The following is a 288,358-nucleotide window of genomic DNA, read 5'->3' as shown; positions in this document are numbered from 1 at the left end:
ATCCATGGACCTTATACATATATCTGATTCTATGAATTACATGCCCTGAAAAAAATTGCCCTAAAATATGTGTACATTATTCAACAATTCCTCATGATGATGTGACAGTCTGGGAACTGGATCTGGGTGGACTTTGCGGTTTCTATCTGTATTACATTTCAACCTTGTTTAAGCAAACTATGTGCTGCAATGTTTCTTGATGCATTCCAGAACTGTAGGAGAGGAATCCATATTGGCATCTTGTCAATCTCATTGCACTGTAGTTTGAACACTTGGGTCATGTAGATATAAAAAATGAAGAATATTCAACTGTTGTTTGCCTCTCTTGAAGAAAACGAGTTAGTTATACTATGGTCATGTGGAAGAGTGACTTCTTTTTCCAATTCTCTAATCCAGTCCTTTCTTGGGCTCCATGATCACTGCAGATGGTGACAGCAGTCACGAAATTAAAAGACACCTGCTCCTTGGGAGAAAGGTGATGGCAAACCTAGACAGCATCTTAAAAAGCAGAGACATCACCTTGCCAACAAAGGTCCGTATAGTTAAAGCCATGGTTTTCCCAGTAGTGATGTATGGAAGTGAGAGCTGGACCATAAAGAAGGCTGATCGCTGAAGAATTGATGCTTTTGAATTATGGTGCTGGAGGAGACTCTTGAGAGTCCCATGGACTGCAAGAAGATCAAATGCATCCATTCTTAAGGAAATCAGCACCTGAGTGCTCACTGGGAGGACAGGTCGTGAAGCTGAGGCTCCAATACTTTGGCTACCTCATGAGAAGACAAGACTACCTGGAAAAGACCCTGATGTTGGGAAAGATGGAGGGCACAAGGAGAAGGGGACGACAGAGGACGAGGGTTGGACAGTGTTCTCGAAGCTACAAACATGAGTCTGACCAAACTGCGGGAGGCAGTGGAAGACAGAAGTGCCTGACGTGCTCTGGTCCATGGGGTCACGAAGAGTCGGATACGATTAAACGACTAAACAACAACAACAATCCAGTCCTAGCACAAGATCCAGTCCTAGCACACCCAGTCCTACCTCTCTGAGGTAGGTGGGGGCACTTCTCCTCTCCCTGCTGCAGCCTGCCCACCCTCTCTTTTCATGATGCCAGAAGTGTCTCCCCTTCAACCTTCACCCCCTCACTTACTTTAAAAAAAACTTTTTTCATAGTTATCACATTAACAGCAGTGCTCGCAATTTCTCTCCCACAGTGAAAAAGGGTGCTGTGACAAGCTGCCGTGGTGGCCCAGGTACTCTCCTCTTCACCTCACTCTGAAGGATGTCCTTGGCCCTTCAGAGCAAGTGGAGGAATTGAGAGTCTTGCCTCATCAAGTGGCTGGCTAAGCAGGTAGGCATATGCTGAGGCAAATGGGGGGCTGTTGATGCCCATTTGTTGTTCTCCCACCCCCACCTGAGACAATGGTCTCATTTAGCCTCTGCTTTAGTTTGGCCTTGTCAGTGGTTCTTCTCAAGCTACTCCACTAACATCTAGATCCAGGAACCTGAATGCAGACCTATCAACATGTTCCCTTTCCTTCTGAATATTGTTCTCCTCCCTCCTTTCATGGGAGGAGGAAAGCAATCTGGAAATTGTAGCTCTGCAGAGGGAATAGGGACCTCCTAATAACTATCAGCACCCTTAATAAAACTACAGTTCACAGGATTATTTGGGGAAATACAGTGCTTTAAATGTAAGGTGTGGATGTGGCCTATTCATAGACAAGCATAGATTCTCCTGCTCCTTTAAAAAGAAAATATATTCTGATCTAATAATCTAGAATTTGAAGGAACATTCTGTTGCTACTGATACCCATTCAGCTGAGCCAAACTTTAGAATTCAAGTCTATAGGTTTCCTGTAAATGTACAGTCTTAGAACTGGCAGAAATCTGAACTCATTTTAAAGAAAAAGGATGGTTTATTGATCCTTTCCCCTTGAAAAGATACCTTTTGACAACATAAACATATTGATATGGCTGAAAGCTAAGAATTGATTCTTTATTAAGATTGTGAATCCTCTACTCTATATAATGGAGTAATGCTAGCTTTTAGGATCTATGAACTATCCTACAGGTGCTTTCTGGAGAATCCCAAAACAAAAATACTCCAGGTCAGTGACAGAGAACCTGTGGCCCTTTGAATGTTATTCGACTACAACTCCCATCATCATCACCATTGGTCATGCTGGCTGGAGCTGATGGGAACTGCAGACCAACAACATCTGCAGAGCCACAGGTTACCACACAAATATCAAATTATTCCAGTTTATTGCTATCTATGGTCTTATTTTCATTCATATTCAGCTTCATGAATCAGCAATAGGCTGGTCACTTTTTCTTGCCAGTGTGACTACAAAAGTGGAAGCTTGATTTGCACTTGAAAAATCCTTGTATAGCATTGAGGCCTCTCAATCTAGAGTGGGTCCTGGCCCAAGTTCTGTCACAACCGCAACTAACCAGGCTGCTAGGCCAGTTTGGTAACCCATTCCAGGCAGAAGTCTGTTGGTCATTATTCATTGGTCCTGCAGCCAAGATTGGTGGTAGATTATAGTCTTTGTGGCTAATAGCCATCAATAGCCTTCTGTACGACTGGAATGTCCAATGGACATATTGAGTCATGTTTGGAGGCTCAAACTGGAGATTAATATTTTCAACTAGGGTTCTTAGGTAGCTAATTTCAGCTGTGTGGTTCCAAGAAAAGCACCAAATATCATAAGATTCATGACAGAACGTTCCTTAAAATTGTAGCAGTTTACACTGACAAACATGTTGGGAACATAAATAAATAAATAAATAAATAATCTGTGCATGAACTGTTGAGGAAGACTTTTTTAAATCTAAAAAACCCAAATTCAATATCTCAACAGACTTTTCATGATTAAATTAGTAACGTACAAGAGGCTAAGACAGACTATGATTCATTGAGGTATATTCTTATTAACTTACAGAAATTCAAGTTAACTTGCACTGCCTCTTCTTAACCAGAAAATTTTTAGCTAGCCAACAAATTATTTGATTTCCTCCTTGTGTAAAAATGCCTGCAGCTTCCTTTTGAACTGATTAATTGTGTGCGCGTCTACACATTTATTTAATTATGTGTAAAGCGATCCCACTTATTTCTGATATTTGAATCAGCTTACACAACTTTTTCTGGTAGTATGGCGAGATGTGATGGGCCACTGATACAATAATATCTGAGTGCCCTTTCAATGCTGCAGAGATCAAGCTGCACTTGACCTGCAGGTAATGAAACAGACATAGGATTTCTTGTGAAGGTGACCATATGCTAGAGCACACAATTATGCCTAGTGCATGATGGTGAAGGCAGCTTTTCGGCCTCACAAGTAGCCATCCAACAGAGTTTTTTGGGCAGCCCAGAAATTGTTGACATAATTTCAGCACATGGTACTGTACAACCCTCAGAGGCCTGCTATGACAAAATTGCATTGTATTATGGGGTGAGTCAGTGCTATTTTACATCAATATGAAGTAATCTTTAGGAGATTTGGAGCATTGTATTCTCAACATGCTGATGTTGCCCAGCTCTTTCCCCTGGTTATGTCTGAATCAGATGAGCCTGTATAGACCATGAACCAGTGTCTGGATGCAATAACGGGCTGGATGAAGGCCAATCAACTGAAACTGAATCCTGGCAAGACAGAGGTGTTTCTAAAGTCTGGGAGCTGAGTTGCATGCCTGTCCTGAATGGTGTTGCAGTCCCGAGGAACAGACACACAGTATGGGAGTGCTCCTTGATTTGTCTTTGTTCCTGGAAGTCCCAATACCTTTTACCAGCTTTGGCTTGCACACCACTTGTACCCATACCTGGAGTGAAAAAGCCTGGCCATGTGATCCACACACTGGTAACTTCTAGAATGGACTACTGTGAGGCTTCCCTGAAGGGTGATCTGGAAGCTACAGCTGGTGCAGCATGCTACAGTGATATTATTTAGTGGAGTGTCCCATCAGACACACATTGCACCTCTTTAAAGGAACTGCACTGTCTGCCAGTATGCTACCAGGCCAAATTAAAGTTGTTGGTTTTAACCTATTAATTCCTCCAAACAACTTGGTATCAGGATACCTGCAGGAGTGCCTTTCTCCCTGCTGCCCTGCCTGAGCTGTGGAGGCCCTCTTGGTTGTGCTGCAATATTTGTTTGTGGAAACCAGGGAGAGGGCCTTCTCTGTGGGTGGCCCCCTTTCTATTGAATCACATCTCCTAGGAGCTCCAGCAAGTACCAGCACTGATGACATTTCAGTACTTGTAAAAAAATAAAATACCTCAAGCATTTTCTTTTATGGCTATCAGTTGCATTTTATTTCCTTTCTTGTAATTTTACTCTTTTATTGTTTTATCATTTTAATTTGTAACATATTATATAATAGGTGGTGTACAAATAAAAACAAAAAAATAAAGACAACAGTTATTTTGCTGTAATTTATTTTCTTCAAAATATGACTATATGATTTACTATGTCTCTACCTTCTTGCTAGCTACTACTTGATGTCGGAACTGAGCTCTGTGTATTGTCTCTCAGCTTTCTGGGATGAGGCATTCAAACCCTAATGTGTCCATTATTTTCTTTCACTTAACATAATGGGGTTGTGGTTTTGCTACACGTTTCTACATCTATGGAGCATCATTATATGACCATGGGTGAGAGAAATATTCAGAATTATGCCTCAAGACTCTCAGTAGAAGTACTGTAATTCTCAAAATGGGACGGGCTGGATTAAGGTATAGTAACCATTTCAATAAGGACGTGGTTGGCGCTGTAGTGTAAACCACTGAGCCTTGGGATTGCAATCGGAAGGTTGGTGGTTCAAATCCCCGCATCGCTCCCATCGCTTGGTCTCAGCTCCTGCCAACCTAGCAGTTCAAAAGCACGTCAAAGTGCAAGAAGATAAATAGGTACCGCTCCAGCGGGAAGGTAAACGGCGTTTCCGTTCACTGCTCTGGTTTCACCAGAAGTGGCTTAGTCGTGCTGGCCACATGACCCGGAAAAACTGTCTGCGGACAAACATCAGCTCCCTCGGCCAGTAAAGCGAGATGAACGCCGCAACCCCAGAGTTGTTCGCTACTGGACTTAACTGTCAGGGGTCCTTTACCTTTACCTTTAACCATTTCAATAAACTCAACAATTGCACCCTGATCTGACTGCTCCCCCATACAAGAATGTCATCCAAATATAGAGAAGGTTCGGCTACTACCTTTCCTCTAACATACTAGCATAAGGTGCACACACACACACACACACATTCGTGTGCCATCTTCCTTTTGTCTCAGATAGCAAAATGTCTTGAGCTGGTCATGTCCAGAATTGGCATGCAAACTTTTCCTATAACCCATTCTAAATGTCAGGCAAGCACATGAAGTAGATGCTACAGGAATTCGGCTTCTTGTGCCCTCCAAATAGATGTGCTAGATTAGAGGTAGGAAGAACCTCAAGCTCCACCAACTTGAGCCAAGTAACATCAGATTGGAGCACTTCCTGGTTTTGGGTGGGATTCAATCACATACCATCAAATTCAGGCTGCACAATTAAAGTTGATTTCTAGCTCTTGTGAAGCAAGCCTCCTTCCCCCAAAAGACTGGAGTTTTTGCAATAGAAAAGCATGAGAGAAAAGTGGACTGGAAAGTGTGGGATAACATTTGCTTGATGCAATATCACCTAATCTCTCCATAAACAAATCAGGATGAATATTCAATAAACATCCAATCTCATCTAATCTCTTTATAAATGAATCGGGATAAATGCTTATTAAATAGGTCATTTGGAGGTGACCTTGGACTTGCACCTTTGAAATTAAATAACAAAGTTCTTATGAGCACAGGCTTAGCACAGTAAATTGTTTTCAGTGCCGAAATGAAGCTCCAGTCAAAAATCCACTACTGGTTTCCTCCCCAAGTTTTCTTTGTTTAGCACCCTAAAATTATTTTTGTTGTTCCTATTATTATTATTTTTAAAAAGGAGTCACAAACTTGTCTTTTGGCAATCAACACCAAATCACCAAAGTAGATCCTGGAAAAAAGTAGATTCACTGAAGAAGAAAAAAGACATGAAAAAGCTCTATGTCAACCCAAAATTCATCACAGAATTGGCAAAGGAGGTTTGAATGGTATTGTATAACTTTGTCTCAGAGCAACAGAATTATCTTCCTGTTTCCCTGGAAGCTTCTCTAATATGTATGCTACAATTTTTAGCTGTTTCTAAATAAAAAAGGAAACATAAATTGTAATTTTATCTTCAAACACTTTGATATGATAATCTCCCTAAACCGATTAAATTGGTTATATATACAATCACTCTGATTGCAACCTCATCATAACATCTATTACAAAGTCTACAATGCTTTTATTTTTGTTGGTGGTTCACATATTGAATTATAAAGCAATCATGAAACCAGGCAGAAACACAATCAGCTTTATTTCCTCTGTCTAATATGATATAATGTTCTTCTAGGTAACTTAAACTGCCAATTACACCTTCTCTTTGGACTTCGTGGTATTTTTATTTTTCTATATTATTTGCAGTTCATAATCTTTCCTCTAAGCTGACCAGATATCCATTAGACTCAGGTTTAAATTCTGGAAACATCCATACCATTAAGTTGTAGCCACATAACAATACTTCATATATCTCTTTCCCTTTGTAAAAGTGGGTAATAGGTCCTTTACCAGACTGTCTACTAAAAAAACTATATGCTTGTATCTTCTCACATCTCAGTCCACAGTTTTGGATTATAATAACTAGCATTACACACACTCTGCATTTGTGGCTACTCATAGATAGATTGAAAAAGTTATTCAAATATGGTTACATGTAAAATTATTTTACCTAAAACCATAATAAGACCACCATCCCACACCCTTTTGCAGATATTTTTTTGATTTCTGAAAGAGCAACTGCTGAATTTATCCACTACCCATGTGGCACTTAAATTGAGTTGTTGGCAAATAGAATCACTTCCACGTCTTCCTCCAAGTCTTTTTGATAAAGTTGCTGTGAAGATTTTTACAGTACAATTTATTTTTTCTTTCTCTGCCAACACTTGAGCAAAGGCAATGAATCAAAATCAGGAGCAGCATCCATTTCTCTCCCTGCTCCCCCAAATGCATACACTTCTTAGAGCTGTGAACATGGAACAGGATCTTCAGAGGAGAACCATTCCAGCCTCTACAATCAGCCCCAAATTATTCTGGACAAACTGGCATATGGCTGGCTTTGATCTTGAATGGGAAATTTGTCCTCTTCTCTCTGAGAGTGATCCAGATTCAAAATCAAACAATACTGCTAGTACCAATACTACTTATCGCCATCATTATCCCACATTTTATGGTAATGTGGTTTAACAATGGACATATTTAAACAATTTCTATAAGTAAAACAACTTGGAACTACAAAAGCAAATGTGTACAATTCACACCAAGATACAACAGAAAAATGCAACATATTGAAATATCATAAAAATCTGGTTAATATTACAAAAAGAAACACATAATATAAACACCAAAATCATTCACATTCACTTTTATACTATAAAAAACCAGTCTAAACACACAATTCCAACATACCAAACCACTCAACAATCACTCTCCATATACCCACAACATCATGCCATCCACTCAATTCTCACTTCAATAAAACACAAAGGGAATTCCTTGAATGGTCGATCAGGGATGGGGAACATCTAAACTAGATTACAACTCCACTTATCTTTGACCAATGGCTGTGCTGGCTGGCATTGATGAAATTGGACTCCCAACAACATATGGACAGCCAAAGCTTTCCCACCCTTGACTTTTGTTTTAAGGACTGTCTGCCTGGTGGAGTAGCAGGTATACTTTTGGTATCAACAGCAGTAAAGATAATTTTCATGTGTTTACTATACCTCAGTTTATTTAATACAAGTTAAATCTTGCATCCTGATATATTTCAGATATTACTGTTCTGTGCTGAGGTGTCCTCTCTTGGCAAGGATTACTAATTGCATGCAAGAGTCACCCAAATTAATCTGTTTGGAAAAAATAAGATTTGAGCTGAAATCAATTATTTCACAGTAGGACACATAACAGTGGCAATTGTAGGTGCTTAATGAGGGACAGTATTAAGCTAATGACAAAGGAACTTACTTGGTGATCCAATGGTTCAGTACTAATGAGTCTTAAAGCATCATTGGTTCCTAAGTGCTCCCCATCAAAACAAAGAGAGAGCAATTTTACACACAGCATATTTTTTATGAGCTTTGTACACTATATTCCATTGGGCAGAAGGCAACCTCAGCCTTATGATAACTGTAATGAAATAAGGTATCTGAAGAAGTGTGCATGCACACGAAAGCTCATACCTAGAACTAACTTAGTTTGTCTTTAAGGTGCTACTGGAAGGAATCTTTTTATTTTGTTTTGTAATGAAATACTTCTTTGCAAATACATTTAACCATCAGCTGCCTTCTCTGCATGTACACAACTTGGCTTAGTCCTTCCTTTGCATCCCTGTGTGCTGTTTACCTACCTTCCCTATAACTGGGTCATTTTATCAAGTCATTATTGCCTGAATGTTCTCCTTTTCAGCATCAGAAATTTAAGGGATTCAATGGCTGTTGAATCTGAAGTGGCAAAACCTGGATGATTTTATTCAGCTTTTATTTATAAAGTGTGTAAAATCTTTTAAAAAGCAGAGACTCAACGCTTTTAATTTTTATTGCCCCTTGTCTCCAACCTCTGCCAGTTTTTTCATCACAATACAGAGGGTCCTTTGTAGCCTAATGATGTTGAAAAACACACCAGTATATAACTAAATCTATTTATACATTCATTTAAATGTACATTATAGCCAATGTTAATTAACCCCAAAACCCACATCCTCCTATTTCTGATAAGATATAACATTACGGTTTCGTGAAACGTAGATTCCACTGTCCTTTTCTCAAGAATGTGCATGTTACTTTGCTGCACTGGTAATTTTCTAGTTAGGTAACTAGTTTTGTTAGTCTTGTTTTGCTTGCCTAAAATTTTCCATTTTATACATGAGCAGCAACAACAAAAACCTATGTCGATGAGGATCTGGTTCTGTAGCAACAGAGAAAGCATACTGTCTGTTTGCAGGCTCACTACCTGTCTGCTTTTAAAAAACTGGATAAGGATGAAAGCCTGCCTTTCATTTATGTCAGCTGACAGGCTGTAGAAGTGGTGGAAACTTCACTATGGAGGAGCCTATCAATTTCAACTTCTCATTGTTTCAATCTTAAGTTCAGTGCACGGCATTTCTGCATCATTATACAATTACCAAAAAAGTCCCCACAAATATTTGTCAGAATTTTAGTGTGCATTTCTAATAACAGACAGATTTTAAAATCCCATGGTGCCTAATGCACACTTTTTATAGGCATTTCCCCCTAATAAAATGCATTTTCGTAAGTTATTTTCACTGATAATCACATTTTTACACACACTTTACCCTAACATACACATTTCTTTGTGGGAGTACTGCATCACAAAATTCGGAGATGTGCAAGTTGTGAAGAGTAGCTGAGTTTTGGTTTGCTTATTGCTTCACAAAGTGTAAATCAGCTTGGCTTGCATTAAAACCCAAGCCAAACTGAGTATCTCTCCATCCCTACTTGCTACACTAGCAGAATGTCAGATATGCCACCAAGGCAAATACAGTGGCAGAACACCTCAGAAACACTGGCAGAATTTGCTGCTGGTGTCACCATTGCACTGGCAAAGATATGGCACTGGAACAGCGGAAGCAAAGCACAGAGGAAGTGGGTGGCACAGGGAAAAGACTTACTGTGTATCCAGCATCCCTTCATTCTACAGCCACACACTTATCAATGGTGCAGTGATGGCTGTTCATAATCATGTGGCCTTGGCTCATAAAGGCACTTATATCCATTATATCAACTCAGGAGACATTTGATCCGTATCTGCTCCCAAAAAGTAAGCATCTTTGCAGAGGTAAATGCCACATGGCCTAACATGCCTTATTGCTTTCTGATCTCTTGCCCCAACTCTCTTTTTACAGAATGTAAGTTAAATTTACATTAACTGCTGGTTAAAGTGTTAGTGACATTCACATTCCCCTGAACATTGGGAGAGATTTTGAAAAGCATTTGGTCCAGGCTTCATGCAGTGCATTCTCAGCATAGTATTCTGCCTAACATCTGTTTGAAATCAGCGGGAGTACTTGCTTTTGGAAGAAGCAGCAGAGAGGATTTGTTTAAACCAAGACTTGAAAAGGTTGATATATACTTTTTGATATATATCAACAAAAGGTTGATATATACTTCTACCAGATAAAAACATGTGCATCCCTTCTTAAGATTCCTTTAAACCCACATAACTAAAAATATGTGGCCCAGGTGTTTGTAGGGAGAAAAAATACAACTATGCAATGTGTCAACAAGGGGATGGAGGGAACCTAGGAAATGGGCTCAGGGGAAGAAAAACGCAGTTCTAGGCCTCCACCTATCTTAGATTGCAATCTTATACAAAGTCTCCAGGGAGTAGGTCCCATTCAATTTATGTCTGAGTAGACATGTAGAATTGCACTGTTATGTTTCTATGCGTTTTGCACCTTAAAACAGAGACAAAAATACTTGAGATCATCATGTGTATGGAAACTTTGTCCCACCAGATGTTGCTAAACTACAATTTCCATAATCCCTGGCCATTGGCCATGCTTGTTGGGCCTGATGGGAGTTGTAGTTCAGCAACATCTGGAGGGTCAAGGGTTTCTCATATCTGCTTTATGTCAAAATGCATTATTGCTCCAATCCAGTGGTGGAGTCATCCATGTGTGGAAACAGTCCCCCCCCCTCCAAACGTATCTCATTTATGGTTTGTGTAGAGACTATGATGTATGTCATTGACTCCACAATCTCAGTCTTGTAATGAAATTTGTCACAGGGACATCAAATTGCTCACAAAGGTGGAGAGTTCATTCCCTCCATCTTTCCCAGCAGCAACAAGTTGTTGGGTTTTCATTGGTGTTTCTTTCTTTTTTCTTTGCTATTAATGTTTGCATACTTTGCAGTACTGCCCAACCGCCAGTGTTTTTCCATCTGCATACCATATTTCGCCTTCAGAATTTATAGTCATGCCCTGAAAGAGACAGCAAAAATCTTTAAATGATCCGAACTTCATAGAAACAGGCAACACAAACAACACTCTGAAAGATTTTGATCACATAAGTAATTTACATCTTTTAAGCATTTAGTATTCAAAGCACCCCAGGGACCAGATTCAAAGTACATCAAAGTAAAGGATTCCGTAACTTCATTTGGCCTGCACTGAACCTACATTTCATATAAGCATTTCTTGCAGGTAGAAAAAAACAGACAGGCGGATAGTTTATGTTTTTACTTCTACTTATGCCAACACAGAAAAGTAATTTCTACATGGGAGCAATGGGCATGATGCTGATATTATTCCACCAAAAGCATTTCAAAGGAGAAATGCCATCCAGTCCCAACATATAGTGTAGTATGCTGAAGGGAAACTGGGGGGTACCCAAACATTACTTTGTTTTTCTACAACAGCTTCTGCAAGTGAAGCTTCTCAATAATTTCCTTGCAAAAGTGAGAATGGAAATGAAAATCATGAGTATCTAATCTTGCATGGGGAGAACGTGCTAAGAATTTGTTTGTTTGTTTGAAAGGGTCATACTCAGAATTTCAGTCAAATGATTCTCAAGGCTGCTTATAGGAATCAGGACATATAACAAAAAACTCAGCAAACCCAAGTCACACATAGGCATACATACATAAGCCACCACCCCTTAGCACTCTGGCTGATGAATGGGGCCAGAGCATGCTTCCCTTCAGATGTGCAGTCCTAGGGCAACTAGCAGTTGGACTGAAGTGTTATTTCTGGTAAAGAGCGGGGAAAGCAAACGCCTTCTCTGGATGATGGGCTGAACTGGGCTGATCTTCTTCCCATGATGTCCTTCCTGGGAGGGAGGGGGTGTGGCCCCTTTGATCCAGTGGCAGAGGCCAGAGTGTACTTCCATTCTGCTCTCCAGTTCTAGCACAACTCATTACTCATTGTTGCATTATACCCCTCTTTTCCATAAAACAAAACCAAACCATAAAAAGTTCTATTTTGGGGGTAGGGGAATGCCTTTTCTTGCAGTTCTGTTCGTTCATATCAGATGCATCTGAAGCCCATGGCTTCCCGCTTTCTTGTGGCTGTGTTTTATCCTATTGTGGATGTGGGAAGCAATTACAGATAGGTAGCCGTGTTGGTCTGCCATAGTCAAAACAAAACAAATTCCTTCCAGTAGCACCTTAAAGACCAACTAAGTCAGTTCTTGGTATGAGCTTTCGTGTGCATGCACACTTCTTCAGATGTGTGTATCTGAAGAAGTGTGCATGCACACGAAAGCTCATACCAAGAACTGACTTAGTTGGTCTTTAAGGTGCTACTGGAAGGAATTTGTTTTGTTTTGACTGTGGGAAGCAATTTCCATTTTCTCTCCACCGCCACCCATGATCCTGTGTCTCACACATTTCTTCCGGTTGTTGACTTTATTTACAAGCGGTTATGTGTCCTTACTGAGAGATAGTGCATTTGATATAGAAAGCACTGCATGTTCTAAGAGTTTTAGCAAACTTCTTTTCCTTCTCCTTAAAGGGTAATATGTGAATAAATTGTTAACAGGACTGTTTGCTATTTTGTCAATTAATCCAGGCTGTCTGTTCTGAAAGCACATGGTGGATCTTGCTTGTGCAATCTCATTATTACAGAAATGCTTCTTCTGCTATCCCCCAGGACACAAGCCAATGAGGGGTAAAGATACTCATATTCTCATGGAGGATAGCCTTTCTTGGCATGTCATTCTAACCTCCCTTGGTTCTCAGCAATGACTACAAGATCTTTTCGTTACACCACTGAGGTTTTAATTATGCAGTCAGACAAAGCATGTCCACCAGCTTTCTGATCCCGACTGGCACTCCTCTTATTTCCTTATGTCATCTGTTGCCAGGAGCCTAACATGATTTTTTAATTCAGCCTAAGCATCTTCTTTAAAAGGCATTTAAGATCTGGTCCTGATAGTTTATTTATGTGTTTGTTTGTTCCAGAATTTATAAACTGCTCTACATTTACATGATATACAGAAATAAAATGTAAAATATAACACAAATAAGAAAACAATATTAAAAACATTTTGTGTATTTGTAAATAAAAAGTGAGCAAGATAAAGTAATGGGCAGTGCTGTTTTTCTAGAAAAAGAGGTGCCAGAACTCACTATGAACACCTCTCTTGTTCTCTTATAATGGCAGCGGTGCCTACCTGAGAGGTGCCAGAACTGAGCTTCAATGAGTTCTGGCTGGGGAAAAAATGCTGGTAATTGTTGAATGGTTTATTTAAATATTAAGGTTCATTATTGTTTCACAAGATGTGTATCTCTTTAAAGGCCAGAGTAAATATCATGACCTAGTTTTACAGCTGTGAAGCAGTATAGCTGGTGCTGTTAAGTTGTGTTAATTAAGCTATGTCAGCAATTGGGTATAGTATATAAAGAGCAGCGTGTACCTCTCTCAGTACCCTGGTGAATGGGTCAGACTTCTAAGAGGAGTTTTTGTTTTTGTAATTAAATCCAAGCCAAGCCAAAGATATTTTTGGGTTTCTTCATTGTTTCCTAAACGTGTGGTCTCCCCAGCACGCTTTCTGCAGCACAGTTAATCTGCTCAATGCGCAACATCCATGCACCCCAAGCATGCATTTTAGTCTTTAGTCTACCTAGAACAAGTGTTGTGATCCTGGGGCGTTCTCGATTTTGATAGACTACCATTCTCATGTCACTGGCAAGGCATGTTGGAGTTGAGGGAGTAGGAGTACAACATCTGAGAGCCACCAAAAACAAAAAAAGTAGAAGAAGGTTTGGGAGGGGAGCAGTCTGAAACATGTCTAGGCTACGCAAAAGGCCTGTCCTAATATGAACTACCTATCAACCAAATACATGATCAAAAAGGAAGGGAAATACATTGTATCCTAGAGTATTGCATTTTCTTCTAATAATCACACAATGGCTGCATTCACACTTAATGAGAAACCATGGTTTGTACAACAAACCATGGCTTTCCCCCTTTAAAACCAGGTTTGTTTTTCAGCTTTCCTTGCCTCATGTCTCTGTAGTTTGGGGAGCATGTGGGGTAGAATGGAGTAGTTAAGAGAGACTGTTGAATTTGGATATAACATCAAACCATGGTTTTAAAAAGCCATAGTTCATACAGCAAGAACAAACCATGGCTTCACACTGCGGTATTTTAACAGAAGACAAACCATGGTTAGTCTCCTGGACTGGGCACTAATATTCAGCAAACCACGTTTGGTTAAACAAACCATGGTTTAGGGTTTCTGTGTGAACCAGGTCAATTTATAACACTTGAACAAAGGTCTATAGATTAAAACTCCTATGCACACTTATCTGTGAGTCAAGTCCATTAAATACAGTTGAGTTTATTTTCAAGTAAACAGGCATGGGATCAGTTACTTTTGTGTGAATCATGAATTTGCCAGAAAGATCATCCAGATAATTCTTTATTCATGATTTAAAGGATATTATTATTTCTCAGCTGATGGGTCTCAGCTTTATAGATCGGGTGCTGATACTTTTTCAGCCCATACTTTCCAGAAGCTGTACTCTTGATGAGTAATAACTCACTCTACTTTATTGCCAGAGTAATAAAACTAGAGCTCACTTCCCTCTTTTACAAACAAAATTAGACAACAGTTTTCCCAGGCTACTAAAAATAAACCATTAGTATTAAGCAGCAGCACTATGCTAGCTGTGCAGACAAAAGAGGAATGCCTTTTGATTAGTGCTGTTTGAAATCACTAACTAGAAAACTTTGTTAAGACATTCTACTGAAAACAGTAGAATGACAACCTCTGCTCTGAGCCTCTGAGGTCTGTGTTCTGCTGCTACACTCAGTGTTTCTTGTACTGTAATATAGTAACTGGCTGCACCTTGTGACAACAAGGGAGCAAGCGTGTGGGTGGTAGGTGGGAGGATGTTGTCATGGTCTTCATTCTTAAGATGCTTCTTCAGTATTGCAGGACCTCTTAAATACTACAGTGGTACCTCGGGTTACATACGCTTCAGGTTACATACGCTTCAGGTTACAGACTCCACTAACCCAGAAATAGTACCTCGGGCTATGAACTTTGCTTCAGGATGAGAACAGAAATTGTGCTCCGGCGGCGCGGCAGCAGCAGGAGGCCCCATTAGCTAAAGTGGTGCTTCAGGATAAGAACAGTTTCAGGTTAAGAACGGACCTCTGGAATGAATTAAGTACTTAACCCGAGATACCACTGTACTGTGTAGAAGATGTGTATTTTAGTCTTAAACCTGTTCAAGTGGCATGGATTCTAGCCCAGAGTGTTTCTGGGCTCTGAGAATCTTGAACAAAAAGTTGTTCTCACCATCAAATTCCCAGGATTTGTGGGAGAATATTATGGCACCTAAACATAGCCATGTGACTTCTATTATTTGAACAAAATGAATGAGATGCACTACATAAAATTTTCTTAAGGACAGTGCAAGTGTCAGACACAGAACCCCAGCAAAGGGGTATTAAAACTTACAACTTTGTTAGCAGCAAATCACTTTCAAACAATTTTCAAAGAAAGAAGTTTGGTTTAAGTGTAGCGCAGTGGCAGTCCTCATCACCAGTTATTTCTAGGCCAAAAGATGACAAGATAGTCGAGTTATCCCTTAACTGGCAGCTTGTGCTTCAGACACATGTTTTCAGATGATAGTGCGTAACTGAGCAACAAGTAGAGAGTACACAATGCATTTTCAGTGGATTAATATTAATGAGGATTCTGAGAATGTCCAAACAATACTATTTAATGTTGTGTTCTTATTACTGATGTACCCAGGATGAGTTGCGCATTCCTCACTTGGTACTCATCAGCCTTCTATTTTTGGCTTTGGCCTAAAGGAAGTGCTACTGTAATAATGGAGATTGTCTGTTATTCAGGTTCCAGTTAGCTAAAGGCTTTTGAACATAAATCTCTTCTAACGTAAAAGAAAGATGAGAGGTTCAGGAAATATGGGTACAGACAGAGACATCTCTCTCCAGCCCCAACCCCATAATAGAGAGCTTTTTTATGGTGCTTAAAAAAAGTTAAGAACTGGTGTGTTTCAGAAGACAATCTTTGCATTCCGTATTTTTTTATATATATTTCTAAATATATCAGATAAATTGTATGTACAGTGGTACCTCGGGTTAAGTACTTAATTCGTTCCAGAGGTCCGTTCTTAATCTGAAACTGTTCTTAACCTGAAGCACCACTTTAGCTAATGGGGCCTCCTGCTGCTGCTGACGAGCCGCCAGAGCACGATTTCTGTTCTCAACCTGAAGCAAAGTTCTTAACCTGAAGCACTATTTCTGGGTTAGTGGAGTCTGTAACCTGAAGCATATGTAACCTGAGGTACCACTGTATTCTTCTACTTAGTGTATGTCTGGGGTTTTGTGACATGGAAAGGTATTTTATTTATACAAAATGGGATTGAAAACTGGCTAGGCAAGATTGGTAGCAAATCACCAGGGCAATGAGGACAAGTAGAAAGCTTTGGTAGAGGAATATTTGGGCTGAAAACTATGGATAATCCAAGTCATACCTTTTGGGATTCCAGCAGCGTAAAGCATTTTTGCAAGAAACACTTAAATCAGGAATTGGGAATGGTACTCACTCCCTGCAGCAGCGGTTGATGATCAATAAAAGCACTTGTACGCTCTTAGGCCATTCTGATAGCCTTTGATATAATTGATCATAAAGTGTATGTGATATAACTCTGGGTGCTTGCAAGAGCTCACAAAATTTCTCTTAAGTGCCTCTAGTCACTCCTGAAAGGAAAACTCTGAGAGATTTCCGAAGTCATTAAGGCTTCCTACAGAGGTTCATTCTGCTACCTCCAGTTCAGTCTACACATGAAGGCGTTAAGCAAAGTCATGGAGACAATTGTACCTCTTGCTTTTCACCTGACCTAGGTGCTGCAGGTGCTGAGCTAGTTTACACATGGGTCTCTTTGTTTGCTTAAATAGCAATTGTAGCCCACCTTTTTATCAAGATACTAAAATTGGCTAAAGAGGGTACATGGATAAGGGAGTGTGTATAATAGGACTGTGTAATCAAGAACATTGGCTTCTTAATGATAATTCATCCTGATTTGTTTGCAGGGAAGCTATATGACATTATGTCGAAGCACATCTTTTCCCACACTTTCTACTGTGTTTCCCCAGTGCTTTCCTTATTGCAAAAAGCCCACTCTTTTGGGCTTTTGTTGCGCAAGAGCTCTAAGTCAGCTTTAATTGTGCAACCTGAATTTACCAGTATATTATCGAATCTTGCCCCCCCCCCCAAACCCCCAGCACATAGCAAGTCTGGAAGCACCCACTGATATGCTGAGAATATGGAGAAATGCAATAAACACAATGTTTACACAATCCAAAGGGCACTTAGTTGAGTTAGACTGACAACTGAAGCTCCATTTTAATTATTCATGACACTTCATTTACTGAAATGTTCTGTGGCATATTTTGTAAATATAATGAAGTCTTTATAATTCACAATCTTACCACAAATACAGCTACCATTTCTTTCCTAAAAGGATTAGAGGCATAATAAATTGTGCACATCAGCAGTTCAACTTCAATAGTTTCTCAGTGAAACCTCAAAATGATCTGCTAGATCTATGATACATAGAAGGGGAGAGTCCAAGGTTTTCATGTTGTCGTGTGTCTGAGCCGGTGTTTGGTTGAAAGAGGGAAATAGGAGGACAGACCCTCCAAGTGTCTCTATTTTACAGGGCCATCCCTAATTTAGAGAAGCCGTCCCAGTTTCTGATTAGATCCCGGAATGTCCCACTTTTCCTTAGGATGTCCCTATTTTCATTGGAGAAATGTTGGAGGCTGTGGAGCTACCTGACCCCAAGCCATCTGAAGGCAATCCTGTATAGGGAAGTTTTCTTAATGTTTAATGTTTTCTTATGTTGTACCTGTTGTTAGCCACTCTGAGCCCAGCTTTGGCCAGGGAGGGTGGGATACAAATAATTTATTATTATTTTTATTACTACTACTGCTGCTGCTATGTTTTTATATATGTTGGAAGCTGTCCAGAGTGGCTGGGGCAACCCAGTAAGATGTGTGGGGTATAAATAGTAAAATTATCATTATGGAATGGGACATCCCTGTTTTCACTGGATAAAAGTTGGAGGGCATGGGAGGATGGAGGCACATGCATAAAGCCCCACACATACAGATGAGTGTCTCCCAGGGAGAGTGCAGGAGACCCATACAACCCCATAACTCTGTGAAGACTAAGGTGAAGAGGAACCATGTTATCACTTTTGTATCGCCACCCGCTCCGTTGTAACCTCTCACTTCTCAGTTAACCCCAGTATTAGTACCATCCCTATGAAGCCATTTGGAAATCCAGGAAAGCAGAATACAGTGGTACCTTGGTTTACGAACTTAATCCTTTCTGGAAGTCCGTTCTTAAACCAAAACCATTCTTAAACTGAGGCATGCTTTCCCTAATGAGGCCTCCCGCCACCGGTGCCCTTCTACCATTCGGATTCCGTTCTTAGACCAAGGTAAAGTTCTCAAACCAGGACTCTAATTCCGATTTTGTGGAGTTTGTAAACTGAACCGTTCTTAAACCGGACTGTTCTTAAACTGAGGTACCACTGTATTGGTAATACCTGGTTTAACTGCAGGAATTATTTCTCTCTCTCTCTCTCTCTCTCTCTCTCTCTCTCTCATCCTGTTCTTCTAAAAACAAAAAACAAGGCTTGCAGAGCAGTTTACAAATGCCAGTGATGAAACTATCCCTGCCCTCAGGCTTAAAATCCAAAGTCTTGACTCATGACACAAAATGAAACTCTGGAGTTACTTCTTAGTGACATATTTTTTTTAGTGACCAGCTGGGACCAAAAGACTGAAAGATGGGAAACATACAAGCAGAACCTGAACACATGAGTTTCCAGCAACTGGTATTCAGAAGCATTGCTGCTTCTGACCATGGAGGCAGCACTGAGCACCATTTGAGAGCCATTGGTAGAATGATAGGATACAAATTTAACAAATAAATATAGTTGTCTCTTTGGACATTCCTGTCCCCACCACCTCAGGTCTCTTTGTTCCATTCTGAAATCGGAAATAGTACCTTATTCCCATAGCCAGTAATAAAGCACCCTGGCTATATGTGGCCCAAACCGCCAACCTCCTATAACTCCAACCTCCAGCTCTTTTTTAAAATGATGAGTTTTCAACATATTGTTTTAACTTATTTATATTTATTTATAGGATCTAGGAGTCTTGGTTGACCACAAACTTGACATGAGCCAACAGTGTGACGCGGCAGCTAAAAAAGCCAATGCAATTCTGGGCTGCATCAATAGGAGTATTGCATCTAGATCAAGGGAAGTAATAGTGCCACTGTATTCTGCTCTGGTCAGACCTCACCTGGAGTACTGTGTCCAGTTCTGGGCACCACAGTTCAAGAAGGACACGGACAAACTGGAACGTGTCCAGAGGAGGGCAACCAAAATGGTCAAAGGCCTGGAAAAGATGCTTTATGAAGAACGGCTAAGGGAGGTGGGCATGTTTAGCCTGGAGAAGAGGAGGTTAAGGGGTGATATGATAGCCATGTTCAAATATATAAAAGGATGTCACATAGAGGAGGGAGAAAGGTTGTTTTCTGCTGCTCCAGAGAAGCGGACACGGAGCAATGGTTCCAAACTACAAGAAAAAAGATTCCACCTAAACATTAGGAAGAACTTCCTGACAGTAAGAGCTGTTCGACAGTGGAATTTGCTGCCAAGGTGTGTGGTGGAGTCTCCTTCTTTGGAGGTCTTTAAGCAGAGGCTTGACAACCATATGTCAGGAGTGCTCTGATGGTGTTTCCTGCTTGGCAGGGGGTTGGACTCGATGGCCCTTGTGGTCTCTTCCAACTCTATGATTCTATGATTCTATGATTCTATGATTCTATATGTGAATAGTGATAACATAATCTACATTCTTTGGTAGCATATGGCACAAGTATCTAACAGTACATGGCATTATTGTTGGTGTCACTGTACTTAAAGCAAATTTGGTAAGATCTTGATGTTCACTGCAGCAGAGTTTTTTAGAAATGTACTTGGATGACTGGATGACAAAGACTTCAGACCATGACCACTTTCATGCATCCACTCAGACATGAACAGACTGGTCTAAAAACTTAGTTAATCCCAAATACTTGGCTTTAGTCCACTAGCTTCATTGGGATCAACGGATTTAAAAGAAAGTGCCTCATAGAGGTGCTGAATGGGCTGCTTGTGAGTTTTCAAGACAAGGCCAAATCTCATAGGTCATCATAGCCAAACCACTTAAAACAATCTGTGTGTATATGTGATAGGCAAAGGGTGTATCCTTAATGCTTGAATTCTAAACATTAATACACTTACATAGCATATGTACCATGTGTATTGATAGTTGTATATAAACAACAACATGATTTCAGCCAGGAAAAATGATTATTTTTTCAAGCTATTGATTTCCTCTTTCCGAAGGCTCACTGCAAGGTTGTGTTAAAGGAATGAGGTTTTAAAAAAAAGGGAAAGAAAGAAAATATGACAGTCCATCAATGCTTGCATTACTAAAAGTGCTTGAGTTGTATCCTGTTTATTCTTCCTTTCAGTAATTCTAAGCCATTGGGTTGACCTTTGCTTATAATTGCAAGCACTGATCTTAATGCCAAGTGAAAGAAATAATTCCTGGTTAACATCTTAGCAAGAATTTGTGGTCAACTGGTTTGAATGTGTTTTTGGAAGATCTGCAGTGGAGCTCGCGTGGCTTTGTTTTAGGCAGGTGGAATGCGGGATGCTAAGCAAGGCTGCCTCTGCTTTGTGGCAGGTGCAGTGCAGAGATAGAAGAACATAGCAAGAGCATATTGGTCACCACCCCAGGGTACCACTGTGGTGAAGAGAGGAATGCTTAGAGCCTTAGACCAACATTTGAAGTGGACTGGTCAAAAAGGTGGCCCTGTGTCCTACTTTAAAGAGCCAGTCCTCTAACTCAGAGAGCTGTCAGAGGGCAGTCCTCTATTGAAAGATGTTCTCTGTTTGGAGGGCTGTCCAGTCCAAGTCTATTTTAAAGATAAGAAAGAAGGGAGGTGACCTTGAAGAAGGTAGAGTGGGAGCCTTGAACAGCACTAGAAAGCAGACTGAGTTGGAACACAAGTCGCCTGGTCAGTCACAGCCTGACCACAGTCTGGCCACCTTCCTTCCCTGTGGCTTCTTCCCACATTGCTCTGTTTGGATGCAGGAGTCATGGGCACAGAGCAATGGCTCAGTGGTTCAGTTAGGGCAGGACTTTCAGGCAGAAGTCCCGGGGACCACACAGTGGAATGAGCAGGAGGCTTCCCAAATACAACTGGGTTTGTTTCCAACATTTATGAAATAAGCAAAGTAATACATGTAAAGTCTGCCCCTTTGGGCATTTCACTTCGGAAGGAAGTTGAAGAGCCTAAGAAAGGGTTCTGGGTGTCAAGGCATAAAAGTTTTATTCTAGGCCCAGATGCTGCTGGAGCAAGTTGCCCACTAGGTTCTCTCATCCTTGCTCTGCTGCCCTGTGGACTCTTCCTTAGGTCTGGACCATGACATGAAAGCTGGCTCTGAAGAGCAGGGATTTTTAAAATGCTTGATTTTTTTTAGTGCTGAGTGTACCTAACAATGATGGTGAAAGGACGTACCTATTCTTGTTATAAAAAAAAATATCCATACTGGGGGAGTGAAAGATCCTGGAGGAGCACTTAATCCCCACTGCAGATCACTTTCAATGACCTGTCGCCCTGGTTCAGTCTATTTGCAATTGGCCATCGGGACAAAGTGTTTCTGACTATTAAAAACAAGGAGCAGCAATGAAGATTGTTGTAATCAGCTCAGTTTGTGCTTCCAGTGAGCATAGCCTACGTACTAGGGGCTTAGGCAGGAGCAAGCTGTTGGAATGGTCCTATGTTAGAAATAGAAAGGTCTCTGCTTGATGTAAATTACCTAGCCATGGTGCACAGTCATTGCAACAGTTTGCTTACTGCTGCGGTGACACAGAAGGGGAACGGAGGCTTACGTTTGGCTCCCATGAAGAGCTGTTCCCCAACTTGCTGTCTGTGCACATCTCTTATAAACAAGACTACAACCCACATTTCTAAATTGTGAGGAAGACGTTCAAACCTTTCACATGTATGTAATTTCTTCCTCACAGCTGAATGCAAGTCAATGTTTTTAAAAATGCCAGGATATGTTTGAAATGCTTGGCTGTCATAACGTTTTAGTTGGCGGCCATGTAGTATTTCATTTGGCTTTGACTCACAGCTCTCCAGAACCAGTAAATGCATCTCAGATAATATGGGGGGAGGGCATGGAGAGGGAATAAGTTCCTTCTTTAGGGTTCAATATATAAGAGAGGATTTTTTAAGCTGGCATTTATAATTTTGAAAAACCCCATAATTTAATGTACACATTCTCAGACCTTATTGAATGGGACAAGTATGAAAGTTATTGCTGGAGCTAGCATTGCTTGCAAATTTTGTATGCTGGATCAAGGAGATAACAGAACAGTTGGGTTATGTCCCAACTAGCTGTTGGGAGGTGTCATTCAAATCATTAGGAGGGCACAAGATGGTGTGAAGACTGCCCAGTCCAATTCCATCCTTTATAGTGAGATATGGTCAGTCCATATTTGCACCTGCCTCCATGGCTTCTATGGGTTTCTAGCAAACAGAAAATGAAGGACCACCCAGGCAGTGCAGAGAAATGTGATAGACAATTAGTTGACAATATAGTGGATGATTCCAATGCACCTAAAAGAAAATATTCAGGGAAATTATATAGCAGTTAAAAGAACACAGCATCATATTTCCTCCATTTGTGGAGAGGCTTCTCCAAGTGGTTTTGTTTCTCAAATGGGTTTTATCTGACAGTACTTGAAACAGCTGAAGCTTCACCTAACAGGGTGGAATTCTATAACTGTGAAGCAATCACCAGTATATCAGTTCTATGTACTATGACTATATGAATATGGAATGGGAAGCAAGGCATTCAAGAGTCTAGACCAGGCATGTCCAAAGTCCGGCCTGCAGCCTGCCCTACCACACGACTGCATATTATTCATCCATGCTGTTGATTATCATAAAACAAAACAAAGACTCTGGAAGCTCAAACTCCTGCTGCACCAATTGGTCACACAGATATTTCATCTGTGTGAGGTGCTTCTGAACTAACACAGGCATGTCCAAAGTCTGACCTTGCGGGCCCCGGGCTAGTTTCAAATGCCCCCCCAGCAATTTTGAAAAAGCAGTCTCTTGTGGCCCCCAAGCGCCTGCCCACCAAAACCATTTCCTTTTTGTGGGCTTGTCTCCCCTCTGCGCGGGGGCGTGGTTAGCCCCCGCGCCATTAGGGAGTCTCTGGCTGCATCAAATTTGGGCATTGCATCAAATCTGGCCCTCTTTGAAAAAAGTTTGGACTGGTGTAGACGATGATGAAACACAAGCACGGTCTCTCAATTATGCAGGAACTCCAAACACACATTACTTACCTAAGCCTAGACCAGCAACCTTGAGTTATGCCTGGAAGTGTCAGTAAAGACTCTGGAACAGCTGGTGGAGTAAGTTCAAGGCTGTTTAGCGCCATCCAGTTTAATCAGGAACACTGCTGCTGTGTTTATGTTGTATTTTATGGTATGCTTTTTAAAATTTTTATGACCCACTCTTGGATCTCTTGGCAATGAAGGACTGGATATAAATTTCACAAATAAATACAGTGGCCAGCTCTTCACAGCATTATCACCAGGTGGAATTGACAGTAGTGTCTGCCATTTTCTAACCTTGGTAAGTTCCGGATAAACTGGTGGCTCCAAGACCATCTTGAACGGCAAAATCTCTGTGACTATATTAGGTGAACTGCGTCATTGATGTCCTTTTCTACTGTCTGCCTCTGCAGATTATTATTACTTCAGTCTTGTGTAGGCTGAGCCCTACATCATAGCCAGACACAGAGGAAGCTCTGAGATTGCACAACCCAAGACAGATTAATAGGGAAGGTTATGGCAATGCCGCCTCTCCCTGAGCAAAATAGGTAGCAGATTCACCATGGAAAGTGTAGGAGGATGGCTCAGTTCTCCGGAAGAGACAAAGCAGACTTAGCAAGTTGGATTGCACTAAGCACAAGCTGAATAGGCTGCCTGAACTGTTAAGAGCATAAATCCAAAACTTACTTAGGACATTTGAGTGTGGAGTGCCAAACTCTGATTTCTGTTCATGATTAATCATTCAGATGAGCCAGTGGTCTTCTACATGCATGATATAATCCGGGCTGGAAAACAAACCAACTAGTTGCCAATAGTTTGCCCATGCAAAACAGCCTTTATCCACCGTCACAAATTCAGAATTAAGGATTCCAATGTTACATATAATCTTGTTGATTATTTGTTTAAAGAAGAAGAAAAATACAGAATGTGGTTTTTTTAAGTCTAGGCATTTGTCTGTATGTTAAATGCTGCTTTAGACAGTGCTCCCAAGTGGTTTCTAATAAAACATTTTCACAGTTTATTTTAAACCTTTGAATAGCTGGAACCCATGCAATAAGAGCAATGTGAATAATTTATACAAGAGGCTTTAAGTCTCACTGTGTGTGTGAATGAAAGAGTGGGATGGGGAGGCTTATTGGTCAGCTTTCTGCCAATGTTTAAACCTAGATTAGGGCTGCTTCCAGACTAAGACTATTTTCTGGGTGGAATTCAATGGCAAATTCAGGTTGCACAGTCAACGTGGATTTGGCACTCTTGCACAACAAACTGGCTATGCCCCCCTTAAAAATAAGACTTTTTGTAGTAAGGAAAGTGATGGGGAAATGCCCTGGAAAGTGTAGGATAATTGAGGCTTGACACAATATCTTACAACCTTGCTACAAACAAGTCAGAATCAATAAACAGTGGAAGTCATCTAACTGCCCCACAAGTGTTGTGAAAACCAATCAGGATGGATGCTCAATAAACAGGTTGTCTGGAAGTTACCAAAGTCTAGAAATATGGATTTAGGTTTTAACTGGCTCTGAGTCTAAACCCATAGCAACAATTTGCAGGGCCATTAATAAGAATGTATTGTTGTTGTTTAGTCGTTTAGTCGTGTCCGACTCTTCGTGCCCCATGGACCAGAGCACGCCAGGCACTTCTGTCTTCCACAGCCTCCTGCAGTTTGGTCAAACTCATGTTCGTAGCTTCAAGAACACTGTCCAACCATCTCGTCCTCTGTCGTCCCCTTTTCCTAGTGCCATCAAGAATGTATAAGTTTGGGAAAGGGAACCCTCAATAGTGATCATAATAGGAAGCATGTGCCTGTGTGTGTTGTGCATAATTTCAGGAGTGCCATCCTGTACCATACAGTATCTAAACAGAAACAGCTTAGAATTTAGAAACAGCATATTATGCTAGCTAAGTTTGTACATCAGTCCTGTTTTACAAGATTCATTGATTAGACAAGAAAGAACTCTTAACTTTAGGCCTAAATTTACTCATTGATCTGCTGTATAATAATGCATAGGAATACCAGTGAAACACACGTGGCTTTAATGATTAATGTTGTACTCAATATGGATTTAATTAAGGATGAAGAAATGTGTACTGTGTGTACTTGAAGAATTTGTACTATATAAACTTTACAAAGTTTGTTTTGTATATATGTGTGCATAGGGATATCTACAAACACACACATTTACGTATATTATGTTTTTCATTGTGGGAGACAGATTATATGCTTATAGCGCCCTATAGGATTTCTGTTCCATTAGGCAAAGTGTGGACACCTAGACTATAAATCTTCATATTGACTCTTCAAGGGCTTATGTGCTTTAAAAGCTCTATACTAGGCCTCCACATGACTCAGTCTGCTTGATCTGTGTTAAAATATATCATTTATGCTTGTGAACAGTGAAACTGGTATATTTATCTTAAAGATATGTAGTAAGGGAATAGTGAAGATGTTCCAGTGTGACCCCTGGTTATCTGATTGCTATGTAAAAGGCACCTCCGGGCAGTGTCTAATGAGAGAAAGATTAGTGCCCAAAGAGTCACTCTGCACAATACAAAGGTTTCTGATCACACCCAAATACCTTAGAAAACGTGAACATTATAAAAGTTATAGTTTCTGATATCCCAATCTTATTTATTTCATTTTTTCCATAAAATTTATACACAACTTGATTGTAAAAAAAATCAAACTAGTTTACAAAAGATAAAACTGTAAAATCGGGGGGGGGGGGGGAGGATACAATTGTGATTTTAAACCTGCAAAAGTTAAATACTATAACAGATTAAAAATTTCTTCCCTTTCTAAGCATCTGAGTAGGCTTGACAAAACAGGAATGTTTTTAGCAGGCACCTGCTTGATCTCAATAGGCAGGGAGTTCCAAAGTTTAGGCGCTGCCACACCAAACAATCAAGTTATTGTTAATGCAAAACTAATAAATATGAACCATGTGTGCTCTATACTTGAAATGTCAATAGTTTGATTGCATAGTTAAAAACAAAGAGGGAGAGAAGTTCCAGATTACTTCTTCTCTAGACTAAACTAAAAACATAACTGAGACAAGCAGCCCATTTAAAACTGTGACAAATTATCCTGGTCTGTGATTTGTAACTACTGTAATATGTTATTTATGGAAGAAGATTGTGTCACTGCGTGAAATTATAACCACAAATGAAGGATGCAAGACTGGTTTTGAGCAATGAATTATGCAGCTCAGGACCCCAATATCCCAGGGTCTGCCTCTCCCCACTTGAACCTGCCCTGATCCTGCAGTCATCACCAGAAGTCCTTCTCCATGTGCCTTCTCCAAGGGAGGGTATAGAGGATGGCAACCTGAAAATGGCCATTTCCAGTGGTGGAATTCTCTCTGCAGGAAAACACACCTAACTGTCATCACCATCAGCTTTTAGGTGCCAGTTTTTCAGCATTTAATCCTGGATCATACCTTTGTAGGATTCTATCCTCTATTGTAGTAGTACTCCTCTACTGGTGTGGGATAACATTTGTCCTTTGGATAGTATTAATGGATGAGCATTTGGGGGGATATTTCTTCTTGTTTTCCAGCTTTTAAATGATTTTAGCTGTTTTATGGTGTAGTAAGTCATTTTTGCACTTTTAGTATAAAAAGACAATTAATTACAATAAATAATAATAATAATAATAATAGACCTAGTGAAGTTAAGAACAAAATACATGATTATTGCTAATCACTTGGTTAAAACTACAAATACTGGCAGTTCAACTGTGTATGAAAAATGTACCTGTTTTCACTGAAAACATAACTTGATTTCAAAAGGAAAGTAGCTAAAAGTCATTCAGAGAATATATATTTTATATTGAGATCTGGACAGTCTAGGCAAGAAATGTTGGTTCTGATTTTGACTTTGAGCTCATTTGAGTTATAACTAAACCCACCCAGAGAGCATATAAGCAAAAGGAAGGTTATTCTGGAAGCCCTAGAAATGAGATTGAAAAATTGTTTTGGTTTTGTATACTGGCACCTTTGTATATGGTGCCAGCTGGCGTAGGAACTGATCCCAAAGCGGCTCATGTGCAGGAATTGCTTTCTGCTGAGTCACTGTGTAGGCCGAGGTGTGACAAGCCAGTATTTTATTGCCATTTGCAACTGGGAAAGGCTTAGCAATGAGTCATTGGTATTTCAATATTGCTAATATATTTATAGACACCATTATGGCTGAAACATGTTTGTTCTGGGGCATAGATCATTGTTTGTCACATGTTGATCAGGATCATGATGCAGAAGTGATTAGTGTTTACATTTATTTCTTGACTTCACTTGAGTTGCAGCACAATGCACCAGCAGCCCTGTTGGCAGACAAGTATATGGTAGAAAAATTAAGACGTGGGCCCCCTAAAGTTTGTTTGAGTGAAGGCGGGTCCCAGATTTGAAAAGGCTGAAGACTACTGCATTAGAATATTGGAAATAGAACAAGAAGTAATATGCTTCAGTGTCCTCTTGGACATTTTACCACATCACAGAATCAAAGGGTTTGGCAAAAGATTACGGTGTCTAGTTATGAAAGAGTCTGGAGCAAAGCGTCCAGGCTTAACTGATCAGAGGGAAGGTTACACACTGTACACAGATTACTTATGTCTGCGAAAAAGAGTTAGACTCTGGTGTACTCCTGCATTTCTTTATGCTAAACTCAACCACAGATTAGAACGAGAACCCAACATCAACAAATCATCTTGAATGCATTACTCTACTGCACCGAGCAGAAGTTGAATCAAAGGAACTTGGCATTAAGCTTGCCCTAACAATGCAACAATATCAACAAAATACATAATGACACTTTTGTTAAGAACTTTGCTTCAGGATGAGAACAGAAATCGCACGACAGCAGTGCAGCAGCAGTGGGAGGCACCATTAGCTAAAGTGGTGCTTCAGGTTAAGAACAGTTTCAGGTTAAGAACGGACCTCTGGAACAAATTAAGTACTTAACCTGAGGTACCACTGTACTTAATTCGTTCCGGAGGTCTGTTCTTAACCTGAAACTGTTCTTAACCTGAAGCACCACTTTAGCTAATGGGGTCTCCTGCTGCCGCCACGCCGCCGGAGCACGATTTCTGTTCTCATCCTGAAGCAAAGTTCTTAACCCGAGGTACTATTTCTGGGTTAGCGGAGTCTGTAACCTGAAGCGTATGTAACCTGAAGCGTATGTAACCCGAGGTACCGCTGTATTTTGAAAAGGATTTTGTAGAACTAGAAAAGGAGCAGAAAGGGAACTAAAATAAAGGAAACATTTCCTAAGAGGGAATATTACAATGTTTGGAGCTTTCTAGTTTATAAGAAAGGGATGTAAGGGGCAGTATGATAGAGAAGTATAATTGCACATGGAGCAAAGAGAGAGCTTCTGTCCCACTCCCACTGTACTAGTGAAGCTGAATGTTGGGAGATTCAGGACAGAGAAGAATAAGTGCATAGATGTGATGGTGGCCACCAAACTAGACAGCTTTAGAAAGTGATCGGACTTTGGTGGGGAGAAAAAACTATCAACATCTCCCTGTCATGAGGGCTTTTTTGTGCCTCCAGGATCAGAGGCACCTGACTGAACACTTTTAGGAATCTCTGCTTTCATTTAAAAAATAAAATGCACCTCAAAAAATGAAAAGTTAAATTTGGGAGCATATAAGCAATACCTGGTAAATGTGGCTATTGCCTTGTGAAACCTAAGAGTCTGCAGGCTGGGGGATGACAAAGCACTTAGTAGGCTTTCCAGCACTTAGTGAGTATGAGTATAGCTTCATTGCCCTAAATAGCTCTTTACTGCTACCCATGACCAGCATGAGCGAAATTAATAATTCAAACTAGAAAGCCCCATGCAAATTTGTTGGATTTTCATAATTTATAAGGTTGCAAAACTCTCATTTTGTTAAGGTGGCCCTGCTCATGGATCAGTGTGGAACATGGAATATATGAGTCAATCACTTAAGCTGCTGCTCAGGGGGCTGTCATGCAAAGCATAGCTGTTACCTTACAGCCTCATCTATTCATGCTTTGTGGCAGTTCAGTGTATTCTGGGGGGAAACTCTTATAACACAATCCTGTGCATGTCTGCATAGAAGTAAGCGTCCCTGAGATCAGGGAGGCTTACTCCCAGGTAAACACATGGATGAGGGAGAAATCTGGCTTGGTTTGTATTGAATGTTCCTACCAAATTTGCAGTTCCTGAAATAATAGGTGAACTGAAACACAGCTATTTTTTAAAATTTGCAGTGCTCTGAATTTTGTGACACAAAAAATGGTGCATTTAAAAATAACATATTTGTGAAAATAGCATGTAACAGGAACAACATTAGGGAGAAATACTTCCAAAATGTATATATTAGGAGAAACACATGGAAATAATGGTGAGTTTTAGTGAGGACTATTTTTTTAAAAAATGCAAACTGCTGTGTAAATGTGGTGAACTGATTTTAATATAAGAAAAATGATAAACAGAGAAGTTAGAATAGATAGATATACCCATGTCTAGGTAGTTGTGCAGGACTGTACCTTTAAAGTTTTAGGACTCTTGTATTGCCTATATACTTCCCCCTCTTTCCGCCTGCTCCCCAGAACATCATAAGCTTATGTGAAACAGGATAGGTATTGCCAGATACCAGAATCAAAAGTGGTGCGGCATAAAGAATATAAGGCATGCACTGTTTAACACACAATGGGCAACTGTTATTATAACAACACTAGATTTATTTTGCACAGATATAGGAATTCAGTTCCTTCTCATTAAATTTTTATGATTTCCCAGGGTAAAAAGGAACAGCTTTCACATTTCATTATTCCTTTGTAAGTATATTCAACATTGCAACCCACTTCATCACTTAACAATAACTGTGTGGGAACAGCCTAGTTTCAGATGAACAATGTAAATCTATGCTTCAGTCAGTGTTTTGGTCCATTTTAGTTTATGCTGTTGTTTGGTCTAATGAAGAGAGAATAAACCCACAAAAAGTCAGCGTGGCTAAAGAAGACAGATTGTCATCTGTTGGCACAAGAGCAACACACTCAGCTTGGTTACTACACTAGACATAAAATTCATGAGCTATGAAAGATGCTGGCTCCTCAATTCATCATTCATTGGAGCCAGAGTAGTGTAGTGATTAGAGAGTTGGGTTTGCAAAACCCACCATCTAATGTCCACTGAAGGCCAAATTATGTGTTACATCTTCCTTCCTTCCTTCCTTCCTTCCTTCCTTCCTTCCTTCCTTCCTGTATTGTGTTAATGGTTTTCACCCAACCTCCAAAATGCTGGGAATAAGGGCCATGCCCTTAAGAGATGAGTTATTTAGGCAATATGGATATGGTATGGCATCCAGTGCTGTGGTTAGTTCAAGCGTCACCGGTATCTTGGAGCTGGGTAGCTGTCAATGGGAGAAGGGTAGACTTAAGTTCCAAATTGGTCTGTTTACTACCATAGATGCACGGAGAATTCAACTAAGTTTTACTTAGAGTAGTTCCATTTAAAATAGTGGCCCAACTTAGTCATATAAATTAATTTCAGTAGGTCTATTTTGAATAAAACTTCATGAAGACCACTCTAGGCAACTAAAGCTATCATGTGGAACATGTGCAGCGGAGGGTGACCAAGATGATCAAGGGTCTGGAAACCAAGCCTGGGGAACAGTTGAGGGAGTTAGGTATGCTTCGCCTGGAGAAGAGAAGTCTGAGAGGTGATATGAATGCCATCTTCAAATATCTGAAGGGCTGCAACATGGAAGATGAAGCGGGCTTATTTTCTGCTGCTCCAGAGGGTAGGACTCAAACCAATGGATTCAAATTACGATAAAGGAGATTCCAACTAAACATTAGGAAGAATTTTCAGACAGTAAGAACTGTTCAGTGGTGGAACAGATTGCCTCAGAAGGTGGTAGACTCTCCTTCATTGGATGATTTGAAATAGGTTGGGTGGCTATCTGTCAGGCTTTCTTTAGCTGTGTGTGATTCCTGCATTGCAGGGGCTTGAACTCAATGACCCTTGGGTTTTGTTCCAACTCTAAACTTCTATGATTCTATGTAAGCGATTTCACATTATTACAAGTACTCATTTACTAGACATTCCCCTTGACCTATCACCAGGGACTGGGCAGCTGGTTACTGGGATAGGATGAAGGATAGAGTGCTGGCAGCAAGGACATGGTGATGCCGGTGCCCCAGTGGGAGTGTCAGATTGGCTCTGTCAGAATATACCTGTGCTACCCAGACCAAGCTGTCACCCTCCCTTGCCCAAGTAAGCAGCAGCAATGCTGATGCTGAGAGGTTGGCTTCATGCTGCTCCCCTGCAGGCTGCTCCTGCCTCTCACGACAAACCATTTCCCAAAATATGCATTACAAGTAGAGAAATCTTCCTGGAAACTTCAACCTCAACAAATTATAAGGAGGGGGAAAAGCCGTCAAAATGTTGAACTCACTTGTAAAAGGTTTAACTCATTCAAGATAAGCCATTTTAAAAATTCTATTCTACCCCAGATTCAACCTGGACCATTCTCTCCTACACTGCCAAGTTTAAAGGCAAAGGGAACCCGACCGTTAAGTCTAGTTGCGGACGACTGGGTTGCGGCGATCATCTCGCTTTACTGGCCAAGGGAGCTGGCGTTCGTCCACAGTTTCCGGGTCATGTGGCCAGCATGACTAAGCTGCTTCTGGTGAACCAGAGCAGCGCACGGAAATACCGTTTACCTTCCCGCCAGAGCGGTATCTATTTATCTACTTGCACTTTGCCGTGCTTTTGAAGTGCTAGGTTGGCAGGAGAAGGGACCAAGCAACGGGAGCTCACCCAGTCGCGGGGATTCGAACCGCTGACCTTCTGATCAACCTTCTGATCGGCAAGTCCTAGACCATCCGCGTGGCAAAGTTTACTGAGCAGTAAATCAAGCTGTTGAGCTATTTTACAACTATAAGCCATAAAGCCTATTCTCTCACCTTGTTATATTGGCAGAATGTGTTTCACCGGACATAGGGTCACAACTGTGAACCACTAATTCACTACCCATAAACATCAGATGTGGCAATGTCCACCAACTTGACTAGCATGAGAAGGTAACTGGATAAACCCATGGTGGATAGTTGTTGTTTTTTAAGTGGCTATAATTCTATTATTCTGTGTACCCTCCAGGTTCAGAGGCCAGATAAAGAATGAACAGGTCCATTGCTTCATCGCGAAATGGACATGACAACATCTAATTGTTTTTTGCTTGTTTTTGTTTCTGTACTGCCTTACTGCTTTTTGCATAGAGGCAACACTTTTAGTAATGCCCCTTCACTTTCTAGTTCCTATGTCTAGACTGAAATTATCCATAAAGCAGTATCAATATTGCATATTCTGCTTATTAAGAGCTCTTCTTTGGCATCCAAGAACTCTGAACATTTTAATGACTACACCAGTGGCATTGTTATGTTGTACGTGCTTACTGTAAACCCAAAACATGCTGGCTGATGAAAATCTCTATTTTCACTTAATTTCTGCCAGATAAACAAAATCTTCCTTAGATAATAGAGCTATTAGACTGTAACATTATTCAGATAAAGATGTTATACATTCTCAAAATATTTGTTTGCAGAGTCCTAGCATTTTATTTGATTTTAAATGGCAAGCTTCTTTTACTGAGCAAAAGCAATATATTTTTATGTATTGGCTTTTTGTGAACTGTAATCTATACTGTGTATCACAATGACCTTTACAACTGCAACATGAACATAAAACTGGGTTTGCACTTTGTAGTTATCTTTTGCTTTCTAATAAGACTTCAGGAAAGCAATTCTATACTCCCTTTATGTTGGGTACAGAGATATGCTGCTGCTGTTCTGGTGGAACGGCCACTGTATTAAATCTATGCTCAGTCTAGGAGAGGGAGGGGCATAGCTGTCAACTTACAGATTTGAAAATAAGGGACCAGCAGCCTTGAAAATAAGGGACCAGCAGCCAAAATAAGGGACCTGCAGCCTCACCTGTTCCAGGCACTCCAGTCTTCCTGTCCTCCTGCAGTCTGGTCAAACTCATGCTGGTAGCTTCGAGAACACTGTCCAACCAACTTTGTAACCAGAGGTTCAACTGAATAGAATCTGAATCAAATGCACCACAAGGCCTATGCAGCCTCAACTTAAAATGGCTCCCTGGCCTGGCAAAGTTTGCAGCAGCACGTGCAACAAAATGGCGTCCAGCATTCAAAAACCCCCTCAGCTTGCATTAACTAGCCACACACAAGGCATGCAAGCTCCACCCCCCAGTCGTTCTTAGACTTCTTATTGGGTGAGCAACACAGCCAAGCAACACAGTTGGAGCCTCCCTCCTCCCTGGCCGGCAGGGAGGGAGGGAGAGAAGCTGCTTCCTTTGAAATTTAAGGGACATCATTTAAGGGACATTTAAGGGACATCCATCAATAAGGGACAGCAGCGGGACATGGCGCTGGAATAAGGGACTGTCCCTTCAAATAAGGGACACTTGACAGCTATGGGGAGGGGGAATGCACAAAACAGAAAATACAAAAATGCACAGTATATATTCCAACTCGTGAAAACTGATACATAAAAATTATTTATTTACTGCATTTATTTCCCACCTTTTTCTCCAAGGAGCTCAAGCTGGTGTACACGATTCTTCTCATTTAATCCCTGTAAAAACCCTGTGATGTATTGTAGGCTGAGAGTAAATGACTGGCCCAAGAACACCCAGTGAGCTCAGGGGTGAGTAGGTATTTGAACCAACTAACAGACTGTCAGGGACAGGCAGACACTGACAAGTGTGCGCCAGGGGCAGGGGGACTGGAGTCTGACTCGGGAGAGAGGGGCAGTAGTTTGTGGAGACCTGTACCAGCCAGGAGGCAATAAACAGAGGCAGGGGAAGCTTCAGAGCTGGTAGGTGGAGCACAGGATGTGTCTGAAGAAGAGGAAGAGGCAGGTCAGGGAAGGGAAGGGCCATGTGCTTCCTATCCTTTCCTGCACCACTGTCTCCCAGAACCAGGGTGGAAATTGAAAAGGGAGGAGCAGAGGACGTTTGAGGCAGATGCAGTCTCTGACTGTGTGCACCCAGTCCATTTGGGGAAAGTACAGAAGCTGGTAGAGGGGGAGCGGTCCCCTGTTGCTGCAGCTGCTCCATAGAGCACAGACCTGGGAATAGCTGCCTAGCCATTAGATTGGGGTGCAGAGATACTTAGAGCTGTAAAAGCAACTGTAAGTGTTATCTTTGACAATAAATACCCAAGTTTCTGCCATGTGCATTCCTTGGCTGGGAAGCGCCCTTTACACAGATATAACCTCAGCATCTCTGGTGGGGTCACCTTGGTGGAGTATTTGCTGAGAGACTACATCCCAATAACGTCTCACTTCCAAGAGTGACCTGCTTCTCCTCTTTCTATCAGTGCAACCTCCTTGGTCAGCTACCGCTTGTTGTCAGCCCAAACAATAGTGGAGGTGAGAAGGAGTAGCAGTAGATTGCACTGCCTACTTCCTTCTTGGTTCTCTGCCTAGCAAGCCAGCAAGTGCTGGCAATGATGAAGGAAATGAGGGGCAGTGGGAGAAGGTAAAGGTAGTGAGGAGGTAGACTTAACTGAGGGGGTATGTGGAGGCTGTCTCACCCAAGGGCTCTCAAAAACCTGGAGTCAGCCCTGGTTCTTTGAAACACTTTCATCACTCACCAATTAGAGCATGTGCTGGAAACCTGAGGGATCCAGTGTACTCACAATGATGGGACATGCCTCCAAATTCAATATGCAAGACAGTACCATAACACTTCCCAGGCCATCAGGCTCAGCGGCACAGCTAGCAGTGGTCCTGCTACTGGCAGTCCCCAACCATACCTGCTAACAGGGGTCTAAATACCTTCATAACTCAACTGTTTTTGAAGTGCAACATAAAAAGGAGAGGAAGGAGAAGGCACACTGCATGGTACACATACGGGTTGCCTGAAGAGAGCACACACAACCCTTCTGGAAAGTGGGTTCAAGATCCACCTGGGTAGGGGAAAAACGCTTTTGCAGAATGGCCAAGAGGAGAGGACAGAACATGAAACAGGGCCAGCCACACATATAGCAACAACCTCTAGTGGCTTACTGCATAGGGTTGAGAAGCAGGAGATGGGGGTTTGATCCCCATCAGTGGAAGCAGTGAAGATGTCGACTCACCATTAGCGTGCCTCAAAAACATGTTTTGTACAGGGCAGGAGAGAGGCCGTTTCTGGAATTAAAATCAACATAGCTGTTTCCTAACCACTCAGTCATAACAGCAGGTGCATTGTGGTGCAACAATGTGGGAGAGAGAGTGCTTCCTCTCCAGTGTCAGAAGAGTTTTTCTCAGGACTGCAGTGAGACAGGAAAGGGTTAAATCCACCCTCCATGTATGCTGAATGCTCTGGTCCCACATACAATTTCACACATCCATACATGCATGCATGCACACATGCACATGCACACGCACACACACGCACGCACACACACACACACACACACACACACACAAAAACACATCACACAGATAGGTAGGTATAGATAAAAATATAGATAATGTATAGTTTCTCCCTAAGTCCCTGACAGAACTGGTATGGTGTCTTAGTAAAGGTACCCCTGCCCGTACGGGCCAGTCGTGTCCGACTCTAGGGTTGTGTGCCCATCTCACTTAAGAGGCCGGGCGCCAGTGCTTTCCGGAGACACTTCCGGGTCACGTGGCCAGTGTGACGAAGCTGCTCTGACGAGACAGCACCAGCGCAGCACACGGAAACGCTGTTTACCTTCCCGCTATAAAGCAGTACCTATTTATCTACTTGCACTTAAGGGTGCTTTCGAACTGCTAGGTGGGCAGGAGCTGGGACCGAAAGACGGGAGCTCACCCTGCCGCGGGGATTCGAACCGCCGACCATACGATCGGCAAGTCCTAGGCACTGAGGTTTTACCCACAGCGCCACCCGTGTCCCTGTCTTAGGAGCAGCCTATTGACACATGCACTCTGTTTCCATAACCTGCTGATGGGTCCTTTCTCTCCATCTGAAAATGACTAGCACTGCAGCTTTGAACATTTTGCAGTAGTTACCATTATATTGAAGGTAATGGGCTTATTTCTACTGATGTATATCTATTGATTTACTTTCATGTGCTGCATTCATCACCATGTTATCTGAGTTCTTTGCAATGTTTTCTCTTGGCTCCTAATTCTGCAAATGATTTTGTCTATGCATCACTTCCTAAATGCTGCGTTAACTGTTTGTATATTAAGCCCACAAGTGCTGTGGAACTGGCTTTGAGCATTATGGTCCTGACTGTGTGATTTGTCACCAGGCCAGTACCAGGGATGATCCATTGGCTCAGTGGCAGACCTTGGAGTCTCAAATTTCAGCAGCTCCCTGTGCAAGGCCAAAATTTGTCACCCCCTCCTCTCGCCTTCCATTTTACATCATAGTTGCAGCACTCCTGAAGTGCCCCCGAGGCTCCACACAAAGTGTGACTGAACCAGTTTTGCACCCATAAATCTACTTCTGACTGAAGTGAGGTATGAACCAAATTTGATAGCACAGGACATGCCACTATAGATACTGTGTTAGTTCTTGCATTGAGAGAAATTTGTGATATTACTGCTGCACTTGCTGCTTCCATGCAACTTGCAGATTTAAAATGATTATTATGTAATATATCTCAAGTGCTTCTTTACCATGAGCTCTGTGGACACAGATTGTTCTATTTTTATACAATAAAAAGGCAAACATGATAAAGATCACAAACGACTTTCAGAATTAAAAGTTGGGCTATTTCTGGATCAAAGATTGTGAAAGGATGACACATACAATGCAGGCTGTACACCCACTAGCCAGTTTGTAGTACAAAAATGCAGTTTTGCTCAATATGGAATTATTCATGCCCTTCGTCAACATTTCAATTCAAATTGGGCAGGCCACAAGTGGTGCCCATTGTATGCCTCGCTCTTCCCAGACCTGCTCTCTTTTGGCCCGTATTTTGGAGCTTTATAATTTAGGAAGACTTTGGAAGAGCTGGTTGACAAGTCTTATCAGTCGCTGACGTATGAGTGGATTTTATTTGCTGCTATTCTGGGCTTCTGGTGCACCAGGTTTACACCAGTGTAATAGAGTTGGCCAGGATGCCAGAAGGCATACAATTTACGAGCTCTCTCCATTATCTGCACAGCAGGGGGTGTTCAGTCAACAGTGCAAAGGCTGAGCTGAAGCATTCCCTGCTGGTTACCTGCTTTCAGCAATAGGGGTCACTCTTTGGTAGTACCCAATTGGTTAGCTGTCAGATTCTAGAGCTCCCTATTGGTGGCTCTTAGGTAATGCACAAAATACAGAGTCCACTCATAAAACACAGTGATCATTCATAAAGCAGTAACATAAATCTCCATTGCTACATATTGGGTGTATATTTCAGCGGTTGAACGTACAGGTTTATGGCCATGCTGTAGTATAGTGCTTATGTGACTATGAATAAAAGGTGGCTGGGCTCATTGTCTTGTGGTTTGGGGGGGGAAGAGATGACAAAACTGATTTCCAATAAGTGCCCCCCCTATTTCTATAACAAGTCCTTGAGTCTGTACTTTGAATAGTGACACCAGGTGCAGAAGGTGCAGAGCTTGTCAGTCCAACCCCTGCATAGTCTCGTCAGGGCTGACCTTAAGGCAATTGGAGCAATTTGGCCAAATTGGGCCCCACGTGCCACTCCTAACGGGGCCCCCGCACCAGGGCAATCTAGATGGATTTTATTTATAAGATTTTGCAGACTTTGGCTGTGACCTGGGGCCCTACAAAAGAAAAATTTAAGTTGTGCCCCGGTGCTTCAAATTGGGCCCCACTGGCCAGCCCTGAGTCTCATAGTTGCTGGGCCCGAGTTGCCCTGCCCTTGCATGAAGTTTTGGGTTTGCAATTTTGAGAGAGGGAAGACTGCCCACTGGGGAGCAGACGGGCTGGAGAGGCCCCCTAGATTTAGAGGCCCTCAGTTTCAGCCTACTTAGCCTATACATAAACCCGGCACTGGGTCAAGGCGGCGGCCGCCCATCTGCCACCGCCATCACTGCAGCATCAACATTCTGAATGTGTAGTGTAGTATTTATTTATTTATTTAGCTGCCACCACCCCCCAGATTGGTTGACCCAAGGAGTGATGCAGCCAGGGACTCCCTAATGGCATGGGGGCTAGCCACACACCCTGTGCAGAGGGGAGAGCTTGTGACGAGCCTGCAAAAAGGAAATGGCTTTGGTGGGCAGGCGCTTGGGGGCCACAAGAGATTGCTTTTTCAAAATTGCCTGGGGGGCCATTTGAAACTATCCCGGGGGCTGCAAATGGCCCCCGGGCCGGACTTTGGACCTGCCTGGTATATACCCACCCACAGTGTCACTGGGCAGGTGTGGATACAACCCCCATTACTGTGACCACTTAAATCTGTTTTTCAATGAATACACTGTGAGGTGATGCAGGATCAATCTGCAATTAGCTTTTATTTTCAGAATGAAACCAGTTTCTCAAGAAGTGCTTTTCAGGGTCAAAAAATATGTAATTTATCTAGATTGTGTATGGACTACATTCTAGAAAAAGTACTCAGTTTCCATTGATTCAAGGATAAAACGTCATTTGTATGTAACCACTATTCAGAAGTAGCATCACTGAGTTCAATAGGAGCTAATTTGAGGTGTGTATAGAACTGCAGTTGTAAAATCATGCAAATAAAATATGTGTGGTTATAAATATTAATTTTATGCAAATTGAACATACCTAAGAGGAATCCTTGGTTTGGTGTGTGTATGTGTGTTTGAATATTTCTCATCAGTATGCACTTATATCTTACTAAACCATAATGACCGCTCCCCACTTAAAACGGGGGGCGCCTTTTGCGTGGACGCGTGCAGCCCTGGATCTGGAGTGGCCCCATCAGCATAGGCTTTGCCTTCCCTCAGGTGGGATACCTGGAGGTCCCCGCCTACCCCAGTGAGTTGTCCAATCCCACCTGGGGGAAGAGTTGCCAGGGAAACCAGGCCAGGTAAGGGGAGGGATTACCTGCTAGACTTAATTACACCATTGAAAAAATCAATAGGGCAGTGCGCTCTGCAATCACTCGCATTGGAGGTCGGGTAGCAAAACACCCCAACATTAAAGTCTACATGAAGGAACTATTTCGGCCTGATGGCGTGCACCTATCGGATCATGGTAACGAGCGTTGGCTGAGCGACATCAGGCATGGCCTGATTGACTGGTTGGAGGATGGCAAAGGGGATTTTCAGATGTAGGTAGTCTTGGCGGCGAGACCGCAATCTTTGCGGTCTCGGGTGGCGGTATCAGGCCTTGGGCGGAATCCTTTAGTCCATCTTCCTCTTTGCAGCGGCGATACCAGGGTTCCCCGTTAAAGGGGTTTTTGAAGGGAGGCTTTGGCCGTACGCCGAAAGGTCGTCATTGCTCTCCCCTGCGGCGGCGTAACGGGGGCGGCTACATATGTTCTCCAGAGCCGGCCCATCCCCCCCACACACACTGGATAACCCTGATGCTCCCTAGGTCCCCGGCTGGGGACTAGGGAGGGAGAACGCCCAATGCCTGAGCCAAGGTCTACCCACATTTGAAATTTAATAAAGTTGTGGCCAATTTAATCCCATAGCACGTTGTCTAGAGTCGTTATTCCACATGACGGGGGGGACCACTCGGGATCTGGGGACTCCGCCTGTCCACGCAATGAGTATGAGAACAGTTTGTTTTGTATACTCCTGTATTGTACAAATGCCAGTTATTATTTTTCCTAAGTTTGAGCATGGCATTCTTAAGGCATCTGCTAAATTAAAAGCAAATTGAACTGCATTTAATTTTTATTACAATGCCACCACTCATTTCTCCTCCTCCTCTTCCTAATATAAATTTCATTTCCCTTCCTCTTAAAAGCAGTTTTTAGTAGGCTGCATTCTGTAAATTTGTTGCCTTTCCAAGATGTGGCTAAAAGTAGAAAACAGCTTTGTGTGTATAATATAATAAACTAAAAGTTTTCTACAGTAGTGTTCAACGATTTATTCCAGGCAATTAATGTGCACATGGCATTACAACAGTAATTGCTTTACAAACCGGTATATTGGCTGCTGAGAAACACAGCTTTTACCTAGCTCCAAGTATTTATGACATTTTAAATTTTAAAAGGGTCATATTTAACAGCAGCACACAAGAAACACATTTTAAAAAATGAAATGTTTGAAGGATGTAATATGATTTTATTAAATGTGCATAATTCCAGAGAAATACAAGAATTAAATTATTTCATGACAGAAATGTCCCAGCTTAAAATATGGTTGTCCATGTGATATTCATATTTCATAAGACAATTCATAAAACCAGATCTGAAATTGCAGCTCATCATGAGCACTGAGCATACAGGCTTGTCTTTGGTTAGTCAAGTGTTTGTGGAATTGTTCACAAGTGCATGTTCATCATCTCATGAGCTGTATACGTATGAAAGAACTATCACAGATCAAATACCACAGTTAGGCTACTCCAATAGCCCAGTAGCACATCATGTGCAATATGCACATTCAACTGCTAGAAATTGGGATGAAAAGGTATGGGCTTGTTTCCCAAGGTAATGCAAACAGAAAGTCTCACACAATTGGGAATTTTGGTCTGCCATTCCTCACTATAGTTTCTCTGAAAGTGTCTCCTGGGATCCAAGGAATCTTCAAGAAAGGCCTGGTATAGGGACAAGTGGCAGAGGGGAGGGGTGGTGCAATGGAATGGAAGCATTGGAGGAGGACGGTCACGTGAGCTTGAGTTGCACTGACAAAATGCACCTCCACTTGATCTTTGGCAATCCTGCCCTCCCAGCGCAGTTCTCCCATAATGGAAAAGACTTCTGTCAGAGCTGCCCCAAGGTCCCAGCTCACAGGTCCAACGCCAGGTCGTCGTTATGTACAAAAGTCTTTATTGAAGTTCAGTTTCCATTTCAAAGCCGCAGCGCGCAGCTCTACGTCTTAAACCCTAGACCGTCGAAGTACCGTCTGAATCTCCTCCCCCCTGACACCAGTTTAAGATCCTAGCCCTGCTCCACCTCTTCCGCTGCTCTCTCCTCCTCTGGGTCCTCCTGCCCGCTGGGGCATTCCCCTTTCTGGACTCTTCTCACGCTGAGTCGCCTGACTCCTCCCCCTGCCTCCGGCGGGCTTTAGGACCTGGTTCCCAATCCTCATTCTCTGCTGTCCCGCGCTCCTGTACATTTGAACTTGCCTCTCGCGCCAACCCAGTGACCTTCCTCCTGACCGTTACACTGCTTCTGTCACTGCTTCCCTCTTCCGGGAGGCTTGCTGGACTTGACCTCCCCTCCGTTGCCTGACTCTCCGATGGAGGCGTGGTCATCCCTGACTCATCTTCTCTCCCTGGTGGGGGATACGCTGGCCCCGATACCTGGGACTCTTCCCCCCCCACTATGCTCTGGTGGGGAAGCTGGTCCTGATTTCCAACTGCTGCTCTGGGAGTCCCCACTGGCCCCTTGCTCCTGGAGTGTCCCCCTTGGGAACCCCCTTGCCCTGGCCACCGGCGCCCCCTTCTGTGAATCTTCCGATTCGCTGGAGAGGCTCATGGAATCTCTCGGGCCACTGTCATCTTCTCCTACGCTCCCCTCGGATTCTTCCCCTTCGCTCTCCATCTCCTCCCTTCCCTGTGCTTCTGCTCTTGAGCCCCTGACAACTTCTTTCTATTCCAAAAACAGCTGGCTGCAGAGAGGGATAATTGGGTCATTTTAGCTCTATAGATTTTTCTTTTGTTTGTTCTAATTTGCTCTTTGGTTGCTTCGGTTTAATCAATTTTTGTCTTTTTGTCTTTTGTTACATTTATATTTGGGCTTAAATTGTATTTCTGGGTTGTGTATGAATTAGTTTTTATTCACATTTTTGTACACAGTCCTAGAATTTTTCGATGAAGGCTGGTTAATATGAACAAATATGAAGGCTGGTTAATATGAACAAAAAAATATAACTGTACATTATGGAGAGAAGGTCTAATGCTCTGCACCTATACAGTGACACTGGTCCATGTCCCTTCTAACCTACTATTAGCTGAGGTGGGGATACTGAAATCTTGAGGCTGTGGTCCTAAAGTGGGGGGGGGGTTAACTGCTGCCACCCAACTGTCCTTTAACAGTGTGTGTTAGCTCCTGAGAGTTATGGCAGTTCTTCCCAGTTTCCAAATGTGTGTGTATTTTTGTGTATGGAGGTGCGGGGGGGGGGGGTAGCAGAGAAGGCTATGGATCTTTTCCACTCCAATCCCAGCATTCCCCCAAATGGTCCCTGGCAGAACTCCTTTTTGGCTTTATATTGGAGCTCCGACGTCAGCAGGACCACAGGCATTGCCACAGTGGTAGAAAGGAGAAGCCATCATTGGATCCGCCTCCTCCAGTGCTGGAGTGGGAGATCAGATATACCTGATCTGAGAGCTTCTGAGACACCCTCCCCGGGACCATAGGTTTGCTACCATGATAGTGGAGACGTGGGAATATGACAACAGATATTCGTTCCTAATGTCTGGAAAAGGGTTCTGATGTATGCCAAACCCCCTGGGATGTCCTCTCAGAGGGCATAATAATTCCCTCATGACTCATAGCAGCTTAGTGTTGGGGTGTGTACTAGGTCACAGCACTGGGGGCAAGAAGATAGTGTCCCATTCCCTAATGCTGTGTTCTGATCCCACTAACACCTTGTGTCTGTTAGTTGTTGTATAAAAAGATGTGTGGGGCTCCAACCACAGAATGTATGCGTTTTGTGTGTAGTTTGACCCTTAATTAATGCTGGAGTAGAAAACAAGTCTTGTGGAGAACCATCATCAGCACTCATTCAAAGCTGGTAACGTGGTAACAGCATCTATGTCCTGATTTTTTAGCAAGTAACACAGATTAAATGTGCACTGCTCATGTTTTAGTTCAGCATTGGTGCTCAGTACATGCAATTGCAGACAATGCCAAAGTTCTGTTACAGCAAACTAGCTACGTAAGAGAGTTTATTTTGGGAAATATCCATGCTTTTCTTTTTCAGTGTTATAGTTCAGATAAGTCTGGGAACCACTTCTTGCTCTGAGGATTATGTAATTTCATGCAATATTGGATAGAATAATATTTACTTCATTTACTTTATTTCCTAAGAATCTGAAAAACAAACTCACACTGAAGTCCGTGGGTGTTAAATATATTATGCATGCTATTTCTTGGGAAGCAGCCCTCAGATCTGAAAGGTATTTTTAAAAGGAAAGAGAAACAAAAAGTTGCTTAAACATGGTCCATCAGAAAATGAACTGAAGATGGGTTTGTTAAAGGGAGAGGAAAAGGTCATTTATAAGCACTTTTAAAAATTACATTTATATCCCACCTCTCTTTCAAGGAACTCAAGGGGCCAGACATGACTCTCCTCTTTCTCACTTTATCCTCGCATCAACCCTGTGAGGTATGTTAGCCTGAGAGACAGAGACTGACCCATGGTCACCTGGTGAACTTTATCACTGAGTGGGAATTTGAAAACAGGTCTCTCAGGTCCTAGCCGAACACTCTGACAAAGGCTTTTCAGTCATGGCATCTAAACTGTGAAATTTCTTACATGAGAGGCCCATCTAGCCTCATCACTATTTGTTTTTGGTGAGCAGATCTGACCATTTCAGCGGCCATTTGGGCTGCCTGTTAATTGATTTGGGATTCTGCTTCTCCTTCATGATTTTAAAACATGTGCTTTGGGTTATTAAAGGGCAGCAAATTGTTAAATTTAAAATGTTTTAATGCTGTGGACGTTTTCTGCTGGGAATCTGAGGTGAGATACCCATTCAGTGAAAGCTGCCCCCAGTTCCAGTCACCACACAGAGGCACCTTATGGTCCAAATAGTTAACTGTTGCGGAAGAAAAGGCTTCAGTAAAACAGTTCCAGATGGAGATGCATACATATTGGCCTTTGTAGATACAGATATTTACAAGTACAAAGTATCTCAGTTGCTCCAGCAATTCAAGATGCAACACAGACTCTGAGACACTTCACAGACCCTGGACACTTCCAGACAGATTCAGTAACTCCAGGACAGACTGACATGGCTTAATCACTTATATAGTCAACACTGAGCTGTTGCCATAGCAACTGGTTTGGCTGACCATGTGCCTATTGGCTTAGATGATTTCTCCCCATGAGCGAAATTAACCCCTACCCCATGTCCAGTTGCTGCAACATTTTCTAGCCCTAGATACCAATATAATTTGGCAGCCTTGGGTACTAAATACATTGATTTTGGGGAGGCACCATTTGCTCTTCAACCTGAAAACGTATTGGGCAGGCTCTGGCCTCATCTCACAAACCAGGACTCTAGTTCAAATCAAAACAGACATTGCTTTCAGTTGAGTAGGCAGGTAGCATTTTGAGCTCATTTATTTCTTCAGTATTTCACGTGTATTTTTAAGACTTATTTTCAACCTATAGTGACTTTTTTCATTCATGCCCTGTGAAGATAACTAGAAATGAAAACAACAACAACAAAAACAACAACAAAAACCCACAAATGGATTCCAGATGTCACTCAATAATGGAACTGGAAATGTGGGGCATCTGGCAGATGGTTTTCTGAGATGGTAAGAACTGAGATAGAAACTGTGACTGATGCTGATCAGTTTAACAAGTTTGTGGAACAGAATCACAACTCCAGTTTCCTCAGGAATCTATACATTCTCCCAGATGCTGGAACAAATCAGACCAGATTTCGCCAACCTAGTGCCCTCCAGCTGTTTTGGACTACAACTCCCATCAACTGATAGCCAGCACAACTGCCTGGGGGCTTGTGGGAGTTGTTGTCCAAAACATTTGGAGGCAACCAGGTTGGTAATGCATACATTGAACTATGGGATTAGTGGGAAATCATATGCAACAATGTCTTTGCTTCTCAGGAAAGTGGTTTAGCTGGAAATTTATTGCCAAGAGCACCTTTCCTTAACACTGAAAACCTCAATATGGCAAAAACTCACTGTCTAAGGAAATATCTCCCCTTCTCCCCACTCCTCTCTATGTTACCCCCTCCTTGGTTGGAATACCCTTTTTTCTTTCAAGTGCTTTGCTGTTCTTCTATTAGTTCCCTTTAGCTTTTTGTCCTCTTTCCCACAGAGTTTTTAATAACGCTTGTTTGACTATGGATTTGAATGCTATTTATTTCATTGTATAACTGGAATGATGGGAGCATATAAAAGCTATATTATTAGGGCAGCTTGTAGATGTGCTTCTGGCTGTAGATTGCTTCTGCCCTGAATTCTCTTCCTTTCCTATACAGATTTGTGGAGTACATGCCACAGCAGTCTGTGAGAAGATTACTTCTCTACCATGAAAACAGCTGGCTTTTATTTCATGTAGGAAGAAAAGGTCTTTGCACTGGACTCGGGAGCATGATCAGGGCCTCTGCACTAATTATATTTTTCTCCTCTTTGTTGTGCTTTGCAAGGACAAGGATGACATGAGGATCAGAGCTGTGGGAAAGAGGAGGAGGCTTATCCTCGCGACATCCTGTAAGTAACCACAATACAGTATATGAGCATTTGCTCCTTCACTTATTAGAAATAGAAAACTACATGCAGGACACAGGACCTTCCCTGGGTCTCTTTCCCCTAATTTGTGACTTGAGATTGAATTCTGAAGTTGCAGCACCAGCACTGTTTATTTTCATGCCTTTATCACTGTTGATACAAAACTTATCAGATTAGTTAAATACCATACATTACAGTAGTCTCATTCTGGTCAAATACATATGCAGACCCCTGAACTGCTGTGTTGGAGTGTCCCTCTGCCTAGTCTTGCTGGTCTCTGCAGGCCTCTACTGTCAGACGAGCTCCACTATTGATGGAAAAACTTTGCCATTGGTAGGCAATCTCACTGACAAGAACCAATCCAATATGCTCATCCAAATAACAAGTGAAAGCTGCCAGCATCTGCAGCCAACAGAAAGCTCTCAAACAGGGTGTTTTGGGGGTGGGCAGGGCAGGGCACATAATTTATAGCATTCTAGAAGCAAAAGCACCAGAGTGACAGTAAAGAAATATAGCATCCCTATTTGCCATAGTCCTTTGGCCTGCTACATATCATACACATTGCATCTCACATGTAATGTGCTTATGGCTTCCCAATGCATAATACATTAGATCCTTGATAAGTTTTAGGGCCAAATAGATCCAGAATGAGTAAGACACACAACTATGGATAAAAGTCACATTAACAGCTCCATCTGAAAAGTCATTTTTCATTTCCTTTGGTGGGAAAAGGTCCAATCAATGTAATCTATGCAAGTCTTTTTGTATAGCATTTGAAAATAAGATGGTGAGGTTTGCAATTCAAGAGGTGCTGGTAAAGTCATAAGGATGAAAACTGTGGGTGCTGGGTATGTGTGGAAAGAGCAGGAAGTTGTTATCATTGTGATTGTGTGATATGCTGTAGGTCAGGGTTGAGGAACCCTTTTCAGCCCAAAGGTTATATTCCCACATGTCAGTGGTGGGCAGGCCAGAGGCAAAAGTGGGTGGAGCAACAGATTTAAAATCCACCTTGCTACAATGGGCTGGTTTCTATACCAGCCGTCCAGAGTGGCTGGGGAAACCCAGCCAGATGGGTAGGGTTCTACCCAGGCAAAATCTTTGGGGGCATGAAGCAGGACCAGTGAATGGTGTAGCCTGGGGAGAACTCTTACAGCCTGACAGAGAGGTCTGGGAGGCTATATTCAGTCTCTGGGTCTGAGGTTGTAGATAAATGCCCAGATGTAATCACACACAGAATAATAATAAAAGGAGAAAAGCTACTCCTCTTCTGTAGGTAGGACCTATTACATTTATATACCTTGTACAGATATTTAGTAGCACAGAGATTTCTTATAGCACAGAGACTTATTCTATCGTTGTTTATTTGAATTAATACCCTACATCTAGAGTGCCTCGAGGCATGAGTGATTAATTGAAAATAGCCATAGCTGTACAAGTACCACATGTATTGGAGGTACTTCAGCTTTGCTGAATTTGGGGAGGAAATGCCATTTCTGTCTCCACTCAGAATTTGATGTATGTGAACTTAATTCACTTTATTATGGTTTCATATGATGAAAATATGTTTGCGTTGTAATATGTCAAAGAACCAATGTCTTGTTTGCATCAGAGTTTCTTTCTGATTCATAAAACCAAATATGTTTTGTGGGTTGCAGCTGCAATCCTACACATCCTTAACTAGGAGTAAGTTCTGCTGAACTCAGTGGGACTTACTTTGGAGTAGACACTTCCAGGATTGCAGTGCTACATTGTAAACTGAAACACACTGGGCTGTAAACTCTCTTGAATACATTGGGACTTGCTTATGAAAAAAAATCTATTCATTTATTGGTAATAGCTTCCAACCACACTGCCCATCCCTAATCCTCACTCCTGGATTCTTACTTTAAGTCACCAGGGACTTGAACAGGTCACTTCCCTCTCTTTTTCTGCCCTCCAGTTTTCCCTTTTTTTCAGAGACAGAAGAGGGGCAGTTGTTGTTTTTTGGCTGACACATGAATATTCTGTTTTTCTTTTTTAAATAATATTTATTAAAGTTTAAACAACCATAAGAAAAAACAACATACACATACACAGACAAAGAAAAACAAACATAAAGAAACAAGTATAATTTCAATCCTTATTTTCTTAAACCTAATTTCCTCGACCTCCTCATACCTCCCCCTTCTGTATTCTAGTTTCATTATCTAATCAGCAAATCCATTCCCTTATTTCCCATAGCTTTTAACAATTCTGTTCTTTTTCCATAATCAACGCCTCTGTAAACCACATAATTTTTAAACCCATGTCAATTCTAGCTTTCATTAATTTTATAATATTTATTAAGATAGTCTTTAAATTTATTAAGATAGTCTTTAAATTCTTCCACATGTGGTGGACGTGCGAGATTCTCAAGAAATTCTGGGAATCTATTTATAATGAATTAAAAAAAATTCTTAAATATACGTTCGTCAAAAAGCCTGAAGCCTTCCTGCTGGGGATAATTGGCAAGGATATTAAAGAAGAAGATAGGACCTTTCTTCAATATGCAACAGCGGCCGCTAGAACCCTCATAGCACAGTACTGGAAAACACCAAAAATCCCAACATTAAAGGAGTGGCAATTTAAATTATTGGACTATTTAGAATTGGCAAAATTGACACAGAAAATAAGAAATCAAAAATGTACAAAATTTAATAATGAATGGGATAAATTTAGAACATATATGGAAATAGAGACAAGGGGAAAATCAAAATGTTAATCAGAAATATATATGTATATATATAAAAAAAATCACAGTAGGCATGAGATAACGCTTACTACGTTATAAATTTCATTTTGGAATAGATACAGCAGATAGATAACTAAGATAACATTATCCGAAATCGAGATAAAGGGAAGTCGATCAATGTTGTTGTAAAATTAATGTTAAGTTGTGTTGTTTATGTAGTATGTACTGTATGTTTTTCTTTTTCTTTTCTTTTCTTTTTTATGTTTGTTTTATTTATTTTTGTCTTTTGTATGTCTGCGAAATATATTTATGCAAAACTTAATAAAAATATATTAAAAAAAAAAAGATAGTCTTTAAATTTCTTCCAATCTTCTTCCACTGTCTCTTTCTCCTGGTCTCGGATTCTGCCGGTCATCTCTGCCAGTCCCATGTAGTCTGTCATCTTCATCTGCCATTCTTCCAGAGTGGGTAGATCTAATGTCTTCCAATACTTTGCAATAAGTATCCTTGCTGCTGTAGTAGCATACATAAAAAGAGTTCTGTCCTTCTTTAACACCACATGGCTAACCATACCGAGGAGGAAGGCCTCTGGTTTCTTCAAGAAGGTATATTTAAATACCTTTTTCATTTCATTATATATCATTTCCCATAAAGCCTTAATCCTTGGGCATGTCCACCAGAGGTGAAAAATGTACCTTCATTTTCTTTACATTTCCAGCATTTATTATCTGATAAGTGGTAAATTTTTGCAAGCTTGACTGGAGTCATGTACCACCTATAAATCATTTTCATAATATTCTCTCTCAAGGCGTTACATGCCGTAAATTTCATACCGGTGGTCCACAACCTTTCCCAGTCAGCAAACATAATGTTATGTCCAATATCTTGTGCCCACTTAATCATAGCTGATTTAACTGTTTCCTCCTGTGTATTCCATTTCAGCAGCAAGTTATACATTTTTGACAAGTTCTTAGTTTTGGATTCTAACAGCTCTGTTTCCAATTTCGACTTTTCCACCTGGAAACCAGACACATGAATATTCTGTGTCTCCTACTGCTCCCAACTGTTTATTTAACAATCTGTCCCTATAGATGTCATTGGGTTCCAGATTCCATAAGTCCCCAGCTATCATGACCAAAGTTAGGAATAATGACACCATTGCTTTAGGAAACCTCCTCTCCCTGTGTCACCAGTCTGTGCATTCAACAACCATCAACCTTCTGTAAATTCACAGGTTCTTGTAAAGCAGTTCTTGCCATTAAACCCCCCCCCCACATATTTTCTTTTAAATTACACACTTTGTACCATGGATAGGAAATCTTTGGCCCTCCAGATGTTGCTGATCTCCAACTCTCTCCAGCTCAAGCGTGCAAGGCAAATGGTCAGGGATGACGGGAATTGTTCAGAAACATCCAGAGGGACAAAGTTTCCCCATACATTCTTTATATTTCGACATATTCAATGAGTTCCCAAGTATGTAGAAACCATTCCCTTATTTTTTGGTGCGGACTCCTCACTTCCAAATGGATCAGCAGCACTTAACTACTCAAGTTCGCTGCTAGCAGAGTGAGGATCTGTGAACCTGCATGAAAGTATTCCTGCCAAAAGTCAGTAAATAAATATTGTATAAAAAAATCAGTGTAAATACACTAATGATCTATTCTCAATAAAGAAAGTAAATGAAGTTAAGGAGGCAGTGTACAGTGTTTGCATAGATTTCTTAGCTTTACTAGGGCTGTGTTAGTCATCAGTACCTTTGCATACAAGCTGTAAAAATTAGAAGCAGAAGTCCTCCACCCCTTTTGAACTATGTGGTCATTTTAGAAAAATTAATATGAAGCTATGTACTATAATTAAAACCTTTTATTGACCTCCTCTTCTGCTAAAGTATGCCCAAAGGAGGAGGATAGGAATGTAAAATGATAACACAGACTGGACAAAGAAAGTGTCTCTGAAAGAGGACAGAGGAAATATTAAAGTCTGCTGTTAGGCTGTGTGTGTGTGTTTCTTAAAAGTAGTTCTGTAATACTGTCACATTTTTCTACCTGAACTCATATTCTGGTGAGAAGTTGTCATCACTATTAATCATTTTGCATGCTTGGTTTCTGAACACCAGCAAATTCCCAGTTTGAACAATGTCCCTTTGGTGTTTTTATCCTAGGCCAAGTCTGAAGTCAAATAATATATAAGCTGTTCCAAATCTACAGAACTAAGACATTTTCTGTGTAAGCCTTTGTGTTTTTTGTATTCTGATGTCATGGGTGGTTGGTCCCAATATAAAAAATGTTTAATTAACTGAGTCAGATGAGAATTTGGTGTGTGTGCTTTTTCTCATAACTTTAATAACTATTATACTCAGCCTCTTATTTAACCCCTTTGTTTCAGAAACTAACTGGTGAAATATGATGTCTGCAGTAGATCATGTCAAGTATGTGTTCAGACAGACCCTAACTAAAAACAACAAAGGATACGTCCAGATGATGGCACTAATTTGGATGCATTTGTATTTATACAGTGCTCCCTTATGCAACATTTGGCAAGTTATAAAGATCCGTCACCTTTAGGGCAATCACAGATCTGAATGCTCCCAGGTGTTCAAACACCCAGTCCCTGAAAATAAAAATGTCAGGGTGAAAATCTTGCTTGCCTTTCTTCTTGACATGTTGACTTTCTACGTGCAGATTTTTTTGGGCATGTGTTTTTGTGTGATATTCCAAGTAGAACCTTCTCTCCATTGATTCTTGTTTTGATAGTATAGGTTGGCTCTTTTTATATGCTTGTGCTTATCAAGTCTTATCACTTGGCCTCTGTCTGTCGAAATAGTTTTCATAAGAAATAATAACAAAATGGCAATTTAGTAGTAGTTTAATTGTGAAGGCTGCCCCCAGAAAAAGAGGGAGAGAGGATAAAAACAGAGTTTGCTGACCACAGAGGTTTGCAGCTTCTGGGGCAGGGCTGAGATGGATGATAAGCTGCTTTAGGAATTGAAAGAGTGGGTTTTATGGGGGACAGCAGTGGGACAAAGCCAAAACTGCTTGGACCCATGCACTCTAAGCATGGGACACATGGAAGTGTGAATGCGCCTGAAGAGAATTATTTCTTTATTTTTTGTTGGACTGCAGGGTGGTGGGTGCAGGGTATCTTTAGCACTAGGAAGAATCTAAAAAAGAAGATTATTTTCACCCATGCTGACTGTCCCATTAGATTGTTAAGGGCACCTACTGCTGGTGGCACAACATTTAACCAAATAATACAATATTCCTGGCTTGCTGTTATCAATGCTTTCAGCTGAAGCAGCCTTGTAATTGCCAGATGATGCCTGCCATGAACTGCATTCATAGGCGCCGACTCCATGGGGCCTGAGGGGGCCCGAGCCCCCTCAAAAATTTGTTTGGGGGGGCTCAGCCCCCCCAATAATTTAAGAAAATTATTACCGTAAACTTTGCTCTATAACACGCAGATTTTTTTCTCCTAAAAAGTAAGGGGAAATGTCTGTGCGTGTTATTGAGCGAATGTGTGGTCCCTGGAGCTGACTTGCCAGAGCGCAGGGGCAAAAATAGGCAAAAATCAGGCAAAAATAAGATCGGGCGGGCGGAGGGAAGGCGGAAGCTGCTGCTTTCCTGCATTCTGCCTCAGGGTCTTACTGCCCACCCGCTTCTGTTGCTGCGTTTGCTCAAACTCAACAAAGAGCAGGGGATCCCCTGCCCTCCTGGCAAGCAGAGGGTTAAGGAAAGGATCGAGTCCTTCCTTCTAATTCTTTCCTAGTCACACTGCGTGCCGGCTCCAGCCCACCACCTCCTCCTCTCCGTGCTCTAGGGACTCGCAGGCAGCCGAAAAACATGCAGGTGATAGAGAGAGGGCTGGCTTGGGGGGGGTGACTTTTGCCTTCCTTTCCTCCCCCCCCACCCCGTTAAACTCCTCCCCTGCATTCTTAGCCAGCTGCTTCTCCGCACACCCCTCTTGTGCTTCTTGTCCCTTCTGTGTTTTTCCTTCCCTCCCCATTTAAAACGTGGTGACAAAGCACGGATCCACATGGATCCTCAGGATTTTTGCATTGGGTCACCCCAAATTCACCATCAGATCACATTACATGTCCATGGCTACAGTCTGTACCAAAAAAATCACGCACCCACTGTGGCCTGGGGTCGCAATGGTGCAAAAACGTGGTTACAAAGCACGGATCCACATGGATCCTCAGGATTTTTGCATTGGGTCACCCCAAATTCACCATCAGATCACATAGCATGTCCATGGCTACATCTTGCACCAAAAAAATCACGCACCCACTGTTGCCTAGGGTCACAGTGGTGCAAAAACGTGGTTACAAAGCATGGATCCACATGGATCCTCAGGATTTTTGCATTGGGCTACTCCAAACTCACTGTCAGATATTAAAAATCTTTATAAAATAGAGAATTAAATACATACAGAATGTTAAATTTTCAGTTTCGAAATATTAGTACTAGTTTAGTACTGTATTTCTATATTACTATAGTACTGTATTAGTTATTTTCAAATACTTAAATATTTTTAGGGTGTAAGACCCAATTAAAGCCCGTTATTTACATACAGTATTACAGTATTTACATACAGTATTAGGCATACTGTATTAACTGTATTAACTGTATTAAAGCATTAACTTTGAGATATTATTTTTATTTAATGAACCCTCAGCCTTATTCAAAGTAAGCTTAAATTAGCTATTTCACTTATTAATCAAAGTGCTATTACTGTGCGACAGCAATATTTTATGTTTTATTCTTTTAATGATAGTTTAGGATTTATTTAAATATCATTTCAGTCTTTTCAGAGCTATATATTCACTGCTCTGTAATAGTCTATAAGCATAATTGTTACTGTAAATTAAATTAGCTTTTTACGAAAATACCGTGCGTGTTTATGTTTTGTTTCTTTTTTCAAAGCCAAAAAGTGTTTCAGGCTTGTCGAGTTTCCCGGAGTGTGGAGTTATACAGAGTCGAGTTTTCGGGATTCTAATGTTGATCATATGACTCTAAAATACTTTTAAAAAACTTTAAAACTCACTAATTTTCATCTAAAATTTAGAAAACTTCCTGGGGCAGGACCCCGTTATGGCCCCCCCCCCAATATTTTTTATAAGTCGGCGCCCCTGACTGCATTCCATTCTACACAAAGCAAACCGGATTGGTTTTTCTGTTTCTCTGCCAAGGGATTGGTCTCCCATGCACCCTTAGATATACATGCAGAATTCTAACATGTTTCCTCACAGGAGACCAAAGGAAACCCTGGTTCCAAGCTGGCCATCAGGAGAAAATGCGAACAAAAAGCAATTTGACTGAGTAAATGAGACATAAAATAGAAATGCCAAAAACCTGAAAGCAGAAAGGAGGGAGTAGGTCTCTAGAGAATTGTTCTCTATATTTTTTATGGAAGAAAAATGTTTTCTAGCTTACAATGAGCACTGGAGTCAAGGCTACATTGTTCCATTCTTACTCATGTTTCTTAAGTGTAAGGAATAATCCAGTCACATAAACAATGTCTTTCAGTTTTTTCACTATGGAATGAACATGACTGGACAGCAAATATTGCATTTGCTGCTTATGTGACTTAGAAAAAATTATTTTAGTTTTTTTGTCTACCTTCATTGATTTGCCTGAAAGCTGAACTCTGTTAGAAGCATGCTATCGTTTTAGCCTAGATGTTGGTGGACTCCAACTCCCATCAGCCCCTGGCAGGATGGCCAATGGTCAGGGATGATGCAAGTTGTAGTCCAGTAACATTTGGAGGACCACAAATTCCCATCGTATTTAGCCGCATCTGGAGAGTAGCACTCTGAACTGCTCCGTAAGTTTATATTCAAAAGATATGTCACTCACTCCCGCAAACCACCCCTCCTTTCCCCCAGCTGGGGACATTTCTCATATCAGAGCTTTGGTACTGGCTGAGATGAAACTCCTCTGAGCCATGGGATGGGGGCAGGAGAAGGAAGAGAATGTCCATTTTGTTTTAAAAATTATATCTCCTTCCAAGAGTCACTTAACATGAGGATGTTACCAGTCATTATTCTGAATAGATCTGGAATGCATGTGCTTTGACCATGCATACAAAATGATGACCTCCTATTCCTTCTTACAATTCCCACAATGTAGTCTGTGGGAAATGGTACTCTTCCCAGTGGTTTTGAATGAGCATTGTGACTCATCTGCAGAAACAAAAAGTGGATCATTCAACCAACTCCTTTCAGATTTCATAGATCTCAGGCTGGATTCCTAGAAAAATCTGTAACTTCTTTGGTTGCCTAGAATTACTTGATGATGATGATGATGATGATTTTGCAAAAACAAGGTTGTGTATAGTGTTGTGTGTCATTTGGGTGGTAATCCATTATGCTACAGTTCTTTTAGGTCTTTTTTTGGATGTGTTCTGCATGCCCATTTTGTTTTTGGCTGCCATTGTCAACAGATGTGAATATGTGTCTCTTCTGATGATATTCTTTTCTCCTTTAACATGAAAGGGTAATCCTTATATGGCTCTTCAGAGTCTTCAAAGTCACAACAGAAGCACTCTGCCTTTGTTCATCATAGCTTGGTTTATGAACTCCATTTGTGCTTGATTTTCATGGCAATAGAAACATTTTGGAGCAACTTTATTTTTCACATTGTAGCTATGGTATCATGTGATTAGCTAGCACCATGCCAATAATCCCACTTAAAACATATTGCAGCAGTAATGATATATCATATTTTTGTTGCTGTTTCAGAATATGATTATTTACATGGGTACTATTCAACCAATGAAATGCTGATAATGTCACAATAATTCATGCTTATTGCCTTTTAAAACATAAATTGATTTCTATGCCAAAATTTTAGTCTTGTTTCTGAAAGGGACAACTTATCACCATTTCTGGCACAAAGACCTTCCAAGGTTCCTGTGGAAATTTGAAATCCAATATAATTGGTGCTTACCTGCTTAAGGAGATTATGAGAAGAGATCATAAAGGAAAAAAGAAAAATATACGAACAAGATGAGATGTGGAAACAGCAAGATAAGACTGGATAGAATTATGAATATTATTTGGACAGATTTGTGGATATTAACGCAGCAGCAAGAAGATGATCAGAATCCCCCCTCGGAACTTGAAATATGGGTCCCCTCAACAAAAATTTAAAATTCGGCTTTGTAATTCGGAATTTATGTGATCTGATTTGATTTGATTGGTTGGTTAATAAAAATTATTTTTTTAAAAAAGGAAATTTGAAATCCCAAAAAGGTGAAAAGGTTGGACTAAAACTAAAATTCAAAATCCTAAATCTTCATTCTGACATTGGCCATAGTTCTTCATGAGAAATTTAGCCATGTACTCGTTCAGCATGGGTAATTTCATTTGTTTTGTGTTTTTTAAAAAAGGATTCTTCCAGATTGAACTGAAGAATCTCTTGCCCCATAATTTGTTGTGACTATTTTCTAGTGAAGCTGCACACCACACAAACTGAGTGTTGGTATGCTTTTTTTCAAAAAGTCAGGTTGAATGCAGGGGACCTGTGGCCCACTACAACTCTCATCATACCCAACCACTGTTCATTTTAGCTGGGGCTGATGGGAGTGACATTTGGAGTCCTCAGGTAACATTTGGAGGACTGTGGCTTCCATACTACAGGTTTAATTTCTGCTGTCACATGCAAATGATCAGGAAGGAGCTAGACATAGCACCCCCTAAAGGCAGCCATATTTAACCACTTCCTTGTGTATTCTGACTCAACCCAAGAAAGTAGTTTGAAGTGGACAAGAATCGACCAAATATGGATAACTAGAGGTCTGGCACCCAAGGTTAGAAAAGTGGAAATCTGCCCAAAGACCTACTCCGACCATAATGCACTGAAGATGGACATGACACTACTGCCAACCGGTTCCTTTAGATGGAAGATGAATGACAACTTGTTTAGAGATCAGGAGATTATTAAGAAGGCCCAAAAAGCTTTGAAGGATTACTTTGAGATAAACATGAGCACTATGGTGGAAAAAAGAACTATCTGGGACGCAAGCAAAGCTGTGATGAGGGGGTTCTTGATACAACAGAACGCTGTAAAGAAAAGGATACAAAATGAAAGGAAAGACAAGACCCTGCAGAAAATCAAAGAACTGGAGAAGAAGTTAAGATCAAATCCGAAGTCACAGCTGATTCTGAGAGAAATTAAACTCTACCAAGCACAATATTCTAAACTGATAAACCAGGAAATAGAGTGGAAAATTAAATTAATGAAACAAAAAACTTTTGAATCGGCGAATAAATGTGGGAAACTGCTTGTGTGGCAGCTGAAGAAGAGACAAAAATTAAATACAGTTACAAATCTAGAAATCTAAGGAAGAAATATTCAGAACCCCATGGAAATCAGAAAGTGCTTCCAGAGATATTTCAAAAAATTATATACTCAAGGCCCACAAGACGAGGTTGAGATTAAACAATTTTTGGAAAGAAATGGACTAACAAAATTGTCACAAAAAAACAGATCAATCCTGAACAACAAAATAACACGAGAAGAGATTGAACAAGCCATTCAGAACATGCAATTGGGCAAATCTCCAGGGCCAGACGGCCTGACCTCCAAGTATTATAAGACATTAAAAGACTACCTGATTCAACCAATGATGGAGGTCTGCAACGAAATTATGGAGGGGAAGAGGGCGCCGGAATCGTGGAAGGAAGCTTTTATCACATTGATACCAAAACTGGAAACTGAAAAGACACAACTCAAGAACTATCGTCCCATTTCCCTTTTAAATGTGGATTACAAAATATTTGCAGATGTTTTGGCAAGCAGATTTAAAAGAGTTTTGAACGAGGTAATCCATAAAGACCAAGCAGGCTTTCTCCCAGGTAGACACATGTTTGCTAATACAAGGAACATTATTGACATTTTGGAACTTTTACAAACAGATATAAACACAAAAGCAGTGTTAATTTTTATAGATGCGGAGAAGGCCTTTGATAATATTTCTTGGAAATTTATGAAGGGAAATTTAAAAGAAATGGGAGTGGGACGAGGGTTTGAGAATGGGATTGATGCAATATATTCAGAACAAAAGGCTAAATTGATAGTTAACAATGTGGTTACAGAAGAGTTCAAAATTGAAAAAGGAACACGACAAGGCTGCCCGATTTCCCCTCTGTTATTTATTTCGGTTCTGGAGGTGCTCTTGAACATGATCAGAGGGGACCGGTTGGTGGAAGGGATTCAGGTCGGAGCGAAACAATACAAACTTAAAGCTTTTGCAGATGACCTAGTTTTGACCCTGCAGGAGCCAGAATCTAGTACGAAAAGAGTATTACAACTGATTCAGGACTTTGGTCGGGTGGCGGGATTTAAATTAAACAAACAGAAAACCAAGGTGTTGGGAAAAAATTTGACAGATACAGAGTCAGAACGGTTTCAGAGAGAAACAGAACTAACTGTTGTTAAAAAAGTAAAGTACCTAGGGGTAAACATAACAGCAAAAAATCTGAGTCTATTTAAGGATAATTATGAAAAATGTTGGTTTGAAATTAAGAGAGACTTGGACAGTTGGACAAAACTGAAGCTTTCTTTGTTAGGCAGAATTGCTGCTATTAAGATGAATGTATTGCCAAAAATGTTGTTTTTGTTTCAAACACTACAGATTGTGGACAAGACGGAGTACTTCCGGAAGTGGCAGAAAGATATATCTAGATTTGTCTGGCAGGGCAAAAAGCCCAGAATTAAGTTTAAGATATTAACAGACGCGAAAGAAAGAGGGGGCTTTGCCCTGCCAGACTTAAAGTTGTACTATGAAGCCGCAGCTTTCTGCTGGCTAAAAGACTGGCTACTTCTCGAAGACACTGACGTACTGGACCTGGAAGGTTTTAACAATGCTTTTGGTTGGCATGCATACTTATGGTATGACAAGGTTAAGATCAATAAGGCCTTTAAGAACCATATTGTCAGGAAAGCAGTATTTAATGTCTGGACAAAATACAAAGACTTATTGGAAAACAAAACTCCAAGGTGGCTTTCACCTCTGGAAGCTAAGGCCCGAAAAAGACCCAATATGGAGGCCAAATGGCCAAAATATTGGGAAATATTAGAAAAAGATGGAGACAATTGGAAATTGCAGAGTTTGGAGAAAATGAAGGACAAAGTGCGAGACTGGTTACATTATGCTCAGATTAAAGAAGTTTTTAAAAATGACAAAAAGTTAGAGTTCCAGGTGGAGAAATCGAAGTTAGAAACAGAATTGTTAGAACCAAAGACTAAGGTACTATCTAGAATGTATAACTTGCTGTTAAAATGGAACACACAAGACGAAATGGTTAAATCGGCTATGATAAAGTGGGCACAGGACATTGGGCATAACATTATGTTCGAGGACTGGGAAAGGTTATGGACCACTGGGCTGAACTTCACTGCATGTAATGCTCTGAAGGAAAATGTAATGAAAATGATATATAGATGGTACATGACCCCAGTTAAACTTGCCAAAATATACCATTCGTCTGATAATAAATGTTGGAAATGTAAAGAAAATGAAGGAACATTCTTTCACCTCTGGTGGACATGCCCTAAGGTGAAGGCTTTCTGGGAAATGATATATAATGAGCTGAAAAAGGTATTTAAGTATGCCTTCACTAAGAAACCAGAGGCCTTCCTTTTGGGTATTGTCGGCCAGAAGGTGCTAAAGAAGGACCGAACATTTTTTATGTATGCAACAACGGCAGCAAGGATACTCATCGCAAAAAACTGGAAAACTCAAGATCTACCCACACTGGAAGAGTGGCAGATGCAGCTGATGGACTATATGCAACTAGCCGAGATGACTGGCAGAATCCGAGACCTGGGAGAAGAGAGGATTGAGGAAGACTGGAAGAAATTTAAGATGTATTTACAAAAACATTATAATTTGGTTGAATGTTAAGAAGGATGCTAGATTATAAAAAATTGGCCACCACTAAATTAGATTTTGAATTTGATGATAAGTGAGATTAAAGAAAACATAAATTTTATGGAGAATTGTTAGATTATACTTGAATGAGTGGATATAAGATCGTAAACAAGTTGATAATTTGCTTGGAAAAATCTTTTAACGATGTAAATGGGAGCGGGAGACGTGAGGGAGTCCAAAGAAGTGATGAAACTACGTTGTGATAGAAGTAAGATTGTTTATTATTGGTGCATTTGTATTTAAAAACTCTAATAAATATTTATAAAAAACCAAGAAAGTAGTTTGAAGACTGCAATTTAAATAGGTGTAGGATTATTGCCTAAGAGGCTGACCTGCAATGATGTAGTTTACATTCCAACACAATTAATTTAAATTAAAATTAGTATGTTTGTTACCTGTTCTTGGAAGATAAACCTCAAGAAGCCATAGTCATAAGTTCATAGGTCTCTGACGTTTTGAAATTAGGTTAAAATCCTTAATCTTACAATGCTGTCACATTACAGGCGGCTTTAAAAAACAACAACAACCAGTAGGAATTTGATTAAGTGTATCTCTTAATCTGCTGTTGGGCAGAAATTAAATAAAGCCTCCTGCCTGTGAATGTATGAGATCAAGGCACCATTCTACACAAGGGGAAAGAAAAGCTTGTCAGATTCAACAGCAAGGAAAACACAGTTCATCAAAGGTGATCACTCTGGAACCAACAAAACCAGAATGGAAAACAATAGCCTGCAGTGTAAACATAGCCTATATCTGAATATGAAATTATGTGTTTCTCAATTTTAAAATTAAGAAATTCATCTGATTGTGAAACATGGAATTAGATAATAAGGTTGCAGCATAATAATTAAATGACTTGTTTCTCCTGCTGCACTTTGAGGGTAGGGTTCACCTGCTTGCATAAGCCCTGTGTAAGGACTTCTGCTTGCTCACTGGGACTTCTCCCCATCTCCCCGAAATTAGCTGAGGGGTTTTAGGAGAACCTCCAGAACAGTGCACAAAGGGAGGAGAAAGGAGTATTGTTCCACCTGCAAGCTGGAATCTTTGTGCAGATGGAACAATTGGAAGAGTGCAATGTTGTTGTTGTTGTTTTTTTAAAGGTATCTAATGCTAGTTCTATTCAGAGTAGGCCCACTGAAGTTAATGAACATGACTTAGGTCCACTGATTTCAGTGGGTCTACTCAGAGTAAAATGTAGTCGAATACAACCCATATTTAGATACATTCCTCATTTCTATTTTATAGGTAGGTAGCACTACTGTTTCCAACATGTAACATAGTTTTTACTCTACATGAATTCACTTATAATACATCAAGTTCTCTCCTTTGGATATGAATAATGGAGCACCTTTCTTCTTGTCATAAATAGGGCTTGAAAAGTTAATTTAAACTAAAAAATGCAATTAGGTAATTTAATTAGAAGAAAACTCTGGTAGGTACCAGACTTTTCTAATAACTCATTTTGGTTATAATTTAAGAAACAGTGCATATCAAGTCCATATGATTGGCAGTTATCCACAGAATTAAATGAAACCATCTCATTTCAAAGCAGATCTCTCTGTTGTTTCCAGTAGGGAGTTTGGCATAAGAGTCTATAGAATGTTGAGGCTCAAAGATCTCAACATTTAAAATGGCAAAGTTCATCTGCTCATAGAAATTAAACAGAGGCTAGAACCAGAAAACAGCTGCTATTTTAAAAAATGCTCTATCGTTTGATTGTGTGTGGTTTTTTTTAATGTATAGCTAAAGCATATTAATGTATAAATGCTAGCACCTTCCAAACATAGTTGCACAGACGGCCTGTTTAGGGAGGTGCCTTTTTATAAAGTATTGTAATCCTTGAATGAGGTGAATGGATATTAGAGACTAAGAATGCTCAGCCCTTATTAGCTTCTTGTTAGGCTTTTATTAAAATGAGAAGGTTGGGAAATTTTTTACACAAGCCCCAGGTCAGCTTCTGAGCCAGTAAACATATACATGTGTGTTCAATGAAATAATTAAGGGCCCATATTGTATACTAAATATATTGCTTCGTTTTAAGGAGTCTTGTCAAAATTACCAAGGTTAGGCTAGGGCAACAACATGTTTACTGACTGGTTTGGTCAGTTTAGGCTGGCATCATTGTTTAGGCAGTTGAGTGAGCAGAATATTGTGTGGGTGGGAATAAGATGGTCAGGCTGGTTTCTAAACCACCTTTTGGTGTTTCCCTCCCTCCTCTTTTCTTAGAACAATAGAATAACCTGAGTGAGTCAGAGCAAAGGCAGTGACATGTATCTGACAGCAGCAAGAGCTAAGTGCTACAGGAAGTAAGTATAGTACAGGAAGGATTCTATGTAGCTCTTCTCAAACTTTGATTGTTTAAAGATGTGTGGATTTCTTATACATAACAAAACTTTGACCTGGAGATCTTCCCATCAACATATTTCACAGATTTGTCTCTTTCTTTCTTTTATTGTTGATCTACTTAGCTTTGTTGGTCATCATAATTTCTTGTAGCAGTGTGTTCCAAAGGTGGATCTGTGCTTTTGTATTTTCTTTCTCTTTTTAAAAAAAATTCTGCATGGTTAATTTAATATGGGGAAGATGTTTGCCAATATTGAGAGTGTTGCATGTGCGTAACAGTGTATAGAATTGTATACAGTACTGCAATATGACAGAGTCAAAGGTTAAAGCCTTTCCTAGGCCATTTCAAGCTCACAGGCTTATGCATTTTAATAGTGAATTATTATTCACTTTGCTTTTCAAATCCATCTTGCTTAGGTTCCTTATCTGAGATAGCCATTATACCTTTCAGTATTTCAGAAGTTCTGAGAGACTAGCAGAATAAATTAAGGGGAAGCAGAGAACCCAACACTGTCAGATTCTTATGTATGAGTGTTCCAGAAGATGTCATCCCACAGCTTTGCAGAGAGAGCTATATCCACCCTTCTTCTTTTCAACTGGGTCTAGCTTCCTTTCCCACTCTTGCCTTGAAACTTTCTTCCTATGTGCTTGAGTACTATCCCTCTTCTCCATTCCATCTCCATAGCGGTGATGTACTGTATCTCTAGCCCTGGTATAATTCCAGGATAGGATGTTCTGTTTGTTTAGAGGAGGACGCTAAATGTCCTGTTTTGGTTTGTTGGATTTGTATGGTCCTTTTTGGCCTCTGCACTTCCTGTTGGTTTATAGTGTTCATTTTTTGCTTTCTTTAAGTTTGAAACATATCATTATTTCTGGCAGTAGATCTGAAACGGAACTCTGGGAACGGAGTATTTATTGAAGTTGTGTTTGGGAAAAATGCTGTTATGGCCTCCAACCCAAAACACTGTCCTACAGGTGTTCCATTAGCCCATGAAATGTTAAGATAAACAGGTCTTCCTTAAATTCTGCTATAAAAACGTTACCTTAGTTAAAAAGATGATTTGGCCAAAAGATGGCACTGCAACAACATTCCTTCTGCTTTAGGTGTAAGTGAGCTGATTCTGTTCTTGCATTCCTATTCTTTTCCTACTATTTCAGTTAGTTGTAAGTGAGGATCATATGCACTGCATGTAAACTTTCATGTCTGAAGCAGCTGCACACATCTGTTCCACTGCGTGATAGGGATCCATGTCTGGCTGCAGTTTCCAACATATTTTTACAGTAAAATTGTGTGTGTGTGCTTCATTAAATGTGGTCCTGTATGCATGCTTATATGCACAGCACACAATCTTAATTCATAGTGTATGAAGTCTTGTAACTGGAAATTAAAGTAGTTTATAATTTCTAAAACACTGTAAAAGTAACTATGCAGGCATAAACACTTAAAAAAAACATTTCAGAAATGGAGAGAGGGGTCATCAAAGCAAATAAGTGGTATTGTCTGCCTGCCAAAATGTGCATATGTTAATAGGAGATGCTGACAACATTTTTTTTGCTCCTGAATGGTTTGTTTAAAGCAATCTCAAAACTGATTTTCCTTGATGTGGGGCGAGGTACTGTAGGGTCTAGCCTTGCAACACTGAAATAATAAGTGATCTGACTTTCAAAAGTACTTAGCATAAGCAGCTACTAGAGAAGTTAATGGAAGTCTCAGATGTTCAAAACCTCTGAAAATCTCAAATCATAGCAGTTTTTGATATTGATTTCAGTGGAAGCTGGATTGAGGCTTAGCTACTTCAATAACCTTACGTAATGGAATTGCTTCTAAACCATTATGGAAGAGGTTTGATAATTTCCTTCTTTATCTGTGCTAGCGAAAAGCAAACCTTCCAAATCAAAATGACACATTTGATCAATTTTTACTAAAATACACTACCAGATGGAGTTACTAGTAATTCACTTGTAATTAAAAAATTTGCAGTTGCACAAAGTGTATTTTAGTATGAAATATCTATTGATCACTATGCAATAGAGAATAGATTGCTAGTATCAGAATTTATGTCAGTGATCTATGTCTTCCACAAGTATCTTCCACATTCATGTGAGTCACACACAGATCCACAGATTCTTTTACAAAGTGCGCTATCATGTTCTTCCACCACTCATCTTTTTCCCCCACGTGCATCTACCCAACTAGCTTTTATATATCCGGCAGGGGATTAATCCCCACAGATGTAGAGTGCTTCCTAATTGCATGTCCTAGAAGGCTACATTTTTACTGGGATGTGACCACAGAGATGAATCAGTCCTCCATTATAGTGGGAAATACCAGGCCTTCCAGATATTGCTGGACTCCAACTCCCACCATCCCTGATCATTAGTCATGCTGGCTGGGGCTGATGGGAACTGGAGTTAACAACATCTGAAGGACCCCATGTTTCCCACCCCTGATCTATAGACTGAATATTCCTCAACAAATTGCAATGGAAGGAGCTATTTTTTTGTTTCCTACATTTATATGACAATGCTATACAAGGCTACTAACAAGAATATCCCACTGAGTTAATTAGGACTTACCCCCTGGTGTGTGTATAGGATTGCAGCCTTAGGTACAGTGGTACCTTGGGTTACATACGCTTCAGGTTACAGAAAAATTAACCCTAACCCAGAAAAATTACCTCCGGTTAAGAACTTAGCTTCAGGATGAGAACAGAAATCGGGCTCCGGCAGTGCAGCGGCAGCAGGAGGCCCCATGAGCTAAAGTGGTGCTTCAGGTTAAGAACAGTTTCAGGTTAAGAACGGACCTCCGGAATGAATTAAATTGTAGTACAAACCATCTGGAGGGCACCAGGTTGGTGAAGTCCACCTTGTAATATTTTATTTACTAGGGTGCACATGTCCAAGTACAAAATGTACTTAGCCCTTGGTGGGAAGGGGTGCAATAAAATGTAATAAGCAAATAATTGATTAAAAAATATGAATGGTGCCTGAACGTATTATTTTCAGCTTTCCTCTCCCAAGTCCATCTGAATGGCAGGAGGTTTGTGTGGGGGTAATGATTGTGCTCACAAGCAAGCATTTGAAAAGAAATGGTGAATAATATAAATGTGCACCATTCATATTTTTTAATCAATTATTTGCTTATCTGTTAGCATGAGTCCCTTGCCATGATTTCTCAAGGTAGATAGTGAGTTTCCTTAAAGTATATGGGAAGCACAAAGTATTCATTGATTCAGTTTTGGCATTTTTCTAGACCTAGCTCCAGCCTGTCAACCTTTCCGTTGCAGTTACTGATATAAAAATAAGTGTATACACGGCCCTGGATCAGTGGTAGCCTCCAGATGGTGCTAGACTACAGTTCCCATAATTCCTCACCACCGGCCATGCTGGCTGGAGCTGATGGGAGTTGGAGTTGGAGTTCTACAACATCTGAAGGGTGGCAGGTTCATGAAGGCTAGCCTAGATAACCGAACCACCTTTCCCTAGGAGCAGTTTTTTTGGTTCCTGTTCTTCCCAGTAGGGATTAGCATACAACATGTGTCCACAGCATGGGAATACCTGATGCTAGGTAAAGGTAAAGGACCCCTGGATGGTTAAGTCCAGCCAGAGGTGACTATGGGGTGCAGCGCTCATCTCACTTTCAGGCCAAGGGAGCCGGCATTTGTCCACAGATAGCTTTCCAGGTCATGTGTCTGGCAGGACTAAACCGCTACTGGCACACAGAGGACTGTGACAAGTGCCAGAGCGCATGGAAACACCATTTACCTTCCAGGGACATAGCTAGCTGCTCTGGCACCAGAAGCGGCGGACGCAGGGCAAGCCGCCCATGGGGGCGCCGTGGCAATCCATGCACCATGTAATCAGGGCGAATGCTATCATTAGGCCAACTAGGCAGCCACCTAGGCCACAGACCCCAGAGGGGCACAGTAGTAAGGCTAAAGGTAAAGGAGCCCTGGACGGTTAAGACCAGTCAAAGGCCATTATGGGGTGCAGTTCTCATCTCGCTTTCAGGCCCAGGGAGCCTGCGTTTGTCTACAGACAGCTTTCTGGGTTATGTGGCCAGCATGACTAAACTGCCTCTGGAGAACAGTGACAGAAGCCAGAGTGCACAGAAATGCTGTTTACCTTCCCACTGCAGTGGTACCTATTAATATACTTGCACTGGTAAGCTTTCGAGCTGCTAGGTTGGCAGAAACTGGGACAGAGCAACGGGCGCTCACCCTGTCACGTGGATTTGAACTGCCAACCTTCCGATCAGCAAGCCCAAGAGGCTCAGTGGTTTAGACCACAGGGCCACCAAGTCCCATGTACTCAGTGTACAGTCCCATGTACTGATGCTACACTTAACCAGAGTAAAGCAGAGTTTTTCAGTGTACTCAAAATGCTGGATCCCAACAGAGTTTCTCAAAATCACAAATTCTATTCTGTGCTTTTAGTTCCTATCAGCTTATTTTTAGGAATAAAAAACCTACAGCAAGCACCTTTTTCATTGAACACAAACTGCCAAACTTTGTCTAGTTACAGAGGATAGCTTAAGTGAAGTCTACTGTCAATGTACATTTCAGCTACCAGTTTTGGCCAGCCAGGCATGTGACTTCTTCATACTTTTTAAAAAAAGAAATAGAAAAATAATATCTAAATAGTTTTAAAAACTAAGCACATATTACATATAATACCAACACTCACTTTAAAAATCTGTTTTACAGTGCATTTCTAAAGACCACTATTCAAATGTGCAATCCTAGTACATTTACTTGGGAGTAAATCCCACTGTATTTAATTAAGGTTACTCCCAGGTATGTGTACAAAAGACTGCAATATAAAAGTGAGAAAAAGCTAGCTACTGGTCAGCCTGTACCTTGAGCTGTATTTTTTATCTTCTGGTCTTTTCAGTCCTACAATTTCCTCCTTTACTTCCATCCTCTCTGCTTGCTCCAGCTCCCCAGATGCTGCAATTGGGATTTTAGCTAGATGGCATATAAGTGGATGTGAAATTAGCACACACACACACATTTTTGTTGATCAACATGTTAGCCTTGAAGAACACTAGCAAACATGTTAGCCTTAGTTTGTGTTTTCTGAGGAATGTGACAGAATTGACCCATGAAATGCATTTGGCATGTTCAGGCATTCTACAAAACCATGGTCTAGCTCTGTGTTAGGGCTGGAAAAACGTGTAGCCCTCTAGATGTTGCTGAACTATAACTCACATCAGCCCTGACCAAATGCTGACTCAGAATGATGGAAGTTGGAATCCACATGATCTGGAGGGCCACATCCCTGCTTTGTGTGAACAGGTCTAGCCTTCTCATGGGCTTGTATGCTTCTCCTCCCTTCCCTGGTCAAGTGATATTTACTTCTGCTTTTAATTAACTGCAGCTTCCTGAACTGTCCAAACCAGTTAAGCTATGGTTAACATTATGGTTTATTTCAACAAATCAGTTGCATAAACTATTCTTTAAGGGTGGCTTGCTGTAAAATCAACCAAAATAAGTGTCAACTACAAAGTCACACCACGTAAAATCATGGATAAGGAAAAGTGAAAGTGAATTTATCCTGTTCGGTCTTTACATTTTATCGTTGAAATAAGGGATTGACTTCATGCTCACACACACCTAAACAAAATGCATCATACTTTTTCAAATTACTTTCTTAAAGAAAGAAAGCTAGTAGGTAGGGCTGGGTGATATATTGATATATATGACCTCCTTTCTCTCATCTTTCTTCTACCAGCCCTTTTATCAACACTAAATTGGATTTATTGTACCTAGAGATTACAACTGCTGATGGTCTAGTACCAATGTGGTGTCTTTCAGATCTTGTTGGACCCCAGCTCTCGTCAGACCCAGTCATGGCCAACAGTCAGTGATGGGAGTTGTAGTCCAGCATTGGGAACAGGTTACCACGTTGGCTACCACTGTTCTGGTGTCTCAGGAAAGTCTTTGACACTGACTACTGAGATACAGCAGGTTCTGAGAGGTCTGGGTTCTTTTGGGTGAGCGGAGACCTGTTTATAATGCCCCCCCCCCGTATCATGCTTAGCAACGACAATGCTGTCTCCCGCTCAGTGGTACAAGGCTCACCATCTCACAGAAGTAGGCAAGAAACAAAAGTTATTGCTTGCATTTATTTACCTGCTACTATCTCACTTTGGTAGGTGCAGTGCTAAGGATTGTGCTGCAGCCAGGTAAGCAAGCTGCCTTGTTGGAGCAGTCTGTTGCTCATCCAAGGAACGTCTTAATGTCTCTTGTGCATCTGTACTTCGTTTTTGTGGGTGGTGCAGCAGAAGAGACTGAGCCCAATCCCTTCAACTGTGCCACTCAAAGAAAGAGGGAGGATGTGAGTATTAGAGCTGACATAAATTCTTGTGCACTCAGTTTGGACTACCCTGCTGGGCCCAATCCTCCCTATTTCGCCTCAGAACAGGGTGAGTGAGCAGTTCAGTGGTAGCGCACATGCTTTGCATGTACAGTGGTACCTCGGGTTAAGTACCTAATTCGTTCCAGAGGTCCGTTTTTAACCTGATACTGTTCTTAACCTGAAGCACCACTTTAGCTAATGGGGCCTCCTGCTGCTGCCACGCTGCCGGAGCACAATTTCTGTTCTCATCCTGAAGCAAAGTTTTTAACCCAAGGTAATATTTCTGGGTTAGTGGAGTCTGTAACGTGAAGCGTACGTAACCTGAGATGCCACTGTAAAATGTTGCAGGTTCAATCCCCAGTGTCCCTGGAGTGAGTGATCAGAAGTCGATGTGGCTGCTCTTAAAACTTGCCCTGTGCTCTCTCTAAGCACCCTGTTCTGTGTTCCAGTGAACCACAAGATGCCTGGGGTTGTTGCTGTGTTGTTGTTCACTCTTTAATGTAAAGTTTTGATGGTACTTTAACCAATAAAACACACACTTTTATAAACAAAACAGCAACTGTCACTTGCTTAACCCTTCCTACCATACTACAAGGGGGGCTATCCATCGAACAGGGTAAGCTCCTGCAGTCTCCCTGGGTGCAAGCAGAAGAGGGAGGTGTGGACCTAATCGCCACCCCCACAAGAGAAAGTGCAGGCAAATGACAGGCGCAGAAACAGCCTTCACCTCTGGGCATTTGGTTGCCCTCCAGGCGGCGCAGTGGGGAAGCCTGGGCTCTCTGCGCCCAATCCACATTGCTGAACCAGCCGGGCACAAAATGAGCCGGCCGTGTCCTACAGGAGCGGCTGCCGCCTGGCCCCTTGCGCACCTGCCCTCTCCAGCTGCGAGGACGGAAGCGCGGGCAGAGGCCGAAGCTCCCTCGGCAAGGCGGCAGGGCGCCAGCTACACTCCACGAGGAGAGAAAGCGCGCGCAATTCGCGGGCTCTGTCTCTTTGCGGAGGAATGCGCGGGCGACGACGAGGAGACAAAACGCCCGCTCTCCTGACCGGGAGCAAGCCGCTCTCTCCGGACAACACCTGGCTCGTGATTAGTCTCGCCAGGGAATCTCCTGCGAGCCTCTGGGCGAAGGCGGAGCTGCTGGAGAAGGCGGGCTTGCCGCCTCCTCAGCCGCCTGAAACTCCGGCCTCCCTCGCCGTCTTTTCCGCGATTGGTTCGGGGTCGCTCCATCCCGCCCCGTCTGGCCCGCCCCGCCCCGCCCCGCCGAGGGGGCTGGGTCACGCCAAGTTTCATTGAGGTGGAGATATGTAGGCAAAGCCCCGGGCTGCGGCGGCTGGACGGAGCTTCGCGGCTGGGAAGACGCGCTTTTCTCGCCTGAGACCGAGCGCGCGCGCAAGGGAGAGCTGGCCGCCGGGCAGCTTCCGACGCCCCCGCGATGCCCCCTGCCTAGACGCTCGGGACAGTTTGGTGGCGCCTCGCTCGCAGCGCCCGAAGTTCGGCTGGTCCCCGACGGGGCGGCTCTTGTTATGTCTGGGAATCTCGCGCGTGAACTGTGAGGGATCCGGGACAGGCGCAGCCATGCGCGACAGAGACGGCTCCGTTTGAGCTAATCTAAGGCAGCGCTCAAGGCGATAACCCCCCTCCCCACGCCCGCCCCGGTGAGGGCTGGAGCAAAATGGTTCTCAAGTGAACAAACGGAAGACTTTCCTCTGCAAGAGAAACGGTGCGCCTTGAGCTAGAAGCCTTAAGAAGCGGATCTTGCTAGCCGCGCTGCGGAGTTGTTGGGCTTTTTGTTGCTTTGTGGACGGGCTGCTCCGGAGATGTCGAAGGGCTCTTGAGAAGAAGCCTGCAGGTCACGCCGAGAGAATGCTCGTTTGCTCCAGCCCCGGACAAGGGTGGACCTCAAAGACAGGAGCTGGCGCCTGGTGACATTGCAAGTGATCCTGGTCTCCTTTGTTTCGCCAAGACTCGAAGTGGTCCCATCTCCCAGCGATGGCAACAGAAGTGGTGTGTGGATTGATCTTCAGACTACTACTTCCCATCTGTCTAGTCACTGGTATGCGGAGTTTTTCTTGCTGGGACAGAGGGGGTGATAGTGGGGTGCGGGCAATGTAAGACCGTTATTTTGGAAGTAGGTAGTCTTAAAGTCTCTTTCTTGAATGTAATACACATCTTGGATATCTTTTCTCTAAAACTGAGGCACCTTTTGTTCTACAGGAATGAATACTGTATCACTTACGCCATACATATTATTTAAGAATAGCCTTATTTTAATGCTGTGGCCTTTGCCTCTTCTCTTCAAACTTTTCATTTTTACCCCACCTGATCTGAAAGAACCATTTCACCCCACGTATGTCAAATTAAATAGAAATTTACGCACTTTCAAAACTGATTTGTAGTGTAACCCTTTCCATGTCTACTCAGAAGTAAGTCCCCTTGAGTTAAGTTGGATTTACTCCTAGGTTAGTGTGTAAAGAACTGTAGCATTAGTATTTAAATAGTTTGCAGGCCAGCACTGGGTGAAAAGATCTGTTCAGCTTAATACAATCGTACACACGTCTACTCAGGAGTAAGTCCCATTCAGTATAATGGGACATTCCCAGGTGTATAAGGCTGCAGCCTAAACCTGTACAGAATTAATCTGATTTGCTGCATACTCTCCTACAGCCTAAAGCACAGTTCCATATTAAGAAGTGAAAAAATACATTTTTGCATTTACTGGGAAGTATGCATGCACCATTGATTCCCAAAGATCATAGTTCTGTTTTAAGGCCACACCTTAAAAAATGGCCTTTACATGAAAAGCATATTTTACATATGTTTGGGTTTTTCTTACCTGAAAACAAAATGTAGTTTAAACAAAAACAAAAAAGCAAGTTTGTTATGTTTCAAGCAGAGGAAAAGTTGGTTCTAGTTGCCTTGTATGACCAAGGGGAAATTATTTTTAGAGTGCCACCAGAAATTAATATTAATCTACGTCCACCTCATTGACAAAACAGGAATCTGAATGATTAAATGTTCATCTTTTTGGTTGAAGTCCTTAGCACGCTCACTGTGGAGTAAGACCCATTGTACTCAGTGAGTTGAGTTTAGGATCACACTTCATATATTACAGGACAGATGTACTGCATGCAAGAGAATGAATCAAATAACAGCTGGTGAATGAACTTTGACTAAAATTGAAATACCACCAGGATTATTGTGGCCTGTTAGTACAATGCAGAAAAAGCATTAAGAATGGTTTCCAGGATTTAAGATCATGCAGAGTCTAAATATTCAGATGGAGATTAACACATGGAGCACTGATATGTTACAGATTAATTTGGTAGCTCATTCTTGGTTCCTTATTTACTGTTTATGGGTCAAGGCATTCATGGACTTGGTAATGCCTGTGACTTAAAGTCTGTGGGAGCACATTCCATTCACCTGGCACTCTGTAATTATAAATCCAGTTTAGATACTCCGTTCTGTTTTGAAGTATTGGTGTCTCAAACACATTGCCCACATAATTAGGTGGTGCCACTGATTTCCCTGTTGGTTGGGAAATCTGCATAGTGATGCATCTATGCTGAGTAACTTCTTCTAACTTTCTCGATAACCTCCTCTAAGAGTTGAGGAAGGGAACGTCCTTTGAGGCATGTAGAAGCTGCCTCCTTACACCCAGTCACCAGATGCTTCTTCACCTTTCTAAAAGATTTTGTTTTGACACATAGGAAGAGAACATGAAAAATTCTGTGCCCTCACTGAATTTCACAGTAGTTCAGCGAATGGGCAAATATTCTTGAGTGGATGATACTAACACCAGCTAAATGCTGCATCTTTAATAGAAGGAAAAAACAAACATTTTATCCCTCATCCCAGTGCCCCAAAATCTGGTGGTTTCCATGAGCAGTATCACAAACTTGAGGTCAAGCTGCCTGCCTGCAGAACCGTAGCATTCCATAACTGTGTAGCTTGGTCAAGGCATGATTAGAATCTTGAAAGTTTTGGGGTGGTGTTTGTTGTTGTTTTTTGCAGCTTTTAAACATTTGCTTTTGTATCTCTGTGGCGCAGGGGGTGGGGGCCAGAGTGTATGTGCTGTGCTGATAAGCTCTCAATCTTCTCCTTCAGAAAATAGTGCTCCCAGTGTCTTCAGTACAAGTGTAGATGAATAGATACTATTAACGCCGGAATTTGTTTTTATAGTTAAATAATCAACTGTATTCATTAACAGGCTAAAAACTACTGTGATATGCCTGCTGTTATTATCATCTGGACTCACTTGCAACTTAACACCAGTGTCTTGAACTGCCAATCATCATCTTTTTTTTACAGATTGTGTGAATTGCCATCTGGAGAGGTTAGCATCTGAATATTGCGTAGTTTAGAACCCTGTACAAGGTGATTATAATATTAAGGAGGGTGGTTCTGACTCTAGTTTGGCAGCATAGTTTCATGGCGCAAGCATGGAGAGTCATTTTATTTGAGCCAAACACTTCTCAGGAATGACTTGGCGAAATGCACCCTTGAAGTGGAGCTCCCGCCACAAGAGCCATGTTTCCTGTGCCTGAAGTAGGAAGTACAACCTTGCCTTCCTCTGACCAGGGATTGCAAATCCTGATGATCTGGATCTCATTAAAACGCCTTCCTAATTATTTCTGTTCACTTGTGGAAACCATCCCAAATATTACAGGCTTTCAGCAGCTGGATGAGGTTGTCAAGGCTGTTGCCCAGGTTTCAGAGCTTTTATTCTCCCCAAGTACCTTCCAAATCAAGTCTCCAGGATTCCCCATAACTCATACATAAACCTTGGAGGCTGCCCAAAGTTGCTTGCTATTAGCCTTGGACTTAATTGTAATTGTTGTTTTATTCATTTGTTATCTGGGAAATGCCATTGCCTGAAGTACTCCTGAAGAAATCATTCATCTTCAAAAGGCACTTTGTCTTGCATGTGCTTCCTTTATAGTAAAATGATTTGTAACATCTACACAGACACATTCCTCCATTTGATCCCTTTTGCCTTTTCCATTTCTGTATGAGACGCACCAATTGTTTTCACGTCTGTTCTGATTTCTGAGCCAGACAATCTTTTACATCTTAGCTCTGTCAACTCCAAAATGCATAATATTTCAATTTCCCCCATCTACCTTTCAGGTGTGAAATGTGAACTTTATGTAAACAACATGACCACTTTTGAAGTTAGGGTAGCTGATGTGGTTCCATAGTCTTCTGACAGTTATCTCCCAGTGAAAGAGACCACATTCACACAATGCGTTTAAAGCATTATTTCCTAGCTCTGTATTCTTTCCTAGCTCTGTTTCCTTGCAGTTATCTCAGTCTTGCAGTAGCCCATTTATCTGGACATGAGCAACAACTGCTTCCAGGTAAGTAGCTTGCCAGGTCCATCATTTGAGCTATGTTGTGATACATTTGTGCATTTTCTTGAGGACTAATTTACTTGTTTACTAATTTATCTGATCACAATAGTAGTTAACATTAACATAACCTGCCTTTGTTAGTTGCTCTGGAGGGCATAGAAGTTGGAGATGCTTATGTCTCATTGGAATGAATGCAAGAAAGCAAGTTCAGATCAGCTTCTCTAGAGATGTACAGTGGCAAAGCTGTTCTGCATAAACTGGCTCCTTGTGAGCCTGTAAATAAGTTCTCTTAAGTACCCTTCTGATCCCAGTTGCCCTTTCTTTGTGTGTGTAATTCCTTTTCACGTGATATTGCACATTTGGATTTTATCCGAATGCGATGGGGATGGGCCCCATTTCTATATAGAAATTGGTAATGAGAGGCAGCTGGCTACTCTGCGGAATAATGTATGGATCCAAGAGATTTAAACTGCAATTTTTGTTTATGCAGTGGGCCTGTAAACAATTCTCAGCTTGTGAAGGCAAACTCCAAGTTGATGGCAGTCCAACGTACAACCCAGTTAAAGCCAAACTCTTTGGATTGGCGCCAGTTTAGTCCCACTGTTATAATGGAAACTGATAGGCTTTAAGACTTGCTGTACAAGAATAAAAGCAGGTAACATGTGGCATATGATTTGGAATTGGCCTGCTAAAGTGTGCGCACTGCCTGGTCCCATGTTTTGGGTACTGCTATCCTCCCCCACCCCTAGAAAATGAAGCTTTGTTTTACCAAGAGCCTGAAAGGAAGCTGCAGGAGGCATGGACAAACATAAACGTAGAGGCTGATTTATGGACAGAAGCCTCGGCTCTGGGTCCTAGATGCTTGAAGATATGCTGTGGAACAGATTGATGATTTATTAGTTCAAGTTTTTGTTAATGGTTTATTTAATTAACAGTTGCCTTATAAAATAGCTTGGGTTTTTCTCCTTCCGGGATAGAGGGTTTGAATTTTCTTTGGTTGTTTTAGGAGGGAGTACAGCTTAGTAAAACAGGTACTTGATTTGATGAACATTTGGTCTTTCATTAAATGTATTTAATATTAGAGTTGCTGTCAAATTTTGTGGCAATTTTGGAGGTTCCTGCTCAGTCAAAACACTTGAGAAATTTAGAAGCAAAAGGAGTGTTGCTGAAAAGAGAAAAAAGTATCATGGGATTACTGCACACCTGATCTTCCTATAGTGCTGAAGATAGCCCTCAGCTGAGCCACTGATTTCCAGGCTATGTGTTTTAAATGTTGTGGGTAAAGGCCATTTTTGGGTGTGTCTTCCCTATGTGGACATACAGGAATGTTGGAGGTGGGAGGGGTGCATTGAGTGGGTGGTATGCACAGGTGTGCTCTCTTTCCAGTTCCTCTTTGGGGCTGGGTTGACCTGATGACATTGTCTGCACCTGCTCAAGCTGTTTTGTTGGTATCATTATCTGCCTCTCATTAGCACTGGTTTGCCTCTGCACATTTGGATCTCATTAATAAATTCCATATGCAGTGGTAGTTACTAAGTCATGGGAACTAAGTTTTACCTAAAGTTTGGAGTGACTATTAAAGTTTCTTTATCAGAGAAGTATCCAAGCAATTTTGAGGGAAGTAAAACAATTTGATAAGACCAGCAACACTTCTCATCATGGAGGTGAATATTTCTTTTTAATCCCTTTTTTGTACATTCAGTTCATCCTTTTGGGAAAGTCTTAATTAGTCTTCTTTCTGACATCCTAATCTTTTTGTTCTAATATGTAACCCACCTATCTGCATTCCACAGCAGCGATGTCTTGCTGTAAGAGCTGTTTCATATGATGGGTCTGAATGTGCATCTAGGACAGGCTTCCACAACTTCAGCCCTCCAGATGTTTTTGGCCTACAACTCCCATGAACCCTAGCTAGCAGGACCAGTGGTCAGGGATGATGGGAATTGTAGTCTCAAAACATCTGGAGGGCCGAGTTTGAGGAAGCCTGATCTAGGATATTAGCTAATTTGGTTAGGTGTCATTTTCTTTGAATGTGGACTAGACAGTGAGACTGTTAATCATTGACTAGCAATTAGCATTGAATCCTGCACTTAGTATGGGATTTAAATCAGTGTTTTAATATGCTTTACTTGACTATTGACCTGTCATGTCTATTCTTATCCAGGATAGATTAATTTAAAGCTGCCCCCCAATGAGAGAACAATCTAAATTAAATTTTCTTGGTTTAATGCATATACTTCCCAAGCAAGGAATGCATACTAATTAGTTGCTATATAACAGCTAAAACTAATGGTAAACATAACTTTTCTGCTGTTTTCACGAGGCCGTTTGTCCCCTCTGTAAAGGGCTATTCTTCAATAAGTTTCAGGGAAGGTGAAATTTCTGTGAATTTTGAGCTTGAGTTTCACTTTCCTTTAAGATGAAGTGGGCATGGCTTGGTTCTTCTTCCAGACACATCCGTTTTTTTACACTTAAAAACCCCCATTAATATTGCTTTTGGTTGTTGCTAGTGAGACTTTCCCAAAAGTCTCAAGAGTCTCGGACTGGCAGCCAAGATAGCTTTTCTGAAAAAATAAAAACCAGGGGTGGGTAGAAACCAAACCTCAGCCATCTCGAAGGTTCTGGGTAACTTACACCCTCACATCTGCAGGTTGGGCTTGGAGGGAGCCCTCTGTGAAACTCTGGAAAGCTGCTGCCCGTCAGAATTGTAAAACATACCACCAAGTGAGATATTAAAAAGAGCAGGGATGACAGTCATCCCAGGTGAGCCCTGGAGCATACTATGCTTGAGGAAGCTCATTGAGCTGCTGGAGTGTGTATTCTGAAGATGGATTGTGGAGCTGTTGAATTGAGTACTGTTCAGAGAGCATTTTCTCCCTGGATGTAATGGCATATGGGGATGTGGAGTGGGTTTGTGCTGTCCTTATGACCATGGAGAGGACTCAGTGACAGAACTGGGAGATCCTGCATTTAATTGAACGTGGGAACTTCCCAGGCTTTGTGAGGCAATAAAACATATTTTGTGTAATAGTTAAGAAGGCACAATGTAGAATATGTTTTGGGTGAGAGCCAAGGAATGGAAGAAGTTGTTAATTTGATCTGTGCTTTGGGAGGAAATGATGGGGGCTAATAAGGGTTGTGGGATGATCTGCAAGGGGAGGATACATGTTCTTTAAGGACCATGGGAAGGTAATTCTATATGGAGAATAGGCTGAGAAACATTAACTCAACTATCATTACGTAGGGCGAGTTATATTAGGAAGGGAAAAAATGGCAGGTGAGAGCAGAGAGAGGAAGGTTAAATGCCCCCAGATGTTCAGAGAAGTAGCTTTTTCATTAATACTCTAAACCTCACTCTTGGGCTTTTCTTCTAATAGCTATAAAAGGCATTACTGTATTTTGTTCCAAGCCATTTTTAAGAGGAAATAGACATGAAACTCATTTTCTATTTAAAAATGTTTACCTAGCTGAACTCACCTTTTGATAAGAGGCTGAAGGCGTGCATTATTCTTGATATCATTATTATGATTATTTATTTACCACCCTTCACCCTAAGGTCCCAGGACAGGTGATAACAATTAAAACACAGCATTGCCACATTATTGACAAAATATAAACTCCAGAATGTGAGATAGCAAGTCCGAACTAGAAGTAAGTTTTGTGTTTTAGATGTCCGTAATAGTATAAATGCCACTGAAATGAGATGAAGCTATTTGTTCTCATTTGTGTTCATGGAAATGAAGCTCTGGTCACTACCTGAGTTTTCCTGCTCTGTTTACCTGCCCATTCTCTTGAATTTGAATAACTGTTCCAAATACTGTAGTGAAGCAGGAAATCTGTTATCAGACTTATTAGAAGAGATTACTGTATGTATCACTTCTTCGATGGATAGATAACAGATTGGGCACATAATGCTGCATCTGTTGGAGTGGCTTCAAAGCTTATTGCTCACACTTGTGTATTATTCATTTAGTGAAAATATTTAATTGCCATGAAGGTCATGAAGGAAAGAAGGTGGTCACGAAGGAAAGAAGGTGGCCACTTAAATTCTAAGCTCTTCTCCAACACCCAGAAAAACAGCTTGGAGCAAAAGCCCTTAATGTCTAAATAAACAACCCCAAAACCTTGAAGAAAGGAGATGGGAACACAAAAGGATTCAGAAAAGTTGGAAATAAAAGACTTCACTCAGTTCTTCCTGCCTGGTAATAGAAGGCTCACTTCAACATGGCCACTAATTTAGGCCACAGCCTAGATGACACTGCTCTCAAAAAAGGTCCTTTCTTGTTGGAGAAAGAAAATGGTAACAATATCTTAAGAAAAGTATTTGTAGCACAAGAATCCATAAAGGAGCTTGGTAAAAAAAAACTAATGCTTCCAATGAAACATGAGGCTTGACTCTTTAACATACAACTACAGCTACAGTTATCTATGACAAAAAGAGCAAAAATTACAAAAAAGAAAATTTAGATATACACAACAAGTTTGAAGATGCATAAAATCAAAATAGGAGAAATAATTTACGTTTTCTTTTCTTTTTTTGGAGGGAGTGGAATAGAATGTTCCTGTGCAATTTATTGCCTCATGGCTTAAATCACTGCTTCCAGACCTGATAATCTCTGCTGATGATTTTGAATGGGCATACAGAGTACTTGGACCCGAACTGAGGGAGGGATCTTTTCCCCTCAGCCCCAATAATATAATTGTCTGCTTTGCCTATTGGGGGAAGGAGGAAATGTGGAACAAACTGAGGATCCTAATATCCATAACATATAAAAACAGCCCTGTTATGGTGATCTGGGTTTTGAAACAAACACGCCCCCCCCATCTATGTGCTTGTACAATTAAAGTGCAAGTAGCAGGAATTAAATATTGTTGGGGCTTCCCCTTCCATCTTATCTTCATGAGAGGATTAACACAGCTCATAGCAACAAATGACATGAGAAGACTTGGTCTATTTATTTGTATCATTTATTATTTCTCTGATCCTTGATTATAAAAAAGTTATTTTTAAAACGATTGTCATAATCTTTAGAAGACTCATGTTCCATTGAAGCATAGGAGCCAGCTCCTAGGGCCAAGGGGGCTTTGCCCTCCACAATAAAATATTTGAGGGGGCTGGTACCCCCAAAGTTGATGAGCATTGCCACTCAAATGGTGTTTATGTGTGCAGAATCATGCGATCAATTATGTGGGGTGGGGTGGGGCTTACATGGGCTCCCACAATATTTTATTTAAGTTGGCACCCCTGCATTGAAGCAGCAATAATGTTACCATTTTTTAACTGAAGTGGCTTGCATTTGTACACCTGAGTGCAGATGTTTGGTGTCATATATCAATAACTTGCATGTGTGAAACCAGCCTCATAAATCAGTCATCAGTTGCTGTCTCTTACCATACTGTCCAATTACCTAACAATGGCAAGCAAATTGGTAGGTGATAAAGCTATTGTGTTTGTATTCAGGCTTAGTGCCAGAAATGCTATCATGTTAAGTGGAAGCAATCTCTCCACATGTTTTGGTTAAAACTAAATGAGCAGAGATGCAGTCGGATAATTGATACTTCTGTTGCTGCTTTTTATTCCGCTTTTCTTTTGCTTGGTATAAATTAGTGGAAAACCTGATGATTACTTAAGTAGCCAGCTTCTATGGAAAAATGAAAGGTAGGTATGGTAGAATTTAAAACTACCATGTGCCGTTCTTATACCCATTTGATTTACTTTTATTTATTTATTATATGTTTATACCGACCTTTATCTGTAGATCTTGGTGGTTCACAACATAAAATACATGATAAAAACACAAAATACATGATAAAAATGAGAACAAAAAACACAAACCTCCCTCGCCCCTCCAAACACATTTTAAAAAGGGTATTGGATGTTAATCAGCCAAAGGCCTGGTTGAACATTTTTGCCTGGCACTTAAAGATGAATAATGAAGGTGCCACCTGAACCTCCCTGGGGAGAGCATTTCACAAGCCACTGCAGAAAAAGCCCATTCTCCTGTTGCCTCCCTCTGGACCTCTTGTGGGGGAGGGGACATGAAGAAGGCCCCCACATGATGATCTCAGGGGCTTGTGTGTATATGTTACTACTTTCTGTAGCTCTCTTCAGGCATTATGCCTGGATATGCCAGAGGTAGGGACATTTTTCAGCCCAAAGGCCCTATTTTTGCATAGGCAGCTGCATCCATCTGCCAGCTGCATCTATGTAGTGGATGGGGTCAGAAGCAAAAGTGGGCAAAGTAATCTGGTCTTTGTACAGCAGGCTATATTCCAGCCATACAAAAGTCAGAGGTTTCTAGTCACACACACACACACACACACCTTCATCCTCTGTCCAGACAAGAAAGAAGCGTTACTACAGTTCAAGGGCACAATCCATCTGGGTGAAAGCACTTGGGGAGGGTGCAGAGAAGCCTGGAGTGCTAGCCAGAGAAGCCTGGAGGCCACATTATTTCTCCAGGCCTGAGGTACTCCGCTTCTGGTTTAAAGGGAGGGGCTGCTCATATCGGTCTAACCTGGAGTATCTCTGAGGGTGCCTACTCCACCTCAACTTTTGTGTGTTTAACACGAAGGCTTAAAACAATCATAATTTGTTAAAAACATGTATTCGGCCAACAAGCAGGAACACACAATTTAGGGCAATGCTGCAACAGTAGACCAAAACCCCTATGGAACAGTTCCATGTAGTTGCTGAATAATGCAGGGGACAAGATAGAATCCTGTAGATCCCCAGAGACCAGATCTCATGGGGCTGAGCTATAGTTTCACCTTCTACAATTGTAAAACAGTATTTCTAGCCCCATCCTGCTTAGCTGAGGTGGAGGTGTGGGAAGGAAAGTGTGAGTTCTGAAAAGAAAAGGAGCAGGCTGTGTTGTATGTGAAAGAGGTGCTAGCAAAGGAGTAGGATGGATTACACCTCTTGTGGCTTTTAGCCCTTGAGTGTTTGGTTTTTAGGGCCATGATGTATTGATGATATGCGGAAGCCAATTATGAAGGTCTGTGAGCTTTTGCTGTTTTACACTGCTCTTCTGTCAGCCTTCTGCCTTTGTGCAATGTTGCCAATTGATTTTCTAGATGCATGTAAGTGCATCTGCTGACATGCTCACTTTTGACATCCTCTTTTATGCCTTCCGTATCCTTCTCTTTGACATTTACAACTAGAATTTCTTACACCTCCCACACTGATATGTACTTCAATGTACCTTTTGTCCTGATGAGAGCAGATGAATAATTCATGACTTAAACCCATCCTGCCTGCTTTCTCGGAGACCACATGTGAGAGGTAGTCTGGTCTATGGATTAAAGTGCCTAAGCAATCCGTCTCTAGAGAGCAATACACTTTTAACCATAGCAGGTGACTTACAATACTGTTTGTAAACTGCTTATATCGCACATAAGGCACTTTGAAGGCCTCTTCTGTCTATTTTATAAATATAAATAAAAATTTGCTTTCGTTTAATAGAACAATGTGTGTTTGTTTAAAAGTTGAAGCACTTTCAGACAGTTGCGTGATTTTGAAGCTGCTGTTAGAGAAACAAGGTAGGCTGCATGCAGACTACCAAATAAGTCTATCACTGACTAAAGCTTTTGAATAATCTGAAGGTAGTTTCTCCCATCCTCTTCTTCCCAATTTCTTTCAAATATTTCGTTTGAAGTTCCTGAGAAATTGAAATGGCAAAGTTTTGGGGCTTCTTCTTTTTTGTTGTTAATGGCAGCCCTGTTGCGTTTTGCTATTTGATAAAATTAATAATTAGTAGCTGATATGTGAGGGTGCAATCCACATTGAAGCCTGTTTTTGTCTGCAAGGTATCACTGTACTAATATTTTTCACAAATGTAGTTGCTGCTCATGGGACCACCCTGTAAGGAATACAGTGCTATATTGCCTTTGTTCATAGTGCGATTCCCTGTTACATACTGCTGTGAAGGATACTGTGACATTTTTCTTTATCTCACAATGTGAGAAGTAGGTGGCACTTGAAAGGTCACTTTTTAAAAATCACATACATGAATGCATAGACAGTTAATTCTAATTACCGGTAATAGAGACAGTGAACTCTGCATCGTCCTGCATAGGAAGAGGTTGGATCCGCAGGTATGGCTGTATGTATATGGATGGGCAGCTCCTCCCACTGCCATGCAATTACTTTGCTGAGGGGGTGGGGTGTTTGTGGAGATTCATACTATCCTACCTCTGAAGTTAAAAATGAAGTGGGGGAGGAAGGTGGGTAAAAGGCTACTGAACTAGTACTGAAGGATCCATCATTACTACTACTACCACTACTATCACTACTACCAGCATGTGTGTGGTTCACATAGAAATTGGCAGAGAAAGATTGGGGCATGCAGTGCGAGCCTAGTATAAAAGCAAGGAACAGCAATACTGCAAAAAAGTGTTCATGTGTGTTGGTCCAAATTGTTAGGGTTAGGCAAAGAGGAGGAAATCCTTTTCAGTCCTCATACTTTATAACTCAGTCCAACAAAGGAGATTTATGTGAAGAAATGGTGTTACACAGATCTGCAGGAATTGCAGGTCTGATTTGGATATGCATTCAAATGAGTCAGTGCTGCACAAACTATTGGAGAACAATGCAGTATCCTGGATTGAAATAAAAATCAGGTATAGGGTCTCTGCTGTTGCTTTTTAAAAAAACCAAAAACAACTACAAATCATTTATTCAAGTTACAATATAATGTATTTTCAGTCAACATATCCTCTCCATCTGGGACACAGGTGGCGCTAAACCACAGAGCCTAGGACTTGCTGATCAGAAGGTCGGCGGTTCGAATCCCCGTGACGGAGTGAGCTCCCGTTGCTCGGTCCCTGCTCCTGCCAACCTAGCAGTTCGAAAGCACATCAAAGTGCAAGTAGATAAATAGGTACCGCTCCAGCGGGAAGGTAAACGGCGTTTCCATGCGCTGCTCTGGTTCGCCAGAAGCGGCTTAGTCGTGCTGGCTACATGACCCGGAAGCTGTACGCCAGCTCCCTCGACCAATAAAGTGAGATGAACGTCGCAGCCCCAGAGTCGGCCACAACTGGACCTAATGGTCAGGGGTCCCTTTACCTTTTATCCTCTCCATAGACACCTCTGTGATTATGGTGACATTAAAATACCCTGTTCTTCTTTAATAAAAGAGAAAAAGGGAGTCCAGATCGTGTCAAAGGTATCTTTTTTGGAGATGCCTTTGATTAGTCGCCAGTGGTATGTAAGGCATTCTGATAGAGCAACACTCCAGATATTATTAACCCAAGCCTCTATTGGTATTTTAGAACTTTCCTTCCATCATTAGGCAATAACTAATCTAGCTGCTGTGAACAGGAAGGAAATTAATTTTTTTAATTTAAGGAAATTAATTTTAATTTAAGGGCAGAATTTGGGGTCCGATCTAATAATAAGGCAAGTGCCAAATTAGGAGGGATAGATTGTTTAGTGATTTTGGAGGTCAGATTAAAAACTTTTTCCCAAAAGGCATGGACCTAACTAAACTACCAGTCCTTAGTTTGGGAGTTTAGAAGGTGCTGGATTTATTTATTTATTTATTTATAAATGCATTTATGCATTAGAATAATTTATATTCTGCCTTTCTACATATCCAACTTGATCACTATTCTGATCACTATTCTTGATCACTATAACTTTAAAAAAGTTATTATTAATATTTAAACAATTAAGAAAATTGGAAACTAAAGAAAAGAAATCATCTTGAAGGTAATTAAAACACCCAAAGTTACCTTAAGAAAAGCAATAAAAATCTCACTTGAACAAAATTATGTGGATCAGACAGATCATCACTGGGAAGCAACCACATCACAACATCCTTCTTTGGGTCACAAGACATTCTTCCTATGATCTGCCCATCCCACATGATTCCTTTGGAGAATTGTTACAAAGACAGTATGGGTTCCACTCTTTTAAAAGCAACTGTCTCACTGTGCCAGGAAACTACGAATTGAGCTTTGTTTGAGTCAGCAAAGTTGCAGTTAGTCCTCATTGTTGGAGGGAAACAACTTAATCACCTACTACTCACTGTTCCTTGCATGATCCAATTTTTTATCATATTGCATGTGTCATAAAATAGCCCAGCTGGCAAAGTAAAAAACTGAAATAGCTCAATATTTAGCAGGACAGTAGGAGCTGTTAAAGTTCTTGCCACTGGTTGTGGTCCTCATAGGAAGAGATTCTCTAGCTGGTTTCCCTTTCCCCTTTTTCTGTTCAGCACTCATACAGGATGCTGCCCACTTTCTCCATCTCACTGATTATTTGGCATGACTATTATGCTAACCGATGTTAATCGCATATCAGTGCAACAATTACATTGGGTTGAATTAAACATTGTGCTAAGTGGAGTAGGTGCAAGCACAAAATCTTCTTGAGCAATGAGACTTTCCTTCCTTCCTTCCTTCCTTCCGCCCTCCCGCCCTCCCTCCCTCCCTCCCTCATTCAGTTTATAAATCCTGAAGACCAGAAGTGCTGCTGATACTTTAGTTGTGGACAACAATCCAAATAATGGAGGTTATTATGTACCATTTTGTGTTTGTTAAGATTTTGCTGATTTTAGCATATACACTTTGACAAAGCTATGCGGAGTATTTGGAGGTGATTCTCTGACTGTATATAGTTTTATTTTTTTTTAAATAAAAAAATTAAATTAAAAAACCCATAATGCACAGCATAACAATACACCATAAATATAAAATAATCATATTCCCCCACATTTAACAAGCCACCGGTTATTTAACGGCCAAAAGCCTGGATAAAGAGGAATGTTTTCACCTGGTGCCTAAAGATATGTAATGATGCTTCCAGGCGAGCTTCTCTCTCTACTACTTGATCAGAAGACACAGTGCCCAGTTTCACAATGGCATAAAATGATAGTCTCAGCAAACTTTTTGGGGTGGGAAGCATAGCATGATAGCGCAGGAGAGCCTTTCAGGGAGGCTTCAGCTGACTGACAGTCAGCACAAAATAAACAGGTTTTGAAGGTTTAATTTATGTGACCTTTGTCTGGGTTGACTGACCAAGTCATGTCCTTTGTTTAAGTAGTAAGTAAATGCTTATGGGTGGGAGTTAACATAACTGTTTTGTAACCTTGCTTGTGTCACCGCATTTATCACATTAACTATCACTGCAACTGCATTTTGGATGGATGGCTGATATGTTTGCTTAGCATCTAGGAAGAAACAAATGCACGTAGTAAATCTGTCCTGGATATATAATGATTGCATTGGATTGGGGCTTATCAAAAAGTTGAACACATATTTGTGTGTTTTTTTAAAAAAACAATATATAATTGGATGATAACACCATCATGGCTTATTAAGATGGTTACAAAAATTTAAAAAAAAGCCTCTATTGGTCACTGAAATTATTAGTGTATAAAGCACCTCTGAGAAATAAAATCAGGGGAAAGGGCCCCTTTCAGCAATTGTTTTCACTTACTGCAGGGTTTGCTAGGGAAAATACATGAGTGCTATGACATTGTAGAAACTGGCTGGTTTATTCTGACAGGAGCTTTCAGAGACCAATCTCTAAATAAAGTTACTAGTTTAGAAGTTCAGAGGCAGTTCATTCAACTTTCATGAAATTAGATTTCCTACACTTGGGCAAGTAGAAACCAATGACTAAGTTTTATTCTGGATAGGCTTAACCTAGACATGAACATCTTAATATTAGGCAGGCACCTTCATTTAACTGTTTTTGATGTCAGTAAAAGCTTTTTTCTTTAGGCAAGCCTACCCAGACATGTAATTTTGCCGTGTATATTTGTTCTTAAAATTGTTGATTTTATCTCTATTTTGATCCATTTTATTATGTCTGCTTTTTAAAAAGTCTGCTTTTTTAAAAAAAAGATGAATATTTTATACTATTTTATGTAAACCACTTGGAGATTTATTTTGATTAAGTGGTATGTAAATCTTGCTAAATAAAATAAACAGAACAAAAGCAAAACATTGATGACAAAGAAATCTCATCAACACAACTTAATCTCTCTCTACCATCTTGGCAGTCTTACGCTACCATTATGGATAGTCTGAGCTTAAATAAATAAATAAAACTGATGATTTTCTGAATAGTTGGCATAGACATCTAATATTGACTTTGATACAAAATAAATAATGTGTGTGGAAGTCAAGGTCTTTATGAAACACGCCCTCCCCCCCATGAGTTAGCTGGCCACTAAATTCTTTTTTAAAAGAAAAAAAGGCTCAATTTCAGCAAACATTTAATTAGATGGTAGGATTCACAAAACAGATGACTGAGATGGCAGGCTGCTGAAACAATTTGCCTTAATTAAAGACCAAAAAAAGATAGAGATGGCTTTGAAATGTGACTGCCATGTATAGTTTCTCCCCACCCTCCTAGTTCTGCAGAGTACTTTCTTGCAAAAATCATGATGAGCATAACTGAAAGGTTTCCTCTGCATTTGCAGGAACTAATGGTCAGGTACCAAATACATGGAAACAGCATAGTTCAGAAGTGGAGGAGAAGTTTATAAATTACAGGGTTTTCCAGCAAAGTGCAACATGTGGTGGCCTCCTACATGTTCATTTTCCCAGAGAAAGCATCAGTGTACGTATAGATGCATGCACCATTTATGTTCACACTGTGCATATTTTGTGCTTGGAAATAGCTTCCAAAAGTAAAAGAAATAACCCAGCTGATTTGGCTATTAGTCTCTTAAAATAGTCTCCCAGACATACAGCAGCATGTACATGTCCTGTCAGATTCCTCTGGAAGAATTGCTGATTAGGAATGCAGGAAGATTGTGAAAAAAGATTGTACAAAAGTTATTGGAAAGCCACAAGTTATCGAGAGAGGGGCCTAGGGAGGGAAATTCCTTTTGTTTTGTTCATATCTGCATTACCTTTAGACTTACTTTAAATAAGTAAAACCAATTTCCGGCACTTATTCAAGCGTTGAAGTTTTTTGTTTTTTAAAAAAGTAAAGCTGCTATGTCCTACAAAGAACACTGCAACTCAAAGGCCATTTGCAATGCTGTGTTTGAAGAAAACGGTGAAAAATAATGCAGGGGACATACGGTCCCCCCAAGAACTTCTAAGAGAGCAGTCCTATAATGTACAGCAGTAGAGCTTCTGCTTTACATGCAGAAGGTCCCAGGTTCCATTTCCAACATCACCAGGAAAGAACAGGAGAGACCCCTGTCTGAAACACTCAAGAGCCACTGCCAGTCTCTGAGCTGCACACTTCCAAGGAAGGCTTGCATTGATTTGTTTCATTAGCAGTATAATGTTACTGGGTTTGTGTGAAATACTGATTTTTAAGACCAGACTGAAGAGAACTTTTGTAACGTAGGTACCGTTGTAACTGCAGCTTCCACACATATTTCAGGAGAGCATTCAGGGAAGCCACACTTGGTTATGATTGTATAGGCAGAGTTCCACAGGATGCCTCTTAGTGTAGGTATGTGTTTAGAGTATCAGGGGAGTACAAAAGTAAACTCCAGTTTGGGCTGTAGTTAAATATATCTGCTTAGTTTGTTGTATTGCACTTCAGGGGGAAAAATTGCTTTCATTGCTGCCTGATCCCATGCATGTTTTATCAAGAAGTAGATTCTACTAAGTTCAGAGGGATTTACTCTGATGTAAGTGTGTATAGACTCGCATCCTTAGTCTTGCTAGTGATTAGTTAGAGCTTTTGTTAAGTCTCCTGCCATGTAACATTATTTGGTCAGTTTGCTAGCTTTCAGAGACATTTTGGTAATAGAATATATAGAGAGAGACATTGCCTTTGCCCATTCACATATGAATGGTATAATGCTGGTGAGATTTGAAACAACTTCTCTTTTATTCAAAACCACAGGGTACTTTTTTTTTGGGGGGGGGGGTTGGTAACACAATTACATTCATGCCATTATAAAGGTAAAGGTAAAGGGACCCCTGACCATTAGGTCCAGTTGTGACCGACTCTGGGGTTGCGGCGCTCATCTCGCTTTACTGGCCGAGGGAGCCGGCATACAGCTTCCGGGTCATTTGGCCAGCATGACTAAGCCGCTTCTGGCAAACCAGAGCAGCGAACGGAAATGCCGTTTACCTTCCCGCTGGAGCGGTACCTATTTATCTACTTGCACTTTGATGTGCTTTCGAACTGCTAGGTTGGCAGGAGTATAATTCATGCCATTATACTCAATATTAAAAAGTTGCAGCAATTTTGTTACCTTGGGCTCATTAATTTTCAAACCATCTCATTTCCCAAATGTCACAGTTTGTTGACTTGCTGGTCATGATTGTTGACCCAAACCTGGTATTCTGGTGTTGTAGTGAGCAGTATGTTGGAGTCCAGTTCTTGGCAATATCTGACAAGTACCCTATGCAGTCTGTGATCCCAAGAAGCTTCCCCTTCCTGATGTCTTCAAACTGCAGTTGCTTCTTGTCTGCCCCAGGAGAATCATTTTTGGCGGCCTAAGAAGCCTGTGATAGCCTCAGAGGGACTTGGATGTCTGTGGAAGTTTCCCCCAAAGTCCTTTTGGATTTTGCCCTTAGTTGGCAAAGGCTGAAGACATTTTTTCACTTCTTAATAGGGTGTTAACAGCTATTTGTGTTGTGAGCTAAACAGAGACATGTTTATGCATTAATAAGCTTTCCATATTTTTCAGGAAGTTTACTTGTTTTTGACAACATTTTATTTAACCAATCTAGTTTTTCTGTAGTAATGACATTTTCATGTTAATGCAGAAGTTATTTTCCTATAACTAACTTAGGAGTGGAAAATTATCTTCTTTATGTAACTTTATATTCCTTTAGCAAACATTGTGTTTCATATTGTATATGAATATAAAAAAACAGATCTATAACACAGAAATTTGATATCTCTATAATTTTATTTTAGAGTGTTTGAATATGGAAACCAAGTGATCTTTTTATTGTTTAATAAATCTAGATAGATAAAAACTGTATGATTCATATCCAAGCTTTGTATCAAAACTTAGCCTTACTCAGAAATTAGTGGACATTGCTAATTTAGGCCCATTAATTTCAGTGGGTCTACCCTGATTAAAATTTAGTTTGCTTAAATCACCTCCTTTTTGAGGTGAGGAGACTAGAAGCATACACAGTGTTCCAAATGTGGTTGTACCACAGATTTGTATAACAGTCTTATATCAGCAGCTTTATTTTTAATGCCTTTCCTAATGATCCCTGGCATGGAATTTGCCTTTTTCACAGCTGCTGCACACTGAGTCAACATCTCCATTGAGCTGTCCAAGCCAGGGGTCAGCAAGGTTTATCTTGCCTGGCTCAGATTGGTCCCGCGGAGATCCCTCCGTGGGCTCGATTGCGTGTGCAATTTTCGGTGTCTGTGTCCGCGCAGGTGCGATTTTTGGTGCTGCAGAAGTGAGTCCCCTCGCCGCACTGGTTTAGTGCAGCACGCGAGCGGGTTGCTCAGTTCGGGGGCAGCTTGGGGGCCGGTCAAACGACCTCTGCGGGATGCTTCTGGCCCATGGGCCTTAGGTTGCTGACCCCTGGCCCAAGCTCTCCTTCCTAGTCCATACAGACCCTGTAAGTGGATATGTGAATTTGATATTTTTTTGCGCCAACACGCATCACTTTATAATTTTTCTTGATAGGGCTCTGCTTTTTAGAGGTGCCTTGGTTTATCACAGAAACACTTTGATTTCTGGGGCAGCAGTTACATAAAAGTTTTATTATTTCATTTCAGACAGATTGTCTGGTTCTCCCCCCCACCCCCACCCCCCAAAAGTTGACACGACTATCATGATTTTTGTATTTCAGCTATAGTAACACACCTTGGTAAGGTAGAATGCTAAATAATACCATTTAGTTGTATTTAAAATTAAATAATCCAAATGTTGTTTAGTGTTTACAACTAAGTGCATCACTTTTTGCAAGCTCTCAAAGGAACAAATATATATTAACAAGCAGCCATGAAAAATGAATGAAGTGCCAGGAACCGCTGCAAACAGAGTATGTGATAACGTTCTGCAATAAGAACAAGGATTTAGATTGTCTTTTAGAGTCTTATAATTTCTTTTATTCACTAAAAAGAGGCTTTTTCTTTGCACATCTGAGTGGCAGTTGTAACTGAATGCTACAAACATCTTGTAAACATAGGAAGAAAGATTGGTCAGAAAGAAGTTTCCTATTTTTTTTAATCTTCCAGTGGCATACACCTTTCAGGATATTCAAGCAACTCCCTCCACACGTACATTCAGTGTGTGAGGTTGCATTCTAACCTTACATTGTACTCACCTACCATGTTGTTATGTTGAACACAAGCTATATGATGAACACAATCAGAAGCATCTCTGAGCTCTTTCTTTCTTCAGTTGTTCCCTGACTGAATCTGGGTATTGAAACCAGTTGCTGCAGGCTGAGTGGGGATGAGCCCTAGTGTAAATGTAAGCCCTGATCAGCCATGCCAGGGCAGGGATTTCTTTCCTACCTACCGGGAACCTTTTCACATATTAGTTGTCCCTGCAATGCACTTTCTTTTAAGGACAAGGACAAAATGGGCAAGCTCAGCAGCAGCTATGATTTCATATCTGTCTATGTATTACCTTTTTAGGTTGATTCTGTTTTTGTTTTGAAAGCTGAGAGATTGTTGTATTGATGGAGTAAAAAAGTGAGTGCATTAAAGTGCATCCAAGTGATTTTTTCCCATAGTTGCTTGCTATGCCGTGACTAATTCAGTCCTGTCTCATCTTTTTAGGCAGAGAAACTTTTTTTATTTTTTATTTTACTATGCTTAAATTATTGTGCTGGCAGTATAAAGACTCATACAGTTCATTGCTGCATATCTGCTGAGTAACAGTCATCAGTAGAGCTGTCATTCCCCCCCCCCCCATTATGTAGCATATGTATTTTGCTGTCATGGCTAATTGACAACATTGCTTGGGTACCAGCTTCTTTGTAAAAAAGCAAACAGTGACGCTATAGCACTTGTACAAGCTGGTGTGCCAACAGTTTGATGAAAATACTATAGGTATTAGCAGCTATAAAGCTCCTTCAGCTGGGACACAAATTAATGATGAAATACTGGAACACATAGTATTATACAGAGGAGCCGGCAAGCTTCCTCAGTATCTCCTGTTTTATTTCAAATATATTTTGAAAATCTGTCCATCACAAGTAAGGAAAATAAAGTTATTCATGATGTTGTGGTTATAAAGAAAATTTAAAGATTACACAATAAGCTGCTTCTATTGGCCTCCACAGTCACTTACAGACTCATTGTTAAAACCGTGTTTTTGGAAGACAATCTTACTTGGCTATGAGTGATTATTGAAGAAGAAAAGAAGAAGAAGAAGAAGAAGAGGAAGAAGAAGAAGAAGAAGAAGTGCATTATTGTTAATTGCACTTGTTATGGTCAATAAGAATGGTTACACTGCGTATACTATACGTAAAAAACTGGTTCTTCAGATGTCATTGGTCTCCCAACTTCTATGATCATCGTTGGTTACGCTGACTGCGCATGAGACTGATGGGAATTGGTACCCAACAACGTATAGAGAACCACAGGTTCCCACCTACGACATAAACTGGGTGGGTGGGTGCACCTGTGTGCATGTCCCCCCATTGCACATATGCAACATATATTTATAAATACAGTATGAATGACAACAATAAATCATGGCACTTTTTGCCAATTGACTGCTATGCAGTGGGCATTGAGTGTTGCATAGAAAATTCAAACAATTATGGAACTTGGAGATTTTAACAATATTTTTGAACATAATGTTTTTCAAGGGATGCCATGTTTTCTTTTCAATGTGTTGTTGATAAAATGGATTGGTAGAAAATATCTGCCTCCCATTACTTCAAATCAGCCATTTTATAAAAGTTTTACAAAGTGTTAAGTCATATGTCCTACTTTATGAAGGAATTTTGTCACAGCCAATAACTTTGAGAAGTGTATTATCAAAAATGAACAGCATTCTTTGTGTAACCATACCCAAAGTATACAGTACATACACATATAGGTATTTATTTTAAATATCCAAATGTTACAGGATTTTTGGATTTATTTACAAAAGAGGACTCTGCTCTTCAATCAACATATTTATAATGTTTGTGTAACTGGTTTTTATATTTTGTGAACTGCTTAGGAGCCTATTTTGGCATTAAGTGGTACATAAATCAATAAGTTTATTAATGATAATAGTACCATTAAATAGACAATCCTCTTACCCAAGTCATATTATGCAAATGCAGTAAGAAATAAGAAGCTCAGGAGAATGTTAGATATTGCATGTACTGATCCGGCAAGACCAATTGCTATAATTTCTTATTTATTTCTTGTGATTAGTTTATCCACTGGTGATTTATTAGCTGCCATAAGCATGCCAATGGAGAGTCAGTCAATCAATGTTAGGTTTTAGATATGGAATTTTCCCCAAGGTGTATGGGATATTTTTCCTTCTGGTGTATCGTCTCAGCAAGCTACTGGAAATTATTCTCTCTTAAATATTTTTCTGTTTGGTTTATAGGGGTGCTGCATTTGTAGGTAACCTAATCACCTTTTTGAACATGTTCAAACATGGTTGCATAGCTCTCTAAGGCTATAAGAATGTTATTTCTACTGTATGACATTGACAAATGTTTGCTTAGAAAAAAATGTGTTGACAAACTGCATTTTGACACTTCTGCCTAAATGTGAGTAGAGCATGTAGGACAGCTTCGTGTGGTTGTAATAGTTTCTGATAGGGTTGCCAAATGTCTGGACTTTCCTGGACACAGCTGGGATTCGGCCATCGGAAACAGTGTCCAAGCAAAAATCGCTGAAATGTCCGTGAAAATCTATATGTATGGCAGCCCATGTTGGAAGTGTAGATTTTGGCGAATTTCCTTAAAACATCTCAACTTTGTCAACCCTAGTTTCTTAACATTGTCTAGTTCTCCAAGAGATTTCAGACTGAAGTAGGCCTTCATAATTGTCGAAAGAAAAGTGTATTTTATCTCCAGATTGTGTATGGTGAACGGACTAGGAAACAGAGTGCTGAAAATGTGCTACCTGTTCCTCCTCACTCAGATAGCACATAACCTGAAGTGTGTGTGTGGTTCATAGAATCATAGAATCATAGAGTTGGAAGAGACCACAAGGGCCATCGAGTCCAACCCCCTGCCAAGCAGGAAACACCATCAGAGCACTCCTGACATATGGTTGTCAAGCCTCTGCTTAAAGACCTCCCAAAAAGGAGACTCCACCACACTCCTTGGCAGCAAATTCCACTGTCGAACAGCTCTTACTGTCAGGAAGTTCTTCCTAATGTTTAGGTGGAATCTTCTTTCTTGTAGTTTGGAACCATTGCTCCGTGTCCGCTTTTCTGGAGCAGCAGAAAACAACCTTTCTCCCTCCTCTATGTGACATCCTTTTATATATTTGAACATGGCTATCATATCACCCCTTAACCTCCTCTTCTCCAGGCTGTATGGTTGTATGAGAAAGGAGACATGCACTCCTCAGTGGCGGAGCTGAGTGCTCCAGCACCCGGAACGGCACACATGCTGTACACCCGGGGCAGGGCGAACCTCCCCGGGGGCCGATCTCGGTGTGGGGGGCGCTGAATGTCACCCCTCTTAAGGCTGAAGGGGGTTGACATTTGGCGTGCCCCCCCCCCCGTGACTCCCAAGCCTACAGTGAGCTTGGGGGAAGGGGGAGAGCCACAGCAGCTGCTTCACCACTTTGCCCACTTGCTGGGCTTGGGGGAGTCGCAGGTGGGGGGCGCGCGCCGAATGTCACTCCCCTTCAGGATTACACCCGGGGCAGCCCGCACCACCTTCCTACGGCTCTGGCACTCCTTGCAAATATTTCGTGCCTGTAGGCTAACATGTACTGCAGCCAGACCTCCTGCCTGCTTTCCTTCCTTCCCTTGGAAGAAACCTTTCCTTTCTTTCCTTTTTGCCTGCCCAAAGGCATGGCGAACTCCCTGTCTTGGCTTTGTTTAAGTTAAAACAACAACAACAACAGGTGTATGTTTGACTTAGTGAAACATGCCATGGTGAAGTTGGCATGTTGGCAAGACTTGTATGATCAAGTCTTTTTGATTGCCATTGTTGCTTCTATTAGGAGCTAGGGAAGGCTTGCACAGCGTGGCATTCCTGTGTTCCTGTATTGTATTGTGGCCTGTTGTGTGCTTGATAAACAAACATACCAGTGTACTTTCTAAGCAATAATACCTGGTTGTTGAGCTGCATGTGGTTTGGGGTGGGGGGTGGCATGAGATGTATGAGATTGAAATAGGTCTCAAACATGTACTTAAAAAGGCACATAGACTTCAAAAGTCTGGTGAAATCCACTTTTCTTTAAAGCATTAAGAAAGTCTAGTTGTTTATTGAGATTGCCTTGAACCTCACCTGCTTAATGTAAGTAGAGGTTTATACTTAAAGTTCCACATCCAAATCAATGCTCTATCCAGTTTTCAGTAATAATGATGTTGTTTTTTAGAGGGGATGTGTAACGATTGCCCTTAATTTCATGTTAAAAGTCTTTTGCATGCATTTAATCTTGTATGAATTCTTTTTTATTTTAAAACTGTTATTGAGTAGTTAAGTGGCTTTCTATGATTCTTTAAAAATCTCTCTCTCTCATCCTCTAGTGTACATGAATTATATGACCCAGTTTACTCTTGGTTGTGGGACAAACAATTATGGTGTGAAGTGAAAACAGAGTAAAACTCCATACAGCATTAACAGAGGATAGTTGCTGCAGCCCTAAAGGTCCCTTGTTTAGTCCATGTCGCATTAATAGCAAGGACTTTTATTAATCCATATTGTCTCTTGAAGCAGCATGCAAGCTTATCGGACAGAAGTTTCACACTTGTTTACATGTCATTCTACAAGGCTGAGATATTACATATACTTCTGAACATGAGTCACACGTATTCCTGGCTTGTTAATTTTGATGTAACAAGCTATATCATGGGCCTAAATTAGAAAGTGATGACAAAGTAATGTTTTTTTTATCAAGGTTTACCCTATAGCTTAGGTTTTTTTAAAAAATGCTTTCTGTCAGTTGGCTTGTTCAGCAAATTAAGTTACAGATGTAATATTCTTCAAGCTTCAGTTGAATATCTAAGTTAAATACTCAAAGCTTCTCAATATATTTTTACATAGAGATGTGATTGTGATGACTTGTATGCTTATCTGATTCAATATTAGTTTTCTGATTTTATAGGTTAGGTGGCGTTGTTAATTCAAAATCTAAATAACATATATGCAGAAAGCTTATTTTTTTGCATAAAAAGTGCTGTGGAACCTTAGATATTGATGTATCATTTGGTACATTGATACACTATGATTTATTGACATATATACATGAGCAGCAGTGATCTGCAGGCTTTCATGGTAACAAGGGTAAGATAAGAAGCATCTGCTTCTATCTGAACTGGGAAAACCCTGGCTATGGTTTGAGCAAACAAGTGTAGCATGTTGGCACAACACATAGTTTATACTAGCCAGAGTTCCCCGTGTTTGTAATTAAACTATGGTGTAACATTCTTTGAGAAACTGCCATAAGCTTTTCTGTCCGTCTTTGTCATTTGTACAAAATGGATTGATAAAGATATTAGTTGGGAGACCTGAAGAGGCTACACACCAATATAGATTTGCCAGAGCACTAAACATAACATGTATTCAATATGTAGCTGATAATGTAGCTACAATATGTAGCTGAGGCAATTACCTTTTGTAGTGAAAACCATATTTTACATAAAGTCTATAAATTTTATTTTTTGTAATTGATGGGCTCTCTCACAGGTGTCTTTATTATCGGTTTGTAACATATGATTTATGTATGCTTATTATTATAAATGTGCACCAGTACACTTGCTAATTTACGTTAGACCACAGTTTAGGTTTTAGGTTGGCATTATGTGTGAACTGAGACAATATACCAATTGGATATAATCTCCTATTTTTGTAACTGCATCAGGCTGTGTTGTCCTTATGTCTTTCTTCTTTGTCATGCCTATCTTTGAAATCCCACTCGCATAGGCCTGAAATGTGTTGCTTTCACAGTTTATCTATATGCTGCAACCTGTTTAAATTCCATTAGAAGTAGGCTTTTCCTTTTGATGTAGATTAGGGCAGATCTACTAAACCAATGTTAAATTATTTAGAGCGTATGATTTCTAGATGTTTACTAGTTTGCCACTGAGACTTTATTGACTGACAGAATCTACCACATCAATCATCCTGACATACTGATGTTTCTGTCTAGGAATCCATGAAATACCATAATTTTCCTTTTAGAGCTTATTGTAGATTTAAAGCAGTCAAAAAATAGGCAAAACCAATCCGATAATCCAATATGTCTTTGCTGCTGATGCAAGACTTTTTATTTCCCCTACAGTACATTTTCTGGTGCTGTGTCTTGTCTAGTTATAAAAGCCTCAGGGAATATGACTTCCATCTAGCTGCCAGGATGTTGTTAGTAATAATCAATCTCAATTTTGTGTCTCTCCTTTTTATACCTCAGGCCATACCTCCACTCATATATATATATATATATATATATATATATATATATATATATATATATATGCAGGTTTTGGTGTCCTCGGGTGTCTTCCCGTGTAAAAGTTGGGGTGTCTAGGCGACGTTTCGACGAGGTCTCACTCGTCATCTTCAGGCTGGTGCTTTCGGCTTCTTGTTACTGGAACAGAGCAGGATCTCAGTGTTTGAGTTCCTATAAATACTGTAGAGGGGGTGTGGTGTATAGCCTCCAATGTTCTGGGCAGAGAGGAAGTTCCCAGGCTAGTGTGCCTTTTCTTCTTTTGTTCCTTAATTACTTGAGAGATATCTTGAGTGGTTTCTTGAGTGATATCCTGAGTACCACTTAGGTGGGTCATTAGGTGTGGATTAGTTGTTAAAGTCTTTGTGTCTTGACCTCTTGAACTTTGTGAAGAGTTTTCCTGAGAAGATGGCTGTACTGTACTTAGTTGTGCTCTGGCTTGGCTTCGTGTATAGGGGCGAGCTGTGGTTTTGTGGCTTGTGTCAGCCAGATCTGTGTAGGGATTGCAGGGGGGTGCAGCATCCGGAGGTGCCACCATGGATTGGCTACTGGATGGTGTCTGTAATTCATCTGTGGAGAGGGTCTGGGTTTGGGTCTGGTGTGGTTGATTGGTGTTGGCGTTCTGTGTGTCTCTGGATCTGGTGTCAGTTTTTGTGGGGAGGGCTAATTTCCAGATGTCTGGCAAGCGGGATGTGTCGTCACGCTTGTTCATGTTGTGAGGGTGTTTCTCTATCTCGATGGCTTCCATGATTATTCTCTTGTGGTGATGTTCCGTGTTAAAGAGCAATTTGGAATCTGCAAAATTAATTTCGTGTCCTGTTTCTTTCATGTGTTGGAAAAGAGAGGAAGTTTTTTCTTCTTTTTTGACGGCATTCTTGTGTTCTGCGATACGTGCATTTATTCGTCTGTTTGTTTGTCCAATGTACGTGGCTGGGCAGACTTTGCAGGGTATTTCATAGATCCCTTGGTTTTCCAACTGGATTTTATCCTTGGGGTTTCTGAGGATATTGGCTATTTTTTGGTTGGTGCAAAAGGCTGTTTTGATATTGTGTTTATGGAGGATTTTGCTAATTTTATCTGTAGTGCCCTTGATATAAGGAAGGAGGGCCATGCCATTGTTTTCTTCTGTGTCTTGGTTTTTGGGGGGTGTTTCCTTTTGGATTAGCTTCGTAATCCTGTTTTGCTGGTATCCATTGGCAATTGCAATTCATTGGCAAAATCTACGAAAGCATATATATATATATATATGTGTGTGTGTGTGTGTGTGTGTGTGTGTCTCTCTCTCTCTCTCTCTCTCTCTCTCTCTCTTTTGGACTCTTGCTGAATATACTTATTTTGGAATCAGTTCTTCCCCTCTTTATTAACCAACAGATGAGCTACTTCTTTTGGTTTCAGTCCACTAAGCTTAGACATGTTTTTTTCAAAAAGTATTGAAGGTGGTATGTTGTACTAAGCAGAAGTATCTGGTTGTCCACATGGAAATTAAACTGCCACTGTTTATCCAGCTTAAAATTTCATGGGGACAAACAATGGAAAATACATAGCAGTCACAGTGGATTAATACAGTGAACAATGGTGGACAGTGAACAGTGGTGGTTTAGTTAGTATTGAAATAGATTAAACTATTGCATGTTTGTTTTTCATTGTTTAGCACTTTGAAGAAGCATGTTGTTGTTGTTGTTTAGTCGTTTAGTCGTGTCTGACTCTTCGTGACCCCATGGACCAGAGCACACCAGGCACTCCTGTCTTCCACTGCCTCCTGCAGTTTGGTCAAACTCATGCTGGTAGCTTCGAGAACACTATCCAACCATCTCGTCCTCTGTCGTCCCCTTCTCCTTTTGCCCTCCATCTTTCCCACCGTCTTTTCCAGGGAGTCTTCTCTTCTCATGAGGTGGCCAAAGTATTGGCGCCTCAGCTTCACGATCTGTCCTTCCAGTGAGCACTCAGGGCTGATTTCCTTAAGAATGGATAGGTTTGATCTTCTTGCAGTCCATGGGACTCTCAAGAGTCTCCTCCAGCACCATAATTCAAAAGCATCAATTCTTCTGCGATCAGCCTTCTTTATGGTCCAGAAGAAGCATGTAGGCTTAGTCAATAAAGTATAGTGTGTTTGTATGCCTGTACCTGCTGCAATTTTCATTGTGATATTGTAAAGTTAGCAACACTTCATTAGACAGCCTTCCTTCCACAGCACAAAGATGTTTCACATGTTTTTGCATAACATGTTTTTTATTTCTACTTAACAGAAGTTCAATATTCCTTTCCTTGTGTTATATTGTTGAGATTTAGTGCCGCTCCAAATGTTTAGGGGGCTGTGAACAAAGTGGTGGGCCATCTCTTCTGCTGTTGGATGCATGCAAGCTTTCCTGGTGGTGGTGCTGAATCTTGGGATCATTTCAGCTTGCAACAGTACCTTTGACAATGCTACATTGAGAGCATTGTGAAAATTAAAATGGTGGCTAGACCTATCCATCCAGTACTGCTTGGTGTGGCAGGCCATCCGGTCTTACTGATGAGCAGTGCTGGGACTCTGACATCTGTTTAAGGATGCTTAGTGCTGATACTGGCCTTGATGAAACCAGTTAGGACAGTTTGCTCTTCAGTGTTATGACTGCACTTGCTTTCTTGTTGTGCTTTAGCACATTATTCAGCTAGAAAGCAAACATGATACAGTATTGGAATGCTTACATACACATTCACAAAATTAAAATTGGATCTATTATTTACAACATTATCTTAGATATATGCACTCGGAAGTAAATTCAAAGGGACTGATTTGCCTTAGTCTCATTTACTATTGTTTTCAAAATACCGTACTAATCCATAATTTACCTTGACTTTAGAAATAAGGATAGTTCTTCCAGCACATTCCAGGAATAATTTAAGTGCTGAGATTGATTTTGCCTATTTATAAACTTGATGATGTGCCTTTTTCACATTTTTTAAAAAACCACCACTTAAAAAAGAGCACATGGTTTTGTTTTCATTCTCTTGCATAAACAAGATATATACTTGTGTGAAGGTTCAGAAAATTGTCTGCGTGAAAAAGCAGTGCTCTCTGTCTATTGACCCTCATATCTACATAGTCACCATTATATATTCATGTAAGCATCACAGCTGACTTGCCAGGGATTAGGTATGTGTTTCATGAAGCCATAATCTGGATGGAGCCTTTGGTTGTGTTTCTTTTCATGCATGAATCCTTTTGAGTAGATGTGCAGTAGGCACTTGGATATAAATGACAGGATAAAAATAGAGCTCTAGAAGCTGCTGTTTTCTGACCTTCATGTCAATATTCTTTGCCCTAACTGTTGGAAGTGAGAGATGGTTGGATCTCAGGAGCATGCTCTTGGTATCTTTTTAAACAGGGGGATTTTTGTGTGTGTCAGTCTTCCTCCCATTTTTCCACAGCACCTCCATGATGAGGTGTGAATTGCAGTGTGGTAACTCCCACCCCACCCCCAGTTCCTTAATTTTGTGACAAATTATTATTTTTGCTCTTACGGTTTTTGGACTCAATTCTATCCCCAGTTGGAATGACTGAGAGAACTGAAAAACCATAAATTGACCTTGCAAGATTCTGTTTAAAGTTGTTTGTTATTTGTCTGTTTGTTTGTTATGTCCCCTTCCTGTGAGAAAGGCATATAGAGGGTGAAAAACTAATGTTTTGTGTATTATTCTAATACCTTATCATATACCTCCCTCAACAATACCACAAGCAGCATCAAGGATCAATAGTATTCCCCAGATTTACAACAAAGAAAAAAGAAAACCCTGTATGGATCTGAATTGGGTGAACATTTTGTCCCTGTTGAAACCTTCCTTGTTACTAAGCAAGACTGTGTTTTTTCATCATACACTGTGGAGAGTTTGCTAATCCTGCTTTTGGGGTCAATGAGACCCAATTGCATCTGCAAATGTTTGCAACCGACGTCCTCACATCAGCAATTGGCCACACTTAATGGCTACTTTAAGTCAATGATACTTTGCTGACATTTTTCTTTGTTCATTGAAATCTTTGCAAAATGTGTTGGGGCATAGTGTCACAGGCCTTGTTCAAAATAATCAGGTCCTCATTTTGTCACCCTTTGCGAGTGGATTAGCAGTTTATATTGAGCCAACTTAAACTGAAGTGTGTATTCACTAATTATATAAAATACAGCATTTTTTTGCTATTAGGCCTTGGAGAACAACCACTATATAGTGCTATTGATGTGGAGATTTGGGTGCATTGTATCAACATCACTTAGCCACGAAATAGCGAACACCACTGAATTCTACACGGTGATCCTAGAAACCACTAAGCAAAACACATCTGCTGTATAAAAACCACAGCATTTCAATTAGCAGCATTGGGTTAAAGTCTTTAATGCATATGCATTTTCTAAAATAATGGGATAAAAAGTTATTTTTCATGGGTTTCACAGCAGTATCATGTCCAAACTATGACTTTGCTTATATTAGTCTGGAATGTTTTCCCTCTGAATGTTTCCTCAAAGCCATTGGAACTGGAGGCCTTACTTCCACAATTTTTGTTTTCTAGCAAAACAGATGTGTGTCATTGCCTACGTGCTCATGCTGGGAAGCAGCCAGGAGAGCCATGGGTCTGGCAGCTTGGCTGCTATTGCTTGTGGCTGTCACACCGTGCACAGTGAAATTTAAAACCTCAAGTGCTCCTGGGAAATTAGTGTCTGCTTCCAAGGCTATCATACAGAAAACAAAAAGGCATTGCCTATGAGCTCGGGGGGGGGGGGGCAGCCATTTTTTCACATGCAGTCCCCCTGGCAATGGGAATGACGAATTTTCTGGGGCATTTGACGTGTCAACTTAGAGGATGATGTGGTAGCAGGCTGGCAGTGGCAGATGAGCTGATGGCTTGCTTTCAAAAGCTTCTTAAAAAGACTCATCACTCTTCTCTATATCCATCATCTGCTGGTTTCTAGGTAGTTTGTGGACATCTGAACAAAGGGCTCTGGGTTTGGGCCCCAAACTCAAGTCCAGTTGGAGTCACTGCCTCAGAGCCATTTTTTATCTTGGCTCCCCCATGAGTGGACATGTTGTTGTTGGCCCTCAAGTGTTCCTTCTGTTCAAAATAGGGTCCCTATTTGTTTGTTTGTTTTTGACGTTGCTGAGTAGTGGCTTAGTTTGTTCTCTTGCTGGTTCAAGTGCAATGAAAAGTTCAAGTAATCGAGCATATTGTATTATTTATATGATGTTAGCCGCTCTGAGCCCGGCTCCAGCCGGGGAGGGCGGGGTACAAATAATAATTTATTATTGTTATGAGGGTGGGGTACAAATAAAAATGTGTTGTTGTTATAAATTTATTACTTTACAACCATTAATTGCTGATTCACTGCTTCCCCTCCTCCCCCTCCCTGTAGTGCCCTCCATATCATTAAAAGCTGTATGACTGGCAGAAGTGCATCCGATGCCTCTTTTCCCATCTCTGCATTTCTGTGTTGGGAAATGATGCACATGTTACTTTCCAAATAAACCTTTGTATTCAACCTCAAACTTGCTAGTCAGTTAAAAGCAAGAAGGCATTGCTGTGTTCTTGTTCAGCGTGTAAATCTCCAGCGTTTTTCAGGTTTGCCGCTGATTAGATGTCCACAACCTCTTTTTTTTTTTTAAGTCAGGTATTATTTGGTGTAATGCACTCCTTCTGTAAGTTGTATTCCTGTTACAACCCATCCCTTTCTCAGTGTTTGAAACTCCCATTGTTCTAGGCACATTTTGCGACAGGGAATTTCATTAGGGCGATCAGTTTTTGAGCTCTGGGCACAGTACTGCGCCTAAGATTTCAGAGTAAAAATGCAGAGTGGAAGGAAAGGAGGACCGTTTTCTGGCTCCCCACTTCCAGCTACCCTCTGAAGACTGGAGAAGAGACCCTCTTAAGAATATTAGGGGGTGGGCAGGGGAAGGACTAGACCATGTGAAAAATGAACATAATATTTTAGCTGTAGTTAATTTTATTCTATGTATAAAAATGTGCGCCTAGACATTCTGTTGTTTAAGGTGCCATTTAGCTCCTAGTTTTAATATCTTAGTTTCTAACACTGCCATTTCTATACACTGAGCAGGAAAGGGTCATGAGTTTAAAAATGTATGCCCATATCAATTTATCTCTAGTGGTTTTGGAATCATAACAGAGTTGTTCTTATGCATTTTAGGTGAGCTGCACAAGTATTTGGCAAGAAAATTCTTTGGTGTCTTTCTCCTTTTCTGACTTAACTGAAATAGCAAGTACAACGAGAGAGAAAGTGGAAATGACTGTTGTGTGAGGGATTAATTAATCAAGAGCTCTTCTGGTTTGTGTATAGTTCACTTTAAAGTCCAAACATCTACTAGCTTATCTTACTAATTAGTAGGCTGATTGCATGTTGAGTTATCATCTTTGCTCAAGTCATGACCACCTGTTTCCTGAACTGATGAACCCATGTTATGATTTATGCTGCTTAGAAAGGAGTACACCATTTTAATGATAAATGCAAACCTACATTTGAGTTTATATAAGGGATACCTTGGCAGATCATTGTGAAACAGTAATTTGGTTTTATTATTTTTTGATAAACTATATACCACAAAACCTAGCACTCACAAACATTTGATGAAACCTTCATATAAAATGTAAGACTGTCATTGTGCAACCCCTGTTGGAAGATTCGTAGTGCCTCATAACAATCATGGATTTACATGAAGTCAGAGTGGTGTCAGGTATCGGTTAGCAAACAAAGAAGGCAGGTTGCACAACACCAGTGACCATGGTATGGGCGTGAGAAGAGATGAATATTGATGGGGAAAGTGGTGGTTTAAACAGCGAAAGTTTTAGTAAATCAGGGAGGAGGGACACAGAGGATAATGGCAGTTTTAAACACCAGCAGAGGTTTGAGTCAATCAGGGATGGAGTAAAACAGAGAGGGGAAAAGTGACAATTTTAAACAATGGCAAAAATTTTGAGTAGAGGCAATATGGGGTGACGCTAAGGAGGTGGAATAAGTGTCTTTGGATATAAATAATATTCTATTCATTTTCAGCTTATTGCCAATTACTTAAAAAACAGCCATAAAAATTATTGCTTCATTTCTGAATCGTGCAAGGGCTGAACTGAGTGCATCAGAACTTAAACTCTATGGAACATTTCTGAGTGAACCTTTCATACTGAATTAAATAATTAGCAAAGTATGACATCTTGAAGAAAGCAGTCTCCTCCCTGTTTCTTGTTAAATGCAGATATTGGGATTGTGATGATAGCAAGTCACTGAAGCTCTTCATTGTGGTGGTACTCTCTGAAGTACAGTAAGTGGGTTTAGTTAAAGATCTACAGGGTCAGCTGGTATACATGAGCATGTTTGTCTTGGCAGCTATGGAGTCTGATTTACAGTTGCTGCCAGTGCCATGAGGCTACTTTTAATTTATACCAGCTGGTTATCCAGCATTCTGAACTCAAAACGAGTAATGGCTATTTCAGTAAAAAGGTCAGAATTTATGCATGGACAAAATCTGTGTAAAGGTATATTTGCCCCCACAGAGATTACTCGGTGGCATTTTTTTCACTAATCTCATTTTTCAAAAGTGTTAAATATGTTACCACATAGAATAATATATTGCTTTAATATTAAAGGACATTTTTTGCAAGGAGATGATGAAATATTTGCTGTGATTTTTTGTTTTGTTTTCAAGGGTATGGGTTTTTTTTAATTAAAAAAAATGATCATGGGTGCTCCCTTGTGAGAGCTGCAAGCTCTGAGGGTGGGCTGTGGTCAAAATGGCGTCCGGCACTCTTCTTAGCTGCGTCACTGCTGCTGTCCGTGCCACATGGGCTGTGTGTAATTTTGCCCCACTTTTTGATGGGAGCTTCAGTTGGGGAGATAGAAGCAGCACTCTCCTATCTGCTACCTGTAAATACATGCTTATATATTTGGTGGGTGGGCTACTGATCCTGAAAATAGCACATAGTTATTGGAACTAGTAGCCATTGATAGCATTATTCTCCATGAATTTGCCCAACTCTTTCTTTAAAGTTATATGAATTGATGGCCACTACCATATATTGTGGAAGAATTCCACAATTTAACTCTGTGCTATGTGAAGAAGGGAAATTTCCTAAAACAGCAAGTGATGAATATTAATCTTTTCTTTTTATTGTTTCTCCCAAAGGTGGAATTCCGTTATTGGTGTACTAAACCCTTCCACTATTTCCCTGAATTAAATCTCAGCCCTCTTAATGGATATATAATGGATCAGGGGTTGTCAACCTGGTCCCTACCGCCCACTAGTGGATGTTTCAGCATTCTAGGTGGGTGGTAGGGGGTTCTATGGCACAAGCTGAATCCTCCTTCCATCAAGCATTGGTGAGCGGTAAAGAAATTTTCCCATCAAGAAAGATGCATTAGTGGGTGGTGGGTATATAAAGGTTGACTACCCCTGAGTTAGATTATAATGGCTTTGCTCCAGAGGAATATGTAATCAAGCCTTTTGCTACATGTAAATTTAAACAGATTAGAAGAGAGCATTCCAAACTGTGTGTCGCGGCATGTTTGTATGTTGACTGCAGTGTGTGGGTGTGTTGTGCGAATGCTCCCCACGATCCTCCTGGGGCTGGAAAGGGGTAAGTCTAATCTCCTTTTTGCTAGTAAAACTGAATTAGTGTGTCGCGAAATAATGTCTAAAAAGTGTGCCACCAACATGAAAAGTTCAGAAAGCTCTGGATTAGAATAACAAATTCTGCAAGAATAATTCTCTCCATCTTAACATGCTTTGGAAATATATTGCCATGCACAATTCTGCCCATACTGGCAAGACGGAATTTACCTTTGTTTGTTTCCAGGCATTTTTACCCAGTTTTGCCATTTTTTAAACAATTGCTTAAAGTGACTTTATATCGGCCTTAACATTAAGCTGAATTGGGGCATGCATTCTGGTGACCAGTTACAAAGCTATGATCCTTACTTTATTGTAGCAGTGGTTTTCATAGGATTGTCAAATGACAGGGGGAGGCGGGGGGAGAGGATACTGACTTCACTATTAATGACTTTACTCTGCTAGGCCTATAACTCCCCTATCCTGGTTACGGTACTTCATATATCCTCTCACACACCATTATTGCATATGGGCAATAATACAACAGAGCTATAATAAGAATACTTTCCCCGCTCTTCCTTTATCCTCCCCACCCCCTCATTCCACATCTCTCCTTACAATCTCCAGTCAGGTCATTTAAAGTGTCTGGCGTCTTTTGCAGAAAGGAATCAAAATCCACCATTCCTGCTTAACATACAGTTTGACCCTGTTTCCTTCTTGTAATATTTGTTGGGAAACAATACAGCGCATTATTCTGTAAAGTGTTGCTCACTTGAAGGGAGTTTCATTTGTGCTAAATGGCAAGTTATGCAGCTTATGATTTCTTGCTTCTTCCAGGGATCCCCATGAGGGCTTTTTTTAAAAAAAAGAATCTGCCCCTATGTGCAGTTTCTCATTTGTTTCCAGATCCTATAAGTATTCTTATGTGATAAGAAGACAAAGTATATTTGGAAACCTGTGTCCACTTGCAAATGCCTTTGTTGGCTGCTAGGCTAAAATAGGTAGCGGGGTGAGGGGACAAGTTAACTGTCTTTGCTCATTAAGAAAAGGGGCCTTTATCATCATCATCATCATCATCATCATCATCACCATCTGCATCCTGACGAAGTCTGATTTCTCCTACGTGGCTAGGTCAATACTTAAATAACCCAACCGCATTAGTGCAATCAGAATGTATAGGTCTTTCCCGTGGAATTAACACTAGGATGTTAATGTGTGATGTTCAGTTCTGTTGTCTGGACTTGCATAATTATGTCCACTCAATTTATAATTTAAATGTTGCCTCAGATGCTTTTGAAGCTGTTTCTGTGATGTTCAAAATAGGTTCATTACAAGAATGAGAGTAGTGAAATGGTAACACTGGTCTACTGTTACTAAACATTAACAAAAGATGTCAACTTTAGTTTACCACCTCTTAATTTCTGCAAGGAATTGTTTTTGAGATTTAAACCTGATTTTCAGTTATGAGATATATTATTGATTTAAGTGAGGAGAGTTACGTTTTTGTGAAAATAAATAAAAATATGCACTGACACCTCTGCATTTGGCTTATCTGACGAGAAAAGGCTGAATGTGGTAGGCCTCATAACATTTCAACATCTGCCATGGCGTTAGATTGAAGCTGGCTTTTTTCCTTCTCTTAATTTTTTTTCTCATATTTTTGCCATACAGAACAGCCCAGAGACACATATTTATTGATATACTGAAACTTCTGCTTGATTCAGTGTCTCACTGACCAATATTCTTAAAGGGAAAATACAATAATGACAATGAAAAAAATATGTCCAGTGGCTTTAAGTATATTATTTTTGTGCAATACTGACCATAAAAAATTAAAACTTTGAACTGTCTGTTGTTTTGCCCCACTGTACAATTAACTTATTTCTTGTTTGTGAAGAAAAGGTTGACTTAGAACTGCTGCTACAGGAGAAGCACTAGTATACTGGGATTTACTTACATAATTCTATGTGGGTTAAGCTGTGTGTGTGCTTTGATTAAATGAATGTTGCTTTCCAACATAAAGAAAAAGAAAAAGAAAATTGATAAAGCCTGATTTGTGTTCATATGTTTGCATGATTTTGTGTGTATTTACACAACTTTTGACTACAGCTAACACTTTGGCTTCAATCCCAAGACCTTGCATGTGCAGAGGTTGTTTGCACATGAAAGAAACTTGTTTTGGATTTCTCCTTTCCAGTTGTAACCCCATCACGCCACTGGATGAAAAGTTTCTACAGTAGCAGTACTGAGCACTGCAGTCAGTAGAGAGATAAAAGGATGATCCTGTTGTGCATACGGCATTTAGATTAAAAGCTTTGAGTACTAATAATGTGTTAAATGCATTTTGAGGCACAAATCACTTTAGGAGAAAGCTTTATTTAATTATCTTGGTGGGTTATTCAGTTTTCCAATTTCTCTAATAAGCCACAGGGCTTAATAACAACTCTTCTGAATTCATACAATAAATTTGTGATATAGCTCACTGTGAAGTCAAATATTTTCTCCAAATCATAATGCCATCCTTACTTATGGTTTGGTCATTTCTGTTCTTTGGACTACAATCTAGCATTGATTATTGACCTGCTAGGTATTGAGCATAATTGAATGTTCCTAGACACAGAAGAGTATCTTCAATGGTTAGCATAAATGTTTCGTCATTAGAAATTATGGAAGGTCAATTTACAGGGCTGCCCTGACACTTGAAAGTTTGTCCTTGCAAAAACAGCTCAATCAAAATGTTATCTTCCCAGTACTTTGTCTACACATGGGGAACTCAGATGAATTTTCTTACAGTAGATCTTAATAGCAAATTCCAACCCTACGATCATAGAGAATACAATCAGCTTCTTGCTCTAGCCTAGGGGTCAGCAAACTTTTTCAGCAGGGGGCCGGTCCAATGTCCCTCAGACCTTGTGGGTGGCCGGACTATATTTTGAAGAAAAAAAATGAATAAATTCCTATGCCCCACAAATAACCCAGAGATGCATTTTAAATAAAAGGACACATTCTACTCATGTAAAAACACGCTGATTCCCGGAACGTCCGTGGGCCGGATTTAGAAGGTAATTGGGCCAGATCTGGCCCCCGGGCCTTAGTTTGCCTACCCATTCTCTAGCCATTAATTATTAAATGAGAGATGAGTTCTGAGTCAAAATTACCTGTGTTTTTAATTGGTTGTTTGTGGATTTTGTTATATTCTCATTTTAAAAGGCATAATCTGTGTGCAGGTATATTGTCTTTTCCTTTTCCTTTTGCTGCAGTCACCTTGATAACCCTACACTGTGGATGGTAATGATAATAAGTTAGTTTATTAATCACTTCTGTATTAAGACTGCCTAATAAATTTACAAAATGTAAGAGCTTAGGCATAAAATACAATAAAAGAAAAATGCACTTCAATGTAGATCAAATTAATGTAATGGAAATGCAATGTATGTCAATACACTGGTCAGTTGAATGTGCAATCATTTCCCTGAAATATTAGCATTAATCCGCTTCCCCCCTGCATTTCTCTCTTTCTCTCTACAGCATGTGCGTTCCGCTACAATGGACTCTCATTTGTCTACCTCATCTACCTGCTACTCATTCCTCTTTTTTCGGAACCTACAAAAACAACAATGCAAGGTAAGCCTGTTTCTGGCTTTTAAAAAAGGTACAGATAGATGCAACTGAAAAATTAAGTTGCTACAGAAACCCTTTTTTTTAAAATAGTGGGCTATATATCTGAGAGAGAAATGAAACTATGGACAAACCAAACACTTCAGTAAGTAATTGCAGTTTGATTAATCCAGTTTCTTTGGATGGTATTCAATTAAGTTTTACTCATAGTATATCCATTGAAATGAATGAACAGGACTTATTTAAATGGCACTTTTTGCCTTTAATTTCTGTTGAATAAGCAAAATATTCATGTATTTTTGAACTAAAGGGCAGGATTCACTGGACAAGACTCATCAGCAGAAGCCCTGAGTAAATGACTTCTGTTCGTGCAATGAAGTTTTCCCTTCTCCTCCTTCCACACCTCTGAAATTGGGTTGTAGGTAGGAGGCTGAGAGAACCCTTAGAACTGTGCAGGGAGCAGGGGACTGTTCCATCTGGCAAGCTGAAATACATGACATTGAATTATACCCCCAGTTTCCTTTTCCACACTTTATGTTGTGTGCGCTGCCTTTCACTAAGAATCAAGGTAAAACTTAATTAGTTTAGTTCTTGTACTTTTTAAACCCCCCATTGGCTTAACTCTGCATGTTCATGTCTAAGGTAGAAAATAATACAGTGGTACCTTGGGTTAAGTACTTAATTTGTTCCGGAGGTCCGTTCTTAACCTGAAACTGTTCTTAACCTGAAGCACCACTTTAGCTAATGGGGCCTCCCGCTGCCGCCATGCCACCGCCGGAGCACAATTTCTGTTCTCATCCTGAAGCAAAGTTCTTAACGTGAAGCACTATTTCTGGGTTAGCGGAGTCTGTAACCTGAAGCGTATGTAACCTGAAGCATATGTAACCCGAGGTACCACTGTAATTGTCTGTCAGCATAACACTGGATTAAACAAATAAACAAAACTTATTAAGGTCTTTGTTTAACTCACATGCACTCTTTGAGAAAGTACTGGAAGCTGACAGGCATTGCACACTATGTGTTTTTACACAGTCTACTGTAGTAGTGAAGATTTGCTCAATTTCTTTTAATAACCTTTGTGGGACAGGCCCTGTCCTACAGCACTCCCCACACTGCCAAACTCGGAAGCAGCAGCAAGAGAATTCAGCCTTGAGAGATATAGAATAGGATCATGCAGTCCATCCATGATATTTCACTCATGGGGGAAACCTATACTTCTCCTTTTTTGACAATACATTTAAGAAGACCGATGTGAAGGGGGAAACAGTGTATTATTCTTTGAAAGGTTCCTATAGTAAATGTGTGGACTTAGTTCCTGGTGAGCTTTTGCAAGTAAAATACAGAAGCGAAAAATGAAAGGTTCTATGTGTTAGAAATTCACAATGTTGCTAAATCTGTCAGACACTTTTTATTATAGAAAAATTATAAGAACGGAGCAAAAAACCAAACAAAAATCCAGCAGTAAATGTCTAGATGTGGGCTAAAGTGTCTCTTAAAATGGTAAATATGACAGATGAGTGGCTAGATTGAGCACCTTAAGGGGAATATGGGTGCAGTTTTCTGATTCAAAATCTTTTTATGATCTTCATTTTATGTGATTTCTTTTCTGGCCCTTTCTGTGCAGGAAGGATGATTGACATCCTAAACACCGTAATTCTCTGTAAGCAAAACACTACTAATGTTTGACAGCCATCCCTAATCTTCCAGCTCAGAATTTTAATACAGTACTATTTTCTTTTAATGTTTTATACTGGCTAACTTTACTTTCAGATAATCCATCTGGGCAATGCTCATCAGTGTTGAGGGACAGCTTTAATTTCTCTAGAAAGCTGTGGGCCAGATATCACTCATTAGTTACCGTAGTAACTTGGCGTCCACTCTTAAAAGGAAGTCGCAGGCAGCAGCAATTTTAGTTTTTGTCATAGAAGGAATATGCGCCACCCAAGCTTTCTGGTTCCTAATATCCCTTCAAGGGGAAGGGATTCAAAATCCAGTTTCAGCCCATTGTACCAGATTGTCTAGTGAATACTACTAGATCTGGACTTTTGTGCATCTGTCTTGGCTATTTTCAATGTCTTCTGTAGTGCCACATTTTGGGTGGAAAATGAGCATTCTTACTACAGTGGTACCTATTTCATTCTGGAGGTCTGTTCTTAACCTGAAACCATTCTTAACCTGAGGTACCACTTTAGCTAATAGGGCCTCCCGCTGCCGCCACGCCACCTGTGTGCGATTTCTGTTCTTATCCTGAGGTAAAGTTCTTAACCCGAGGTAATACCTTTGGGTTAGCAGAGTCTGTAACCCAAAGCGTTTGTAACCCGAAGTGTTTGTAACCTGAGGTACCACTGTATATTCAAAGTAGCTCTCTAGCCAAAGGTGAATTGTACCCAATTACCTGCCCAATCCTAGGCAAGCCCTTGCAGAGCTTGTCTGAGGTGCAGGGTGGAAGTCTAGTTAGAATAAAGTTATAAACTGAAACTAAAAAAGCAGCTGGTTCCTGGCGGGGGGGCCCAGCCACCTTAACCCTCCAAGGCAAGAATACCCTACTCTCCACCCCCTGCACATGCCTGTTCCTAGATACACTGCCAGTGTTTTCACATACTTTCTTTGCAGAAGCTCAAAGCTATTTTAACCTAATAACAATCCTGTGGATAGGGACGTGGGTGGTGCTGTGGGTTAAACCACAGAGCCTAGGATTTGCCGATCAGAAGGTCGGCGGTTCGAATCCCCACGATGGGGTGAGCTCCCGTTGCTCGGTCCCTGCTCCTGCCAACCTAGCAGTTCGAAAGCACGTCAAAGTGCAAGTAGATAAATAGGTACTGCTGTGGCGGGAAGGTAAACGGCGTTTCCGTGCGCTGCTCTAGTTCGCCAGAAGCAGCTCAGTCATGCTGGCCACATAACCCGGACGCTGTACGCCGGCTGCCTCGGCCAATAAAGCGAGATGAGCACTGCAACCCCAGAGTCGGTCACGACTGGACCTAATGGTCAGGGGTCCCTTTACCTTTAATCCTGTGGATAGGATTACACTGGAAGTTAGTGGCTTGCCTAGGGTAACCTAGTAAACTTTTTAGCTAAGGTTTGAACCTGCGTTTATTGCATCCAAATTAATATTACAGTCACTATTATCTCACTGCTTGTGTGATGAACTGTGATTTGGTCCTGGTTTTATGCTGCAGACTGTGTCAGAGATACTCGTGTGAAAACAGTTATTGTGAAGTCTTCCCATACATGTGTGTGCTTTTATAACACATGAGCACACACATTCTGTCTGTCTCAAAAGGAACAGGAAGTGGGGTTATTTGTTGTTATTTCTGAAGTTGCCATACCTCAGTGGTGAATCACAGTCAAATGTTCACAAAGCAAACTTGCTATAAAATAAATGAGGGAGGAAACACTGCTTTCTACCTTCCTGACTTCCTGTGCTTTTCTGCATGCTTCTGTTTAGCCTTTGCACTATTTTTATTCCCATCACTCACTAGTTTATTCGGGTAACTAGGCTTTATACAGTTCACTTAATTTAATTCTTCCTTAAATTATTTCTTTTTCCTCCAGTCTGATGTAGATTTTGGAAGGTGATGATTTCCCTGGGCTACTTAATGTTAAAACTGTACTTCGTTGATCTTCACTTTTTCTCTTCCTTCCTGTGCCATTTTGTTCTTCTACAAACAGCTGTTTCTCCTCTTATTTTCCATTGCACCTGGATTTCTCATTTGCGTGCATGAATTTCCCTGTCTTCCTATTTACTTGCAATACTTCTCACATATGAAAACTACAGATCTGGCTGATTTAAAGAGTTTAAATACTCTGAGTTCTGTATTTTAATATTACTATTAAATCCCAGTTGCTGCAGTAATTGATTTAAGGGCAGATCTTCAAAAGTTTGCTTCACCCTGAAGCTTTAATTCACATAAGTCTCAAATTGCGAACCAACAGTGGAATAAAAATTACCACCAGGGGCAATTCACTCCACATTCAGCCCATTTTTTATCACAGGATCCGCTTTTAGGCAGCACAAAAGACAGTTTCCCCCCGTAAGTTTATATCTTACAGAAAAACAAGATGAAGATGGGGCAGTGAAGTCACCCCAGCCTTCTTAATTGCTTTCATAGTACCTCAAATATTTGGGTAATTATTATTATTTAAATAAGAGTTGGCAGAGCACAAGTCTGCCTGAAAGCCTCTCAGATATGCCTCAGTCCATTCTGTGTATGTTTGTGTAGAGTTGTTACTCAGTGGTGTGGGAATGGTTCATGTTCAGAGGTGTGTGTTCTTCACAATTGAGGTGTTCCATACCTGAGTGGTAGCAGTATGGTAGTTTTGAAAAACAACACTTTTCAAAAGTGGGAATGAAAAAATACTTTAAATGAGTGTATGCTTTTATAGCAGTGATTCTTAAAAACGGATGTGGACCTTTTTAGGAAACTGTGAACAGTTTTCAGGGAAGGTCTAAACTTTCCCTCCATCTTTTCCCAGTGATTTTACAAGATGTAATGTGTCATCATATGGGTCCATTACACAGAGCTGACATGCTCAATGAGGTAGACTGAAGCAGCTGCCTTGGGCTTTGGAATCCTATGGAACAGCACCCCATGAGGACCTTGTCGTCCCCTGCCACGCAACCCCAGTAAGCTAGGCTTTGGCGGGGGCTGCCACTGCCAATACACAGTAGATTGTGTGTGATATCACTACAGATGCTAACCTACGCTATCAGCAATAAGGCCATCATCTCTATGTGTATGATGAGAAGCATTTTCTGTTTTATTTTTACAGGGAAAGATTGATAGTACACAGCAACTAGTTATGTCCTCAGTAGCTGTGCAGCAGCTTAGATCGTACTGATAACACATGAAGGGCTCTTTGTATTTCATTTATCTAAAAAAGCAAAGAAAAGGAAGACTATCACTTGCATTTCAGTTAATTGTGCTGTGTTGGAAGGAGTCTGGATTGTATGCAGGGGATGGTAGCATACTCAAGGGTGAGCAAAGGGGGAAGTTAATGTGACTTGTTGGCATTTTTAGATATTGAAAAATAAAATGGTAGCAGACACAGAACTATGTACATCTGTTTTTCATTAGAACACTTTGTTGGGCCTCCCCTTTTAAATAGTACTATAGTTTAAACAATTGTGTTTTATTATGTCATCATAAAAAGCGGGGAGGGTGATCCACTACATCATTAGGTATATGTTTTTGTTATTACGCTCAACATAAAGGCAAGATGCATTCCACTGTAAACTTTGCCAGGTTTTTAGTTCTTTCAAAAAAGTAGTTGCAGCCGTTTCCCATTATCTGGCCGTTGATATGGCCTTGCTGAAGAATATGCAAGAGAGTCTGGATTGACCATGTAGACAGTACTGCAGCTAGCCAGGAACATGTCTGAAGGAGCTCTTTAAAAGGGCTCAGTACACTATTGGCAAGCAAGCTGAACTGTGACAATGCCACCATTTGTTGTCGCACTGCTTTCAGTGCCATAAATCTCTTCACTGTTAGAAGACTGTCTAGTTGGTGCTAGTTGAAATTTGTCTGCTGTGGTAAACTTCCTTCCTCTTAAATAAATAAATAGACTATATTTATTCACAGCTTATTTCTCTTGCTTGAAGGCTCACCTCTCCCATACTTTGTTGCAAACAACATTGATCTTGTTCTACATCTGAAGTGGGCAATGAAGAAAATGGCTGTGGTCACATCTTTATATTTCTCAGATGAGAAACTGCTCCTCTCACTCTCTGAAATGGTTCAGACATTATACCCTAGTGAAAATTCCCAACCTATTTAGTTTTTGCCGTGAACCTCTCCTAGTTAGTTCAGAAGGGAACACGAATGAATGAAAGTTGTACTGTATTTATTTGACCATGGTGCGACACTAGGCATTTGATTTTAAGCACTCCCCTCCATTTCCCCCAGGTATTTAGGGAGATACAGCATTCAGATGAAATTTGGATATTCTTGCTTCTTTTAAATCACACCGAGGAGGAAAACTAAGGCTGGATTGAAAGTTGTCTGCAGAATAGAATGCCACCTAACCCTATTTAAAACCACAAATTGTTACATGCTCAAGGCTAAATTAAATAATAGATTCTGTTGTATTCAACTAAATTTCATTCAGAGTAGACCCACTGAAATTAATGGTTCTAAGTGAGTGATGGCTATTAATATCAATGGGTCTACTCTGAGTAAAAGATTGTTTAATGCAGCCTAAAATTTGGATGTTGAAGTGCATGCTTGCATTTTGTGAACTGGGCCCACCAGCCGTGTATTCTGTTCTGCCATGTGCTTAGTGATCACCCTGTTCTTAAGTGTACCAGGGAAGCAAGGAAATTGAGAGGTTTAGTGAGACCTTTTGGTTGGCTGCCATACACAGCTGGTGGGCTGCATTCTGCTTGGTGAGTTGCAGGTTGTACAGGCTTGGCTTGATGCGGAACAATTTCCCTGTTTTTAAGATATAGATATATAAAACCAAAAAAAGTAGGCTACAAGCGTAAATGCACTTTGAAGTAGCACTGCTCATATAAATGGTGTGTATGGGCATTTCGCAGGCATATTTGATACAAAGAGGCACATGCTGCATTGCATCAGAAAGGTTTGATTAATTTCCATGGATCTGCTCTGGAATTCACCATTTATATCCCACTTCTAATTATGAAGATGCTTTTAAAATTGTCTTGTTCATCCACCTGCCAGGTCTGTGAGATAGATCACTATTTTTCCTGTCTCATAGAAACTCTCTAGAATGTTTGGAATCCTGAATACACGTGTAACAATTTTCAGCCGTTTAGTTTCTGTTGAAGTTGTATAATGAGTTTGGGGAAATCTGGTGATCTTTGAAGCTCAAATAAGAGTCCTCTTGAAAGTCATCTGAGAACAGAAGTTGCTTACATGCTGCAAAATACTTTTGAAGGTTGAGATTGGCTTCCTCAGAGGTGGTAGCTGTCCAGTTCCAAGGTAGTAGGGGAGAATGGCATTTAAGGCTGTGGTCCTTTCTTCTTCAGCCTAGCATGACTTCTGCTTCCTTCAGTGCTTTGCGGAAATTGCATTGATCACAGAGACGGTTGTTGTGCCCTGAAGCACCAGAGGACAGAGACTTCTTGTGTGGGCTGTCCTGATTTCAAATATATCTATTTAGAGTCAGACCTAAGTTGGACCAAATCTCAGTACATACACACAGTATGTGTGCAATTTTCTGACATAAGACTCTTCAGCAAGGTTCCTTTATGAGAAAGAGCTGAATATAAATTTAATAAGAATAAATAAATAAATCAGAGTGCTTGTGTTTTGCACTGTTAAAGTATAAAAACAAAGCAAAAAATAAATAAAACCAGAGCTTGTTATTAAGAGTTTCTGTAATGGTGCAGGTCCATTAATCAATTCTGGGTAATAGTTACTAAAACAGTAATTGTTCTTCACAATCTGGATCTTCCAGAAATGTTTGAATTAATTGTCCTTGCCTTCATTGCTAAACTGATTGTTAAATGGTACATTTTTGGAGGACTAGCTTTTCTGATTTTGGTGTTTGGAGTTTCTTGAACTTTTAGCAAAACCAATAATCGTCTAATTTAGAAGTTGTCAGAGCATAGATGATAGTAGCCCTGTCTGTCTTACAGCACTGAGTGCAGCTGGCAACTCAGCAGAAATTGGTTAAATGCATTCTAGGTCACAGCTGCCTTGTAGCATTGCTGGAGCCATGAATAGTCCCATACTGCAAACCTGACCTTCAAGGTGAATGTGTCCATACCGAAGACCAACTGACTGTTTTATCAAACCCCCTCTGCACCAATCATTGTATTTTTTAGATTAAACTTTGTTCAAACTTATCCAGTCTGATATTAATACACAGCCTACTGAAGCCTCACAGAATTTCTGCTGGATGGCTGAGACTGCTCCTTCTATCACTGCTGTTACCAGATTCCTTTCCACTTACTTCCTTTTCAGACCAATCTGGCAATTGCACTCTCCCCTGGGTGCAGTGGATTGGCAGCAGCACTTGCTACTGATCCTCCTCTCTGACTGCCTTCCATTGCCATCCTATTGGGCTCAAGAGAGTGAGTGGGCAAATGAGCAAATGCTAATGCCTGTTCCTCATCCAGAAGAGAAGCAACTGGAGAGCACTGGTAATAGTAGTGGTAAGGAGCTGAAAGTGCCACAGGTATTGTGTTGGTACGTGTGTGCATGTGTGACAAAATTGAGCTACTGACAGCCCAACCTTCCTCATTTCCATCAACGTATTTTGGGATGAAAACACCGAAGGTGTCCCAAACACCTAATTAGTCTTGGGTGAGATGGAATAGTGTTTCCTTTAAGTCACAGCAGGGTGTGAATTTATGGTTGGGAATGGAATCTATGGTTAGAAATCTAGTTGATTAAAAGAGATCTGAGTCTAGGATCAAATTATTTAGTGTGTGTGTAACTCTGGCAGTTATGCAATTTTATGGCAAAGTACTAGCAGTTCTTGAGAAGTGAGAACATGCTAAGAGTTCAGTAGGCTGGCTTATCTTGTTTGTGCATGAGAGAGTGTTGGGAAGATGGTTAAAAGGTGCTGATTTATGTCTTTCCATTTGAATGGTGGTAAATGATTTGTCATCAACTCAGATATTGTCCATAAAATATCAAGCATGTAGTGCATCCAGAAGGTTTTTAATGGTCATGCATGCGCAGACGATTAAGCAAGCAGACAACTATGAGTAGTATTTTCTCCTCCCCCCCCCCAAAAAAATACTTGTTTGAGACCCTAATAGATTCTATTGCTGTTATATTGACAAAGTATTTCCACCATGCTGGAGCAGGATGGTAAAGTTCTTTTTTATAATTAATAATTGCATCCAGAGAGCAAAGGCTGTTCTCAGTGGTGCTGTTGAAGTGCAAACAAGCCAATTTTAACAATATTACATGGAAGCATTGTTTGCCAGATTACATTTATCTATCAATCAATCAATCAGTATTCTACTTATTTAACAAATGTGTCCTTTGATCTTTGTATTACACCAGCAGATGAACCATCCAAACACACATTAAGAAACAGCTAAACATATCGCATGAATGAAAAGACAGAGAATATTAATAAGCTATAATCTGCAGTCATTCTAGAATTGTTTCTGCCCCTTCTTCAGTGCCCTATATGTAAAAAGTGGGTGTGCCTGGGTTCAAAGAATAAAGACATGAGATTAAGAGGACTATTTTCCCTTTGCAAAGTATAGATAAACTAAGTACAGTTCCCATACACCTCTAAACTGTACCATATAGTGTAACACTTGCACCATTGGTTCAGTACCCACACATGGAGAATTCCCACAGGGTTTAATATTACACTGTTTTCACTTCACTGTACCTTGTGGTTGGCATCTGTCTGTCTTGAGAGACAATGGAGTGCGCCTCTGGGAGTGAAGTCAAACACCTGCAATTAGCAGCATCCAAGTGACTTCTCCTGGGGCGCAAGCCTGACCGGGGCAGTGTGTATGGAGGTCCTGGGCTGCCAAGACGACAAGGCCTTGCTGATGTGGTCCAAAGGGAAGCAAAGCAATACGTTTGGCATCAGTTTGACTGCAGGAGCTGCATGAAGGAAGTGTACAAGGCGCCACCCAACCGTCTTAGGGACTCTACTCTGGATTTGCGTTGGGTTTACTCCTTAGCCTCCTTCCACAAGATGTCCCACAAGACAGCAGAAATTTAGGATCAGAGTTTACCTTCTCCTAGATGGGTTATCTTCCAAGGTTGACGAACCCATCTACCCCTCATTTTCCTCTACAGCACGTGTAGAAACCACCTTCTTGACTTTCGGGCGCACTATTGGTTTCATCTGCTCAGTCGTTAGGAGCCTGCCTAAAACCACTGTGAATTGGTGTAGCAAGTCCTGAAACAGATTATATGACTGAAAGACAAATTTTAAAAACCTAGACAATATTTTGTGCCAGAAGAGTATAAACATTATTTGGATGTTGGTGTTTTTTATGGCGAGGGGTAAAATTCTGATGTTACTGTGCTTAATTGTAAGTTCATAATTTGTGATAAACTTCTCTCGTCTTGTACTTCACTGGGAAGTCTTAAGAACCGTGGGCTATGTTTGCCCCACAGGATGATCTTGAGTTGCTTAGGTGAAGTCATTCTGGTCCTGAAAGTTTTGTGGGTGGGAGACGACATGGGCTTTGTATGTAAGCCACTTTTGACTCTTTGAGGAAGGGAGGGTATAAGTGCAGTAAATAAATACAGGTCTGGCATACAAAATTGTACTCCATCTCCCATCTAGGAGTAGCCCAAATTGTTATACCTTCTGCTAACTCATTGCAGAAAGTACTCACATCCATGTATAAAATCAGTAAACAGCAGCAAACACTATATTCTCAGAGTCTAATAGCTCACTTAAAAAGCTTAGTTGCTACTCAAAAAACAATGAAAGGGAATGAAATGAATCTTGCCTTTATCATTAAAAATCCTTTCTTTGTTCATTCATAAAATTCTCTGGTGAACTTACTGAGATCATTGTTTTGCCCCATGCTACACAGGGCTTTAACAAATTCTGAGGCTGTTCTTTAATTGATCTTTTTGGGTGCACTGTGATTAAATTCTAGGAAATTGCTAAGCTGTGACTCACATCATAAAATCCAATTAGTGGTTGGTTGACAGTTTGTCTCCCAGTTCAAGCGTCCAAGTTTCTTTTAATACCACATCAGTATATAGGTTATTGCTGGCAAAAGTCTTGAGTTTATTTTGTAAAAGAATGTTACGCATAGTCAAAAGTTTACTTTGGACACTGCTATAACTAAGGCATTTTTGTTTTAGCAAAGCATGCTTTGGTTTTGTCACTTTTGGCTTCGTTTTATGGGTTCAAGTGCATATTTAAGTGTTGGGGTGAAAAGGTTTTCTGTAATAAATAAATAAATAAGTCTTAAAAATGAACTGTTGTTAAAAATGTTAGCCCCCAAAGAACCCAGGGCAGCAAAGAGATACACAATTTAAAAATAAAACAAAGCAAACACATTCTAATACAGTTAAAACATTTTATAAACAAATACAATTAAAAACATCTAAAAGTAGTTACAGTTAAATACCCTTTGCTTTTATAAAAATTCATAAAATTGTGTGTGGGGGAGGGGCGTTCAGTCATGAATTGCCAAAGCAGATATTGTATAGCCTGAGAGGCTGATTTTGCCAGGGGACACAGTTACACGTTCCCATTTTTCATTGCTAAAGTAGAGACAGTCATACTCGGGTGTGTTCCCCCAACCTCTTTGGGTGAACAAAGTACACAATAATGTTTGGGGGTGTTTCTCCATCATATTTGGGAAAGTACTTAAAGTTTATGTACCCAATATCTCATCACTTTCACTTGTTTTTAGTGTGGCTGTTGGTGAGAACTACAAGTTATAATGGGCCTCAGAAAAGTAGATGTGTGCGTGCCTTCATTTTTTATTATTCTGTATTGCCTGGGAAGAGAATATCCTGAAGTAGCAAGAAGCATGGCTCATACCCCACTATCACCTTATATATATACACATCTTCCCAATCTGAAGCCTCCCCAAATTGTGTGGAGACATTGGCACCAACTGTTGGGAGCCCGGACACCCACAGTTTTTGTGTGGGTGTTTGGCACCCACACTGCCGGGCCTTTGACGCAACTTCTGGGGCTTCATGAGGCCCCAGAAGTTGTATTGGAGGCCTCACAGGTCTTCAGAGGTAATATTGAAGGCCTCACAGGGCCTTGGAAGTCACATCTGAAGCCCCATGGTGCTTTGGACACCCGAGACCTCACAAGGCCTTCTACGTGACTTCCGAGACTCCCAAGGAGCTGCTAGAGTGCATGTGACGTAACGTGCCGTCAGATGTCATATTACGTCACATGCACCGCTGGGCACCCACAATCTGGGGCCATGTTGGTGCCCCTGTGTGGAGATTATGTCTGAGATACCTATTTGAATGAGATGAAGTACAATGATACCTTGGAAGCCAAATGCCTTGGCTCCCGAACAAATCGGCTCCTGAATGATTGAAACCCAGAAGTGAGTGTTCCGGTTTTTGAACGATTTTCAGAAGCTGAACGTCCGGCATGGCTTCCACGGCTTCTGGATGCTCCTGCAGCCAATCAAAAGCCACACTTTGGTTTTCAAACAGTTCTGGGAGTCGAATGGACTCAAAGTTAATTTAGACCACCTTATAACAAAAACAGATGATAATGATAGTGTATTGGCTGTACTACCTTCCTATACCAGAAAATGCCTGAATCAGCTCTTAAGCATTGTGTTTTTGGTTTTAGTTCTATACTGAAAGCAGTAGTTTGCTAGGGAATCTTTTTTTTATAAGCCTGTTGTTAAGGTTCTTGTTGGTTATGTATTTAATTATAAATGTATGGTTCTACGAAATGGACAGATGGTGGGGAATGGGTCTTTCCCTTCCAGCTTGTTGGAGGCAGCCTATTATAACTATTGTTATTATTGACTAATTAAATTTCTATACTGCCCTACACCTGAGAACCACCGGGCAGTTTGCAATATAAAAATACATCATAGTAACAAACAAAAACAGCACTTCCCCATACAGTTTAAAAGTCCATTGATTGTTTAATTAGGCAAAGGCCTGGTAGAAGATTAATGTTTTTGCCTGGGGCCTAAATATACACAAAGACAGTGCCAGGCGAGCCTCCCTGGGAGGAGCATTCCTCAAAAATTGTGCCTGTATTCCTAGTCTTCAGCATTGGAAGACAGATACTAATCTGAGTGGTGCAATATTTGATGTTCATTAGTGTACTGATGCTTGACTTTCTGGATCCAACACTGATCATAGCTACTCAATTATTTCAACAGAGAATTGTGATTTGAAAAGCAACCTGCATATTTCTTACACTCTATCAGAGTTTCTTTTACAGCAGTATCTTCTCTTACTCTTTATTTTACCTATTTAGATATCATATCACCCACTCTGCCCATGTCATATGTATTGCAGCCGCTGTTAATGGAGCAGCAAGTAGTGAGGAGGGGTCATGGAATCAGAGGGTTGGAAGGGGCCCAGGGTCATCTAGCTTAAAATTCCTGACTGATGGCCATCCAAACTCCATTTTAACACCTCCAATGAAGGAGAGTCCACCACCTTCTGAGGTCATGAACAGAGTGGACAAAATCCAAAAAGATTTTCAGGCCACTTTATGTTTGTGCATAAATCTTTCTTTCAAACTATCAAACACAAGATGTAAAACATTCCATTCTTTCTTCTGACATACATTAGGAACAATGTTGTTATATTGGCATATTCTTGATCATCTATACTGCAGCCCCCTTCAGCCCTTGTTGTGTTCAGCAAGGCTGGGAGTGGAGTGAGTCAATGCACATGCTGGCATTACAACAAATTCCAAATGCCTGAAGAGGGCTTAAGTCTATCAATATTATTTGTTTCCCTTCTAGTGAGGGATGAACTAGAATTGATGGTAAAGGCAGTTGGAATAAAGGAAACCATGAAGAAGGAGCTGAAGAGGAGGACATTATTTGAGACTTGAGAATGAAACATTTAATGCAAGATACAGCTGTCACAAAAATAACAAAACAGTAATCCAAAGAAGAATGCTTTGGATTGAAAGTTGTCAAACTGAAGCTACTGTTGATACTGTAGAATGCTGCCTTTGGATTATGCTATCTGCCAATGGTCCACAAATAATGAAGATAATAGTAACCCATGTCCTTAGCACTATTTTCTCAAATCAGGGCCCCCTGTGGTGGGTCATTCTTTCTTTTGATTATGTGCTGTCCAAAGGCTTTTCAGCATTGCAACCTGCTATAATCTTTATTTGTGGCGTTCCTATTCACATGCTATGTTTCCAACTGGGGTTTAAACCTCTGTAGTGGAAGTCAGCTAGATGAAATATTACTGCATCTGAATTGCCTCCCACTAATTGGATACCAGTACTGGAGACCATTGCCTACTATGTTAAGTGACCCCGATAGAGATAATTGACTTGGACACATTCTGCGCTACACCTTTGAACTCCTTTAGCAACATTACTTGGACTCAATCTGAAACCACTGCTTTCAGTTCTAAGTACCCTTATGAATAAAATCCATTGACTCCTACAGGAATTACTCACTAGCAGGTAGGTGGGGATGTAGTCTTTTACAAATATTCTGTGTACCTTGTTCTGTTCTTCAGTGTATAATTTGAAAATGGCAGCTTAGTTCCAGTGAACTATGTTTATTTTGACATTTGGATTGATAGAAGCAAAGTAATACAAACACCGAAGGTAGTGATTATGACTCAGTGTCTTGCTGCAGACTTCTGCTGGTAAATTTGCAGCTGTTACAGTTCAAAATACTGTTTCACAGTTTGTTTAAAATTGTACTGCATATTAGCCAAGTACATATTGAACAAGGAAGGTATATTACAGGCTTGTAAATTATCTCCTTGATAATTTTTTTGCCCTTAATCTTAGCTTTTTTGTGATGAGGCAACTAGAACCGTAAACAGTATTCCACACCATAAGTTTATAGAATGCCATTATGATATTGGTGGTTTTATTTTGCAATTCCAGGTAACCACAAACGTTCAGTGTATATATGAAACCAACATGCCTTTCACACAGGGAGGACCCAACAAACAACTCTTCCTTTCCTGGCTCTTATTCAGCAAAGATCTATAGTAATACAACAAAGAGAGTGTCCGTACTACTTTCCCAAGGGCCCTTGCAAGAAGTGCCCCACCACCCATTAAAGAACCTCTTTTTTCTGTGACTAAAACAACCAGTGCCTTCCCAAGGTAGCACCCAGAAATGGCTCATGGTTCAGGAAATCAAGCCAGAAAAGGTACCATTTCAAAATGAATAGCAATATCTCATTTCTTACTTCTATGCTACCCCTGGTTTCTTACCTAATAACAAGCACCGAGTTAGCAGCAAGGGAGAAGTCTTTCTGTTGATATTATTCAATTATAATTTGACAGGTGCACAAAGAATTTATAAAACATGGTAATTATGTAAAGCACTGCTGTGCTGGCATGCTTAGTGGAACATGGACTTACATTTTAGGAAATCACAGTTTGAAAGTCTAGAGATTCATTTCACCCAAGCTATGTCATGCTTCCCCCAGGCATCAGGTAGATATAAAATAACGGCAAAGTGTGGTCTAAACCACTGAGCCTAGGGCTTGCCACCGGAAGGTTGGCGGTTCGAATCCTCGCGACTAGGTGAGCTCCCGTTGCTTGGTCCCTGCTCCTGCCCACCTAGCAGTTCGAAAGCATGTCAAAGTGCAAGTAGATAAATAGGTACCGCTCCAGCGGGAAGGTAAATGGCGTTTCCGTGCGCTGCTCTGGTTTCGCCAGAAGCGCTTAGTCATGCTGGTCACATGACCCGGAAGCTGTCTGCGGACAAATGTCGGCTCTGTTGGCCAGTAAAGCGAGATGAGCGCTGCAACCCCAGAGTCGTTTGTGACTGGACTTAACTGTCAGGGGACCTTTACCTTTACCTTTTTAATTTGAAATGAAAACAGTTTTTGTGTGTGTCATGACATTATGAAAGTGTGCTCAGAATCATGGAACTTCATTGTGTGTGTGCGCGCATGTTTGTAGGTATTAGTGTCAGATGGCTTTTAAATTTGTTAATTCTGGAAAGATAGCTAATAAATATCTGTATGAAACAAATCAATATGTAATGCCCAAATGAATGCAATTTGCAGCACAATCCTGTGCATGTCTCCTCATAATTAAATTTCACTGAGCCCTCTGGGGCATCCTCCTAAGTAGGTAGGTATAGGATTGCAACCTTAATCTACTTTTCCTGCAGATATTTAATAAAACGCTAAGTAAATACAATGATAAGTAAATACAAAGATAAATAGACAAGATGTAAACTTTAAAAAATCTCTTATTTTTATGTAGCTACAGATAAAACACTGAAATAAAAATTTTGTGGTCGGCTATTTATTTTTGCCACACTTGATCTCATGTGTTTATTCAGGCCTGTGCCATTGCAGTATTTTTCTTCTACTGGATATTTGTATTTGGATTAATAGTAAAGTAAGCCTTACTTTATTAACAATATTGTTAACAGGGGATGTTGCTTTAGGGCCAAAGTAATGCTGCATCCCAAAAATTCTCTTTCCCATTGAGCTGTGGGACTTGCATATTTTATGACCTGTTCCTCATATCCTGTTAAATGGGAAATGGATGTTATTTCAAAGGTGAGCTTGTGCTAACCACCCTTGTTGTTCAGTGACTGAGACAACCAAGCTGTCAGTCATAAGACTATGACCTCACTTAAGGCAATCTTTAGTTGCTTCCTTAAAAGGTCACCAAGCTTAAAGCACTATTGTGGATCAGTAAATCAATGGGCTGGCATTGTGTTGTGCTTATTCTGCTGTCTAGCAAATCCATGGATTTTTTTCACCTTCTGTCTTCTCAGGATTCCTTCCTCCAGGGGACACATAAGAGAATGATGGCTGCCTTAAAGGTGGACATTAATTGCTTTATTGCGCCTACATCATATAGGGCTTTCTTTTACATTGAATTTTGGATTTGTGGTGAATGTGTGTGTGTAATGATACTGCATTCCTCTCCTTATCATGAGTTGCCATACTTGTTTTATGTGTAAGATGCCTAAACTTTTGGAAATCTATTTACCAATTGTCATGCGCTTATATGAATATGTTCACTGGTACTTCTTCAGTCCAAGCTATTATAGCCTGGCCATACGATCTAAGATGGACCAAAAGCATAGCTTCCAAGAAGCAGGAAAGCATGCACCTAACCTAGACAAAAGGGACGCGGGTGGCGCTGTGGGTTAAATCACAGAGCCTAGGACTTGTTGATCAGAAGGTTGGCAGTTTGAATCCCTGCGACGGGGTGAGCTCCCGTTGCTTGGTCCCTGCTCCTGCCAACCTAGCAGTTCGAAAGCAAATCAAAGTGCAAGTAGATAAATAGGTACTGCTCCGGCAGGAAGGTAAATGGTGTTTCTGTGCGCTGCTCTGGTTAGCCAGAAGTGGCTTAGTCATGCTGGCCACATGACCCGGAAACTGTATTCCGGCTCCCTCGGCCAATAAAGCAAGTTGAGCACCGCAACCCCAGAGTCGGTCACGACTGGACCTAATGGTCAGGGGTTTCTTTACCTTTGACCTAGACAAATTGACAGATAGTTGCATGTTTTGGGAACATAAACTAATTTCAAATATTCTCTACATATGGTATGATCTTTCCTCTGTATACCAGTCTTCTTTTTGTATTGTATACTTCAGTAATCCCTTTGAAATTTGCTGTTCTTTAAGAGTTTAATCCATCATTCTTTGTTAGTCTGGGATTGCTAATCTCAGTAGAACCTGCATGATTAATGTCAATGTTACATCAGTTGCCCAAAACTGTTACGTTAGAGGAGTTCCTGGTTACAGTCTCTGAAACTCTTGCTTCTCTGGTTCTTCACCAGTGCTTGCTCCTGGGACTCCTATGCCCACACAGTGCCTTATCTTCATGGCAACCAACATCATGTTTCCATGATGATTCGGAAGCTGTCGTGAGTTAAGAAAGCCACAGCCTGTCTCTTGGCACTGTATAAGCCACAATGGACACATAATTGTATTCTGGCCCAACTTCACTTGGCTGCTGTTTGTTCAGGACCATTTCAAAGTGTAAACATTAATTATTTTTAAAGTATACCGTAGTCTGTGTCCAGAAAAACTTTAGGAATGTCTCCTCTTTTATGTTTGCCTTCTCCCTTAGATGTGCAGGGAGAGGCACTGATCTGGGTCTTTGCTTTCCCATGAGATCTAGACATAAGATGATAAGGACATAGGAAGCTGCTTTAAATGAACTCCATCAAGCTACATATTGTCTGCACTGATTAGCAAAGAGTCTTTGGCATTAGTCCTTTAACTAACCCAGCACCATAGAATTATATTTGAATGATATTTTGGTAAACTCCATAAGAAGTGCATTTCGTCATATATTTATTGTTGTTTCAGCTTTCCGGTAGGTAGCCGTGTTGGTCTGATGCAGTCTAGATAGATAGATAGATAGATAGATAGATGATAGATAGTTTGATAGTCCAGTAGCACCTTAGAGACCAACTAAGTTTGTTCTGGGTATAAGCTTTGTGTGCATACACACTTCTTCAGATACACTGAAACAGAAGTCACCAGACCCTTATATATAGTGGGAGGGTGGGGTGGGGTTTTTCTCAGAAGGGTAGTGGGAGATTATTTTAGGTCATCTGCATACTATCCCTTGCTTTTTCCTGTAGGACTAATTGCGGTCATTAACAGTCGTCAACAGGTTTACCATACCCATTGAGTCAATCACCCATCTCCCACTACCCTTCTGAGAAAAACCCCACCCCAGCCTCCCACTATATATAGGGGTCTGGTGACCAAAGTAATCAAAAATCTTTTCTAATCAAGGTTTGGGATTGTAACAATAGGGAGGAATTTTGGAATGTCTATTTATATAAATCTTTTAAACCACTTTCCAGCTCAAATGCCTCTTGAACTGGTATACAACAAAATCAAGAGTAAAATATTTGGCCACCAACTTAGATAGCTTAAAAAGAGGATTAGGCAAATTCATGGAAGAGACTGATGGTTACTAACCATGATGGCTATTGGTCTGTCTCACAGTCAATGGCTTCTGAATACCAGTTGCTGGAAGAAGTACTCTTGTGCTTGAGGCCTGCTTGGAGGCCTCCCACAGGCATCTGGGTGGCCACTGTGACGACAGGGTGCTGGACTGGATGGGCCTTTGACTGGGTCCCACAGTCTCTGTATTCTTTCAAATACAGATTTTCATGATGTGGACAGGCAGGCGGGGTGGGTGGGGGAGCAGTGGGCAGGAAAACCATTTTTGGGTGTAAATATATCCAAGTAGGACAGGGAATGACTCCAATCTGAAACTCCGGGGAGGCAAGACTAAGCTATATATGGGCCAATGTAATACAGGGCAGCTTTCTGTGTTCCTAATATACAATAAGATGACAATATGTTGCTTGCTTTATATGCTATAAAGCAACACAGTATGATATGTAGACAGAAAGAGTATTCAAACCAACAGTGGCTCTTGATGTAACCTCTAAATCCACCAAGCCACTGCTGACTCACTGACATTCATTTTCCAGTCAATAGTCAGTATGCATGCTAGTTCAGGAAATAAAATGAGAGGGGTTGATTTTGAATCAATGGTTTCAAATCGGCCTATTTTTCTTGGGTAATTTAACACATTTATTTAAATCACCCGTATGTCAGATCAATCCACTCTCAACAGCATTAAGTGTAGGACCAAAATAGAAATCAGTACAACACTGGATATGTAATCTAATACTTGAGTAAATATTGGAACATGTGTTGCTGGCATGGTAGAAGCAGTGGTATTGTAATTCTTCATACCAGAATAAAGAACAAATGTATAGAAACCACAGAATATTAGCTTGGCTTCCCAAATTGCTTTGACATGCTTACTTCTTCCAAAAAAATTATGGTACAGCGCAATTCAATATTTAGATTTTTGTCTTTTTCAGTAGCTGCCTGGACCTACTCCTAACTTGCAGCCATTTTTGTTAAAGTCAAAAGATCAGGTGCCATGACTGAGGCCTTGGTGCTTGTAGGTTTGATAATAGTGTCATAGTACAATAAAGAAGATCAGGGCTGTAAACCAAACTTTCAGTAACACATTTCATATTAAATATTCCTTTAAAAGTATGCTACCTCCAGAGGAAATTCACCAGGCCAAAATTGGATAATTCAGACACATTCAAACAACAGTGAATGAAGCAGACATCCGAGTTTCTGTAAGAAGGTAAACTGGTGTAGCATCAGAATAGTAATTCAAAAGTATTCATTTGTAGCCGATGTACTCCATTTGAGAGATAGCAAGAAGCCTAGGGTCAAATATATTTATTTATTTGAATTTCTTGAATTCCTGTTTTGGCTTGTCTTTGCTTTTATTCTGTTTTACTGGCTTCATGTTGTATTTTTGTTTTTATTATATTGTTCATTGCTCTTATGCTGTACATTGATTAGATTTTTAAAAAATATTAAGTCCTTTATAAGTGCTTTTAAATAAATATATATTTCACGAAGGCTTTTTGTCGAGTTCCCAGCATAGCCCTTGATGCCAAGATGCCCTCCCACAAACACACCATTATACATTTTCAGCCTCTTTCTCTCAGCTAAGACTTAGGCTGTGTACACATTACTGTTTACCCTGGCTGCAGTGCACTCCCACTGCTGGATTGTGAATCCTTGTACACATGATGTTGCCCATGAATGCAGAGCTATCCAGTGATTTCTTGAGAAAAACTGGTGTGTGGTGCATTTTCTCTCAAACCAGCTGCAATCTGAAAGGAAAACATAAGCCACATTCAATTTGCAGTAGAAGCATCAACATCATAACAGAGGTAGCAGTGAAGTTAATCTGCATTTGTCAGAGGCCAGTCAGGATGGCAGAAGTCAGATTATCTTGTCTTTCAGGAGAACTCTGCTCTCTGCAGAGTACAGTCAGCAACCAGAAGTGGTCTGAGGTGGTCTTCTCCAATCTGATGCCTTCTATAATCTCTGATTCAATAGGAATGCCCTATTATGACCTATTGCCTCCACAGGAATCTTACTGGGAACCATTGGATCTTGTAGTTTTAATCCAAATTTTCAATAGCTTTCCTTGTAAGGTAGATAAGAAGTTTCTGTGTAGACAAGACAATCTCTCTTTGAATTTTTCAGTGTGGTATTCCAGCTATGTTGAAGCCATGAAGTCAGTAGTCTTGTTAAACATTAACATTCATTGGGTTTATGTGCCCCCCTCGTATCCTCTCTTGTGGTGTTGCTATAAGAAAATAGGTTTTGTTTCAATTTTTGATTACAATAATCAGTTTATCATTATCATTATTGTTTTCCTAAGTCATAGTTACATATAAACCTAAACTTAGGTTAATACAAAGCTTGTGATCTGTTTGCAGCTGTGTCTAGAGTTGCGTCGGAAACAGAGTGTCAATTTTATTATAGAACCTTCCTAATTGTTTTCAGGTGGCCAAATACATTACTGGCCCTTTACCAATGACGGGAGAATAGTTGGCTGGCGGTAGATACTGTGCTCACACTTCAGTCTGACCACCTGTGATATGTGAACAGGCTTTTTGTTTCCACTCTATATTGCACACCAAGAACCTTTATGGATCTGAAGTTGCAATAGACTTCATTTGAAATCTGAATGACTTATCATTGCTATACTGTAGTTGTCTTACAACTTCAGTCATTGGAGAACATGATAAAATGAGATAAAACAGCAGAGCCTTGCACTGTGGCATTTAAAGACCTAACACACATACTGTTGCACAAGCTTTCCTGGGCCAAAACCCAATTAATAGATGCACAATGATATGTATTGTATTAATCATGATTATACACCTTTGGGAAAATATCTAAATATGTGGATTACCTCCTCATTCCATAATTGATCAGTCAGGTGTTCTCAGATGTTCATAGGAATGGGTTTTATTTGTTATGGAAAGAGTCTGGGATTTTATTGGTGTATGTGACAGGGAAGCTTAAATCTTTTTAGCAATTCTTGGAAGTTGGAAAATGGGAACCACAGTAAAAATTCCTTTTATTTTTGTCATCCTTTCCACAGATCTATTAAAGTTAAATTACTTTCTCTTTCAGTTTTTATATATGTGCTTGAGGATATTTTTCCTGTTGTCTCTATTTTTTTGCTTTGAATTTGAGTAATACTGAAGCAGTTAATTATGGTCCAGAGAACTGATTTCTTTTTTAAAACACTTAGTCACAGGAAACCTACTTCAAATATTGCCTAACCTGTGCACTCTTGTACAAGTCAAGTAATGTGTGTCGCCATGGTTAGAATCAATGAGGAAAGGACTCTAAAGCACCATGAACATTGTATTTGCATATCATGATGCTCTGTGCATTTGGCATCATGCTTCTCCTGTTACTCAGTTTGATCAATATTATAAATTGGTAGTATATCGCAAGCAAATCGGCATATCATAAAGAACTTGATAAGCCATTTTATGGTCAGGCTTTGTATATGGTAAAACTATCAGACTAGGTACAGTAACTGCACTGTTAGTGTAATTATTATTGCTTTTTGGCTTCATAGTTAGAATTTTACTCCAAATTCTGTCTTGGTGGTTTGAAAAACTGAGTACAGTTTGTATGACTGGTATTTAGCAAACTGTCATTTTAGAAGTGTATATGGATAGCAAAGATTAAAAAGCCCTCTTTTCTACCAACATATATTTACTTAACTGTAGATGAAACTGTAGATGTTGTTGGGTGGGAGTAGTGTACGTGCTTAATCACTGCTGTTCTCTAAGCATTATGTCCAGAAATTCAGTTTGGCTATACAGCTATCTCCATTAGAATCTCAAGATCCCCTGGGGACAGGATATGGCACCACCCACTTGTGCGTCTGCTGAGAAGCAAGCTGTCTACAAGGCATTGATTCTTTAATCATTGTAGTAAAACCCAGTGAAGCAGGCCATCGAGATAGAAATGTGGCAGTGCCAGGATTTCCCAGAATGCCCATGGGATACTTTTTATTAGCAGAAAAAGTTTTCTTGCCAATTCATTTTTGTCTGCGGAGGCAACCAGCAAGAGTACTTAATAGTGCTTTTACCACATTGAGTTCTTCTGCTTCATCTGTTCCTTTGAAATAGAAAGCATAATGCAAGTCTTGTTTGCTCTTCTTACCTCCAGCCATCACACTGCTTTCCTTAATTTAGCATTTAATGTCTATGTTCAGAGTTGAATGCCAAGCAATAGTCTGACCATACTGTGGTAACTGGTCATTTTATAATTAAAGCTGGAGGCAACAGGGTCATCAAGTCCAGTAACTTCCAAGAGATGTACCGGTATGTCTTTGTGCATCTATCTCAGGGATCAGCAACCTTTTTCAGCTGTGGGCCGGTCCACCGTCCCTCAGACCATGTGGTGGGCCAGATTATATTTTGGAAAAAGAAAAAAATATATGAACGAATTTCTATGCCCCACAAATAACCCAGAGGTGCAATTTAAATAAAAGCACACATTTTACTCATGTAAAAACACCAGGCAGGCCCTACAAATAACCCAGAGATGCATTTTAAGTAAAAGGACACATTCTACTCATGTAAAAACATGCTGATTCCTGGACCATCTGTGGGACGGATTGAGAAGGCGATTGGGCCACATCCGGCCCCTGGGCCTTAGGTTGCCTACCGCTGATTTATCCCATGAAGCCTACTCTATATAATTCAAATTCTGAATTCAAACATGTAAGTTATTCATTCTTCTCCTTTGTGCCATACAGTACATCAGTTTTTCTTTTCCATCTGAAAACTATGGATCCAGAAGTCCATTGACCTGCTTTCCTGAGATTTTGATTTGTTGTCTTCTGTGAGTTTTTAAAACAAAATATTTTGTACTTCTGTGTAACACAATAGTTTTCCTGAATATGTTGATATGCACCTTTTGTTTCTTAGTGTCCCTGTTTTGACTCGAGTCCTGTCAGCACTCAACCTCCTGAGTTTGCTGCATAGCTGTCAAGTGTCCCTTATTTGAAGGGGCAGTCCCTTATTCCAGCGCCATGTCCCGCTGCTGTCCCTTATTGATGGATGTCCCTTAAATGTCCCTTAAATGATGTCCCTTAAATTTCAAAGGAAGCAGCTCCTCTCCCTCCCTGCCGGCCAGGGAGGAGGGAGGCTCCAACTGTGTTGCTTGGCTGTGTTGCTCACCCAATAAGAAGTCTAAGAATGACTGGGGGGTGGAGCTTGCATGCCTTGTGTGTGGCTAGTTAATGCAAGCTGAGGGGGTTTTTGAATGCTGGACGCCATTTTGTTGCACGTGCTGCTGCAAACTTTTCAGTGCAAAGTGAGGCCGGGGAGCCATCTTAAGTTGAGGCTGCATAGGCCTTGTGGTGCATGTGATTCAGATTCTATTCAGTTGAACCTCTGGTTACAAAGTTGGTTGGACAGTGTTCTCAAAGCTACCAGCATGAGTTTGACCAGACTGCAGAAGGACAGGAAGACTGGAGTGCCTGGAACAGGTGACGCTGCAGGTCCCTTATTTTGGCTACTGGTCCCTTATTTTCAAGGCTGCTGGTCCCTTATTTTCAAATCTGTAAGTTGACAGCTATGGTTTGCTGCTAGAGGGAACATGTGGTATCTGTGCCAAAATGTTGGTGGGGAAGAGTTGTTTCCAAGAGGGGGATCTTATTATCCCAGGACCTCCATAGACACTGCTCAGGCTTGTGTCCCAGAGAAGTCACTTTGCTGCTGCAAAAGTAGTGATTTGACTTCACTCCTGGAGGCACGCTAGATTGTCTCTCAGTACAGACGGATGCCAACAATTCTAGCAGTGCGTTTGTTTTCATGTGTCAAGGTTCTGACGCTTGAGTTTAGAATTTCCCCAAGCTTTTATTCTGTCAAACACTGTTAATGTTTAACTTTAAGTTTTGAAAGTATGAATACTTTGTGAATATAGAATGCCAGTGTAGCACCTCCTCAACAGTCTGATGAATGAACAACTATACTGAATAAAGACATAATTAGCAAGGGTGGGAGCTTTATGTTCACACTATTCTGCTTATATGTAGGCCCCACTTATTTTCTTCATATGATCATCTATGCATGTAAATAATGGCACAGTAAAAATCACAGAATTTACAGAGGCAGTTGATCATAATTGCTTTATCCCAGGTAAGGGGCTTTATCTCAGGCAAGAGTTCATAGGATTGCAAGCCACAGTATGTAACTATATATATATATATATATATATATATATATATATATGCTTTCGTAGATTTTCACGGGTACAGGAATGCAGGTTTTGGTGTCCTCGGGTGTCTTCCCGTGTAAAAGTTGGGGTGTCTAGGCGACGTTTCGACGAGGTCTCACTCGTCATCTTCATGAAGATGACGAGTGAGACCTCGTCGAAACGTCGCCTAGACACCCCAACTTTTACACGGGAAGACACCCGAGGACACCAAAACCTGCATATATATATATATATATATATATATTTCCCCTCTTACATTATGTAGAATAAAGTATGATATCCTATGTGAGTGCCCGTAAGAGTCTGTCTACTGTTGTTCGAAACATAGCTTCAGTGAAGAATATGGCACCGTCTGTTGAATTTTTACTTACTTCTTATAACGCTGACTAATATTTGAACTGAAAATGTTGGTTGTAATCTGTAGCAATGTCATGTACTTCCATGTTGACTTTACACTCTTTCCACACATTTCTGGAGTTTGTCTGCTTGGTTCGGCCTGAAGAAGAGAGGCAAATCTGCTATCATTGAAGGCATAGAGAATAATCTGTGAGGAAGCTAAACAACTATTGTCTCTCTACAACGAAAACAGAACAGTAACTGGGATACCCCTGATTCTGCAAAGATGCAATTTAGCTCAGTGTTACTTCGTGACTAAGCGATATAATGACACTACACACCCAGCGACTATATCAGACTTCTTCAAGGGTTAGGTTTAAGAATGCTATCTTGGATCTAACAGCAATGCTTCTTTATTCTAAAATTTCCTTGCCAGTCTTTGGCGGGTGGTAGCAAGATTCCAGGGGTTCCAGGAACTCACCCAGGGTCATGTTTCCATTGTGAATTCAGGGCACAGCAGAGGCTGTAGCTTTTTAAAATATATGATTTATTTTACATCTCTATACACTTGGAATTACATGGAGAGGACTAGATTTCACAGAATTACATCTCCAGGGTGTCTCTTTTTGCTTCTCTCACAGCTTCATCCAACTTGAGTCAAGAGCAGTCAGCCATGCTGCCCAGTCTCTGGGTTGCAGCCTCTACAGTCAGCAGCACCTTCTGTTCTTTGCAAAACACACATACACTCTTTTCCTGTTACCTCACTCCCAGCCCATCACCTTGGTAACCTGTCAATTCTCCTGTCTCTGTCCACTCCTCAGAGCTGGGGTGGGGAAGGACAGTTCTTTTGCATTGCCAATGGCCCTCAATGGCCCAGTATTGTTTCTTGATGGCTCTGCATTTAACTAGCCCAGCCAGGCTGGTTTGCATGAGCCCATCCAGGAATTCCTTGTCTGTCACAGGTCTACAGTTTGCATTTTCCCTTCCTATCCCAAATATTAGCTACATTCTGACATTCATTAATTTCTTGGGTTTAGGGGGGTCTCTCCACAAACCTATATCAGTATTTATTTTTAGCATGGCTTATATTCCAGTGGCAGCAGTATGCCTGCCTGCCTGCACCCAGTCTGCCCACCAGACCAATCTACTCCTGCTTTTATTCCTGTACTGCACATGTACGTTCCTGCCATAGTTGCTATTGCCACCAGAGAGTGCCACCTTCACAAGAAAACAATGACTGTCAGCCACGCAGTCCTACATTTGCATGACCAAACCACAGAGCATGGGCTTAGAATAAAGTTCTAAAGAGCTGTGCTATCCACCATATTTTGTTTCTGGCTTGTGCCTGCCTGCCTCCACCTACTCTGGTGGAGGTAGAAAGGCTTTGGGGGCCCTAAATGATTGAGACACAGGGCTGTGTGGTTTGCAGGAAAACCAATTTCGCAGTTCACATACTAATGGGTTCATGCTACGATGCCATCCAGTGATAGACATGCATTATATTAACCCTAGATTTTATTTCATTCATGTGCCTTACTTGATTTGAAGTAGATACATGACAAGTTTGCTGTTTTTATGTTTTGAATTTTGAAAACAGTCCTCTGGAAATAATGAGAATGGTTATGCTGCAAGTCTTGTCTGACATAATATTTTGTTAACAAAATGGGTAACTTGCTTAGGCCAACTTATGAGTTAGAGAGTGTAACTGGTTTGAAGGGTGGAATTGTCTATTGATGCAGAGGATGCAGCTTCTAATACTATTCTGGGCATGAAAAGCTCTAAAAAAAAAACCACAGGAAGTCCTGCAAAAGGTTTAGAGTGAATAGGATTTTTCCTCTTATTTAGCTCCTGTTCTGTTTGGATTTCTGAATCTAGTTGTTTTTTTAAGCATGCGTTTTTTACTACATATTTTATCCGAGCTTCCTTCTCAAGAAAGAAAGAAGATACCTTAGATTCATATTAATTATTCTTTTTTGAATCAGTACATTATCATAAGGAATGGAAAAAGGCAGGCTTAAAGATTTGTTATCATATCTGCAGCAAAAATAAATGTATGTGTAATCACACTTTAATTAACATATAGAAACAAATGTGTGGTTTGTGTATCATCAAAACAAATGTTTTATCTAATATTTGATTGAATTGGCTTGAACTGGCTTGAAGGCATGATATCCATTTAGCCTAATTTATCCCATATGCATAATGTAGAATATAACAGTGAAGATAACACTGATTGGAACATTGTTGGAAGTATTTCTTATTTGTGCTTTTTTTTTTACTTCATCTGCCTTTACAATATATTTTATATGCATAAATATTTTAGCACTTCTTGCAGTTTTATCTATGCCAATGTTTTTTGTCACATTAACTAGCTTTGAATTGTGTTTTGTGTCTTTTAGGGCATACAGGCCGGTTACTAAAATCCTTGTGCTTCATGAGTCTAACATTTCTGCTTCTGCACATCGTATTTCAAATCACAATAAACAGCCTTGAAGCTGGTAAAAGTATTAAACCTGATTATAACTGTGAGTATCCTTTTTATTTTTCTAATGTTCTTCACAGCTCTTTATGTAGGAAGGATATTGTGACTATCAGCAATAGTGGTTTTGTTGTCATGGTTTCTAGGATTCATCATAATTCTGCTTTAGGAAAGTGCTTTCTTTAGGATTATGGCTATGTAATTTGTAAACAAAATTAAGTTTTTCAAACCTCTCAAGATGCATTTCTTTCACTTCCTTATTTAGTTTTCTACTATGTGTAAAAAATACCGTATTTTTTGCCCTATAGGACGCACTTTTCCCCCTCCAAAAATGAAGGGGAAATCTGGGTGTGTCCTATGGGGCGAATGCAGGCTTTCGCTGAAGCTTGGAGAGTGAGAGGGGTCGGTGCGCACCGACCCCTCTCGCTCTCTAGGCTTCAGGAAGACATCCGCAGCCTAGGCAGCCCTGCGGGAGGTCCCACAGGGCTGTGTAGGCTGCGGATAGCAGCCTGCTTCCCGGAGCGTCGGGCGCCCTGAAAGCAGAGCTCCTGGCGTTTTGGGAACACATCCGCAGCCTGCTTCCCGGAGCGTCAGGCGCCCTGAAAGCAGAGTGCCCGGCGCTTTGGGAACACCTCCGCAGCCTAGGCAGCCCTGCAGGAGTTCCCCGCAGGGCTCCCCACGCTGCGGATAGCAGCCTGCCGCCCGCCGGACAGACATCCGCAGCGTGGGGAGCCCTGCAGGAGTTCCCCACAGGGCTCCCCACGCTGTGGATAGCAGCCTGCTGCCCGGCGCGCAGGGCACCCTGAAGCAGAGCGCCCCTCGCGCCAGGCACCCCACAAGCTCGGAGGACAGCAGGGAGGCGCAGCGCCGCCATCCCGCTGTTGCTCGACCTGGTTCGGTTTCCCCAACCTGCTTTTGGGGGGAAATAAAGGGGGGGAAAATCCCTTTATTTCCCCCCCAAAAAACTAGGTGCGTCCTATGGGACGGAGCGTCCTATGGGACGAAAAATACGGTAGCTACGTGTAGTTGGATATTTCTTCTATAGAACCTGTTGAAACTGAGCATAACTGCTGCACTTTTGGTAGAAAGGGGCCACACTTCTGCAGTAAGTTCCATGACAACATGTTCTAGGGGGACAGTCATTTAGGGTGCCTGTAATGTTTGCCTCTTTGTCATGACCAGAATATGCATTTATCCAGTGTATGGTTATTGGCTATTAAAGCACAGTTACCTTTGGGTATTCCTCTGATTGCTTTCTCCATTGAAAGATCACCTGATAGTGCATTCTCAGTATGAAATTTTAGGGTCGGTTGTTGCCACTTACAACAATTAATTTGAGATTTCCAGTTTGTTTGACTCCATGCCTTCACTGTACGCTCATCCCTGCCCTTTCTGCAGAGTTTATATCAAGAGATAATCATATGAGTGGCTTGCAGTTTTCTACCATTGTCAGACAAACACCAGCATATGGTATTTCTTTCCAAAGCCTCTAGGTTGTGCATGGTGCCCTTTGGCCTCTTTTACAAGTTGCCATGCCATATTTTAGATTTGTTGCCTAGTTCAGTCTTTGCTGCTTGGTGCCCTTTGGTTTTTTTTAAATTCACCCCAGTGTTAAAACATGATGAGAACTGTAGTCAAAAACATATGGAAGGTGTCATGCTGGGGAAAGCTGACTGAGTGTCACCCCATGATCAGATACAGTTTCACTCTTGTTCTAGAGGAATGATTCATTCTGAAACAGATGTTTCCCAGCTCCTGTTGACATTGACCCTCAAAAAGTTGTTTTGTAACCTCTTTGATATTAAGGTACATTGTAAGAGTGCATGGTCTCTTAGCTAATAGAATGGAAGATGGAAGTGGAAGTGTAGAAAGAATGGGAAACATGCTCTCTAGTTACCACTGAAATTTTAAATCTGTTTTTAAAAAGGTAAATGTAAACATAAATAGAGCTTGACTGCATTCAGTTTTAACATTTGGTTAACTAGCAAGGAAAACATGAACTATTGGTGCCCTACTCTGCTGACAGTTGAGTAAACTCAGTCCAGCTATTTAGAAATATAGATGCCTTTGAAGGAAATCTTGTTTTCTTTTAAACCATTAAGGATTATCCATCAACAGTAAAAAAAAGAAAGAAAGAAAAAGTAATGTATCTTAAAATGCTTAGATTTGTAACACATTTCTGGCTTTCTAAATTTGGATTTATTGTTTGGATTTAATATTAAGCATCATTCTTATAAACTAAGTGGAATGAAAACTTTATAGGTATGTAAGGAGTAATGAAGCATACGAAATCTTTCCAAAGCTGCAGTCTATTTCAGAAGTTTTCTTAGAAGAAAAGAAAGCTGTCCAATCTAATATTAGCCTGATTTTGTTTTGACAGTTAAATAGACCTACCATATATACTCGAGTATAAGCCGATTTTTTCAGCACATTTTTTATGCTGAAAAAGCCGCCCTCGGCTTATACTCGAGTGAGGCAGCAGCAGCGGGAGGAGTGGTCTGAAAGGAGCCCTTTCTCGCCCCTGCCCACCTCTCGCAAGGGCAGGCACAGGAGCCGTGGTTGGGAGACATGCGGCGCTGCACTGTGCCTCTCCCAACCGCGGCTCCTATGCCTGCTCTTGCGAGCGGAAGAGGTGGTGGCAGAGGGACAAGCGGCCCGAAAGGAGCCCTCTCGGGCTGCTGGTTCCTCCTACGCCGCCTTTGCCACTGTCAGTGGAGGAACCAGCAGCCCGAAAGCAGCCCTTTTGGGCTGCTTGTTCTTCTTCCGCCGCTGCCGCCCCCACCAGGCTTGTGGTGTGGTGAACTGGCTTATACTCGAGTCAATAAGTTTTCCCAGTTTTTTGTTCTAAAATTAGGTGCCTCGGCTTATACAGTGTATAAAAATTGTCATGTTATTACTTTTAAAAATACACTACAAGGATATAACCATTAAAATTGTTTTTCAGTTTATAAACAGTGAAATAGCAGGAGTTGAACAATATTGGTCCTAGTGATTAATAGTGGAAAGAAATTTTTATGAATGATTTTTTCCAACCAGCAAATTCCTAAATAAATGGAATGTGTTTACTACCCGTCACTATAATTTTTTTTTTATGCAAACACATTATTTATTTTTTTAGATTTTCAATATGTACTATGAATGGCTTCTATGTATACTTATTTATCTTACAAATAATTTCCCTTTCTTTACATTATTGCCGTTATAGGGATATCATTTCAATCACATAAGAAATAATTTGAAGATAAGCTTTTCCTTTTGTCGAGTATAAATATAATGGGTGATGTGTCCAACTAAGTGATATTCTGAGTAGACCCTTGAAATCAATGGACAGGTCCATTTCTTTTAGTGGATCTCCTCTAACAAACATTAAATATCACCCAATATAAATGTCAAAGCTTATTTGGGGGTAAGATGCATGGGTGTGTGTGGGGGGGTGTATGTACATTTGCCAGTATATTCCATTTGAGAGCCAGTGTGGTGTAATGGTTAAGAGTGGTAGTCTTGCAATCTGGGGAACCGGGTTCGCGTCTCCGCTCCTCCACATGCAGCTGCTGGGTGACCTTGGGCCAGTCACACTTCTTTGAAGTCTCTCAGGCCCACTCACCTCACAGAGTGTTTGTTGTGGGGGAAGAAGGGAAAGGAGAATGTTAGCCGCTTTGAGACTCCTTAAAAAGGGAGTGAAAGGCGGGATATCAAATCCAAACTCTTCTTCTTCTTCATATCAGTCTTGCAAAGGAATGAATAATAATTGCAACACTTAGATTCCTTGGTTAATATATACTTTTAAGGATAGTGTGTGAACTACAGAAAGGAGAGGGAATTGAAAGCAGAAGAAAATTAAAGGGCTACATGTTGACTGACAAATCAGGGAAATGGATAAAATGAGTGGTGAACAAAAGCATGAAAGTTGTGTGGAAAGAGATAATCGAAAAAAGAGATACTGGGCGGTACCTGGCTGAACAGTTCTGCTAGTGCAAGGAGTTTTTGCTGTGCAATAGAACTTCCTCACCTTCTCCTCTCTCCATGTGTACTGTAAATCTTCTCTGGAGGGTTAGGAGAATCCCAGAAGTGAGAAGAAGAAGGGTTTGGATTTGATATCCTGCTTTATCACTACCCTAAGGAGTCTCAAAGCAGCTAACATTCTTCTTTCCCTTCCTCCCCCACAACAAACACTCTGTGAGGTGAGTGGGGCTGAGAGACTTCAAGGAAGTGTGACTAGCCCAAGGTCACCCAGCAGCTGCATGTGGAGGAGTGGAGACGCGAACCCAGTTCACCAGATTACAATGAGGCTTATTCGGTCCTAAAATCTATTTTTAGTATTCATTTTAAAGTGTAAAATAATATTTTAGGACTGAGATGCTATTGCAAAATCAGGAAGTACATAATCCGGCTGATAGATCCTCAAAGCAAGTTGAGGAATGCCTAATTAGGTTGGTCTGATGCCAAAAAAAGAAAAAAAGAAAAAAGAGAGAACAAATTTCTTTTCCATTCTTACACTTTGCTCAGAACCAACAATCAGAACACACAAAAAACTATCTGAAAGAAAGCTGCTTTAAACTTCCAACTGTCTAAAACTAGGAGCAGTGGATGTTTCCATGTTCTCTGCATAAAAGGAAGGAGGGAGTATCTTCTTTTAACGCTTTTCTGTTGCCACTGGAATGTAACCAGATACCATAAGGTCTGCTCTGTTGCTTATAGAAATGTTTATTCCCTTTGGGGGATTTCTTGCAGACTGTTTTTATGAAAGTGTTGTATTACAATTGTTAACAGGAAGTGTGGTTTTACCTGCTCTTGATCCTATATTTGTGTGCTCTGTGGTTGCTGGTAAGGACTAATTTCATCGAAGTGTGCTTTCCCCAAAACCTCCTGTTTAGAGATAAAGAATGTGTGCTTCCACACCCTGCTTTAGTATAAGAAACCATTACTGAAACAATATGATCTCTTCTATAAAGGAGTGATATGTCTTGTACTGGGAAACAAGCACATATATTTATCCTTGCCACACTGATATAGAATATTAAACCATATGGAAATTTTATACTTTGGGATATTTGTAGATTAACCAAATTTCATGAATTTTAATTAAAGGGAAACCCCAAAAGTTCAAACATTTAAAAAACAATATTCGAAACTCCTGGCTGGGTGGGAAGAGTTCCATATAAGAATTTATAGCTGGATTTTTCAAACATTTATTTCAAGGGTGGCCTCACATACATTATGGTAGTAGTCCAATCTAGAGGTCTCCAATACAGAGCTCAAAATACTTTTACTACTGTCTCATTAGTCTTTGGCAGACAGTCCTCGTCAAATTCTGCAACTACAACAGCATTATTGACTCTCTTCTCAGAAGACAACTCAGAGAAATTGTAAACACTTACTGCCTCATAGGCAGCAATTATTATTATTTAATTGATTTCTGCTGGCTTAGTGACTTGCCCAGAAACAAGTGCATTTGTTGTTAGTCAAACCGCTGTGTTAGCAGCAACTAATTGACCTCCCTGGGGTGGAAACCTAGACAGTGTGTATGGAGGTCCTGGGCCGCCCAGATGACAAGACCTCGCCCCCCTCGGCCTCACTGATGTGGTCCAAAGGAAAGCAGAGCAATACGTTTGGCACCAGCTTGGCTGTAGGAGTTGCCAGAAGAATAATGTATCAAACTATTGTAATTTATCTGGAGGCAGAAAAAGTGTCTCATTAGGGTTTAAGGGAAGAAATTAATACTAACAAAACTCAAGGGCTGTCATTTTGACGTGGAATGAATGGCTCACTATTTGCAGACTGTGTTTGCTTCTGCTTGTTCAATAGTGACAATACTAATTTTGATGGTACAATACAACTGTGGTGTCGGTATGCATCTGTGTCAGGAGACTATGGAAGAATGTGCCTTCAGGGGTAAAGTCAAACTGTTGGAGAGTTACAGTGCCTGCTATGGCTGTAAAGACTGATGCTGGAGATACATGTTTAGGGCAGACGAAGGTATCTAATTTTGCATCATGGCATTTCTTCTCTCTGCAGTCCTCCCAGAGGTCATTCCTCCTCTGGTCTCTGCTGTGGATATACAACCTGACCTTCTCCAGGCACTGCGATCATCCCATATGTTGCTAGCCTTCATGTCACATTTGCAGACATCTTTGTAATACAGAGTTGGTCTGCCAAGAGGCCTATTGCCTGAAACCAGCTCCCCATAGAGCATGTCCTTGGGGATCCTACCTTCTTCCATTCTGTGTACATGACCAAGCCAGTGTAGATGTCACTGAGCCAGAAGTATGAACATGCTGGGAATATGGGCTTGGGAATGTGATGTAGGACTTTTGAATCAATGCTAATAGTCTAGCAGCTGAGGCTGTTTGTACTCAGTGCAGATAATAAACTTATCTAAGCCCATTGTGGGCTTTCCCCTTATGCAATTGCAGTCGTATCCAGGGAAAACACTGCTGCCAGGCGACAACAGGTTGTGTACTATCAGCTAGGCCTCATCTAATTATCTTAGCATTCCACTGGGCCTATATGAGGAAAGCCAATCCTTAGCATCCTAGGCATCCTGATAAATATACTGCACATCCCAGGACTCCATGGGCATGCATGCTACAGCAATGCTGATTGCACCATAGAGAGAGGCCTCACTCTGAAACCTCTAGTGAAAATGTCATGCCAGAGCTGACCCACTGCCAGGAAAGCTTGAAGGAAGAAAAGCAGAGTGGGTTAGGGTTTAGGAGGTCACAGTGAGATTGCTTGGATTTGCAGGGGATGGTAGCAGGTGTTCAGACCATGATTGGGATATGCTATAAGTACAAGATATGTAAACATGACAAATGTAAGAGGTGAGGGTGGTGGAAAGAATATCTAAACACATCCCCTAAATGCTTGAAAACTCAGCTAAGTCTCTCATCTTGTTTATCATGTTTACCTTGTGGAAGATGTAAACAGCAGATGTTTCAGAACATGTTGTGCCTGACCACTGACTAGCTGTTGTTGTTTTGGGTGCTATTTGTATGCCTTTCGTTAACCAAATACACACGGTTTTTCAAGAAGAGAGTGAATGCTTTTAAAAAGTCATTTTACTGCTTTTACTACCTATGCATCCTTCAAATTCCATTTAATGCTAAGAAATTCAGTCTGCAGTCTGCAGAGGTACTTCACATTCTTTCTCTCCCAGCCTTCTTTTTCCTTCAAGGCAACCTTTCTCCAGCTATTTCCTAAGCTTAATAGCAGCATGGTGGTGGTGGGACACTCCATCAGAATTGTGGAAGAGCGAGGGAAGCTTTACAAGAGAACCCTGAGCACATGTAGTTTACTTGGATCACTGCCTAATAATCTCCTTGAACAAACCCTTCTGAGTTGCCATTTCCCTTGTACATAGCAGTTCGGGTATGGCTAAATATGTCTGCCAATATGGCTGAATTCCTTCTGTGTGTGAAAACCATACAAATGAGACTCAGCACATTTAGGTCATCCATAGCTTGCATGCTTGTAAATATACTGGAAAGCTAAACCATGTGGGCAGAAGTCTATCAGTGTACCTGGGCTGGTATGGGAGCTAGGGGCCATGCTTCCCTTAAGTGACACTGATCACCAGCACTTGAGTGTTTCATTTCTGCATGTTTCTCTGAACATTCCCCCTCAGCTAAATGGTAAATTGTTTATACCATAAAAGTACTTAATTCGTTTCGGAGGTCCGTTCTTAACCTGAAACTGTTCTTAACCTGAAGCACCACTTTAGCTAATGGGGCCTCCTGCTGCTGCCGCGCCGCCGGGGCCCAATTTCTGTTCTTATCCTGAAGCAAAGTTCTTAACCTGAACCACTATTTCTGGGTTAGCGGAGTGTGTAACCTGAAGCATATGTAATGCAAAGTATGGAAACTGTGACCCAGATCTAGTTTTAGTTCATTAACAATACAATGGTATCTCAGGTTACATATGCTTCAGGTTACATACGCTTCAGGTTACAGACTCCGCTAACCCAGAAATAGTACCTCAGGTTAAGTACTTTGCTTCAGGATGAGAACAGAAATTGTGGTCCGGCAGCGCGGCGGCAGCTGGAGGCCCCATTAGCTAAAGTGGTGCTTCAGGTTAAGAACAGTTTCAGGTTAAGTACAGACCTCCGGAACAAATTAAGTACTTAACCTGAGGTACCACTGTAAGTTTTATACAGAAAATACATGTTTCTGCTATGCAGTGTATATTTCTTTGCATTTTTAAGACTTGCTTAAATTCTCTTCCCCACCCCACTTATTTTTTGCCTCTCAGAAAGTTGTACAAACATTAGTATGACAGGAGTAGAGGGAAGTTGTGAAAAGGATGTATGATGTCATTCATATTGTTATCTGGAATGACACAAAATACATGTGCCGACACATCTTTGACATTTGCCAGAAGGCGGGGGAACTCATTTGGCATTCTAGCTTTGTTTTATGCAGCTGTATATCTGATTAACTTCCTTTCTTAGGTATTTTTCGCAGATGAGAGATTTCAGCCAACATTTCAGACAACACACCATGATTTATAAAAACATGTTTGAAAGCTCTCATCATAGTGCTTTTTAGGAAGATGATATGAGATAGCGGAATGGGCAGGTGTGGCACTAGGCGATATGGTAACAGGAAGATAGATTTCTTTTACTATTGAAAAGTGATTGAGAAGTTTTGTTCTGGTAGAACAAACCTTTGAATGCCAAATGCTTTTTTATTAGAAATATTTAGAGACAGTGGGAAGTGACATCCTTTTTTTAACAGAGTTTTTATTTTACTTACTAAAATATTTATGCACCATTCTTAATCTAGGCAAGGTCACACAGGGCTCTACATAGGCATCAAAACAAATTTCAAAAAGTGATTAAAATATAACTTATCATCAAAATATTATCACTTTTAGATAAATCTCTCAGAAAGGTCTCTTGTAAAGAATGTTTTAGTCTGAAGTTTCATGTACAAGAATTTCACATGCATTTGGAACTTTCTTGGCTGCTTAAGCATTGTGTTTATATTAATATTGGTTTGTGGTCATGATTTTTTTTTAAAAAAAAAAAAACCTAGCATCTGCTTTATACACATTTACTTTAACAAAATGTGTCCCCGTATTTATATCTGTGGAAAGTTGCAACAGAAGGGCAATTTTCTCAACTTGATACAAAAGTGAAGGCCCCTGCCTTAGTTAATAGTACTAATTGTGTAATCGGATCTGCTTCAAACTGGAAATGGGGTGTAGGCTGGTGTTCAAAGAAGCAGTGAAATAATGTGAAAAAGTTCATTTTGTAATGAATGAAGGCATTCATCAACTGCTGAGGCATATTTTTGATACACCTTTAGAAGATATTCTTGGCCACTCTCAGTATGTCACCTTGAAGTTGATTATTAAACTGAATTATTTCAGATGTTGATGAGCACAAAATGCTCATATTCATGCCTTATGCAACTACATGAGTAATTGCAAAATAAATATGATTCTTCTTAAAAAAACACGCAGTAGATTAAACCAAACCCTATCAGGGTACCTCCAAGTACAAATATTTGCTCCTGTTCTCTTACTTGTACACACATAGGGATACCATTGCAACATTGGAGAGCCCTTTTTTCCACATTGGGTTGTATAAAATCTACTTTGACACACACATATATATATTTAAAAACTCCTTTATATAAACACTGAGGCAAAGAAGCCCAGACATGGAAATAAAATGTATAATAGTATGTCTTGTGGAAACATAAGTTTTATGTCACAGCTGTGTGTAGTTAAACACTAGACCACCACACCCTACAGGTGGAAATAAGAAATTGAGGGGCCATTAAAAACCAACTTTGACTCCTTAACTGTAGTCTATGTTTTAAAGAATGATGGCAGGTCACTTTACTCTTTGACTGAATCTGTTCTTCGTGAAATTTGAGTCTCTGCACTAGTGAAAGGATCATGGTTGTGTGTTATGAAACTTTAGATTTGTCTTAAACCACCACCAACCTGTGGGGTCTTGAAAAGCAGGACTATTAATCTGGGAGTTCTGTAACCTGTGTCTGTCTTTTTCTAACAGTAGCTTTGCCCAACAAACCCCAAATATGCATTCCATGGTAACATGACCATGTGAGTGCGTGAAGAAAATATAATGATTTTATATCCATATGTTACTTGCTGCATACTTGAGCAGGCATTTTCCACTCTAGCATGATTAAGTGATTGATCGTTAGTGCAAAATAAAAGAAACTAGAAAGGTGTGTCCATGTTTTACGGAGTTTAATAACCTGTTATAAAGAATAAAATGATGATTCAGGTTAACACATCTGTGTTCGTAACGGAGAACTTTCCTGAACCTACAGTATATTGGGTCATTTGGACCGCCCAAATCAGCAGTCAACTATAAAAATATTAACTTGTATTAAGAACTGATGGGGTCTATAATAATTTTTGTGTTGATTCTTATGGGGTCTCACATTTTCTCATTTATAGTAGGTTGCTAAGCACCTGGTCTAAACCACTGAGCCTCTTGGGCTTGCCAATCGTAAGGTTGGCAGTTTGAATCCATGTGATGGGTTGAGCTCCCGTTGCTCTGTCCCAGCTCCTGCCAACCCAGCAGTTCAAAAGCATACCAGCGTGAGTACTGAGTAATAGGTACTGCTGTGGCGGGAAGGTAAATGGCCTTTCCATGTGTTCTGGCACTCATCAGAGTGTTCCATGCACCAGAAGCGGTTTACTCATTCTGGCCACATGACCCATAAAAGCTGTCTGCAAACAAACACTGCTCCCTCGGCCTGAAAGCGCCACACCCCATAGTCAGATTCGACTGTCCAGGAGTCTGTTACCTTTACCTTACCTATGTTAAAAAGTGCATTGAGCATAGTCTCATCAGCCCTCTTGGGTTGAAACACCGCAGTGTGTTTGAAGTGTATGAAGTGGTACAGGGCAAGGGGACAAAACTTTACATTTTTATGCCCCGTTGGGGTTAGTTATAACATCTGTGTGTATAGGAACTTGCACACAAGCAGTCAGGAAGAGCTGCTGTTTGACTTTGTACCTTGCAATCATTGTCACGTTGAAAGAAGAAGAGTTTGGATTTGATATCCTGCTTTATCACTACCCTAAGGAGTCTCAAAGCGGCTAACATTCTCCTTTCCCTTCCTCCCCCACAACAAACACGCTGTGAGGTGAGTGAGGCTGACAGACTTCAAAGAAGTGTGACTAGCCCAAGGTCACCCAGCAGCTGCATGTGGAGGAGCGGAGATGCGAACCCGGTTGACCATATTACGAGACTACCGCTCTTAACCACTACACCTCACTCCCTGGAATCTTATCCTAAATGCTGGAGGGTACACTTCTGAATTTCCAGGGTAATTATTTTAATTACCCCTCATAGTCAACTGCTTCACTCATTCATTTTTGAGGAGTTGAAATGGGCTTCAGCCAGTGAAATGCTCTGCATGTAAAGTATTACAACCTGAACAGCTAATGCTCAGTTATTCATTGTCTGAACCACTGGCTGGAACTATGATGCAGCTGCTCACTATTACTCATTGCTTTCACTTTGAAAAAATATATTGCTGGTAGCAGTTTTTCAGAAACCTTTGGCAACTGAAAATGAAGTTCAGCCACTGGTCACATTCAACATGCAGCGTATTTTATTCCTTTTGTTTTCAGAGTATTGAATTGATGAAACACACTTCAGTGTAGTCCTGTTTAAAACAGCATTTGATTTGGTGGTGTTGAAAACTTCGTTTTGCTTTAGATGACTGCAGTTCCTTTGAAGAAGCATTTGAAAACAACATCTTAGAATTATATTAGTGCAAAAGGCCAGATTAAAGATATAGAAGCCGCTATGTTGACGCAATATCTTAATAGCAAAGGCAGCCAATGTGGTGTCACCCATGTGTTGTTGGACTCCAGCTACCACCATCCCTTACCATTAGTCATGCTGGCTGGGGCTGATGGGAATTGTAGTCCAGCAACTTCTAGAAAGCACTATCTTGGCTACCCCTGTCTTAAAGCTTCAGCCCCAAACAGCAAGTCATAAAATTCTCATTCGAGAACTCTACTGAGGAATTGCAAAGATTATATTGCTTCATTTTCATAGTCCAGACCTGAATGTTCTAAACGTCCTTTTAACTTGAAAACACAGCCAGATATTGCATGTCCTTGAATCTACCACTTATGCTTAGGATATAAAGTTCAGAATTGTTTTGCTGCTTTAGTCAAAGACTTTTCCAGTGCAGCATATTGCTTTCCAATAAATGCACCTGATAAACTCACAAGCAGTGCAAATGGTGGTGGTTGGTGCTGTTTGTTGGTTTGCTATAATAAGTGTATATTCCCTCTGAACATATAGATACCATGTGTGCAGTGTAGATATTAATGAACTTGTGTCATCAGCTGTGCTCTGAACTGCAGGGAATAACATGGTGAGAGCATTATGATGCAGATTTGAGCTAGAAAAATGAACTCTTAAGAGTGGGTGTTTCCACACCCACATACCCTGTGTAATCAAGCCCTGAAAAGATAGCTTGTGTGACAGTTTTTAGAGCCTCTGCCTTTTTCTCTTCGCTTCTAAAGATATTGTATTTAAAGAGAAATAATAAAGCTTGTTTATAAAAACATTTTTTTAAAAAATATCAGTACGGTTTCTTCTTCTTTTCCTGAAGTTCATGATGCTACATTCTGGAGTATTAATATTGAAATTGAAATTTGCTGCATTGTTTATGTTAAAGGGGCAAGCATAAGTTAAAAAGCTCATATCCTGCTTTAGTACTGATTTAGACTTTTAAACATCTGGCAGGAACTAAAAAAGCTTGGTTTTTTTCCTTTTTGGTTAGTTTTCTCAATTGGAAGCCAAGTTCTTAAGTGCGCAATACATTTCCTGGAATAAATTTGTTTGAACCCAATAGAAAACCACCTTCCTTCCTAGCTGACTTGATTTACCTCTGTAGTTATTATTACATAGATAATGATAATTTTTTTCACTATTAGCAATAAAATATAAGGAAATATGGTGCACAGTGCAGTTAAAGTTCATATTTATTTAAATAGTTGCAAGTGGAATACAAAAGTAGAGCATAAAATGCCCAATATCAATTTAAAGACTGAGATACAACATAAAAACCAGTAGAACAATATCACAAAAACAAATCAAAGTAGGAATTTGGGGATCACTGCTCTGATATTCTGTAGGATGTGGTACCACAAGTAAATTTACCCCAATCATCTTAATTCTTACAGGTCTATACAGGGAAAAGCAGGCTTTCAAGTACCTTAGTCCTGAGTTACTGTGTCAGTAACAAGATAATTGAACATGACTCAGTAGTTCATCTCCAGCCAGTGCAGTTCCATCATCACAACTGGTGTGTGTGTGTGTGTGTGTGTCCAGATACCTCTCTTGACAATCTGGCTGCAGCATTCTACACCACGTCAAATTTCAAACACATTGAGATATTGACTGGGATAAAAATCTCTACTTAGAAGGCTTGTTGAAAGACAAATTTATTTAACAGGCACTGGAAAGACAATAAGGATAGAACTTACCAATATTTAATGGGCGGGGGTTCCAAAGGCTAGATGCCACCACACTAAAGACCTGGTTCCAATACCATGCAGAATGGACCTCCTGATAAGATAATTTCTGTAGGCTGCCCTCTGCTGCAGATTGTAGGGATTGGTCAAGTATATAAAGGATGAGATAATATTTAAGGTATCCTAATCCCAAACTCTATTGGGATTTGTATACCAGTGCTAGTACCTTGAATTTAGCTCAGTAGCTAATTGGCAGCCAGTAAAACACTTTTAACAGTGACTTAATATTCAGGCTGATGCATGCTTCGTACATGGGTTGGATAGGCCCCCCCACTTTTCTTCCTTATGCCATCAGTGAGCAGTCAAGCTGCTGCGTTTTGCAGCTTCATGTAGATGTTAAATAACATTGGAGGCAAGATGGTCTTTGTGGCACTCCACAGCACAACTGCCAGAGGACCAAGAGATTAACACTGATTAACACTCAGTGTTAATCTCTGAAACCACCCCTAGAGACAGAACCAGAATCACTGTAAAACATTGGCCCCAATGCTCATCTCACAAGCGGCAATAACATCAAAAGCCACTGGGCAGCTGAGCTGAAAAGTTAGAATTTTTCAATAAGATTGTGGGGAAAGGGACCTTTCATCAGACAGCAGGAAGAGAGACATTGTGTGAAAGCATCAGTGGAAGACTTGTGGAAGCGAGTCTTGATTATTTCAGTGGAGGTTATTTGCAAGTACGGTATCTGTTATTTGGATCACAGAGAGGGGATATGAAACAACTGTAGTTCTGCTTGCAGATTTCCATGATTTAAGTGTAGTTACAACCTAAAACAATGGAAACTGAGAGAAAATTACTATTTTTATCCTTCAGTGTAGTTTCCTGTACTGTATTGTATTGGTTTTGTTGCATTTTGCAGTGATGGCTTATATAGAAGTGACCGTATTCAACATTGGTTATTATTTGTTGAATTACTCAGCTTGCTTATATGATCCAAAAATCAGCCACTGTGGTAAAGATTCTCTTTCACTGGACTGCAGTAGCTTACAAAATGCTAGAGGGTCTGCAGCAGAAATGTGACTCATTTTCTGCTCCCACAAGTGTGTTTTTCACACATATATTAAATATTTCCTTGGAAAAACTGGGCCACCCTTGTGCTTTTTGTTGATCCCTGATTGATAATGTCTGTATGGGGTCTCAAATGTACTGTCCTTCATATGAGACTGGCTTCTGTAGGTTCATAGGACTTTTTCTTTCCATTAAAAATATTACTAAAATCATCCCAGGAGAACAGGATGCAGTAGACATTCCAAAGAGAGCCCCTCTGTTATAAATCTACCAATAGTTTATGAGCTGTAAAGTTTGCATTATGAAAAGGGAATTGGTGCTCTTGCAATTTCCAACTCCTGATGCAAAATCCATCTATATGTAAAGAAATAAACCTGCCAAAAGCACTTCAGCCTATAAAACAGCAGTTCCCCAAGTGTTTTAATAAATGGTCCAGCAATTTGAAAGTTCTCTTTTTCTTTTACCCTGATAGCTGCCTCCTCCCTTCCTTTCTTCTTCTCCCTTACGACGATCATGGTCCTAGTAACTTCTGAATTATAAATGCTTAATCTGCATGTATTCCAGGCTTTGCCTGTGCATCCTAATTCAGTATTTGCAAGTCATAGGGTCTAACTAGATGTGACATTAATTGTGCTATATAAATGTCATCTGGGGTGATGCCTGAGCAGCCATCAGCGCATGGGGGTGGGGAAGTTTATTTGGTTTGTTTCTGACCCCAGTGAGAGGAATGTCACAGAGGTATGACATTTTTAAATGAAAATTTGGTCTAGAGTTATGTATCTCTTTGACCCAATGCAGCCATTAACATCCATATCTTGTAAGAGTGGGAGTAGAGGGGTTGAGGTGAGGAGTCAAATGGGCAGATGTCTTATCTTTGCCGTGTGCTCTTTTGGGAGGAAGGGCAGGATATAAACTTAATAAATAAAAGCTGATAACCTCCTGTCAAGTTTCCATGGAAGAATAACTTTATGATTTCAAGCAGCGTTCTGTCACTTTCTCTTGAATGCTTGTGAAGAGGCACAGCAATGCACAACTTACTGAACAGTTACAGATAGGTAGCCGTGTTGGTCTGCCATAGTCAAAACAAAACAAATTCCTTCCAGTAGCACCTTAAAGACCAACTAAGTCAGTTCTTGGTATGAGCTTTCGTGTGCATGCACACTTCTTCAGATACTGTGTATCTGAAGAAGTGTGCACTTCTTCAGATACTGTGTATCTGAAGAAGTGTGCATGCACAAGAAAGCTCATACCAAGAACTGACTTAGTTGGTCTTTAAGGTGCTACTGGAAGGAATTTGTTTTGTTTCAACTTACTGAAGTTTTGATAATTATAAAGGTCACACTGCCTTTAAGTCTTCCTGTTTTGAGCCTTGCTATGTATTCTCTTTACTAAATGGGAAGAATGGCAGTGTACTTGAAGCATGAGGGTGGGTGGCATTTGTTAGTGTTTTTATAGACGTTTTGAGGGACTTTAGAGAAAAGTTAATGTTTCTCTGTTGCTAATGTTCGTTTGGAGAAATGTGCAAGTGTTGCCTAAATTAGAAAAGGGGCATAGGATTGTATATCCAGTGCATGAGTTGTTTGTGTTATTTCAGGGATATTTCACAAACATATGGACAGTACAGACTAGCCACCCCCTAACCTGATGCCCCCCAGGTGCTTTGGACTAAAACTCCCATCAACAGCATGGCAAATCTTCAGTGATGATGGGAGTTGTAGTCCAGTAACTTTAAGGTAGCACTCACTTGGGAATGACTAAATACGGATAAACTATTGGGCTACATCTGACCAGTGGATTGACTCTGTGCTGGCTGGGGTTTGTGGGAGTTAAGGCTGATTAAAGACTGTCACATCAGTGTAGGCCAGGACTCAGGTGGAATACCATTACAACAGGAAATACTTTTACAATGAAGTTTTAGGGGAGACTAAGACAGGACAGTTCTGCTTCACTTATCTGGGTTAGCTTGCTGCTTTACCTGTTAGTGTATGTCTACACTAGTCGTGCAGCAAATAAGGCAGGAAAAGGGTATGACCCATTGTTTTATAGAGACCAAATTTTAGCCAGAGAGTACAATGGAAATAGTGTTCAAAAACCTAATATGAAGAGAGAATATTTGATATACAAAACTATTCCCCATAAACTCTGCATACTTTCTTCACACAAATCTTGTGGAACCAAAGAATTTGAGGTTCCTTTCTCTTGCCTTTTTAAAATTGCTTTTGTTTAGTGTTTCTGATTTGAAATAAACCACAAATGCTCTCAGGACTTGGATCATGTATGTGTTAGAATTTCTGATCTATGATTGCAGTCATGGCCTTTTTGTCTATCACATGACGGTATGTGTTTTGACTCCACAGAGTGGGAAGTGATGGAAACAGGATGTTTGTGTTATTGTGTTTCTTGAAGTGGGACTATTGTCCTTTGTTCTTTTTCTCTTTGCTGTCTGATGCTAGAGAGAGAGAGAGGGAGCCATGTTGCAGTGCTCCATGTGTGTTTATGTGTAAATAAAGTAGATTAATAAAATGCTGAGTTGCTGAGGTCTGTCACGCAAGTTGCGCAAACTCTGCGGATCCCTAAGTGTGCCAGTGTCGGTTGGCATTGGTCGCTGTGATGTTCGGGCTGAAGAAAGCTTATGAAACTCGCGAATGATCGGCCAGGAGGGAGGGAACATGCCAGTCAGGCATGTGTCTCTGCCAGAGTCCTACTCGAGTGTAGGCTGAACTCCTGACAGTATGTACCAGTAGTTAACTATTCATTATCCATGCTTTTCTTCACTACTGAATGCATTCATTATTTATTGTTCTAATTGTTACCATGACAGTTCTCATGATCTTCATGCTCGCAGTCAAGAGAGCTGCCTGTTCTTAAAGTAGCCAACCTGATGACCTAGAGGTTTATAAGAAAAGGAAAGCATCCCACTGTGGTTATGCACAGCCATGTAAATGGTAAAGGGACCCCTGACCATTAGGTCCAGTCGTGGCCGACTCTGGGGTTGCGGCGCTCATCTCGCTTTATTGGCTGAGGAAGCCGGCGTACAGCTTCCGGGTCATGTGGCCAGCATGACTAAGCCGCTTCTGGCGAACCAAAACGGCGCACGGAAACGGCGTTTACCTTCCCGCCAGAGCGGTACCTATTTATCTACTTGCACTTTGACGTGCTTTTGAACTGCTAGGTTGGCAGGAGCAGGGACTGAGGAACGGGAGCTCACCCCATCGTGGGGATTCGAATCACCGACCTTCTGATCAGCAAGTCCTAGGCTCTGTGGTTTAACCCACAGCGCCACCCGCGTCCCTTCGCACAGCCATGTAGGCAATGGTATATTAACCCTGTATTACATTGACTGTTTTGAAAATGGAATAGTTATACTTGTTTTATATCAGCTGACATTTTATTAAGTTGGCAGATTAATTTTAGTTACAGAAAATGGTGTCATCCCCTCTTCATTCTGGCTAGCTTCTTCACTAATTTCAGTTCCTTTCTGAAGTAGTGCAAATTTAAGTGTTTACAGTTTCTCATTGATATTACGATTCTTATTGGTATCTGTTTTCTTATGTTCCAGAAGTTAGATTTAGACAGTGGCGTAGCGTGGGTTGTCAGCACCCGGGGCAAGGCAAATAATTTGCGCCCCCTAACCCGTGGATTTGCGCCCCCTAACCCGTGGATTTGCGCCCCCTAACCCGTGGATTTGCCCTAACCCCAGATGTTGCGCCCGGTGCGGCCGGCCCCCCCTGCACCCCCCACGCTACGCCACTGGATTTAGAACTTCTTATGTGTCTGCTTCTGGCAATCTAGTTCCTATACTAGTTCAAATAAGGCTATGCTTTGCTTTTCCTTTCTCTGCTTTTATACAAGACCTACCCCCTTTATTTCAAGCTAGTGGTATCTTTATCTTTCTTGCATCTTTTCATGCAGAAGTCTGATGATTTAACAGGCTATGTGTAAGAGATCGGATGCATTTCCTGTGTTTCCATTGAAATGCTCAATTTAAATATATTCACTAATAATATGTCAGGATTGCACTTCCGGATTTCATCTGTTACCCATACTAGCAGTATTTTCCCTCTCTACCAGTTTCTGTGTAGCATTTCAAAATGTACTGAGGTATCCACCATTCCCAGATGCATAGGCAGATATGATCTTTTCAAAATCAGGAGTGGAGAACCTGTTATCTTCCAGATGTTGCTGAACCATTGGCTTTGCTGGCGGTGACTGATGGGATTTAGAAGTCCAACAACACCTGAAAGGTTAGACGTTCCTCATCCCCAGAAAGGATTAGTATCATACTAGAAGGCTGGGTAATTGTTAGGAGATGGATCTGTTTAAAGGCTTGGCTTTTGCCATTTAATTTCTTCTTCAAGTCTCATGAAATGTGGAAGACACTCAAAAATATTTTTTTCCTGGCTGTTAAGGTGCATGCAAGATGAAATTCCTAGATAATTTTAGATATGTCTGTTAATTTATCTATTCACTTGTGCACTCTCCAGATATTCTATGATATAACAGCAATAAAACTCCCCCCCCCCTTGACAAGCACATAAAGGATGAGATTCCTAGGCAGTTTAATGTGCTTGGCTGTGGTTAACGTTGTTTGTTGTATACTAATAGAAGTTATGATCCATTCTGATCTTAATATTTCATCATTTTATCAAGACGTTTTTGTTCTGGCAGACATTTAGCTTGTTGGCTAAAATACTTTAAATACGCAGATCCCTTGCTATTTTTCTTATCATCAGCTGCTCCTGTCTTTGTTGTTTAAGGTTTTATGGTATCATTAACTACTGTTTTTTTCTGGGTGTTTTTAAAATTTTCACTGTGGCTACTGCAATGGAAGACTGTCATGTGCATGGTCTGGAGTTATATGGTCTGTTTTGGCTGCCAATGTGGTAAATACATATTAGCAAAAAAGTGCTGCGCCGGATATATTTTGGAAAGTAGCATAATATCAAGTGCTATTACTCAATTGTTGCTATATATACTAAGTATATACTGAGATAGTATATACTTAGTATATCTAGTAACTCCTGAAATCTTATGTGATTTAGCCTCTCTTTGTCAATATATGTGCCCAACTTAATGCAAAGCAGAAACATGGAAAACAGATGAGAATTATTTAGCAACTAAAACAGTCTGCAGCAAGTTCCTGAAACAAAATTTTAATCATAGGAACCTTATATTTTAAGTACAGCAACATAACAATTGATAATATCATGCTTCTGTATGAGGAGCTTGAAGTGAAAAGTTAAACCAATGGCCATCAAAATACAGACTCTAAAGGTCTATAGAGAAAATGGCAAGAGTTAAAGCAGAGATATTGACTGGAGGAGGCCCAAAATGATTTGTTATTTGAAAAGTATACAGGAAAGTTTAACTAATGCAGCTTTCTTCAGGATTTTAAAAAATCAATGTTCTGCGGCTTGTTAGCAACATTCTCCCAAGGTTATTCCTTTAATTTGGAGCTGGGAAGGGATTATAAATGGAGAAGAGGGAGATATACTCCTTGAGGGTAGGGAACTTTTGGCCATCCAGATGGTGCTGGACTTCCAGCTTCCATCAACCCTGACCATTGGTCATGCTAGCTGTGGCTGATGGGAGTTCAGCAACACCTGCAGGGCCATAAGTTTCCCACCCCTGCTTTAAGGAATAGTTTTCTATTTGAGCAAGTGAGAGATACAGATGCAGATTTCTGCAAACAGATACCTTGTCTGCACTGGACATAAACATGCAGTGTTATGTGCATCAATCCCCTGAATGCATGCCTGCTAAATCAGGTTGTGCAAATGCAGTGGTACAAACCTTGACACCTTTCCCAGGTTGATTGACAGCCTGGCTGGGGTATCGATTCCATGTGTCCACCCCACCCCCCAATAGGTGATGCTGTTGTCATATCCAACGTCATTGGTCAGGGCTGACCTAGCCATTAAGCAGAGAGGGGCAGCTGCATTAGACAGTACATGGTGGTGAGCAGCAAGGAGGTATTGGGCAACAGAGCTATGGGTGCCACATGCCCTGTGCTATGTGGCCGTTTAAGCTTGCCTGCTGCTCCCAGGTGTGGTGGGTGATGCTGTCCCACTATCAAATTAAGATTCAGTTGCTAGTCCAGTTTATGGAATTGGGGGTGGGTGGAGGGCATGGCATCTTAACATTCACCTCATGCAACCCACTGTTTTGGATCAACCTCAAATTAGTCATCAGTTGGGCAGATGCATGCATGCAGGGTTTTAGATTAAATGTAATTGAGAAAAAGAAAGAATGGAGGGCACCAGGGTAAAAATGAAGAAAAATGAGACCCTGAAGATCCACTGTAAAATGATAAATTGAGGGAACATGTTTAAACTAAAGCACCCTACTCTTCAGAGAAACTATGTTGGGTGTAATCATTTTCATTTGAGGGTTCGTATTTTTTCATTTATAATTGTGCATGCTGTAGAATATTATGAACACCAATTTGCACATACTGCAGAAAACTACGAGCACCAACATTCTCATTATACATGAGGCATGTTTATTTTCTAGCATTAACTGAAACCAGGTTATCTGATTGTGATATGATTATCCTTGCTGCGCTCTTTTTTGATTACTGATTATTTAAAATATTTCCTTATTAATATGTCATTAATATAGACAAATATGTCTATTAGTCATAATAGCATAATAGGTTATATTCCAATGTTGTATTCCATTTCTCAACCATCGATGTCAGCTATCTAATTTTGTCCCTGCAATAGATCTTATCTGTTGACTGTATCTAATATTTAAATTAGATATCCCTTAAGCAAGACTGCAAATTTACAATGTCTTGCTTGTGCAATCTTTTGCAGTCAAGTAGAAGGCCAGCAATTATCCTCCACATAATTAATTAAGACAGTCAGAGGAACCATTCTAAAGTTAACCCCAGTTGCTTGATAAACAACAGTTTGAAACAGTAAATTTGAGCAGGATTGAATGAATGTTTATTATTACGGCCCAACAGCCAGCATACTTTGAGCAGGATTTTATACTCACTGAAACGGCAACATTCTGCTTAGCAATCCTAGAACTTGATTCTATCTCTGCCAAACATCTTGCTTTTTTAAAAATTGGCTTGAGTAACATACCTGTGATACATCATTTTGTAATGGACTTCCTGTATGCTATAACCAATTGAGAACATTATAATGGACCAAATGCAGTAAAATGGTAATTCCTAAAAAACCCTTATTCCCCCCCCCTTATATTTTAGTTTGTGTAACGTTAAAGGAGTGCTCATTTTCCTATTATTATTTTTAGACTCCTATGCAAAGTTTCTTTCCAGTTGTAGTTAGTACAAAATATTTTACCTGAAATCTTTTGAATCTGGGGTGAGAGGGAGGAGAATCAGTCATCTGCTCATGCTCTTATTTCTTCATGGGTGAGAAAATCTGTGAATGTAAAATTTCTATTTTCCCAATCAGAAAAATAACCTATAACCTAAAATATATATTCAAATTAAACATGGAGGGCAGGAAAGTTACATCTGTTCTTACTAGATTACTAGTAAAACATATGGGGTTTTTTTCAGTTTTGTTGTCTCGGGACTTGTTCCACAGTTATCCTAACATTGGACTTAACCCATTGGTTATAATATTACCAAAGCAAAATGAACCACATCTATCCATATACCCAGCTCCAAGGGTGTATAAGGCTATAATCCTAAACAGTTATAGAGCAGGAGTATAGCTAACCTGCCAGCCAGTGGTGAGTGTGGCCATTCCACGCTCTTGCACACAGTCACATTCCTGTCCTCAGCATCTCTGTGCATATCTGCTGAAGTGGACGTTATCACCCACTTCTGGCTTGTTAAATGTTTGGTCCAATAATTTAGAGAAGGGGGTGATTTGCATCCCCATCAGTGTGTTGGGCTATGTGTCTGCCTTATTTCTTCTTCTTCTTTCTTTTTGCGGCTTCCACCAAAACCAGTGGAATTTGGGAAGTCTGGGAAATATCATTTGGAAGCTAGATCAGGCTTCCAAATTTGGGGGGTGGGGACAGCTTAGCCACTCCTGTACAGTGGTACCTTAGGTTACATACGCTTCAGGTTACAGACTCCACTAACATGGGCATGGGCATGGGCATGGGCATGGGCATGGGCATGGGGCCTATCACTGAATGCGCCTTGGCTTTTCCAGCTACCAAGCCACTTGAGGACTAGTACTGTACACTATTCATTCTAGCAACTGTGGCATAAGTATCAGGCTGAAGGTTCAGCTGCCAAATAAATGAATGGAAAACAATTAAATGAAAAATGAAAAAGGATGTTAATGAATCCCTTTCCTTTATGTTTTTCTATAGGCTTGACCTGGGAAAAAACACTCCGGCAAATTGGATTTGAAAGGTAAGCACTGGGTGTTGATTTTCTATTGTATACAAAACCGAATTTTGAAATGGGGAGAGAGAATAAATAGAAAAGTTAGCAAATGCTCCTGTTCAGCAACTGAGATTTACTCTTGACACTATTTGTAATATTTGAATATTTAATTATGTTCACAAACATTGGGAACCAGTGTGGTGTAGTGATTAGCATGTCAGACTTGGACTTTGGAAACCAAGATACAAATCAGCCATGGAGCTCACTGGGTGATCTTGGGCCAGTCTCTGCATCTCAGCCTAACCTACATCACAGAGTTGTTGTGAGGCTTAACATTTTGTAATTAGATAATACATTCTTATTTTGGACACTGTTGTTGTTATTTCTAACCTTGGAGAATAGTAACACTGGCCATTTAGATTTTCTATTTCACATGAGATAATCTTTCAAAATGTTGTAGCTTGAGCAAATTAGCTTAATATTCAGGAAATGTCTTGGGTAAAGAGCATTTCAGTTAAATGGAAGGTACCTAGGTTTCATAGATTTAAATGAAGGTTGTATATGTATTGATTTATGAGACAGTAAAAGATGACTATAACACAATGTACTGTAATAGTAATCACTCTTAAAAGAATTTTCTTGGTGCCAGTAGAGCTTAAACTTCCCTTCCCCACATCTGCCCCCTATGCCTGGCATTTAATTTTAAAATAAAAAACAGAATTTGCTAATCACTCTTTTAAATTTGCACCTGGTTGGCCCTGAGTGCACTCCTGAAATGCAGTGATAATCCAATTCAACACAAATATTGCTTCACACTAGTTTATGGCATGCAAGTATGTACCTAAAATTGTAAATGTTTGACTTCTCTTTCTCCCGCTCCTGAAGTCAGATATAAATTTTAAGAGACCCAAACTTATGTCACTGTATGACCTAAAATTAAAAATGTATGTATGAAAATGACATGCAGACTGTTGTGTCTGTATCTGCTAAGAGTTTGAAGATGGGATGTGGGAGGAATTAGCAGGTATTCAAATTAGACTCTGCCAAATGCTCTGCATGTTTCTGGTTGCCCCAAGACCTATTGAGAAGGTGGAATAATCAATTGCTTGTCTCCCATCTCTGGAAGCACAACATTTCTAGATTTTGTGCGAGTCTAGGTTTTGGAGGGCCCCTCTACCACAGTGCTACCTTTTGTTTGATTGCCAGGCAGCAAGCCAATGAACAAGCAGGCAGCGGCATCTACTTTTTGTTTATTGCTTCACCATTGTCAGGACCAGAATGAAAGGCAGCAAACTAGTAGGTTGTAATGGTGAAAGAGGAATAGCAGGTCTGGGGGCTCTGGTCAATGTGTAGCATGGATGTGAGCCCACAGCAGATGCCAGCCCAGTTCCTTGATGCTGGCCCTGATTTAAGGTGGTGCTTAACCTGGGCAGACTGGCTTTTCTACTGGAAATGAGAATTGAGCATCCCACGAAGCTCTGGCCTTTTTACACCTGATCATGGGATGGTGGGGCCTGAGGCTGCTGAGGTGTTGTTGGGGAGGGAGTTGTTGCTCTTGTTGCTGCTGGAGTTTTTCGCTTTCTTTTGTATCTTTTGCTGTGATTTATGTGGAAATTGTTCAGTTTGGTTTTGTATTTTGTATTTACTACTGATGGCTACTTTTGTTATTTTGTAGTTATGTATTTTTTCATTATGTAAGCTGCCTTGAGCATGGCTTGAACTGTTGAAAGGCGGCATACAAATAAATTTATGTAATGTATGTTAACTGATGCTGGATTGCTACATCTAGTCCAAATTTACTATCTAGTCTGATGAAGAGCTCTGGAGAACTTGAAAGCTTATAGTATTATATTTCACCATATTTTCTGTATATCATTTTTTATGAAACATATACAATCTAAGCTAAAATGCCTGTGATTTTAGCATAATAAAATAGTGAATCTGGTTATTTTTTTATAGAAAGTAAAGCACAACAGCATCACAGGACATCACATATTTAGAGTGTATGGGTTGCTGAAAGTAGTACACAGACCTCAGTGCGTCTTCACACTTGTTTATTTAGGATCATAGCTGGTGACGTGTACAACTGACTTCCCTTGTTTAAATTAAGATGTTTCTAAACTGATTTAGTGATGTTCTGGCAAGTTTATACACAGATGAGTCATAAGACTATTCACTGTTAGAGATGCTGCATAATCATAGGATAATTAAAAGGGACATGTGAAGCACTCATACAGACAAATATATACATATATATATTTGGAGGCAATCAACAATTTCTGCATGCGATATAATGTTTATAACAAGTGGGATTATAGGAACATAAACAGGAAGGTCATCAGAAGTCCTCTACAATTCTCATCTAGAAAAGTCTCTTTCCCCAATTTTGATTTAGCAGAATGTGCTGCTCTGCCTACAGGCCTCTCTGTTTTCTACACTCCCACAAAAATGCTGCAAAATATTGCAATATTGTTTCTATGCAAGGACAGAGTGAAGCACAGGGGTTGGTTTGCACACCTGTGATTTGTGAATTGGTTCACACTGACAGGAAGTAAAGGTGCAACTTGTTTGTACACACATTCCTTCTTTGAGACTCCTATGCACCTGTTGACGTAGGAAAGCAATTTGCTGTGAATTAGTCCTCCAAGCAATTACTGCTACTGTGAGGGCAAACCTGCTTCCACAATGGCCCTCTTTTTTTCTCCCTAGGGCACTCCCATTGGGGGAATAGATTAAATTCACACAGAGAGGATATATATCTTTTTTGTGTGTGTGTCTGCATTTGGTTGTCTCAGCAGACTGCAATTAATCTTTCCTTTTGAAAAGTAATGCATTGTCATGATACTACAAGTGTGTGTTCCCTTCCACATGATTGCCATGGAAGCTATAGTGCCTACACCCACTTCAATAGTCAGGTGTTTTCACAAAGGAAAACTGGGGGGAGGGGTTAGTATTCTTTCAAATTATGTACCTACTATGTGGAATTTGATACCTGGCTAAAATATGTTACAACTTTTCAACATGTGAATGGATAGTTTATAGACATACAGTCATACCTCAGGTTGAATATGCTTCATGTTGAGCGTGTTCAAGTTGTGCTCCGCGGCAACCCGGAAGTAACGGAGCGTGTTACTTCCAGGTTTTGCTGCTCACGCATGCGCAGATGCTCAAAATGACATCACGCGCATGCGCAGACGTGCCGTCTCTAGTTACGTTTGCTTCTGGATGCAAACGGGGCTCCGGAATGGATCCCGTTCATATCCAGAGGTACCACTGTATATTGTGCATGGACAAATATAATGACATTTGGAATGCATTTATAAAAAATATAGCAGCTTATAAATAAATATATATGCATTAGAATATTGCACTTATATACCTTTGTATTAGAAAGTATGCACAGAACTGTAGTGCTTTTTCTTTCTTCTTTTGTGTTTTTATGCACTTTTTGTTTCCTTTTTATTTTTTCACTTTATTTAAATATTTTCAATAAAAATAAATTGCACTCAAAAAGAATGCACAAACGTCACCAAGATAAAACTTTGCCACACCAAGTTCAGATACAGTGGTGCCCCGCAAGACGAATGCCTCGCAAGACGTAAAACCCGCTAGACGAAAGGGTTTTCCGTTTTGGAGGTGCTTCGCAAGACGAATTTCCCTATGGGCTTGCTTCGCAAGACGAAAATGTCTTGCGAGTTTTTCTGACTTTTTCCCCCTCCCCCCCCTTTTTCTAAGCCGCTAAGCCGCTAAAAGCTGCTAAGCGGCTAATAGCGCTAATCCGCTAATCCGCTAATGGGCTTGCTTCACAAGACGAAAAAACCGCTAGACGAAGAGACTCGCGGAACGGATTCTTTACGTCTTGCGAGGCACCACTGTACCTAGGGGTACAACTAACGAGAAACCTCAATAAATTATACTTCCAAAACTCCAACCCCTTGTGGCAACAAATTAACAAAGACCTAAAGAGATGGAACAACATGAACTTCACTCTCTCAGACAAAATAGCCATGATCAAAATGACCACACTCCCAAAACTAACCTACCTATTCCAAACCCTCCCAATCTTGATTCCCCCAACACAACTCTGTAAATGGCAGAAAAAACTACACTTATTTATCTTCTCACACAAAAAACCAAGAATAAGCCTCAAATACCTGCACTTCCCTCCTCAGAGGGAGGATGGGGAATCCCCAACATAGAAGCATATTACATTGCCAACCAAGTATGCCACATAATCCGATATATACTAGAAGATGAGACAAAACAATGGATACACCTAGAGAGGGACACAATTGAAAATACCTGCACCACAGCATACCCATTCCTCCCAAACAAACTAAGGAAAATTCCCACAACACTTGACAGGTACACACAGACCATGCTTAAAGCATGGAAAGCAGAACTAGGCAAACTATCCCCAACCCTATCCCCACTAATTCCCCTGGCATAACACCCATTATTCCACCACACAGCACAAAACATCCAGATAAATACCTGGCAAACCAAAGGCCTATATTGCCTAACAGACTTCTATAAAAATAACAAACCCTTATCAACACAAGAAATACAAGACAAACTAGAAGACACCCAAATGCCCTGGTTCGCTCACCACCAATTAGATGTCCCTTTAAACAATCCAGTAGTAAAATCAGCAGCAACTAGGTCCCTGACAACCTTCGAAAACCTCCTCCTAACAACAAAGGGACACAGCAAAGGGATGGTATCTGCAATATACAAAATACTACTCCAAAACCCCACGAACCCCCTAGACGTACCATATTTTTCACTCTATAAGACACACCAGATGATAAGACTCACCTAGTTTTTGGAGGAGGAAAACAAGAAAAAAAATATTCTGAATCCCAGAAGCCAGAACAGCAAGAGGGATCTGGCTTCTGGGATAGCCTCTTGCTGTTGTGGCTTCTGGGATAGCCGCCAAAGCCTCTCCTGGGCAGTGGGATGAAGGCTCTCCCTGCCCAGAAGAGGCTGCACGCGGCTAAGCTGCCCTCTGTCCCTTCCCCCACCTCCTGCAAAAACCAGCCAAGAGCCACGCGCTCTTTAATGGGAGCGCGGGTCTTGCGGGCTTTTCTACGAGGTGGGAGAAGGACAGCCTGTCAGTGACGGGCTGCCCTTCTCCCTCCTCAGGATAAAGCCCGCAAGACCCGCGCTCCCTTTAAAGAGCGCACGGAGCATGTTTGCGGCTCTTGAGGGCTTTTACCTGAGAAGGGAAAGCCCCCAAGAGCCACAAACACGCTAGGCATGGCTCTTTAAAGAGTGTGCGGCTCTTGTTGGCTTTTGCGGGAGGTGGGGGGAAAATACATTTAATAAATAAATAAATAAACAAATTTAAAAAACACCACAATATTGCATTTCATCCTCATAAACCCAATAGTTTAACAGTAGTGTATGTGTGAATGCATGCTTGTTATATCTGTGGCCCAGGGGAGCAGGGAGAGAAGCAACTAGGCAACAAAAAGATGCATCTGGAAATTTTATATTTGCACAATAAGGATATCATTCTGGACAATTCAGTGAATTTTCTGTGTTCTTCCACTAAAGTAAGTTTTTTTTCTGATTAGCAGTTTAAACACAGCTGATAAGTTGCCAAGTGAAACATAAATAATAGCTCTTGAGAAACTCTGATTTAACAGCCCAGATTCACGATGCATCGTTTTAGATGACATAAAGAAACATTTTTGCCAAGAGAGCTGCAGCATGTCTAATACCAAAAAAAATTCTTGGCATTTAACATGTGTCACTTGTGTTGTGCATGTCACTGTGGTTGTAGATGTTGCAAAACAGCTCATAACTTTTTTCTCTGACAGCCAAACTCTTGTTACAATACTCTTTTATTTTGTGGGATCAGATCTATGAAGACCATTTTTACCCACTGACAGGGAAAAAACTCAGCTCTTTAATTGTGGGAGCTTACCCTTTATTGAAATATAGCTGTACCAGCTCATGCTAGACTTGATATGGTTTGTGCATGAAGCTCATATTTGTAGAGGTGCAGCAGTGGAGTTGAATATAACAGTCAGTGTCCCAGAGGAAACCATTCACTTGTTTGCCATCGGTTTTTGCTAAACTGGGTTAATAATACACTGTCTTTAATTATAAATCTGTCAGCTGCATCTTATGATATATGCACTAAATGTCTGTGGTCTAACTACCGATTCACTTTTGCTTCACTAATGCTGGTCACATTATGGTCTTGCTATTTTACGAAGTCTATAACTTTGGTGCCTTCTCACACCAGGGCTGGCCCTGGTAAACTGAAAAGGGCAAGTCACCCCCCTCAAAAGCATTGTGGCAGATGATAGGATTTGGTGGAGAAGGCTTTTACATTGCTTTTTAATTACTGACCTAACTTAACAGGTTTACAGCTGACACTCTGCATCCACTGTAGCTACATTTATTTTTAAGCTAATTTATACCTCCACCACTTTTTTTAAAATGCTATTTTCTGCCACCATCTCAGTCACCCATGGCTCTGTCCAAATCCATTATAGCAAGGTTATTAGAGATACTTTTCAGTCCTGTGATTTGGGGAAACATCTTCTCAGGTACCGGTATTTACCAACATTTTGCCGTTTTCTCTGATGCTAAACTTCTACTTTAAGCAGTGTGTGTGAGAGATTGTGTGTATATATATCACATCAGAGCAGCCAAACAATGTGGAAGCTAAAACATTTTGTTATAAGAATTCATTATCTTAGGTTTTGTTAGTCACAGAAATAAACATACAGCTTTAATGATTGACTTCATCCTACCAGAATCCAGAGTGAACGTGTCTGAAGTGTTGTTTGATGCTTTACAAACAATCTCTCTCTCCGTGTGTGTAGAATTTACCCACAGAGAGATACAGCTGTATAACACAGCCTCTGCACTAAATGGCAGCAACAAAAATGCTACATCATTTGAGGCTCTTGCTTGTCATCCACTGAGGTACCGTATATGTATGCCATGCTTCATTCATAGATCTCAGAGTGGTTCACAACATAAATATTCAATCTAAATTATTTTGGAAGTCAATTATGCAAGCTTTGCAAGTAATGAAAATCATTTTAAGTACAAAAGTTAAATGCTTTCATGACCTACATATTTTCTAACTTTACCATGAAGTTTCTAAGGAACTTAAAAACCATTAGATGATTGTTTCTGCCAGATACCTTAGTACAAAGAAGTTCTACTACGAAACATTTGCCCGTCTTTATTTGCCTGTAAAGCATTTGGCAAAATATTTGCATATGATTTCTTAAGTGATACTGGTCCTGCTGCTCCTTGTGCTTATTTTCCTTTCAGCTAAATTAATTTCAGGAATTTTTTTTCTGCCGTTTAATTCAGGTCTTGGACAGAATCAAGTATCTGATACATGCTATTTTATTGCTGGTGTTGTTTTGAGCAGTGAATTGTTTGACTGTTGCCAATGTTTTTCTTGGCATCACCTAACCTCCTGTGGACACCAGTAGCTAGGGAATGTATAGTGATTAACCAGCAGCAGCGTATGAACTAGTCTTTGTTTGAATCTGGAGAGCAATTTGGCGTTGCAGTTTGTCCAAAGAGCTACAGCTTGCATGCTATAATAATTTGCCTTTGTCTTTTTAATTTTGTTCTTTATCTTTTGTTCATGAATAAATAATAAAGAGACTTCAAAGAAAAACTGGAGCACAAACAAGCAAGGATGATCATGACTATTGGTATACTGTGGTTACATAATATGTCCAGGGTTTCTGAAAAACGACACTGCTCCATGTATTTATATACGTCTGTGGTGTAAGTTATTATTGCAAATGATTCATATTTCATTTATGCCTCAGCAATATAAACTCGTTTGGCCCTCTCCAGCAACACATCAGTCTACCAAACTCCTATACTTGCTTCCCCAGGAAAGTTGCTTTTAGCACACCCATGCCTGCTGTTAATTTCTCTAGCAGCTGGAGGTCCCAGTCAGAGATTAGTGGTCCAGCAACATAAATCAGTGATGCCTGAGGAAGTTGATGTTTATGAACTATTATATGAACTTATCTCATCTGCATCTCCCAGAATAATGTGTGAATCGGAAATTAATTACAAGCTAGCTTTTACAGCTCCGGAATGTTCCAATAGAGTTCTCAGCTAAAACCAAACAAAACAATGCACTAAAATGCATACCAGTATTTCACTGCATCCTGTCACCAGCGTTCAATACTTGCACCCCCCCTTTTTCGGACCCCAGAAGTGGTCCCAGAGCATTCCTCGTGTGATAGTTGTATGGTAACTGAGGCTCTGCTAGGACTCGGACCCATTCCTTTCCTCCTCTAGCCCCTGCCAGCCCTTCTCCCCCCATACCTCACCATCTTGGCCATGAGCTCCTAGGCTGAGTGCAGTGGGGTGGAATGTTCCTCCCCATCCTCCAGCTGCTGCTTTTTTTATCGCTGTTTCAGTGGGAACTGATGCCAGGGACGGTTGGGCCACGTGGGCTAAGGGGAGATGCAGTGGGCATTGGCAGGCCTGGCTGCAGGTGCTGCTGTCGCTGCTCGTTTGCTGTTCTCACGGCATTCCTTACCGGAACTTCCTTTCCAAATTTGAATGGCTGTTCTGCTCTTGTAATGCAAAGTATACAGTCATACCTCTTGTTACATTTGGTTCAGGTTGAGCGTTTTCAGGTTGCATCCCGTGGTGACCCAGAAGTACCGGAAAGGGTTGCTTCCTGGTTTCGCCGCATGCACAGACATGCAAAATTACATCACGCACATGTGCAGAAGTGGCGAATCACAACCCGTGCACGAGCAGACCCAGGTTGCTTTCTGCTCATGTTGCGAACGGGCCTCCGGAATGGATCCCATTCTCAACCAGAGGTACCACTGTAGATCCGTTTCATTCACCATGGAGATTCTGATAGATGAGTGGCGCCACTGCATGTAAGTAGGCTGGACAAGAGAACATATTTACAATGGAGGCTTCATTTTTACAGAAAGGTATGCTAATGTCTTTCCATTTTATCTCCCAGTTACTTATCTTTGGCTTGCGCTCTCCCAGCTCCTTTGATCCACCTGCTGTTGTCCCCACTTCCCCCCCCCTCTTATAATGGTCGCACTTTCGTATTTACCGGCATAATAGTCGCACCCCTCCCCCTTTTTGGAAAGGAAAAAATGGGCACAAAAATACGACCATTATGCGGTGAAAGACAGTATTTTCAGCAAACATGGGACAGATATCAAAATATGTTATAAAATTTCTATTAATTATGCAGCCTTTTATGCAACCTTTTTGCATAACCATAAATTTATGTTTATTGCTTATGTGAGTAGAGTGATCCAGAAGCTTTGCTGGCATAATAAATGATTGTAAATTAATACCAGTGGCTGAATTGCTTGGTAAAATGGGAGAAAGAAGCCATTTGTGATCTCACTATTGCTGGTTAAATAGTTTCTGGTCTAAAAATTCAAAGCATGGAAATGCTGATGAAATATTGATTTTGTTGTGTGTAGGTTAATTAGCCAAGGATTAGTTTTTAATTACAGGAGAGGAAATTAAAGTAAACCAATTGAATATGGAGGAAAATGCTATGTATAAAAATTTCGGATAATCAGTGGAAATGCATTTTTTGTTGATGGTTCAAACATCTCTCCATGTTTTCTTCCAAAAGAAAATTACTATAAAAATATAGTCTGAAGCCAGGAATATTTGTCGGAAATTTGAGAGAACTATGTCAGTTTCATTTATATATGGTGGACTTGTTCAAAACTCAGCATAGAATTACTTGTTGTGTAGTCACTGACCTCATATCTTTAGTTTCAATTATCATAATGGTGATGGTTTTGACTTTGCTGAATCTCCATAGACTAGACATATCTTGGCTTCAATATAAAACAAGATCTGTAAACAACTTTAAAACTGTATAAATGTTTTCTAGTCTGACTTTTCCTGCTTTAATTCCTTGATGTGCTGTGTATATATTGGCATGATTACATGTAGTGATCTGCAGACTATGACTAGGCTCATGTTCTTGAATTATTTCCTCTGCATGTATTTTTTTTAGTTATTGCTTTCTGCTTGTGGCGCTGCTTCAGAGCCCTACATAGAGTACCATGAAACCCCAAGATGAGCGTCCTTTGTATCCAAATGTTAAGGAGGATTTTATCATACATCACATGCTGATATGCAATAGACTGTTGGGAAAAATAGTAATATTCATCCATAGTTTGAGTGGTGTTAGGTTGACCTAATATGTGGATTGAATGCACTGGTTGCTGGAAGGGAATTTCTATGACCATGACTGTTCAACCTAGCACAACAACCCCACCATGTGGCAGTCTCCTACAGATGACTTCAGTGCCTGGATTCAGTCAGGTTGTGTATCCATAGAATGATCAGAGGAGGACTGACCGCTGGCAGGAGTGTAGAGAGAGAAGAAATGTCACGGCGCATCTGCAGCAGCACAGCTGGATGCCTTCATCTGCCCTAGCTGCAACAAAACATGTCTCTCCCATATCCATCTCTACAGCCACAGCAGGTGCTGCAACCTTCCAATAGCTTGACCGCAGTCCCCCAAGGCTCACTCCTCAATTGTCTCCCAAGATGGACAGATGCCAACAACAAGTGGTATACAGTGACAGTCCTATTCAGAGAAGAATTACGACAAATAACTAAGGTCCATTAATTTCACTGGGTCTACTCTGAGTAAAAGTTTGTTGAATACAACTCCATGCAATGTACACTTTGGGTGAAGAGATACTTTTGTGGTGGACTTTGCCTCAGGACTTCCCAGAAACCACCAGCAACTATCACATGGTCCAGCCTAGGTCCTTGCATTCACAAATTAAAAAGTGCTGCCAATATCTCAAAGACCAAGCCTGCTTATCAGCAGATAAAAGAGTTAGATTCCACATTAGTAAAATCTGAACAAATATCTCCTTGTCAACCAAGTCCAACTCTTTAACCACTTCTGTCATAAATAGCTTCCCATGTTGGCTTGCTGCTGCCATAAATTTGTAAAAAACTGGCATACAGTAGACTATAAATCTCAGTAGGAATGCTCTTCTCACTCTATTTGTTAGTGCTCTCCAAGATTTGAATGTTCTTTCCTCTGACATGATCATACCCTTTGCCCTTTCCAGCTGGAGGCTTGGGCTCTTCTTAGGGTGATGGTGGCTATGGTGGCTTGTTCATACCAAGTGTTAGTGATTGTCATTTTTATCTCCTTCCTGCTCCTTCATCTTGGAACTGCTTTTCAGGTTACAGCAGTCCTCCTCAATATAAGTTTCCAAATTTATTGTTAACACTATTCCTCCTTCTTTTCCATACCTCCTTTGCCCCCAAGGTTACCCAGGAACTTTTACTGTAATGATAAATGTGTTCATCGGACTCTGCCAGTTTCAGTTTCTCTGTCTACCCTCTCCTTTGTGTGTCGTGGATCCCCCCACTTTTTGAGCAGGTTTTATTTGCAATTTTGCATTTTTACCCCTCCAGGTTCCCTGCTGGTACATGAAGAATAAATAGGTATAGAAACAAATGCACAGCTGCAGGTGTTGCACAGAATATAGGATTGGCATTGAATTATCCAGGATTGTGATGGTCAGGAAATCAATGCTCAGCATGAGGTCTACCATTAAAAAAATAATCTGGGCAGTGCAATGAACACCTAATTTGGCTTGTATGGGAAAACAGATGAGGCATAAGAAATAGCATGGAGGGGAGTGTCCGAATTTACATTTGGCACAAGTCTGCTTTTTGTATGCAGCACAGTCCTATAAATGTTGCATGCTTTATGTCAGTAATGAGGCTGCCAACCTTGGCACGTGCATTCAAGTTGTTAAATAGCATAATGATGTTTGGAAAGCAAACATTTGGCAAATGTTTGGTTGATATGTGGGTGAACACTTTTGCCAAACAGCCCCCCCCCCCGCCGTTTCACAATATAGCTGTCTAGAGACAGTGAGATGTGCATTTGGTTTGAAAATATATGAGTAATTATTAAGGTTTGCATATTTTTCAAGAAACTTGGAGGTTTTATGCTTGCTAAAGTCTGCGCCAAGTTTTTTTTTTAATGTTATGCATTTTATACTTCTCTGATTTCTCCCTGTATTTTACTTCAGAAGACAAAGCTTTTTCTACATTAAAATATCAGGAATTAAAATATATTATGATGCATTAAAAAGTTTTCGTCATCGCCCCAGTACTATATTCTGTGTGGTGGTGGTATGGCTTTTTTTGCAAGGGAGGGGGGGAGCATTTGCTTGTTCTTGTGCCCATGTTTTGGGACTGTCTTGCAGACAAATGCAGAGCACAATGTAGTTAGGTGGCGGATCCTTACTTTCTTATTTCACCCAATGAATTGTGTTCAGAATGTAACACAACAACAAGAAGGTGTGGGGTACGCATGGGGAGAGGATGGGCCAAATCCTTTTGTGTTGGTGTTAATCCTTGTGCTAGCACAACCAGAGTAGCACCCAAGATTCCTGTTGTCCTACATCTACTTTCTGCTTCCCCCGCACATCACTCTGCAATTGCATCCACTGATGCCAGAGTGTCATCGCACTGGCAACACATTTTTTTTTTCTGCTGATGAAGCACTGTGCTTCATTGGCACAGGGAATGTAACTTGAGCATAAGATTGCAAATGGCTGTAACTCTGGAAAGATACGTGCATGAACCCTGAGTGCAGCTTGAGGCATCTTTGAAGATTCTGCTGAAGCCATTCATATAGCTTCAGGGGAATGCAGCCTGCCAATTCAGCAGCGTGAGTGACTGTAACATGAAGTCCAGACGCATCTCCAGCTACATGTACAATTCTACCCTGTGTGCACGCACTGGAATTGCAAACGAATTAGAAGAAGAGTAATTACAGCTGAAGACAAAGGAGTCTTCTCTCTCTCTCTCCTTCTCTCTCTCTCCTCTTTTGTAGATATGAATATGTCTAGCTCAACAATCTTAGGAATATGTTAATGATGTTAATTGAACCCAAGTGAATAAACAGCTTTATACTATATGATGAACAGTTATAGTATCGAATTCTTAAGACAATTATTAAAATATCCACATTGCCTAGAGCAGTGTTTCTTAAACAGTGTACAGTGGTACCTCGGGTTAAGTACTTAATTCGTTCTGGAGGTCTGTTCTTAACCTGAAACTGTTCTTAACCTGAAGCACCACTTTAGCTAATGGGGCCTCCTGCTGCCACTGTGCCGCCAGAGCACGATTTCTGTTCTCATCCTGAAGCAAAGTTCTTAACCCGAGGTACTATTTCTGGGTTAGCAGAGTCTGTAACCTGAAGCGTATGTAACCCGAGGTACCACTGTACTGGGATCTGCTAGTGGACCTTGGACCATTTTCAGTGCCACAGCCTGCCCAGTGCTTCCTTACTTGTGTGCCCCTTTCTACACTAGCCAGGCCATAGCACTTTAGTCGGACCAGTTACCAGCAACAGCAGCGCCTTGCATGCCAAGTGAAGGTGGCTAAGAGACAGAAAACTTTATGAATGGGGGAAAGAAGGAAAGTGGGTCTCTCTCATTTGGGGAAGGAGATGTTGGAAGGAAATGAGAACATAAGATAGAAGATTACTATTTATTTATGGATTATATATAAGCTAGGAATAAAAATGAGGGGGAAAGGATATCCTTGTTTTGCCCTGCATTGTCCAAGAAGCCTCCTCACTCCCCAAGCAGTGAGGTGTGCAGGATGGCAGCAGAAGCAGCCTTATCAGTTGGCGGGCGGAGATGAACAGTGAGTGGCGAGCCTGGCATTTTGTCATGTGATTAGATATCAGGAGAAAATGAACTGATTCTGATTTGTAGCTCAAAGGGACAGGGGTGTGTCTGTGTGATGTATGGATTTTTGCCTAAATCAGTCTAAAACAACCTGTGGGCCAATCTCCCCCTCCAGGTGTCCCATGAGGCCCACTTGTCAATCAGCTGATATCCCATATGACATCAGCCAATGGACAGAAGCACAGGGTTCAAGGAACTTTCATACATCCCACCTCTTCTGTTTGAGCATCAAAAAGTAGCATTGGGGGATGCTTGAAAGCCATTTCAAGAAGGTGCCCATTGCAAATATTGGCTACTTGCCTGCAGGCAATGTTTTCAAGATACAATTTTTTCCCTCCCATTCCGATTGGGGAGTGGAAGGATGGGATGGGATGGAGAAGCTGCCCTTCAAAAGCACTGCCTACATGCTGGACTTCTCCCTTTTGTGCAGTTTTCATATATCCCCTTGACAAAGTAGGTTCCTAGGGGAGGGGAAATAAGAGTGTAGCCTGCCATCCAGAAAAGTTTCCCCACCTTGCTCTGAAATCCACTTTGTAATAAATGATTTGAAACTAAGAGCTAATCGGAAAAGGCCATAGAACACATGTAGCGTGTGTGTGCGCGCGCGCGCGTATACACACACACACACACACACACACGGACTTAGATGCACATGCATAAATCTGATTTCTACAATAATTTAAACTTTTTAAAAAAGAATTTTCTTTTGCAGATTGTGTGAACTGACCCTTACCTTAAAGGTTTATTCTGTCTAACTGTAGTCATTGACAGTAAACCAAACCACATACAGTATGTCAGCTGCTGCAAGAGCAAAATTTATGTTCTGTTGCTTATTGAAGAACGTGTGAGGCATCACCCAAGATCATAAAGATAACGTTCTCATTTAATTCAAGTACTGAATTGCAAAGAATACCACAGTATCTTGCAATAAATTTCCCAAGCCCTCCAGGTGGTTTGGGATGAGATTTGCACCTAGCCAGTATTTAACTATTCATTGTGACAGATGTTATACACAGAAGGTTCAGTGGCCTGGTCAAATAAAATGCTTCTGAAGACTAAAACAACATACTGAGGCCATATCTGAAATGGATTTGTTCTCTTTGAAGAGCAATTTTATAGGTAAATAAAGTGAAATCTTATGTACCGCATAACTTTACATTATACCTCCCCATATTTATCTCCCCCCACCCCCATTTTACAAAGCATGTACTGAATTGACCAACTATGATTTTTAATTGGTTGGCAAATAAGAACATGGAGCCTTGGTATGAAACTGGTTTTCAAACTTAAGGCTGTATCCATACTAAGCTAGTCACACTTGCTCCCATTTAAATCAGTGGGGACCAAAGTGTAGCTAACTTGCTCTTCATCACCCTCGTGGTTTCTGTAAATCATGACTTGGTGTGACATCTGAGCTGACAAACAGTGGTATCTGTTTCCCAATGCAAGGCAAACAACTTAGAGGGAAGTTGGAGAGGGTATTCGCACAGTGCTTGACAATACGGCCCTCTCCTACATAAATCCCCATGTTCATCTTTTCTCCCCAGCCTGTCCCCCCCACCCCACCCCACCCCTCCCTCCGCAACATGTTTCTGTTGTGCAGGCAGAGCTCTAATCTCCCTTTAGGTGGTTTTCCGCCTGTTTAGAAGGTGTAGGGTTTTTGTTTGTTTTTTGCTGCATCTCTGAAAAGCATAGTGGTGGGGAACCTACATCCCACGGGCCAATCTAATTTGTAGCATCAGCAGCACACCTCTTATTCCACTGGTTTCTGGCTGCCATGCTGGTTTCTTCACAATGTGCCAGTCTCTGTGGAGAGGAAAACAAGGTGGGCAGTTGGAAACCTGTATAATGAAAGTTCTGCTTCTGCTGTTGCTGCCATTTCAAAGCAGCAAAAAAAAACTTTTTGAAAGAAAGGTTCCTGGTGATTGTTAAGAACTCTGCTGCCCCCTTATGAGGTAGTGAGGGCAGGTAGCATTAGGCATCAGTGGCGGCACTGAAAATAGTGTTGGCTCCAACCACCTGGCTCTTTTCTCAGCTTTACCCAGCAATGAGAGGGTAAACCAGGTGACCAGAGTTGCCACCATATAAATTTCCCAACAATACTGCCTGACCCTGACATAATCACCCTACAATGCCATGTCGGTGCCCAGCCAGAGGCATTCTGGGGGAATTAAGATGATGGTGACTCCTCTTATTTCCTTCAGTGTGGCACGTTAAAAATAAATAAATTGAAGAAATACCAGGGTCAGCTATGGTTGGCTGTCTCAGGTATTTGGAACTTTATATTTGCCCTACATATACTGGTTCTGTGCCTGATCAAATAAAAGCATGGCAAAGTGGTTTGGGAATATTATCCAGGATTCATGGAGGGAGGGGTGAGGAGAGTGGACAATGGTTTGCAAGTTTGTTTGGAACACATTTTATTTCATCTCTAAGTGAAGATTAGTGCAAACAGTGGTGGCTCATTTTAGATTCTTGGGATTCTTGGTACCATTTCTGGTTTCTTTTTTATTTTATTTTAAATTCGGAAATCATGGTTAGGACTCATGGCCAAATCATGGTTTTCAGACTCTCTTCAAACTGTGGTTTCAATTATAGTTTGGAAAAATGAAATGTGACATCTGCGCTAGTGAATCAGGTGTCCATAGGTATTGTGACAGCATTTGTAGGACCTCAAAGGCTGGAAATTATCTCTGAAGTTAGACATTGCTGCAAGCCAATATCACTTGTGTTACACTTTGATTACATCACTGTGAACTCAGAAGTGGTGGGGCGTACCTGTGAGAGAGTAAGCAAGGTAGTATGTGCACCACAGCCTTCTCCACTACATATTCCACGGGAAGAAACAAAGCCCTGCTAGTTCAGGTACAAAATCATGAAGAATAATGCAAAAACGTATCAAGATTTTCCTTATATTGAAATGTTAAGCTAGGTTTGAGTAATGGAATAAGAACTAACATGCATTTCCCCCCTCTTTTAATTCTATACAGTGTCAAAGGGGCAGATGCTGGCAATGGGATCCGAATTTTTGTTCCTGATATTGGTATGTTCATTGCCAGCCTTACCATATGGCTTGTCTGCAGAAACATTGTTCAGAAAGCAGCGCAAGAGGATGCAGGACAGTATAACACACAGTTTGAAAATGAAGACATGGTATGTTTGTATATTCTCTATCCTGTATTTTAAAATACCTCTTTTTCTTGGAGTGCAATTAAATTACAATTAAATAAAAGTTTTTCAAAACACTGATTCCCCAAGAAAACCCAAGGGACAAAGTATATAGTGTATTGGTAGAGGACTTCCTAGCATCACCAAAGGATCAGGTTGCCATGATGTGAAATATCTAACCTAAAGAGTTGCTTTGGTCAATTTAGACTTACTCAGCTAGATAGTCCAGTGATCTGACTCTGTATCAGGCAGCTTCTCATATTCCAGTGGTCCACATTACCTGGCATTCATACCTGGTGCAAGGGTGGAGAAGGAACATATGAAGAGCAGGAGAGTATGCTATGTAGTCAATGACACTCTTAGTTGAGGACATAGCATTTTATCCCTAAGGTTTTTGAGAGATGGATGATGAGACCAGCTTGCAACCTAATCATTGGGAGCCTTTAAAGTTTGAAAAGGTCAAAAATTACATTATAGGAAGCATAAGTTGTGGTGTGGCAATGTGCGTTAAGTATAATTAATTGTAAAATACTGCCTAAAATAGGAGAGATTGTGGTTTTAAGTAGGATCTTTTATTTCTAAAGTAGCTCAAAGAATCAGCAGTGCAGCTGGCTGTACCAGGATTCATGTGGTTTTACATGAGATTGTTCATATATAAATGCCTTAAGCATTTATTAAAATGGCAAGATATTGTTTAATGGAATCATTGCATTTTGACTTAGAATAAAGTTTACCTTTAAAATACTTTTTTGTGTCACAGTGGAGTTTAATTCAGTTTCACATATCCATTTTTAATGGGTAATTTAGGCAGTATTTCAATTTATGGAACTCGGTTCTACTATAGTGTGGCATTTCAGTGAATGTGGGGAAAGCAGTTGTGTAAATAAAAAGATCTTCACATTCTTCCATAAAACTCCTCACTGTAAGTATTTTTAAACGGGATTACATAAGCATGTTTCCTGGCTCCTGTGCAAACAAATAGCCCATAAAATGGAGCTTAAGGGGGCAGTCGCTAGCCTCATCCCTTCTGTGTGTGCTGCAGCTGTGCTCGCTATGAGAAGCTCTTACGCAGTTGAGGAAATGGCATGAGCTGGTCATGTGGCATGCAGGTTAGCTGCCTTATGCCTGGTCCAACAACCTGTTATCTCATGGCAGAAACTGAGCTGGACTCTTAAAACATATGCAGTTATAATGCAGGCACAGAAAACCTTCCAGCCATGGCCCAATTAGCTCTGCTAAAGGTCTGTGTTTTTCTCCACAACAGCCACCTGCCCCACAAGCTGAATTTAAGGTGGAATGTAGTATGCTTAACACTTTATATCTTTGTGAGAAGAGAGTATCACAGGAAGGAGAATCATAATAGGTGAAGGGGGACAGGGAAGAAAGGGCCCACAAGGTTGTCACAGGTAGCAGAAAGGAGAGCTGGGGAAAGACAATAGGGAGGTCAAGAAGGAAGAGGAAGCATAGTGCTAAAGTAGGCCTAGTGCTTTGTATCCACCAAGCCTACTTTAGCAAAGCCCTTTCATTCAATTTTATGAAAACCTATGTATGCTATATTAATTTAATTTTAAAAATCCCAGCGTTTTTACTTTTGTGTATGTTTGGAATTGCAGCCCCCGTGACTGATTTAGCACAGCTTGGAAGGTATAAAACTATCAACACAAACACAGTATAATCAGTGAAGTAATTAGGCACATTTACACTTTGTTTTAAAGCAACTGTCCAGTATACATAGAATATCACTATAATTCCCACATTATAATATTTGTTTTAGCTTTAAGGAGGGAAGAGAGTATGGATAAGAGGAAAGAGTGAGACTGGAGTGGTGGGAAGGAAGCAAAGAGGAAGGCACTGCGTCTCTGTTGTCCAATGGCTATTGTTCATCATTGGATTCTTCAAGAAAGAGATTTGGATTTTGGCAAGGCTTTGGGTGAAAAGGCCCTTCCCTTATAGACAGCTATCAATAACCCCTTAGTAGATCTCATAACATAGCTGACAAGACATAATGGTGCTAGTCTCAAGCTCTCTGGTGAATGTTCAGTGGGAATATGTAGGTTTTCATCCCTAGGGCTTCATTGTAACCACAAGGAAAGCGTACATTTATCCAGAACACATATGAGCTGAACTAGAGGGAGCGGGGAAATTAGTGGACAGGAGAAATGCAGTCCTGCAACAAGCCAAGGGTGTGTTTTTAATTAGTATTGAATTATAAAGTTTTAAAATTCTACATGATCCTAGGCTGCTATCCAGTTCATTACCACTCTTAAATGGTTGCACATTTAGAGCAAGCTTGTCTGCAGGCCCTTTTTATTAGGGCTTAGACAATTTAAAGCAGGTGAATTCAGCTGGAGAAATGCCCAGACTGCAGGCTCTGTGAAGTACAATGCGATTCAAAAGGTGTAAAAGGTGAAAAAATCAAGAGAGAGAACATTTAACTTCACAGCTGCAAGCAAGAATTAAGATACTGATTTGGTGCAGATGTAGTATTAACTGTTGAAGGGGTTTTGGAACAAAATTAGCTTTCTTTTACAGCCATATGGATAAATAGTCCAAATTAGTAAGAACCTTAAAATGAAGACAATTAATCGGATAAGATTTCATATCTTTAACTTTCTGTTGATCTTAACCAGTAATATGTGCTTTGTTTTGTATTGCAGTTTTGTTCATTATTGTTTAGTCTTACTTTTTAAGCTTATTCCTTAAAAGTTTTGCTCAGGGCAAAGTAGATATTTTGGCAGCACAACACATTGTCAGGATATGAGTTGCATATTTTCTATAAAGTTAAAGCACAGCATAGATAGGTGGGAGAAGGCAGTGAATCTTTCCTTTTCTTGCATGCTTCATCCCAAAATTACTTCTTTTTCTGTTGAGAGTTTCATTCTTGTCAAGGGAGACTAGGGGAGCAGACTTATTCATTAGCTGTGCTGAGAGAAACATCTTCAACTCTTCCTCAGCAGTCCCCTAGCAGCAGCAAATCTATCAAGCAGTCCAAACTATTTCCATCTCAGCTGGTCTTACTATGAACTGTAAAGTGACCCTGGACTACAGCAGGTCATGTATATAGGTGTGTTCTTTCCTTATGCTCCTAGATTTTTTTATTCTGCACTTAATTTGGGCTGCCTTCCTGAATCCTTGCTGTTCTCATTGTGATTAGCATAGCGGCCTCACAGGCTCCTGGTTCTCTCTTGTTTTGTATACTGTTTATTTCGTTTGGGAGAGGGCTACGTACTCCTCTTTGGTATTGAAACCATCAATATAGCTCCACTGAATTCCATACATACCATTACAACTTGAATGCAATAGAGTGGGCAATTACCCAATTCTGTAAGACACAGTTGTGTTCTCATCATGTCTAGACTGCTTCTTAGAAAGAGAGCAGTCTGTGAACAGGTCCAGATGTCATCTCAGTTTCACATTTTGGTATAATTGTCACATACAATATTCCAAATCCATTGATTGGATAGTGTTTGTAGATGCTGAATTAGCCATCTCAAGGTTGTTGGGGTTTTTATCAGCATATGATAGAAGTGTATTGTGACCAGTTTTCCTATAAAAATGGCAACAGTTGATGATTACATGAATAATAATAGCAGCAGCAACAACAACAACACAACACATACTGCTTTCTGTTTAACCCAAGTAGTCTGGATCAAATCATCATGTTCTCCAGTAAATGTGTTTGTGTTCACAAGTAAGTGTGAAAGTTGATTCCATATTACCATATAAGGCTTTTTGAAATTACTCCTATTTTATTGCAGGTAACCTTCCAAAATATGCACAGGGAATGATCCATTACATTTTACCAGTATATGTGTGCCTAGGGCTGTGCACCGATGGACTCTAGTTTCTCCCCCTTATTTATGGAGGAGCCATGTCCTGAATTTCATCAGAGGGAAAAGAATTTCTCCTAATGGTTGGTTGGGAAAGGAATTCACCATCAGCAGTTTCTTTCCCCCCCTAAGGTTTTTTCTCCTGTTGCTGCAAGTGGCAACAGCAGCAACCGTGCTGGCAGACCAGGTGCCATTTTGCATCCTCCACAATGCCTGGGCTGTGGTGTAATTGCAGCGTGGTGGCTGGTTGGGAAGGGGATAACAAAGGCCTCACACACACAAAAATGTGTTAAGATTCTACAAAGTGGCTGCCTTCTCCCAGGAAGCTGACTAACTGAAAAACCTCAGAAATTTCCTCCCAAAATGATATTCCAAGAAGTTTCAACTCAGCTATACATACTCTTGTGCAGAGAAGACGGTGAGGAAGTTCATAGAATGCTCTTCACCACGCACAATAATTTAGGTCAATAATATTTCAAAAAACAAAGATTTAAAAATTGTAGATAGGCACCAATCAAGCTTTGCTGCAAGGAAAGAAGTAAAATACTGAAATGGTTTAATATTGAAATTCTATTCCCACCCCCCAACATATTAATGAGTTTCAAAAGAGTGTAGTTTTTTGTTTTCACTTTGCCCTTCAGAAGCTGTTCCACTGAGTAAGGATGTGGAACTGATAAATATTGCATTTAGGTTTGGCATTGATGTATGCCCAGCATCCTATGGTTGCCCTTAATTGATTTGGGTTCTGAAATGAACATGCATTAGAGGCTCCTAATGCAGCATGCTGTTTGGGAGACTGCTCCTTCATTTGTGATTTACAACATTGCTGCTAAATTTGGGAGGAGAGGCGGGAATCAGCAAACAAAGCTGCACATGGAGCTAGTATAAAAGGGCCTTTATGCTGGTTTAGAAATATCATATTCACTTCCATTCCTTATTATTTCAGTACAGTCAAAAAGTGATGTGGGGGGAAACACTGCCATACTTGTGTCAAGCTTCTTTGGGAGTTATTTGGAGAGAACCAAAGATTCTTTAAATATTCTTCCTCTTTCAAGAGGGAGCTGATTATTCTCCTGCACCCGAAGGGCAGTGCTCGTCTGAGGAGTCTGACAGTTTAGAATTTTTTAAAAAACTGTGGATGGAAAAAGAGCAATCTTAATCTCTTTTTATTTAAATGGATGGTTAACCAAAGACAATAGCACACTGCTTTTTAGAGCATTTTCATTTACTGACTTTTCTGAAAATGTGAGCCATTCGTCTTGATGCCCAGAGCTGATAAACTGTCTGCTGTTCAAGGCACTGGGCATTCTGTTGAAACACTTGCATGTCAGTCATCACCATCCTGCAGAATTCTACGCCATGCATACAATTTTCTGTTGAATTCTGCCGCTTTGTAAAACATTGTTATTATATAACAATTTAATAGAAAACGCTGCTTTCTATTAAAACAGTGTATCAATCTGGTGATTTGTTTAAAGCCATTTGTTTCAAAGCCATTTTTACATATAATTCTTAAATGCATTTTAAAATTGCCAGTTCAGCTGTCAACACTGTGTAAACTGTAAATAGGTGGACAGTAAGTACAAGCTGTGCCTGAATTATTCTTTGGTCTTGTGGCTATTTTTTAAAAATTTATAAACAGAAAAACAGAAACCTAAAACCCATTATCAAGGGTCGAGAATAATTTGCAAAGATTCAATGCTCAACTTGTATCTGGAAGGAAATGCAATATCTTCAAAGAAGGCAATTTGTCTAACATGAATAAAGCAGATATCTTAAGGAAGCACCTGTATCCCTGAGAGAGCCTGTTGTGTAAGCTTACCAGTCCAGCTGTGAAAGCTCATGGAGTTAAAACAATTAGTATACTATGCTAGACTTTTTTGTTTGATTGATTCATTGCAGACTGTAGTGGTTCAACTGATTCCAACAATAACATTGTTGACTCATCAAAATGTTAATTATGATAACAACATATTTCTATTTCTTCCAGGCAATCCAAATTTTATTGTATGGTATGTTTATGGATGCCCTACTCAAAGCACTCAGTACAACACAAGAATGGATTGCATGAAAGGATTTTAATTCTCACCAGGGCAGCTTACTGGTGCATGTGTCAATGAGATCTGAGAGGCTATCTCAGCACATCAATGTTTATACTGTATCAGAGGAAACATTAAAAGCTGGATGTTAATAAAGCAGCCTCAAACATAACTAATGGACATTCTGGCTCTGAGCACAGTAGTAGCAGTCACAGCTGCTACAGAAGTAGTGATGCTTCCTGTCTGTACTTTATCTCCATTTGACAGGTTTTTTATTTATTTTTTTAATGTTGAGTTTCCAGGCTTACCCCAGTGATTGAAGAACCAAATAATACATTTAATGTTCTTTTGGCCATCTTGTACCCCAGTGCTATGCAGAAAGACATATTTTGGCCATTTTAATTCAAAGAGCAACACTTCTACATATAGGTGAAATGAATCCATGTTATAATATCACTTAATAACTCTATAAATAAAGGGAAGGGTTTTGTTTATATCAAACAATGTTTCTGATCTACTTCATGGGAGGCTTGGGACTTAGCTGCACAATAGAATTTAGAGTCACCCAAAAAGATCCTTCTTTGGGGCATTGTTCTCAGCCAGATGCACTTGCCTTTTGCCCCTCTTTTTTATTTGTATGATCTCTAGATAATGTGGCCTAAGGTAGTAGTATCCACATGGCATGGACTAAATAACAGCTCAGTATACAGTGGTGCCTCGCAAGACGAAATTAATCCGTTCCGTGAGGCTCTTCGTATAGCGGTTTTTTCGTCTTGCGAAGCAAGCCCATTGACAGCTTAGCGGATTAGCGCTATTAGCGGTTTAGCGGCTTTTAGCGGATCAGCTGATAAGCGGCTTATCAGCGGATCAGCTGATAAGCGGCTTAGGGCTTAGGAAAAGGGGGGGGGGAAACCCCGCAGGAACTCGCAAGACATTTTCGTCTTGCGAAGCAAGCCCATAGGGAAATTCGTTTTGCGAAGCGCCTCCAAAACGGAAAACCCTTTCGTCTAGCGGGTTTTCCGTCTTGCGAGGCGTTCGTCTTGCGGGGCACCACTGTATTAGGCTCAGAATTGAGAGGCTCTTCCTACTGTAAAATAAAGTGTGGGACATCTAATAGGTGAAAGGAGAGGCAAAGAGAGGAAGGATTTGGGTAGGAGACAGACATGTAAGATGGGTTTGGAAAGTGCCCCAAACAGAAGTGGGAAATAGATGCCTGTTACACACACATATGCATACATGCACATTGAATCAATTTCACATTTATATTTTGTGTTTTTGTGGGTATACATTTCCCATTTACATGTCTTTGTACAAGTGTGAGGAGTCATATGGAGAATGATTAATTACATGTTTCCCTGCTGGGCAAACCCTGAGTAGCTATTTGGGGCAGCACTAATGAGAGAGGTTTCTGCAGCCCTGGGTGTTGCAGAGGTCAAAGCATAGACAGAGGAAGGCTGTTGTGTGCCAGAGGCGCCTCAAGGAAAAAACAAACCAACTCAACTATCAGGGCATCTCAGTAGCAGAACATACTATCAAGTACCAGTAGTGATGATGTCACGATACTTGGATGGTGGAATTGCAACAAACTTGGGGTTTTTGACAGACATGAAATTTGGGAGGCTAGCCGGGAACCCCAGCAGCAGACTAGGAGAATGAGACAGAATGGAGAAATGAAACAGAATGGATTTTTAGGAGTGAGGATATCTCCTGGATTCAGTTGAATTTGAACTGAATCCTTATACAAACCTGCTGAAACTTCAGTCCTTGGAGTCTGATAGCAGTAGTGTTTAGGTTGTTTAGGTCTTTAGGTTGCTATGATTTAAGTGACTTTAAAATACAATCTTGCACATGCTCAGAGCTTTCATTTTTTAATCTGGGTTGGTAAACTGTATTTTGTTTGTCTTTTCCTCTAACATATCAAATGTAGAAGCATTTATGAAACATCGTGTGGCAGTTGCAGGATGGGAACAAGGAAACAAAACAACTTTATTCTGTGCTGAAATAATAATATATATCTGTCTGATATCTCTCTCTATGTGTGTAGCATTAAACCATTAAGTCCAGGGTCTAAAATTACCTTGCACCACTGGAGTGCTCCTGGCATGTTGGTGACTTTAGCTGTCTGGGTAGCACATAGAAAGGACTAAAGCTGCAAGCCAGTGCCGAGATTTGAAAGCAGGAAGTATAGCAAAAGAACATCATTCCTCATTTGTAATTTTCTCTTATTTTCAGAATGAAGGGGAGAGACTAGAGGCAGATGATGCATTAATATATGAAGACTTAGATGATGCAGAACATGGGGAAGAAGAATCTGAAGAAACCACAAAATTAAAACTGCTGCGTAGAATTGCCTCAATAGCTTCAAAAGTGAAGGAGATTATTGGCAATATTATAACCACAGCTGGAAAAGTTGTTGTTACGATTTTACTTGGTACAACAGGTGGGTTCTCCTCTTTTGAACAATTCCTCAAATCCCACAGGGATTTTAGCCCTTCCATAGTTAAGGTAAATATATTGCTGATTTTATTTACATGAAAAAATAATTTTTGTTGCTTAATTTCTTACATTAGATACAGTTGTAGAGCATTACTTCTAGCATTTTTTTAGAACCTATTATAGACCAATTGTCTATTTAAGAAGTGAAGTGTCACTAGATGCTGCATTTTTTAAATTTACCTTGGTGTTCACCTCATAGAGTGTATGTCTTTAAAAGTGAAGGATACCCAATAGAATATTTAATCTTTAAACTCAAGTGGTAGTGACAGAACTGAATGCATATGTGCAGATATTCAATCCCCCCCCCTCCATCTTCCTTTCTGAGAACTCCCCAGAAATGCAATATAGGTATGGTTAACTAAAATTATCTCTGGTAACCTTTTCAATTGACACACATAAATCATTCATATAAATGCCTTGGTGATTTTGTAGTGATGGGGGGGAACCTATTGATGTCAGTCCACAATCATGTTCTCACCTACAGTGGTACCTCGGGTTACATACGCTTCAGGGTACATTCACTTCAGGTTACAGACTCCGCTAACCCAGAAATAGTACCTCGGGTTAAGAACTTTGCTTCAGGATGAGAACACAAATCGTGCTCCGGTGGCGCGGCAGCAGCAGGAGGCCCCATTAGCTAAAGTGATGCTTCAGGTTAAGAACAGTTTCAGGTTAAGAACGGACCTCCAGAATGAATAAAGTACTTAACCCGAGGTACCACTGTATTTTAATTAGATAATCAGTTCAAATTTTGAGATGGAATGAAATGTACTTACCATGAATAATTTTATCCAGCTACTTACAGGTCTCCCATAAACTTCAATAAAAGTAGAAAACATGTATTTGATTTTAATTAAAGTGACCTTAGGGATTTTTTTAAACAACTGAATTTTCAAAGAAGTTGATTCTTAGTCATCTTGTTTAGCTTTCACATTGTAGACATATCATGAGTACAAAAGAGAATAATTGCCCTCCATTCATTTTTTTCTGTAGGAATGATGTTGCCATCGCTGACTTCAGCTGTGTATTTCTTTTTATTCTTGGGTTTGTGTACATGGTGGTCCTGTTGCCGAGTGTTTGATCCGCTGATATTCAGCTGTCTCTGTGTGTTAATGGCTATATTCAGTGCAGGCCACTTAATTGGACTTTACCTGTACCAGTTACAGTTTTTCCAGGAAATTATTCCACCCGATGACTTTTATGCCAGGTAGGATATTCTTATTCTTATTCTTCATTTGCATCTTTCAGTAAATGGGACTGTGACAAGAAAAAACAGCAAAAAGATTGAGTCATGTTGTGTGAGATATGCAAAATGTATAAATGAAGTAGTATGCAGTGAAGTATTTGAAATTTATATGTTAAATGCTGGGTTAAAGAGACATACTTGGTTGTATCCAGTGGTTGTGGGAACGGGAGGCAGCTCCTGCAACTCATCTTCCGCTTCTTTCCCTGCAGCTGCCTGGACCCTCCTGAAAAGCATCTTCAGAGGGTCAGGGCTGCCTATGAAGCATTGTGGGCTGTGCTTTACAGGACTGCAGTGGGAGGGGGAAATTGCCTGAAAGTGAGGAGCAAGGTGGGGCCTAAGTAAATTTCTTACAGGAATTAGAAAATGTGTCTCTCATAGGAAAGGATGGTGTCACCTGGGCAGATTCTCTGTGTTCAGCTTCTGTTAAATTCTTCCTTACTTTCTTTGATTTTTCATGTTTTACATTTGTTGACACTTATTTGCTGTTTCTGTACTGTACTGTGGAAGTTGGCATTCTCAGCAGCAAGAAAGTGTTTTCATCTGTGAATTTGAGAAGGTGTGTGACTATATAAGTGCTTTTCTGCCATCTACAGGCCACAAATTATTATTTTTTTACTCTTTCAATGAGGTTTTTAAAAAGTACTTAATTTGTTTATATAAGAATGCATGGTGCAGTTTTTCTTTTTTTTTAATTTTTTATTAAATTTTCCAACATACATTTATAGTATCCAATCTAAATTTATCACATATTTTCTCTTTTAGACTTCCTTCAACCTCTCTGACAATCATCCATTATTCAAATTTTTTAAATACGCATTTCCTAATTTTATATTGAATTTCACAAACCTTCACACACTTAGTTTTCATCAATACAATAGTCCTCTATCATTTACAGAACTTCTTGAAATCCCACTAGCGTTATTTGCTCATCACATACACATTTCAGATAGTCTGAAAATTTTCCCCAGTCTTCAATGAACTTTTGATCTCGTATATATCTGATCTTTTCTGTTAGTTTGTCCAGTTCAGCATACTCCATCAGTTTCATTCTCCATTATTCGAGCGTCGGCAGTTGTTCCTGTTTCCATCTTTGGGCCAATATTCTCGCTGCTGTTACTGCGTATTGGAAAAGTTTATAGTCCATTCTATTTATTTCATTTCCTACTATTCCTAAAAGAAAAGCCTCTGGTTTCTTAACAAACGTATATTTCAACATCTTTTTCATCTCATTATATATCATTTCCCAGAAGCCCTTCACCTTCTTACAGTCCCACCACAGCATGGTGTAGTTTTTCAATAATCTTCTACATCTAGCATAAATGTCATTTAAAGCAACAGTAATGCTGATAGTCTGCCTATGTGTGTGCTTTAGCTAGTATTTAGTAGGAAAAAGTAAGGTAATTATAACTAGCCATGCTCCAAGGATAATATCTATTTTGTAATACCCAAACGTTGTATCGAAAAGTACACGTTTAAAATTGGGACCCAATTTCATAAAGCATTTCAACCAGGGAAGGTGATCAACATTGGATAAACGCCACACATACCTTCTGTCTTCTTTGGTAGGTTTTCCCAAATAATTTTCTTAAGTTTTACTTTAATAACAAGGTAAAGACAAAGAGATTTGCCAACTTCAATCCACAAACCAAGGTCATAACTACATTATAGTATAATGAAAATATAGAAGTCATTTTTGCTCTGATAGTACTATTGAAATTTATATATTTTATTTAACAAAACGTATTTCATTTAACATTTGATGAAAAATTGTGCAACTGTGTTGCTAGAAGGTCATAGTATCCAGGAAGCATGAAGGCACCAGCAATGGTGTCTCACAAGAGGGAGAAGAGGCACCTTTGCAAGGTGAGCTGATGGCTCAAAGAAGATTAGAAGTCCCTGATTTTGGCAGAGGGCAGGCCAGCTGCTCCAAGTGGTGTCACAGGCAAGATGTATGTAGCTTCTGAGTTCACAACTCGTTTAATCTATCTGAATATGCCAAAACCATGGGATTAGGATTCTGCTTTGTGACTGCAAATGGCTTAGTCTCCCTTAAAGTCAACAAGATACTGTAATTCCCTAATAAGTTGTTGGTGACTTTTCCATCTCTTTTTTTAAATAGTGTAATCCATCTGGGACATGACTTTTGAAATTATGTTTGGAATAAATAATAAAGCTTTGAATCTGTACAAAGTGAAATTAGTTTACCTTGCCTACCTGAAGAAATTTGTCAATCCCTGTGCTTTGTGGAGTTGCTGAAAAAAATAGTTTTTTTAAAGTAATGCACTCCAGAGTATGAAACTACTTACAATAATCCTAGTTTGCTGTGTAGAGTAAGACTGCTGTCTTTTTAATTGGCTCAGCTACTGAAAACCTGTAACAAAACATCTTGAAAGAATCCTACCTTTCAGAACAGCACATGCCTGAGGCTATTGAATATTTTTTTGAAAATAAAAGCAAAAAGTAAAGGCAAGAGATTAACATAATAGTGAGGATAATTGCTTTCTTTTGTTAACAAAGGGATAAACTTACATTTCCAACTACACTGTCCTAACCAGTTTCTAAAAATTTAGCTGCTACAAATCTCCTAGGCACCCTTAACATATATTTAGAAATGCTGGTCACCATTTTTTAATATAATGATATAAGTGAGTTTCAAGCAGATTTTCAAAATCCTAGTATTCTTACAGATTAGTTCAGCAAACATGAAATATACTGCCATTAAATCCAGCAAATGACTGGCACACTTCTGAGAAGACACAGTATTTTACTGCTTGGCTCTGAATACATATTCCACAAGCTGCAGAATAGGTTTCCATCATTATGCCTGCAAGATTTTCTACTGTTCTGACTTGTACTTTAAATACTAGTGTCTGAGTTTAATACAAATTACTTAAGTTATTGGACCAAATTATATTTGCATAATTTATTTTATATTTGATGAACTTGCAGAATTTGGCTTTCGGTGTTATGGAATATTTGTTTAACTATTGACAGAGCAGAAGCAGCACTGCCAACCTAATGAGAAGCTAGTGGAAAGTATACAAGGAAAGAAAGGTTGTTGGAAATTTGGAACTGATGCGGAAACATTTAAACTTGACTGATGGAAAGCAATCCTCTTCATTTTGTCAAACTATAATGAAAAGAGAGGAAAACAATATGCATTTAATTATTTGTATAACTAGATGTCTTGTACGAAGACCAACACTTCTTTGGCTGAAGCACTGAATGAAATTTCATTATAAAAATGCTATTGCAAGAGTAGGATGATCTTGTTCACCTATGCTAACTTCTTTTTTTAAAAAAAATATATATTTATTGATTTTTGAGAATATAGATGTAAAAGGTCAGAAAGCTGTACAAATAAATGAAGATAAAATAAAAAACCTGTAAGTGAAGTACAGAGGTTCTTTACATCATCTTCAATATTAAGAAATAAATATGGAGAGATGATTTTACATCAGAATGAAATCAGATCAGAAACTGAATATTATTGGCTATTGACAATCATACCCACAATTTTATTTACATTTTTTAAAAAAATAAAAAATAAGCTGCTTTTGCAGATAGGTTCCTCTCAAATCTGGCAACAGCAATATAAACATTAAATAGGAATAATATAAAAATATATTACCATATTAAAATTTTGAAAATACAAGGTGGGGAACAAAAGTCACCAGAGTTACTCAGATCAGTAGCTACTGCCAGGGGAGGGAGGATCAGTCTAGCTGTTACAGGTTTTTTCATTAGAAAAGTACTTCAGTTAGCTGAAAACTGCAGGTTTGGAAAGAGACTAAGGATGCCTTCAATAGGTTGTCAGCACTCAGCTCCCTAGCAACAGCTCAATAACTGCAACTATTCAATTGGAGTATTTCTTCACCTTTTTTGATGGCTCTATCCTCATCTGACCAGTCCCAAAATCCTCAGCACTTAAACTGAGCATTATAGATGAGGAAAAAAGAACCTTGTTCAGTTGTTTATCTCTGGGACTTGTTGAAGGCAATGAGCAAAAGTAAAGAAAGCAAGTGGGAATTCTTATTTTAACAAAACTGGAAATTAATTATAAATGATGCAATAGGTGTGGAATCAGTAAAAGCCAAATTGGGTAATACCAGCTCATGGCTGAAAGGCTTTCCTCACCCCCAGTCTCTTGCTCATGTTTCCCAGGACTTTTTCAGAACTAGAATAGTCCCACACAGTCTCAGACTAGTCCTATATTATGAAGATCCAAAGTTGACCCTATCTAGCTGAACCTCAATTTGTGATGCTAAAGTATTTGAACCAAACACATATTTCTCTTAACCGTTGTAGAAACGTTTTAAGGCACTTCCCTGAGATGTACCAGAAATAGGGATATTTTTCTCTGAAATAGATCGGAATTAGATAAATGTTCTGTGGTATGTAGCCACCTGCCCTAATAAAGGAAAAATACCACTCACATTTGCAGATGCTTCAGAGCTTCAACCTATTTGACGTGTTTGTACAATTAATAGCAAAGCAGACAAACCCTCCCATGTGCCATGTACTGGTGAACCTTTTCTTCTAAAACAAATTGGCTATAGATCATGGGCATTATTTTGCAATGTTCAAAGAACACTGACCCAGTGAGATTAATGTCTGTAGCTGAAGAGTTTAATTTGCTATGCAGCTTTGAAATTTGATGCCTCCAGTTTCTTTTGGATGACAGTTGCTAGGCTCTTCAGTTGATTTTGATTCATTATGCTAGGACACTCCAGGATGTACCTCTTAATTCCAAAATACACCTCCTAATATAGCTTCCCTGCACGCTTCATTTGTGTTCTTTCTCATAGTCTCTCCTGTGTTTGAGGTTTATTGTAGGAACTGCTTGTTCATCATTTTGTAGAGCAGAAATAATGCTCTTTGACACTTCTCAAATATCTCAAAGTAGTATTTTACACCAGCTTGGTGGGCTTTTTGAGTTAACCATGTAAGGCTCTGAACTACTTTTCCTAAAGGCACATAATTTGCACCGTTTTTTAATTTGCCCACAACCTGATGTCTCAGACAGGTTTCTAGAAATTTATCGGGTCATACTTGGAAGCAATTCAAAGAAGATAAAAAAGCTCTTTCCACTTGCCACTTTTTTGTAGCAGCCTTTTGGCTCTTAAAAGAATATGTGCCTTTAATCAGCTTCTGCTGGTACAGCAGCAGCCATTACCAAGTGGGGATAGTTTGCTCACAATAGTCCCTGCATTGGTAACTTCAAGACTGGATTATGGCAGCGCATTGTATCTGGGGCTTTTCTTGTAATTGATCCATGAATTGCAGTTAGTACAGAATGCTGTGGCATAATTGCTGGTGGGAGGTATATTTTCCATGAGCCTGAACCAGATCTAATCTGTTTTTTAAAAGATTGTCCTGAATGTTAAGCGATATTGAAGCAGCCATTATACAGTGGTACCTCAGGTTACATACGCTTCAGGTTACATACGCTTCAGGTTACAGACTCCGCTAACCCAGAAATAGTGCTTCAGGTTAAGAACTTCGCTTCAGGATGAGAACAGAAATCATGTTCCGGCGGCGCAGCGGCAGCAGGAGGCCCCATTAGCTAAAGTGGTGCTTCAGGTTAAGAACAGTTTTAGGTTAAGAACGGACCTCTGGAACGAATTACAGTAAGTACTTAACCCGAGGTACCACTGTACTGAGGTAGCTCACAGTTGCCACCTCTGCCCCTACACTGCCTTTTCCTCTCACCTCTTCTTGCTAGACTGTTTGTTTGCTACAATTGCAACAAAATGGTACAGACACAGCCAGCTGAGCCACATTGCCTTCCTTCCTCAGTATGCAACATTGATGGGTGAGAATGGTACTGCATTGGAGGTGGTGACAAAGGGGTGTAGCAGTAGTGAGGCAACAGCAGGGAGGAGGAGGAGGGAGGAAAAGGCATCCCAACCACAATGTCTCTATACAACACTTACATAGCATAAATTAGGTTGGCATGAGGCATGTATAAGACACCTAAGACTGCTGCCTGTCAATTAATTTGGAAAAGCAAATAGCTCCAAATTGGGCTAGCACTATATGGTTAAACCATATCTCCTGCAGTAGTACCCTTGAAGTCTTGTTAAGCAAGATTTTTTCTGACGTGTGTTGGGTGCTTCTAAACCAGGAGTGAGAAACTCAATACAGCCCTCTGGTTTTCTCTATCTGGCACCTGAGACCTGAGGCCAAGTGACATCTCCTCCTCAGGTGACATCTCTTGCTGACTTTCCTCTTAATTGTAAAAATCATATCTCATCCAACCCATTCTGATGAGTATATTTATAGAAGCTGAAAGATTAGGACCAGCTTGGACATAGTTCTGTTAGCAAGATGCACTCTCTTTCTTTTTCTTTCTCTTTGTGTAGGCTTTAAAAAAAAAAATGTGGAGCCCACTGCCTACAAAAATCACCAACACATTTTTGATCAAAAAGAAAGTGGATGAAAACATATACACATTATCCTAAAATCTGCTGAAGCTCGATAGCCAGATTTCCATTGTTATTATTTTTATAGAACATCTGGAAGGTGCTCTCAAGTCATTGTAATGGTGTAGCCCCTTGTAGATCACTTTATTTATCACTTCCTCACTAAGTTAAAATAGCTTTGTAGAACAAATTTTCAAAGTATAAAAAAATCTGGATTGGTTCTTATTACCACTCTTCAGAGCTTTACTTAAGAGCCTCAGGGAACATAAGATGGCACTGCCCTAACTGCATGATTTGATATAAAATATATTTTGTGTTGTTAGTGCCTATACATCTAGGTAGCAATAAAATGCTAGTAATGGCTTAAGATAGCCCTTTGCAATCTGTATGGATCCCTGTGCTTGCATGTTTTAATCTGGGTGGTCTTCTCTTTAGATGATAGCAGGGAATATTGTTCCTTGTGCTTAATATTTCCTGCAGGGTATAGCAATAGTGGGAGCACCTCCCATCACAATGTCTACTCAAAGCTAGAACTGGAGGTCAGTGTGCATAACTGCAGGAGATCACTTGCTGTGCTTCTGGGTCAGAAGAAGGTGGTGACACAACCTGGTTTGGCTAAGCAGGAAGGAAATAGGCTATGCAATGTGCTTACATCACAACAGAACTACTTAGGATTATTTGACAGTATAGATCTTTTGCAGGTGTCAGAATCTAAGAAGAGGATTTTTTTTTGTTTTTGGCAGATTAATACTGCTTGAATGAAATGCAACAGCCAGAAAGTTAATTCAAGAAATATACTGTCTTGATATTCTGGATCTACACAGCCAAAACAATCTATTATCTTTTTTAAAAGTTTAATATTGAAATCTTGTTCTAAGCATAGCAGGTTTGACGGCAAATAAAAGTTCATGGTTGATTCTAGTTCATATTAAATAAATAAGTCTTGTGTGTTATTGTTGCCTGCCACCAAGTTTGTTAAAAACAAGAATAATAAAAAGTTAACAATGAATAAATGCATAAAGCTACACCAGCTTCTGCCAACTTAGCAGTTTGAAAGCATGCCAGTGCGAGTAGATAAATAGATACCACTGTGGCAGGAAGGTAAACAATGTTTCCATGTGCTCTGGCACTCGTCATGGTCCTCTGTACGCCAGTAGCAGTTTAGTCATGCTTGCCACATGACCCAGAAAGCTGTCTGTGGACAAACGCAGGCTCCCTTGGCCTGAAAGCGAGATGAGCGCTGCACCCCATAATCGCCGTTGACGTGTCTTAACCGTCCAGGGCTCCTTTACCCTTACTGCTGTGCCCCTCTGGAGTCTGCGGCCTAGGCTGCTGCCTAGTTGTCCTAATGATAGCATTTGCCCTGATTACATGGTTGACATTTACCCACAGGCTTAAACTTATTCAGAGTTTTATGTTCAGCCCCTCTGCATTTCAGATTAGTTCTGTTTAATAGAAAAAGTGTTGCCAGAAGGAATGTTATAATAGTGCTGGTTTTGCCATTGCCAGAAAAACTTTGATTCGGTTAAAGCAATGGAAACTAGGACTCAGTAGAAAAGAGGTATAGAGGAATCTGGGAATGAGCAATAAAAAACATATTAAAACAAAAGTAACAGTGTGTGTGTGTGTGTGTGTGTGTGTGTGTGTGTGTGTGTAGTATTTTCTTGACTGTAACAGTGTATTTGTATAGTGTAACTATATACACTATATCAGGCATCCCCAAACTCGGCCCTACAGATTTGGGACTACAACTCCCATCATCCCTAGCTAACAGGACCAGTGGTCAGGGATGATGGGAATTATAGCCCCAAAACATCTGGAGGGCCAAGTTTGGGGATGCCTGCACTATAGTTACAAGAGGGATAGCACTTTTGATTTTTAAAGTACAAGCACTGTCACAGTGAGCAAGAACTCTTTAGTTACGGCAGTGATTTCACAAGTGATTGAAGAAAACCTTGTACACACCCTAACATAGGTGTTTTTGTAACCTGTGGGCATGCGTTGCTTAGTATGTAGTATGGAAGAAAGTCGGTAGATGTTTCCAGATTGCTGCTGTTTAATTATGGTTAACTGGATTCCAGCTTTTCTGGACAAATGCAGTCATGACGTTGCATATGTTTTATAACAAAATGCATTTTTTATCATAGATAAATATTGTATCCATACAATGTCATTGGGATTTAGAGTTTGTGGCTTTTTATTAGTGGAAAGTGGTGCTACTTGTCAGAGCATAATGGTTAACAACAATTGGATGACCTCAGTCATTAAGTAATAACGTACTCAAGTGACTTGTGATGGATGTTTGTGTATGGAGACAGTCATTCTGTTCTGTGAAGATAAATTCTGATGAAAGAAATGTATCAATAGTTAATAAGAGAATTATACTGACATTGCCTTACAGGATTGTTCCGTACATATTGACATAATAACCTATGTATGTGTGTGAAATCTTTTGCATACTTACATTACAGATATATTTATATATAATACCTGAAACATACGATGTCATTTAGAAAGCATACAATTCAGGTGTCAGAAGTGCTTGCACAAATTTAGAAAACTGAAAATTGAATGCATCTTCTTGAAGTAAAGCTGTGCTGCTTTTCATGTATTAGAACTGTTAATAATTTCTTCAGTGTCACCATTTCTTATTAAAATGTTTATAATTATTGCATTTGAGTATTTGACATAGAGGATACATAGCAGGTGTTATATGGGAAGAAATGTGGCAGTACTAACTAGATTATTCTTGACCAGGATTTGCAAATCTTCAACCTCTTGGTTAAGATAGAAAGTATGGTTAGCATTGATACATGTGATCCCAAAGCTGGTTCCCTCCAATCTGCAAATGATAGTTGTTGTCTGTAGCTTTTAAATAAGATTTCTATGTGAACCTTTAATTAAAATTTAAATTCTAGGCTGTACAATCAAAGAGTAATTCTACACTACAAGAATAAGACAGCAGAAGCAGCAATAAAAAAAAAAAATAAAAAAAATTGGTGTGTGGGGTTGGTACAGGTGGGCACCTGCTGAAATCCGCATTCCTGTAGAGGGCCCTCTGCCAATAAGCCACAGCTAAGGTGAGACCCACAAATGTATATCATGTGTGGGAGTAAGCCTTCTTTTCTGCCTGTTAACCCCCGCCACCTCTTCTCTCCCCAGTTTAAGACTTTATTGGGGACGGAACCTGCAAGGAGACATGAATATTAGCAAAAGTAGGGTACATGCCTCCATTTTCAGATGAACCCATCTTAAGGTAGTCTGGTCTTTGCGATGATAGCTATATCCACAGTTGGCTACTTTGCTGTAGGTGGAAGTAGAAGAAAAACATTTTCCTGTTTTTTAAGAGAACAGCAATATTTCCACTCTTACATCACTATGCGCTTTAATGCTAAATCAGTATCTTGCATTTATCAAGGTCATAGGCTGTGAATGTGTCAGGAAGAGCAGATCACAGCACATATACACCAGAGACATGATTGCATTAATTCAGTAAGCTTTTGCTGGGGAAATGAATTGACAGAGCAACAATGTGTCAGCCACCTGTTTTTTTTTGTTTCATTTTTACTATTTTCCAGTTTGATGTTTGTTTAATGTTCCTCAGAACAGTAATAACATTATTTGTGGCTTGTATAACCTGAAATCCTGCTCATGTTATGGCCGCTCAGTAGATTGGTTATGAATATTCATTTACCTTTGGAAAACACAAAACATTTCCTTTTCTGCAAACTTACAGAGATAATCGCACACACAAACTAATTGGGGAAGAGCAGGAGGTCTTTACTCAGCCAGCTCCCTTAATTGGGTCCTGCAAGCAGCCATCTTATTGAGAAACTCATTCAAAAGTTTAATGCAGCTGCATGAACATACATAGGGCACGCCAACACTGAAGTGGCTGCAGAAGCCAGCTGGTTATATTGTGGCTTTGCATTGTCATTGAATCTCTCATAGGCATGAACCTACTGGATCAGAGTGCAGCTGGTAAGAACTTATGCCCACGACTGAGGGCAGAGGCTCACCATACAGTTAAAGCATATCCAACACACGTTTAAAGCACATGACTTCTCCAAAGAATCCTGGCAATTACAGCTTGTTAATAGTACTGGGAATTGTGGCTCTGTGAGAGGCAAGACTACTGTTTAGAGCAGGCTTCCTCAACCTCGGCCCTCCAGATGTTTTGAGACTACAAGTCCCATCATCACTGTCCCTGCTAGCTAGGGATCATTGGAGCTGTAGGCCAAAAACATCTGGAGGGCCAAGGTTGAGGAAGCCTGGTTTAGAGGGTTCGTTGTAGGAAGTCATGGGTTTTAAATCTGTATTGGATGTGCTTTAAATGTAAGGTATGGACGAGCTATTATATGCAACAGCTTTGCATCACTACATACCCATCAAAACAATTTGCACATAGGGTCCAGTGATTTAAATCTAATTGACACTAGAATTGGTAAAATTACTCAGAGGCATCTCTTAGTAGGTTGGCAAACTCTATAGATTCTTTAGTACACCAAATAAAACAAAGTTTTAAACAATGAAACTAAAGAGAAATGTTTCCCAAGAAAAGAAGACAAAGCAGGTAATATCTTCATGCTTAATTATATTCACACACAAAAATGTAGAAGTTGAATGAGGTCTCAGTTACCAAAGGCAATAGCCAGAATGATTTGCTAATCCAAATTCCTGATACAATTGTAGGGACTTTGTGCTGACTGAATAAGAAGCCATGAATTCAGACGGTCAGAATGTCATGATGATAATCTGTATTGTTTATGTAATATCTCCTGTTTTATCATTTCAACAGATTATTTGGTGTCACTTCAGTTATTCAGACCAACTGTTCAAGCACTTGGAAAATTATAACTAACCAAAAGTTGTTTTGGTATCACCATACTAGCCCCATCTTGGTGCTCCTGTTATACTATACGCTAGCAACTCTCATTCGACTTTGGCTCCATGAACCTATTGTACAGGTAAAACAACTCTCTTCTTCCTATATAGTAATGAGAAAATCTTCAGGAAAAGAGTGTAGACATCATTTCAGGATGTGGCAATATTTGTGCATAAAATTTAACAAATGTGCATTGTGAATTACGAAAAAGAGATGACTTGTATGTAATTCAGGGCAGAGCTACATGTTAGTAGAAAAGTTATTAACCCAGTAATTTCCTCATAATGTAAATGCCAGGGGTGGGTGCTTCAGGGAAGACAGAGTAGGCTAGGGAGAGTGCTTTGCACAATGGAGGGTTTGTTCAGATGCTCACTAGCTCAGTAATAGGTTATATGTGGAAAAATTAAAAAATTGTCCAGTAGCACCTTAGAGACCAACTAAGTTTGTTTTGGGTATAAGCTTTCGTGTGCATACACACTTCTTCAGATACCTTATATGTGGTGTGACATAACATGGCCTTTATGAGTGCATGCTCTACTTATTCATTGTGGTGATGTGTGCTCTGGATGAATACTCTTACACGCTCATGTGTTATTTGCCTGACCCTTGTAACCTCCCTATCTTCTCCATGCTCAGGGGTGAAGGGGAAGTAAACATGTAGTATATTGTGCTGAGCTGGTCTGCCCATGAGGCAAGGTGAAATAACAGCCTCAGGCAGCAGGATCCACAGGGGTGGCAGGTCCAGACTCCAAGGAACTCATTGTCCACCACTGCCGGCCCTGATACTGTGTATATATATCCATTGGTGGAACAGATTCCCCTTCTCCCTGTAGCCTCCTGCAAACATCCAAATTCTGCTTTAGAGGGTTGGGGGAAAACCCTGGAGGAGATGGGGAGCTGCAAGGGACAGGAGAGTAAGAATTGCCATGTTGCCCATGATTAATGTTGTCAAGATGAAGTTACCATTACCTGTTGATGTTTGCAGTGTTGCTTAAACCTGTCTAGCCAAAAATGTGTTGAGATTGATTAGTCTTCATACTTGTCTGAAAAGTTCATATGGGCTTGCCTGGGAAAGAAATATATTAAGCTAAACACTGCATAGATTGTAAACTGCCCTGTAATCCTTGGATCAGGCTTCCTCAACCTTGGCCTTCCAAATGTTTTGAGACTACAGTTCCCATCATCCCTGACCACTGGTCCTGCTAGCTAGGGATCATGGGAGTTGTAGAAAAAAAACATATGGAGGGCCGAGGTTGAGGAAGCCTGCCTTGGATGAAAGGTGGTATATAAATTTAATCCTATTTATCTTGGCAAGAAAATCCCCCTCCCCCATTTTTAAAGCAAAACTTAGCAGCTAAATAACTGGTTATTCTGGAGCTAACATAGCCATTTGTTCTTTAGCATATACCTGATGATGATGATAAATCTGGTAACAGGGAAGAGGAAACAGACTGCACTCATGTCCAAATGACTGCAGAAAGAAGGCGCAGTTTGTGGTATACAAGCCGCTACACAACTGATGAAAGAAAAGTAAGGTCAAATATAAAGTAGTTGGATTGTAATTATCCAGTTAATGATCAGGAGTGCTATGTTTCATGTTTCTGACTTTGTATGATGATACAGTTTGTACAATTTTAAGCACAACATAGGAGCGAATGTTGCTACAAGCACTTAAAAAATACAAATATTGCTGTATAAACGTACCACTTAGCATCTCCTGATTTTAACTAGTCTCTTGGTTTTCAAACATTTGACATAAAAGCTGCATGAGAGTTCTTTTAGGTGGGCTTGTGTGCATCTAGTGGGAATTTTGACTGCTTTTCTTTTAACGTTAGCCTTCTATGTAGCATTGCAGGATTTCTCAAAAGTTGTTAGCATCATTATTGTGTTTCAACTCATTTGAACCTTTGACTAGAAACAATGAGAGAGCCAGTGTGGTGTAGTGGTTAAGAGCGGTAGTCTCGTAATCTGGGGAACCGGGTTCGTGTCTCCGCTCCTCCACATGCAGCTGCTGTGTGACCTTGGGCTAGTCACACTTCTTTGAAGTCTCTCAGCCCCACTCACCTCACAGAGTGTTTGTTGTGGGGGAGGAGGGGAAAGGAGATTGTTAGCCGCTTTGAGACTCCTGAAGGGGAGTGAAAGGCGGGATATCAAATCCAAACGCTTCTTCTTCTCTTGATATGCATGCAGTGATTAACACATTCCTCAAAGCAAATGGTCCATTCGGAACCAAAGCCTAAAGCTATTAAGAATATTTTACGCTTCAGCTATAATTCTTAACTAATAAGCTATTCTTGCCTTGCTTTTGCAGCTTCTGTCAATGACTCAAGATGATCACAAGCCATCTGATGTTAGTACCATTGTCTCATTTTTGGAGTTAATTTGCACTGTGAATTTTTATTATATTGTTTAGAGATAAGCCTTGTTCACACATTACTCACACAAAGGGACAGAGGTACAGTCCAAAGGGACTTTGGGGACATGTGGTTCACCCCATCCCCAAAGCTATGCTCCTCCCAGCCTCATGTGTTGAGCAGCAACATCTAAAGCGAGGAGACTTTTATATCCTTTTAGCCCCCCAGCTCATCTTCTAAACACCTGCTGAAAAAAATATCTTCCATTTGGCTTATGAGGCTTAATAACATGGTTTGCTGTTGTATCACTATGTATTGTACTACTCAGTTATTCTTACAATATTGTGATTATATTACTGATTTTTATTTTGTATTTTATTAACAGTTGTTTGCTTCCCTGAGACGTTTTGTTAATGGGAAGCCTACAAGTTCTGAGTTGTATCCAATCCTGCTTCAGCAGAGTTTCACTAGCATAACAGAAGTTCAGTTTCCTTTCTTCCCCCTGCACATCCCCAAATCTGGTCCTAATGGTCTCCCAACAGTACAGGGGTTAGAGGAAACAGGAAGTTCCATTGTGTGCATTGAAGTATGTTGTACTAGCAGAGCTGCAGTGTTGGATACAGCCCATAATGAATAATAACAGGTGCAACAACAGCACCATCTGGCTCAATAGAAGATCCTAGCCTTTCAAGTTATCTGCCTGCAAACAGCTTAGAAGCAGAAGTAGATGTGTAACTTCCTGCCAGACTTTGAGATATTTTGAAATAGCTGGGTACCCACAACCACTCTTTCTATTATTTACAGATCATGGGCAGCATCCAAATAAACAGTTCTGCAAGTGCAAAGGCTTTTGACTATGCAACGGAACTGCCTCTCCCTGTATACCCCCTAAATTTATTCTGGGGGTTACTGCAACCCTCTGGAGAAGATATAGGGGACAAGAGGGGGTCATTTACCTTTACCTTTAGTACAGTAGTGTTAGACCAATTTGGATGTTGCATTTTGTCATGTGTGAGAATTGTTTGGACTTCTGATTGCCTGTTAATCATGTAATACAGTGGTGCCCCGCAAGACGAACGCCTCGCAAGACGGAAAACCCTTTTGTCTAGCGGGTTTTCCGTTTTGGAGGCGCTTCGCAAAACAAATTTCCCTATGGGCTTGCTTCGGAAGACAAAAATGTCTTGTGAGTTCCTGCGGGGTTTTTTTCCTTTTTTTCCCCTTTTCCTAAGCCCTAAGCCGCTTGTCAGCTGATCCGCTGATAAGCCGCTTATCAGCTGATCCGCTAAAAGCCGCTAAACCGCTAATAGCGCTAATCCGCTAAGCTGTCAATGGGCTTGCTTCGCAAGACGAAAAAACCGCTATACGAAGAGCCTCACGGAACGGATTAATTTCGTCTTGCGAGGCACCACTGTAGTTAATATTTAATGTGTAGGGCAACTGTGGATAGATTACTGTGCATCATTGATATTTTTGACAACAAAAGTGATAAAAATGTATTGTGTTTATTTTAAAAGGATTCATTTTCTGTAACTTTAATTCAACAGGTTCTTCTAGTGACAGTGAATGGTACACCTGTAGACTATCAGAGCATACACCCATTGTGTCCCATGGAGAATGGGCCTGCGAGGGTAGATATGTATTCAAGACCGCACTACAAATGGGACCCAACAGTTGATGACTTAGGTAGTAGTGAAAATTGTTTGGGAATAAACACTTGTTCTTTTTATGTCCATTTTGTTCTGTCCCACATTCCTGATAGGAATACATTGTTATTAAGAAGTGTGCTTAGCTTGGCTATGAGCAATGAATACATGATTGTGCTGGGCAGAAAAAGGTCCTGTTGTGTGACAAAGTGATGATCCAAACACATGCCAATTAGCACCTGCTTGAATTAATTCTGGGATATGGGAATAAATGAGTACCCACCAGCAAGCATACCCCGCTTACACTAAAGTGCCCTTTCTGCATTTCCTGAGAAGTCCAAGCCCCTCCCCTTTTCAGCAAGGGGAAGATCACCTTGCTAATAGATTATGTATATCAAGAATGTTCCTTTTGGGCATTTCCTGAGAACTTCCAAGCTCACTCACTTTAGGATTGGCAAGAGTGCCTTGCTGAAAGCAGAAACACCCCAATGGCTGTTCCTTCACCATGTGACATGACAGTTCATTAACTCAGGATGTCCTAGGAACTCCCCACCCATGTCTTTTGTTATGAATTGGCCCTCATGCCCTTGTGAAAAAGCCTCTTTCACATTTAGAGTGAGACAGTAAGATAAGTTTTTCCCATGAGTGGGAGCAGAAGGCACCCCCACTTTCTTCAACCTGTGAAGAAATACATTTTGTGGTATTCTGGCTTAATCTTCCCCACTCAGAGTGCTCCACACTTCTCTGTAGTTCAGTCCTCTGCACAGGAGATTGCTCCACAAGCTGAGATTTTTGAGTTGCTTCCAGGAGACTGATAAACAACACACTTTCTCAAATCATACCACTCCAAATACAGACTATAAGAGCATGAGTCTTTCTTTCCTCAGCTAAGCCTTTAGTAGAACTTCCTTTCTCACCTCTCCCTGTGCTTTCCTGACTCCAAGCCATGTTCTTTGTTTTGTTTCAAGACTAGTCAGGAACCCTTTGCAGAGAGACAGCAGCTAGTAACTTTCTAAAGGACAAGGTTTTTCTATTTTTGAACGATTTAGTGACTTTGGTTGAGCTGCCACCTTATTGGCCAGCCCACCACTTCCTGAGTCTTGTTAAAGAGCGGGATTCCCATTGTGCACAGATATAGATATAGATATAGACAGTACTACAAATTTACACATCCAATTTTAATTACCAAGCATCTGAATATTCTATACTATGATAGCCACTTCTACTATTAACCTTATGAGAAAAAGAGGATTTGGAGCCTCATGGTCATACCATGAATAGATCCAAAAGTTCTCTTCAATGAGTTTAAGTTAACAGAAATCTAACATAAATAGAAATCTTCCATGAACGGGACAATCCCTAAAAGGGAGCCTTTGAATACAATTCATGTTGAGTTTTGCAACTCATGCAGTTATTTTTGTCCCCTCAGAAAAGAAAGAGGAAGAAGAAGAGGAAGAAGAGGATGAGGAAGAAAATGTTGAGGAAGAAGTGAATCCCAAAGTTCATGCAATGGTCACAGTTTTCCATTTTATCATGAAGCAAAGTTATGTTTGTGCTCTGATTGCCATGATGGTAGGTTATATAACATCTTTGTTATAGCTCTGATAACAAATGTCCATTTTGGTAACAAGACTATTTTGTGGTCAAAGTCCTACAATTGATCATTATAATTGTTACTCCTTTTAAATTTGTAATTTTTCACTCAGCATTAGAAACAAACATGCTTAATCTAATGAAATATTTCCCTCATGTTAATGCTCTTATTCTTCAACCATTTGTGTATTGTCCCTTGCAATCCTTTATCTGCTGTAATGTAATGTAGACATATTACTTTCATTACAACTTCCATTTGGTCCTGAGGTAGTAAAGAGCAGGAATTTAAATTTGTTGTTAAATATGTTGTAGTCCTAAACGATCCAAATAAAAGTTACCCTGATTCATGCTTAGCGTTGTGCTCAGTTATGTCTTTGTACAAACCAAGAAACATGGTTTAAAGGAAACACTGATTAAATAAGCCAGCTTTATAATTCATGGTTTTAAGTTAGCTTATTTTGAAATTGTTAAACCTTGATCTCTAGATAGTATGGCACAGCAAGCTGTGATTCTGTAAGAATAGGATGCTGAAGTAACAGGTTGCTGGCCTTTGATCAAACAGAGCTTTTCTTATAAAAATGAAACTAAATGATGCAGAAGTTCTCCTGGCCATGTGGAAGAAGGATGGTGGGGAGTTCGCGAACCTGAGGCTTCCCGATTGTGTAAAACTCAGAACTCAAACTAGGTCATCTTTTTTTTAACAATTGATCAATTTTAAGCTAACAGTAAATCATGTGGTTTTTAAAAAACCCATATTAAATTCCAGTTATTAGCTATTTATGCCATTGTCTATATTAATATGAAAACACATGTACATTGCTAATCTTTGCTGGATTTTCAGATGACTGGAATGTTTCTGCTGTAGCAATATAAAGACATAAAATAAAGGAGAAAAGTGCCTCAGTGTTAACTGTAATTCTCCTAGAAAAACTTCTCGGTTGTGAAAGTTTATGTCAGCTTTGCAAACAGTAGGTTCCCAGTTCTCAATAACTAATGGGAATAGGATACACCTCTGACTTAGAAACTTAGCACTGTTAAGAAAACCATATGCTTACATGTTTTCCTTTTAATGGACATAATACTTCCATTTCTTTTTCTTTTCTCTTAAGGCCTGGAGTATTACTTACCATAGCTGGTTGACATTTGTGATGCTGATATGGTCCTGCATACTTTGGATGCTGCGTGACCGAAGGAAATATGCTATGATCAGTTCACCTTTTATGGTGGTATATGGAAACTTGTTATTAACATTTCAGTACATTTGGAGTATTGATCTGAATGAGAATGAACTTCCAACGGTTTCAGGATTTCTAGAACGGAAAGCTCCTACAGAATTAGCATCAAAGGTAAATAATGTTTTAAAATGGAATCAATCTGAAGCCAATGAGATCCTCAGTTCATACAGGATTTTACATTAGAAGTAAAAGAAGTGAAAGGATTTTTGTTGTTGTTGAAAAAATACAATGTGTGCAAGCTATGAGCAGGATCTAAAAAGCCCTGTATATGTACACCTAAAGCACCTCTGTATGGGTATACAGATTCAGATGTGGTGAATATTCAGATGTGGTGAATATTGCATTAGTTTCCTTGATTTTAATGCTGCTGTTTCTGTCCCATCTTCTAAAATTCCTTTCACATTATAGTACCTGTTGCATTATGGAACTGTGACTTCTTGACCGATATAACGGCATGTCACACTAAATTTCATTTACACTAATGGGAGTGGAATGGCAGAACAATGGCACCATCCTTGGACAATGTCACTATAGCCCTACTCTTTCCACACATACATGCTTCTGTTCTCCCATTATTGATCTATGAAAACAGCAGGAAATAAATTTACACTAGTATACTGCCCAAGTTTCATAACTTTACCCCTACAATTTTTTGGCTTAACCAGGGTTGCAAACAGATTATTTCTGCCACTAATTAACATGGGAACAAATGCTAAACTTTCACTATATTATACTAGATTTCAAGAAGTGGCTTTTATGTTGTGTGAAAGCTCAAATATAATATCACATTTAGTAGTCTTTTTTTTCTGAAGCAAAGTAGGTACAAAATGTTTCATGAATCCCACTATTGCATTTCATTATTCCTTTGTCTCACTAGCCCAAGCACCTTCATTATGATGCACTAGATTCTCTCTCAAAGTGAATTCTGTACTACTTATTCCCTGCTGGCTACTCCTTAATTTATAATGAATGTGAAAATGAGCAAACACTATATTATCTTCTCTCAAAGGCAGCATTAGTGCTCTTAAAACAGATTAAATGGTCCAGAGGTTCTGTTGGATATGTTGTACACTTTCTCTCATTGATGCTATAAATTTCTCTCAAGAGATTTAACTGCTTTAATATGTTGCCAGCAACTTTGCCATAAACTTTGATTGGCTGCTTTGTAAAATGTCTTATCTAAAAGTAGTGGCTATCAGAAAAATGAAATTATGGTATCAGCAAAAAAGATAAATGTATACACCATAGTAAGTAAGTGACATACCCTAGATATATTTCGCTGAATAAAAGACACTCTGTGGGTTTAGACATAAATTTAATTTTGCTTTCAATAGAAAATGACAGATAAATAGACCATAATGCTCTCCGTTTCGTTTTTCAAAGTATGTGCTCTTAAATAGAAAGTGAGTTGCTTTGTAGAAGAGACTACTCTCCAGAGAGATTTTGAAAATGGAAGCACAGTGAATATTCTGTGTAGGTATTTGTATGTGTTAGAAAATGCAAAAGAGAAAAAGGAAGAACCATGAGATACAGAACCTAGTCAGTCACAGAGTAAATGTGCTTATCGCTGCCTTTGGGAAGGGAGAATAAAGTGCTTTTTCACTTATTCTTTATACATGAAGGCACCACCCAAGCCTCTGAAGATGAGGTTGCACAATTCTCTATTCTATTCTATTTTTATTTTATTTTATTTTATTAACGTTTATATACTGCTTAACTACATTAATCTGTGAATGTTGTAACCACCTTAAAAGTACATAATCCTACATGTTTAAAAAAAAACTGTTGACAATCAGTGAAGAATTAAGATAAAGCATTCTAAAGGCAAAGTTGGGTAGGAATTTGGCATGGGTGGTATGGTTCTCACTGACTATGCAAGGCACAAAACAATCAGGGAATGACAATTTTTTTAAAACACTGCCTTTTCCCTAAGTAGGTCAGAGTGCTGCTGGCTCAACAATCCAGGGGATTAAGGGAAACTGACTACAAATCAATTCTCAAAGGACAGGACACAAGATAACATCACATCACAACACATCACAACACAACAACACAACACAACACAACACAACACAACACAACACAACACAACACAACACAACACAACAACACAACAACAACATAACATAACAACATAACATAACAACATAACATAACATAACATAACATAACATAACATAACATAACATAACATAACATAACAAACAACAACAAAACAACAACATGAGGGAGAGTGCAGGCACTGGATAGATGTGTAGTCTGTTATCAAAACCATAAGTAGAATCTGCAAATCACTGAAAATAAAGATTGTGTTATCATATGAAGTACATCAAGGATATAAAAGTATCTCAACATAACTGGAAGAAGTTGAGGACCTGTTTTGCACCCATCAGCAAGCACAATCCTGCCCTCTTTGTCTCTGTCTCTCTGCCTCTCATAAAGAAAAGGAAACTAAATTAGAAGCAAAATAGAGGACTGGAGAGTTATCTACATTTCTCTTCTTCCACCAGAGGCAGCCATGCCCAGTTGGCTGGCAAACTGAAACCAAAAGGCACAAACAGCACTGAATAAGGAGTTGTTCACTGAAAGTCATTTGTGTCCATGGCTCATGTCTTGACACTGGAGTAGAGCTGAAATTTCTTATGGAAAAAGGGGTAATTTTGCAATTTAGTGACCATCACACAAAAAATGGTGGGGAATACTTAGAGAAAATTCTGTAAAATGAAACTAGATCTAGAGCTTTGTGCACAATGGTGGTCAGGCCACCAACATAGTTGTTGCAACATCAAAACAACAACAAAGCAAATCCTTATAAAATGACAAAGAAGCTAATGGTTCTCGCAAATTCTTTGCCCACAAATCAGGTGGAGAGTTCTTGGAGGGAATTTGTGTACAGTTATATTTGTGACAGATGAAAAATGGAATGAAAGGTATATAGTTGTCTAATTTTACCATTCATCCCCAAATAAAAGCACAGTCTTAGCATCAAGATGGCTCTAGAGACATTTGGGGGCCAGATTATGTTGGCAAGTGTCTGGGAGATGTTCAGCAATATCATCCAGTTCTCACAAATTATTAACAGCAGGAATGGAAACCTGTGGCTCTCCATATATTCATAAACATAAAAGTGCCATCATCCCCAAGCAGCATAGAATAGAATGATGGAAGCGGTAATCAAACATCTATAGAGGCACTGTTGCCCCATCCTTTAATTACAATGTCACCCAGAGTGTGTCCATCTCGTAAGTACAATGTCGTAGGTAATTCTATTAGATAATGAATATTAAACAACATATTAGGTGTTCTAACTTTCCCCCTCTGTCCTCCTCCTCCCCATTTCTCCTTGCAGATTCTTTTTGCAATTACATTTTGGCTACTGCTCAGACAACATCTCACTGAGCGGAAAGCTTTTCAGTTAAAAGAAGCTGTTTTATCAGAGGTAAAAGTTGAAGAAGAAGAGAGTGAAGAAAAAGGTAAATACAGATTACATTTAAAAGATATCTGAGTGCTTAATGCATTCTGTGCATTCTGAACGCAATCTGTGAGCCCAAAAGGGACGAACGTGAGAAAGTGTGACAAAGAGTAAAGTGAGACAAAGAGGAAAGTGAAGCGGTAGTAGAAGGTGCAAAGGGCAAAGAAAGTGACTTTGATGGAAATGACATTGTGTGGGGAGTTTGGCTGATAGGAAAGTGAAACAGGGCAAATGAGGAAAAGACAGTGTGAAGTAACGAGGTGGGACACAAAGGCAACAACTGTTTTGTGTGGGGGTTACGTTTAGTGTTCGAAATTCCCATTGTTCTAGGCGCATTTTGTGACGGAATTTCATTAGCGTGAACAGTTTCTAAGTTCTGGGTGCAGTACTGTGCCTAAGATTTCAGATTAAAACTGCAGAGTGGAAGGAAAGGAGGAGCTTTTTCTGGCTCCCCACTTCCAGCTACTCTCTGAAGACTGGAGAAAAGACCCTCTTAAGAATATTGGGGGGGTGGGCAGGGGAAGGACTAGACCATGTGAAAAATGAGTCTGCTCTGCCCTGTTATGTCTCTTCCTCCCACCCCTTTCCTGGCCACTTCCAGGTTGTGGTGATGCACACGTATGTGGTCGCGCACATATTGGACAAGCATAAAACGGTTGTTGCCTCACTAAGTGAGGAATTTAACTGAAATTTAGCAGGGAGAATTAGGGAAATTCTGGGTCATTTTGCATGTCGTGCTTCTGTTTCTTTTCTCAAGTGTAAAATGCCATTTTGAAGAACTTTTGCCAGATAATGAAATTTTACCAAATGATATTTAAAATTATATAGAACATATTAGCTATATATGAAAATGAAAAATGAGTCTACGGGTTCGCGTTTTCATTGAATTACCCAACTCATATGTAGATCAGATGATTCAAGTGAGGCCACACATACAGAGGTCAAATCTCATATACATGCATCTTATAGTAAAAGTCATAAGTATCTAGAAAACAATGACTCAGTTTCAGTTAATTAGCACTGAAGCTAAGACAAGGTCAGTGAATGGTTCCATGGCATAAACGCAAATATAGGGAATTCAAACATCATGTGAATCAGATCCCAGTAATGCAAGCCTTCTATTCTATATCATTGTTGCGGAGCCCCCTGCAGTGCTCAGTCTGGGTGAACCAGTTGCACTCCCCTAAACTACCACTGGTAACTTCCCAGCTGCTACTCATCCTCTCCTTTACCATGGAATGAGAAGGAGGCTGGCAGGTACTGGCCTAGCATTAGCTCACCTCACATGAGTAGTTTCTCTCTGCTTCCTCACCTGCTTTAGCTTTTCCTGTGCTATGTGTCCTGCCCAGTGTAGTTGCACTCTGCCCACAGTAGTCTTGTTTTTACCAACAATGCAAGACCATGTAATATGAACTGAGCAAATGTAAAATTCATGACATTTTGTATTTACAGAAGAGGAATCCCAAAAAGATGAAGAATCCCAAAAGGAAGAAGTGGAGCAATTGGAGGGAGAGGAGGAAAGAGGGGAGGAGGAGGTGGAGGAGGAAGAGGAGGAAGAAGAAGATGTAATGAAGGTCCTGGGAAACCTGGTGATGGCTATGTTCATTAAATACTGGATTTATGTCTGTGGAGGAATGTTCTTTTTTGTCAGCTTTGAAGGGAAAATTGTCATGTACAAAATCATCTATATGATGCTCTTCTTGTTCTGTGTAGTCCTATATCAGGTAAGTTAAACAAAATAGGGTTTTTTCAGCTTGTTACTTTTTAATTAACGTAACCAGGGTATATGTTTAATTACCCTTACTATATTTTTAAAACAGCAATTGTTTGTCCTAAGCAATAGGTTTGGATTAGAAATAATTTAAGTCCTATAGTGTGGATTACTCTTTATTGTGGATTTAACCATCTCTTCAGTGTTCTTGTGATTCCAAGAGTAAGGGTACAGCACAAGACAATGGCAAGCACACATTTCCTAACCAGCAAGAGCCTATCAGCTCTGGAGTTTGCTGGCCATTAGGGTGAAAGCTGCCTCATACATTCTCCTGGCACCTGTACATTTTCCTGGGCATGGTGTCAATGAGAGACTTCTTCTTATACTCCCCCCCCCCGATGTGACCCTCTGTTAGCTGCCCCTCTTAATTATTTTACATCAAAGTCAGTTTTTACAGAGTGATGCCACTCCCCATGCTTTCCTGCAATAGTGAGGTTATATAGCAGTGTCAGCAAAACAATACAGAATTCAGTAGAAAAACATGTGAGTCCTAATCAACGGGGTTTATAAAGGTTCAGCAACATGTCCTTTGCATACAATCTGTTTAGCTCTCAGACAATGTCTTATGCCAAATCTCCCCTATTAGCCAAATCTCCTCCTCTTTTATGAACTATGTTCTCCATGCCCCTTCTTGCCTAGACCATGTCTACTTGACAGTGTCCTCGGCAGTTAACATAAACTGGGGGACATCACCTACTGAAGGTGATGTCTGAAGACCTAATCTATTGACAAAGTCGATTAAGTTTGTTTACCAAACTCTGTATAAAGAACTTTTGGCAGACTGTAGCTATGCACCCACTCACATATTCTAGTATAGGCTTAGCCTTCAATGGGATAGAGACATATTTCTTAGACTACTGCTGTAGCTTTTCACTACCTCATAGTGTTGTAACTGAAAAATAGTCATGGTTCTTCAGATCTCTTTTTTCTGGATATAAAAATTTAATAAACTTGCTAGTTCCTTATCTACTAAAAGAAGGTAATAGATCAGAGTAACTTAAAAGATAAAAATTTAAAATTCTGTGAATATATATATAAAATAAAATGGATGACTGCAACACCAGCCATAGCCAAGAGAAGCTCTTACACTGGTGGTTAGATGGGCCTTCCTGGGCAGATAATTCTGAGTGCCCCCATGGAAATAATATTCTCCAAATGCTAACCAATTTCATGTCAAGCAAAAGGGAACTCTAATCAATAAGTTTTTCTTCTCTCCCTCTACCCCCCCCCTTTCTACTCACCTATACAGCAATTAAAATGGTGCATAGTGGAGTTCAGGAGGGTTACTGCATGCAGGGAGCATTAACTATGCCACTTTAAAGACCAGACAAATTGCAACTTGTTTCATAGTCTTGGCAGTTTTCATTTAGTGCAGGAAAAGTTAATTATGACCCTTCAGAATTTGGGCTACAGCTTCCATTACCTCTGAGCACTGGCCATGCTGACAAGGGCTGATGAGAATTGCGATCCAACTAAACCGTGTATTCCCTATCCCTAGTTTAGTGTCATATTTATCACTGCAGTTAATAATTGCCTTAACAGGCCTTCATATGCCAGGCAAACAAGAGGCAGACCACAGCCCTTCAAACAATATTATCGACCTCCTCAGTAAACAAGAAATCCAACCACAATCCATTGAAATTGCCATGTTCAAATTGAATTGAATATAAGCAATTATATTTATAAAACGCTAACAATTTGCTTTACAACATGAATTTCTGGTTCCCAGGTGCACTATGAATGGTGGCGGCGGATTTTGAAATATTTTTGGATGTCAGTGGTGGTTTACACGATGCTAGTACTTGTTTTTATCTACACATATCAGTTTAAATCATTTCCTGGGTTGTGGAAAAACATGACAGGGATGAATGAGAAACAGTGAGTATTTTCTGTTAACATAGTCTCACCTTCTATTAACAAATACATTATGGATTTGGGTGTTGCCAGTCCTGCACAGAAGTCCCACTGATATGAATGCAGGTTAAATTGGATTGTGATGGATTTTTCTTATTCATGCTATCTATTCAACCACACATATGAGATGCAAACCAATATTTGTTTTATATTTTATTTTAATTTAAAACATTTCTTAACTGCTTAATATTTTAAAGATCTCTTAAGCAGTGTCCACTATGTACAATGTGAAAACAAAAATATGGCTATCATTCTAATCCTAGCCCTAAAGTGGGGAAGTCCCATGTTATGCACGTGAGTCAAAGTTGGGAAGAACAGTGTTTCCTTTCTGAAGTTGGCTGCTTGTTTTCCTCTCAGCCATATTTATTTAATTTTTCCTTAGCTTTATCTCCCTTTTCTTTCTTTTTCTCACCATCCATTGGTTACAGTTTTGTTCATTTTTCTGCATCATAAAAACAATGCTGTTTCACTGTTACCTAATTTTGAGTGGCTCATGGATGATCATTTTAAAATTTCTGCAGTTGTGGAGCTAAGCTTCCTGGCTGATTGTATTTTATGCATTACACTGTATTGTATTTCAAGACAAGCTTTCTTTCCACATGATGGTAACACACAAACAATAGCTTACCATGCACAATAGACTTCATATCTGCTAGCACTGGGAGGAGACAAACCATGATCCCTGGCTTAACATAGGGATAGTGATAAGCCAAGGTTAGTTATTAGCTTGCCAGTTGTGGTTTGTTTAAGCAAACCTCACATCCTGGCTGGGTGGGTGCACTTCACTCAGACACAGTAAGCCATGGTTTTAATCTTATCATGATCTGCAAAGGTAGCCACTGTGATTCCAAATGTCATGTTTGATGTTGTAAGCTGCCCAGATGGCTTCTCTTGTTGTTTGACCTATGAATAGTATTTATTTAAACTTCTCTGGCTGCTCTAGCAGATTCATATAGTTATCTGGATAAATTAGTTACTTTTTTAAAAAAATGTTAGAATGCATGATTGCATAATGCAGAGGTTTTCAACCTTTTTGAGTCCACAGCTCCCTTGACCAACTGCATTCTTTCTGCGGTACCCCGTGGGGCTCAGGAGCCCAGTTATGTCACCCCTTGCCTGCAGAGCCGGCAGCCCCTCACCCCTTTTTGAACACCCTCCCTTGTGGAGTGTTTCCTCAGCCTCCTCTCCCCACTCCTTGGGAGTCCTCTGGGCAGCCACCGCCACTGCTCTGAACTACCCCTCTGGCCCAAAAAGAGGTGCCTCCTCACACTGCCCCACAGGGGCCTGGGAAGAGGATGTCCCCAGTGTTAGTGGCCCAAAGGAGGCTGGCTGAAGGTGAACATGAGGCCAGCATCTTACCTTGGGTGGCAGCAACAGGCACTGCCAGAACTGCATGGTGGAAAGGCTCCCCTTCAGTGCTGGGCACTCAGCTCCCAGGCAGGCCTTGCACACAGTAAGCACAGGAAAGGCCAGCGTGGTACCTGCCTGTCTGCCCAGCCTCCCACTTGTCCGTTCCGAACAGCAAGGGCTGGTGGGCTGGCTGGCTGGGCCTCTAATGCACTTGCCTGCTTACTCCAAGGCCACCTCAGCTCCTGGCACCCAGCACCTCCTGGCCAGCCCCAGAGGCATAATTCATCTGCAGAGCTCATAGCTAGGGCTGCTGCAACAAACAGCTGTGCAAGCCTCTAAAGGGGAGGCAAAGATGCGAGAGGGCATCAGAGGAGGGAGGGAAGGAAAGAGGGACAGAGGCCAGTGTTGCCTGCAGCACCCTGACCATCATTCAAGGCACCCCAGGGTGCCACGGCACACTGGTTGAAAACCACTGGCATAATGCACTTTAAGAACCAGAAAGACTACTTATAAAAGTTCTTTTTGCAAGCCTCTTGTTGCTATAATAGATATGAATGAATGAATGAATTATTCTGGCCATAGACCAATACAATGGATATGTATATTATTAGTTTTCTGTTGTATGTGGAACTAGTATGATTCCCAAAACTGCACCAAATAGTCTTTATAGCTGCTGTTTTACAACCAGCTAAGAAAGTGCTTCCTGCCAAATATTAAACATTGTCAAATTCATCCTGACCATTAACTTAGCTGTATCTTGTGCTGCTTTATATTTCAGACTAGAAGATCTTGGCTTAAAGCAGTTTTCTGTAGCAGAGTTGTTTACCCGCATCTTTATTCCAACCTCCTTTTTGTTAGTGTGCATCTTACACCTACATTATTTCCATGACCGTTTCCTTGAACTCACGGATTTGAAAGCCATAATCAGCAAACAGGATAGTGCCATTTACAGGTAAAGCAAGCAGAGAAATGTTATTTCTTTCAGTGTCACCAGGTTCTCAGCTGCTACTTCCCCAACCACCATATGGTTATATAGCTCTGATGTCTAAGCATGAACCTTATGTTGAAAGCTAAGATGGCTTGCAGTCACCAAGAAATTGGGTAATAGACTGCTTAGAAATCATGTGTTCTATAGACTTCTGTTGGCACAACTCACATACTTTTTTATAGATCCTTTCTGTTTGGTTATGCTACTTAGATAATGTTTTATCGTTTGGTATTGAGTGGGGAGACATCAAACAGGATTGTTAAGGAGGTTGGCCCTTTTAATCCAAGTAGCTGGAAGTCTAGTGGTACAATGGGAACCTATATTCTGACAAGTGTTTGTTACTGAATGTTTTGTAATAATCCTTCAATAATCTTACTATTTCATTGGGACTGTTGGCAATATGTTCTTCCTCTGGTAAGACAGCTATGTTCCTTCATTCCTGTTTAACACTATTCTTTTCTCTCTCTTTCTCTAACTAATTTTCCTGCTGCCATCCCATGCATTCTTGTGCTTTCATCTCTCTCACCAAAGCCATGCCAAAGTCAATGGTCGTGTTTATCTAATAATAAATAGGTGGGTATTCCAATCTTTACTTTCCTAACAAAATGTTTCTTTTACTTGCTTGCTTACCTTTTCACTCGGAAGCGAGGGCGGGGGCAGAGATGAATATCAGGCTATATATTAACCTCAAATAAAACAATCCTAAGTGCTCAATTTTTCCAATGAACGAAGAGCTTATTGGTCAACACAGTGGAGTTCTAACTCTGAGAGTTCTCCCGTTTTTAAAAGCTGTGAGTACAATGATTCACTTTAAATGTTATCCAAGTTGAAAAAAGTTCAATCAATTTTATTTGCATCTAGACATGTAAAACACAATTGTCTGAGTAAACGAGTTCATCAGCACACAGTAGTGTCTGTGCACACTTTTGCTCATCTCAGTTGGCACCAGACTTCAGTGAGCCCTTAGAACAATGCTGTTGATGGGCTCCTGGCCAGTGTAAACCTGGCTCCCCATGTTTCTATCCCTGCATCCCCCACCCCCAGCATTGTTGCAGCAGGTGCTACTGCCACCCACCATTCACCTCCACTTGTCCACACACGAGAGAGGTGGACAAGTAGATTTGAAAACTACAGCAGCAGTAAATGATAGAGACTCTTCTCCTGCAAGAGGGGAGGGGTTGTGGGCGAGATCCGATCTCCGCCTCAAGCAGGGGGCGTTAGCCCCCTGCCACCCACTCACCTGGCTGGCGCACCACGCCCATGGGCAAGCGCCCCACCAGGCGGCTTGGAGGGGGCGTGGACGGCAGCTTAACTTGCTGCTGCGCCAGCCACGCAGCCTCACTTTTCGCCGTCCCGTCGTGAGTCACCCACCCTCCACTCCCTTAGAGCTCAGGGTTTCAGTTTCTCTCTTGGCCTTGCTGTGGACCTTAGGTTGGTCGCCCAGATTGTCCAGGGGGACTGGTAGGAATTTTTCCATTTGGCATTAGGCTTTGTGTTTTTTTCACCTACCTCGTAGCAACCGTCACAACTTTCGTGGTATTGGTGGGTAGGTTAGGCATTGGAATAATGTGTTTGTGGTGTGTGAAAGGGCTAGGTGTGGCCATCACCTACGCCTTCAATTTTTGGGTATTCCGTTAAATGAATCCGGCGGTCGTGGGTCCTGTCCAATGCCTGTGTGGCGGTGGGCCATGGCACAACCCTCGGTGACATCAGGAGAGAGCTTATAGTTGGATTAGCATCAACAGGCTCCACCTACTGGTGAATAAACCCCCTTTTAGACTCACCCCTCTCTGAGTGGGTGGAGTCAACTGACGTGATCCAATGCCTAAGCCAATACCTTTTCACTTGCTGTAATCAATAAAGTTGTGGCCTTTTCTTGCCCATTAACCTTATATTACGTGTCCGTGTGTCTTCATTCCACTAAGCGGGGATCGGGTCCTCGAACCACAACAAGACATTAAATGAGACACTCCTCTTTTATCAAAGACTACAATTTCCAGAGTAGTTTAATAATCCTTCTTCCCAGACAGCTCTGGAAATTATAGCTCTAGGAGAAGAATAGAGGCAGCCTAATAACTCTCAGCACCCTTAACAAACTACAGCTCTTAGAATTCTTTGGGGGAATCCATAACTATTAAAAGTAATAGCATAGTGCTTTAAGTTGTCCTAATACAATGTGAAGAAGCAAAGAGAAGTATCAGGTTTGGTATGGGTATCTAGGAATTTGTTTAATGCTGAATGGTTCCTGTTTGGGGTAATTCGGGAAATGGACCTTGAGGTGTTGTATGACTGCCCATGTCTATTGGCCAGTGATCCAGCAGGTGCATTATGCACTAGCTGTAATCTCCAGTCATCACCCTCTAGCTAGCGTTTGGAAGCAACAGTAGGCAAGGTTTTAGAAAACAGATAGTTGGTTGCACTCCTGCATGTGTCTTGTCCACACCTCAAAGCCCCAATGGTAATAATGGATCCCAAACAATATGACATGATGGTGTGCTAGACACCTCATCAGACAACTGAGGTGTAAAGATTGGAGCAAAAGCGAGTGACTTTATCTTCAAAGTGGCTTGTAAATTTGTCGCAGCAGGCCTGTGGGTATGAGAGTTAGGACGTGGTGTTCCTTTGTATACAATGGCATCTCAGGAACCTGAAAAAAACCTGCTGGTTATGGACCCAAGTCTCTTCTAAATAAGTGACATTGATTCTGATGTTGGCATGTATATCAGTATAACAACAGAGCAAAATATGGTAGGCTGATGCTCATATTTGAATAAAATACTTTTAATGTCCATGTCATAATCAGACATGAATTGAAAAACTTGAAAATAGTTGAACATATGTTGACAGCTACTTTAGGACAGCATTTTTATTGCTAATGGTTTTGGCTCATATATAGAACAGATGGAGGTTTTTTCCCTTTTATAATTTGCATAGTAATTGTACAGATTTGCTGAAACTTCTTTGTCTGCCAATTACCTTGCTTAGTTATATGCCTCCTTCCCATTGCAATACCTCTAACCCATGGCCCCCTCCCACTGCCCTGAATCATAGGGACCCTCCAAAGTGGAATTCAACGTGACTGAAAAGACTGTTGTTGAAAAGGAAAATTAGCAAACCCCCTCCCCTTTAGAGGAGAAGCGTTTTGGGGGCATTTTTTACTCTTTGGGTATCAGCCTGTATTCTTAATATCTCTCATCATGATAATTGGTCAGAGATAGAAGAAAGAGAAGCTTGTACTTCTAAGGGAAATACATATAATTATGAATTATTAATACTTCAGAACTCTGTTACAACTCATATATATAAAATTACAAATGCAAGGATAGAAAACCATTCAAAGAGTTCTTTAAACATCTGCTTTCTTAAACCATTTTTAGTTCATCAAATATTTTATGTGTTGCAGTAAAGAGAAAATGATGTTATAACTTGGCTACAAGAGTGCATCAAAGCAACACCATTATGATAAGCTTACCCTAGCAATACTGAAGAATTGTGGAAGGCAGGAAGGGGACAGTTATCATGAAATATCAAGTGTAAAATCTCTTGTGAACTGAACCTGACTTCCTCTGAATTTGTACTTGGTACCAGAATTTTCATATGCCAGTTTCTCCTCTCCCCCATTCCTACACTTTCACATGTTCACTAAGTTGCTGAAGAAAAAATGATGGTAAGGGTTTAGGCTGTCTGTTAGTTGTCCCTGCAGATGTCAGATCTTGGAAGTGTATATTCACACACACATATATAAACACACACAAACTGAACCAAAGGCAGCATCTTCTAAGTAGTTCCTCACTCTGCACGGTTAGTACTTCTAAGCATTGCTTGAGTCTGCTTTGCTGACTCTGGGAAATGTAATACTTTATAAGCCTCCTGGCTTAGTTTCTGTGATTAAGAAACTGCAATTGACAGACTTCCTGTTGACAGTGGAGGGGTTAAGGATTTCCAGAATCATTTATTGTAGGAGGAAAGATTCCTTGTTTTGGTTTGGTTTTTGGAAACGCAGCTGCTGTCTCTTCTCTACCACCCCACCCCACAACTTTTGACTTTAGGAAAAGGGGTAGGAGGGAAACTAGTAAATGAGTGACAGTGAAGGAGATCTCCAGGTTGGGTTTTCCAAACTTTGGGGAGATTTGGAGGGGGAAATCCAGAATTTTATTGAGAATTCTTGAGAAAGGTTTGGAAAGACCTGGTTCATTTTGAATTGAGATAGGTGGACTTCACCTGATGCAGTGCTGAAAATTTCCAAGCGTTGTTGTTTTTTACAACTGTCCGCCATCAATTAATGAGAAAATAAATTGCATTTAAAAATTATGTAGCTGGGGCAAGAGAGGAGAGAGGTTTGGTGAAATGCTCATGGGTTGGGTCTGGGTTTTTGCTTACCTTAATTTTGAGATGGCCAATGGATTATGTGAGTGTCCTTTCTTTCTACAATGCATCTCCCTGGCAGGTTGCAGCTTTTCCAAGTGCCTGTGTTTCCTTCAAAAACACCATGATGTCCTCAACTGGGCTTTCCTGTTGAGCGGGCTGTTGAAGCTGAGCGGGCTGTTGACGGTGCTCCTAACAGTTGTTTATTGTTGATTTTTAAGTGGCATGTATGTTTGCTTGGTGTAGTTTTTTGTTTTTATTTTAATGGTCAAAACTACATCTCTTAAAAACAAAGGCAGTGAGCGCACCAATCCAGGGGCACTTGGTAGCCAACCTTCCCAGCTTCCCGCACTTTAAATAAAGCTCAGGGGAAGGCGTTGTAAGGTAACTCCTCCCATGGTGCTTTTTCAGATCAGGAAACGCAGGCAGCCAGGGATGCTCCAGAGCACTGGAGAAGTGTTTAATGGAAAGGAAATTACACACACCACTCTCGGATACCTCACAAGGATAAGGTAAGCTCAATCCCACAGCCAACAAAATTATAAAGACATTTTAAAGGACTCTGAGAATAGACAGGGTAAGAAAGGTTTTGAGAAGGTGGAGGATAGTCTAGTCTCTCCTAACTAGCTCCAACAGAAAATATTGCATTCCACACTTTAGACAGTAAGCAAGCTACATAAAAGAGTCCCTTAAATTATTTGTATTTCACTAAATTTACTTAGGTCTACCTCCTTGTTGGATACTGTTAATGTGACGGAGGTTTTGCCTTGCAGCCTAGCACTCTGTTGTTTCTCAGTCATTTCATACAAAGCAACTGCTGGTGGTCGTGGTAGATGGGACATTTGAGGTCTTTAGGGGCAAGGATGTTGCTTCATCAGTGTGCTGCAATCTCTGAAGTTCCTAGCTCAGGAGATTTGGTGTGTCTCTGATTCTGTTGCTCCTTGGTTGCTGGGCTCTAGCTCAGTGTTGCGGCCCAGATCTGGCGATTCTGTGAGTGGTCCTACTGACTCAGCAGATCCCTTATCCTCCTGGGTCAGTGTCCATGCCACTGTTGGTAGTCTGGACAACAGTGCTCTTGATAAATCCAGGTCACTAGCACTTGTATTTTACATCTTGCTAGATCAGTGCAACAGCTTTTGCTTAGTAATTACAACCCTTTCTGGTGTGTGTGTGTGTGTGTGTGTGTTCGTGTGTGTGTGCATGTTCCTCTGAAATTAAGATATTTACATAATATTTACTTAAGTAGGCAGTGTGGTTAGCATGCTGTTCTCTAGGATCCTGAGCACATGTGACAGTAAGTGGCACAGAAATCAGTCAATTGCTTTTGTGTAACATCAAAGTGTGACCTTTAGAATATTGACAGTGCCAACTTTTGGAATTAGGAGAACTGGGAAAAGAAGTCACCAAGCCATTATGAGCTACTCATGACATTCTGGCCCAGCTCATAATAGGCTTTCTACAGCACCCCATTCTCTGCCTTCAGACAGTCTTTTCAATACTGGCCCTACCATTCTTACAGAGAAGGGAGGTCCAGTTGGAGGAAAGGCAGGCAGCAGCAACAAATGGCTCGTCATTAAGAACTGAAGACTCATGCACAGTTTTGCCTATGGGAAACCTGAGCAATGGTGTTTTTAGTACCTTTCTGGCCCATCCTTTGAGCTAGGAACCCTTAGGAATCCTTCCCAAGGTCTCTGGGGCACATTGAATAATATTTAGCAGGTATTTTTTAATCTCTCTTGAAAATAGTTGTCATAGAAAATTACTTCTATGAGAATGATTACAAAAATTCTGAATACCGTACATTGTATGATCTTATGTACCTTGACAACCTGAAGAAAGTTCATAAATAGAGATAAATTTAATGTCTTGTTTCAAGTCTTACACTAGTTCATTATTCGAAGGCATCTTGTGTTCATTTATAGCTATGTTGCAAATTTAAAGTATACTATTCATGTTTTACTATTAGCATTTAAATACAGTGGTTAAATGATTAGGTATTTTTGAAATAAGTAAAAAAAAATCAACAACATGCTAATTTTGCAAAAACGAAAGACAACTTTGGCTTCCTAAATAAAGCTCAACAACTCTGACAATGGGTAGATCACTGCCAGTTTTTTAGTACTGTGAGTAGATCGCAGACTCTTGGAAGTTGGACGCCCCAATATATATCGTATCCAAGGATTTGTCTGATCCTGGCAGCCTTAGCCCATTTACTTATTTGTGGCTTTGAGTTGTCCTGAGTCTTTCATAAGGTATGTAGGCAGCAGAGTAAAATATCAAGGGATATCTTTTAACTCTAAAGGACTCTCTATTAGAGCTGAAACGACGCCCAAGCTTTCTTTTAGAAAGAGAAACTGATAGTACAGTTTCTGACTGAAATATCTTCAAACTGAGGTTTGGATCAGGGACCGATTGGCTGTCATCTGTGTGGCAAGTTTACTATAATTACTAACATAAAATAAAATGTTTTCCTTACTTTTATGTAACGCTGAAACTAGACAGCCAATCCCATTTTCTTAGGGAAGAAGGTAAATTTGATCATAAGTAGTGTTTACCAGAATGCACCTCCAAAATACTTTATAGGTTACTAGTAACATTTCCATTTTCCACATCAGTAGAAACACCTTCAGTTGGCGTTTACTGTTTTCAACTCTTTATATTGATTTTTAACCATAGAATTCTTGAAAGTGTAGCTGAGATGATGTGAAGAGCTGGTTCAATATTATATGCTATCTGAATTTTGAACTGAATAAACAGACTTGCTTACTTGCAAATGGAAAATTTTGCCATTTGAATCTTTTGTTTTTTATATCAGCTTTTGTTTTTTACAAATATGTAAATATATTCAGACTCGGACTAGTGTAACTTATTTGAAAGAATTTGCTTGCATAATGTAAGAATGGTGAATTAAAAGTTTCTTTGAAAATGTAGTAAGCACTTTCCATCTTGTTAGAAGCACTCTTTTAATGCCAGGATGGCATGCTCCTGGCATCTGAAGGCTGACACAGATGGATTAAGAGAATGCTAGTGAGTTATATGGCATGATGTCTTTATCTCTGACCTTCTTCTGTAACTCCTCTGTTCTCATTTCCTTTTTTTCTTTCTGTTTCAATTACTTTGAGCAGCATCAAGAAAAAATTACCAATCCGCCAAAATGAGTAAGTCCCCATGTGAAGTCATGAAATGCTTGCTGTTAAAACATGCCATTTCATGCTTCTACATCTTAAACTTTGACCATTTTTTCCTCTGCGGGGGAAATGTCAAGTTTAGGTGGCAATATCACTAATTACTAAAGCAAATAATTAGCGTCAAAGTGACAGATAATTGCTTCTATGGTATGATACCATGTGGAGTTTCCTAAACAGTGTTTGACCCATTTATTCATGTGCTCCTTGTTTGTTTTGCTGTATGAAATCAGAAGATTGTTTCTTGTATTGCAACTGCTTAGTTTGTTGACATGCCTACTGTATCTACCAATAGGCTGGTTCATCAAGATGGAAGCCTGCCTGATATCACAATGATGAATTTAAATGCCAGTTTTGGAAAGGAACAGGAGAACATTTTACGAGAGCAGGAAAATGTGTTACAAGAGCAGGAAAAAAATGAGCAGGAAAACGTTTTACAAGAGCAAGAAAACATTTTACAAGGGCCGGAAAAAATGTTCCAAGAGCAGGAACACATGTTCCAAGAACCGGAACAACGCATAATGGAAAGGAGGGAGAAAAGAGATATGGAAGAAGGGCATGAAAAAGAAGAGGAGGAAGTGGATGAGGAGGAGGAAGATGATGATGATGATGAATCGGAGACAGAAGATATATCAGGTAGTCTGTGGAGAGAGTCTCAACTTGGTCTATTTTGTTTTACTGTTGATTGAAGGTGATTCATCTGGGATACATGTAATTCATTCCCTCTATTTCTTATTTAAGTGTTCCAATGCTCACAGACTATACAAATGGGGAGAGGGGGGAATAAGCAGACTTGAGTTCACCTTGACATTTACAGGTGCTGAAGAAGTCTTTAAAAAGAAAAACCTTGAGAGGGAGACAAAACAACATTAGAGACCCATAAGAACTCAAAGGTTATTCCAACATGATTAAGTTGTGTTGAAACTTGGCTCGATATACTTTGGTTCCTAGTGCCTTTTTCATTGCAGGGGTGAATGGCAACTCTTCAAACCTACTTCTTGTCTTATGCTCTGGAATTCTGTTTCTGAGGAATGTCAACTGCATTCTGTCATAAAATTAGGAATAAACACATTTGGCAGGAAGAATTGACACTTTGGGGATCTATGAATGACTTCAAATGAATCTCAATCACATTTTCCCTTAATTAAGAATTATAGCTGGTTTTAATATTGTTTTATTCTGAGGAAGAAAAGTTATAGTCAGAGGAAAAAATTGCCTCCCCCTTTATATTTCCAACAGAAGATAAAAGTAGCCCTGTTCACAAAGCCAAAAATAAGTTTCATTATGTTTGACTTGTCTTTGCAGATTTAAGAAACAAATGGCATTTGGTTATTGATCGCCTCACCGTACTTTTCTTGAAATTTCTCGAATGCTTTCATAAACTGCAAGTTTTTGTGTGGTGGCTTTTGGAACTGCACATTATCAAAATTGTCTCATCATATATTATCTGGGTCACAGTCAAAGAGGCAAGTAAATAATGGATGTGTCATCAGTTTCTCTTTCAGTATCAACTGAATTCAAAAACAAGGATGTTTTTGAATTTCTGAAATGTTGGTTTGGTTGGTTTATTAAATGTGTATTCCTCCTGTCCACTAAATGATGTAAAACACTAGGCTTGTCCCTAAAAGGTGCACATGAAACATAATTCAAACTTCAAAATGTAAACTTCAAAACTATATTTGATATTTTGAAGTTTTGCATGCAAATTGAAATTCAGTTTGTTCCAGCTCTATCTGATTCAGTAAACCAAGCTACCCAAATTGCTTAACTACTGTAATATACTATTGCAAAAATCCACCCCTTCCCCTAATCATCTTAGCCCAAACTTGGTCTTGTGCTCTTGCCATGGCCACCCTTTGACTACTGCACCTTTCGCATTGCTTTCCTTTCTTGCATCTTAGCAATGCTGATCTTTTCCCCCAAAACGCCACTGATCACATAGAACATTCCCTTCAACATCCAGCACAAGTAGCTTGTCCTTACTTTGGAAAGCTCTCCGCACCTTTCTCATCTTTATCTTTATGCTACTGTTTCACATTAAACCCCAGCCTATAATTCTTGATTCTTCCAAGACTACCACCCTTAGCCGATCAACTCTCCTGCTATCTTAAACGTTTCAATGCTCTCTCTTTTGCTGCTTCCTTATGCTTTGAATTCATTTTCAGAATGTTTTAGCACAAGGGAGCATAATAAAACTTCTCAAAATGTTGTCAAGTAATTAATATATTTTCTCATTTTGTGCTTACAGGTTTCCCTCCTTAACTATGTGTTTGTGATTGCCTGGGCTTTTGCTTTGCCATATTCTCAGTTCCGCCCACTGGCATCCAGTGTCTGCACTGTTTGGACCTGTGTAATTATCATCTGCAAAATGTTGTATCAGCTTGGAACTATTAACCCTGAAATGTTTTCTGTCAACTGTACAATGGCAAGTAGTAGCTATCTAATATTTTAAAAAGTAAAATAGAGTTGTTTAAAATAAATAATTTAGCAATTTGTGGATATTGTGGATCAACAAGAATGGAGACAGGCCCTTTCTCACGTGAGAAGTTAGTCAAGTTATTCCCCCCAAATCAGGAAATATCTCAGTGAATTTCTGAATCAATCACACATCCTGCCAAGTATTCAATTTGTTCGCTGTATGTATATTTGATGACACTGATGCTTCCTGTGGCATGGAGAGGCCCCAGTTGAACCTCTCCTAGCACTGATGGAGCTACTTCATTGTCTGCTTCTTTTCAGTCTCAGCTGTTAGTGGCAGATGCCTTAATGTTGCTTTATAAAGTCGATGATGAAACCTTTTTCAGGTGCCTGGGTTGCTCAGCTCTGTTCAGCGCCAAACTTATATTTTGGAGGCTCTTCACAACCAGCAAAGAGGTCTGGATAACCACTGTTACCTTCCTCAGTGGAGTCGTCCCATGACATATCACTACCTTTTTATTTTTTAAAAATTAACTACTACATCTCAGATTTTGAATAAAATTGCTGCACTGGATTATCACTGGTTTGAATAAAAATTTCCTGTGTCTTATAGTTTTCAAGTTATTGAGGGGAGATGAAAATTATGAGAATGTTATATACATGCATGATGCATTGTAGAATGATTTGTGTCATGTGACTCAAGTTGGGTCTACTGGACCTGAACTTTTTCAGCAATGTGGACTAAAGTTGCTTCTGGGGCCCCTCTGGGATTAGGGGCCCTGAAGCTAAAGCTTCATGGTAGTTTCATAGTAGATCTGTTCCTGGCTCTGTTCAATCAAAGCATCCTCCTTGAAGAAGTCAAACTAAAAATTATCTCTCTTTTTTCATTTTAGCCTAATACAACTAAGCCTCTAGAAGACATAAATGAATCACTACTTTACAGAAAGCCCATTGATCCAACTGAGTGGGTTGGATTGAGAAAGTCTTATCCACTTCTTGTATATTTGAGGGTAATTATTATTACTTGTTCTCTGTTGAATTTATTTTCAGTCTCAATAAATTATTTTCAGACAGTACAGTCGCTGAGTTGTCCATGTTTTTAGGGAGCATATTGCAAGCTGCAGTATGCTTGCTTTCAAAAGAATATTGGCTGATTCTTTGTAGCTCATATGGTTTCCTTCTCTTGCAGAATAACCTGCTGATGTTGGCAATCCTGGCCTTTGAAGTAACCATTTACCGGCATCAGGAATACTACAGATGTCGAAACAATCTCACAGCTCCTGAGACAAAAACAATTTTTCATGATGTTACCAGATTACATTTAGATGATGGAGTACTTAGCTGTCTTAAGTACTTTGTCAACTACTTCTTCTATAAGTTTGGTTTAGAGGTAAATTTAGTGCCAGCATGTTTCAAATAATATTTCCTATGGTGACTCCAACTTGATATTATTTATTACTTATTTATCTATTTTAGGGAATTATATATTTAAGGATTACTTGTTTCTGTATTTGGGGGATTAATGCCCTACTCTACAAAATAATTATCTTTGTATTTTAGAGGTCTGTGCAATTAAAGCCCTATACAATTCTACAACCCCCATCATTCTTGACCACTGGTTCTGGTAGCTGGGAATGATGGTAGCTGTAGTTCAACAACATTTGAGGACCCAAGGCTGAGAAAGGCTGATACAGAGCGTAGACTCCAAACATTTATCAGTGACACTATTACTTCTTTTTGCAAAAATATATTAGAATCGTAGAATCATAGAGTTAGAAGGGACCCTGAGGATCATCTACTCCAACTTCCTTCAATGCAAGAATATGCAGCTGTCCGTTACGGGGATCAAGACTGTGACTGTGGCGTCATCAGCACCACACTCTAACCAACTGAGCTATCAAAGTAATCTAGAGATGGCCAACGTGGTGCCCTCTGATGTTGTTGGATTGCATCTCCCATTAGTTCTAACCAGCCTGGCCAATGGTCAGGCATGATGAGTTATAGTCCAGCAACATCTGAGCGGCACCACATTGGCTACTCCGAAGTACCCACTATTGGTAAGCTAAGTTTGAAATATTGATTGAGAGAGAACCTGTTATATGCCAGTAAGCAAAGTGTTACATTGATTTTCAACCATGGAGGACGTTGCAGACAGCTGGGTTGGCGCCTCTTACACAAACCTTGAGGCAGAGCCTAGAACTTTCAACTGGAGGAGCAGCTGTCCCCTGACTCACAGAGTTGAGGCTTGTTTTTCCCATCCAGATTTATATTCCTACTGAACTGGTCTGGGAGTCAGGGAGCAGCTCCTTCTGCTGTTGAATGTTCATGGGGCTCTGACTGTTTCTGTAGGAGGTGTCAACCAAATAGTCTGCTCTGCCCTCCAGGATCCCTAGTGAACAGAAGCTCACAAAGTAAGAGACTTCAATTTTCTAAGAGTGATGCAATATATCTGTCAGTCATGGGCTAGCCAAGAGGATGTAAATTCTGATTTTCTTCTCCTTGTCACAGAGCTGTTTCCTCTTGTCAGTAAATGTAATTGGTCAACGAATGGATTTCTATGCTATGGTTCATGCCTTTGCGTTAATTGCTGTGTTATATCGACGCAGAAGAAAAGCCATTGCAGAGATCTGGCCAAAGTACTGCTGTTTTCTATCATGCATCATTACATTCCAGTACTTTATTTGTATTGGCATCCCACCTTCTCCTTGTATAGGTAAGGGGACTTCTTGCTTTCCGCTGATTGCGATTATCTTTTATTTTCACAGTAACCACTGAAAAATAGCCATGGCTCAGATTAGAGCTGCAATGAGTGATATGAATTACTTCCTGTAATTGTTCTTCCTTCTACCTTCATAGATTATCCATGGAGACATCCTAATGCCAACTTCAACTCTAATATCATCAAATGGCTATACTTTCCAGATTTTATTAAGGAACCCAATCCAGTCTTTCTTGTCTGTAAGTATTCTAATAGTAGCTTGTCCTCTTGTCTCATTTCTTGTAGCACATGTTGAAATTAATGTTCTGAAGCGTATTGGTGCATACAAATGGATAACAGTATCTTATTGCTAAACATGGTCATTCTGCATTTTCCAAGTCTCTCAGATTGGCTTTAAATCTGAAGCAGTTTTGAGTCTTTGAGAAGCACACCTACTCATTTCCAGATCAGTCCATGGCTTATGGTATTCACCCACCTCTAATATTCAGGCACTGCATATTTATTGCCCCCTCAAGTATAGCCTGGTCTCTCCCACAACCACTCACCACCTCCTAAACCCTTAGATAGGATAAACCCTTTCCTGGGAACCCTGCTAAAGAGGATAAGTTGAGTTAACAACACCTGTGTGGAACCTGAATTCAGTAGTCAAAGTTGGAGAGCATGCACCCCACATAGGCCTACATGGCTTGCATTTTAATGGTTTTCCTACTTGTGTGTGTGTTTATGTGCATGTGTGTGCTGCTGCCCTATTTATTTAATTAGTTGTTTGTAGTCCTTATCTTTCTTATCATAGTTTTAAGTTTTTTTAATTAATAAGGGTATGTCTAACCAAAGTTATTGGCTTGCATTTTAATTTGAGTGTCTAATTCCTGCCAGATGATTTCATGTTGCTGCTATGTGCATCCTTACAAAGGCAAACATTTGAAGATGAGAACAAGGCTGCTGTACGTATCATGGCTGGAGACAATGTGGAGATTTGCATGAATCTTGAGGCAGCTTCATTTAGCCAACACAACCCTGTCCCTGATTTCATCCATTGTCGGTAAGAACTGGATCTTGAATATTTCTAAAGGTCATACATCTTTCTAAAGATCTGGTTCATTTGTCCTCTTCCCAGACATTCAGACAAAAGGTGCTCTTTTCTTTTTATGGCTACTAAATTATGCTGTTCAAAATTGCAGAGCAACACTGATGGAATCAGACACGTAATATGCTTTCTCATATCATTATTACCCAAGATAAAAAGTTGGTGTACATTGCAACAGCCATGTAGATCATCATAAGCCCTGGAAAATTTGCACTGTACATTAGCTGGTGCTGAAACAATCAAGGAATAGAAGCCGGTCACACAGTGTTGCATTATATCTTGAAGGAGAAATGAATATATTAAGTTTATAGGTCGTTGGAGAGAAGCACACACTAACACATTTCATATGAATGACAAGCCTATTGTATGGGATTTGTTGCATTTTGATTTTGTTGCTTTCTAAACAAAACTAGATAGTGTATAGTACACATGATATTCTCATAGAGGAAGAAACCAGAGGAAATGACAAGAGCCAGAGTTCCTGCATTAGTGTCACTGAATCATCAATTTATTGATAAATTATACTGTGCCATTTGGGAACTCATATAAGGTATACGTCTGTTCTTTTGCCACTTGGCTCCAAAATAAAAGCTGTGCAGAAACACATTGATTATAATGATGCTCATGGAAAGATTTACCATTTTTTACTAATAAGCTTTAATGAGTTATGATAAAAGGAAAAGAGTTGTGTTATCCATGGAAAGTTTTAAAAGGGCTGTAGCTCAGTAGTAGAGTATTTGCTTGTATGCAGCAGGTCTCAGATTCTGTTCCCAAGCATCTCTAAGTAGGGCTGGGAATACCGTCCAATTGCAACTCTAGAGAGCTTCAGCCTGTCAATGTAGACGATACTGAGTTAAGTGAAGCAATTCATCTGACTCAGTATAAGGCAGCTTCCTGTGTTTCCGTAAAGAAGACAGTGACTTGAGTACTTTTAACTGCTTTGAGATTTTATTGCAGTCAAGCAGTATATAGATCTTGTGAAATAAATACTTAGTTTTCCTTCCACAAATAGGAGGGCTCCTTTTGCTTGGAGAAAGGACTCTGATCTAGGGGAGGCTTCAGCTGCTGAAAGTCAGGCAGGCAATTTTCAATGATTTCCCTTCCTTCTGCAGCCTAGCACCACCTCCCATGCTGTTCCTGATTTTTAGGGAGGACAGGGGCTGCAGTGGCAAAAAAATCTACTCTCCCTGCCCCCACACTTTCCTCCAGTAGGAGCATCCTGTGAGCAGACTTTGGGCAATGGGCAGTTAGGATCCAAGCCAGTCAAGATTTGCCACCATAGTATGATGCCAAATTTCTTTACCCACACAGGTAGTCATTTCAGCAAAATGAAAGGCATCCCAAACAGTTGACAAGAGCAAGTAGCTTGTTTGTTCTCTCTCTCTCTCTTTCACACACACACACACACACACACACACACACACACACACTCAGACACACACAAACCCTATGAATGGAACAAATAGATGCTTAACATTTTCCACTCCTGTATTCTCTTGTTGCAGATCTTACCTAGATATGGGTAAAGTGATAACATTCAGTTACCTCTTCTGGTTTGTCCTAACCATCATCTTCATAACAGGAACCACTCGGATCAGTATATTTTGTATGGGCTACTTGGTAGCTTGTTTCTATTTCCTGCTCTTTGGAGGAGATTTGCTACTCAAGCCTATCAGAAGCATTCTTCGCTATTGGGATTGGCTGATAGCATATAATGTCTTTGTGATTACAATGAAAAACATATTGTCGGTAAGTGTCTCATTATTAAGTCCAAACCCTATTAATATTTACCTCTGGATTGGAGGCACTGTTTTTCTAGCCCTTTGTGGTTTCAGCAGGAGAAATATATACCGGTAAATAAAAAAATCAAATCAAAGAAATGTATTCAGTATTTAGATATTGTTTTAAATACCGCTATAAACACTGTTCTTATTTGCCACAGCCAGAACAGAAGAGCTCTTATTAGGGGCTGTTGATGCACTGCAGCATTTTGTTGCAAGGATCCCACTTGCTCCCAGATATTTACCATACAAGATAGTAGAGGTCAGCTATGCACTGTATGTGCCTTCGATGGGCACTATTTCATGCAAAGGAGAGAAGGGAAAGCTTGTAGAATGGACCATGGAGTGAGATTTGATTATTATTTTTTTAAATCTTAGTTTTACTTTTATATCAGAGAAAAAATAAGTGGTAAACTGTTGCAGTGGAAAACCCTAGTAAAACAGTTATAGGTAAAGGTAAAGGTACCCCTGACCATTAGGTCCAGTCACGGACGACTCTGGGGTTGCGGCGCTCATCTTGCTCTATAGGCTGAGGGAGCCGGCTTTCTTTAGCTTTACATTGAGCAATCTAGCAGTGGCCTAGACTAATGGACTTTCACTTTAATTGTAACATTGTTTTTGTTTTGTCATCCTGAGATTTAATATATCCATCTATGTATTGCAGATAGGCGCATGTGGCTACATCGAGTCATTAATTCAGAACAGTTGTTGGGTGATTCAGACATTTAGCCTGGCCTGTACAGTTAAGGGTTACAAAATTCGTAAGTATAGACATCAAAATTCCTTTGCAATAATCTTAAAGTCTTACTGAAACTTACTTTTAAGTAGCTATTATTTCAAAAGCAGTTGCCATTTATTTTGTTTTTCCTTTGTTGCTTTGATGCTGAGAAATGAATATCTGAATACATTAAGCATAGATATAATTCAACTTCTTAAATTAAAATGGATAGAATTGGGAGTTTTTTGAAAACTATAATGAGAAACATTTGAGAAACATTTGATGGGAAATGCCTTTTTTCTTAAAAGATATGGTAGTATATATCACAATAGTGATCTTCTCCACTTACAATAAGATGGTTATAGTTCATTGTATTTTTTGGTAGTTGTACTTATGAAGCAGAAGATTGTACCAAAGCCAATATGTGGTGGTGATGTTTGCTAGGGTCAGATCTCTAGATTCCCTACTTGTTTTACCAACTGTCTGTACTCCCCATTATTCCTGTGGCATCTTAGGTGGCATTCTACATTTCATTCTTTTTTTCTGCATCTTGTTTTGATTGCTGCATAACACTTTTAGTTTTGCATGCTGTTGTTCCTTTCACAAAATACTGATCAATTCAGTATAACTAGAGTTGCTAGTCTTACAGCCACCATAGATGGCTGCTGGCCGCATAAATATCAGTGTGTACATGAACTGGTGAGGAATAAAGCAGAAAAATAAGTGTTTTAGCCACAAATGCCTTGAAACCTAAAGGGTTTAAAATGTAGGGACACATTAAGAAGAAAATTCCCTTCTTCCTACACACCTCTGTGAAGTATACTTATTGGGTAGCATATAAATTTTACAACACATCACAAATGATAAAGTTTTCTAGGTGGTTTACAATATTAATAAAACAATAAAATATTACACAGGTAACATCACTATGATAACTACTAGTCAGTGACTCCAAGAAATAAATTCCACAAATTTTAGAATGAAAAGATTAAGTGTTGTATATCCGACTAAGTTCTACTCAGAGTAGTAGACACATTGAAATTAATGAAGCTAAGTTAGTCATATTCATTAACTTCAATGGGTCTACTCTGATTAGGACTATCACTGGATGCAGCCCTAAGAGTTTAAAAGGCATGGGACATTTTTTAAAAAGTGATTACTTAGTTCTGAAAACTGAGTGGGTGCCAGGCTAGCCTCTCTATAGCCCCAAAGACTTTTTACCCAATAACCATCTGCTACACCTCACTTGGGGAAACCTGGAGAAGGGAAGAAATCGAGCCCAAGTTTTCTTTGACCATTTTGCACCCTTTAACCTTTTAAGAACAAATATTGCAGAATATAAATACAATACTGCTTACTATTCAGGAATTTTGTTTACTCTCATCAGCTTTAGATAAAAATCCAGACTGCAAACTACCCAGTGGGGAGGCAGGAATCATTTGGGATAGCATTTGTTTTGCCTTTCTCTTGCTGCAAAGAAGAGTCTTCATGAGTTACTACTTCCTTCATGTGGTTGCTGATATTAAAGCTTCACAGATTCTGGCATCAAGGTAAACTGAAGCATTTTGTTTAAATCTTTATATAGATCCATATACTATAGCAACTCTAGCTACATTCTGGGGCAAGCTGTCTGGCCTGCATCTTACTAGAAAGCAGTGAAAATAATTGTGCATGCATAAATGGAACTCGGACTTTTTGGCTCCCAAATGCCAGAAACCCAGAAGTGATTGTTCCGGTTTGCGAACATTCTTTTGGAACCCAAACATCCGAGAGGGCTTCCATGACTTCTGGTTGGCTGCAGGATCTCCCTGCAGCCAACCAGAAGCCGCAATTTGGTTTTCGAACGTCTTGGAAGTCTAATGGACTGCTGGAACGGATTCTGTTTGATTTCCAAGGTATGGCTGTACTTGAGTGCTCCCCACCACCCCTTGCTCTTCTCCCTTGTAGCCAAGAGAAGGAGTTCAGAAGCTTTTGCTTCTATTTTAAGTCAACTTGTCTGGATCCAGAATTGTGGTTAACAATAACTATGATTAGGTTTGTTTTGTTTTGTTTTTTTAAAAAAAACACTTTCAGAAACCATGGGGTTTTCATAATTAATTACAGTTCATTTGGCTATAAGAAGTTGGCTTTTTTAAAAAAAGTTAACTATACTGTAGTTAGTTAACCTCTGATTGCTACTTCAGACACATGATAAACTGAAGTTAGCCAAAAGCAAAAAAAAACTTCTGAATGCTTCCTCTCAGCTGCGTGCAAGAAAGAGGATAGGGGAAGGGAGGGCTGTGAGGCTCCCTACAGCTCATGCACGACGTGCTGAACTATGACATGTGAACACAGATGCTATATACATGTTTTGTTTTGTGTTGCATTGCTTTGACCCACATTTGGGGAACTGGTGAATTGTTTTCTTTTTTACAGAGGTGCTGAACTTTTCCAGGCCACAATTGTGAAAGCTGTAAAGGCAAGAATTGAGGAAGAGAAAAAATCAATGGATCAGCTGAAAAGACAGTATGCCTTTCTTTCTTCTTAGAATCTTAGAGTTGGAAAGGACCCAGGGGTCATCTAGTTCAACCCCCTGCAATGCCATTTCGCTTTTATGAGGGATTAACTATTAACTCTAGTGAATTTGCTACTAGATTAGTTGGTTAGAGTATAGTACCACTTCACTAACCTTATAAAATGTACTTTAGATTTACACCGTAGGCATTTATGGCCTTAGAATGTGGTTTAAACTGCTAGTTAGTAAACTAACTCACAGCTCCCCATTTCAAGAAACTAAGCACATTTAGGTGGTAGACAAAGGAAGAATGCAAGGAAGGAAGTTGCTAAGCTCAGTGCTCATTCCTGGCTTGCTAAACTATGATTTGGAAACTGGGAACGTTGCATCTGACTTGGGACAGTATCTTTAACATTTTAGGGCCAAATTATGTTGTGTAAATGCATGGTTAGAACATACTTCATCTCTTTACTTTTTCTTAAAAGTAGGAGTAATGGGGGAAGCCCAATTCAGATCACAGTAGGTCTTTATGTCCTGGTCCTGATAAGATTTCCCCTTCCCTTAAAACTGCTATTGACTTCAGGAAAGAAACTACTGGATTTTACATCGCATATAGGTGCACAAGTTGTGTTGGGTGTGGTCAGTGCACATACCCATGTCTAGGGGGCATAACTAACCCACTTCATCTTGCTAACCCCTTCATGGATTCAGCATTTACTGGTATCCAAAGCCTGAATATGGCTATAGTTTAGCCCTTAAAGATGTCTTTATGTGCTCATTAGCTTACTTACCCCAACTAATGCACAACACTTCACCCCTTCCAAGGGGAAGGCCTTGCATGATCCATGGAATTGGTCTCTTCTCCAGGATTGATTCCACTTTGCTCCCCATGACAAGACAAAGGGCCTGGGCAACTAGATCACCCATCTCTCAGGAGCATAAATAAGAGGCACTATGCCTTTTGCGTATGTGATGCAAATTTGTGTGTTTGCTGCAATTAAAAATCCATTTTGCTGTCCAGAGTAAATTACACAAGCTGAGAAAATTATACAAGATAAGAGTTTTGGAAGATTAGTTTTGGTTTTGCTCTTGCTCTGGAAATGTGGGTGGCACAGGAGGAAAAAGAAATGGATCAGAAGAGGAAAACAGTGTGTAGGGGGATTGTTTAAGATAAATAACAAGAACAAACGAGTTAATGAAAAATTAATTGCGTATTGTTGCAATGAATATACAGTCTCTAGAGAACGTATGGGCATAAGGTATTTTTGTTCTGCTTATTGTTTAGGGAGACCAACCCCACTCTTCTTTTGATAATAAAATTTAGTGTTGATATGCAGATTATCAGTATAAAGAACTAGGAGGTGGCATGGTTTAAAGAACAGTCCCGGCATACACAACCCCATTGTATACAATGATACATGGCCTCTCTATATAACTAGCCTTTGTGACAAGGATTGGGGTGGGGAATAATGCAGTAAGAATACATTGTGATGGTTTTGAAACATTTGCACTGCATATGCACAAAGATTGTTCTGTGACTCTGACAATGTAAAATTTGCTTTTTCAGAATGGATCGTATCAAGGCCAGGCAACAAAAATATAAAAAGGGTAAAGAAAGGGTGTTGAGCATGAACCAAGAAACCTCAGATGGGCAAGCAATTGAAAAGGCTCCTGAAGAAGATGATGATGGTACTATTCCTTCAATATATCCAGTGTTGGTATTAATTGCTTGGACCTTGGCAATATCAGCAAGAATGTGTGTAGGGAACTATTATATGCAATCCAGCCATTCAAAGAAAGGGCCTGATCACAGCCTGATCTTATGCATATTTACACAGAAGTAAATCTCACTGTGTTCAATGGGACTTATTCCAAAAATATCTATGCATAGGATTGATGTCTTAGGGCACAAATGCAGCTCACTAACCCTTCCCATTTACTTTAGTGGAAGAACAACCTGAGATCTGTAGTCACATGATTGTCCCTTTCACTGAAATAAATGTGAGACAATCCAGGATTTTGGATTAGAGTACTAAAGTACAGTAGACAAACAAATTCAAAATGAATGAATTATATTTTTGGAATTCAGAAAAAAATGGTTGTTACTGTTTTCAATCACTCTTATATTTCAGTTTATATGTAATAAAATTAAATTCATTGCAGATTTATATTTGAATTCATATTTCATATTAAGTAGCTATCAAATACTGATTGCTTTTTAAAAAAACTAAATTTACTCCCCACTCCCACTGATGACACAATTTCCCTCCCATAAATTGGGTTACATCCAATTTAGTTGTACTCATTGTCCAACCAATGACATCAATGGGCCTGACTAATTTAGGTCTATTAATTTATAAACGGCTCTACTCTGAATAGAACTTACTTAGATACAATCCATTGTCAGTGTGTGTGTTTTTCTCTTTGCCCAGAGTTTACACAGTGATACTGCACAGTGTCTCCTCAAAGCCTTTATGGGATACACACACACACACACACACACACACACACACACACACCCTGCCAAAAGTCTTAAATCTGTGAAATCTATTCAAATATCTTGTATCAGTACTTTTTTTAGCGGGGGGTTTACTGCACAACAAAGTACTGTGTCTCTTATTTTAAAAACAAAAAAGGCAGCCATGTTTCTGAATGTGAAATGTGAAAAGCCTCTGGGGGGGGGGGGAGTTAGTATTCCCTGAATTTCTTCTAATTTGAAGTAAAATTCTAGTTTAACAGCATATAAAAATGACCATGTGCTATTGATCAGCTAATTAACAACAATAAATAAATGCCTGATTTGTGGTGGTGTTTTTCTTGAGTCTATTAGAATTGGATCAATTCTTACAAAGTGTGGAGCTACTAGAAAGAGAAAATATAAGTAGTAATGTGTTTCTCACTTTCTAAAATTAATTTTTGGACATATTTCATTTTAGGAGAAGCAGACAAAGAGAAAGCCAAGGGCAAAAAAAAGCAGTGGTGGCGGCCTTGGGTTGATCATGCTTCTAGTAGGTTTTTCAATAATTTTTAAAATACATGAATTTAACCCTTATATCCTTGACCAGAATGAAGGCATTCCCAAGACCTGTTTGTTTTATGCATGGTTTTATAATTGTGACCTGATAGTTATATGAATGCAATGGCACACAAGATAAGTAGTTTAAGTGTTGCTAAATGCTATATATTTTAATGGAATTGGTTGAAGTGCAAAGTTAAAATGTCCAAAACGTACATATGGTTTTCTGTCTTTCAACCCAGCTTTAAAATACATTTTGCCCTTCTAGCCATATATGTAGTTTCTATGCATGCATATCTATGCATCCGTGTAACTGTAGTATCTATTTGTGTATCTATGCATATGTGTATCTATCCAGCTATGCAGATTTTGAATGTTGATTTCTGTCAAGTCACAAGTAAACTGTGCCTATAGATATACAGTTAAATATTTCTGTTTACAAAGGGCAGGATGAAAATGTAGAGACCTATCCTTTTTTCAAAGTTGCTGAAAGGAAATTAATTATTACTGAAGACAAATTACTTTGTTTTCAGAGGAAATCATTGCAAATAATGTGTTTTGAGGGTATAGCTGTTCAGAATGGACCTGGATATGGTCTCTGTTAATTCTAATTAGTTTTGATGCTACAGAATAATTGTTGAAATTAACATGGTGAGAATGACTCGGAGACTAGCAGGCTCCCAGGTTATCTTTTGCAGTGGATCAGTTGAGGCAGAAAACAGAGAATAGCACAATTCCACTGTTTTCTGCAATAATCCACTGTGTGAGACAGACCTGTAGCCATGCAACTTTTGTTAAATTATTCCAATTCTAATTCAGTATTGCCTACTCATTTTACTCTCATTATATGTTTTAGGAAATAGATGCACAGTACCTATTGCAATAATGCACGCACGTGTTATGAACAGCACCATACAGCCAAGCCCTGAAAATGATTGCTACTCACTAGCTCTGTCTTTCTAAAACAATAGTTCAGATTCAGGACAGTAGCTTGTGTAGTTGAATGAGCCATGTACCTTTTATAGCTCAATGTTGTAATATAATATTCAAAGTGTCCTGTAGCGTCACATTGACTTCTAAAATGTGTTTTATCTGCATCACTATCTTTTACTTCTGTACCTCAGGGCTTCACTTCTTCCAAGGAAGGCATGGGGCTAGAAACATGCTTTCTCACACAGTTGTCTTCTAAAATAACAGCAAAAATCAGTGTGGTGAGAAGAAAATAATAGTGCTTTCCTCCTCATTGTGCTTCCACCATTCTGATTAATCTATTAAACTGATGTGAAGAATTGTTAACTTTCTTCTGGAGGAAGTGTGGACTGTGGGTGGAGAGGTCTGATCCTCTTGAAAAAATGGCTACTGTTTTCAATTGGTTCATTACTTCACCACCATCCTAATTCATACTTGCAAGGGTGCATTATTGCAGTTTAATCATGCCACATGCCCTTCATATCTCAGCAATTAAATGTTATATAGGGTTCACTAGTGGTAATGCCAGGGCCTGTTGTTTTGAAAACACCCAAGAAAAAGCATCGATCTGCATTGCTTTCCCCCAGTATAAAGTAACTCTGTCCTGGGAGACACTATTCTGTGAGAGATTATATTAAATAATAAATTTGTATGTTGTGAACTGTCCTGAGATCTACGGATGAAGGGCAGTTTACTACTACTAATAATAAGAAGAAGTAGTAGAAGAAGGTATTTTAATGGGGGTTTTTTGCCATTAGTGCTTATACCAGAGCAAATGGAGAGTGTCACTATTAGCTTTAAAGCTTATTTTTTATCATCATTATTTATACTCCACCTTTTCCCCTAATGGGAAGGTTGGTGCCTGAGGTTCAGAACTAGGGCAAGTCATCATCTCAAATAGTGGCAACTAATATGACCTTCCATCCTGTAACTTTCTCCAGTGCAGGTAAGATAGGGGAGAATTCATAACTCTTACTTTACTCCTGCCTCAAGGTAAAGTGCTAATACGAAAATGGCTTCAGTATATAATTGAGATAAAACAGAGGGTCAGGTATGATTGAACAAGAATGTTATATAATGAGGGTAAAATGTATTGCTGAATGTAATTCTATCTATTGCTAGGTAGGTTTATTATTATAACTATACTAAGGGCTTTTAATTTATTTACAGATATTATGTTAATAGCCTTCTCTGGCAAATGTAATGCTGGCTTTTATGTTATCTTGCTTATTATTTTTCTTTTCATGTCCTTTGTTTCTCTTGTTTGATCAAGTTAGGCCTGTTAGCTTATTTGAAGTTTTTAAAAACTGTGCTTCTGTTCAAGGATATAAGGCCCAGTTCATTCACATCACATCTTGAACATATGGAGGCCTCTGAACTGTTTTAAATCCACAGGGAAAAATCAATGTGTAGTTATGATCATTCATCCGTGCTGTTTCTATTTTCTCTGTTTAAACTTGAAGAATATAGTAAAAGAAAAGCAAATGCTATGGGATGCCTGAACACTTCTAACAGCATTATATTTTGATTTTGATTTTCCTCCAGTGATACAATTTTAAATTTAGCTTACTCCCTGGATACCCAATAGAATTAGGATTTCTCAAACTGGCAAAATGGAAACTTTTTTTTCTTTTTAAGAATAATACTGCACATTTTTAGTAATACCTTGCCAACTCTTTTTGCATTCTATCTGTCCAGTTTCTTCTTACAATTTTTTTTTTATATTTTCCCTGTGAAAATGTACACTTTTTCTTTTTTCGTGCCTGCAAACACCAAATGATTTTCCTGCCACAAATTCTCTTTATCTCTTTCTTTCTCTCCACTTCTACCTGTCCTTCATTGAGTCCCACAATCACAGAATGCTTCCATGTATTTTTGTGGTGGCTCGGGATAGAGCTAATGAGGGATCTCCCGGCCTCCTGCAAGAAATAAAAAAAAAACCCAAATATTTTATTTTGCTTAGTGGTCAGAAGTGGAGATTATTATTTGTTTGAGACGGACAGTGAAGAAGAGGAAGATGAAGAAAAAGAAGAAGAGGAAGAAGCTCCAAAAAGATCTGCATTCCAGGTACTGTGTTTTGCGTATGCTGTGCATTCCTACAAAGGTATGATAACATGCTAATTTGAACTTGCTTGCTTATACTGTTGTCACATTTCTGCAATGTAAGAATGATACTGGAAATGGATTTTCATTCACTTGCACCTGTAGCATGTTTTTTTTTAAAAAAAATAAAGCTTCATATCCTGAACTCTATTTTTCTGATGTTGCATTGGAGACAAGTGAATAAAACATCTTTCCACAGGCATTGCTTGATATTGCTTAGAAGCTTGTCTGTTTTGGAAGTCAACAATCTATTTATTGTAATAAAAACTGTGTTTTATATATAGTGATGTTGTCCCAACAAGTAATTTTTTTTTCAGTGTAATAGTCAAATGGGGGTCATGAGGTAATCAAAAGAAATTTATATCGTAGGTAGAGAAAGGTAAGTATTTAGCTGCATCCGGCAACTTGATTCATGCATGCATATCCTGATTCAGAGTGAAGCATCTTGGTGTTCCTTTAGTTCCTCTGGATTAAGACAATAGAAGTGAATCTGATTTAATGTTATATTATTGTGGGTTTCCTTTCTTCAGAGTGCTGCTATAAACATGTACACGTAGAAAAACAATGTCACAATTATTAAGTTCTTTCACAATGATGCAACTACCCGTCAGTAATAATAGACATGAGTTATATATCAGATTTTTCATCTAAACTCACATAGTATATTGAGCTGTCTGAATCCTTCTGCCTTACAATGAGGTATCTACATGCATGGTGTCGCAATCCAAGATTGCAACTTCATTCTTTATGAGGCTTGTACATAAATGAGCAGAAACATTCTTTTCAAAAGCATACCACCTCAAGTAGCTCCCATACTGTGCTGTCATATACAGAAAGTACGGGTTTTACCAAAGTTTTAGGTTGAATCATATTCATTTGTTTATATTCATAAGATCTAGGTGCAAAAATAGATTTCCACATGAACTTCAGAGACTAGATAGTGGCTGGTTTATATGCCATGGTAAGCCAAACTGTAGCTTACCAGGCATATGTGAACATGCTGGCTCCCAGAGAGGAGCTTGCACCCACGATGCTCCTCCCCGTCCTTTTAGCTCGGCACAGAAATGTTTGACTTACTGTGTCATCAAACTCAGAATTGTATTTAAGCTCTCTCCTTTGGGTCTGTAGCCCCCCAAAAAACTTTTAACTTAGCTGTCATGCTACACCAAACTAAAAAGACAGAGAGGTTTGCACTGAGACCTAGTTTGGCCCAGTGTCATTTGTGAACAAGGTCAATGTCTTCTTTGTTCTAGCATAGATGTCAACCTGGTTGTTGCAAATGTGTTGCAAATAAGTTCTGTATTTGGAATCTAAAAATTGTGTCAAGATTTTCTGTTTATGTTGATCTTTCCTGGTGTCTTCTGTTCAGGAATCGTTAATTTTAGTCCTTGCATCAGTGTTTTGTAGCATATACGTTTGTGGTGAAATACATCAATTGATAATCCAAGCAGCAAAATTATTATAAAAATGTTTTTGGTGGCATAAATATTATGTTTTCATAAGAACAGCCGTAGGGGTAGGGATGGGAATCTGTAATTACTACTGTGTCATGTACTAAAAATTAACTTTCACTTAGAATGTGTCTTCTAATAAACATAACTAATTAGTATTTTAACATGTGTAGTTAATAACTGTTATACTAATATTTTATCACTAGTCCACTATTAAGTTGATTATTAACAGTTCACATTCATGAGCCCATGGTAAATTAATGTTTCTAATAGTGTCATGCAATATATTTCTTATAACAATAACAGTTATGTTTTCACTAATTTGTCTTGCTTTGTCCTTCTTTATAGAGAGCTATTGCGAAATTTGCTTCTGCCATTTTAGCCTTGCCAAAGTCTATTATTAAACTGCCCAAAACTATTCTTCAGTATTTAATCAGAGCTGCAAAGGTATTTGATGTTCCATACCATGTAGAATGTGATCTCATCCCATACTATTATGGCATAGGGTATCCCTTTTCTGCATTTTCCCTCTTTATATGAACTTTGTGAGGACTTAATGAGAGTCAAGCATTTGGTATGTATAAGATTTAAAAAACTAAATCATACAAGGAAATATAACTCATTTTAACGGTGATCCCAGAGAGAAAATGCAGACACATCTTGGCATAATCTTGGCATTTCTGCCTAAGCTGTGTTGAGAGGATTCCATGGGTTGCATGCATTTATAGGTAGCGGGTCAAATGCTGATCCTGTTTAAATTGCTGAATTGTAAAAAAAAAAAAGAGAGAGCAGGATTTCCTCCGGCATTGTAATCTTTCTCAGAAAGCTGGTAAAACCTTAAAATATTACAGCTGAGGATGCTTACCCTTCACACTTCCTGTCCATGTGCATCATCATTCTGGTATGAGTAATCCATTAGCCTGTCTTGGGACTTCCTTTAGTAGTATTTGTGATGCTGTGCATAATGTATACAGTATGTCACTTATGTGCAAGAAGCACTAAAAACATTTTGGATTCACTATAACAGTTCAAATCCAATGAGCTTGCTTGTAGGCTTTAGTGCTGAAATACAGAGCAGGAAGAAGTTACTGTACCTTAATGTTTAAATTTAACTGTTGAAAGATAAAAGTAACATTTCTTTTAAACATTTTCATTACTAGTTGCAACTAGTCCTCAAAACTATCTACAGTAACAAATCTCAGAATCAATTGAAGAAATGCTTGGGATTTCTGTAGCAACTGAACTGCACCAGATGCAATGAATATTGATATTCAAAATTATATTTCTCCATATTTGTTTCCACTAGAGTAATGTTTGGCAAAATTTATGAATTTTATTTATTTATTATCAGCTTTTTATTCTGCCCTGACATGAACTCCGTGAATCTCAAACTTTAGCTATTGATTTGGATTCAAAGAATCATGAGCAGCAAAGCAGCCCATTCTGTTCATTGAATGGTGTTTTCCTGCCTGATCTGCTTCAGTACAGCCCCTACCAGTCCCCAAAAGTCAATTATGAAGATCAGGGAACCCACAGGAATGGTGTGGGTGATGCCACAAAGGCTGCAGATAGGGGAAGAAATCGTCTTGCATCTTGAATCTGACTTACATGAGCAGGTTATCCTGATTGCAAAAGACATCTCTGGATCCGGGCATTAATATATTTTAGTACAGCAATAACAGCTGTATTATGCATTACTTATTACCATAAACCAAGTTAGTGCCTCAAACAGAAAGGAGACAGGCACTCTCCCCACCATCTGTTAGTAACCTCCCATATTCACTGCTAAAAAGCAGGTGGCTTAATGTTTTACAGATAATATCTTAATAAAGTACCAAGGTGATTTCTGTACATCAGAACCGTGAGAAACGAATGAAATAAAAGCATTTCCAATAATGGCCCATTCCAGCTTCCCTGAGACAGTTTGTGCATGCTTGTGTTGGTAGTGGTAATGCTTTGAATCTGTTTCTCTCTCCCCTGCCCTTTGCATGTGTATGTTTGCTTGTTCCTTGGCTGTAGCTATTCTTTAATTAATGAAATGCATCAATGATGCAGTGCCAGCAAAACATGGTTTTCATTTTGTGATGAAAATCATACAGACAAAATCACAACATCTTTTGTCTCAAACTGCTATCATACAGTACATTTTTTGTTCTTTTCAGCCATATCTTTGGGTGTTGGGGGAAAATCCACAATATTTGACGGTATAGCATTATGAATTCTCATGTGTTCCTACTTTAAAAGATGCCATCAACCAATTTGCTAAGAGAGAGTGAAACATTTTACAAACAATGGATAAAGTCTAATGTTCTTATTATATTGGAATACTGATTATTATTTGAGGCTAGTTGCAGGAAATGGTTCATATGTAAATTATATTTGCATTTCCAGAGTTCAGAACATAGCTTTTATGGATTCATATGAAACTCACATGAATCCATCGTTCTGTTCAAATGTTTTAGTTTGTTTAGCAAACAAAAATAGCACAAAAATTCTCAAACTTTCATTGAAATGTTTGGATAGCAATTAAGAATGTTTGCTTAAACTCACAAACCTACATTTTTTCATCAAATATATATTGCATTCCTATTTACTTACTGAGGAGCTTGGAATAAATTGGTTTTTCCCTCCAGTTCGTTTATCAGGCCTGGATTACTGATCCTAAAACTGCCCTCCGACAGAGGCGCAAAGAGAAAAAAAAGTTTGGGAAAGAAAGGAGACAAAGGCGGAAAGGATCTGGGGAAGGTATGTATGCATCTGTAATTTTGTCAGTTATTTCTTGTAAACACAAATCTTTCCTCTGTTTATTGGGTGAAGGGACCACAGCTCAGTGATTCAGCTACATGCCTTGCATGGGGAAGGTCCCAGGTTAATTCCATAACATCTGCAGTCACAAAAGAACCAGATAGTGGGTAATGGAAAAGACCTCTATCTGAGTAGCCATATTAACACAACAATTACCCTTTCACATGTGGCAGGAGAAAGGAGATAGAGATTTATTTTTACCTAGTTCCTCCTTGCTGGCTTACTACTATAGGCAGATATAATAGGCAAAACATTGGTCCAGTTCAGACGCAATCATTTCAGTTCATCAAACCATGCTTTCTTGGACCAGGAACAAGCTTGCGTACTCTCTCTTCCCTTAACTCAGTACCTCCTAATTTGTTGAACCATAGTTTCACCTGAAGTCCAAACGAAAAATCTTGTTCAAGTTACTGCTACAAACCAGGACATCAAAGTGGAGATGTTAGGGATGAGATGCACCTCACATAACCCTTCAGTGCGAGCTCTGCATGAGGGTTCCCATTTCCAGAAAAGGGCTTCTGCCCCTGCACCAATGGGGTCTTAAAGGTGCTTGATGACCATTTCTAAAGACCACAGAGACTGTTGCTAACACCAGCCTCTTAGGTAGCCCCGGTCAAATACTCCCACAACAGCTACTATGGGCAATCTGCCCTCTGAACTCCGAAACTGCTCTGGTTGCACTTCTGGCTGCTTGGACAGTTTAGTCAACTTTAAAAACTTGCTTGTGTAACTTTCTTCTGGTAAGACCTTTACACAGGGCAGCCTCTCCTACTAACTCAATCACCAGGCAAGTATGAATAAGGCTGGTTAGCACAGACATATAAAGGCTATAAAATGAGAATTCCCTGGATGTCAATATCCAGATTTGGAGCAAGTACTCTTTTGTGAGAGAGCCCCAGCAGAGATTTAAAATCACAAAATATTCAGCAAGGTAAAGCATGGAAATATAGGCTGTTAAACCTTTAAAATATGCCCTTCTAGGTGCCTTCCAAACTTCCCATTTTCCCTTAGCATAGAAAAAGACCACACATTTGGTAAGCAAAAAATTGTTTACTTACAAACTCTCCAAAGGTCACATTCATATGCTTTTTCCATACAACAATCAGAAAACACAGGCAGTGAAACTTGACTTAGTTACAGGGGTGAAAGTTCCTAAATTATTGATATAGGAACACAAGAAAGGCATGTTAGAAACATGTGGCTCAGCTGCAGCAACTAGCTCAGCCAGTTTAGCCTTTTTACATGCTGAGCTTCTTAGGTAATCTGAGGTACAATAATGGGCTAGATTAACTTTCTTCCAAAGTAAGGGGGAGTGACATAGCTAAGCCTAGCAGGGAAGCTTACTCTATGGCATCAACCCCTTCATGAATTAATTAATCTTAAGCATATTGGTTATATGAGTTTGGTTATCACACAAATAACAAAGTATTAATATTCAGACCTCAGCTTTCCACTCATTTTCCCCCAGTCTTTTCCTCATACTTCCTTCACCCATTATCTCTTCAACTTCACAACCGACCATTTTCAACTCTCTTCCTGACAGTTAATTCCCCAATGACAAGAATCTCCACACAGAGTCTGCTGTCCCACACAAATCACGATGAATTAACCTGACCCAGGTCCCACCTAATAAATTCTGGAAGTTACAATCTCTCTCCTTCACAGTCACCAAACAGCTACTGCTAAATGTGCTTGTAGCATAGTAACAGGACAAGGCTTCAGGCCTTGACAATTACAAAGAAATCACAGAATATTTTTTCCCCTTCAAACACAATTACTGTTGCAGGGAAAGATACAGTGGAGGGTGACAGGAAAATGCAGCTCACTATATATTTCCATCATTTTTGGTTGAATAATTCAGATCTGTGAAAAACTTTTGCTCATTTCTTTAATATTGATTTGTCAGTTGGTATAGATGTGGAGTGTGAAGAAAGAGAGGAACCTGTCAAAAAGAAGTCCTCAGACGGACCCGGTAAGCAAAGATGCAAGAAAGGTATTCTTTTATTTTCTGATTAGACAGTACAACAGTGTGTTAAATCAAGGCAAGCCAACAAATCCTATGTCTGGTGTGCTGTATAATTTCTTTACAATTATATATCAACATTCACCACTCTCCTAGCACAAGTGATACTATTAAAGCCGGAAAGATTCAGAGGTCAGCAAACAATTACACTGACTGGTGATGAAACAGAATAATTCTGGTTCAAATGACTGGCTAATAATTTGGCTCCTTAAACTAGAAATGCCAAAAAAGTGCTATCTTGTATAAGTCTACTCAAAAGAAAGTTATAGGAAGGTCAACGGAGCTTACTTTCAGGTAACTGAATAGAGGTAGCAGTCAGAGAGTAACAATGATTCCTTAGGGGCTAGATTTTCTTCATTCAAAAATATTTGTTACTGTGGTGGTTGCTTATGTACTAAATCTCTCTTTTTTTTCTTGTTTCCTGCTCCCAGATAACATTATCAAAAGAATATATAATATTTTGAAGTTTACCTGGGTTCTGTTTCTGGCAACAATTGACAGTTTTACAGCTTGGCTCAATTCGATTTCAAGAGAGCACATTGATATTTCCACTGTGCTAAGAATCGAGAGGTGCATGCTTACTAGAGAAATCAAAAAGGTAATAGGACATGCTCATATCATGTAGTTGATGCCATTAGGAAGGCTTGGAATTCAGGCCCACCTTGGCCAAACCATTGTTTCTAGATACTTGTCAGGAGTCGGAGTCAGGTGTAGATCAGCAATTAAAAAACCACTGGTGTCAGTGAAGTTAACTCTTTATTCAAGAAACCAAAACAGCACAGGACTAGCAATCCCAGCCACTCTTCCCAGTAGGTCTTGCCCCAATGAGGCAGTTGTGAGGACTGAAGGTTCCCACCTCCCCACAGCTGCCTAAGTGTTCTCCAAGGTGTGTTTTTTCAAGCAATCAGATACTGCATCTGCACACAACCCATCTCTACTCTGCTCATAACATTTCTCTGTGTGTTCTGGGAGAGTGGGGGAGGGAGAGGGGAGCTGGTAGCAGCAGGAGAGGGAGGCTCCCTGGATTCTTCAGCAGCCTGCCTCATCTGTCTCCTGGCCCCGCTCCTCTCCAGCCTCTAAATCAGGACTGCTCCCTGCCATAGCCTCGTCCTGCTCACCTAAACTCTGTTGCCTCTTCAGCTTCTGACACCTCCTCCCCCCAGTCTGCTCCCTCTTCTCCCTCTGACCGCATCATCATCATCCCACCACCTGGCTCAGTCTCCTTTCCCTGGGGGGTTCCCCAGCTGGTGCCTCCCACCATTCCTATGCATCCAGCTAGTCCTTGACAATATTTGTAGGAGCAGGTTTAGAATTTAGCAACCGTGGTTTTTCCTTATTTTTAAATGTTCTGGACGCATGATGAATATTAACAAAGATCTACTAATTTTAGCTTATTGCTATAATTGAGGATGGAAGAAACCTAATGAATAGCCTGGCAAGGGAGAAAGAATGAAACACTTCTATGGTATAGTTCTGAGACTCCTCAATTTTTGATATGCCTCACAATTCTCACTAGTTTGCACCAGATAATCACCAGATCTCAAAGATTGTTGGCAGACCCTACTTAGACTTCTAAATTCTATCCCTTCCTTTTTAGGGGAATGTTCCAACTCGAGAGAGCATCCATATGTATTATCAGAACCATATAATGAAACTTTCTAGGGAATCAGGATTGGATGAAATTTATGAACCTGGACAGGCTGAGAGGACAGAAAGTCTAGAATCGGCAGTATCTCGTGACAGCGAATCCAGGTATTTTGTTTAAAATAAGCAGTAATTCAACCAATGCATATAGGATGATATCCAACATTATTCAGATGGAGGGCCAATGGATTTCCTATTCTTCTGTGCCTCCCACCCCATTCCCAAGTCTGCGCCAGACAGTCCGACCAGATTTTGGAAGAGCACAGAGATGGCATGGTGGGTAGAGAGGAGAGAAAGAAGAAGTCCTGTTTTTCTAAAAGAAGTCTGACCTAGTGGGAGGCCACAAGTAACGTATCTTCTATGGGTGATAATATGTGACAAGGGTAGTATAAGCAGCACCTCTGTTTGAGCTATTTGTTTTCCTCATGTTTAAGATTTATGAAAGCAGAAAAACTGTTGCACATCATCCACATTTTTTTAAGAGTAGACCCATTGAAATTAAGGGACCTAACTTTGTCATGTTTATTAATTTCACTGGGTCTGCTCTGAGTAAAACATAGTTGACTGCCACTCCAGGGGTTTTCCAGATATCATACATATAGTAAGAAGCTGCACATTGGTTTACATATTTTGAAAATAAGAAAACTTTTTAAGTAAAAGTAAAAAGGCTTGCATTTTGTTTAATGAATAAAATTAACATTTGTGTACTAACCTATACAGTCTGGATTTCTCTGAAAGCGGATTGATTGATTAATAAATAACAGATCTTGTAGATCTTGTGGGAAGAAGTTTGCCTCCTAGTTATAATAACAAAAGAGTGCCAAAACAGCCATCTTTACCAAACGGAAACTGTCTAGTCTGTCAGACAAAAGGCAGACCTTTCCTAAAGTTACAACACCCAATACCCATTGTGTCCAAGAAGCATTTGAGAGTCTGACAGTGCAGTCCTAAGCAGGTTTACTCACAAGCACATTTCTCTTGAGTTAGTGATTGGCTTATGCGTATGGATTTTTTCTAATTCCCATCTCACACGTTGAATCTTGACAAGAAGCATGTTCTGCTAAAGATAAGAACAATCCTCATATGTGCTGGAACATAAAATATGCATATATACTCCAGGTTTCCTGAAGTGGCCATTACATTTCCAGTTATATACAACAATGCATATAACTGCATAAAAATATTTATACAATTACGTTGCAGAAATGCTGAACTACATTGGGCTATTATACATATTATACATATAATATACATATTTATTCCAATTTTCATATAATTAGCCGAGCTTCTTTAAAAATAATAGTACACAAGCCAGTTAGACGCAAGAAATTCCAGCAAAGTTTCGTAGGGTTGTGACCCTAAAATTCTGGGTATAAATCTGTTTCAAACTCAGTTGTTCCTCTGAGATACTCCCTAGCAAATGAATTTAGGATTGCAACCTGAGCCACTCTATGTGATTTTGCAGGCTGTAAGCTGTAACTGTGTGACAAAATGGCTGAAAGCCCTATGCCTTCACACCATGGTTTCCCATTTAACTACTATTGATTCTGTGTGACTATCAAAAACTTTGTTTTGAATAAAAACCAGTGCATACTGGTATCTCAGAATCTCCACTCAAAACCTTGTCTATGTGTCTCTGTATACTGCATGGCTAGCCTGCATGGTTACTATTGGACCACTTCAAGATGCTGTTGGTATATAACACTGTTTTTGTAACTGTTTGCACTGCTAGCTGCTGCACTGAAGCAACCACACTGTTGTTGTCAAGGCAGTCAACCCTTGATGATTTAGATGGACCAGACCCTATTCCTAAAACAAGTGAGCGTGCGCGTCCTAGGCTTCGTAAAATGTACAGCATGGATATGTCCTCCTCATCTGCTGACAGTGGCAGTATGGTGTCAAGGTGCTTAACCCATGCATGCTTTGTTCATTCATTTACCCTGACCATTGTAAATTTTGGCACTGTGGATTTTGCCAGCGCAGGTGTGTTTTGTGTGTGTTTTGTATATGTAGGTGTGCATGAGTACTTAATAGAAGCATATTTGTCTTGTTTAGGCTCATACCAATATTTCTAATGGGGGGGGGCTTTCTGTCTTTTTAATAGCCCCCATTTGATCCTTATACTTTTGGTCTCAAGTTTCTAAATTAGATACCTATTTATTGATCCGTTCATTTTAGCTGAGAGCTTAGAATACTGCCTTCAGCTCCTGGTTCAGATAGAATCCTGGTTAGCTTTAGCCACAGCAGCTAATATCATTGCTGGCCAAAAAATACCACACACACAAAAATCCAAAACCATAGGTAAGGCAGAAAGAGGCAATTAATTCTTAAGAGGAGAAAAGATGGGGAGGATATGACACATAACGCCATGGCCTGTTCCCAGTCTTTTAACTGTGGTTGAGTTTGTCTTCACTGGCTTAACATTGAAATTTAGCACAGAGCATACCTTGAACACATCAGTGTTTCATTTGTGAAATAAGAAATTGACAAAATAATATTGTTCCCCCTGTTCTTGACAGTGAGGCTACCCAAATCACCATGCTGTATTCTCGTCAGGGGACAGCAGAAACTATTGAAGAAGTTGAAGGGGAGGAGCACGAAGAAGGAGGAGAAGAAGAAGAAGAAGAAGAGGGGGTAGATGCTGCATCAAGGCAGGAGCATGACATGGAAGTTTATTGCATAGATTCTGAAGGAGCTGCATATACTTCTGATACAGATATACCATCCTATTCTGGTTTGGATGGCATTGCTGAACCCCCTCCTTCCTACAGCAAAGCTGTGAGCTTGGAGCTTTTCCCCTTAGATAGTTCCCAAGATGGTTCCTCTGTCAAAAACCATATGATGGTGAGCCCAGATGAAAATCAGTCTGACAAACCAGAAGATTCTATACTTCCTCCTTTGACACATGAGCTTACTGCAAGTGAACTACTTCTAAACAAGTAAGAATCATAAAATAATTTCCTCACAGGCATGTAAAATAATATGAATTCATTATGTTACAAAAAAATTATATTGTAATGATGCTCAAGTTATTTAAGTGAATTGTAGTAAATTCACTGATCACCAGATCATTCTGATTACATTAGTTTTGTGCTGCTTCATGTGATGAATTCAGTTTATGGCACTTGTACCCTGGCCTTCCTTTCAGGAGATTACAGTAGCAGGGATGTGGTATTCAGTAGTCTCTCACTTGGGCACTGGCCATGGCTAGACCTGCTTACCTTCAAAAATAGAACTATGTCATGTGCTTTCAGATGAAGAAACTTTTGATAACATTTCCTTTACTTTTCACGAATGTAAGACAGAATTAGACTGATTTGCAACGGGGTGCAATGATTTTGCATACCATGAACATTGATCAATAACTTCGTTAGAATTATTTACTGGGGGGGTGGTCATTTGCACATCGCAAAATTGTTAAATGAAAGGCACAGTGACGGCCACACATGTGTTTCACCATATGTGCTTATGGTGTATACCTGATGGGAAATTGCGGCTAATTATGACATTCTATGACAAGTACGCACCCCAAGAAACACAGTCAAAATAATATCTGAAGAAGTGTGCATGCACACGAAAGCTTATACCCAGAACAAACTTAGTTGGTCTCTAACGTGCTACTGGACAATTTTTTATTTATTTCAACTGCGTCAGACCAACACGGTTACCTACCTGACCCAAGAAACAGATTGCATTTTAAAGAAAAAAAACTGATTTGAAACTCTTTATATGCAAATATTCTAACTTTGGAAAAGGCCTGAATTCTGAACCTGATTTCTCAAAATATTTGGGTGACATTCCCACCCCAATGAGAAATAACACCTTCTTTTGAAATAAATGTGTGGTTAATGAAACTCTATGCCTGACTTTTGATAGCCTGCACTTCAGTTGCAAAGCAGGGCTCATGAGGTGTCTGGCCTTATGAAATCTCTGAGGGCCAAATACAGGGGCTCCATTGGAGGGCTGCATTCAGCCTCCCAGGCCTGAGGTTCCTCACATCTCTCGTGTGGCTGGTAAAGAAAAACATCTAAAGCTGGGTATTGGAAACTTGTTTGCATGGTTCTTTGTTAAGTAGAAATATATTATTTGTTGTTACTTACAGATTATTCTGCAGTATTTAAAATATTGGCACATCAAGTTATGTGATCTAACTTTGTCCCCACAGAATGTTTCAAGATGAGGAACTGGATGAATCAGAAAAATTCTACTCTACTCAGCCTCGTTTTTTGCTGCTAATTTATGCTTTGTATAATACCCTTGTGGCTCGTTCAGAAATGGTGTGTTTTTTTGTAATTATTCTTAATCACATGATCTCGGCCTCCATGATTACCCTTGTGCTTCCTATTCTTATATTCCTTTGGGCCATGCTTTCCGTCCCGAGGCCTAGCAAACGTTTTTGGATGACAGCTATAGTGTACACTGAGGTATGTTGATATTCTAATGATAATTTCTCATTTTTATGGAATGTTACCAAATTTTCAGTGATTAACATGAAGCTATTTTTCATCTTTCTCTGTTTTCTTTTTTTTTTTTTTTTTTTTTGCACAGGTAACAATTGTTATAAAATATTTTTTCCAGTTTGGCTTCTTTCCTTGGAATAAGCAACTAGAACTAAACAAGGACAAGCCTTACCATCCTCCCAATATTATTGGTGTTGAGAAGAAAGAGGGTTATGTTCACTATGACCTCGTTCAACTACTTGCTTTGTTTTTTCATCGATCCATTTTAAAGGTATTTTGGAATTTAAAAATGTATTTCATTGTTTTTAACTTTAGATTTTTATATAGAAGGATGTGGCTGACTTCCCATCATATCTGAATTGCGGTTTCCAAATTATAAATATTAAGAGTCGTGGAGTCACTTCTTAGGCTAAATGAAATGTTTTCACTGCAACATTTCATCAGATCTGAATATGATTAGTTAGCTGTCTTAATTTCTGATTTAAAGTTATAGCATGGATTGCTTATAAGCTTTTGTGAGCAAATAGCTCCACCAACTCAAAAGAACCAAGACTTTAAAACTGATCTTTGTCAACCAGAGTTTGGCCCTAAAACTTGTTTACAATTCTGTTGCATGCCTTTTCAACCATAACTAGCTTCACAAATCTTGATTAGGGCTGTGGTATTGAAGAATGCCTGAACTAAAGCTCCTCATTTTAGAAGTTAAGTAATGAACCAGCACACAAAGTTAAAATTAAGTATTTCAGTAGCTTTATTCTTTAAATATGGTGCACAAGAGGTTAAGTGACTTGAAGATAAGAATGTATACCATTAGCATGTGTATTTTATAAAGAGAAGGAATCCCAACAATAGCCAATTTTAAAATATAATATAATTTTAAATATAATTGCTTAACTTTATTTTTTTAGTGTCATGGATTGTGGGATGAAGATGATGGAGGAGACAACTGCAGCAGTAAAGGCGACTCTGATGATGAGTCAGTTGAGTCGGACAGGAGAGGTTCTGCTGGCTCTTTGACATCAGTCAATTTGGCAGCATCTGTTGAATCCATACATGTTCATTTCCCAGAGCAGCAGACTGCCATCCGTAGGAAAAGTTCAAGTAGTGGCTCACAGCTTTCTCACAGATCTAGCTTCTCCTCACACCGTTCAAAAAGAGGTATGCATTTGGTCCATGATCAAGACTCTAAAACAGAATGTGGCATTACACGTTGTACTTGCTTAGTCATTGATTTCTTGCCAGTGGCAGGAAACACCTTCTACTCTGAAGCAGCCACAGGGGAGACAGGAGAAGGAGACAGGGCAAGGCAAGGCAAGCAGAGAAGGCAAGTGAGGATACTTTAATTTAAACAAGGGAGAACAAGAGGCTGGAACAAGTGAGAGAGGCTGCAGTGGGGGGAAAGCACACTGGGGCAAGAGACAAGTGGAGAGAGATGAGGAGGTTGGCCAGAGGGTGCAGGAGGAAAAACGGAAGGACTGCCAAGCTGCACAAGTGGGAGGGGGAAATGGGGCAGCTGGAAGACTCACAGAGGAAAAGAAAACTCACAAATATTGGAGGGAAAGATGTATGAACTGGAGCAAGGATGAGAAATAATGGGAGCTTAAGAAATATGTGACTGTTTGGATGAAGGCAGGAGGAGTGAATTAAACTATGGGAACTAAGATGGAGATGTTACCCAACTTGATGACTTCTACAGGCAATGGGAAACTACCTTTTAGAGAAGTATCAATGGAGCTTTTTAGATCCTGCTTGTTCTTGCCCACCATTGTTTCAGCATGCCACAGTCTTCAAAGTTAAGACATCACAAGGAACTGTGGTTTATTTAAAATCAGGATTTGATCTCCTCCTTACGGGTACAAAGGAGGAGATGGATTACATCTGAATCATGCCAAAACTCTGTGAATTGCTTAGTACTTACCATAATCCAGGGTAAACGGAGGTTTAAGATTGATGTATCACTTTGTAATTTCTCCCCGCAACTGTTTTCTCAGGAAGTACCAGCACACGGAACAGCAGTCAAAAAGGAAGCAGTGTGCTGAGCATAAAACAAAAATCAAGAAAAGAACTTCTCATGGACAAGCTGCGGGAACAACTTATCATAGCTAAGGCATTTACCATTAAAAAGTGAGCAATTAAAGTTTGTATCAGTTTAAATGAAATCAGGAATTGATTCTGCAGTGCTCTGTGGAGGATTTTTAGAAGATTGCAATTCCATAAAAGGCTAATATCTGAAGGTTTAGTAACAAAGCACAATTCAGTCCTGAGGCTCCAAGTAACAGTTTTACCAGTGCGCTGATTCTCTCTTTGTTTGTCTTCATATTCTCCCACATTGTGTCTTTGTCCTTTTTCACTTGCCCTAAATGTTCTAGAGCAGGAGAGGGGAACCTTTTTCAGCTTGAGGGCCACAGTCTCTTCTGAGCAACCTTCCAAGGGCCACATGTCAGCAGTGGGAAAGACCAGAAACAATATTTGGCAGAGCAAAACAATGGACTTTCTACACACACATACACTCTGTTCTTCATCTGAACAATCAAACTGCATTATAAAAATTCAAGGACATATCCAAGTCAATCGAAAACACTCAATGAGGGTGTGAGGTACAATAGCTGAGGGGTGTGGCCTGGGGGAGAATACCAAGGACCAGAGAGAGAGAGGCCTGAGTCGTTATCTGCTTTCTCTACACCTAGGAATGGGCAAGAATGCAATGCAAGCCAGACCTTCAGGCTCACTTGGTTTTCTCAAGTTACAGGGAACCAGGCAGAGGGCCTTCTCGGTAGTGGCGCCCTCCCTGTGGAACGCCCTCCCACCAGATGTCAAAGAGAACAACTACTACCAGATTTTCAGAAGACATCTGAAGGCAGCCCTGTTTAGGGAAGCTTTTAATGTTTGATGTATTACAGTATTTTAATATTTTTTTGGAAGCCGCCCAGGGTGGCTGGGGAAGCCCAGCCAGATGGGCGGGGTATAAATAAATAAATAAATAAATAAATAAATAAATAAATAAATAAATAAATAAATATCATCATCATCGTCATCCCTCATATAGGACCAAAGGGCCATCATGGTCCCCAAGTCTGACTTCATTCCTTTTTTTAGTTATCTCTACGCAAATGTATACATTCTTGGGGGTAGTAAATTAAACTGCATAGTTCTTTACATAAAGTTATTTGTAAGACTGTATTTTCTGTTATTTCAGGACCCTTCAGGTATATGTGCCCATCAAACAGTTTTTCTACAATCTTATCCACCCAGATTACAGTGCTGTGACTGATGTTTATGTCCTGATGTTCCTTGCTGATACTGTCGACTTCATTATCATTGTGTTTGGATTCTGGGCTTTTGGGGTATGTTATAAGGAATTTGATGTATTTGGAATTTTTTTGTCATAAATGACTATCTCTTATGACAAATACTCCCTGTACCTTATTGCTCCTGTTTTTCTTTGCAGAAACACTCTGCAGCAGCAGATATCACCTCTTCGTTATCAGAGGACCAAGTGCCAAGTGCATTCTTAGTGATGGTGCTAATTCAGTTTGGAACCATGGTAGTAGATCGGGCACTGTATCTAAGAAAGACTGTCATGGGAAAAGTCATCTTCCAGGTCATACTTGTTTTTGGTATACACTTTTGGATGTTCTTTATCTTGCCTGGAGTGACAGAAAGGTACGTGTTTGGGTTGTTGTTGTTGTTTTAAAAAAATAATAATATTACGCTTTTAATTTAGCAGTGATTTAGTCTACTGCCTTAAAAAATGTGATAAAAGTATGTGTGTCTATATTAATTTTCTCCCATCTATTTTATGTTGCAGGAAATTTAGCCAAAATATTGTTGCACAACTTTGGTATTTTGTGAAATGTGTTTATTTTGGCTTATCGGCATATCAGATACGTTGTGGCTACCCAACTCGTGTACTTGGCAATTTCCTCACAAAAAGTTACAATTATGTAAACCTCTTCTTATTTCAGGGGTGAGTATGGCTATTTCTTTTCAGTCACACATTTATTTAGCTATAGTGACATTTACCCTCAAATAGGGTCTTCAAGAGTGGCATACAACTTTTAATATATATTTGAGTTATTCAGTATGATTTGATAATCATCAGTGCATCATCAGTGACCACAGAGCTGCTGCATGACAGGAAAATTTAAATCTCCTTTTTGCAGTCAAAGCAACTAGTCATGAATGATCAGAAACGTAACTAATCTTTTAGAACTCCCAAAAGTTAACCAAAACAATTAAAAATGAGCACATAAATCACCTGAAACCTTAAATGCTACAACATCTCTTTCAGCTTCTGCCTTCTGGAAGAAGGTATAGAGTTATAAAGGCCAGACTAGCCGCCTGAGAAACAGTTTTTCTCTGGTTTTAAATGCAGCATAAGGGGTCTCTATAGTATAGTGTATTTTAAAATGGGGTTTCAGAGTTTTTAGGGGTTTTTGAATGTTTTATGTAGTTTTTATGTAGTTTTATGTAGTTTTTTATGTAGTTTTATGTAGTTTTTCAATTTCATTGTTCTGCATGGGACAATGACCATAAAGATATCGGATATCGGATACTTGATTTAATATTCTTCAGTTAAAACAGAACCTTCACCTGTGATTATTTCTTTTTGTCTAGATTCCGCTTGGTACCATTCTTAACTGAGCTGAGGGCAGTAATGGACTGGGTTTGGACAGATACCACATTAAGCCTCTCTAGCTGGATCTGTGTTGAAGATATTTATGCTCATATATTCATCCTAAAGTGCTGGCGAGAGTCTGAAAAGGTAAGATTCCCCCCCCCCTAAAAAAACCCCATTTATTTTCATTAAATGTTTTATGAGGGCATAGATCATAGTGTAAGATCTTGAGGAAGCACAAGATAGAAAATTCATATCTGAAAATCATGCCTTTATACAAATCTATGATGGTATCGCTCTGCACAGTTCTGTTCACCACATCTCACGAGAGAGATTGTGTAGGTGGGAAAGATTCAGAAAAGGGTAGTCAAAAATGATTACGGGACTGGAGCAACTCCCTTAGGAAAAGTTATAATAAGAACCTAAGAACTTTGGGTTCTTAGATTCTTATTATATGAAGAGCCTGCTGGATCAGGCCAATGGCCCATGTAGTCCACCATAATGTTATCACAGTGGCCAGCCAGATGTCTGTGGGAAACCCAAAAGCAGGATCCAAGCACGAGAGCACTCTCCCTTCCTGTGGTATTCAGAAGCATAAAGGCTCCAAACATGCAGGCAGAGCATAGCCATCTTGGCTAGTAGCCATTGATAGTCATGGATTTATTATTAGCCACTTAGCAATTTTTGGAGTCTTTTACTTTGAAAAGAGGCAGGTAAAGACCGACAAGATGGAAGTGTAAAAACATGTATGGTACAGAGAAAGTGAATAGGGAGAAATGCTTTATCTCTCTCATAATACTAGATCCTGGGGTCATCTAGTGAAGCTGCGTGTTGGCATGTTGGAAGATTCAAAATAGATAAAAAGTACTTCTTCACCCAGTACATAGCTAAGCTATGGAATTCACTACCCTACCACAAGATGTAGTGACGACTACCAACCATGTCCTGCTGTCAATGGTTACTAGTCATGATGGCTAGAGAATGCCTCTGGGGGTCACAAATGGGAAAGTTCTGTTGCACTCCTGTCCTTTCCATAGGCATCTGGTTGGTTACTGTGAGAACAAGATGGTGGACTAGATGGGCCTTTGGTTTGATCCAATAGGGATCCTTTCTTTAAGAAAAATAAAATTATTTGCTTTTCTGTTTCATTATATCATCAACGCATACTGTGTTACAGATATACATAGGACAATAAGAAAGAAAAATAACAAATATATGAATATCAATGGTAATATAACTTATTTCTCCAATTTGTTTCACTATTATAAACCTTAACCTTTACTCTCCTTCCATTCTTTCCCTGGTTTCCTATCTGCTATCTTTTCAGTTGCGTTTTCTTACTTACTAAGTTGTTTTCATTACCTTACTTACACTATCCCACGTTGTAACCTCTACTGCAGAGTATTTTTTGTCAGCCTATTATGATTATTTTCTTATTGCAATATATTTCTATATAATCTATATACAATGTCCAAACCTCTATTAAATCCTTATCATCTTTATATCTCAATCTATTTGTCATGCTGGCAAATTCTATATATTCTAATATTTTAAGGTGCCATTTTTCTTGTGATCGTACCAGTACGATGCAATAGGGATCTTATGTTCTTACACTGATGGTGTTTCAAGTAGTTTTGTGCTCATCTAATTATCTTTCAGGTACCTTCACATATAAATAGACAATTGTGTCTGCAAATGTAAACCTCGAATTGTATACACATATTCCAGAGATGGTTTAAAAGCCTGACAAGAATTAAAACTGAAGGGTCCCATAAAATGTTAAGTTATTTCAGCTCTTCTTTTCAGAAGCCGTAAATTTAACAGTAGTTTAAAAAAACAACAACTAAGAATTTAGGACCAGGGCATAAAAAGTTATAACAGCTGAATCTGGTTCAAATGCAATGGTCCAAAAAGTTCCTTATTTACTTACCTGAAACAGGAACTCTTAACCAAAAGCAGAACTGTTCAACATAAATTCATGTGAACTGCAGGAAATAGCTTCTAAATGGACCACTGCAACATTTCAACTATGGGTGCACTCCAGATCCATTAAAAGCATTTGAAATGTTGCCACTGTCTTCAGTAGGAATTAGTTTGCAACTCTAATTTATTATTTTTGGCATACAATCCGTATTTTGCATGCATTGTTAGCTTTTTTGAGCCAGTATAGGCTAATCCTGTAAATTCCTGTATGTCCAGTTTATTTCCTTTTCACTGTTGTTTTTTTTTTAAGATTACAGTAACCCCACCATCACCTTTTTATGAGTTATGGTGTCTAATTTAATAACCCATCTTCCTCAACTGATAGACCCAGGGACTGTCTAAAGGCCTTTTCTCACAACTGCTTCTAGGCTTGATGCCCCCCAAACAGCCTGTGTTGAATGTTAGCAGATATTGGTGCATGCTGAACTAGTAATATACTACCATTGCCCTGTACTGCCTTAGACTTTAGTATGCCACTGCAGACTCCAACATGTGGGTGGAATGCCAAAAGCTGAATTCACTGCATGACAGAATATATTCAGGATGCACAAATGGTTGTTTCCTGTGGCTGCCATATGCTGAAGTGATTCTGAAAATAAGACCCAAAGCAATCACTGAAGGAACACCCTAAAAACCTGGCTAGAAATCTACCCAGATAGATTAAGACAAGGTACTGCAAAGGGCTTTTTACATCAAACTCATTGCTATCCTATGCAAAACAAGTGCTATTATACTCATGCTATTATACTAGGTATTTGGTTTAAGATGTTTCCAGCTCACTGTCCACCCCCATCCTTGGATGATAATGTTTTTCTTAAGGGTGACCAACCTATCCTGCAATCTGCAGCCTTCTAATAACATTTAAATGATTAACTATGGATGGCAAGACAGGGGCTTACGGCTCCTTGAAATATGAAATATATATATGGCTAAAATAAGTATACACTAAATTTTGGGAGATGCTTGTAACATATAGTTTATATATATATATATTTAAAAAATACATAAGGTTCTGAGTTTAGAAGATTGCTCATAAAATCCAAAAGTAAAATAATGTTTAAAAATTCTAGAAAAAGCGCAATATAGTCTCCTAATGTTTTACATTGCTAATTACAGCGATATCCACAGCCAAGGGGCCAGAAGAAGAAGAAGGTTGTGAAATACGGAATGGGTGGCATGATTATCGTCTTGCTGATTTGCATCGTTTGGTTCCCTCTGCTCTTCATGTCTCTAATTAAATCTGTTGCAGGCGTCACAAATAAACCTCTTGATGTATCCATTACAATAACTTTAGGAGGTTATCAGGTACGAACAAGAAACTAAAATGTCATCTTTCCCTTCATCTGTTTCCTTTAAATACTAAACGTTCCTTATATAAATATATGTCAGGAGTTGCCAGCCCAGTGCCCATGGCTGTGAAGGCCCTTACTGCTGCCCCTGGGTTTTTTCATTTAAAAAAACAAACACCCAAGTCTCTTAGCCCTCCTAGAAGGCAAGATATGTGATTTCTGTGAAATAAGAGTGAGTGTGGGATGCCCACCTTGTATATTTTTCCTGCCACTGAGGAATTCTCCCAGTTGCTGCAGTGTGTGTAAAATCAGTGTTCTGTGAGCTCCACAATCTGGACCAGCCCTAAAGACATAGCTGGTTCAGAGAAGGTTGGCTGCCTCGATAAATGCCTTGAATTTTGATTCTTTTTTTTAAAAAAAATCCTGATTCTGTTATTAAACTCTGTGTTCTTACTCTCCAGCCTATTTTTACTATGAGTGCTCAGCAGAGTCAACTAAAAAATATGACACCAGCGGAATATAGCAGTTTCCTAAAGAGTTTTCGCTCTAATACAGTAAGTAATTTTATTTCTTTTAAGTGCCTGCTGAACTTTTAAGGTATCAAGTGATTTAGAAGTGCTTTGAAACAAACAAATAAACACAGTGAAGGCTGTAGTTCACAGCAACTGTAGTTGTAGTTTTAAAGCGACAAGAACTGAGACATTCTTTATGAGCGTTCTGTGAGGTAGATTCTCCATGTCATATTTCCAACTGATTTTATGATTAATAGAATTTTCATACTTTGTAATGGCAAAATACTGGGTGGAAAGCACTGGCATTAACTGTAGAGTTATTTCCATCTGCCTGTAATACCAGAATCTTTGTCATGGCATAAAGCATGTCAAGCTTTAGGATGCTGCACTGACAAAATGTGTTGCAGTTGTTTGCTCTACCTGGGTGAAGTTTGCTGATTCAGCACTTCCCCTTGCATTCAGCTATTGCCCTAGTCATAGTACATAATATTTTCTCCAAACTGCCTCTCCCTCCATCTTTTTGTGGGCTACTGAAGAATGATACCAGCAACAAGTACCAAAAAGAATTTGAAGGCAAAGGGATAAAAGCTTCATCTTCCTCCTTTTTTTTTTAGGCTGCTCTACAGTTTCTAGAAAACTATGGTAATGAAGATATAACAGTTGCACAGCTAGAAGGCAATTCAAATTCCTTATGGACTATCAGCCCTCCCAGCAGGAAAAAAATGATTGATGAGCTCAATGCAGAGAATGCTGAATTTTCTGTAGTTATTTCATGGAGTATTCAAAGGTATGGCCTCATTGCTAACATATAGTGTTATTCAAAACAAAATAAAAAAATTCCTTCCAGTAGCACCTTAAAGACCAACTAAGTTAGTTCTTGGTATGAGCTTTCGTGTGCATGCACACTTCTTCAGATACACAGTGCTACTGGAAGGAATTTTTTTCTTTTGTTTTGACTATGGCAGACCAACACGGCTACCTATCTGTATATAGTGTTATTGCTGTTTGTCTAGTGACTGACACAATCCCTACATATCATTGCTTAGGGATCACTTTGTCTAAGGTTCCTTGGCACTAGGAGCCAGCTAAAAGCCCCCCTGCCAAATCCATGAGCTCCCTGAAGAACACATACATTCTGGTACAATTGTGGTAAATCCGGATCACTTGTTTGTCATCTCTTAGAAAATGGAAAGAAGCAAGGACAAACGCCTCCCATCATGACATTCTCGGTGCAGCAAAATTATTAGCATCAAATAAAAGACAGTTGGGTTTTCTGATAGTACTTGGATGTAGATGTTGCTTCAACAGGGGGCAGGGCAATTATTTTTGAACCACTGCAGTTATGGGTCCAGTGTACCTGAAGGAGCATCTCTACCCTCATTGTCCAGCCCGGACACTGAGGTCCAGTGCCAAGGGCCTTCTGGCGGTTCCCTCACTGTGAGAAGTGAGGTTACAGGGAACCAGGCAGAGGGCCTTCTTGGTAGTGGCACCTGCGCTGTGGAACGCCCTCCCATCAGATGTCAAGGCAATAAGCAACTACCTTACTTTTAAAAGACAACTAAAGGCAGCCCTGTTTAGGAAAGTTTTTAATGTTTAATGCTGTATTGTGTTTTTTTCGGTTGGGAGCTGCCCAGACTGGCTGGGGAAACCCAGCCAGATGGGCGGAGTATAAATAATAAATTATTATAATATTATTATTATTATTATAGGATTGAGTTGCCAATGGTCATGGAGCGGTAATTTGCCCAAAAGCAAATCTAATGGGGATTCACCCAATCTGAACTATCCTGACCAATGTACGGATTGGATTTGTTTCTGCTCTTGAATCTGCACATTGCTGGATCCTCCATTCATACCTCATACAGATCTCACATGTTAAGACTGCCTCTGTGTCTACCTTGTTTTTTAAAAGGAGGTGCAGATGCCTTGTGGCTATTTGGCCAGCAATTCCTGCAATTCCCTACAATGAAAAGAAAGAAAGTTCCCTAGGAGTAATCAATCCTACCCTCCATATTCCTGTCTGTTGCAGAACTGGGGGTCTGCCAGAATTGGGTCTTGGCCTTCATTCCTAGTTCTCAAAGAAATATAACATAGTCTATCACCCAGTGAGAATGGCATTTTGAATACAGCAAAGTCAGAGCAATTGTACATTCATCAACTGTTGCACCGCCTTACTCTTGTTCATACATTTTCTTAAAGAAACCTCTCCCTTGGAGCAAAAGCAGAAATAGCATCTGATAAACAGAGTCACAACCTACGAAAGCAAGCAAGAAAACTTATTGCTAAAATGATGGACAACCAAATGCAACCTGCACCTGTGTAAGTCATTTTCTATGCTTATTAATATGTTGATTTTTCTTATAAGCAGAGCTACAAATTACTGACTTAGGCAAAGAAAATTGCAATATTGCAACTCCTGTAAAAATGTGTTGCAACTGTTGCCTTATTTCCAAAGTGGCATTTTGTAGTTATTTCGATTTTCAGTAAGATAACCTCATTTAACTATATTTATCCTTCTGCACTTTCTTATAATGAAGTGGGGAGGAGTCCTATCTACCATCTGCTGTGTGCATGCACATGCGCTACCAAACAAAGATGTTGATGTTGTCAGCTTTGGCAGTTAGCTATTGGAGAAAGGCTGAATTATTGCAGGCCAGAGGCACCTGAAGGGGAGAGAGGCAAAAGTAGAAAGGAAGGGAGATGCTGAGAAATGCATACAATAAGATGCAACCTGAAGCTCTCATGTGGCCCTCATTCTATCCTAAGTGGAGAATATTTAGCGGAGGCAGAGCTAGCTACTGACAGAAAAATACTGTAAATTCCATTAAAACAGAGCTTTCCAAACTGTCTTGCGACACACTAGTGTGTTGGTGTGTCATGTGAACACTTCTCCTGGGGCTGGAAAGGAGTTAGTTTAACCTTCAGTCTGCTAGTAAAACTGAATTACTGTGTTGTGAAATAATGCATGTCTACAAACACCAACTTGAAAAGTTTGGAAAGCTCTGCATTAGAATCCAGTGCCATGAAGAATATTCCCAGGTTTGACTGTGGTCTCGTTGTTTAGGACTTTCATGTTGTAAAAATTATATCCAAGGCAAATTTCAAATGACCTTGTATTGGTATTTCCCTCAATTTATTTTTCTTTTGCAGAATACTGCATGAAGTGTATCCACGCTATATCAAGGCACCTAGTGATTCTGTTGCAAAACCCATAAAGCAGCTCTTGACAGGTATGGAGTGATCCACTGCTCATTTCTAACATGAATATTATTTCATAATGCACCCTGATTCAGACACTTTATTGTCTAGATTGCATGACTGCCTGTATAGGGTGGGTACAGGAGCTGAAGCAAAATTCCTCAGATAACAGCTGAAATTAAGATAATTTGCACATGAGATACTGACAAAATGGTTTGTTTGGTTTTTGTAGATGGAAAAAATGAAGACATCACTGTTTCACTGTCCAGGCATAATGAAACTGAGTGGTGGGTTCTGAACCAGACTAAAAAAACTCTAGGAGCAGGAAATACAAGTCTGGAACTTATTGTGTTCAGTGACAAAGTTAGCCCTCCTAGCCTGGGATTCTTGGCAGGCTATGGGTAAGCAACCATCTTCTACAAATATCATGTGAGGGGTTTTGCAGAGAAGCAGTTTAAAGAAGCCACCTTTGCACATGGTGACCTCTAACTCCTGGGAGGAAGAGGTGGCTTGGGCTGCCCTTGCCTCGCGAGGAGCTCTCCCCCTCCTCCTGCCGGAAGATGGGCTCTAGGGTGGGTCTTCTGAGGGTGGTGTAAGAAAAAAAAGCACTGGGCATCAATATATCTGCCAGAATGAGGGGCAGACCATGCTGATGGCTTCACTTGGCGGTATATTGTGGGTGAAACTGCCACTGAGCCCCTCTGCCTCCAGCACGCCAAGGGACAAGACAAGCTGCAGCTGAGTGAAACTGCAGTACAGCTTGTTCCTCCCTCCACTTCTTTAAGCTGCCTGGCTAAGGAGTGTGCAGCTGTCCTTGCCTCAGCCAAGCAGTTTTATGGAGCCCCTGAGCCAGCAGCAGGGTGGGGGCTCTGTTAAAGTGCTCCCACTCACCAGCTGAGGGAGCCCTGATCCTTCTCCTGCTTGTATGCTGGGGAGCAGGAGGCTTCACACGGCCCAGATGAAGTCTAACATTGCCTCTGGCTTGCACAAGCTGGAGATGGGGGGTGGGTCCTCTGTTAGACTTCTCCCAGCAGAGTCAGGCCATCTCTCTTCCTTGGAGAAAGAGGCAGCCTCTCCATGCGCTTGTGTGCCTTTGCCTGGGAGGGTGGGCTGCATCTTTCCTCCCGGGGTGAACAAGGAAAGTGGCACTGCACCCACACAGGCAAAGGCAGCTACCGCCACCTGGTCCACCTTCAGGGAGTGGGGGGCAAGCAGGCTGCCTCTTTCTTGCCCACTGCCTGCGCTGGCAAAGGCAGAGAAAGCACTGTAAATGGAGCCTGTCCAGCTCAGTCGGCATCTTTGGACAGTGAGGGGAGGGAGAGCGGCCTCTTTCCTGGGAGAAAGAAGTAGCTCGCCCGCCTCAACGCAGCAAAGACAGCTCCCTCAGGTGTAATGGAGCCCCCACCTCGCCTCTGGCTTGTGTGAACTGGTGGCACCTTTAAACTTCTCCATTCAGGGGCACACAGCTGCCTGTCCCTCAATGGAGACAGTGGGGCTTGCTCAGCTGGAGGGTGGGAGCTTTTCTGCCTCCCAGCTGAGCAGCAGGCACCTTGGCCCTGGCCTGCGAGGCACTGGGGTAAAAGCACCTCAGCTCCTGCAGTGAGAGCTGAGGCAGTTTCACCCCATGCCTTGCCAGCTGGGGCCAAAACAACTTGTTTCAACATCACGGTGTATCGCCAAACCACAATGTTTGGATGATGATACATCGTGATGTTGAAATCCTAATATTGCCCAGCCCTACTCCTAATCATTCAGCTTGCTAAGCCTTCATTTGATGAAACCATGTTGATACAAGCAGGCTACCACAATCCTAGATTTTAATGACTTTGTAAACATCTGGCATAAGTCTTCTATCCTTACCTTTACAGAAACTACATTCAAGCATGTGTCATAGTACTTGCATATTCTTCCCCTGTTACTTGTGCCTCTGTCTTTCCATCTCTTTCCTAAGTCAGACTTTATGTTGTATACTTCCCTCAGGACAGGGACATTTCTTTTTGGTGAGGTAGGAAAGAAAAGTAATTTGGATGAATTAATCTATTAAAATGAAAGTGAATTATAAATTGGCTGTATTTTTATGTTTTACTTTCTTCTCAGTATCCACATTTCATAATTCTGTGATTACATTTTAAATCTTTTCACATTTTAAAATATTATTACCTTTCCCCCCCCTTGTTTTGCAGCATCATGGGATTATATGCTTCAGTCGTCCTGGTAATAGGAAAATTTGTCCGTGAGTTCTTCAGTGGGATTTCCCACTCCATAATGTTTGAAGAGCTTCCCAATGTAGATCGCATCCTCAAATTGTGCACCGACATCTTCTTAGTGCGGGAGACTGGTGAACTGGAATTGGAAGAAGATTTATATGCCAAATTAATATTCCTGTACCGCTCCCCAGAGACTATGATCAAATGGACTAGAGAAAAAACAAATTGATCTTTTCGGGATTTGCATTGTAATTCAAGATGACTTCAACTGGTTGTCGTTTTTTTAAAAAACAAAACAAAGCACAACATTCTCTTAAGAGGGAAGCCTTTTATAATTAGGTAGCAATGAATTTTCTGTTTGTGGAGTTCATTTGGCTCCCTAGAAATATATGCTGCCTTTCAAATCAAAGATGAAGAAAGCTAGCCTTTGTTTTCAAATACAACTCCTCTAACATCAGAGAAATCTGCTTTTCATTTTAGTGAACAAAATATTCTGCATCCATGTCTGACTTGGGCTTCAGCTCTCATTCTCAAGGGAAAAAGAAGGCTATCACAGCTGAATTAATCAGATTCTGGAGTGGTGTGCAATATGCTGTTTTGCATCACTTTCAAGGGACAGCAGTGATCTGAGGAGTTGTTCTAGAAAATCCAAGACAATGGATTACAGAGGGTGCTGAAGGCAACTTTGTTATGTGCATTTCTAGAAAACCAGATCTGCAGATGTACTTCTGGAAGGAAAAAAACTTCACTGACATTATCTTTAACTGCCTTATTTTATTTGAACAATTAACAGGAGGCATTGAAAACATCAGTGAATTTACTCAGGAAAATAAAAACTGTCAAAAGTTTTACTAGCGAATAATGATTATGGTGAAGTGTTGTAATATTTTGCTGCGCCAATTGCTCCCAAGTAGCCAGGTATTTTTTAAAATAAGCCAGTTGAACTTTATGATGCCTTTGGCTTGTTCAAATATAGTATGTTTGGCAAAACAAATTATCGTTTGTTTTAATATCTAAACTCAAGCCTCTCCAAAAACAATGGTTGGTTGGGAGCTGACAAACTCGCACCTGAAGCCACAGTTTAGAGCTGGTTTACAAACCACAGTGCGCGCCGACTGTGGTTTGCTGTTATGTCTGAATTCACAGACCATTGACAAACCACAGTTAGGGCCATTGCTCTGCTTTAAGAGGCTGCTGCACCATGGAAATTAGAATGAATTTAAGAAGCTTGAGTCTTGGCCAGCTGGGAAAGGACAAGAAGCTTTAAACTGTTGTATTACTGTTGTACATTGGAAAGGTCAAAACCATGGTGTGATTTTTTTTAAACGGTGAATACCATTAATCATGGTTTTGCATTTCATTTGAACCCAGCCTTTGATTTCTTGGAAACATTTAAAGACAAAATAGTGGAAAGCATGTTGTAGGAAGCAAAAGAAAAAGATCACCCTATACAGACGTTTAAATGTAAACCATCTGACTTCTACCTAGTATTTCCTTCCAGTGTTTCAGGTATACAGAAATGTTAACATATGCAAATTCTCGTTTTTATGTCCAGGATGTGTTTTTAAAGTTCCTAATTATGATAAAACATATATATAATGAGCTTGAAAAAAGGGGCTTTTTCTTAAATTATTGCTGTTGGTGAACACCGGCTATTTAGCAGAGGACAGTGTAGCATGAACATTTATGTGTTGCAATGTAATTTGCATTACATGGTTTAGAAAATGCAATTTCTCAGCAACAGAAAAATCACTGAATGGATAAGGTATGCTAAGGGGTTTTACTGTGCAGTTTTCACTCCATACTGACAAATAAAGCACATGCTGCAAAGTCATTTCAGAAGTATTTTTTCATATGCTTGTTTACATTGAATGAATTTTTTTTATAAACTGAAAGTGTCTACGTAGTGAGATTGTCAGTAATCATTGAACTATCATAACTATTTATTGTATTTGATAATGTTACAAGTCACTAGAAGGTAGATGGGAACTGAACAGGAAACTGTAAAATTACTTGCACATTTTAGTCTAGGGGTGTATGTTAGGTAGAAGAAAATTGTGACATGACATGCCCACACAGTTGATCTGTTTCCATCAAAACATTGCTGGTATATTTCAATACTGTGAAAATTAGCATATTGACACTAGGAAGTGCACACCAAAATAAACCACTTTGGGATATTGCACCAATAAAACGCATGGTGACTCGACACATATTCAAATGTTATTATAATTTCCTAACAAAACATAGTTAGTCTAGCTCTCCTTGTAAAAAAACCATTGACGGAAGCAACATAAACAACGTCCTTTAAAGACTTAAATGAAGTGTTTACAAATACCATATATGCAGACCCTAAACTTACACAAGATGAAAACTTGCATACATTAGACTTCACTTAGAAATCAGATGTTTCAGGGCCCTTTGTTCCCATTTTTTACACATTTTCCTCCCTTTACCTATGTAGCTAAATGCACCTACTATGTAGCTAAATGCACCTATCCAGAATGAGTGGCCATCACCTCATATTGGGGCTGCAAATTCTATGAGCTAATTATGTGTTATGTATGGCTGTCCTATTTCCATTCAATTTCATTGAATGGCTTCATGTTCTAGTACTAGGAAAGAGACGAAAACGTCTCTCTCCACTTTCGGCACACTATGCATGATTTTATAAGCCTCTCAAAACTTTCCCACTTTAGACATCTTTTTTCTAAAGTATAATGCCCCAGAAGGTGCTGCAGTTCCTGCTGACTTTGTAATTGTTAATATGTCTCTGCCTTCTTGACCTCTGCTAGTTATTTATTACTCCTCCATTCTCAAGCCATACTTGTCACTTTGGGCCAGTAATCATCATTTTAAAGGAAATGCTTCCCACGGAAATTGTAACAATACATGAAGATTTGTGCAGTCCTCAAATGCTATCTGCTAGGAAATAAAAGTCCTTTGTACATGTCCTGTGTCCTCAAGGTGCTGTGTCCCTCAGTACAGGACTGGACATAGAAAACAGCAGATTATTTGAATCTTCCAAAACTCTACTGCCTTTTTCTGATCAAAGCGATATAGGGCTCTAAGTAGCATGGTTGAGCTCTACACAACCACCAAAGCAGATTAAAGTCTTAAATCACATTTAAATCCTTACTGAATGAAAACTGTGTGTCTGATTATCTCTCCTGTACATGCATGTTATTTATAAAGCATAACTTTTTTCAAAGAATTAATTATATGTATCTTCTTTTTTTAGAACAACGTTGTGATACATTACACCTAGGGATCGTCCTTGATTAGTACCAGGACCATGTCCTGGAACATGTGAAGTAATAAAGTACCTCCAGCTTTGTGCAGAGTGCTTTTCTCTTGCCACTGAGTAACCAACTGCAGTCTTTCCCATCACATTAGGATTAAAACTTTCATGACCAGGCAAATGGCATGGCATCCAAGTATGCCTGAGCCCTGGTGACTATTTCTTGAAGATAAGCACTATCCAATAATGGAAGTGTTTTTTCTGTTAGAGCAAGAACTTCTAGAAAGATGGCTCCAAGAATGGCTTAAGCTCATTTCCATGGTAAGGTTAAACACCATGAATGTCTGTGGGGATCATTGCAAGTCAGTCAGCAAAAGTGATGAAGTGTGCTTTCTATGTGATACTACGAACCTTGGGGTGGAAATATAGCTATCTATCTAATGTACCTCTAGGACCCAGCCTCTCATTTAAACAAAAATCATGTACAAGGGAATCCCTACTTACACAGGGTGAGCACAAGTGGGGATTCCCCTGTTCCACCCTCTTTTGGTGATGAAAAAGGTGCATGCAAATGGCACACATGCAAGTGAGGAGGTGCCTGTACTTGAGCTGTGTAGGCACACTCAATAAGACTAATTGGAAAAGAGAATGTTGCACAGAATAGATTTTTAAGAAAGCAGGAATGCCATGGTGTCTCCATTCTGGTAGTTATTGATCCATCCCACTTTCAACATCTTTCCTTGCAGCTAAAACTGTAAATACATGTAAAAAGCTATGAATGCACTATGTCAAGCTATGGTTTAGTGTTTGATTTTGTTGCCTGAAATGCAGTGTGAAAAAACAGTGGCAATGTGACTAGCAAAAAAAATGTTAAAATACTAATACCCTTTGTATAATGTAATTATGATATGAAAAGGCCTTTTTCTTGATTAAAGTTTCTTTTAACAATAATACTTCTCTGTTGCCATTTTTCAATCACTGATGTCATCAGCGCAGCAACAAAAATTTATGAGCACCAAAATTAGTTTTTTCCATGATCCCACCACTATGTCCAGAGCGAAAGGGACAGTGTCATTATGCTGGGCTTGAGTTCCAACATAAGTGTGTTAAGTGAGGTCCTTCCCTCCTCAGAAGCTCAGAAAAGGGATAGGAACTTATACCCAGTGCACTAAGGGCACTTATAGATGGTTGATAGTTTTGGGTGGGATTCAATCAGATATTTAGCAGATTCGGGACATGCTATTAAAAGTTGATTTAGAGGTCTTGGGCAACAAATGCGCTTCCCCAAACATTGTACTTTTTATCTATTTCATTAAATTTATATATTGCTTAACTGTAATAAAAAAAACAACAACCTCCTAGTGGTTTACTTTTTGTGGTAAGTGAAATATGGCATCATCATCATCATCATAGTTTATTATTTATACCTCACCCATCTGGCTGGGTTTCCCCAGCCACTCTGGGCGGCTTTCACTGAATATTAAAAACAGTACCGCATCAGACATTAAAAACTTCCCTAAACAGCTGTCTTTTTAAAGTAAAATAGTTGTTTATTGCCTTGACATCTGCTGGGAGGGCATTCCACAGGGTGGGCGCCACTACCGAGAAGGCCCTCTGCCTTGTTCCCTGTAACCTCATTTCTCACAGCAAGGAAACCGCCAGAAGGCCCTCGGCACTGGACCTCAGTGTCAGGGATAGAGACGCTCCTTCAGGTATACAGGACCGAAGCCGTTTCGGTCTTTAAAAGTCAGCACCAACACTTTGAATTGTGCTCGGAAACGTACTGGGAGCCAATGAAGATCTTTCAGGACCGGTGTTATATGGTCTTGGCGGCTGCTCCCAGGCACCAGTCTAGCTGCTGCATTCTGGATTAATTGCAGTTTCCGAGTCACCTTCAAAGGTAGCCCCATGTAGAGCGCATTGCAGTAGTCCAAGCGGGAGCTAACTAGAGCATGCACCACCCTGGCAAGACAGTCTGCAGGCAGGTAGGGTCTTAGCCTGTATTCCAGATGGAGCTGATAAACAGCTGCCCTGGCCAAAGAATTAACCTGTGTCTCCATGAACAGCTGTGAGTCCAAAGGCTACGCACCTGGTCCTTCAGGGGCACAGTTACCCCATTCAGGATAACGCTTCATTTGTTGCCTTCTTCCTTTTCAGCCAGGTAGTCCCTGTCTCTCCACCTTCATTCACCTTGTCCTTGCTCTCTCCAGAGATTTTCCAAGCTCACAGCACTTTTGCAACTATAGAACATATGTGCAAGTGGAGGCGGGGATCAAGTGAGGGAATGGGTGGCCCAGGAAGAAGTAGGACGTGGCAAGGTGGAAGAGGAAGCTATTGCTCCACTGCTGCTTTACACATCGGCAGCGGCAGGGCAGCAGCTTGCTGCTCTCCAGGCAGCTTTGAATAGGTTTGGTGCTCTCATACATAGTATATGAAAGCAGCATGCCTATCACCTATTCTGCATTTTTTTAAAAAATCAGTGAACAAAGAATGACAATTCAAAAGTGGCTAGCAGATCAATCAAAACCATGGCTACTCAGAAGTAAGTTCCACTGAGTTCAATGGGGCTTACTCCAAGGTTAGTGGGTATATGGTTGCAGCATAGAAATGGTTAGGAATGTGCTGTCAGTCACTTAAGTAGCTCGCGTGGAAGCACCTGCAGTCACTGCTGCTTGGTTATCAGCAAATGCAGACCTTTCATTTTTTATTTTTTATTTTGTTTAATTTATCCCACAATACATGTGGAAGCCTAAATTATACTTACTGGAGTGGGGAAGATGATCCAAAAAGATGCCCTAGTTGCAGTTTACTGTGCTGCATCTGTGGAAATTTAAGGAAGTGAAAGCCAAACCTATCAGCAGAAAAAGTTAGACATACCTCACTTAAACCAAACCTAGGGAGTTACCTGTTGGCCTAATGGACTGAAAAGAATGATGACACTGCTGTGCACAACTGTGGGACACAAGACCTGCTTCATTGGCTTTCAGACTATTAAGAATATGCTCTTTGGGGTAAAAGTGATCACTGTAAGATATTCAAGGCAGCAGGCAATCAATGCAGCAAAAGTCAGACATTCACAGGTTATGGGTGTCTTAGAAGTGAATTGAATACCACATGCATTGTATGTTAATATGGCCAGTATGCCCACTGGTGATGGTTGCGAGAACTGTAGACTATGGGAGTACTATTCAGCACATTCCCCAGATAGGAGAAGCCCAGATTTCTTTTCTTTTCATAAAGAAAAGTACATATTTCTGGAATGTTGGGCTTTTGATTTCCTTTTATCAGAAACTAAAATGTGAGGCATGTTGGCAGCAAAAGGGCTATGTCAATGCCCCACCGCACTCAGCCAATTTCTGGCTCCCTGAGGTATGAGTGCTGCTTTCTGCACTGTGCAGCGTTAGTGTATAGCTAAAGGGAGAGGGGAAAGTTATCTACCACCTCACTTGCAGAATTAGATAATGAAGGAATGCTTCTGAGAGGTCATCTGGAAACTTCCCATAGAACTTTGCCTGCCTCCATCTTTATGGTCTTTTTGGTGCCAGATGAAGACCTTTTTATTCACCCTTTAAATAACTCATGTTGCAACTCCAGTAATATCATAGAATTGTAGAGTTGGAAGGGACCCTGTGGATCATCTAGTCCAACCCCCTGGAATGCAGGAATATGCAGCTGTCTCATGAGAATCAAACCTGCAACCTTGGCATTATCAGCACCATGCTCTAGCCAACTGAACTCTAGCTGGTGGCCACCACTTTTGGCAGGCGTAGGGGGGCAAGCAAAGCAAGCAGAGACAGCAGCCCTAGTTTATCCATAAAAAGCTAGCCACTGATTATAGAATTGGCTCATATGAACTAAGATCCCCTATCAGTTGCCTAATTCACCCACAGGACGTTGATGCAATGAAATATAAGAAATGTTATTATTCTTCATTGCATTTCTTCATCAAGGTCTCTTGAGCCAACGCCTACACTCAAAGCACGCAAGGAACATAACTACACAGAAAACAGGGATGGGAATTGAAGCAATATGATCTGTGCTGTAAGAGCAGCACATCCTGCTATATCTTTTATGCCACTGGGAAAAACCTCTCTACTTGAGGACATTCACACCAGATGTGATCAAATGACCTATTCCCCCAAAGCATCCTGGGAACTGTAGTTTGTTAAGGGTGCTGAGAGTTGTTAGGAGATTCCCTTCCCAAAGGTACAATTCCCTGAGTGTGACTTGACAGTCAATCCCTTTCCCCAGCATACTCTGGAATTGTAGGTCTGGGAGGGGAATAGGGAGCTCCTAACAACTCCCAGCATCCTTAACAAACAACAGCTCCCAATATTTTTTATCGAAGCTATGATTGTACAAATGGTATAATAATGCTTCAAATGTGACCTTAGTTATAATTAACAATTGTACTTTACTTGTTGGGAGTTTAGAACAAGGGAAAGTGGAAAAGGTGCATTTTTAAGAAGTTGGCTGTGTCAAACTGTGATGTTAGGAATGCTTGCTGCTGCTAAAATAGAAAAGCTATTGAATTGAAACACCTGGGGTGCTGTTTTCCTGTGTCCTGACCAGAATGGGCTTTCTCCTCCCAGCTCAATTAATTTAGACACTGCTATAAACCACTCAAAGGATCTGGTGAGCCTCCAGACGCCAATGAAAGACTGAAAGCTGTTAACATTTTGTCCATTACAGTTAAAATCCAGCTTTACTGCTTCAAGTGAGAACAGAACCCCAAATTCCTCCTGCTTCCTGACAATTTATAATGTTGTGGATGTATTTCCTTCTTCTGTCAACATTTGAAATCATGGGAAACTACTCAACTGTTGTCATTTACTGCATGAAATCTTAACTGCTCTGATGAAATGTTAACATGGCTATTGGCATATGTGGATGTGGATCCGAGTGAAGCAGGGGCTGTTGCTTTTTCCCTAAATAAAAAGTAGCTACTTATGCTTGAAAGGTTGGGGACAAGAAAATGAGGGGGGAAATCATGGCCCTTAAGGGAGATTCTCACCATCCCTTCCTTTTCTAATGTTCAGCCTTTGCTTAAAGGTAAAGGGACCCCTGACCATTAGGTCCAGTCGTGGCCGACTCTGGGGTTGCGGTGCTCATCTCACTTTATTGGCCGAGGGAGCCAGCGTACAGCTTCCAGGTCATGTGGCCAGCATGACTAAGCTGCTTCTGGTGAATCAGAGCAGCGCACGGAAACGCCGTTTAACTTTCCCGCCGTAGCGGTACCTACCGTATTTTTCGTCCCATAGGACGCTCCGTCCCATAGGACGCACCTAATTTTTTTTTGGGGGGGGGAAATAAAGGAAAAAAAAATTTTCCTTTATTCCCCCCCCCCAACCAGGTCGGGGAACAGCGGGATGGCGGCGCTGCGCCTCCCTGCAGTCCCCCGAGCTTGTGGGGCTGGCCAATGTTTGCCCGGTGCGCAGGGCGCTCTGCTTCAGGGCACTTTGCGCGCCGGGCGGCAGGCTGCTTTCCGCAGCGTGGGGAGCCCCGCGGGAACTCCCGCGGGCTCCCCAGGCTTGCTGATAGCTTCCTGAAGCCTGGAGAGCGAGAGGGGTCGGTGCGCACCGACCCCTCTCACTCTCCAAGCTTCAGCGAAAGCCTGTATTTGCCCCATAGGACGCACACAGATTTCCCCTTCATTTTTGGAGGGGAAAAAGTGCGTCATATAGGGCGAAAAATACGGTATTTATCTACTTGCACTTTGACATGCTTTCGAACTGCTAGGTTGGCAGGAGCAGGGACCAAGCAACAGGAGCTCACCCCGTCGCAGGGATTCAAACCGCCGACCTTCTGATCAGCAAGCCCTAGGCTCTGTGGTTTAACCCACAGTGCCACCCGTGTCCCTTTGCTTACATAGCCAAAATAGCAATAGCCATGCAAAAGAGGGACGTGCCACCAGACTCTGGGACCCCAATGCTTGCATAAATACAAAAGACAGCAACACAACACCCTAATGAATGAGTGATCCCCAAAAATCAGCCCAATGACCACACTCAGTGGCCACAGGATGACTTGTCAGGAGAGGGAAACTAAATGGAGGTGGCCATGGCTGGCTGGAACAGTGCAAACTTTTTGTTGCAGGTCCTACTTGCCTCTTATTAAAAACCGTAACCAAATCAATATATCAGACAGCATTAATGGGCCCTCTGGAGATTACAGAGCTATTTAAAAACTTCAGCCAGGACTTGTTCTCCAACAACAGTATGATGTCTGCTCTGAGAACAGAGCTTCAGTATGCAGGCACATCAGCCAAAACAGCAGATGACCCTGAGCATCTGCATTTGCCATCTCCATTGCTCTATTAAAAGGAGTGGATAGAAAAGCATATGTCAAGTATAAATTGGCTAGAGGCACAATTGTAAAGGAGCCAGCAGCCAGACAGACTGCAGGTGCTAGGCGTATGAAATGAATTTACTCATCAGTGAGTTTGGCGTGCATAATTATTTCATTATATATTTTCAACGCAATGTTCATAGCTCACGTTTGACTTGCCCTGTCTTCAGGACCATGTCGCCTTTCAGAAAAGGGAAATATTTGTGATAGGATGCTGCCACTGCCATCATTACTCTAGAGGAAATAAACCATAGCCCCCAGATCATATAGGAGTTGCAAGCGTGGTTCTGCGCGAGATAACCATAGATAACGGTTGCAAAATGTAACCAGTGCCTGGTCAAAAGGCAACACCAGATTCAAGGAGTAGATGTCTCTCAGAAACAGGACCAGCTTCAGACTAGTGAGGGGCAGGCAAAGCAACCCCCATTGGCATACTCTGCACCACCCCTGCAAGTCTAAAGGTGGTAAACAGCAACACCATGATCTAAGTCAAGCCACCTGCCACTCTCACATTCCTACAGTGACTTACTGGAGCATTATGGGAACAACCATATGGCAGTTCACTAATCTTCTGCTGCCATTCCATAAATCCATGCCAGGGAAGATGGGTTGACAGGAGAGCCTGATTCACGTAGCGGTGTGTCTGCCCCAACTCCTGCCCCCACGGAGGCCCCTGCTTAACAGCGAATCTGAGGTTACATTGTCACTTTCCTGGTTTTATATTACAATGCATATGTAAAACCAGAAATTTTAAAAATATAATGTGATTAAATTATATTGAGGACTTCATTTAAGGCAGGCATAGGCAAACTCCAGCCCTCCAGATGTTTGGGACTACAATTCCCATCATCCCTGACCACTGATCCTGTTAGCTAGGGATCATGGGAAGTGTAGTCCCAAACATCTGGAGGGGGCGGAGTTTGCCTATGCCTGATTTAAGGGAATATTTAATCCTGAGTCTAAGGCAAAGACTCTGTGGCCCTCCAAATATCTCAGACTGGTGACTCTCAGAGCTTTCCAACTATCAGCTGACTGAACTCTCAGGCAGCATGACCTTATCAATAATCTTATCAGCAATCATACTCACATGCCCCCTAATTCCTTACAGAATGAAGTGTGACTAACTGTGCATCACAGCATCCAGACTATTGTCAACAAGAGTGTCTTGTGGGGCCTTAACAACTAACAGACTTGTTTATAGCTTACCCTTTTGTGGACAAGAGCTCACTTGTTTTATAAATGAAACCAACTCTAGTCCCTGGATGCTTATGCCACAATAAATTGGTTAACTTAGACTAATTTTGCATAGGATTGGCTGCTACTTTGAATTCAGTGTGCCCTACTTTCAAGCAAAGCTTCACAGGAGTGGGTTCTTACTCTGCAATACCATTCTGCTTTTCCCACTGGTTCTTAACATAGCCTCTTGGAGAAAATATTAAGTGCCAGGATTGCAGAATGGTAAAATTAAAATTTGCTTGCTATGAAAATCAACATCTTTTCACTCTGCACAGCAGCATAGGAAAGCTACTATGTCTTATTTTCAAGAAAGAAGAATGTGTACATGGGGGGAGGAGGAAGAATCTACGATCCCTGAGCAGCCAAAATTTAGAAGGCCCATAGAGAATAAGTAGTCAGCACCTTGATGAGTTAAGGTATATTGCATAGCAACAAAACAGAAAAATTGGAAATGGTTAGACACCCACTGTGGTGCTTCTCCTGACCCAAGGATGAATAGCAATTCCCAGCAGTTAAAAATCTTTGTGAAAGAACAAAAGCCAGCAAAAGGCTAAACCCATGAGCTTTGACTCATAGACCTTTGTTCTAATGGATCTAGCAATCTACTCCTGGTTTGTTTGGGGTTTTTTTGCCAAAATCTTACTAAAGTTTTGGCAGCTTTTACAAACTTCTCTATACAATTTGATGAGTCTGAGAATCCAACATGAAACTTGGTGCATTGTTCTGGCTCAAAATGCATCTGTCTCCGATTCTGTGTGTGTACATTACATGTGAACCTGAACAGAGATTAGAGTACTTACAGAATTGGAGGTGAGTGAATGCAAGTTTGTCCAGATTGCCTGGCAGTAAATTCAGCTCTTGGCTTAAAAAAAGCAATCCTCCTTTGCAGGAGATGTTAAAGTTAGTTGAATAGTTCAAGATAAATGTATTGTCTATATTTAGTTGGGAGAGAGATTCACAATGTGTCTCTCATAAAAATCACAACACAAACCACAAAGGGGGGTTGCCATAATGCCTGTAACTCCCTAAGGAAGAGTCCGCTTTCCTACTGTTCTTAATCTAGGTAGCTTTCTATCAACAGCCCTCTCTTTCTAGTTTTTAGGAACAGGCCTCAGACTATCATAAAAGCAAGTATAGTCCAATGGTAAGCTTCCTTCTGCACAGTCAATAAATAGGCGACACAAAAAATCAAACACAGGTTCAGATCTTCTAACTGTTTTGTAGTAATTGTGTATCCCATGAAGTGTGTATATTCAGGCAAACTGGTAAGGCATGGTTTAGATATCATTAGCAAGTCCCAATCCTGGTTTAGCAGCAAACCACAGTCTGCAAACCCTTCTAGCCAAAACCACAAACTAGAGTTTGTGCAAACCAAAGTTTGTCCACAAACCAGGCTCAAATAACAGTCTGCAATCCTGGTTTGCCACTAACTCAGAATCATAAGTTTCTACTTATCATGCACAGGGCACAGGTAAGGGAAGGAAGGAGTATACAATGGAACTCCCTCCCCCTGGAGGCACAGAGTGTGCCTACAAATTCTACCATGAGGGGTGGGGTGGGGACAAGCTTACCTAGCTTGTGCATAAATCAGGCACTAACTAATTTTGTTTACTTGGTGCAAATCCCAAACAAAAACTAATTTTGATTAGCCCAGACTTTTTTTGCTTGACCAAAACTTCCAGATTCCTGTACTGTGAGCCTTTCATCAAAGAAGACAAGAAATTATTGACTTTAGATCAGAAGGGTGCCTAGAGGTCACAGGCCATGAATATCCAATATAACTAAAGGAATATAAATAAAGGAATATAAAGTAAAGGGATATAAATATATCCTTCTGGAGCATAGTCACACTTTTCCAGTATTGAAGGTCAAGCCAGAAAGGCACTAAAAGAGTTAAAAGCTCAAATGTTTGCTAACAAATTAATCTACTCCCAAAGGTGGGAAGCTATGCTATTGCAGGAAACTCCCGTGAATTTTAAATTATTTTAATGTTAAACAACTGCTTTCTGTAGCACGAGGAGCAGCCAAAGCAGTGTACAACACAATAAAAAGAGTGTTAGGAAAAACACATCTCAGCAATAAAAAACACTTGAACAACATACATTAAAACATTAAAACTTGTCAGCCAGCGCGGGAGACAGTTGTTTCGCCAAATAAAAGGGCTTTTTTTGGATTCAATGGCAATCACAACACAAATGGAAGAAAGTTTAGTGCTTCTATTAAATAGTATAGAAAACAGTACAGCATTTAAGCAAAATCACAAAGCATGAGGAAGATAGTAAGAACAAGATAATGTACCTCCACGTTCTGTTATTGGGAGCGCCAGGAATCAACGGAGAGACTCCAGCTGGCCAGTACACTCAGGACCCACACCGAAGCTCAGGAGCTAGGCCCCATGTGAGAGATGCATAGGCTCCAGCCCCCTGCTGGCCTCTTGCTGGCTGACCTATTATGTCAATCCCTCCCACCTGCTAAGCTAGGTCAATCTACTGAGGCAGCATAATTAATTAGTAGTCCTGCAGCTGCACTGCTGCCTACAGGCACTCAGCCTACAGCTGGCCCACAAATGAATCTTCCACCAACCTGCTGCTCCATATCCCTGGAGCCCACACAGTAAATAAAACCAAAAAACCTGGCCAAGTATAAGGGAGGAAGAATCATTCAAACCAGTATCTATTTCCTCAGGATACAAAAGTCTTCTTGCATAGGTTTTATCTGCAACAGTGAACCAAGTTCCAGATGAGCCCTGGCCAGATTTAATCTCTCTGTCTCGCATCCACAATAGCCTACAAAGAGCCAACCTAGTACTACTAGGAGCAGAGTTAACAAGCGGTCATGACTCTGCTATCCATAAATTCACGAGCCAATCCCTCACAAATTGCAAGACTGGAAAGCATTGAATTTGGCCTTCTTATCCGTTTGAAACTGCAGAACTTTTAATAGCTGCAGATATCAAACTTTCATGTTTTAGTCTTTGACAAGCCAGCATTTCTCACAGCAGCTTGACTCCTAACCAGCCCTTTGTACTGCAGAGTCAAGCCAAGCCAAGGTTAGTGAGGAATGGAGAGAGCTTAAGCATGAACCTGTATTAGGATGACACACTAAGATTGGCTTAGCTCAGGGCAGTGAGGCAATAAAAAAGACAAGGGAGGGGCAAAATGGCCATGAATTCCTCTGGGCTTACCATGAAATACAAACCAGGCTACATATATCTTGCTACATATTAAGAGTTTAGGTTTCCAAGTTTCATATTCTGAAGTCATCAATCCCCAATCACAAATTGCTTGGGGATGCAATTAGTCATCTTACACTCTGTTCTCTACAAACACATTGTTCATGTCACTACTGCTTCTCTTCTGCTCCCCAGCAGAGCATCACAATTCTTCATATCTATTTTCATTTAGTCTCTGATTTAATACCTCTCCTTTCTATAGTGGCCTATACTGAAGGCAGCTGACTATGATAAAAATAATACAGTAAAAATAAAGCAAAACAAATCAGAAGCAGTAGCAGGATAGAAGACTTCAAAATGTACGCTGAAACAAAACAGGATTGTGGCTTATATATGGCTCATTCAAATGCACACCCCTATCACTTAGGGTGGGAACATACCTTGCTATAACACCATCTGCTTTTGCCCAAACATAGACATGCCACTAATATTTTATGTGATGGTGCAAGTCTCTTTGTAATACCAATACAGGATGACGTGTGTGTTCAATGTCCCACTTAGAAACCTCAAATCAGCAGGATGAGATTCCTTCAATGAAGGAAGGTAAGTGTTCTCGTGGTAAAGGCTTGACATCCAACACACACACATCGGGCTCTGCAAGGAACAGGTTTTATGGGCTCCTACCCAATTTGCAATTTCAAAACAGATGCAACAGGGAAAGCAGAGGGAGCAAAGTGGGGAGGCAGGGGTAGAATATGCAATTATTTCAGTTAATCATACGTGAACTTACATTACAGTAGGATATTTGGACTAGGGGGCCATTCCCAAGGTTTCACAGAGAAACCCCCTCTAGCAGGGAAGTTTAATATATTTACTATCAAAGGCTTGATCACGGAGGGGCCAACATGGCGCCGAGGTAAGACGTGCTTACCGGTGCTCTTCGGACTTCTTTTAATCTTTTATAATATCAAAGGCTTATAACCATGTTCTGCTGTGCTGCTCTTGCACACAGGATTGAGGAATTCACAAAGGGCATGTGGAGGTTAACCGCTCTCTCGACCTCTAATAAAATGTGTCGTGAGCTCCAGCACAGAGCGCAAGTCACCATAATTCTTTCTTCGGAGCTGTTCCATTTGGAAGCAGTTACTTGGAGAGGACCAGGGCCAGAGGGGAAAAAACTGGAGTCAGTAAACCGTTAAGGCACTTGGCATATCCATGAGCTGTGAAGCTCTGTAGGTGTTTTAAGCTGAAGAATTTTCTCATACCGTACTCCTAAGGCTTAATGCACGTTTTAAGCACTCATGGCTTTGCCACTTCATTTATGGCTAAAATACATGTGATGTGGAAGATCCGTGATTGGGATCTTTCACTTTAATAATAATGAAAGGTTAAACAGGCACCATAAGGAAAGACCAGGATCCCCTGCAAGATTTCCCCAGTTTGAAGCTGCCCCTAAGCTGTTTGCACAAGCAAAAGTAAAAACTAAAAGTATCCATATGGGTAACTGTTTGTTCTGTTCCATGTTTCATACTGTGTGGGGTTAGAGGCGATTTCAAAGTGTGCCTACCTTTGGCCACCCATAATTGTCATCCCTCTGAGCAAAGAAGTCAACCTTGTCTCTCAAAAAACATGTAATGCACAGTGCCCAATATTTCTTCATGCTACATACCCAAATCTGTGAGGTGCAAGTCATTGGCCAAGGTGTTGAATACCTTATTCATGTCACATCTGATGAGGTCACCGTCAATGCTGAGCTTTTCTTTGAAGACGTTGACAGGCAATTCATGTACTTCCACTTTCAAGAGCCTCCAAGTTGCAAATGTCCTTGTTTTCTCCTGCTCCAGAGGGTATGATCTGAACCAATGGCTTCAAGATACAAGGAGATTCTGACTAAACATCAGGAAGAACTTTATGATGGTAAGAACTGTTTTGACAGTAGAACCTTGGAAGGTAGTGGACCCTCCTTCCTTGGAGGTGTTTAAGAAGGTTGAATGGCCATCTGTCATGGACGCTTTAATCGAGATTCCTGCATTGCTGAGGGCTGCAGTTAGACGATTCTATGAAAATGGACTATGATTTGTATCTAGGGACTCATTCCTAGCTACTTCAAGAATCTCAATACTGACTCAGCCTCAGGTCACTTTGAAACTCAGGAAACACACTTGATCTATGCCTGGGGATTGTCTCAACTAACCATTTCATTCTTTGTAACCATTTTGGCAATTCAAGCCGCATGGCTATTTTATTCTCTGATGTGATGTTGGTGCTGTATAATACACACATTTATTTGGAGTTTGAATGGAGACTGATCTTCTGCTAATTGAAGTGCAATGCAACATCCCAGTGGGACATCTATGAAGATATATAGGGTAAGTTGCAGGTGGAAGGGTAGTTCTGCATTGCTGCAATCTGTTAGAAGCAGATATTGAGGATCTTTTGATCCAAAGGCAAGGTATAAATCTTGATTTAAGATAGTTTTTCATGTTCACTGCATTCACAGAGAAGGGTAGAGTAAAAACAACACACTTTTGTCTAAACCACAGCACCATCTTGTGGCAATAATTATACTATACTGCAAATCTAAATCCATAAACTGCCGAACAGAAGCCCCAAATGGGACCTTTTCTTCTGAAAGCACCACAGGTCAACTCAGTTACAGTGGTGCCCCGCAAGACGAACGCCTCGCAAGACGGAAAACCTGCTAGACGAAAGGGTTTTCCGTTTTGGAGGCGCTTCGCTAAACGAATTTCTCTATGGGGTTGCTTTGCAAGACGAAAAAATCTTGCGAGTTCCCGCGGGGTTTTTTCGCTCCCCCCCCTTTCCTAAGCTGCTAAGCCGCTTATCAGCTGTTCCGCTGATAAGCCGCTTAACAGCTCATCGCTAAAAGCCGCTAGACTGCTAATAGCGCTAATCCGCTAAGCTGTCAATGGGCTTGCTTCGCAAGACGAAAAAACCGCTAGACGAAGAGAATCGCGGAACGGATTCTTTTCGTCTTGCGAGGCACCACTGTATTAGAATAAACAAACGCACACCAAAGCATTCTTAAAGTCAATTGGTCATACCCAAGAGCCAGTACAATTTTGTGTAGCCTATTACAAAGTGTTCATTCTAGTTACAGGTAGGTAGCCGTGTTGGTCTGCCATAGTCAAAACAAAATAAAAAAATTCCTTCCAGTAGCACCTTAAAGACCAACTAAGTTAGTTCTTGGTATGAGCTTTCCTGTATCTGAAGAAGTGTGCATGCACACGAAAGCTCATACCAAGAACTAACTTAGTTGGTCTTTAAGGTGCTACTGGAAGGAATTTTTTTATTTTGTTTTGTTCATTCTAGGTCATTCATTTTATAGTTTGTATGTGCCCTTCCATATACAGAAGCAACAAACTTCTCATTATTTACAAGACTCCTTAAAAGAGAAACAGTTGAGAAATGCCTGATCTAGCTAGTGACTGCCAATATTCAAATTACTTCTCACTTGGAAGATTTAAAGATTATACCGTAAAAGCATTTGAGAAATTCTAGTGACAGGATTAACAGATTCTGTAAACAGCCTAAGTAACTTCTGTTCATTGAGTAACACTAGTTTTTCACCTCAACCACTGAGGTTTGATATTTTCAGTTCCATTAACATTTCAGCACCCCAATGGATGAAACTGATCACAATCATCATAAAAGCACACACAGAAACTTCTTGTCTTAAGATTTTTTTTGACAGCTGAATTACAGAGCCTCGTCTCAGGGAGGCTGGATCTTGTAGAGAATTACAACATTTTTATACTCTACTGCATCCCACGGAAAGGCCAGGCAGAATTACAATTAAAGTACAGGTTTCACATTGCATAAAACACAGTTTACACAACATCCGGGTGTACAAATGAGCAGTATTCAATAATTTATAGTTATTTACTTTCATAGTATTGGACTACATTTTAGCATCTTCATGCAAACCAACACATGCTTTGGCTCTTGAAAAGTTGGCATTCTTCCTCAAAACCTTCCTCCTTGCTGCATTTTCTCTCTTAGTCAAAGGAAGTGTGTACAGTGCTTTGGGAAACAAACACTAAAACACATATTATCAGAAAGTGCTGATTACTGTTTAACATTTAATAAAGATACTAGGGTTTCCATTACATTTTTGCCAGCTAAAATAAAGGTCAGCAGGTCAAAAAATATAGACATTACGCATTTTAAGTTACACTCAACTTCACAAATTTCAATTCTGAAAGTGTCATTGCAATCCTTTGTAAAAATATTGTTCCATTGCACACAAATTCAGTTTTATATCCCTGAAGATTTCCATGTACCGTGAAAATAGGAAGTGGGCCTAGTTCAAAACTGTTATACTCACTGGGTTACAAACATCTCTCCATAAACGTCTGAATGTGTGATTTAAGAATTTACTGTCTCTCCCCCCCACACACACACCTCAAAAAAAGCAGTGTTTTACAGTCATGTTCCTTTCCTCACACAATACATAATAGTGCAAGTCTATACTTGACAAAAACAGCAGTATTTGAATTACCTGTGAAAGTAAACATTACCCTATGGCAAGGGATGCAATTAACAGGGAATTGTGTTCATGATGTTCAATCAACACAGCTGAAAGCTACTAGGAATGTTATTGAACACATTTCAAGATCTTTCTCCTGTGGCATACTACTTCTCCCTGGAAAATCTGCAAGTTCATAATGTTAGATATTCTCTGAATATGAAAAGCATATCATTTGCATACCAATGAGTATGGGGTCCTTTTTTGCCCAGAAATGGGCAAAACTAACTATTCCATAACTAAAGTATGTGATATCCAAAAGAAAACAAGTTTTCTTTTCCAGTTTATCTATAGAGGTGTTGTGTTACTCAGAAAACTAGTTTTCACTATTTATGCTTCTAAAGAACTGATTATGCCTTCCCAACACTGGCCCATAAACCTTCTATATACATTATGTTTCAGAAAATATTAGGGTCATCTGGGAAAAGGGATATACAACATAGTTTAAGGTGTTCCACACTGTTTAGTGAGTGTTGTTCAAAAAAATGCTTAACACTCCTTTGCCTGAACTCCAAGGAATATCAGAGCATGAAGCAATAGGCCCTGAAACTAAACATCTAGAGAGAATTATCTGAAGGTAAATGCCATCATCCAAACCCACTTCCCCTTTTGAAGGGAAGACTGTAATACTCAAAATTCTTTATTAAAGCAGATGCACTGAAAAAATGCAGGACTGTAACTCAAGAAGACTTCGAAATGTACAACCATGCTTTCTGTACAAGTTTCCCAGAAGCAGACAAATTGTTATATTTCCAATTTACTGATTGCAATGAAGTGATGGTAATTCGGCAGCTTCCAGAATTGCTCACTGCCAGAAACAGCTAGGTTGACATTTAAGAGTAGAGTTGTACTGGAGTTACAGCAGTCCACTTGCATAATCATCATCTTCCTCATTTCCACGGGAACCTCCTTCACCTGGTTCACCCACTTTGCCCTGTGGAGTAACTGGGGATTTCTTCTTCACACCTCCTCCTGGGACAGCCAATGAGAGGCCAAGCTTGGCATACTGGCAGAGGGCAAGAACAAGATGTTGAGCACATATGCCCTGTTTAACTTACTCTTCTGCAGTCAATATGAGTATTTTCATAAAGTAACAGAATGGTTAATTAGAAAATGCCAGCACCCCACTAATACTACTCTAAGGAAAAGTAACCGAATACAAAGCAGTGGACACATTCATCTGTGTCCCAGGGCACCGTGATTATTTCTCACTATTTTATCTCAAATTTTTAATCTACAAAGCCATTAACAATTGCAATAATAAAATCATAAGACATTGAGTCATTAAAAACACAAGCAATGTAAAGGCAGGTCCATCTCTGCAATTTGAAATCAGTATTTACAAACCTATGTTACAGCCAATCTTTTTCTAGAAGGAAAAGGCCCTCTGAAAAAAAAGTTGTATGACCAAGGTGACAAGATACTACCCACAGCCCATTCAGACTTTAGCTTTGGCAGTGACTTGAATACTCGTGTATCACAGGAAATGCCACATTTATGCATAGCATTGCAACTTACTATTTGTCAGTACAAAACACCCTGTGGATCAAAATAATCAGTTAATATATTCTTCTTAAGAAAATAAACTGAGACACCAACTTACATCATTGTCCATGTATTTAAAGAGTGGTGAATTGCAAACATCTGATACTTGGTCCTGGTCTTGCTGATCATACCCCTCTAGAAGCTGCTCCAATGCAGCACAGTCTTCACTTTCACTGAAGCCTGGTATGCTGAAGCAATTGCAGTATTATTTAAATTACTTCACTCAAAGCAAAGAAACTAAATTTCCATATAAGGTACAAACAAGAAAATGGAAGATGTGAGAATCAGGGCCTGAGAAGTACCTAAACAACCACTTCCTACAATATGACCCTGCCTAGATTCTGCATTCTTAATCAGAAGCCCTACCCTGGTTTCCCTCACCAACTGAAGTTAGATGGGAAATGACCAAGACGACAGCCTTTTAGATGGTGGCACCCTATCTCTGAGATGTTCTCCCTAAGGAGATTTGCTTAGTGCCAACTGTACCATTTGTAGACCCAGCATGCATTGACTGGTTTTAACACTGCTTTTATCTCATCATTCTGTGCAAGTTTTAATTATGATTAAACCACTGGGATCTTGGGAATTAGAGCATAGTGTCATCTGTATGGTGCACACAGCTTTATTTCTCCATTCCCATCTGAATCAAGAGATGCTATGGAGGTACACTGAAGCCGAGAAGGCGTGGATGGCGGCTAATAAACTGAGGCTCAATTCTAATAAGAAGGAAATGCTGTAGGTGGGCAGGTTCCCATATCTAAGAACTAGGTGTCAAGTAGTTCCTGTGGCTAGGAGTGCTTAGGCCTTGTGTAGGCTAGTTTGCTAGCTATGGCTGTTCCTGGAACAGAATAGCTTGGCCCCACTTAGACTAACGTAATGGGTTCTATGTAGGGATGCTCTTGAAGTGGTCCGGCTAATGCAGAATGAAGCTGCTAGATTAGTAAGTGGGGCAAGCCCAATGGAATCTTGTGTCACCTGGTTCTGAAAGCTCTGCTCTGGCTACCAGGCAGCTACCAGCCAAATTCAATGTGTTAGTACTATCATATAAAGTCTTTGGGACCCAAATGCCTAAGAGTACCAAATGAATGAATGAATGAATGAATGAGCAGCTTACTTTCTAAACCAACAAATGAGTTTTGTAGATGTAACAATTTGATATTAAGACGAGGAACAAATTTATTGTCACTCTTTTATAGGCAAGGAGCGTTTCTCAAAAAGAGGACGTGCCAACGAACCCTGCATTCAGCGCTTATGCCAGTAACAGAAATACAGTGTATAAGATGATGAAGAACACAACTATGCTTTTAAAAATTAAAAACAAATCAGGCAAACAGATGACTTACCTACAACTTTCCCTGACACATTTTTCTGCAGCAACATAGTCATTTCTGTGAAGATGAACTAGGACCTGAGCAATAGTTTTCTAAAAGGGGAAAAAAATGACTGATTCACTCTCTAATAAACAAAGCAGTATTAATTTCTCAGTTTAATGGATTCAATAGAAAAAATATAAATGTCAGCATCTTAAAAAAGAAAAGAAAAAAAGAGGTACTTTGAAGAATTAAGGGTGATTTTTGTCTTTCAGAAAAATGACCAGGTTCTTGGCAACAGATGTTTGGCCTGCTATTTTCTGAGCAAAGTTTAGCATTAAATAACTCTCCATAACTGTTTCAATTATAGAAAGACATAAAATAAATACGCCTTTTGCTATTTAAGAGGACTTGGATCATTACAGATTATGTACTTTGGGCATTAGGCTACTTTGCCTCTTCTTCACCAAACTAAGGATGTAATTTTGAAGGTACTCCTCATACATTATCAGCAAGCATTGAACACAATGATCACATCGGTACACGGAAGATGCTTGTAGCCTAAAATAAACAGGGTCCCATGAAAGGTGAACCTGAAACCCTGCTAGCACCTAACAACAGACTCTGCTAGTCACACACAAGTGAATTAAATAACCAAGGCATGGCACAAAAGTTATGCAGGGTAAAATAAGACTTACTCCACCCAATCCATAGATATTCGGGATTTTCAAAGATGTCAGATTTTACAATTATAACACTACATAAAATATAGAGCAGGCCAATATTTTTTAAAAAATCAGCTTCCAAGTTTGATGGTTGTTGTTTTTTAAGTACTTTAAAACAAAAAACAAAAACATGAACCAATTTTAAAATTTCCAACTGTTTTAAGACTAGAGATTAGTGTGTGTATGATTTCTAGTGAGGAATACATCTAACACTGTTCAATTAGAGGTGAGCTTACAAATTAGAGTAATTCAAAAAAAAAGAGAGCACCTTTTCAGAAACAGATAAAGAGACCACCTGACTTTATACCTTGTAACAAGTTGGATAGTTTTCAATATCTTTATAAAGACTCTTTTCCTTCTGAATAGATACTGCAGCCTCATCTAGTCTGAAAGACAATGAGAAGGATTGGTACATTTAAAGAAAGGAGCAGCAGGAATCAGGAGAGAAAATCACTCCTTAACTGTCCATTTTCCAAAAAGGCAGCTCAACACCAAAGCAAGACATGAGCTCATGTGCAGTTACAGTGAGCCCATACTGAACGTAAAGCTGAAGGAACCACTTCCTTACAAAACACATGCTGGAGTATAAGGAAATGGTGAAAAGCCAGGACAGATTTATACTACCTGCAATGCATTTGGATGACTGTGTCTAATACAGCCACATGAGCACTGGGATATGGAATGTATGGCTGACACCATTACAGATGTACAGGAAGAAATGATTATGATCTGTATGTTTTAGTGGTGCTAGCCCTAATTGAGTGCCAGTGAGAATGACCTTTATCTCCCGAACCCAGACTAATTTTGCTGCTGGGGAGATGGGATTCAATGAGCATATACAGCTCTAAAGAAAAGGCAGTAGAATCTTAGAATTGTAGAGTTGGAAGGGACCATGAGGGTCCTTTAGTCCAAACTCCTGCAATGCAGGAATCTTTCTGCCCAACATGGGACTCAAACCCTCAATCTTGAGATTAAGATTCTCACATTCTAGCAACTGAGCTAAATGAAACATTACTGAGATAGGGATAGCTTTGCCCATTTTCAATGTTTGTTGTATTTTTTTAAAAGAATGGTAAGTGGACACGAAAGGAATGAGTTTGTCTCCTTTGGCTTCAGTGACTTTGCAGTTACCAGCCAATAGATGCCCACAACATTTTAATTCTTAAATGAAATATCCGTTTCATTTGAAAGTCAGTTATAGTAGATGCCATGCTACAGGAAGAATCTATTTCCCAAGAAGACAATTTAAAAGTTTGCAAGCTAGGAAATTGTAATTCCCCCACCCCAACATGGATGAATGTCATCTAGATATCATGCAATAATTTAATGATCAACTGTGAATTTATGCAATAGCTTCATCAGCTGGCAGTGCCATGAGAATGATTTCATTTTTAAAAAGGAATACAAAAGTTAGGATGCCCACCTGCGACCTCTGACTAAAAGCCTTGAAGCTTTTCCATACATTTCAACTGCTTGTCGTAAACGTTCTTCATTCTAGATAAGAAACCAAAATCATATAAGAACATAAATGATTTGTCAGGTAAAATCCTCTCCAGTTTACTTGCCTTAATACACAGCTCTATCAGCTGGGTGACCCAAACCTCTCTGAGTAAGCTTAACTGGAACATGAAATTCCAGAAAAGTTGCAGCATTTAATGGAATAAATGTAGGCCCTGCAAGGTAAACATTGCATTTTAAAAACTGTTTGTCCTGAGTTGAAAAGGTGAAGACAGATAGCTTGCCTGTTTACGTGCTTGCCAAGCTTGGCCCCAATTTTCTAGCCCCATTTAGGCTTTGTTATCTACTCTTATGGCGTATATACTATACAAAGCAAATGACATTTGCTGATGAAAGTAGTAAGACTCATGCAAAAAAAGAATTCAGCAGTGCTGTCAGAAAGACCAGAGACAAGAAGACATTTAATAAGCACATCTGAAGTTTCACTCTTTTGCAATAGGACTTGACTGCTGTTCACCTTTTAAATTTTATTCTCTGCCATTCTCAACACATTTCCTGGGGAACATACTATATTGGTTTCAGGCAACTTACTTCAAACACTGCTGCTGTCTGCTGATAAAGTTGTATAGCCTTGTCTGGATTTATATTTTCTATTACTCTGAAATAAAAAGTCAACATTATTATTTAACTTGATGGCTTTTTTTTTTAA

General features: G+C 40.2%; 2 protein-coding genes and 2 long non-coding RNA genes across 11 annotated transcripts in view; 2 read left to right on the top strand and 2 right to left on the bottom strand.

The window, feature by feature from the left end:
* The first annotated feature begins 70,079 nt into the window (after positions 1 to 70,079).
* PIEZO2 (piezo type mechanosensitive ion channel component 2) lies at positions 70,080 to 265,902 on the top strand. 7 transcript variants are annotated; one of them, XM_081873517.1, is made up of 55 exons: positions 70,080 to 70,481; positions 108,383 to 108,478; positions 135,914 to 136,039; positions 158,851 to 158,893; positions 175,605 to 175,767; positions 183,884 to 184,091; positions 185,141 to 185,354; positions 196,617 to 196,785; positions 198,105 to 198,233; positions 199,015 to 199,053; positions 200,602 to 200,740; positions 202,130 to 202,272; positions 203,403 to 203,639; positions 206,878 to 207,001; positions 208,453 to 208,724; positions 210,501 to 210,649; positions 212,814 to 212,987; positions 213,555 to 213,596; positions 220,869 to 221,209; positions 221,879 to 222,039; positions 222,822 to 222,998; positions 223,885 to 224,001; positions 224,181 to 224,381; positions 225,500 to 225,704; positions 225,848 to 225,949; positions 226,587 to 226,752; positions 228,303 to 228,546; positions 229,243 to 229,339; positions 230,684 to 230,846; positions 231,712 to 231,801; positions 233,358 to 233,479; positions 234,727 to 234,798; positions 237,739 to 237,842; positions 239,678 to 239,776; positions 241,963 to 242,074; positions 244,041 to 244,127; positions 244,589 to 244,755; positions 245,755 to 245,909; positions 247,534 to 247,704; positions 248,321 to 248,740; positions 249,967 to 250,225; positions 250,350 to 250,532; positions 251,170 to 251,419; positions 252,253 to 252,385; positions 253,458 to 253,605; positions 253,710 to 253,924; positions 254,070 to 254,228; positions 254,879 to 255,026; positions 257,979 to 258,167; positions 258,613 to 258,705; positions 259,278 to 259,450; positions 260,863 to 260,982; positions 261,814 to 261,893; positions 262,094 to 262,262; positions 264,045 to 265,902. In XM_081873517.1, the coding sequence occupies exons 1-55, from the start codon at positions 70,418 to 70,420 to the stop codon at positions 264,295 to 264,297; spliced, it is 8,676 nt and encodes a 2,891-aa protein (XP_081729643.1). In that variant the 5' UTR covers positions 70,080 to 70,417; the 3' UTR covers positions 264,298 to 265,902. The 7 variants fall into 7 exon arrangements, with proteins under 7 accessions (XP_081729643.1, XP_081729645.1, XP_081729646.1 ...); XM_081873519.1 differs by having other exon boundaries at positions 70,081 to 70,481; positions 244,041 to 244,106; XM_081873520.1 differs by lacking the exon at positions 213,555 to 213,596 and having other exon boundaries at positions 70,081 to 70,481; positions 244,041 to 244,106.
* LOC309348406 lies at positions 237,893 to 243,837 on the bottom strand. 2 transcript variants are annotated; one of them, XR_014159385.1, is made up of 5 exons: positions 243,576 to 243,837; positions 241,928 to 242,213; positions 240,195 to 240,391; positions 238,536 to 238,631; positions 237,893 to 238,415 (listed from the first exon to the last, which is right to left on the bottom strand). It is a non-coding gene; the product is annotated as an uncharacterized lncRNA (long non-coding RNA). The 2 variants fall into 2 exon arrangements; XR_014159386.1 differs by having other exon boundaries at positions 237,893 to 238,412.
* Positions 265,903 to 280,406: 14,504 nt separating the features above from the next.
* LOC309348277 lies at positions 280,407 to 282,480 on the top strand. Its single transcript, XR_014159324.1, has 2 exons — positions 280,407 to 280,726; positions 281,619 to 282,480. It is a non-coding gene; the product is annotated as an uncharacterized lncRNA (long non-coding RNA).
* Positions 281,751 to 288,358, bottom strand: part of NAPG (NSF attachment protein gamma) — an 11,666-nt gene continuing 5,058 nt past the window's right edge. Inside the window, exons 7-12 of the mRNA XM_081873322.1 lie at positions 288,241 to 288,307; positions 287,615 to 287,685; positions 286,499 to 286,577; positions 285,500 to 285,579; positions 284,215 to 284,344; positions 281,751 to 283,617 (exon numbers count right to left, since the gene is read on the bottom strand). Of these exons, the coding sequence (XP_081729448.1) occupies positions 283,468 to 283,617; positions 284,215 to 284,344; positions 285,500 to 285,579; positions 286,499 to 286,577; positions 287,615 to 287,685; positions 288,241 to 288,307 (577 nt within the window). The 3' untranslated portion in view covers positions 281,751 to 283,467. The remainder of the gene's footprint in view (positions 283,618 to 284,214; positions 284,345 to 285,499; positions 285,580 to 286,498; positions 286,578 to 287,614; positions 287,686 to 288,240; positions 288,308 to 288,358) is intronic.

This window comes from Podarcis erhardii (genome assembly GCF_964252035.2).
Source record: "Podarcis erhardii genome assembly, chromosome: 8".
NCBI lineage: Eukaryota > Metazoa > Chordata > Lepidosauria > Squamata > Lacertidae > Podarcis > Podarcis erhardii.
The sequence above is the reverse complement of the archived record's forward strand: the minus strand, read 5'-3'. Positions and strand labels throughout refer to the sequence as shown.

Coding starts and splice junctions, on each gene's coding strand:
- PIEZO2 (XM_081873517.1), top strand. CDS start 70,418: ATGGCAACAGAAGTGGTGTGTGGATTGATCTTCAGACTACTACTTCCC. Junction 185,355..196,616: donor CCCGATGACTTTTATGCCAG/GTAGGATATTCT, acceptor TCATTTCAACAG/ATTATTTGGTGTCACTTCAG. Junction 254,229..254,878: donor AACCTCTTCTTATTTCAGGG/GTGAGTATGGCT, acceptor CTTTTTGTCTAG/ATTCCGCTTGGTACCATTCT.